The sequence below is a fragment of the Gorilla gorilla genome, chromosome 1, assembly GCF_029281585.2.
Source record: "Gorilla gorilla gorilla isolate KB3781 chromosome 1, NHGRI_mGorGor1-v2.1_pri, whole genome shotgun sequence".
Classification (NCBI taxonomy): domain Eukaryota; kingdom Metazoa; phylum Chordata; class Mammalia; order Primates; family Hominidae; genus Gorilla; species Gorilla gorilla.
In genome coordinates this window covers 204,845,359-205,133,716 of record NC_073224.2, presented here as the reverse complement: position 1 = coordinate 205,133,716, position 288,358 = coordinate 204,845,359, and the positions used below count along the sequence as shown (strand labels likewise).

Genomic DNA, 288,358 nt, shown 5'->3' with positions numbered 1-288,358 from the left:
TGGTGGAAAGGAGCCATGTGCCAAGGAATGTGTGTGGCCTCTAGAAGCTAGAATGGGTAAGAAAACAGTTTCTCCCCTAAAGCCTGAAGAAAGGATGCAGCCTGCTGACACCCGGATTTTAGCTCAGTAAAATCCACTTCAGACTTCTGGCCTCCAGAACTGTCAGATAATAAATTTGTGTTGCCTTAGGCCACCACATTTGTGGTAATTTGTTCAGCAACAATAGGAAACTAATACATCCTCCTTTTTGCCCTTGCCCCATACCATGCCCAGACTCTCCTGTCTCAGACAATTCAGTTCCGGCCCAAAACCTGCAGCACATCTCACTCAGTTAAACAAAAGCCCTGCAGTTGCCCAATCTATCCTCTTTTTTTTTTTTTTTTTTTTTTTTTTTGACACAGAGTCTCACTTTGTTGCCCAGGCTGCAGTGCAGTGGCACAATAATAGCTCACTGCAGCCTCAAACTCCTGGGCTCAAGGGATCCTCCCACCTCAGCCTCTCAAAGTGCTGAGATTATAGACATGTGACATGGCACCTGGCTTACCCTCTTTATTTATTTTATTTATTTATCTTTTCTTTTTTTTTTTGAGATGGAGTATCGCTCTGTTGCCCAGGCTAGAGTGCAGTGGTGCGATCTCGGCTCACTGCCACCTCTGCCTCCCAGGTTCAAGTGACTCCCCGCCTCAGCCTCCCGAATAGCTGGGATTACAGGCATGTGTCACCATGCTCGGCTAATTTTTGTATTTTTAGTGGAAGGAGGTTTCACCATGTTGGCCAGGCTGGTCTCAAACTCCTGACCTCAAGTGATCCACCCGCCTCGGCCTCCCAAAGTGCTGGGATTACAGGAGTGAACCACCGCACCCAGCCTACCCTCTTTAAATAAAGAGTTCAGCAACCATTTGTTGTTACTCAAGGATATATCCCTCGACAAGAGGGCTTACCCCCTAGCAACTAGTCTAAGCATCCTTCCCAAGCAGATAGTGTGCTCCCTGAGGGAAGTACTGGTAAATGCAATTTCCTCCATCTTATCACTTGTGAAATAAGAACACAACTAATATGTGGGAGTACCTGCAGTGGGCCAGGAACTATTCTTAGTGCTTTACATGTATTAACTTGTTTCATCCTCCCAACAACTCAGTGCAGCAGGTACTGGTGTCATCCCCACTTTATAGTAGAGGAAACTGAGACACAAGGAGTTCAAACAACTTGCCCAAGGTCACACAGCTGAGATTATAATTCAGGCAGTCTGACTCCAGAGTCTGGGCTTCTAATCATCACAGTATAGTCTTCCAGTATACAAGTAAATGAATAAATGACATAAACATGGATGCAGGTGTGGACGTATACCTATGTGTGCAGATGCTGAGAAACAGTCATTAAGACAGGTCACCGGTGCTTATAATCCCAGCACTCTGGGAGACTGAGGCAGGAGGATGTGCTTAAGCTTAGGAGTTTTAGACCAGCCTGGGCAACATAGCAAGACCCCATCTCTAAAAAAATTTTAAAAATTAACTGGCCATGGTGGCATGTGCCTGTGGTCCCAGCTACTTGGGAAGCTGAAGTGGGAGAATGGCTTGAACCCAGAAGATCAAGAATGCAGTGAGCCATGATCACACGACTGCACTCCAGCATGGACAACAGAGCGAGTACCTGTCTCAAATAACAACAACAACAAAAAAAGACAGGGCACCTACCCTCAAGTTTCTCACAGTCCACCTGGGGAAGCAGGAGCGAACTGCATCCGCAACCACACAGAGCTCGGAGAGTTTTCCTGCACAGAGCTCCGGAAGCAAAGGGGAAGGGCATCTAAATTGGACTGAGTGATGGGTCAGAGGAAGCTTTCTGGAAGAGGTGTCACTGAGCTGAGTTTTATAGGGTACATAGGTGATCACTGAGTGAAATGCAGCAAAGGCATTGGGTCAAAAGACCCTGAGGCCTAAAGGAGAAATACAGGGACAGGACAGGGACACGGAGAGACAGAGAAACACTGACTACAAATGGTAGAGGCAGAGAAAAAGCTACAGAGAAAGAGGCAGAAAATAGCTGATTGTGTCGTGACTGGCTGCTCCCGGCCCAACCTCCCTCCAGTCCTGGGACAGAAAATAGCCTGGCTGACCCATAGTGTGCAAAGCATTTCCTGTGCAGCCCTGGGGACCCCTGAGCTGTACTTTCTCAGGGGTGGGGCTGGCTGGAGTCTGGGTGTGAGGGCAGAGGAGGAGGGGTCAAGCAGTTCTGGGCCTGGATGAATTCTCCAGAATGAGAGTGGCTGAAGATGGGAAGGCGCTGGTGTGCGTATGTCAGGGTCCGTGTCTGCATACGGGTGTGCATGTGCCCTTGTCCATGCCCATGTGGGCAACTACACCTCGACTCATCCATGTGGCTACTCCTGGGTTTCCATGTGTCTCTCCATGGGCATTGAAGGCTGGACAGGCACAGCAGGGCACAGTGGCCACCTCCCTATCTTGGGTACTCAGGCAAATGGCAGCTATGAGCCTTCTTGAGGTTACAAGCCACCTCCTCTGGGAAGCTGCCAGCTTCAGTGTTCCTGGATCTGCTTCCACTTCACTCCTTATAGCCTGCCTGGTCCCCAAAGACACCACCTCCATGTATCCCTTTATGGGTCAATGACCTGGTCCCAACTTTTACTGGGGACTGAATGATCCAGAAAGAACTTTCTCTGGGGGCCGTTCCTAGGGAACAGGGGGAGGGGTTGGGAGACAGTTAGGCCTGGCTCCCAGAACCCAGAACATCTCACTGGGGAGGACACCTCCTTTCAGGAAGCTCTCACACTTCCCAAGTGACTTCTCAATGACTTCAGCCTAGTCCTTTTCCCCTGCCCCCTTGTGGAGTCCCTGTCCCCACCCCCGAGCCTCCGCCAAGGTTGCTTTTTTTTTTTTTTGAGACAGAGTCTCCCTCTGTCACCCAGGCTGGAATCCAGTGGTGCAATCTCGGCTCACTGCAACCTCCACCTCCCGGGTTCAAGCATTTCTCCTGCCTCAGCCTCCTGAGTAGCTGGGATTACAGGCACGCACCACCATCCCCAACTAATTTTTGTACTTTTAGTAGAAATGGGGGTTTCACCCTGTTGGCCAGGCTGGTCTTGAACTCCTGACCTCAAGTGATCCACCCACCTCGGCCTCCCAAAGTGCTGGGATTACAGGGCTCACAAAGTGCCGGCCCCCAAGGTTGCTTTTTAGATTAACTATCTTTAAACCAGCTCTCCCCATCCTGTCTTTATGCAGTTTGTTATTTTACCCTCTACTCCTGTTAGATTTTTCTCATTCCAACATACTGAGGTGGCTTTGAATCTAGAGCACAGGTCGTTCCTACTCAATGGACCTGCTTTCAGAAGCATCCTAGCAGCAGCTGAGTGACCACCAACAGGGCTGCTGCAGGACTCCTGCCCAGGAGGGAAGCTGGGCTTTCATCTGCAGCAGGGTAAACACACCTGCTGCAGGCGTAGTCCAGGTGAAACACAGGTTTTCGGGATGCCCAAAATGTACATTCTTGGGCTGGGCACGGTGGCTCACGCCTGTAATCCCAGCACTTTGGGAGGCCAAGGTGGGTGGATCGCTTGAAGTCAGGAGTTCGAGACCGGCCTGGCCAACATGGTGAAACCCCATCTCTTCTAAAAATACAAAAATTAGCCGGGCATGGTGGCAGGCACTGTAATCCCAGCTACTTGGGAGGCTGAGGAAGGAGAATCGCTTGAACCCAGGAGGTGGAGGTTGCAGTGAGCTGAGATCACACCACTGCACTACAGCCTGGGCGACACAGCAAGACTTCACCTCAAAAAAAAAAAAAAGTACATTCTCTTGCTCCCCTCCTATGTTGGAGGTCCCCTGCCCACATCTCAGCCAGGATTACCTCTCCATGACCTTTAGTCTCATACCCTGGCCCAACTAACCATCAGTTAGGATCTTTGATTCTACCACATTTGGACCCATGGAGCTCCCCTGAAAAGCCCATAGAAGCTGGATGAATGCCAGCTTCATTGGCCAAGCCATGCCAGGCCTTCCTGGCCTTCAGGCCCTGCTCCCCTGCTCAGGCCCTGAAGCAGGCCCTGCTCCCCTGCTCCCCTGGTTTCCCAGCAGCTGCACAAATAAGGGGTGCTAGCATCCCAGCCTTCCCAATAAGAGAGCAATGAGTTTGTGAACCGACGAAATGGAACTAACATTTGTTGAGCACATATCCTGTATCTCCCTTAATCCACACAACAATCCTTCTAAAAGGACACTGTAATTCTAGTGAAGAAGGGCTTTCTAGATATGGCAAGTCAGGATTCAAAGCCAGGTATATCTGATATGTGGAAAGGCCAGCGTCCACTCCTCCCAGCATATATTTATAAGGGGAAGGTCTGATATGGAAGGAGTGTGCAGGGGGCAGGCCTCTGGATGAGGCCAGGGCAAGATGACCCTTCCCTGGCCCAGCTCCTAGGACCAGGGCAGAACCTCAGGAAGAGAGAGGGGATCTTCTGGCAGAGGCCAAAGAACTTTCTTTCCTGGAGGATTTTGTGAGAGAAGCCTCACAAGCTGCACTGCTTTGGGGGCCAGTGACAAGGTATGATCTGGATGTGGTGAAAGGAACCTTCTCCCACCTTCTTCATGGAGCTTCAAATGGCTCCAGTTGAATAAGGACCAGTGGAAATACGGTGCCACCTGGAACCCGGGCTGTCTGCAAGTTTGAGGGGACCAGGACAGCACTGGACACAGATGGAGTAAGGACTCCTCCAGGGGCCCTGCAGCCCTTCTGTGGCTTGCAAGCCAGGGCCAGTCATGAACCAGCAGGCTGTGAGCACATGAGAGATAGCCTGGGGTCTCTCTGAGTAGGTAGAAGTCTGGGGTCCTAGAAATGGCGGGGAATATGAGGCAGAAAAAGTGGAACATTAAAGCCAGTGTGATTTCATTTGAATCCACAGATTGATGAGGTCAGGGAAACACATCTCGTGCACTTTTAGAGATGGGATCAGAAAGGCCAAGTCACTTGTGGGGGTGGAGCTAATGCCAAGCCTTGGTCTCCCTGGCTCTACAGCCACGTACTTTCCAATACACCAGGCTAGCTGGGCCACTCTTAACACCCATTTCCAGACCACAATCCTAGGAATCCTCTTAGCTACCCTCACCTCAGTTCCATTTTTAAGGCTAGCGCACTTCTAAGAAATCACTGGCAGGCGCAGTGGCTCACGCCTGTAATCCCAGCACTTTGGGAGGCCAAGGTGGGTGGATCACAAGGCCAGGAGTTTGAGACCAGCCTGACCAACATGGTGAAACCCCATCTCTACTAAAAATACAAAAATTAGCCGCATGGTGGCAGGTGCCTGTAATCTCAGCTACTGAGGAGGCTAAGGCAGGAGAATCGCTTGAACCCAGGAGGCAGAGATTGCAGTAAGCCAAGATCGCACCACTTGCACTCCAGCCTGGGCAACAGAGGGAGATTCCGAAAGAAAGAAAAGAAAGGAGAGAGAGAGAGAGAAAGAAAGGAGGGAGGGAGGGAGGGAGGAAGAAAGAAAAGAGAAGAGGAGAGAAGATTAGAGAAGAGAAAAGAGAAGAGAAGAGAAATGAAAAGAAGAAAAGAAAAGAGAAGAAAAGAAAAGAAAAGAAAAGAAATCACCAAAGCAGAGAAGGCCGGGACCATCCCTGCAAACCCCTGCTCTGCTCAAGAGGAATTGTCACACCTGTTCCTTCTTGAAACGTCATCTGAGGAACCATGTGCCTTCTCTGGGAACTGTGACCCCATCCACAGGCCATTGCAGAAGTTGCCTCATCTTACCTAACACGTCTTCTTCCCAGAAACTATTTAGTAGTCAAGGGACACAAGTACCTGTGTGTCCCTTCTTTAGGATTTTTGGATTTAGAAACCAAATTTGATAGTCAGCCCTCTCCTGTGACTGACAGAACCTGGAACACAGAAGACCTGAGGGCTATCAGTGGCCCTGTTTTCCTCCACATGGAAGAAATAGGTCTGCCATGAGAGGCTGGGGCCACCCCAGAGAGAGATGCGGAGGTGAGGGGCAGGGAGATAGTACTGGGGAATCTCGTGTCTGTCGCTGAAGCTGCCCTGGGAACTAGTAAGGTCTTTTTGCCTGAACAAGTTGGATTTTGGTCACTCGCCTAAAGCCCTGTCCAGCCCCCACATGCCCTTTCCCATCCTTCCCAAGATAGGAAGGACAAAGGGCAGCAGCGCCAGGGAAAAGAAAAGCCCTGGAGGGCAGGGAGGTAGAGGGAGGCACCCGTTAGACTGTCCCTTGGGTTTCCTCCAACAATGGCATCGGCAGTGACATTGTTTGTTTCTGGGATTGAGATCCCTCCCCGGATACCACCACCCCTTGGCTGGCAGTCGGGTGAGGCGGAGGTAAGAATTGGTGGTGGGGCAGTTGCCAGTGTCTTTGGAAACCTGGTGCCTGTGGACCACCATTCTCACACAACTTCACATGGGCAGGGAGGGAAAGAGGAAGAGATCAGATAGGGGACAAGAGAACAGCTTATTCTGTGCTAGAGAACAAGAGAGTGACCCCAGGCTTGAATGAAAAGGGCTAGGAGACTTCAGAAGCAACCTGGATGCTTGATCACTACTCAGACACCCCAGTGTGGCCTTGTGTGGCCATTTCTCTTTTCTTGGCCTCAAGATCTACAACTCTGAAACGAGCAATGGGAGCAGAACATACTCTGGGCTACAGACCCTGATCCCTCCCAAGTTTGGGGAAAACTTGGCCTCACACGTGATCCCAGATAGGCTCCTAACCTTGGCACCTGCCAAGCTCCTATGAACTCTAATTGCTGTGACGTCTGGGAACCGCCCCCATGGTAGGCCAGCCCACAGGGCCTTCCTAGACCTGTCCAACAGCCATGGCCTCAGGTGCCAGGCTTGCTGAGCCTCCACTGTTGGTACAGCTAATGGGAAAGGACAGGAAGCTGGGACGTGGGCAGGGAGGGTGAGTTACTCGAAATACAAGATCCAGCCCAATGCTGGTATCTTGAGGCCAGTTTGATGTGCAGAGCAGACAGATTTCAGAATTGGGGTTTCAGGAAACAGACGTGTTCAGAGCAGGAGCCCAGTCCAGAGCTTAGGAGTACAGACACCCAGCCCCATTCCTCCAAGGGGAGCAGAGGGGGATGCTGACAAGGCTAGCCAGAGTGTCAGGAAGCAAAGCAGGGCTGATAAACTGTATAAACTGGGAATGTGCAGCTGAGGTTGGATGGCTTTTGTCCAGGGGTGCCCAGGACTCATGCACACCAGGCTGTTGGCAACAAAGCTAATAATTCCAGAGACCAGCAGCCCACGAAGGCTCAGGGAGCAGCCTGGTTAAGAGTGGTAGGATCGGTGCCTACAGCAGAGGAGGGAGAGACTACGAGCCACATGCCACAACTACAATCTATGCTTGGGGGATGAGTCTGTCATTGACATCAGGGCAGGGCCATATGATTGTCTATGGTTTCTGTGCCAAGGATGGGAGACAAAGGGAAGAGTCTAGAGCGGCAGGTATTGGTATAAAGAGTCCTAGGGCAGTTGTGGCTTCCCTGGGCCTAAGCCGTCACAATTCACACCTGTATAGGGGCCATAGAACACAAGGCAAACTCTGTTAGTCAGTAAGGCCTGGCCATGACCCATCCGTGGAGCACAGGGCCTGCTTGGGCAGCTTTCTCAGTCCAGCCCCAGAGGTTCCTGGCATTTGAGTGTTAGACCAAGTGTGCACTGGATTAACTCCACCAATGGAAGAAGAGAACCAACATCAAGAGTCCAAACTCCACAGACGCTTCAAATAGTAGAGGGATACTATTTCACTGAGTTCTCAGCCACCCAAATCCTTTTTCCTCATTAATTTATTTCCTTCCGCTTATCAGGTTCCATGGTTATATCACACCCTCTCACTCAGCACTATCCAACAGGACATTCTGCAATGATAGAAATGTCTGTCCCCACTGTCTAATACAATAGCCACTAGCCACGTGTGGCTAGTGAGGAGCTAATTTTTCATTTTTGTTCATTTTACTTTAAATAGTCAAATGTGGCTAATGGCTACCACAATGAACAGAGGCCTGGTTCTCCTATGCTGTAGGGCAGTAGGATCCTCAAGTCCAAACACTTAACTATATCTGTACACCAGCAATTATTAGAAAGGGATCTCTGCTCAGGGTAGGGCTGAGTGACAGAGAAAAGAGGAGAAGGGAAAGAAATGGAAGGAAAACATGACTAGGTGAGGAGCATGTGCATTACCTTATTTTATCTTCACAGAGACCTGCAAAGTAAATATGATTAAGCTCAGATTATAAGCAAAGAGACAGAGACTCAAAGAAGTCAAATAACTTTCCTTGTCACACCATTAGTTAGGGCCAGAGTCAAGATCTGAACCCAAGTGTCTGCCTCCAAAGTCCATGGTTTTCCACCTATCAGACAGCTGAGAAAGAGAGTGGCCTCTTCCTGGCACTGGTGGGTCTCAGAGTTGAGCAGGTCAAATTCATGGGCTGCTAGACAGTTCTCTAACTCATCTCCTCCAGAGCAGGTCTGCCCTGTTACAACTGCATTGATGTGAACTTCCAGAAATCAGACACACCCAGATTCACACATAAGGCCAAAGGCACATGGCCAGAAAAAATGATCTGTGACTGTGCCATCCATTAGTGCAGATAATTAACGGTCTATTTGATATTCTTGGCATTAAAAAAAAGGCAGAAGTAATGCTTTGTTTGGGCTGATATTAAAATATCTCTTCATACCCCTGCACTCACTAATTCACTTGCTCACTGGCAGACCAGGCAGTAGGGTCAGAAGTGAACTAGAAGGGAAGGAGATGAGGATGGAGAAGGAACTCATATTTCTTAGACATCTAATAAGTGCCAGGTACCAAGCTAAAGACTTCAACAGATTATTTCAAGCAATGATCATCCCTATGAGTCAGCTCTTACTATCCTCATTTTACAGGAGCAGGACCAAAGCTCAGAGGGGTAGGGTGGTATATGCACAAAGTTGCACCATTGATAGCAGTGAGGTATGACTTCGAAATCTAGGTCTGCCTGACTCCAAGCCCATGCTATGTCACACTGGCCAATGGCAGAGATCTAGAAAGCCCATCACTGCTAATAAAGTGATGGACCTCCTTTCCAGCTCACTCTGGTATCATGCCTAAAGCCAGGCTTCTGTGTAGCCATCTCATCTCCCAGAAGTTCAGGCTCCCATGAGCAGGAGAGGGCCCAACCCCCAACCCCATTGTGCAACCAATGACAATGAGAGCCAGGCGTCCCCTTTCTTACCCACCACTTTCCTCCCCACACCATGGGGTGCTGCCAGTTCAGCACAATAGTGTATTCTGTGTCCAAAAGCCTCTGCTGGCAGCCCCTAGCCTTTTGCAGCCCCTCCAGACAATGGCAGAGCCCAAAAGGCCTGATAGCCGGTGACAAACGTATGTGAATGACCAGCTCACAGGAAGTGGCCTTCAATAGTCCGATAGCTTCCTGTATCCTGACATTGTGAAGGCCCACTTCCTGTGCTGTCTCTGAAAATACAGCAAGTCAAAGCTGGGGGTGGGTCCAGAGGCAGGGTTTCCCTGTCTACCCCCTAGCCCAGGCTCCCCTATAAAACGCAACTCTGTTTGCCTAAGGATGCCACCAGCCAGTCTCACCTGACTTCTGATTCAAGGGTGAATTCCTGGCTGGTCTCTGACCTGTCCCTTCACCTCTTAACCAAACCCCACCCAAGCCCAGTCAGAACAAAATGACCTATTTTTAAAGATTTTACAGGCTTCCTCAGTCTCACCCCTGACCCCCCCTTTCAAGTTCCCAGGCCTTCTCCTGCTGGGAAAGGCTTTCTCATGTCTACTCACATACCTTTGCTGCATACTAAACCCATTTCCGCGTGTCCGCTGGTCACTCTGCCCTGAATGATAACCTTCGATAGGTTTACAAATGCTCATTAAGTCACCCTTCAAGTTTATCTTCCCGGAGCCAATAATCACAATGCCTTCAGCTTCCTCCGTGTTACAAAAAGCAAAGCGAAGCAAGAGAGCTGGGGAAGCAGGGAGGCCTCCTTTATCTATGGCTCCAGCTGGACTCAGGAAAGGCTCTCCCAGGTTGTGCCTCCCCACAGCACCTTGCCTCCCAGCACAAGCTGGCCCAAAAGATCAAGCGCACCTGCCAATTACCAGGAAAGCAGGGACAAGAGGGAGAACTGATGTCTTCTATGGAATGAGGCACTATGCTAAGAGCTTTCCCCTCAATTACTTGTTGAAGGAGGTAGTAAATCCCTATATTAAAGACTAGGACACAGAGAAGCTAAGTGACTTTGCCCACGGTCTCACAGCTAGTGAGAGGGGGAGCCATGTGACCCACAGCCTAGTAAGAGGAAGCCCATAGTACCCACAGCCTTGCTTGGCACTGGGAAATGGTTTGGATATGGGGGAATGGGGAGATTACCGTTTGCTCCCTCCTCTCACACCTCCTCTCAGGACCCTCATATCTCACACATGGAACGTCATCTCCCAACTTCCTAGCATGGGAGAAACAGTGCTGGAGAGGAGCAGGTGGCTGCACCCAGTCCCGCCAGCAGCCTGTCTCTGAGCATTGTTCTCCACGGTCAACAATGACGGCACTGAATTAGCCTCAGGCCATTGTGGTTGCTGGGGTAGGAGACGTAGTGGGGGTGGGGGATACAGGTCAAGAGGTGACAACCCATTCATTCCCTCCTAGTCATTGGAGATCTGAGAGCTGCAGCCCAGTCAGTCAGGAGCCCTGAGCCCAGTGCGTCCAGGAATCAGGGAAAACAAAGAGGTCTCTGGAGATGAAAGGAAAGAGGAGGGGAGGAAGCCCCCACTGACTTTCCCACCCTCCACCCTCCACTGTCCAAGGGGAAGAAAGGCCAAGGGCACAGTGAAGCTGGGAGGAACAGCCAGCTTCACTGGGGGTAGACCAGAGCTCCAAAGCCTGCAGACCTAGGCTTCGCTCCCTGCACAACCACTCGCTCAACGTGCGATTCAGTTACTTAGCTCCTGAGTCTCAGTTTCCCCATCTATAAAATGGAGAAAACAACCCCTGCTTTGCAGGGCTCTTGAGAGGATTAAATGAGATATCAGAAGCATCCGGCCCAACACTTAGCCTAAAGGAGCTCAGTGGCACAGTTTTCCTTCTCTTCTTTTCTGGGATTTGTCTGCCTTGGGTTCCCAAGACTAATGAAGTCCACAGGAAAAGCAGGGTGGCTGCCTTCTAGCCCTTTTCCAAGAAGCCAGGGAACCTCTGCAATCCTAGGACTCTGTGGACCTGGCTGGGCAGAAGGCAGCGGGCAGCTGGACCTAAAGCATCCATCCTTCCTGCCCCTCCAATGCTGGCTTCTGGGCCTGGGGGGACAAGAGGCCGTGAGAGACCCAGAACTACTAACCCCAGAGGGAGATGTAGGATGCTGGGGGAGGGCAGTGCACCATCAGAGGACCCTGAGATGATCTCTAGCCCACCTAATGGGGCTGCGTGAAAGACTGATGGGGAGGTGGGCTCCAGGGCCAGGCAAAGCACTTACTTGTCATCTGTGGCCAATTCTGACTTCCAGAAAGTTTCTGAGCCACTTCCCCACCCGCCCTCAGCTTTTATCAGAAAACACATGCACTCAGAGAGGAAAGTCTTTACTAGAATATCAGCCTAAACCAACTCAGTCAGACAAGTAAATCTCCTGGAAAAAATAATAGAAGTGATGCTTGAACTCTCAGTGCTATTTCTAAACCACTCCCTGCCAGGTGGGGTACGTGGAGAGCTGCAGAGCTCAGCTAAAACAAAGGTGGCAATGTTACCCCCTTCAAAGTCACTGCTCATGGGGAGAGCCTGGGTCACAGCCTAGAGGCGGAAGGGAGTCGAGGTTCTGATAAGGCAGGGGAAGGATGGGACAGTGCCTGGGGCCTGCTGACTGTTCCTTCACCCCAGAGACCACAGGGATAATCAGCTCACAGAGCCTTCCGGCCTCAGGCGTTTAGTTCTCACTCTAAGGCCTCTTGTGGGAGAGAGGGAGGAGGACCCAACACCAGCCTCTCCCCAGGGTAGGCTGAGCGCCTCCCCATTAAAGGCTCTGGCTACAGCTGCTCTCCCGTGCAGAGGTTTCCCCGGCGGCAGCAGCCCGCTTCATGCTGCTGCCGTCTGTCTTTCTGTTACTGCTGAAATGTGTCCCCACAAGATTCATATGTTGAAGTGCTAAACTTCATATTTCTTCATAATATGACTGTATTTGGAGACAGGCTTTTAAAGATAAGATTAAGTTAAAATGTGGCCATTAGGGTGGGCCCTAATCTAACCTGACGGTGTCTTTTTAAGAGGAAATTTGGATACACCAGGAGTGCACAGGCACAGAGATACCCATGTAAACAGGCAGCAAAAGGGTGCCCACCTGCAAGCCAGAGAGAGAGGCCTCAGGAAAACCCAATCAAGTTGGCACCTTGATCTTGGACTTCCAGCCTCCAGAACTGTGAGAAAATAAGTCTCTGAGGTCGGTGAGCCACTCTGTGGTGTTTCATTACGGCAGCCCTGACAAACTAAGGCACTTCCCCTGTCTGGGGGTCATGAGCAAGAGTCTGGGGGACCCCCTCCAACACACTCCCAAGAGCCCCAGGAGCCCGGGCAGGGTCCCCTCAGCTCAGCGCCACCCTCAGTCAACCCTCAGCTTCTCCAGCCTCCTCCAGAAATCTCTAACTGCCTGAAGGCCAATCAGTGAGCCAACCAAGGCTGTGTGCAGGTTGGGATTGCTACAAGACACCAAGGCATTCCAGGAAAGGCCTGGGGACTCAGAGCGGGGACAGTGAGACAGGGGCAGAGAAGCAACAAACAGCACAGCCAACAGGCCTCAGGGCTGAGGATCAGGGTACCCTCATGGTTCCCCAGCTGTCGGCCACAGGGCTACTGTAGGCCTCAGTTTCCCCACTACACTCAGGCACCCCCTCTTAGAGCCCAGAGAGAAATCAGGGTCCTAAAGTGTGGCTAAATGCACAGAATGGAAAAAATACTTCTAATCACAACAACGAACTTTTCCTAGTGCTAACTATATGTGAGCCACTATTCCAGATGCTTTGGTGTGTTTTCCTTGAATCCTCGCAATAACCCCATAAGTCATACATTTGCCCCATTTGACACAGAAGACACTGAGAAGAAGCTTGCCAAAGGACTGCAGCTGTAAGAGGCAGTGCTGGGCTTCGAATGGGAGCAGTCTAGCTCCAGAGCTGAGCTTCTTGAGGAGAGCAGATTGCAGGGTGGGAGGTGGGGTGGGGTGGGGTCTGAGCCCATCAAGGCCCCAGCATATATCAGTGAGGTGAGAGCCAGCCAAGGACAGGGCTTTAGGGACAATAGCAGCTGAACAATCCACCTTGTCATCAATCAACCAAATTATAAACACACAGGACTTGCATCTGTGGGAAAGACTGTGACCTCCTACCCTCCCGCACGTGGGGAAAACAGCTTGGAGAGGATCAAAGGGGCAGAGGTACCCCAGGAGTTATTCTTTGGTCTGTGTGCTGGGCAAACAAAACTGGGAGGGGGCAGGAAAAGCAGGCTGCAACCTTCATCAGAGGTAAGTCACATAAGCCACCAGCCAGACGGGCTGTGGCTATGCCCTACGGCCGGCAGGCACCCAAGAGGGTTTCCCCTCATCGTCAACTCAAGCAAACTGCAGGCCAGAAGCTGACCTTGGTTTGGCATGATGACAAGGTGCAAGCTGGGAAAGGGAGGGGACATGGGGCGGCCACAGGGCCAGCTCTGCTAAGAATCCCATTATCTTGGGGGAGCCATTTCCCACTCGAGGGGCAGAAGAAGAATTAGTGATTTTCTCTCTTTTATTTGAACTCCTTGGGAATGACAGACAAGTGGAAAAAGGGTTTCATGTAAATACAAGAAGGTTTATAGTCTGCTTCTTGAGGAGGTGGGGAAACCAGAGCCTTCCCCATCTCTATTTTCAATGCTTACAGGCTTCACCTACCAGCCCACCCCACCCTCTCAGGCACGTGGCTAGAGGGAAGGCATGAAGGGGAAAATGGAGATAAAACAGAGACACTCCAGAAGCAGTGGCTCCCACAGGATCTCCAGGAAGCCATTCTCACCCCTTCCCAGGATTCCTCAAACCAAAGGGTTGGTCCAAGGGTCTGCCGAGAGGCTGCTGGAGAGCTCCACCTGGTAAGTGCATTAAGAGGATCCCTGGGCTCAGACCCAGGGCCTTGCTGGATTCCTTGGAGTTTTCCCATCCATCCTGCTGAGCTGCTCCAGAGCTTTGATCACTACTACACGAAGGGTTTCCTGAATGCTTTCCTGAGGACATTGTTCCCCACTATAGAGTCATCAGGGTCAAATTCATCATGGGCTATCCTGATCCAGGTCCTACCCAGGAGGAAAATGCAGCCTTCTGCCCAAGCCCCAGTCCCCTAGAAAAATAAGTCAGTAGTTTCTTTTGGTTCATCCCATTACCAGCCTTGGGGAAGGTAACGCTGTAGCAAAACACAGCTGCCATTAGCTCTAAGCTGCCAGGCACCTCAAAGCACACACCTGGCGGCCCTGCTCCCTATCCTTCTAAGAGACCTGTCCCCACACCCAGCCCCAGTACCTGCTCCATCCCAGAATCACACTCCAGGACCTCTTAATTCATTCAACATTTATTGACAATGATCATTTGTGAGGTACTCTGCAAGGGGCAGAGGAGTAAGAATTGGTCCCTGCCCTCAAGGAACTCACAGTCTAGGGGGGATACAGACACACCAATCCCAGTGCCTTGTTTAACAACATTCTTGCAGTGGAAGAATGAACACAGGGCTAGAGAAGCAGAGCAGGAAAGACAATCTCTGCTTAGGAAAACTGCAGGTGGCCCCGCATGCTAAATCCTATAGTGTAACTAGGAGTTTACTAGTTACCAGGCAGCCAGTGAGGGAAGTACCAAGGAGGCACGATGTGTAGGGCACATGGAGGTCTCAAAGTTTAAATGGGCATAACATATTCAAGATGTGGCAAAAACTAGGTTCTATCATGGGGAACAATGGGAGATGAAGCTAAGGAGGTGGGCAGGGGCACAATGGTGAAAGAGCTTGCATGACATGCAAGGGCCTTTCATTTGTTTCCTGTAGGCGAGGAGCCAGGAAGGTCTTCAGAAAGAAAATGCTGGCAGAAATGGGGAGAATTTTCAGGAAGAGACCAAAAGCTTAGGCAAGGAATGAAGAGGACCAAAAGCAGCGGAATAAGGTGGAAAACAAAGGATGGATTTCAGATGTAGAAGTGGCCACCATGGGTGGGTGATGGAATCCATGGGAGGGAGGAGGGGCAAGATCAAAAACAACCTGAACAACAGGACAGAGGGCAGAGACTCTGCCAGACACTGCACTAGGTGTCTTATAAACATAAACATTATGTCAATGTCATCACTCTGCGAAGTAGGCAGAATTAGCCCCATTTTACAGATGATGTTCAGAAAATTTAAATAACTTCTCTAGTCACACAGCTAGATTACAGAGTTAGGCTTCAAACCCAGGTCAACATTTCAACCATTATATTATATGGTAAATCTAGACAGAGATGGGTGGTATGCTGTTTTGGATAATGATCTAGAATTTAGGGGGAAATTCAGAACTAGAGATATACATTTGAGAGTCATCGCCACTGGGGTGGGTGAAGCCACAGATGAGGCTAAGACTGTCCAGCAAGAAAACAGGCAAGAATGAAGCTGGAAAAGCACTCACATTAGAACAGGAGGGAGCAGGGGCAGGAGAGCTGGAAAAGGAAACTGAGATGTGGTGATGTCAAGGGAGAATCCCATGAAGAGAATGTTGTGTACTGCAAAAAGCGAGAATATGACCAGTATATAAGATCTGTAATTACAAAGACTTTGAACCAAAATGCCTTGACCACTGTATTGGTGGAGGCAGAGAGCAAGCAGTAAAGAGCAACAAAGGGCACAGGGATGGGGTTGGGAGCCTCGAGGAGTTTGGATTAAAAAAAGATTACCTTGGCCGGGCACGGTGGCTCACACCTGTAATCCCAGCACTTTGGGAGGCCGAGGCGGGCAGATCACGAGGTCAGGAGATCGAGACCATCCTGGCTAACATGGTGAAACCCCGTCTCTACTAAAAAAGTACAAAAAATTAGCCAGGCATGGTGGCGGACGCCTGTAGTCCCAGCTACTCGGGAGGCTGAGGCAGGAGAATGGCGTGAACCCAGGAGGCGGAGCTTACAGTGAGCTGAGATCCTGTCACTGCACTCCAGCCTGGGTGACAAAGCGAGACTCCGTCTCAAAAAAAAAAACAAAAAAAAAAACGAATTACCTTGAAGTGTTGCAGACTCTGTTGCATCCACAAGCCATGAAGGAAGAGGGCCGGGCGAGATGGTTATGCAAATTACTCCAGCTGCACTTAGCAGCTTAGGCTCAGAGAAGGAGAAATGGAATTGCAGCAGGGGTTGGAAGTGAAGAAACTGGGCAGTGAGAGAGGGAATAAGGGCCCTAAGGACTTTGGATTCTTCTAGATGGAAAAGCTGCCCTTGCTGGGGTGCTAGTAAAGATTTTTTTAAATCTGAATAATTAGAAGGGCCCATTAGGCATTTTTTAACAAAAAACAAAGCCAGGGTTTACTTTTGTATTATGTAAAAAGGATCTGATTAACAGATAATTGATGTTAACAAGTTTAATTCAAAAAGAATAAACTGTTTTTTAAGTACCAGAGGCACTGCTGGAACAGGATGAAAACTGATACACCAGTTACTAATTACTCTTCACTCTTCAAACTGATTCCCCTAAAGACTTCTACTTAGCAAATACTATAAAATACGCTCTGTACAGGAAAGAAATAATAGCACATGTATTTGTATTTTATTATTCAGACTGGCTGCCATCCCAACTAGATAAAGGAGGTTTTACTGTGCTGTAATATCTAGCACTTGCATGTTTTCAGAGCACTCTAAACTGGTTGTCTCACTCTTTTCACACGATCAGCAGGGAACACGTTCCCCATTTTGCAGGGAAACCAAGGCCAGTAGAGGTGAAGCGGCATACCCCAGGTCACCACTCAGATCGCTTGCCTCCAAGTCCAAGGCTCTTTCCCCTCCCAATTCTCCTGATCTGTGACCTCCTGGGCATTCTGGCCAATCTGCTTCCCTCTGACTTTGCAGACTGCACTGATGGAACTACCACTAAGGCAGGTGTGAAGCCTGCAATCTCCTGACCAGCTTGTGCTTCTTGGTTCTTATGCAAGCCAGTTCTCTCTGTGAAATATTTCTAAGCAGCTCTCAACCACCAGGTCTACGACGGTCCCTGTTGTCCCTCAGCCAAGGCTGCTCTCTCCCCTAAATCCCCACCTCACCAGGGTCACAAGGATACACACAACTATTGCAGGAAACGTAGGTTCTTCCTGCAATACAATTAAAGCTGCTAACATTTACTGAGTACCTACTGGTTGTTGTGAGGGTGAGGTAATGTATGTAAAGTTTTAGCACAGTCTGTGACAATGTATGTAAAGTTCTTAGCGTAGTCACTATGCTAAGAACCTTACATAATTACCTCATCCTCACAACAACCCAACAAAAATTCTTACCCCTATTTTACAGGTGAGGATATTGAGGTTCAGAAGGGCCAAGTGACTTGCCCAAGGTCATCCAGTTAATTGTTGAGGCAGTATTCATAACTCGAGCCTGTCAGACTCTAGAATCCACTTTATTTTTCCTCTGCTACACTGCCCTGGCTCCCTACCCTACAAGTACTTAGAGATCTAAAGCAAAGTAGAAAAGGAAAAGTGAGCAAGACGGAGGGGCTTTTACATTTTCACTGCCTGGCTCCCAACCCAGACTCTGGTAAGGCTAATTCCATGATGTTTCACTCAGCGGCAGTCCCACCAGCCTGGAGCCCTGGGGAGCTGACCAGAGTCAAAAGGCTCCCTGGCAGGCTTGTTCTGGCAGCTGCCCAGCCGACTTGTGCTAACACAGCAACAGGCACAGGAAAGAGTCTAGAAAGAGTGGAAAAGCACCAGACACTGAACCACTGCAGGGAGAGAAGTGATTCCTGCCACGCTCGGAGAGGACCCTATACTAAAGCCACCACCATCATTGGGCTGGGAAGAGACGGGGGTAAGGGGGGAGCAAAAAGCCCCAAGCACATCCACTCACTCATGTGTTTCAGTGAACTGTGACTGGAAGGCCAGTCAAAAAGAGGGTCACATACCTCCAAGGTGAATCAGCAAGCATGGAAGAAAACCAGTCTGCACCTTGGTTCATCCCAGCAACCCTGACCTGTCTATACCCACATCCACATAAACCTTGCTATCTAATGTCACCCAAGCAGAGGCAAGAGCACATATACTATCTTACAGCCACCGCAATGGCTGATTTCAGCCAGCCTGTGGGAAAGAAAGATCTAGCTGAGAACACTAATAGACTTGCTAGAGGAAGAAATTCAGTGACGAAGTGCCCTTGGAAAGGAAAGAATTTAAAAGGGGGCACAATCAAAGTGAGACTGGAAGAAGGGAGCCACCTGGATTCCCAAAGATAGGGCTCTCTCGACCAGACACCAAGTGGAGGCCAACGGGTGGTGACAGGGATATTTTAAAAGATCTGAAAATCCAAAAATGTCCATGGGAAATGTGTTTGCTATTATTTCTGTAGGCTTTCCATCCTCACATTTTTCTTAGGTTATTAAGCTGCCTTTGTACAGGATGCCCAAAAGTGTTTTGAGGGAAACCATTTCTGGGATCTAATAATATTTGTAACAAGTTGTTAGATCGCCAAAAAAAAAAAAAAAAAAAAACATAATTATAGGTGTCATCAGAAGGAGGAGGCAGTTTGAGAGGTCACAAATTGGCAGCCACCGGGTCAAATTAACCCCACGGGTATGATAGCATGCTTAGAATTTTGTATAATGAATTATCAACACTTAAAAATCAGAAGGTTACACACACCAAAAAACCCTGAATTTCTAGCATCTCTTCATTTTTTTTTTACCCCCTCTGGAGCTCTTAGAACATCTTTTAGAAAAATTCAAAAATCTGGTACCACTGGATGAGCAGCAGATTGGAAGGTGAGTCGCCACTGCCTCCTTTCGGCAGGTCTGTACTTTCTGCCAGCGTGGTGGCTCATTTGTCACCTGACCTCTGTCGGCACCAGTGTTTGGTTTAGCCCAGGGAAGTGACTGCAGGCTTGGTAATGCCCAGGACTGCCATAGGGTGGCAGCACTGGTGTGCCGATAAGGCCTGCTCATCAGCCAGAACCTGCAACCAGAACCAGAAATCTCCTTACTTGGTAGCTGACAGTCTCTCTCCAAGTTCCATCCGATTTGTTCCCTGGGAAGCAACAGCAGCTCATTTCCGCATTCTCACTAGGCCTCAGGGACCCTTAGAAGAAGCCAACGACTCAACCTGCTCCCTCCTCTTAGGCCACCACCAGATCCTGGAAGGCACCTCCAGCTGGCACCTCTTCACAGCTGGCCCCTCTAACTGTTCAGGAACTCCACCCTCACCCACCTGTGGACACCATCAGGCCTCAGGAGAGAGAACCTAAGAAGCAGGGCCAATACCCACTCCCTTTTAGAGGCAGATCAATTCATCAAATGCTCACTACTGCCCTTTGCTGACTTTAGTTAAACATCAGTCGGCTTCAAGAGGCAACAGCTTCTTATGCTTCTTCCTGCTCTCTGCTTTTACTCCCCTCACAGCCTTACCAGCAACGTCTTAAGTGGTAACATTTAGTAGAAACTCCTAGAGCCCTTTTGGAAAGACATTTGGTGTTATGCATGAGATCCTCAAAACTGCTCATTTATCCCATTTCATCCAAAATGACATTTACTATTTTTACTGTTTATTCCAAAACGCAGGAAAAGCTTCATATAAGATATTCGTTGCAGTATCTAAATGAGTGACCAACCAGAAACAATTCAAATGTCCAGCAATATGGAAATTGTCCAGGATAAACTTATGTCATACTCCCACTTGATAGACAATTATGTTGCTATTATAAACAACTACAGCCAGGCACGGTGGCTCATGCCTGTAATCCCAGCACTTTAGGAGGCCAACGCAGGCAGATCACAAGGTCAGAAGTTTGAGACCAGCCTGACCAACATGGTGAAACCCTGTCTCTACCAAAAATACAAAAATTAGCCGGGCGTAGTGGCGCACACCTGTAATCCCAGCTACTCAGGAGGCTGAGCAGGAGAATCGCTTGAACCCAAGAGGTGGAGGTTGCAGTGAACCAAGATCGCGCCACTGCACTCCAGCCTGGGCAATACAGCGAGACTCCATATTTAAAACAACAACAACAACAACAAAAAACTACAGACTGCCAGGGACGGTGCCTCACACCTGTAATCCCAGCACTTTGGGAGGCCGAGGCAGACGGGATCGCCTGAGGTCAGGAGTTCGAGACCAGCCTGGCCAAGATGGTGAAACCCGTCTTTACTAAAAACACAAAAACTAGCCAGGCACGATGGCGCACGCCTGTAATCCCAGCTACTTAGGAAGCTGAGGTAGGAGAATCGCTTGAACCCAGGAGGCAGAAGTTGCAGTCAGCCAAGATCACGCCAGTGCACTCCAGCCCGGGTGACAGAATGAGAGTCCATCTCCAAAAAAAAAGAAAAAAGAAACTACAGGCCAAGGCCGGAGGATCACTTGAGCCCAGGAGTTTGAGACCAGCCTGGGCAACATAGTGAGACCTGGTTCTACAAAAAAATTAAAAAATTAGCTGGGCATGGTGGCATACTCCTGTAGTCCCATCTACTTGAGGAGCTGAAGTGAGAGGATCACTTGAGCCCAGGAGGTCAAGGCTGCACTGAGCCGTGATTGTACTGCACTCCAGCCTGTGTGACAGAGTGAGACCCTGTCTCCAAAAAACCAATTATGATGACCATGTAAAATGGAAAAATGATAATAGTGAGAAAAGTATATAAAATTAAATGTACAGTAATGATAACTATCTCTAAAACCTATGCAGAGAATTAGTAAAAGACAACAAAATGTTAACGGTTGTTAATTAACGAGCTGGGAACATGGGTGACCTTTTTAAAATCCCTACCAAATTTTCTTGAATGTGCGTATATACTTTTACAGGGAAAGGCGTCTATGTGTGTGTAAGTGAGGTCTACCTCCATTTAGACTTGAAGGTGCTGCAGCCAATTGTAATAATGGTAAAAAGGTTCCTGGGAATCTGTGCCTCCAGGGTTCAGTGCAACCGCACTAGTAAAGCAGTTTCCAGGGCTCCTTGGCACCCTTTAATACCAATGTTATCCTGCTCTAAAATGCCTGTACTTGCCTAACTCCTAAGAAGACCCCCAAATACCATCTGGATGATAAGATTCGATCATTATGGTTCTCAGATACCACTTTAATCAGGTTTTTCACTATACAGTGATGGGGGTAGAAGATGGTGACTGTTTTCAAGCAAATTCACGAGGCACATGTTCGTCCCTGCCCCAAAGTGAACAGTCTGGGCTTCCCAGAACAGAAAAATGCTTTCCTTCCTGGGGGAATCCCATTCCTGAGCTGACAAGACAGATTTCAGTAAGAATGAGCACAAAGGATAGGGCAAAATAGTGAAGGGAGCCAGGTGCATATTTGAATTCTTTCCAGTGCAGACTGGAACTAGACATGCAGGTATCCCTCCTAAAGGCAACGCCCAAATCCCAGCCATTCCCACTAGAGGCCAAACCGCCTGCCCACAGAGATCGACAGCCAATGTTCATCTCATAACTCTCCTCCCAGCAGTGCACCAGTAAACTCAGATGCCTGAGTGCTTGTGGCCACCACACAACAGATGCAGCCTTCCTCTTCACTGGCCCCTCGGCTGCTGCTGGGTCTGCCTGGCCATCAAGGAGCAGCCAGTATTTGTGTGGCTGTGTGGTGTGGGAGGGGCCAGAATAAGCAACAAAGCCAATTAGATGTGGGTTCTGGGGCTCTGTCAACATGGTAGCAGGACAAGTCACCACCCACAGTAGGACCATAGGGCCCTGTGTCCTCCATTAATTCTTCTCTGGGCGGTTTCTGTTCAGCACAGCTTTCGGGGCAAATTCTAGCTTGTCCTTAAGGCTCACCACCTGCGTGTGGTCCTTGCCTAGAAGCTCATCCAGCTTGCGATCCTCCCGGCGCTCTGAGATGCTCTTTTCCTCCTCCATGGGCTGGGGGTCCTTTCCCCTGATGAACCATTCCAGGTGGTAACCCACAGCCCCGACCACGAAGGCAACAGGGAATGTGACATAAGGAGCATAGGTACGAACCACGGTCCAAAACACAGGCCACATGACATCTGTGGAAAAGCACAAGGCAGCATTAGAGAACCCAGCATCATCTCCCACCAAATAAGAGCAACCCACTAGGGCTCTCCACTTACCAGGCAGCCTGGTACAACTTTTTTTTTTTTTTTTTTGAGACGGAGTCTTGCTCTGTCGCCCAGGCTGGAGTGCAGTGGCGCGATCTCAGCTCACCGCACCCTCCACCTCCCAGGTTCAAGCAATTATCTGCCTCAGCCTCCCAAGTAGCTGGGATTACAGCTAATTTTTGTACTTTTTTAGTAGAGACAGGGTTTCACCATGTTGGTCAGGCTGGTCTTGAACTCCTGACCTCGTGACTCACCCACCTCGGCCTCCCAAAGTGCTGGAATTACAGGCATGAGCCACCACACCTGGCCAGCCTGGCACAATTTACTGAGCACCCACCCCCGTGCAGAGCAATGCGAGAGGTGGATCCCTGAAATAATCTAGGAAATTTCAAAAGATTCCATTGTTAGGGAAGAAGGAAGGATCTCCATTTTACGGACTGTACTCTTTGACAAGTGTGCACCAATATATGACAGTGTTCCCCACAAGGGGATCTCTGAGCCTTACCTAATAGAGCTTCAAGCCTATTGTTGACCCCAGGACCTAGTCTGCCAACATTTCAAGAAGGGAAAAAGATGCCTTTTTCTGCTCTATGAAATTTCTCCATGAGCACAGCCGGCCACCTTTTCCCCATGAAACACAATCTACGATGAATCTCCTGGTTTCACAATATGAAAAGTCGTTCCTTTTCCTCATGTAAAGCATAAGGAGCATATTTAAACAGTCAAATACATAATGCATTACCTAATTATTCTGGATTTTAGGTAAATAGATAATGGTTTTATCCTGTTCTGAACCTGGCTTTTCTAACAATGGAACAAACCTATACTTTACAAATCTGCTGACTAAACCACTTTCAAAATATCCTATCTTGGCTAAAGACGGTGGCTCACACCTGTAATTCCAGAACTTTGGGAGGCTTGTAATCCCCATTACTCAGGAGGCTGAGGCAGGAGAATCACTTGAACCTGGGAGGCGGAGGTTGCAGTGAGCTAAGATCAAGCCACTGCACTCCAGCCTGGGCGGCAGAACGAAACTCCGTCTCAAGAAAAAAAAAAAAATCCTATCTTCAACCAAACCCATACCTTCATATTTACATAAAAAGCTCCTGAAAATATCACAAATCATTATACATACTCTGGATACCGCAGAACTTGAAGATTTTCTGTAAAAAACCACTGTACAAGCCCGGGGGGTGGGGTGGGGCGGGGAGCGGAGTGGAATGGCCTCAAGGCCTCCTGAAATGAAGTAGGGCAATACCAAAGTAATGTAAAAACACACAAATTGGATCACTCTAATGGCCAATTCCGTCTCAAATGATTATTACCATTATCAATTATCAAAGATCATTCACAGTTATAATAACACAGCTACCATTTATTGAGCACTTACATGCCAGGCCTTGGACTAGGTGCTTCATATACACTCACTCTCTTAATCCTCATGTCCACCACGTGAGGTAGATACATAACCCACTATCAGAGGGTTAAGAGACTTGCCCAAAAGTATCCACTAAAAGATCTTTCTGTTTATGCCCCTGTAGGTATTTCTCCAACACTACTATCTCTGATCTAAAGTGAACAATCGAAACCTCACCAAGGATAAGATGATTCTCCCCCTCTCTTTGGTTCCAATTCTCTTTGAAGGAATCCCAATGTTCTCTGGACGTAACACTATAAGGCAGCGGTCCCCAATCTATATTTGGCACCAGGGACCAGTTTCGTGGAAGACAATTTTTCCACAGATGGGGGTTGGAGAGGGATGGTTTCGGGATGAAACTGTTCCAGCTCAGATCATCAGGCATTAGATTCTCATAAGGGGCACACAACGTAGATCCCTCGCATGCGCAGTTCACAATAGGGTTTGCACTCCTGTGAGAATCTAATGCCGCTGCTGATCTATCAGAAGGTGGAGCTCAGGCGGTAATGCTTGCCAGCTCACCCACCGCTCACCTCCTGCCGTGCAGCCCAGTTTCTAATGGGCTGAAGACCACCACTGGTCTGTGGCCCAGGGGGTTAAGGACCCCTGCAATAAGGCAGCATCATGAAATTAAAAAAAAAAAAAAAATTGCAGCATCTCCAAGACTCCCCCGCTTATTGTCTTAGCACCAGGCACTATGATGACAATTTACACACTAATCATCATTTGATCCTCATAACACCTCTATGATGTAGGAATTATTAGCCCAGACTCGTGAAGGCCACAAAGGCTCACAGACATTACGTTAACTTATCCAAGATCACTAGAAGTGATAGAGCCACTGATTTTGAACCCAGGCCTCTCCAATTTCAAAGCCTACACTCTCTCTAGTGGGAAGAACACACTGCAGAGGTATACGGTTTCTGTCCAAACCCTGGACTTAGGGAGAGCTTCCTACAGTTTTTTCCCATCAGCCTGGCATTTCATTACCTAGAAGAGCTTTCCTTTTCCCAAACTCTGAGATTGTACTCAGGGATTTGTGAAATTCAGAGACATAGTAATAGTTAAAAGAGGCACCTCTGAAGAATCCCAAACCTAATACTTCTCCATTTTACTTCCACCTTTAAAGCAAGTCCTCTGTATAAGTAAATGCTTCCCTAAATAGCAACTGTCCGTTCAGATTTCCAAACCTGTCTTAAAACATATCGCGCATGAGTTCACAACTCTCTCTCACATGCAGCATAAAGTCTCTCGCTACCGTCCTGCTCACATTCTAATCATTCCCAAATAAGTCAATTCATTCCTTTATTCGACTTATAACCACTTACTCTGTGTCAGGCACGATGCTGGCTTACCCTGTCTGCGTTTCTCAAGACACTTTAAGCTCCAAAAGGCTAAGAACCGTGTCTGTCTGGCCCAATTATGCCCTATCCATCCAGGCACCTCTCCTACCCTGCCTGGCAGAGTGCCGAAAAAAGGTCTCCTGAACGAATGTATGACAGCCCAAACTCCCTAGTGTAAAATCACAACATCCTCCACCCACTCTCCCCCAAAAGGTGGCAGGAGCATAACAGATGCCTTTGCTGATTACAAAAACCTAAAGACTCCATCATAGTCGTCCCCAGGCAGGGTATCACAATGAAAGAGGCAAAAGTGTCTGAAAAACACTGTGACGCATATTTCCAGCCCGGCATGGAGGACGTCTGCCAAAAGCATCCGGTAAAGGTCACTGGGCTGCTGGGAAACCTGCCCCAGTGCGGGGGCCCGGAGGCCCAACGAGGCCAGAAGCCGTAGTCCCAAATTCAAGAACTGCTAACAAGGACACAGGAGGCCTGAGAAGGCGGAAGAATTAGCCCTGACAGTCACTCGAGCGCAGTCCAGGAATGGGAGCGCAAGTGAGGTGAGGGTCCATCCAAATGGCTACCCTTCTCCCTTCTGTGAGGCTCCCGGTCCCCTGTCCCTAGCCCACCTCATTCATGGCCTCATCAACTTCCGTCCTCATTGAGGTGCCGAGAAGCCCTGTCTGCGGAGGGCTACCTGGGCTCCCAGACTTGGCACCAGAACACCCGCCAGAGAGGGGGGCTGGCAGATCTGGCCGGGACCGGGGTGGACCCTAGCGATCACTCCTCCCGTAACTCAGAGGTTACTGGCCTGGGCTGACCCGACCTGCTCGCCGGGACCGCGCGCTCACCTGCGGCCCAGCCCACACTCCCCAGTGCGGCCCCCGCTCTCCGCCCGCTCGCCGGGAGCACGGAAGTCGCCGCACCCAGCGGCCCGCGGGACCTTGCCCTGTGACCCTGCCCACTGGCCGCCGGCTCTCTCGGAGCGCAGGGATTGGCTGAACTTTAGCCAAAGGACGGAAGGAAGCTAGGCGTCCGCAACTGGGCCCCACTGCGCTGAAATGGACGTCACGCCCTCTGTTGGCCGGGAGGTTTCTCAGTGATGTCGCCACGTGTTTTCTGCGTGGAAAAAGTGAAAGATCATCCAGTCATTTTTTTCAACTGATGTTTATTAGGCGTCTTCTAAGACCTAGGTCTGGGCACGCAAAAACAAAAGACATGATCCCTGACCTCAAGAAGCTCTTCTTAGAAGAGTATATTTTAGTGCTTTAAGACCTCTTGGGATCCGGGCTAGCTTTCTAGTGACCTTGGGAACATTATTAACCTGTCTGAGCCTCCCTTCCCCTTCTGTGTAGAGGTAACAACACCCATTTCGCAAGGATGGTGTGAGGGTTGGAAGAGACAATATTTGTAAAGTACTGTGGCAGGCACACAGCCAGCAGGGAAATAAATGTGGCTATTGTTAGTGTAAAAATAATTCAAATATAGTAAAACCTAAGTCTTACATGACCTCTTGGGTACAAGTATTCACTTCCTCCTCTGTGTCCCCACTGTACCCTATACAGATATCAATTTTATCATATACAGAAAAGTCCCAAAGCTCAAGCTTGTTAATGCTCCCACAAGGCCCTTCCCACCCTCATCCCACTAATCTCAGCCTGCATATTTATTTTGCTCGCACATACTAAACCCGGCAGACCACACTGTTTCACACCTCAGTGCCTTATTGATGCTTTTTCATCTACCTTCCCACCTTTTTTTTTTTTTTCAATTTCACTCTTGTTGCCTGGGCTGGAGTGCAATGGCATGATCTCGGCTCGCCGCAACCTCCGCCTCCCAGGTTCAAGCAATTCCCCTGCCTCAGCCTCCTGAGTAGCTGGGATCACAGGCATGCGCCACCACGCCCGGCTAATTTTGTATTTTTAATAGAGAAGGGGTTTCTCCATGTTGGTGAAGCTGGTCTCGAACTCCCGACCTCAGGTGATCTGCCCGCATCGGCCTCCCAAAGTGCTGGGATTACAGGCGTGAGCCACTGCGCCTGGCCTTTTTTTTTTTTTTTTTTTTTTTTTTTTTAACAAGATCTCGCTCTGTTGCCCAGGCTAGAGTGCAGTGGCACAATCATAGCTCACTGCAGCCTCAACCTCCTGGGCTCAAGTGATCCTCCCACTTCAGCCTTCCGAGTAGCTGGGACCACAGATGCACACCACCAGGCCTGGCTAATTTTTGTACTTTTTGTAGAGACTGGGTTTCACCATGTTGCTCGGGCTGGTCTCGAACTCCTGAGCTCAAGCAATCTGCCCGCCTCAGCCTCCCAAAGTGCTGGGATTACAGGCATGAGCCACCGTGCCTGGCCATGTAGTGCCCTTCCCACCTTTCTTTACTATGCCAGATTGTGCTCTGGCACAATTTTCAAGCTTAAGGGTCACCTCCAGAGGAAGCCTCATACATAGACTGCTTATCACATTAGACACCCTTCCTCTATTATCTCAAACAGCTCAAAGCTAAGCTCTGGCAGTGAAGATGGAGAAAAGGGAACAGTATTGTAGGGGCCAAGGTTCACTGAAAATCAACTGACAAAAGGCAGATTAATAGGAGAAAAGACATACAAAATTTTATTTTAACGTGCATAGCACGGGGCGGGGGGGCGAGGGGGTGGGAAGGGAAGGGTCACAGGAGAATGATTACCCAATAACCCAATGGGGTACAGAAGCGTATACACTCTTTTTCATAGGGGAAGGGGAGAGATGGAGAATATAGACAATTCTTCTGAGGGCAGCAAGTGATTCTTAGGGCGAAAAAATGGACAGAAATTAACTTGTAAATGATTCTCTTTAGAATTTGAATGAGCCCGAGAAACAGGCATCATCTTGTGAAAAATCCATCCAGGCGTAGTTGCCTTCCTCAGTCTTCTTTTCTGAGCTAGATGAGATTTCGGAGAGGGGAGGAAGGCAATTTTGTTTCTTTTGGAAAGACGTTTTCTCGATCAGATTAGGAAATTCTAGAGAGAGTGCCTCCCTATACTTGGGAGAGAAGGTTAGAGGGACCTTGATTCTGAGGCAGCTTCGAAGGCCTCTCAGCATGTCAAAGCGCCAGTCTTTGGGGTATCGCTTTCTGAGCCCCAACAGTACAAATAAATATTTAGGAGACCGTTGTTAGCAGAACCTGTTCACTAACTGAATATGTGGAGAGGAGAAGGGAACAGAACTGCCCAGAGTAACTGGCATTTGGTCAGCCAATCACGTGCTAGGCATTGGGGATGCAAAAATGACTGGGACCAACCTGCCTCCAGAGTTCTCTGACTAAAGAAACAGATGGGTCTACAAAATGTCAATAGAATGTAAGAAATGTGATGACAGAAGTATACACACGCAGCACAGAGGAGGATCTTCAGCCCAGCCAGGAAGATTCAGGGAAGGCTCCCTAGAGGAACCAAGCCTTGAGCTGAGTCTTGAGTCATGGCTAGCAGTTCCCTCAAGCAGAATTGCTGAGGGGCTCAGGAGCATAGACTTAGAAATCAGATAGCCATGGGTTCAAATCCTGACTCTTGTCTGCTTATCTCAGAAAAGCTATTTACACTCTTTGTTCTTAAAAAAAGACAATAGTACCCACTCCTAGGGTTGCTGTATTAAATCACCTAAATGTGTATAAAGTGCTTGGCATAGTAGTTTGCACCTTCTCAGTGCTCAGTAAATGGTTATTGACATGTTAAGTATTTCCCAACTGTATTGCTCCTTCTGTAATGTCCTATGTCCATTCGTGGCATTACTCATTCATTAGGCCAGAAATCTGAGTGACACCTTCAAGGCGTCCCATCTTTGCATTATTCTCCAGATCCAGCTTACTGCACGTATGCCTCCTAAATGTCTCTCAAAGTCAACATCATTATCTCTTACCTGGACCACTTTAGCAGCTCCCTGAATGGTCTCCCTACTGTCTTGTTGCCCCCTCCAGTCCATTTCCTTTCTTTTGGCCATAGTTTTATCTTTCAGATAAAACTATGAGGTTTCCATCTTAGCCTCCCACCCCCAACTCTATGGGTCCCTTCTGGCCATATCTCCTCCACGCCCTCCACAGCCACCATAACCTGTCACCCTCTCCAGCCTATGCTTTCATTCCCAACACACATTTGCTTCCATGGCTTTGCCCAGGTTGGTCCCTTGGCCAGAAATGAATTTCTCCCTTCTCTTCCTTGACTACAAAATGCTAATTCATCCTGCAAGATCCAACTCACAAGGCAGAAGGCTTTCCCAGACTGCCTGTGCTATGGTTGTACCCTCCAAAACTTACACTGAAATTTGTCATTGTGAGTATTAAGAGGTGGGACCTTTAAGAGGTTATTAGGCCATGAGGGCTGCACTCTCATGGGTGGATTGACACCCTTATAAAAGGGCAAGTTCAACTCCCTCTTGCCCTCTCTTGCCCTCTCACCTGCCATGGGATGACACAGCAAGAAGGCCCTCACAAGTTGCCAGCACCTTGACACTGAATTCCCCAGCACCCAGAACTGTGAGCCAATAAATACCTGTTCATTATAAGTTATCCAGCCTGTGGTATTGTTATAGCAGCACAAAATGGACTAAAACACCCTGGTTGCTAGAGGCTCTCTCCTCTCAATCCCTTGGCCCCTCTGGGAGAACAGGTCTCCCTTTGCACCATAACTTTCTGTTTATATGCTGGCCATGGCCAGACTGTAAGCAACTCAAGCAAAAGGACCGGACCTAATCTTTCACTATCTATGGGGCTCAGCATAACTACCTAGGCCACAAGAACCAAAGGAGACTCATCCACATCAGACATAGAAAACTCTATGAATAAAGTCATAGACCCATAAAATGCTGTGTAAATGTAAAGGTTAAACTCAGACTCAGCCACTTCCTGGCTTCATGGTTTGAGGTAAGCTGTTTAAACCTCTCCAAGCCCATTTCCTCACCTGTAAATGGGGGTGAAAACAATATCTGTTTTACAGCATTGCTCTGAGTTCAAACCTCACCCATGCCCCCAATTTTAGAGATGATAAAACAATCTCAGAGAGGTAAACTGACCCAGCCCTTCTACTGGAGACCTTTAGACAGTCATCCAATTTAAGTCTTCCCAAAGCTGGCTGCTCAGAATCTTGTGAAGCACTTGTTAAAACCTTATTCGAGGGCAGAGTCTATTCACTAAGTCTTGGACCAGGCCCAGGAGTCTGTATGGGATCACCTCCAAACTGACTGCTTTTGGGAATTCAGATCACATTAGAGTCCTCCTCACCTTCCAGGCTCATGTGTGTACGTGGACCATCTCTTGCTTTTCCAAAGTTGTCTACCAAACCAGTCTATAAAACGTTCATGCCACTCCTCTGTTCAAAACCCTTCTATGGCTCCCTACAGCCCACAAGACCCAGGCCACCTGCCTCAATGAGACCCAAACACTGATATAATCAAGTCTCTGTGCTCCCAATGTCTCTTCCTCTTCCAAGCCTTTGCACAGCTGTTCCCTGATCTTGGAACATTCTTCCCAGCCCTGGCCCTCCTTCAGCAGCTAATCTCTAATCATCTTTCTGGCACTTACTCCTGTATTTTAACTGCTTGCTTATTTGTCTGTTTTTCCCATATGACCATAAGCTCCATTAGGGGTAGAAACTACATCTTGTTCAGGGCTATTCCTGTGGCGCCCAAAGTGATAAATGTCTGCTGGATAAATGAATGAGAAGAATTAGCTGACCCAGTGTGGCCCAGAAAAGCAGCCAATCCTGAAGGCTTTTCCTCCTGCCTGGAGGTGACACACCAACCCAAAGGACTGCTCAAGGAGTGGAAAGGGGCTTTCTGGGTGGAGACTGCCATCAGCCCTCTCTGGTCTAAGAAGCCTGCAAAGCTAAAAGCTCATGATTTGGCATTAGACCTGGGTCCACCACATTTAGTCCTGTGACCTCAGAAAGGTCTTGTAACCTGCCCTGAGCTTTGGCTTTCTCTTCTATTGTAAGGATCAGCCACATTCATGTAAAGCACTCACCCCTTGCCTGACCCACACTGACCACTCAATAAAGCCATCGATACTAGGTTCTGGTTTTCATTTAGCTTCCCAGGAGAGCTCTGTTCTTTGTACTTCCTCTTCCCCCACCCCAGCCTCCACCAAGGTGGCCACCCATAGGAGGCATCAGAAAATGCGGCAGGACTGAAGTTTTTCTGCTGCTGATCAGGAATGACTGGAGCAGAAGGAACATTGTGCCCCTAGGGGAAGGGAAACCAATTATTTGTCAATACCTAACAATAACCACACTCCCGGTTTATTGAGCACATGCTGCGTGCCCGGCGAGCTCCTGACTTCCCTCTCTGGGGGAACCCTGCGGACTGGGAGGCAGAACGGGATACACCGAAATAGGAAGAACGGAGAGCTTGACACCCTCCCCCTCTTCACCCCACCTGGGCCCCTCCAGGAGGGTCCAGGCCCTTACTGTGGGCATCAGGGGGCCGAATCTCCTTTCCACCAGCTGGCCCATCCCTGGAAGGAGCTCAGGCAACCCCTGCTGTCTCCAAACCAAGAGAGTGGGCTCCCGATCCCTTCTCCCTTCACCCCCGTCCTCCCACACACGGGACGGAGGTGGCCTCTTCTGGAGAGAGCAGCTGGCTCGAGTGCGTTCTGCCGTTTTATTTTTCCTGGGATATTCAAGGGGATGTGGGAACAGCCACAGGTGTGGTGAGGGGAAGCCCCCATCTCCCCTCCCCAGCCGCTGGGAAAGGGGAGAGGCCCAGGCGCCCTGGTCCTGGGTTGGTCCAGCCACTGTGGTCCCTGGGCCCAGTGGGCAGAGGGCTGAGGATGGAGCCCCTGGGAGGGTGGGGCGGGCTCCTAGGCAGGGTTCGGGATTCTTCATAAAAAGCCACGAAGCTTGATCCCCACGAAGCCCAGCCCCGCGGGGTGGGGAGGGGGGGAACGCAGAGCCCAGATGAGGGACCCGGCCCGGCCTGGCCCGTGGGGGAAAGAATGGCAGAGATGGTGCCCATGGGGAGGAGGTGGGGACAAAGCGTCGGACCAGGTGGGCAAGGGATCCAGGTGAGGGGCGCAGGGCGGAGAGGCACGGCCCCCTGCCCAGCCCGGGCGCCTTCGCGTGGGATCAGGAAGGTAAAAAACCCACGAGAGTGTGACGGGCCCGGGGGCCGGGGCGTGCGGTGCCGGTGGGGCGGGCGCACGGGGCGGCCCGCGTTCACAGTGACCTCGACGCTGGGTGTACAGTACGGGTGGAGAACCGCGGGCCCGGGCCGGGCTGGGCGGGCCGGACCGGTCACAGCCTGGTCTGGGCCTCGGGGATGTAGATCTCGATGCTGTCGGCGCTCTCGGTGGCCGAGCTGTGGCGGAAGGAAGCGGCGCGCTTGGCCGCCAGGAGCCGCTTGCGCGCTTCCTGCCGCTGCCGGTCCACGGAGTCCAGGGAGCGCTCCTTCACCGGCACGCCCCGGCCCCGCAGGGGCTTCTTTGGTATCGGCGGAGGGACCTTCTTCTCCTCCTGCGGGGCAGAGGGCGTCGCTGAGCTGGGGCGCCGAACCATCCCAACACCCAGGTGTCCGCCCCCGCACCCCCGCGCCCAGAGTGCTGACGACCGCGTGTCTCCGAACGCGATGGCGCTCAGAATCCGCCACCGATCCCGTGACCTGAAGCCCCAGGTGCTCCTGTTCCGACAAAGTCAAATTCCCACATTTTCCACCAAAGCGCGGCGCGTTCGAGCGCCCCCTGGTGGCGCCGTTCTCAACAGCTCGCATCAGAGCCGGTTTTTCACTCCGGGTCCCGACCCGGAGGAGGGAGTTCCCGACCCAGGCTCCGCAACGAGGGTGCACATACCAGGCCTCTGGCCCTCATCGCAGACAAGGTCCAGCGACCTGGCGGCTGAGGGGACCCTCAAGGCTCTGCCCTCGATGCCTAGGCCCGAACTGAGGACAGTCTGTCCTTCCGTAAGGTCTACTTTTGCTCTCTCCAGCTGCAGCCGCCACCACCCCCCCAACCCCGCTCCCCCGCGCTGAGGAAGCCTTGGGGTTCTGGCAGCTCAAGCAGTGATGAGCACTGGGGCCAAGCAGACGGCAGTGGCCACGAGCGTGGTCACTCTGGAAGGAGATGGTCACCTATCACCTGTCCAAGGCTGCCCTTGCTGCCCATGGATCCCTTCCCCTGCCCCCTTGTTCGTCCCACCCTCCACCTCTCTGGGGAGGGGAATTTCCCAGAGTCTGGCCTCTTTGCCTGAAGGGACCCCAGCCCCACCTTAGGCTCCAGGAGTTTCCAGCTGTTGGCCTTGAGTTGCTGTAGCTCCAGGAACTTGAGGGTCACATCCTCGATGGAGAGCTGTAGGAGGTCCCAGAAACCCGCCAGGTCCTGGAAGGTGGGCACAGGGAACGCAGTGGGATCCTGCAACAGAGGAAGATGGAGAGAAAGTGATTGGTCAAGGAGGTCTGAGCCCCAGCCAGGACAAGAGAAAGTCCTATCCACCCTTACTGCCAGGAAGCTCAGCCTGGGAGAGTGGGTGGGGGCTGGGAGACAGGGGGACAAGAGCGAGCCCAGGCCTCCCCTTCTTGTGCACAAACACCTAGTCCTACCTCCAGGCACAAGACTCACAGCTACCCCAGCAGGCATGCAGGCCTGGTCTCACCTCTGGTACACACTCACTCTGGGTCACCTGCCTGTCTCACCTCCAGCACACACACACTCTGGGTCACCTGCCTGTCTCACCTCCAGCACACACACACTCTGGGTCACATGTATCTGGTAGGATCTACTACTACGGGCACTCACCATGCTTTGCTGACACAGCCGGAAGAACTGCTGAACCTTCTGGGACAGGAGAAGTTGTGTGCTGCCCACAGCACTGCGGATCTTCTCCAGGACTAGAAAGCAGAAGGAAATTCAGGGAGGGAAATGATGCATCTCCTTCCCCAGCCTCCACGAAGTCTGCCCTGAATGACGGTGACCCCTCGGTTGCTTGTCACTGTGTATCCATCAGTCTCCTCCAGCCCCAGCCCCATCCCACCCTCAAGTTCCTAACAAGTTCTCGCTCCACTACACCAAGACTGTATCCTCAGACACTGATGTTTCCTGCTTCATACAGCCTACATTTCTTGAGTGTTCATCCTCCTTTATCCTTTCTCCCTCCCGTATCAGAGAACAGACGGAAACCAGCCCCAGCCTAGCCCTATAGCCTTGGCCAGGGCATTAGCTCAATGACCACCCACTGGCTAAGCTTTGTTCATCACTCCCCAGTGCATGCAAGACTCCTTGGCTCTTTAAGAATGACCAAGTAATTTCATGTACATAACACATCTTCATAGTCACTGTCCCCTCAACTCAGAGATTCTGGGGTAAGACTGTGTCTCTCAGTGGATCTGACTTACAGGAAGGGCCATGCTCTCCCTCGGGCCAGGGCCACATCTCCCTAGCTGAATCTCCCTCTTCTGTGCCTCAGACAGGATCTGACATTGTGAACTGCCTCCCTCTCTGTAATCTTGGTCGCACCACCTGGATCCCCACACCAGTCCAGATCTGAACGGAGTTCCCTTAGTCCCCATAAACTTGGTGATTTGGACTAGCAGCCATCCATAGAAGGCCCAGCCCTTTGGCCTGCAGTGTCTGCAGTCCCAGCCCTGGCCTCTAAAGCTGCACCATGTGCACCCTGCTCCCTTTCAAGAGCTCCCAGCATGTCTTGCTGCCGATGTTGACCCGCCATGCTCCAGTGCAGAAGACCAGTGAGGCACCAACCGAAGGGGCCTCCTGTTACACTGCAGCCCCAGCCACCCCCATCAGGGTCTCCTGAGCACACACGAGGCCATGGTCCCCAGAGTCCCCTTGTTCCGATGCCGTGACTCACTCTCCTCGGGTAGCTCATAGTCCTCCGCCTCACGCTCCATCTGCTGGCACCAGTGCTCCAGCTTCTCCACCTCTGCCCGCAGCATCTTGATGAACCACTCGCCGTCGCGTGGGCAGGGGGATGCGCGGCCTGAGTCGGGGAGGCTACGTGAACCGCGCTCTATCCAGGAGTCACGGCGGCCGGCCCCAGGGCCGGGGGTGGGGGCGGGGGCAGGGCCGGGCGACCCATCGGTGGCCGGCGGCTCGTACGGCAGTGGGTAGCCCTCGCGGTAGGCCCACTGGCCCTGCGTGTGGACCGTGCGGAAGACTGAGTAGGTGGGGGCCCGGGGCCCAGGCTGGGGCTCAGAGGCGTGCCTCTGGAAGGAGCGTCCAAACTGCAGGGCCTTGTCTTCTGTGGCCACCGTGGCCAGGCCTGCCAGGCCCTCCAGCTCCAGGTCTGCCTGCACGCCAGCCGTCACACTATTGGAGCGCTTGAACCTTGCTCGCCTGGGGAGAGGGGTGGCTGTCATCCCCCATTGCCCAGGCTCATGCCAGCTCTCACCCCCACCCCAAGCAAAAAAAAGGAAGGGAATGAGAAAGGGAACCTACAAAGTGATGGACATTAACCTATGCCCTTTAAATATATTGGTCCTTGCAACAGCTACATACATAATATACCTACCTACTGCACTGCCTCTAGATAGGGGTGATATCCAAGCTATTTAGCAACCAGTTCAGTCCATGGACAGAGCAGATGCTGGCATACACCAGGCAGAGCAGGCACAGACCAAAATGCTGCAGCAGTGCCCTGGAGAGGCTAGATTGTGGGGTGGGCTAGAGGGGTCAGGGAGGAGCCAGGGTGGTGGCTCTTTACCAGTGAAGGCAGAAGGTATTTCAATTTTTTTTTTTTTTTTTTTTTTTTTTTGGAGATGGAGTTTCGCTCTTGTTGCCCAGGCTGGAGTGCAATGGCGCGATCTCGGCTCACCGCAACCTCCGCCTCCCGGGTTCAAGCGATTCTCCTGCTTCAGCCTCCCGAGTAACTGGGATTGCAGGCATGCGCCTTTTGTCTCTTTTTGGAAGAGACAAGGTTTCTCCATGTTGGGCAGGCTGGTCTCGAACTCCTGACCTCAGGTTATCCACCCGCCTTGGCCTCCCAACGTGCTGGGATTACAGGTGTGAGCCACCGCGCCTGGCCGAAGTATTTCAATATTTTAACAAATTCTGTGTCTATGCTAGTTTACACCAGCTGCACTAGAGTGTCCTCAGCTCTACCTAGAGATGAGTAAACTAAGTAAACCCAGCTTCAAAGTAGCAGAGCCAGGATTTGGACTCAGCGCTGCCGGGCTCCACAGTCCAAGCACTTCCCACTGCACCAGCTGCTAGAACATCACAGGAAGAAATGCCTTGGAGCAGCTGGAGGTGGAGTGGGCCTGCAGCTGGGAGGACTTCTCTAGGGACCCCGATGGCTCAGCCCAGAGCCTGGCCAGACACAGTAAGTCAGTGCCAGTGGAGCTGAATTAAGTTGTCTGCAGGAATGACATAGGGCCTGGAAATTTCTTGTCTTTGAGTTAATAATATGCAAATCTTATGCAAACCAAAAAGTCAACTGGCCGTGTTCATTTTTTCCCTGAATTCAGAGCCCTTTTCTATAAAGAAGTCAGTGGCCGCTTAAGATGCATGAGGTTGGGACCAGGCAATACTTTAAGAAGTGGGAGTCAGGAGATGTGGGAGGTGGGAGATAAACAGAAGATCAAGGTTTGGAAATTCAAGGACCACAAAAGAAAAGCCTGTGTGTCCTGAGCTACCTCCACCCCTACATGGTCAGAAGGGATTGTGGGCCCAGCTCTAGGGTCCCTCCACCTCCCCAAGAGACTCTCCCAACCCCCGCAACTTCAGCCTTTCTCTTGCTGCCCAGGCCTTCTCTCCCTGCCTGCCTGCCTACTTCTCTCCAGCTGGCAGGCTGCCTGCTGGGAGCCTGTTGCCATAGAAACCAGGCCCAGAAGGATGCTGCAGGACCCAGGAAGGAGAGATGCACTCATGTGCAGTCTCCAACGAGCCCTATGTCCCAACCCCCACCCAGAGAGGGAGAAGGAGAGAGAACATATCCTCATTGCCTCCCACACAGTCTTCCCCTCAGTGTCTGCCCTGTCCTGCCCTGGTCAAGGTTTGCATCACCATCTGCCCTGATGATTAGACTGGCCTCCTTTCAGATACCTCTGCCTCCATCAGTACCCTGCAGAGGAAGAGCACGGGGCCAGGAGTTAGCTCTGAGTTCTAATGCTGGCTTTCTCACTGTGTGCCTTTGTCACTCACCCTCCATCTAGGTCATCCAATGTGTATGTGTGTATGTATTTAAAATATATGTATTAGATATAAATATACACACATATACATCTAAAAATACACACATATATACAATTATAGAAATAGATAAGCAATTGCCAAGGTAGTTCCTCTCTCTAAAATTATATTTTGCATATTTTAAGATCTGGGGCCCTCCCCAGTCCACCCAAGACTGGAATAGTCTTCCTAAAGCTGAGCTCTGCCAAGTCATTCCCCTGCTCAAAACCCTTCCACAGCCCCCTACTACCGACAAGACAAAGTTCAGACTTCCTGTACCAGCATTATCTGAGGCCCTGATGTCCTGGACACAGTCCTCCTCTTCAACCTCATCTCCCCCACATTCTCCTTGTTCCTTGAATCGACTATAAGCGATCCTGACTCCAAGCCTTTGCACACGCTACTCCTCTGCCTGAAATGGCCTTCCTCCTCCTGGCTCCTTGTCCATTCCCTGCTTAAGTCCTGTTTCACCTGTTTCACCCTCCACTGCCCACAAGACCACTCCTGAGTACCACACCTCCCTCAGCAGCCCTCCTGGCTTCAGAGGCAGCCCTGCCGTTCAGGCAGATTGTTCTCTTTCTGGTGAGAGTCTTGAGTGTCTAGCTGCACTGTTAGGATGCACTTTGACTTGCTTTGAATGTTTTTGTGCCTTTGTGCTCTAGTTAGCTTGTGGCTCCTTCAGAGCTACAGCTGTTGCAAACCACAAAGGTAAAGGAGGGGGTTGCTCCAATAAATACGTGCCTGATGATCTGCCACACCTGCGTGCTTTCCTGTCATCCCTGCTAAACACAGCTCTGTCCTTCGGCACTGCCATGTTCGCTGCCTTCTGCCTGTCCTCTGAGATGTCTTGAGAGGATCCCATTCCATCGCGATGGAAACAGCCATACTGCCGGGAACAGAAGGACCAAGTGCCCCAGGCTGCATGCTTCTCAAGCCACTGCCTCAGTGAGCTCTCTCACATGTCTGCCTCAAAGGAGACCAAGGAAGTCGAGGAGCTGATGGGATGACCAGAAGCACAGTCCTCACCAACGCTCCTGGCCAGCAGCCAGAGATGTGTACAGCACAAGCAGGAGGCGCTTATCCCTGTGCAAGTGGCATTTAAAACCAGCAGTGTGGGACAAGCTCACCCAAGAAAAGAACAACGGATCCAAGATCCAAACCCCGGGGGAACACGGACATTTCAGGGGTGGGTGGAGACGGTGCAGCTCATAGAGGAGTCTAAGCCAGAAAGGAAGGGGGAGAAAACCACCAGAAAGTGACATAAAATCAGAGAGGGGACAGCAAGGTCTCATGAAGGAATGGGTAGCATGGAAAACGCAGCCGGTTAAGAATGAAAGGTGCCCACGGATTTTGCAATCTGGAAGCCACGGGTGATCCAAGCAAGAGTGGGTTTGGTGGAATGTGGGGGCAGATGCAGACTGCAGCAGGTTGTCAGGAGGTGGAGAAAACTAGTCAAGTCAACCCTCAAAAAGCCTGGCTAAGAAGGGAGGAAGACAGAAGAGAATGTACTGTTAAAGAGGGATATTTTGTTTTGGGTGCTTCTTGCTTGCTGTATCCCAAGAGGAAAGAACCTGTGGTGTAGGCAGAATAATAGCCACCAAAGGAATCCACATCCTAATCCCCAGAACCCAGGAATATGTTACCTTCCACGGCAAAAAGGAATTTGCAGATGCGATTAAGTTAAGGATACTAAGAAGAGGAGACTCTCCTGGATTATCCTGGTGTAATCATATTTTATAAATTAGGGAGGAAGAAGAGTCAGAGAAGAAAATGGAATGACAGAATCAAGGTTGGAATAATGCAACCTAGGGACTCAACCCACCACTGCTGGCTCTGAAGATAGAAGCAAGCTGCTCAAGTGAAAGAATGCAGATAGCCTCTATAAACTGGGAAAAGGTGACAAATGGATTCTTCCCAGAGCCTCCCAGAGCCCAGTTTGAAACCCCATTGAGACTCTGACCCCAGATAATAAATATGTATTGTTTTCCATCACTGAATTTGTGATAATTTGTTTCAGCAGGAATACAACATTAACACAACCTGTAAAGAGAAATGAAATGAAGAGAGAGAAGAGAGAAAGAACCAGATATAAGGAGGATAAAAAAGAATAACATCTTCTAAGCACTTAGTATGTGCCAGGAGAAGCACTTTCCATGAATAAACATGCTCAATCCTCACAAACAGTCCCACTCTATGGATGTTAGTGTCAGCCCTACTTGTAGATCAGAAAACCGAGGCTTAGAGGGGTTGACTCCTAAGATGAAGTCAGGGCTGGTGGAAGAGGCAAGGGAAGATATCTAAGTAAGCTGGGGTTAGGCTTGGAAGTGGACAGAAGTCCCACCAGTTGACCCCAATCATCACAATGAAGTGGCCGATGGGGGGTGGTTATCTGCTGGAGATGTCTGGGGAGTAGGGGAAGGAATGAAAATGAGCAGCTTTGGGTGGAGGCAGCAGAACAGAGCGGTTAGGCCCGTGTGCTCTGGAGCCTTGCCCGGGTCCAAAACCCAGCTCGGTGGCTTGTGCCTCATTTTCCCATCTGTAAATGAGAATGATAATAGTAGCAGTTCATAAGATTGTTGTGAGATAATATCCATAAAGAACTCAGAACAGCACCCTGCCTGCCCATTGTGTTAGCTATTCTAGAGAAGTAGAATGGTTTGCAGCTCTCACTGAAAAGAAAGGGAGCTGGACAAACACAATCATCGGAATGTAGCACTGAGAACCCGGCTAGGGCATTGTAGTTATTAATTATTATGATTGCTGTTGATCATTTCCATCTGTTCTCCCACAGCGCTTTGAACAAAACTCTTTTATACTCCATATCACATTGTATCATGGCTGGTTATTTGCATAAGTGTCTCCTCACTAAATAGGGCAGTTCATCACACTGATTGGTTGGTTGGTTGGTTGGTTGGTTGGTTGGTTGGTTGGTTGGTTGTTTGGTTGGAAGGAAGGATGGTAGAGACCACTAACTGTCTTCCAAGATCCACTCTCCATTTCCCCCTTAGTAACAGAACCCCACCATTTTATGCTGGACACATGGCTACTTTGAATAAAGATTCTTTCCCAATCTCCCTACCAACTAAATGTAGCCATGTGCCTAAGTTCTAGCCCATGAGATAAAAGTAGAAGTGGCATGTGCAACTTCCAGAAAGTGTCCTTAAAAGGAGGGGGTATGCCCTTCCTTGTCTCTTCCTTCTTCCCGATCACCAGAATGCAGACATGATGGCTGGACCTCAAGCAGCCATTCTGGAACATGAGACCAAAGGGAAGTGCTAAGTGGGGTGGGGGATGAGGAAAAGATAGAAGGCTCCAGGTCCTGACACTGTGGGGCATCTACCAGACCTCAACTAACTCTCCCTGGATTTCCTCTAAGTAAGAGAGAAATAAACTTCTATCATATTTAAATCACTGTTGTTTGGGGGGTTTTCTATAACTCACAGTCAAACCCACTCCTAACTATATAACAGATGAATTTTTAGAATAGTGAAGTTAAGGGCTTATGTCGCTATTTAGTTTTGGATTTGGCAGTATTTGCTGTGGTCTCCACCAACAGCTGTCAGCACAGGATAAAAACTGGCTTCAGCTGTGAATTGTCATTAATGCGTAACAATGCGTTCACAATATTTTCTCCCAAGCCTTTAAATGCAGCTGCAGAAGCCTCCTCCCTTTGAGTGCTCCAAGGTGACAATGATTACATTCCTGATGATTCTGCAAGTTGTTATCATGGTTACTTCAGGGAGAGTTTCCACCGCGATTCTACTTCAGGGAGAGTTTCTACTGTGATTCTCTGGGGGATAACATAAAAGCCTCCGGGTAGAAGCTGGATTATCCCAAGAGACACAGTATCCAAGGAAAGCTCTATATCCAGAAGTTGTCAAGAGGTTTTGCCAGGAGTATTTGGCAGCAGGCAGGAAGGGTGGGAGGGGGAGTGGGCAGGGAGGGGGAAGGACGGTGTCATTTCAACTAGGCATAGCCTTCAAACTAGCTTCTATAGAAGCTCCTGTGTGAAGGCATCTAAGAGCCTAAACATATAATCAAGCAGGGGTCACTGAACCCACCACTCCAGCCTGGGGGCTGTGACAGGGATGCCAAGGTGGGGCTAGGGTGGAAGATTCAGGAGCAGTCATGAGGGTCAGTCAGGAACCGTCCTAAAGTTGCAGGCTCAGGAATGGAGGTAGCATCTGTGCCCAGGGCTTTGGGCAGTCAGCTTCTTATTGCTTTTGCAGGACTGCTCTTGGAATATAACTTAATGGGTATGGAAGCTTCTTTCCCAGGCCTCAAGGGGCCATTCTTTCAGCACATACCCTTCCCAAGCTCCCAAAGCTAGAAATGACCATAATGTTAAGGAAAGGGTAGGCAGGTCTTCCTCCACAGAGTTCTCCAGGTGGCCCTTCGTGGGCACAAGCAGGTATGAGTAGGGTTGTCAGATAAAATATAGGACTCCCAGTTGAATTTGAATTTCAGATAAATAACAGATTTTTTTACTATGAGTATGTCCCAAATATTGCATGTGACATACTAAAATGCATTCATTGTTTATCTGATCATCAAATTTAACTGGGCATCCTGGTGGTTTTTGTTTCTTTATTTTGGTGGGTTTTGCTGTTGATGTTGTTGGTTTTGTTTTTGCTAAATTTACAATTTAAGATAAGGTCTGTCTGGGAGGAATTAGAGGTGGAAGATACAGGCAGATCCCTATGGTTAGAAAGAGTTGGAGGCAAAAATCCCATTTTCTATGACTTCAGAGGGCCCCTTGCTAATATTCAGCAAGACATCTGATGCATCCTTTTATCATGGCCCAGAGTGTGCTGGGTCTAGGGAAACAGGTGCCATAAGGACGTGTTGAGACACGGCTGGTAACTGATTAAGTATGTTCTCTCTCACCACAAGGCCTTAGCATATGCTATTCCTTCTGCCTGGAACCTTATCTCCCATTTTTCACTCAGTTAATTTTTGTTCATCCTTCAGATCTCCACCCAAATGTCACTTCCCAGGGAAGCCATGCCTGACCCCTCTGGCAGACTCAAAGCCCCATAGTCTACACTGTCATGGCTCACATGCCGCTCCTTTGTGGCAGCCGGCACAGCAGCTACATCATTAATGAGATTCTTAGATTAACTTCGTGGTAAGCTTTGCATGGGCAGGAGCTGTCTCTGGTTCTGCTCACCTTTGCATCCTCAGTGTCCAGCACAGTGTTTGGCAAATAATACAGATCCAATAAATATATGTGGACAGATGAATCTTGGCGGGGGGGGGGGGTGGGGGGGTGCAGTGGAGATAGAACTGAAGGGGTGCCAGCCCCCTCCCCTTATATTCTAAGCCAAGTCATCACTGACACTGGGCAACTGGAAGGACTCACAGACAATTCCCAGACAGAAGGGACAATAAGTCCAAAATCCTCACCCAAGAGGTAAGCAGGGAACACCCTGAAAGGCAGAAGAGAAGAGACCTTTCCTGCTCAGCAATTTTTAAAACCAAAGTACAGAGAGAGAAACAGATACTGGGATGAGTGAGACAGCAGTAAGGACAAGAGAGTCAAAGAAAATGGGGCTGGGCTGTGTGTGGCGGGCCAGGCCTGAATGCTGGCCAGGCGAGGCTGCTGGAATTCATGGCTCATTTTTATGCACCAGTTGGGGCATGGTGTGTGAGGAGTCAGACTTAAAGTGCCAGGGACATAAGGGACAGAAAGGACTGTGCAGGTGTATGACTGAGGACGCCTGCAGCAGACAGGCCAGGGAGCCTGGCCAAAGAGATGGGCCAGATTTCCCCTCTCCCCACCTGTCACTCCCTCTGAATTCCCAGTGTGATCACCTGTCCCAGGCAATTTGGTTCTTTCGATGCTTATTCAACACCATGTCCTCTCCTCAGCCCGCCACATCAAGACCTCACCAAGCACTTACACAAGAGCAAGGAAGGCCACGTTCTCTGCCTGTCCCTGCCCTTCCCTGACTTTCACTCCAAAATGCTGCTCAAATTGGCCCACTTCTCTCTGTAGCCACTGCTATCAGCCTTACCCAGACCACTGATCAATAGAGTAGACTGAATTAACTTAGGAAGCTCCCACTCACACCCTAAACGCATAGAAATGCTGGGTTTTTAAAAATCAAAAAGGTGTTTTTGCTACAATGCTGGGTTTGAAAATAGGAATGAGAAATTTCCAGGTATCAGAAACAGGAAGGAAATTCAAAGCACATATAGTGAGAGGGGGTCTAAGCCAAGTGAACCACAGGGAGATCAGACCAGACATATGCTAGAGGCTGGATGAAAACGCTGAGGGAGGATGAGAGGAGAGACCCCAAACCTGTGCAGCAAGGGGAGCTGGAAAGAGACCCTGTGCGCAAAGTCGGCAGCCAAGAAGGTCTGTTTCATTTGCAAACTTGGACTCAAAACGCTCATGCCAGGGATGCAGGAATGTGGCCTGGAAGGAGGATGCTGGGAAATCAGAACATGAAGGCTTCCTTGTGTGGAGGTGTGGGGTTCAAATGAGTATTACCTGTGAAGCACAAGAAACCTCAAGCCTCAAAGGGAGATATTAACTTTAAAACTTCAAGCAGTGCTTCAGCATGAAGGAAACTGAACCAGGAGGAAGAAGAGGGCAGTAAAAAACAATAGTGAACACACAAATTACGGAAACACGTTTGTAAATCTAAACTGTTAAAGCATAAAAGATACAACAGCAGCTGATTTCACAGAGACTTTTAAAGAGGTATAATCAAACTACTAGATAAACATAACATGGAAGATGGGAGGAGAAAATTAAGAAGGAAATTAAAGTGTTCCAAGATTCTTGTTTTGTGCCTAAGAAGGACAGAAGTACTGACTAATGTTAGACGTTATTAGGAAAATATGAAATTAAGTATATCTGTCAAATTTTTAAGGGAAATCACTACTAAAATGTAAACTTCCAAACCAGTGGAGTGAAGAAGAGAAAGTAAACTCTATTTACTATTGATCAGTTCAATGTAAGATTAAAAAGAAAGGGAGAAAGCAAAGAAAAAGCATGTCAACTAGAAAATTTTTAAACAGATGATAGAAATAAACTCAAGTCAGTAGTGAAAAATATATACATGGATTAAATATGTCTAAACTCTAGCTATACATCGCTTATAAGCAACACATATAGGCCAGGCACCATGGCTCACTCCTGTAATCCCAACACTTTGGGAGGCTGAGCCAGGTGGATCACCTAAGGTCAGGAGTTCGCGACCAGCCTGGCCAACATGGCGAAACCCTGTCTCTCCTAAAAATACAAAAAAATTAGCCAGGTGTGGTGGCACATGCCTGTAAACCCAGCTACCCAGGTGGCTGAGGCAGAAGAATTGCTAGAACCCAGGAAGCGAGGTTGCAGTGAGCTGAGATCACGCCAATGCACTCCAGCCTGGGTGACAGAGCAAGACTCATCTCAAAAAAATAAAAATAAAAATAAAAAAATAAGCAACACATGTAAAACATAAGGTTATAGGAAGGTTGAAAATAAAAGGATGGAAAAAGATGTATTGGAAAATTAACCAAAAGCAAGCAGCCATAGCAATAAAAATCAGGTAAAAAAGACTTCAAGGCAAAAGCCATTAGTAAGGATGAAAAGCAGCCTATTTAATGATAAAAGAGCCAAGCCACCAAGAAGATACAATCATAAGCTTGAATGCTTATAAACAGCACACTCTCAAACTGAAGTAAAAATCAACAAAGTTACCAGGGAAAATGACATATCCACAATCATGGTGAGACATTTTTAACACACCTCTCAGAACTGATAGATCAAATGTACAAAAAAAAGATAAACATTTGAAAAATATAATTTATAAATTTCACCATATATGACAGCGGTCCCCAACCTTTTTGGCACCAGGGACTAGTTTTGTGGAAGACAATTTTTCCAGAAGCTGGGTGGGCGCGGTGGCTCACGCCTGTAATCCCAGCACTTTGGGAGGCCGAGGCGGGCGGATCACGAGGTCAGAAGATGGAGACCATCCTGGCTAACATGGTGAAATCCCGTCTCCACAAAAAATACAAAAAAAATTAGTCGGGCATGGTAGCAGGCGCCTGTAGTCCCAGCTACTTGGGAGGCTGAGGCAGGAGAATGGCGTGAACCCGGGAGGCGGAGCTTGCAGTGAACCGAGATCGCGCCACTGCACTCCACCCTGGGCGAGAGCGAGACTCCGCCTCAAAAAAAAAAAGAAAAAAAAAAAATTTCCAGAAGCTGCGCGGGGGCGTAGTAGGGAATGGTTTTGGGATGATTCAAGCACATTACATTTATTGGGCATTTTATTTCTACTATTATTATTACATTGTAATATATAATAAAATAATTATTCAACTCATCATAATGTAGAATCAGTGGGAGCCCTGAGCTTGTTTTCCTGCAACTAGACGGTCCCATCTGAGGGTAACGGGAGACAGATTATCAAACATTAGATTCTCATAAGGAGCACACAACCTAGATCCCTTACATATGCACGCAGTTCACAATAGGGTTCAGGCTCCAATGAGAATCGAATGCTACCGCAGATCTGACAGCAGGCGGAGCTCAGGCAGTAATGCTCACTCACCTGCTGCGCACCTCCTGCTGTGCCGCCTGGTTCCCAACAGGCCGTGGACAAATACCAGTCCCCGGCCTGGGGTTTGGGGACCCCTGATACATGATATATATACATATAATGAAGGAGGTCTCAACAAATTCTAAGCAATAAATATAATAGATATATAATATGACCACAATGTAGCAAATTTAGAAATCAATAATGAAAAGGCTGTCCCTTGTCAAAAAAATTCATTTGAAAACTAAAAAAAAAAAAATTATTCTAAAAATTCATAGGTTAAAAAGGAAATTATGACAAAAGTGATGAAAGATGAAAGTTACATATTCAATATGTACAATAAAAATACCGCTTCTCAAAACTTACGAGATATAGCCATAAAAGGATATAGTTATAAGGGAAATTATAGCCCTAACAGCACATGTTAAAAAATAAAAAATATTGAAAGTTAGGGATGAATTCAAGAGGCATAAAGAAAGACAAACACAGCAGACAAAAGAAAATAACCAAAAGTAGAAGGAAGGAAATATTAAAGATTGCTCACCAAAACAAAAAACTAGTTTTTTTCAAAGACGAATAAAATGTAAGTTTCAACATACGTATTTTTTTCTTTCCCCCCCTTTTCTTTCTTTGACACAAGGTCTCAGAGTCTCAGAGACAGGCTGAAGTACAGTGGTGTGTGATCAGAGATCACTGCACCCTCAAACCCATGGGTTCAAGTTATCCACCTGCCTCAGCTTCCCCAGGAGCTGGAACTACAGATGCATGCCACCATGCCCAGCTAATTTTTGCATTTTTTGTAGAGATCAGGTCTCACTACGTTGCCCAGGCTCATCTTGAACTCCTGATCTCAAGCAATCCCACCTCAGCCTCCCAAAGTACTGGGATTATAGGTATGAGTTACTAGGTCTAGCCTAAAAATATGTTTAATTATAAAATATACAAACCTCAGGCAAGGCTGACTCAAGAAAGAGGTAAGACATAAATACATGGTATTAGAAATAAAAAAGGGAGCGAAGCACAGTGGCTCACGCCTGTAATCCCAGGACTTTGGGAGGCTGAGGCAGATGGATCACCTGAGGTCAGAAGTTCGAGACCAGCCTAGTCATCATGGTGAAAACCCGTCTCTACTAAAAATACAAAAATTAGCCAGGCATGGTGGCAGATGCCTGTAATCCCAGCTACTCGGGAGGTGGAAGTTGCAGTGAGCCAGGATCACACCACTGCATTCCAGAGTGAGACTCTGTCTCAAAAAAAAAAAAGAAGAAGAAATGCAAAGGGAGATATCAATATAGAGATGCAATAAATATTGATAACATTTTAATACTATGAGAAAGAATATTTGTGCCAAGAACTTTGAAAACTGTTAATTCTTATAAAATGTTTCTTTTTTAAATAAAATATAAATCACCAAAATGATTCAAGAAAAAAAATAAAACCAGAATAGGTCAATAATCACTAAAGAAACTGAAGCTGTAGTTTTAAAAGTCTCTCCTATCCCCAAAAGGCATCAGGCATAGATAATTTTATAGGCAACCTTTACCAAACCTAAAGAATAGATAAGTCTTGTCTTACACAAATTGTTCCAAAGAACAAAAACACAGAGAAACCTACCAAATTCATTTTAGGAGCCTATCTTAGCTCTAATACCTGAATTGAAAAGCAGTAAAAAATTGTAGGCTTACAATTATTATGATATATCACTTATGATATATTCATAAATCTAAATGATTTAAAATTTTAAAGTAGCAACTGTTCAAAAATCTAATAATGTATATAAAAATAATATAGCAAAACTGTAACAAAAACCCCTAGAGCTCCACATAGCTATTCTTTGTCTTTAGTCATGAGAACCCTGATTCTTAGCTATGTAGTTTACACCCTCCACATTGCTTCCCAGCTAAAAGACTATACCCCACAGCCTCCCTTGCAGCTAGGTGCCACCATGTGATGAGATTTTAGCCAATGTGATGAAACTGGTTGTGTGTAACTTTCAGGAAGTCTTTTTAAAAAGGATGGACTGCATCCCTCTTCCTCTTTCCTCCTTCTCACTGCTCAGAATGCAGACATGACTGGGGGAGCTTGAACTTGAGGTCCCTAGACATGAAGTGATGTACAAAATAGAAGGAGCCTGAGTTCTGACACTGCACTCCCTACATCTAAGCTGGCTTTTTTTTTTTTTAAGTGAGAGAAAAATACACTTGTTTAAGACACTACTGAGGCCCTGTGACTCACAGCCAAATTTAATCCAAACTGACAATGGGATCAAGCAGGGTTTATCCCAGGAATGAAAGAATGGAAAATCCATTCATTCATACAATTCACCATGTTACACATGGAAAGAGAAAAATCTATGATCATCTAAATAGATTCTGAGAAAACATTCAATAAAATTTCACTCATATTTTCTATTTTAAAAAATAAAAATAAGATGCTTATCCAACTAGGAATAGAAAGGAATTTCCTTAATCTGACAGATGGTATCCATCAAAATTTGTAGCAAACATCATCTTGAAAAACATAGCCACTAAAGTCAATACTACTGAACAGTGAACAGAAGTCCTATTCAATGCAATATTACAAGAAAAATAAATGAAAATACAGATTTAAAAGAAATATCTTCATTCACAGAAAAATAACTGACTATACAGGAAGCCCATCATGATTTTCAGATAACCTATGAGACTAATAAGAGACCTAATTCAGCAGCAACGTTACTGAATACAAAATCAACATACAAAACATACAAAACCTAACAGTAGAGGCCGGGTGTGGTAGCTCATGCCTGTAATCCCAGCACTTTGGGAGGCCAAGGCGGGCTGATCACCTGAGGTCAGGAGCTTGAGACCAGCCTGGCTAACATGGCAACACCCCGTCTCTACTGAAAACACAAAAAATTAGCCAGGCATGGTGGCGGGTGCCTGTAATCCCAGGTACTTGAGAGGCTGAAGCAGGAGAATGGCGTGAACCCGGGAGGCAGAGGTTGCAGTGAGCTGAGATCATGCCACTGCACTCCAGCCTGGATGACAAGAGCAAAATGCCATCTCAAAAAAAATAAAATAAAAATAAAAATAAATAAACCTAACAGTGCTACCACACACTAGCAGTGCCTAGTTGTAAAATGCAATAGAAGAAAAACATCCCAATCACAATAGCCACCACATTGCAAAACACAATCACCTTTCTTCTGGATCATGAAAAATCCTCCTAACTAGCCTTCTCGTTTCCACTATTGCTTTCTTCGAATTCATTCTCCACTCAGCAGCTTGTGATCTTTCATGAACATAAGTTAGATCATGTTGCACTCCTTCTTTAACCTTTACATGGCTACTCATTACTCATAATTAGATTCCAATTCCTTATCATGTCCATGCTCTGCATAACCTGCCCCTGCCTGTTCTCCAATTAACTCCCTTCCCACTCCCCTGCCCCACTCCACACCAGCCACATGGACCTTCTTTCAGTTCCCGATGCATGCCAAACTCTTTCCTGCCCCAACACCTCCACATATGCTATTCCCTCTCCCCTGAATGCTTTTCCTCCAATCATCACCTGAGAGTTCTTAGTCAATCCTCAAGTCTCAGCTTAAATGTCACCTGCTTTATCTAAATAAGGTCCCTTCTTCTCTCTTATCTCCTCCTTTTTCTTTCATATTCTTACATAATATGCAATAAAATCCCACTACCTATTATATCATAATGTGTTGTCATATTTTTATTCAAGGATTATTTATTCATTGCCTTGATTTCCCTCTAGACCATAGCTTCTGTGAGGGCAGAAGTCATATCTTTGATGTTTCCTGAAGCATTTAACACAGTGCATAGGAGCTGTCATACAACACGTGCTTAGTAAGTATCTGATGAATGAATGAATCAATCAATCAATCAATGACAAGAGTTTGCTGATTTAGCAAGAGTCTCAGCTAGAAGGCCTGCAGCACTCTTTCCAGGATTCAAGGGTTATAAGGAGGAATGTGGGGAACCCCAACCCCCCTGGACCTATCTAGACAAGGAACCAAAAAGCCTCTAAAGGGAGTGAGTGGGCTTGGTGGTCCATGGGATAGCACTAGAATTGGGGGTGGGTAGGATTCAGAACATAGAGTTGCATCCATCCATGACTCCTACCCCATCTCTCAATAATTCAAGTCACACATTTGCAAATTGGGTTTGCCATAAAATGCCATTTTTCTGAAATCTTTGTGGCACAGTAAAAGTTTAGTGGACAGCAGGTTTAGAAGTCATGCAGGCAACCAGGACAGCATTATGCCACCCTCGATGAAGGCATTTACAGCCCCAGGAGCATACAGAACTTCAGGGAGCCAAATCAGAAGTTGAGAAAAATGGTGAATCCCATAGGAACACCAAAAAAACTTCATCAGGCACAAACACAAGACATCCCAAGGACATCCCAGAAATAGCTGGGGAAATCTGGGCGAAGGACGGCAACTGGGAACAGAGCTGCGAGGAACCACTGCTAGTGGGACACTGGTTTTTTGTGTTTTGGGTTTTTTTTTGAGATAGTCTCACTCAGTCACCCAGGCTGGAGTGCAGTGGTGCAATCTCAGCTCGCTGCAACCTCAGGCTCCTGGGTTCAACCAATTCTCATGCCTCAGCCTCTCGAGCAGCTGAGACTACAGGAGTGTGCCACCATGCTCAGCTAATTTTTGTATTTTTAGTAGAGATGGGGTTTTGCCATGTTGGCCAGGCTGGTCTCAAGCTCCTGGCCTCAAGTGATCCGCCCACCCTGGCCTCCCAAAGTGCTGGGATTACAGGCGTGAGCCACCGCACCTGGCCTGGGACACTAGTTTTATTCCTCCAGTCGTATGGCCTGGGAAGCTCAGATACCATGAAACCGTTATGGCCAGCCCCTGGCAAGCTCCCAGACACCCTTTCTCCCCATAGGCACCCAACAACAGAGAGGCCTCTTTCTGGTATCCCCTCCAGAGCTGGCAATGCTAATTCTTCAGTGAAAATTAAGGAGTCAATGTTTCTGAGGCCACCTAATGCCAGAATAGTGGCTGCTGCTAATTGTACTATCTCAGGTACACCACAGACTCAGGCATGTAATAGGTACCCCCAACTGGTTAAATGCTTGTGTGAGCCAAGTGAGGAGGAGTGTTATATCTGCCAGGGGCTCCTGAGAGGCAATCTTCCTGTTTGTTTCTTTTTGAGCTCACATACTTGTACACCACAGGATGTAATGAGGGATTGGCAGATCCTATCATCCCCTGGAAAGGACAATTGCTGGAGGCCTGCTCGGCACCTACATGTAACCTTTCCCATCCTCTCCTTCCCTGCAACTGCTGTGTATCTCCCGTCTGCCTCTGAGCACCTGGGGTGGGCATGGGCACAAGAACTCTAGGTTTGATGACTCCTCTGGTGACATCTCTATGGAACAGCCCCTGTGGCTGCTCTGACCACCCTCTATAAAAAGGCTTAGTCTCACTTCCAGGAAAAGAGGATGTGCAGGGAGACTGGGCTAGTGGGGACACTATGCAGCCCTCTCTCCTCCTGTCTCCCAACGAAGCCTGGGCACTCCCACCTTGACTTACCTCTTGTCCTCTTCCACCTGCACGCCAATGGAGTGGAACTCCCTCCGGCTCCTGTTCTCGGTGTCCGAATCTGAGATCGTCTCCACCTGGTGGCAGGGTGGAGGAGTCAGTGGCTGTGGCGAGCCAAGGTGAAAGCCCTTCCCGGGGAGAACGGCTAGCAATGGCTGCGCCCCAAGCCAGCTGGCAGGTCCTGCAAAGACCATCTGCCTGAACAAGATGAGAGACCCAGGCGGTCGGTCACAGGCCTCAAAGTGGCAACCACTGGACACGGCCCTCCAGCCCTCCATTAGTCAGGAGGGGCGATGGTGCCAGGACGAGGGACGAGGGAGTGGGCGGGGGCTGGCTGGAGCAGCCCCGTCGATGTCCAGGCACGGGGTTCACTAGCAGCTCAGGGCAAGCCAGAAAGAATGTCGATATATCCAGAAGGCCGCTTCCAGCCCCTCACCCCAGCCCCGACCGACCAGGGTCAGAGCCCTCGTGGGCGCCTCCCCGTTCCATACCTGCACCCCAATGGACGGCCGCCACTTCCGCTGCCGCGCCAGGCTCCGCAGCTCCTCCCTGCCAGGGATGGTCTTGATGATGAGTGTGGGGGGCTTGGGGCTGGCCCGGGGCGGCACCGGCGCCAACTCCAGTGTGCGCGCACCCATGGCGGGGCCGTCCAGCCCGTCGGCGGAGCTGCAGCGCCGGGCGGGGCCCTCGGCCGCCGTGAAGCTCTCGTGCGCTGAGTCGGTGCTGCTCTGGGCGGTGATGGAGATGCGGGGCGGGGCCTGGCTTCCCGGCGGGATGGGGGGCGGGGCCTTTCTGAAGTTGAAGGCTGTGGCCGGCGAGCGCAGAGACGCAGTGGGTGAGGCTCGCGGCCCTGCCTGGGTCCTGGGCCCGTGCCCGACTCCCACCCTCAAGAGGCCCTACGGGACCCTGCAGCGGCGCGCACTCCACATGCTGCTGCACACACGCCAACGGACGCTCTCCCCGTCATCCGACCCCGGGAGCCAGCTATCTGCGCGGGTCACAGCACAGTCGAGGGGGAGGCCAGAACCCGGACCCAGGGCGCTCTCCTGCCTAGGGCCGGGCCAGGGGCAGGAAGGTGTACTCACAGGAGCCGGGCCTCCCTGAGACAGCGGCAGGGGTAGCGAGGAGGGGCAGGCAGTCGTCGTCTTGAGAGCAGCCGGCCTGGATGGCCCGGAGGTAGCTGTGGCTCCGCATGCGGAAACAGCCGGGCAGGTCCAGGGCGTCCACGGCCTGGGACTCCAGCTCCCCAAACACCGACCCGCACACGGCCTCCAGCTGCTGGTTCAACTCATCGCTGAGCTGGGGGGCAGGGGGTCGGGAGGACAGTTATAAGGTGCCGGGAGGGGGTGGAAGTCCCTGGGGTGCTCTGCCTTAGGGGAAGACCTCTCTATATCTGCAGAGGCTGTAGGCGACTCTTCCGCATTTGAACTAAAAGAAACCCTAACTCTTTGCAAAGAAAGATGGGGGCATCTCTGCCCCACTCTGCTCCCAAGGCTTGTCTTGGGGCCCAGTCTTTCCTCTAAATGTCCCACCCCCACCCCCACCTCCACCCCACCTATGCCTCTTCCAGGTGTCTGGCTGGCTGCCCTCCAGACTGCAGACCACCATGTTTTCCTCTCCACCTAGTCCCATCCCCTGACGTTTCTCTCACCTGACCCCAACAGAGAGGACCAGGGACCTGGCATGCACCCTCCTGCCCAGTATGGGGGTGGGGACTTCATGGAGGACATCTTTTATTATTTATAATCCATTACATTACAAAATTGATTGAAAGCTCTCTATATATATACATTATATATATACACTATATATATACACTACATATATGTACTATATATATACTACATATATATACTATATATATACACTACATGTATATATGCTATATATATATATAATACCAACTGGCAGGATGGAAACTAATGCATAAGTGATGGAGCAAAGTTATTAACCTACCAGTGTCCCAAGCCTTCCCCCATCTTCTTTTTTTTTTTTTTTTTTTGAGACAGAGTCTTGCTCAGTTGCCCAGGCTGGAGTGCAGTGGCGCGATCTCGGCTCACTGCAAGCTCTGCCTCCCGGGTTCACCCCACTTTCCTGCCTCAGCCTCCCAAGTAGCTGGGACTACAGGCGCCTGCCACCACGCCCGGCTAATTTTTTTGTATTTCTAGTAGAGACGGGATTTCACCGTGTTAGCCAGGATGGTCTCGATCTCCTGACCTCATAATCTGCCCGTCTCGGCCTCCCAAAGTGCTGGGATTATAGGCGTGAGCCACCGCACCCGGCCCTTGCCTTCCCCAACCTTCTATCCACTCACTCGGGTTCTGGCTTAACCTGTGGGTTCCTTCTCTACCCTCCCCCACTGAGGGAAGCTTAGCCATTGCTGGATGAGGTTCTGGTTTTGTTTTTCGTATTTTGGTGGTGCAGAATCCATGGTGTTAAAAAAAAAAAAAAAGTTAAAGTATGAAAAAAAGCAAAACAAAAATTTTGTTCGTGGAACTGTGCCGCACACCACCACACGAAGACTAAATATACCACAGAGGTTGCAGCTTCGTTCACATTACAAGAGAGAACTGGTGCAAAGAAAAAGTAAAGGCAGGAAAAGGTGCTACCAGAGGTAAGTGCTACACCCAGAACACAGGTGACAAAGTCCTGAACATTGCTCAAGATGGGCACATATTTAACCCTGAGCTTCCAAGCAGGTAAAGCATCAGGGAGTATAGCCTCAGAGTTGCCTGCATGGGCTATGCGTGAGACTTCTCCTAGATTCAAGTGCTGGCTGTACCACTTCCTAGCAGAATGGCCTGGGAAAGTTAAAGTTTGGGGGCCTCAGTTTGCTCACCTGTCAAATGGGAGTGATAATGGTACCATCTTCATAGGGCTATTGAGGGGACTCAAAGAAAAACATGTGAGCCTTTTGGTACAGGTACTGGCACATAGTAAGCCCTCGGCTAGCGGCATGCGAAGGTCTCAGGGCCTCCCTGGTAAACACAGGCCAGATGCCCATGAGAACCACAACAATTCCTGTCCCTGAGACTAAGAGACAATCATCCCCTGTGGATGATTATGTAGAGTCCATTGGATGAAGTCATGGACAAGGTCCTCGACAGCATCCCATGGCAAACATAACAGCAAGTATCACATGGCTGCATCTTGTGACATCTCCCAGGAAAGATTCACGGCATTATATTTACGTGCAGTCCACAGAGGCTCAAAGGAGTGGCCTGATCCATGTGTAAACTGCAGCTCAATGTTTCCATAATTCAGCCTCCAAAGCATAACATGATTTCACTGGATTCTACTTCAAATAGAGCCATTTCTATTCCAATCTATTAATGGGCAAACAAGACCCAGAGAGGGCAGGTGAATTGTCTAAGGATGCCCAGCTGGTAGGTGATAAAACTGAAATTAAATGTCATGCTTCCTGGCTCCCACGTAAGGCTGATTGAGCAACAGATTCTCTTGGGGAGCTTGTTAAACCTACATTAACTCAGGCCCCACCCCAAGGATCTGAACCCAGGGTTAACAAAACACCTCTCTTGCTTTGGCTGCTTAGAAGCTCAGAGCCAAATTTGCTGGAGATTTAGATTCGTTGGTTCCAATGTGGGCCTACTAATTGAAAAGAAGGATTGTCTGAACTTTTTGAAGCTTTTTCTAAAGGAGCTTCATTACAAGTGTATGGAAATCCCAGGCCATGGAAAATCAATCCGAGATCCCGTAGAAGTTAAGTTCTCTCATATTTGACTGACACAAGCCACACTTGTGTGACAGTTGTGGCTTTCACCATGATGCTCTGTCATCTACCTCTCAGTCTTTCTGTCTCTGTATTTCTGGGGCACCAAAGACAACAGTTGCCAGTGTAGTTCCTAAAACACAGGAACTGAACTAACTCCTGCTATTTCTGGGCTAGGCTCAAGACACTCCCCAATTAGAACAAATGCAGCCCAGAGCGTCCCTCTTGGAGCACAGGGGAGCTAATCTAACCCTAGCAGAAAGCACGCTGGTCTCGAGTCCAGACACCAGGGATGAAAGGAATCTCACTCTGTAGTATATTTCTGTATCTCTAGCCCTCTTCTGTGTATAAAGCACTAGGCATAATATCTGGCACACAGTAGATGCTCAATAAACTATAGCTACTATTATTAGCAACAAGAGGCTCTAAAATCGCAGTGACAATACCACTCAGAATGAGAAGTGCCTCTTTCCCTAGGGTTCTGCAGCTCTTGAAATCCCACCCACAGGCAATACTCACAACCAATTCTATCCAAGGCAGACAAAAGAAGGTGAACAACTCCCTGGGGTCATACACCCGCCAGCTCAGCTGGCCAAGAGGAGCTTCTGGGGTCCAACAGGAGACCAGGACACAAGGGAAACACGGACTCAGAGACTCTCAGAGAAATATTACACCCAAGTTGATCTTTACTATCCTACAATTATAAAACTGTAACACTGTACTGTGAATGCTCCTATTATCCCTGCACTGACTTCCACCCTGCTTCCCCCAACATCCACTTACAGGAGACTCAAAGTCAAAGAATCCTCTTGGGATGAGATCCTTAGCCTTTCTCCAAACCAGACTGGAATCAGTAGCCATTTCCAAGCTCATGAAATATTTAAAGTAAAAATGCTTTGTGTCTAATTGGAAATTGTCCAGACTAGAGTTGGTGGGTCCAACAGGGGGCCAGGCAACATCGTGTATACTTTACTTGTGTTATTTAGTTTAGATAACCTTTAGAAAACTCTCCCATTTCAAAACATTGGATAAAATATAACAAATGTTGCTTTATATGCATAGCTGAGCTCACAAGAAAGCGAGATAAGTCCCCAGGGGACAAAAGCAAAGAGGAGACTGGAAAATCAGAACATTAACTGTGTGAGCCAATGCTGCAAACAGCCCAGTGGAGGCGGGAGGTGGGGGCAGGGGCTGTTGGTCTCAGCGTTTTGGTAAAGGCTTAGGTTTTAACACCCACTTGGGCATAGGAGGAAGGCTTTGGGCCCACATGAAGCGTGGAATTGGAAAGGAGAACCTGCATAAAGTTAGGAAAAGTGAAACCTTTGATGAAAATGTAGACTAGAATAAAAAAATTAGTCATCACCACAGGCTGATGACAAGGAAGCTGGTCTGAAGTACAGGGATGGCGGGAAGGGAAAAGAGGCAAATCCCCTAAGAATCTGTACCTACAAGCTGGTCCTCACACAGCCACGGTACTGTGTATCTGCATGAACCTTCATGGGCCACACCCCTAAAATTAAAAATTAGCATAAAATAATTCCAAACCAGGGATATTCCAACAGAAGCAACTGCAAAATATTTCCTGGGGAACTCACTCCTAACCCAAGCTGCTCATGCTTCTCACAGATAAATTTCCATTGAAGGTGAGTGTACTATGTGGGAGACAGCCTCTGAAATAGCTCCTAATGATCTCCATCTCCTGGAACTCACACCCTTGTGTAATCCCTTTCTCATGAGTATGGACCAGACTTATTGGCCCACTTCTAATGAATAGAATATGGCAGATACAATGGGATATCACTTCTGAGATTAGGTTACAAACAGACCGTGGCTTCCATCTTAGACACCTTTTCTTATTCTCTTTCTCTCAAAGCCTTTGCTCTGGGGGAGGCAAGCTGCTATGCTGTGAGTAGCCCTGTAGTGAGTCTCACATAGAAGAAATTGATGTCCCTGGTTAGTAGCCAGCAAGGATCTGTAGCCTGCCAACAGCCATGTGAGTGAGCATGGAAGCAGATCTTCACCCAGTGAAGCCTTGAGATGCTGCAGCCTTGGCCAACACCTTGATTGCAACTTTGTGAGACACTTGACCCAGTCGCACCCAGCCAGGCTGCACTCAGATTCCTGATCCACAGAAACTGTGAGATAATAAATATTTGTTGTTTAAAGATACTACATTTGGGGATAACTTGCATAGCAACAGAAAATACAAATTGTGACATAAACAAAAACTAACTCTTATTGAGTTAAGCCATTGAGAATTCAAGATTTCTCTGTTATAGCAGCTAGTGCTACCTTAGCTAAAACAAAATAACTTTTAAATGATGTTTAAAAGTTCCAAGCTTAAAAGATAAAACTGAGAAAAGAAGAAAATACGACTCTAAAACAGGATAAAACTGTCAAAACCCACCATTTTATCACTCTGCAAATCAATCAAAGACATACAACAAAGAAACATGTATTCATAAAAATTACTGGACTTTGGGTAAGAATAGCACGACTCTATAGTATTCTTGCCTGAGGCTGCTCTCGTTCACCAGGCTCCCAATGCTATCAGTTGCAATACTTCAACAAACGTGGTGCTGCCTGTGAAAAATCAGCTGCTTCACTGCCTCTGCCAGAGGGCTCCACTTAATTTGGGGCATTGTCAGTTATAATATCAAGAACAGGAAAGGCCAGAAGCACTGTTAGGCTGGGTTTCAGCAATGTTTGGGCCAAACAATGGACTGGCAAACTAACCAGGAATTTATCAGAAAATTCCAGGGAGTGAGACAGACCAAGGGAGTTTGATAAGCTCTCCACATATCTTGGGTTAACTCGAAGCTGGGTGAATGCACAGCAGAGACCAGAGAAGCCTGAGCCACCCACACATCCCTAGCCAATGGAGCTTATATATGTATGCAGGGGAAATAAAAGAGTCTGGTGAAGAGTAAAAGACAGGGTAGGTTTGAAAACAACCTGAACTTTGCCCTCCCCAGCTCACACATAGAACTATAGGCAGACAGAAAGTCTAACTAGCTTGAGGTTCTTGAGCACAACCTCCGAAAAATCTCTGGTTGAACACTAAGCTATGCAGATATGGGGGAAACCCCTAAGAAACAAGGCTTAAAATAAAAATAAGAAGGAAATAAAACTGAATGGAAACATTAGAGGCCACATGTTGTAGGGAAGACAGATTTCACAGATTTCATTCAGGGATTAACAAACAAAGCAATAACAATCTTCAAGAGGAAAACATAATCTAGAATTACTACAATATATTATCTAAAATGTTCAGTATTTAACAAAAAATTATGAAACATGCAAATAAACAAGAAGGTATGCATATCCCCAAATGTTGCTTTTATCAGACAAAGACTACAAGGCAGCTATTATAAATATATCAAAGAATTAAAGGAAACCATGCTTAAAGATTTAAAGGAAAGCATGACAACAATGACTTCATGAATACAAATCACAACAGAGAGAGAGAGATTAAAAAAAGGAACAAATGGAAATTCTGGAGCTGAAGAGTATGGTAACTGAAATTAAAAATTCAGTAGAGGGGCTCAACATAATAAATGATCAGTAAACATGAAGATGGATCTGTGTAAATTATCCAATATGAATAATGAAGAGAAAAAATATTAAACAGAAATGAACACAGCCTCAGAGGCCTATGGGACAACATCAAGCATAGCACCATACATGTGATGGGAGTTCCAGAAGGAGGAGGAAAAAAAAGAGGAAAAGGAAGAGATAGGGCAGAAAAAAATATTTGGAGAGACAATAGCCAAAAACTTTCCTTTTGTTTTTGTTCTCATTTTTTGTTTTTGTCTTTTTTTAGAGATGAGGTCTCACTATGTTTCCCAGGCTTCAGTGCAGTGGCTATTCACAGGCACAGTCATAACATAGTGCACTACAGGTCAAACTCTTGGGCTAAAGCAATCCTACTGCCTCCACTTCCCAAGTGGCTAGGGCTACAGGTGCCCACTACTGTGCCTACCTACCAAATTTAATTAAAAAACAAAAAACATTAGAGATCAAAGAAGCTCAAGGAACCTAAAGTAGGTTAAACACTAAGAGATCTATATTCACACAAATTACAGTCAAAATGTTGAAAGCTGAAAACAGAAAATCTTAATAGCAGCACAAGAAAAACAATTCATCACATAGAGGGAAACAACTCACTTTTCATCAAAAACAATGAACACCAGAAGGCAGTGGAATGGTATATTCTAAGTGCTGAAAGAAAAATAAATGTCAGCCAGGAATTTTATATCCAGCAAAACTATTCTTCCAAGATGAAGTAAAAATAAAAACATTTCCAGATAAATGTAGACTGAATAATTTATTGCCAGGAGACTTATATTATGAGAAGCACTAATGGAAGTCCTTCAGGCTAAAGGGAAAATAAAGTAATACCCAATGGTAACTCAAATACAGAAGAAGAAATGAAGAGCACCAGAAATGGTAAATATGTGAGTAAATACAAGAGCCTCTATAAATATATTTTCCTCGCTTCCTCTCTTAACTTCTTTAAAAAATGTAAGATTACACAAAGCACTTATTATAATACCAATGTTGGTTTATAACAAGTGTTAGGTTTAAAACATATATAGGTAATATAAGACAGTAATAGCACAAAGGGGGAAAATGAGTTATATTAGAGCAACGCTCCTATATTTTACCATAATTATATTTTGATAAGCTAAAATATACATTGTAATTCCTAGTGCAATCACTAAGAAAGTAACTCAAATTGTATAGTAAAAAATTAACAAATAAATGTAAACGGTACACTAAAATATTTATTGATTTAATACAAAAGAAGACAGTAAAGAAGGAACAGAGGATCAAAAAATAATATGACAGTCCAACCACATCAATAACCACATTAAGATGTGAAAGTCTGGCATGGTGGCTCATGCCTGTAATCCCAGAACTTTGGGAGGCCAAGGTGGGTGGATCACTTGAGCTCAGAAGTTTTGAGACCAGCCTGGGCAACATGGTGAAGCCCCATCTCTACAAGAAATACAAAAATTAGCCAGGCATGGTGGTGTGTGTCTCTAGTTCCAGCTACTTGGGGAACTGAGGTGGGAGGATTGATTGAGCCTGGGAGGTCAAGGCTGCAGTGAGCCATGTTCACACCACTACATTGTAGCTTAATGACAGAGCAAGACCCTTCCTCAAAAACAAATTAAATAAATAAAATAAAACATGAATGGACAAAACACTCATTCAAAAGGCATAGTGATAAGATAAAGCAAAAAAAAAAACCATTAGATGCTGTCTACAAGAGACATACCTTAAATCTGAAACACAAACAGTTGAAAGTAAAAGAATGGGGAAAAGATATACTATGCAAACTATACCATGAGAGAATTTTCCAGAATTGATGAAAAACATGAATCCACAGATCTATGGAGCACACACATGAACATATCATAGCAAAACTGCAGAATAATAAAATCAAAGCAAGATCTCAACAGCAACCTGAGAGAAATTAAAACTACCTACAAAGACAATCAGGATGATAGCAGACTCCTTAACGGCAACAACAGACAGATGACAAAAGAATATCTTCAAAACACTGAGAGAAAATAAATGTTAAGCTAGAATTCCCACAATAAGCTAAACTGTATCAAACAGTATGGGTAAAATATATTTTTTGTTAAAGTCCAAGTTTGCTACTAACAGATATTCACTGAAAAAATTACTAAAGAATATACTTTAGGAGGAAACAATGAGATGTAAGGAGGTAAAGTGAGGAGTGAAAAAGGTAGAGATGTGAGTACATACAATCAAGAGCTAATAATATAAAAAGTAACAATAATAATAGAGACTAATTTGACAGGTTAAAAGGTAGAACTAAAATACTGGGCAATAAGTCCACATAAGAAGGGAAGAAGTCAAGGAAATTAAAGTGTCCTAAGATCACTTAAGTATTTGAGGTGATGAGTATGTCAATTCACTTGATTTCATTATTCCATATTGTATTCATAAGTCATAACATTACTTTATACCCCATAAATATATACACCCACAATTTGTCAATTTATAATAAAAATTAAAAGTAAAATAGGCCAGGAGCGTTGGCTCATGCCTGTAATCCCAGAACTTTGGGAGGCCAAGGCAGGCGGATGACGAGGTCAGGAGATCGAGACAATCCTGGCTAACACAGTGAAACCCCGTCTGTACTAAAAATACAAAAAAATTAGCCAGGCGTGGTGGCGGGCGCCTGTAGTCCCAGCTACTCCGGAGACTGAGGCAGAAGAATGGCGTGAACCCAGGAAGCGGAGCTTGCAGTGAACCGAGATCATGTCACTGCACTCCTACCTGGGCGACAGAGCGAGACTGTCTCAAAAAAAAAAAAAGAAATTAAAATAATAATAATAATAAGTAAAATAAATGCTGAAAGAAATCAAAGAAGAACTGAATAAATGGAAACACATCCAATATTCAAGGATAATAATACTTAATATTGTTAAGAATACAATACTCCATAAATTAATCTACACATTCAGAGCAATCCCTTCAAATTCCCAACTATATTTTTTATAGAAATCAACAAGCCTACCCAAAATCCATGTGTATATGCAAAGGAAACACAAAACACAAAGCAGTCTTTAAAAGGAGTAACAAAATTGTATAATTTCAGCTTACCAAAATCAATCCTTACCACACAGTTACAGCAATCAAAGCATGTGGTAATAGCATAAAGATAGGTTCAAGCAGACCAATGGAATAAATTTTAAGGTTCATTAATAAACACATGCATTTATGGTAAATTGGTTTTGAAAAAGGGGCCAAGAAATTTCAATGAGGACAGAAAAGCCTTTTCAACAAATGATGCTGGGAAAATTGGATATCCGCATTCAAAAACATAAAGCTGGACCCCTAACTTGTATCACACATACACACACACACACACACACACACACACTACTCAAAGTGGGTCATACACCTAAATATAAATGTTAAACTACAAAATTCTTAGGAGAAATATTAGAGTAAATTTTTGTGATCTTGCATTAGACAAAGATTTCTTAAATTTTACACCAAAGCACAATCAAGAAGAGAAAAATTGATGAATTATGCATCATCAAGTCTAAAATGTTTTGTTCTCCAAACAACAACACAAAAAATATAAAAATACAAATTACTGAATAGTGGAAACCACTCCTGCTGACACCTTGGTCAGATTTCTAGCCTCCAGAATTGTGAGAAAATAAATTTTTGTTGCCAAAAAAAAGAAGAACAAGAAGGGAAGAGGTCATCAAAATCAGAATGTCGGCCAGGTGTGGTGGCTCATGTCTGTAAACCCAGCACTTTGAGAGGCCAAGGTGAGTGGATCACCTGAGATCAGGAGTTGGGAACCAGCCTGGCCAACATAGTGAAACCCCGTCTCTACTACAAATACAAAACAGTTAGCCAGGTGTGGTGGTGCACACGTGTAATCCCAGTTATTCGGGAGGCTGAGGCAGGAGAATCGCTTGAACCCGGGAGATGGAGGTTGCAGTGAGCAGAGATCTAGCCACTGCACTCTGGCCTGGGCAACAGAGCCAGACTCCGTCACACACGCACACACACACACACACACACACACACACACACACACACACACACAAAATCAAACTGTCCTATGGTCTCTGTATTGTTTAGGAGGAGCACAGAAAAAACTGTCAGCTTCAGACGTTAAGTCAAATATGCATATGAAAATTATAAGGGTAACCACAAAGAATAAAATAGAATATATAACAACTAAACCAGTGTGGGATTTGGTGGGGAGAAGAATAAAGAAAACTCAAACCAAAAGGAGGCAGCAAAGGAGCAGGAAAGCATCAGTCCAAAGGCAAGATAAATAGAAGGCACAAAATAAGATGACAGAAATAAACCCAAGGGTTAGGGCTAGGGTCATCACACTACCCTAGGTTTAGGCCAAGGGGTAATCACAGATAATTTGTAATCACAATAAATATAAATGTACTAAACTCTCAAGCAATTATCAGAATGGATACAGGTAAAATGTAGCTATAACTATTTTCAAAAAATATACCTGAGACATAGACAAAAAGCTTTAAAGTAAAAGATGGAAAAAGGTGTTTTAGGCAAATACTAAACAAAAAAAAATAGACTGAAGAGGAAAAAAGTATTATGAGACATAATAGGGTGACATCTCTAGTGCTTTAAACTTATTTCATCTTCTATAAAGCAAGAATAAGAAGTCATACCTCCAGGCTAAATATGTCAAGTATATGTGATGTTAGATAATGCAAAGTGCTAAGAAGAAGGAGAAACAGCAGGAGGAAGAAGACGGAGAAGACCTCAACAATGACAGTACAGGGAAGGGGAATAGGAAATGTTGGAAAGGGAGCATTAAATTAAAATTTTAGGGCATTTGGGAAAAGACCTGAAAGAAGTTAGGAAGTGATCCATGGGAGTGGCTGGGAAGGGGACATCCAGGCAAAGGTAGTGGCAAATGCAAGGGCCCTAGGGAGTCTAGTGTGGCTGGAGTGGGAGGGAGGGGAACAGCCTTAGGAGAGGAACTCAGAGGCAGCTCCACTCCAGCGAGGTCACCAGGTCATGAAGGCCTTGAAAGCCATGGTTAGATTCTTGATGTTTACTCTGAGCAACGTGAGGGTTTTGAACAGAAGAGCGAGTGTGATTGTAGTTTTTAAAGATCATGTGGGCTGTAATGAGAGAGGATGAAGTGGAGCAAGAGCAAATACAGGAGACCAACTACAAGGCAGTGCCATCGTCCAGACAAAAGGACATGGTGCCTGGAAGAACCGGTGGCAGTGGAGATGGTGAGGAGTGGTTGGATCCTGGATATATTTTAAAGGTGGGACCAGCAGGATCAGCTGAAGGATTGGAGGTGAGTTGTGAGAGAGAGAAAGTGGTCAAGACTGACTTCAGGCTTTTAAACCAGAGCCTCTAGAAGGACAAAGTTGCCATTATCTGAAATGGAGAATTCAGAGGATAGAGAAGCAACTGCGGCAGCCAGGGGCGGGAGGGGATTGTGGAGGGTGTGTGTATCAGCAGTTTAGTTTTGGACATCTTAAGTTTGAGATGTCTACTAAACATCCAAATGAGATTTCAATACACAGTTAGACATATATGCCTGGCATTTACAGGAGAGTTTGGGCTGGAGATATACATTTGGTAGTCATCAGGCTCTCAGCCATGAGCCCAGACAAGATCACCTAAGGAGTAGGTATAGAGAGAAGTCCAGGGACTGAGCCCTAGAAAACTCCAGTGTTTAGATCCTGGGGAGTTATAGAGGCACCCAAGACGCAGACTGAGGATAAGCAGCCAGGGAGGGAATCTAGGAGAATGTAGAGGGTGTGGTGTCCTCCAAGCCAACCAAGTAAAGTCTTTCAGGAAGGAAGGAGTCTTCAACTGTGTTACATGTGGCTGATGGGTGAGGTAAAATGAGGGCTAAGCATTAACTCGTGGGTTTAACAACATAGGCTGGTCTGATGTAAAAAGAGAGCTGTGCCAATCAGATTTCCTGGTTCAGGCAATGGAACAAAGGAATACTGAGAGACTGCAGCAGTGAACAATGAGAGCCAATGTGGACAGTCTTTTGCATTGCATTTTTTCCCCAGCATACAGTAAAAATAGCTAACCTTTATTGAGTGCTGGCTATGTGCCAAGAACACTATTATGATGCCTATTTTTAAAAAGGGAAAGTGGGGCTCAAAAAAAGTCAAGTAACTTGCCCCAGGTCACTCAGCTGGTAAGTAGCCAAGCTGGAATTCAACCCCATCTCACGTGTTTAATCACTAAACGCTGCTGCTTCCGTCTAATTAAGGGGAAAGTCTACACTTAGATATGGAACTCACATTTATAAAATGCCATTTTCGGGCCAAGTACCTTGTGTTTGCATACATTTTCTCACTGAACTCTCAAAAACCCCTGCAAAATAACTGTCTCTACCATTGCCATTTTAAAGATGAGAAACGGAGGTGTTGAAAAGTAAGGTCTCTTGCTGGTGGTTCCTCAGGACAGAGGGGTAAGGTGGCAGAATTCAGGCCCAGATCATGTCTGAGACTGCAGCTTGGCCTGCGCCCTGTCTGTACAAATCAATTCTACCTTTTTTTTTTTTTTTTTAAGACAGAGTCTCACTGTGTCGCCCAGGCTGGAATGCAGTGGCACCATCTCGGCTCACTGCAAGCTCCGCCTCCTGGGTTCACGCCATTCTCCTTTCTCAGCCTCCCGAGTAGCTGGGACTACAGGCACCCGCCACCACGCCCGGCTAATTTTTTATATTTTTAGTAGAGACGGGGTTTCACCGTGTTAGCCAGGCTGGTCTTGATCTCCTGACCTCGTGATCCGCCCACCTCGGCCTCCCAAAGTGCTGGGATCACAGGCGAGAGCCACTGCACCCGGCCAATCCTACCTTTTACATGGGGGCAAGGAGGGAGCAATCAGGCCTGTGAAGAGCCCCAGGGCACTGGCATTGCCCTTACAAGCTCATCACTTTGAGGACACTTGGTGGGTTTTAAGGCTGTGATTCTCTGAGACTCCCAGCCTGAGTCAGCTCCAGGAGTCCTAAGGCAGGTTTCCCAGTTTCCCCAGAGCCAGGCCTGAGCTCTCTCCACAGGCAGACCCTCTGATTTTAAGTCCTAAGCTGAGCATGGGACTGAATCCCTTTTTCACTCTTTCCTCCAGGCATACTGGGCCTCTCCCTACCTGGCCAGTGGTGAGGGAACGGCTGTAGCCAGGGATGGAGCTCCGGGGGTGGATCCGGGGTGGGACACAGCAGCTGGAAAAGGGCAAAATGCCGGAGTCAGAACAGTGGACTGCTAGGAGGTGGGGGAGGGGAGATAATAGCGCTGGGGCCCCTGAGTAAGTCCTATTCCTCAGAACCCCCAAAGAGAGATCCCTTAGGAGACCCTGGGTAAAGAGACTCCCAAAGAGGCACCAGAGAAGGACTCCCACCAAGACCCTCCCTTTACATGGAGTGGAGTGAGACACCCCAGTTGAAACCTAAGCAGGACTACCTGACTGGCACCCACTCTACACACATCTCCCACAGGAGTCCAGCATCAGCCTCCTGACCCCGCACCCCCCGGCCCTCCCTGTCCTTACTTGATCCTGGCCTGGTCCACGCTGGAGGAGCGACGGGTGGTGAAGCGTCGGGCGACTGCTTTGGGAGATGTCTTGGGGCTGCCGTCTGAGTCTCCGCTCTCCTCATCCCCCATGGCTTTGATGTAGCTGCCGCTCCGCATCCTGCGGCAGGGGATCTCCCCATCCTTGCCACCAGTGGGGTAACCCCCCCAGTCATCTTGCGGCACCTGCAGGAACAGGGGTCTCTGTCTCTCAGACATGACCCTAGTAAATCTAGAGGCCAGGACTCTTTCCCCACTGCCAGTGGGAGATGCCCTGCCCTGGCTTGAACAGGCACACTCAGGTACATGCAGAGGCAGAAGGGGAGGTAGGGTCTCAGGCTGTCCCCCTCCCTTACAAGAGACACCTCGTCATCCTCCACAGGCCTTCTGCACTTAATTAAGGGCCACCTAGAGAGTCTGAGGGAGTGACATGGCAGGCGTCAAGCGGTTGATGATCAGAGGCCAAAGTGACCTGTGTCAATCCCATGCCCGGCAGTCAGGCATCACCTGACCTCAGTCAACCTTCTACCCCTCCTTCTCCTTCATCCTTTTAACCTGCTTACATTCCAAATCCTCTCTCCTTCCCCGCTGTGGGGAGCCACAGAGGGCTTCATGCAGGGGAGTGACATCAGATTTGTGTTGCAGAAAGAGCTCTCCCACAGTCCAAACAGAGGCTGGATTGTGGAGGGCCAGGAGCAGGGCAGAGGCTCAAGTGGCGAGAGGACGACCAATTAGGAGGCTGATGCTGTTATCCAGGCAAGAGATGATGAGGCCTAAATTAAGACAATGACAATGAGGGGGAAGAGGAGGAGATGGAAATGAGAGGTGTTAAGGAGCATCAGTGAGCCTGATTAGACGTGGGGGATGAGGGGGCGGGAGGAGTCGAGGATGACTGCCAGGCTGCTGGCTGAGGACCTGGGGGAGGGTGCTGCCGCTCACTGAGCCATAGAACCCCAGAGAAACAAGTCTGGGGAAAGGTGGTAGGGTCGGGGTTGAGCACCTTGAGCTTGGCATAGAACTGTTGAGCAGGTGGTTGGATGTTTGGTTCTGGGATTCAGTGGGGAGATCGGGGCTGGAGGCGGACATGTGGGAGTCATGGGCGGCAGCTGAATCCATAGCAGTGAATGAGACAGCCCAGGGGAGAGAAGAAGAGAGATGAGCAGAGATCCACTGACATTTAAAAAGGGACTGTGAAGAAAGGAAGAGGAGCCTGTGAAGTCACCTGAGAAGGAGTGGGCAGAGGGGTAGGAGGGAAGTCAGGAAAATGCCATGTCATAGAAACAGGAGACATTTCAAGAATAAAAGGAGTCGATTATGTCAAATGCCACAGTGCGTTCAGAGGTTAGTAACTCAGGCTCGGGAGTTAGAAGATCCATGTGCAATTCTGGCCCCATCACTTGCTGGATAGGTGAACTTAAGCAAAACGGATTAACCTCTAAGTGTCAGTTTCCTTGTCTGCGAGTTGGTCATGATACTTATGCCTACATCAGAGGGTTGGTGGCAAAGATAAATGAGCCAATAGAGAGTTTCCAGGACATAGAAAGTGCTCAATAAACGGTAACAATTATTATAGGCACTGAAAAGTAGCTTTTGAAGATAGCTCTCAAGAGATCATCTGTGGCCACTGCCAGGGCATGTCAATGACAGGGAGTTTGGAAATCAGACCACAGTGAGGGGAGAATTGAAGGGAAGTGAAGAGTAGGTGTCTATGCTCTAAGAACTTGATTATGAAGGACATGGAAGGTGGGATGGGGCTGCAGAAATATTTTTTAGGATGCAAGCGACTTTGGACACGTTTTCAGAATGATGGAAAGAGCCAGTAAAAATAGTCTTTAAACCTCAGAAGGGAGAACAGTTCAGGGGTGGAGGGGGTCATGATGAGATGGGATCAAGCCCTGGAGGAAGGATCAGCCTGGGATGGGTGGTCCCAGCTTTTCCTGTGAGCCAAGGAAGGGGACGAGGGTGGCTGGGAATTTGGATGCGTCTAGAGAGATGCTGTCAGGAAGCTGAGGGAGTCCGTGATGTCAGCCTACACTTCGGAAAATGAGGTGTAAGTGAAGACGTGGGGGAGAGGACTGGGGGAGGTAGGGAGGATTTAAAACACTTGTGTAAAGAACAGGTTAAATGGGGTAGGGATGGGAGCTCCAAAAGGGGTACCGCCTCAGGGAGAGCATAGGGTTCAGGGGAAATGTGGAGACTCTGGGGATGAGATGGGGTCCCTTGAAGGAACCCACAGGCAGGAGCAGGGCTCTTCAAGGGGCTGGGGCTCATTTGGATGATGGGAAACAAAGAGATGAGGCTCCATAAAGAAACAGGGGCTCAGAGTGGACAGAGGGATTCTGGAAAAGGCTTAAGAGAAAGCTGGTACCCAGTGGGAGAAACAGGGCTTCGACAATCAGATCGGGAGGCCAACAAAGACACCTGGCCTTATGGGGCCAGCCTCCCCTGCTTTTGTACCAGGGGAGTGCGAGGCTGTCTGGAGGGTCCCTATAGCCCTTTGGTTCTTCCCCACATGGACTCAGACTTCCCAGTCCTCAGATGCCCTGGAACTCCAGACCGGAGGGATCATTCCCCTTCCCCATTCTCTACAGAGAGCAGCAGGCAGGTGGAGAGAGGCAGGCCAGCAGATGGGAAGGCCATACTGCAGGGTTCCCATTCTAGCCACTGCAGAGCTCCTCTGCAGGACACTGTGAGGTGCATGTTAAAAAGGAAGCCCCCAGGGAGGTCAGGGCAGCCCAAGAAGCAGCAGGGAGCAGCGAAATGGCAACAAGTCTTCAGGGATGGCAAGGAATCAGCTATGGGGGAGAAAGGATGGGTGCTACCTCCCTGCACCCTTCAGTTCCCAGCTTAGAGCACCTCCCTACCCAGGGAAGGGGCAAACCAGGCCAATCCAGAAGTCCCTTCTTGCTTGCACTGTGGCCCTATGTGCTCCCTTGGGCCTTCATGAGTTCTCCAGGAGAGCCCTAACTTGTGCGCAACTTACCCAGCAACGCCAATGTCCCACAAAGACACACACGGCCTCTATTCTCCATACCTTTGAACATGCTGTATAGTCTCTTCCCAATACACATTTAGCCAGCACTCAACAACTGCAACTCCTCCACTGAGATTCAGCTCAGGGGACATTCCTCACCCAGGTCAGTGAGGTGTCTCCTCTGTGTTCCCAAGATGCCCAGGGCTCTCCCCTATCACAGCCTCATCACACTGTATTCTATCTGCTTCCTTGTCTATTCCCACTCTACACTGTGAGCTCCTCACAAGCAGCATCTGTATCTTCATCTTTGTATCCACAGCACCCAGAAAACGCTCATTGAATAAATAGATCTGTATCAACTATGTGGAATGCGGAAATACACTGGACCTCCAGAACTTGTATCGACTTTTTCTCCTAAAATTATGGCAGGACTTAAGAAAACGATGTGGGCTGGATGAGGCTGGGGTGAAGGCTCCATAAAAAGTAGGAATCAGAGCTCCTGGCCTCACCTGCAGAGACCACAAAGGTGGTGAGACAAGATGAGAACAGCATGCCAGCTATCACCTGCACCATCCACTCCCAGGAGGCCCTGCTTGAATTGTATCAGGGCTGAAACCCAGTTTGTCCCCCAGCCTAGGAAAACACATGAGACACATGAAACTCCCAGGACCCCTCCACAGCTTCGGCTGTCCCACCACCGGTACCCCGGAATGACAAACCTCAGCAGAGGCACATTCTAGAAATAACTGATCTTCATATTCAAACATGTGGGCCATCTGGATTATAGCAGAAAAGAGGGCTGGAGAAGGCTTTGGGGCAGGAGAACTGCTTTCCAACTGCCGACCTTCAATCTTGAGAGCAGCTACAACTAAGGTGCACCTCTCTACCCTGTCTACTGCCTGCCCTCAACTTCATTATGCCTCCAACCTCCAAAGACAGAGATCAGCACAGCCTGTCCAAAACAGTAGGTCAAGGGAAAGTCTCTAGGGACAGACACATCATTAGAACAGAAGGGCCCCTTCATTGCACAAATGGGGAAAGTGAAGCCCCAAAGGAGTTCAGAGTGACCCAATGGGGCAGGGCAGAGCCTCCCTACACCCAGGCCCTCCATCACAGGGACAGCTGGCTCCCACCCAACCCTTTCCACTGCTCCCTAGTTGACAAGACTGGTGAAGGCTAAGGACTCTGTTCCCCAACCCCAAAAAAGCCTCACCTGCAGATAGTGATAAGTCCTGGCTTTGGCCTTGGTCTCCGGACCCAGGAGCCCCTTGCCTGGCCCGGCCCCCGGGTATCCATCCCGGCCCTGGCTGACCATCATGGTATGCCAGGCACTTCGCTTGACCGACTGTCCATCCAGTGACATGGACATGCCAGTGCAGGCAAGGCAGCGGCCTTCCGACCCGCCCGAGCGCCCCTTGAAGCTTAAGTCCCGGTAGGACCCATCTGGACCCTCCAGGCAGAAGGGACCACCAGGCTCCCCAGGGGGCCTCCCACCCGCCAGGAAGCCGCTATCACTGTCCAAGTTGTCATCGGAACTCCACCAGCCTGTGGACTTGGCCTGGTGCCGCCCATCCCCCTTGCGGTCCTTGCTCTTGCTCCTCTTGCCGTGCCGGGACTGGTGGTGGTGGTGATGGTGGTGGTGATGGTGGTGATGGGAGGTGTGGGGGCCTCCGGAGCCCGGGCCAGGGTAGCTGTCTCCTCCAGAGCCACCTCTTCCCTCAGCCTTGGGCCCATTATAGTCCCGCTTCCCCGGCGCCTCCAGAGAGTGGGACTTGGCAAAGAGCTTCTGCACAGAATGAACCAGGTGCCGGATGCGGCTAGGGCTCTCACTGCGGGGCTCTGGGGCAGTGCCAGTCCCTGGCGCTGGCCCGGGCCCTGCCCCTGCTGGCCCTCGCTGGTATGGTAGTGTGTGGAAGCCATCTTGTTGAACTGGCAACTGCTTTTCAAACTGATCCAGGAGTGTAGGAGGCAGGCGGGGGGCACCCTTGCCCTGTGGGTGGCCCACACAGTCTTCACAGGTGTCGAAGGGGCCCTGGCCAGGGTACATCCTGGGGAAGGTGCTGCTACCCCCCCCAACCCCGGCCCCCACTGGACCTCCCTCAGGGCCTACCGACGGCCCCTCACTCAGGCTCAGGGGCCCTTCAGGAGAAATGTGTCCCAGGCCAGCTCTCGGGGCACAGAAGCGGGGCTCGGTGGAGAAGGCCTCCCCGGAGCCCAGCAGGTATGGGGCCCTGGCAGCAGGGCCCACGTCCATATGCTGTTGGTCAGCAAAGCGGGCTGGGCGGGGATGGCTGCCTCGGTCGCCATGGTAACCCCTCATGGCCTCAGCAAAGGCTCTTCATAGTCTTGGGGGCCAGGCCCCAGGAACCTCCTAGAAAAATAGGGAGAAAAGGTATTTGAATTGAACAGGCCTCTTCACCTAAAACCATCTTTTATTAGGCATCCTTGTATCCCTTTAGGTAATACATATCAATTTATTATGATTAATCACACTATCCTCCAACAAATGGACTAAAAAGTCCTTTAAATGGTCATAATAGACATAGACACTCAAGGGCACAAAATAATCGCATCATTCAATGAATGCTGCAAATCTGATAAATACTTATTCACAAGAGGATATTCCCTCAGTCAAATGGGTTTTTAAATGTCCTTAGAGACTGGGCACAGTGGTTCACACCTGTACTTCTAGCACTTTGGGAGGCCAAGACAGGAGGATCACTTGAGCCCAGCAGTTCGAGATCAACCTGGGCAACCAAGAAAGACCCTGTCTCTACAAAACAATTTTTTAAATTAGCCAGGTGTGGTGGCATATGCCTGTAGTCCCAGCTACTTGGGAAGCTGAGAAGGGAGGATCACTTGAGCACAAGAGCTCAAAGCTGCAGTGAACTATGATTGTATTATACCAATGCACTCCAGCCCAGGCAACAGAGCGAGACCTGGCCTCTAAATTTATATATATATATATTTGTTTGTTTTTATATTTGTAAATGTATATTAATAAATATTTACAAATGCATATATATTTTTATATATACATAGAAATATTTTTATATATACATATATATACACATTTATGTGTAAATATATAGATATACTTTGGGATGTGTGTGTGTGTGTGAATATATCCTTAGATTACCAAAAACAAAAGCATACCCAGGGAGACATAAACTATTCAAAGAAACCAGTCTTTAGGTGAACTAGCTTTTAACAAGCTGGCATTAGGCAAATAGATCCACAGCCACATCTCTACTCCAACCCTGCCCTACACCCCACTGTTGCAAGAGCCAGGCCTCAGGGTCACAGCTCCCAGCTGCTGTGAACAAAGAGAACACTGGACCCAAATCTACATATCCAGCACCATCCCACAGAAAAATTCCTCCCCTTCCTTCCACACCCTGTGCATTCCATCTGGCTGCAGGCTCATTCTCCCTCCCCTGCGGACTGAAATAAGGAGAATCTGAGATGACTCTTCCTCCTTCCTCTTCTGGGTTCCAAATATTTTCCCTATGAAATTACCCTTTTTGCCTTTTACCCCCACCCTCCATTCCCATTCCACTGGAGGGGAAACATGAAGGAGGAAAATCCATAAAGAAGAAGAACAGCGGCTACACACAGTAGCATCTGAATCCTAAACTGGGATTGGAACCCAGGAGTTCCTCCTCCCAGGAACAGAGGGAAGGCAAGGCAGGAAAGCGATGGAGAAAAAACTCTGGAACCGGTGCTCCTGGCCCCCATCCCAGGCTTGCCAAGGCTACAGGACAGAGAGGTCAGCTCTCAGCAAGAGCTGCCTCCAATCAGGACTCCAGGAGCTGCCAGGATAGGAGCTACGGCAGGAGGGAGTGACAGCAGGAGGGACAGGGACAGAGGAGCCGGCAGACGGTGCCCTCCCTCATCCTCGACCAGGCTCCTGGGCCATCTGCTGACTAGGAGGGATGACAGCCTCAAAGGCTCCAGACAGCAACACCTCCAAGACTCATTCTCTTTCTCCCTACCACCACCTCCCCACACCCACCTTTCTTCCAGATCCTGCTCACCCTTCATCTCCTACTATTTCCCAAGTACTCGCTATATACCAGGTATTGTGCATACCTGATATTCTCTAATCTTACTGAAATCTTGTAATGCAGATATTATCCACACTTACCCATGAGAAAATTGAGCTCAAAACGTTGAGGTCACAAAGCCAGTAAGTGGATGAGTCACTTTGAATCAAGATTCAAACCCATTATTCTGGTATGAGAACCTGAGTCTAATCCCCATCTCCCAGACTCTTCTATCACTCACCATCCAGGGTGTCCCATCCTTGATGTCAGGATCCCCACCACCAGGCAGAAGCCTAACTTCAGAAGGCTCAGGACCACTGAATCCTGATGGAAAAGAAAAGGATGGTAAGCAAAAGGGGAGAGACGTTTTCCCACAGTCCTCAGAGGACCGGTCTCTGGCCCTGACAGCTTCCCTTCCCAACTCCCCCAAACCAGGACTGATTGGATCCCCCATGATGCAGAGCCTTTAAACCCCCAGGGAAATGAGGTTGGCTTCATTATGCAAATACATTCAAATGAGCTTACAGGTTGGACTACCTCCAACTGCAGGTGTCTGTGGGATCTGTCCATGGTGCTGAGCCACTGCGTTGTTGTTTTTTTTTTCCATTGCCCTCAAATATTATTCCATTCCACAAACATTTATTGAACAGTTACCATAAGCAAGAGAGTGAGAAGTGTATAGAGGTGATTTAAGAGTGGTCCCTGGCCTCGAGGGGTTTGTAGTCTAACAGGGGAACAACCTCTCACGTGACAGAGTTATTTCAGGCCACTTTATTTTTGCACTAACTCTTCCCTCCTCCTAGAATTTCCTTTCATCCACCTCAAAGCCCTCCCCCTGGCTAAAACTTACTCATATTAAGCCCCACCTTCCCTTAAAGACTTTCTGTGCTCTTATTCTAGGTTATGCTCTTTATCGGGCTTTTATAACACCCTGGGTGTCCCCATGAAAGCAGCTATCACACTGCATTGAAAATGTTTCGGTTTCTATCTCCTCACCTAGAATGTGGTCTTCTTCAGAATATGAACCAAGTCCTATTCATCTCTGGATCTCCAGCACCTAACTCAGGGCTTTGCCCAGGGCCAGTCCTTAATAAACACTCACTAAGTAGATGAATAAATGACTGTGCTGGAAAGAGGTACCAAAATGTTAGGCTACTTCAGATGAGGATGGGACAAGATTCAATAGAGGACAATCAAGGAAGACTTCTCAGAGGAGAGGATGTTTGTGATGGAGTACAAGATGTCTGTGTGTCCCATACACATAGGTGATGGGGAAAAGAACCTACCCAGTAGAGGAAACAACAAGCACAGGGAGAAGAGATGTGCAAATAGGCAATTCTAAGGGGTAGGCTCGGAGAGTTCTGGCAGACAGGAAATGGCAAATAGTGGGAATAGGAGAGAGAAAATCAGAAAGGAAGACGACTCTGAAGTTTGCAGCAGCCGTGACTGGAAGACGAATGATGTCATTATTAGACACAGGGATGTCAGGAAGAAGAGCTAGCTTTGCAAACGTGATTAATAGTAGTGGAAGAGGCACAGTCAGACATCAGGAAGAACTTCCTGACCCTGAAGGATGTGAGACAATGAAGAAGATTGTGGTTTCCTAGGAATCTTCCATAGAGGACAAGGTGAGACATACCCAGCCCCTGGCCCACCCTGGAGCCTGGACTGTAGAAGCTGTTGGTTACCCTGCCCAAAGAGAGACTAGGGTGACCTCACAGATACCAACTGCCTGGCTCTAGATGACAATTATCTTCCATTGCCCTTCTTTGGGGAAACAGAGAGAATATCAGATCAAGATAGCCTCTCAAATAGTTGTTGAAAAAGCACCTGGAAGCATCTCTCTGCCTTGGAAAGAAGACAGAAAGACAGCCTGGTCCTTCATCCATGTCATTCTCTTCCCTCTTCCTGCCCCAGGCAGGACCCATATCTGAGACTCACGGCACAAAAGGCCACTTTGGCAGAAGCCCAGACTATCCCATTTGCTCTGTGCATGGTGACATCAAGCTAGAGCCTCACAGAACTTCCCAGGGGTGGACATTCCCAGGTGCCCCTCTGTCTCCTGCTTCACACAGGTGCTGCTGGCAAGCTGCTCAGCTTTCATCAAGATCCTATGAAACTTCAGCCTCTCTGGCATCAACCCATGTTCTCCTTGCTCTTGTCTTGGAGAAGATGGGCCCTATAATTGCTGCTCTCCAGACAGATCACCCCTCAACTCCTTTACCCAGATCATACAGGGCAGCCCTGTATAGTGGAAAAGCACAAGTCCTGAGACCAGAACGTATGTGACACCTGACGTAGCAGAGGCGGCCTACCCTCTCTAAGCCTCAGGATACCTGCTCACCTATCTCCCAGGATTTCAATGGGTATCAAATAATAAAATCACTCTTACAAACTCTAAAACATTAATACGTGTAATCCCTCATGAGAAACCTTTCTTTTGGATTTACAAAATCCCCAGTGTCCAAACAGTAAACAATATAATCAAATCCAAATTATTGGGAGCAGGAGATATCCAATTTATGGATTTTCTAAAGAAAATATTTAATTAACAACTGGCTTCCTCCTATATATTATGCTTTATGATCACATTCCTCCCCCCACATCACCCGCCTTCACTCCATTACTAAACAAAATCAATGGGAGCGAAAAACAAGTGAGGAAGGGACTAATAATTCAATCCACCACCATGCCCTATGGAGTTTGCTTCCTAAAAAAAAACCAGATGTGCCATTTATTCCATATCCACCAAAAATCACTGTTGGCTGACTCGCTAAAACTCATTCCCAGCCTCCTTGTCCTTATCTTGGCCTCCTTTGTAACTAGAGGCCACATGATTCCATTTTGGCTAATGTTATATACATGGAAGCATGGTGAGGGTTTCTGGGAAAGATTTTGCCTTTGTGACCAAAGGGGTAGGAATTGCTAGTGCCATCTTTCCTCCCCTTATTCTTGGCTTGACTACAACCAGAGCTAGGGCCGCTATCTTGCCACCACAAAAGGCCTAGAGAACTGCAGAGATGTCAGTTCTGGCATCATCGGGCCATGGAACCAACATTAACAGTTGCTTTACTCCAGGTCTACATGTGATAAGGAATGCGCTCTTTATTTAAACCACTGTTGGCCAGATTTCCTGTAGTATTTGCAGCAGAAAGCACTGCTAACGAATCCAACTGTTCCTGAGAACACCATCTCCTGCCTGCATGTCTGCATGTCTTCTCCTAACTGGTCTCCCTGCTTCCGTTCTTACCCCGCTCCAATCCAAATGGTCATTTGAAAATGCAAATCTCATCATGTCACTTCTCTGCTTAAAACTCTTCATTGGTTTATTGATGTTCTTAGGATAAAATGCCTTCACTTGTCCAACAAGGCCTGCAGGGTCTGGCCCTTCCTACTTTTCCAACATCCTCTCACAACATGCTCCCCTTGCTTTCTCTGTGGCAGCCAGGACACTCTTTTGTCAGTCCCATGATCCCTCACATCACGGGGCCTATTCCCCCTGTTGGGAAAGCTTTTCCTACCCACCTCTGCCTTGTTAACTCCTACACACCCTTCAGATCTCAGCCCAGTTGTTGCTTCCTCGGGGAAGCTTTCTCTGGCCTCCCTGACTAGGTCAGATCCCCCTGCTGTTTGCTCTCAAGGCACCATGTACCTGTCTCTTATATTGTTACCATTTTAAATTTGTGTGACTCCTAGATTGTCCGTCTCTCCCACTAGAATGTAAGCTCCACATAAGTGCAGGAATTTTATCCATCTTATCCACTGAATTCTCCCCAGTCCCTAGAACAATGCTTAGCATATGGCAGGCATTTGTTGAGTGAATGTGAGTCTACAAAGAACAAGATCCTTTCATTTATGATATTTTATGTGATTCCCACAACTATTCCAAAGGATAGATATTATCCACCCCCCCCCCCCACCACCTTCCAGTGTACAGAAGAAGAAACTGAGGTTTGGAGAGGCTAACTGAGCTCCCCAAGGTCACACCGAGAGCTGTTGTCAAAGCCAGAAGTCAAATCCAGTGTTGGCCAATTCCAAAGCCTTAGCTTTTCCCCTGTCTGTGTTGCCAGCCCAGAGAAGTCAAACTTATTCAATGCCATTCTGAAGTGGGCACAGTAATGGAAGTGAATATGTTTTTTTAAAGCAAACAAACAAATAAAAAGACCTCATCCATACATATCTCCGAGAGCTAACCAGAGTGTGATTTAGCCTTTTCCCATGTGTGGTGAGCACTGAGTTTATACCAAGCCCAAGGTCAGATTAGTATAGAATAAAGGACGCTCCCTGAAGTCCTATGACAATTCTGGGTGCTGGTGTTATTTTCCCATTTTTATTGCACCAAATCATCCATCCACTATCCCAGGACACAGAGAGCTGCCCGAATGGTGAAGCTGGGGGCCGAGGGAAGCAGCCACTTTTGCAGTAGCCTATGGCTGGCTGGAAAATGGTGAGTGAAGGAGTCTGGGAGGGTGCCGTGTGTGACAAATTCTTCTCTGATGCAGCTCGAATCTATCTGGGAATGGAAGAAGTGGCACAGATGCCGTCACCAAGAAATTACCCAATTTAGCACCAACTACACAATCCAGCAATTAGTTTCTTAAACCGGAACTTGCTGGGGGCTGCCAGGCTGGCGGGGTTGTTGTTACAAATCTCACTGGGAAACCAGCTGTGTAATTCGCCAGGAGGTTGTCACTGCCCCAAGCAATTACCTTCCAGAAAAAGAAGGAAAATGGGAGAAGGAGTCAGAGTGTTTTCTCTCCCTCTCCACCAGGGCCCTGCCCAGCCAAATCAGTTGGTTTTCCTTTCTTGAGACCTAGGCAACTCACAAACTCTCTTGATTAAAGCAGTTGTTGGTGTGGACTCTGTCATCAGACTCTGTGGGCTCAAATCCCTTTCCACTCACTTACTGGCTGTGTGTACTTGGGTAGGTGATTCACCTCTCTTAACCTGTCTCCTCATCTGTAAAATGGGGATAATATTAGGGCCATAATAAAGGTATGAATGATGTAAGGTTTAACAAGGTAAAGCATATAAATCCCTTAGAACTGTCCCTGGCACATGATAAAGACTCACTAACGGTAGCTATCTTTATCATTGTTTCCTCCATTGGTTTACAGTGTGACATTGGGTAGGTCACTTAATTTCTCTGGATGACCATCTAAGACCAAAGATACTCACCTGGGGAAAAGATAAGGTGTTCTTACTCTAGATTGTCCACATCTGGGTACCCAGAGATCCAGGTGTGTTTGACAAAGACCAGTATCTCAGCGTTTGGCACAAAGTGATGCCTTGGGCCAAGATGAAGACTTCAAAAGTCAAATTTTAGCCAATTCACTCCTTCCCCAGGAAGCTGTCTGGGAGAGCTACAAGCTAGACATGACGATCCAAACAGCAGCAAAATGTTAGAGTTGTTCCCTTGTGAAGGTCAGCCCTATCCAATCCCCTCACCTGGAGCCTATGAGATCATCCCCACACCAGTTCCAACACAGCAGAACTTCCAGCAAGTGAGGCCTAGAATTCATTTTGCTGCTGTTGGCCTGGCTCCTCCATGCCTGTGATAAGCCATGTGTGTCCCTGGGATCCCAAAGTTTTAGGCTTTGTCTACCCACTCCCTCTCCCTGTGTTAACCAACCAGTATAGACAGGATTGTGCCTCGGTTTCTCTGTCCAGCCCTTCACACTGGGAGCCCTAACACAGAGCCTCTGACCTGCAGCTCATACCCCTGATTATTCAGCTGTGCCCATGGATAGGCATCCCTCTGCCCCCTCCGGCCCAGCCCCTTGTCTCTTCCTGCATCCATTTCTGCCTGAGCCCCCCTGACTGATTTGACACTGGCTTTGCCCAGATGCCTGTGGCAGGATCTCTGTAGTTGGGCTGGTGTCCTAGTCCCTGGCCTCCCTCAACCCCACTAGCCAGCCCTGTTGCTGAAGACTCGGCATGCCTTGTATCCAACCCCACTCCTTAGGACCCCAAGGGAAATCACCTCCTTTTCCCCTCACTGCCCCAGAAAATGGAGAAGGAAGAAGGGGGAACAGAAAGGAAGGAGGAAGGCTTGCCGTTTTATTCATTCATCTTTATTACTTTATTTAATCAACTCTTCCTAGGGGCTTAGGGCAGAAATTTTACAGAAAATGGGTTTACAGCTCCAAAACACTCGAGCCATTTAGGCAGATACAAGTCTAAATCCATCTCCTGACCCACTGGACAGTGCTCGGCCTGTGAATAACCCACACTACCTATAATCTCTTTGAAAATCCCACCTCAGGGGGCTTTGCACTTGATGTTCTCTCTGCTGGAACACTCTGCCCCAGATATTCCCATGGCTTCCTCTGCCTCGGAAGAGACAGAGAGGCCTACCTGATCACTCGCTCCAACTAAAGTTGAGCTGCAACCCTGGGTATGCTCTATATCACCTGCTTCATTGCCCTCAGAGCACTGATTGCCCTTTGAAATTATTTTCTTTGTCTATTGCGTGTTTATTGTATGTCTCCCCATAGTAGAATATAAGCTCCAGAAGGGTAGGGACTGTGTCTGTTTGTGTGCTGCAGCATTTTGAGTGTCTAGAACAATGCCTGCCACTAAATGGTGTTCAAAAAATACCTATTCTGTGAATGAATGTTTTCCCTTGCTGCCCTCACCCACTCTGCTCCTATGTACAACGGCCCACAGAAAGGACCTCCACTCCTTTCTCTTCAAAGGCTTTGGAGAGTCCTGGAGAATGTGGTATTAGAAACCCAGCCTCTATACCCAGCCTTGTTCATGATGTTTGTCTAGCCGCTCTGCTTAGCAGGTAAAGATGGTTCTTTTCCAGTTGCATCTAGGTCTCCCCCAGATATGTCCCTCTGCATAGCTCAGGGAAGGTAGTGGAGGGAGAAGGGAGAATAAGAAGGAAAAAGGTGGCCCTCCCCATGCTGCAGAGAGAAAGAATGAGGCACAACTTTCAGGGATGGGCTGCAGGAGCAGGGTTCGGGGTCTACCACCCAGCCCCACATAGGTCTCTTCACTCAGACTTGCTGGGCCCCAGCTCCCTTCCCAGCTAGGGCCATGTACCAAACAGGCATTGGAGGAGGTTCCTCCTCCTTCTCCAGGGCTGCCATAGGCCCTTTGAGACACAATTCAGCCTGATCAGCCTCACTCCTTCATGCCCCCTAATTGCAGGCATGGCCAACTGCTTCCAGCCTTTTCTCAGCTATCTCTTCCTTTTCTGTCAACTGAACCAATTCTTAGGCTGTGCTGCCTTATCATTTCCACTTTTCCCCTCTCCTGAAAGTCTCCAGGGGCCTTCTTCGGGGAAGACTGCACATTGCTGAGAGAGAGGACTTCTAGGACCAGAACTCCTCTAGGACCTGAACTCCTCTAGGACCCTCGTTAGGGGCAGCTGGTGAGCAACTGTGGCTTCTGGGTCTTAAGCTAAACTGTTTTGAGTCCATATCCCAGGTCCACCACTTACTAGACGTGTGGCCTCAAGGAAGCCTGTTTGCCTCTCTCAAGTTCAGTTTCCCCATTTTCAAATGGGAGCAAGAGTAGTCCCTTTCTCATTGTGATGTTACAAGGACTAAGATAATGCAGGTAAAGTATCTAGCATGGTGCTAAGGGTTAGCTATTGCTAACTAGGGAGAAACTACTTAAATGCATGAGACTTGGAGACAGGGAGAGGATCTCTAGACAGCTTTGGGCAAAGGCTGTAACTATCCATACATGACTTGGTTTGGATCGGAAATGGGTAGTCTGAAAACTCATCTGTTTCACGCATGCAGGAATTTCTGTTTGCCTGGGCTTCTTCTGAAGACCTCCCACACCCTAAGTGTACCAAAGACAGCAGAGCAAAGACCTGGTAGCCAAAGATGGTGGCACCTGAGAGGACTAGAGGACCTTGATTTGCAGACTCCCACAAACCCCTGTAGCCAGGGTTAGTGGTCTCTCTTGCAACTCCAGGGATCTGGAAGGGAAAGCCCAGCAACCTCATAGCTGGGTATTGGAAAGCCAATCATCCACCTCCATCCATTATGTCACAACCTACCTTTATGCCCATGAGCAATTTGTGTTATCTGCCTGAGCCTCAGTTTTCTCATCTGTAAAATGGGATCACAATACCTACCTCCTTAGCTTGTGGCAATGAGTAACTAAGCTGACCTATCCAAAGAAACTGCACATATGTCTCTATATGTTGGCTTCTTTTGACTTTAGCACCAAAGCACCTTCTTTCATTTGTATGTGATTTGGACTGGTGCTGCCCTAGCTTCCAGGATGCTCTACACCTGAGCCTGCCAGGGCCATCAAAGAATAGCAGGTAGGAGCCCAAGCCCATGGCAGGGGTCCACTGGGCAGGAGTTACTCAGCCTGGCCATACCAATGACCTTTCTTACTCTCTGGCCCAGGCATCTGGTCCCCTCTTGGTGTCCAGAGCTTGGGACAGCCTCCTGGATTAGCACACTGTCCCATAAGCTCTCTGTGTGAGCTGAGACAGGGGCTTCTAGCAACAAGGCCTGAGCCCTCCTTCTGAGCCTTTCCCACAGGAGAGTCCAGCACAGGAAGCCAACCACGAAGGCTGGCTGGTTGGCTGACTGCCAGGTTCACGTCGTGGCACCTCCCACCCCTCAGCTCTGCCTGAAACCCTGCCTGACCTTCAAGCACGTCTATACCTCTGCTCTCTCTGGGTTTCAGAGAAGACAGCCAGGAGCTAAGGGACACAGCATGAGAGCACATAGAAAAGGCAGCTCAGACTGCAAAACCCCTGTCCTCCCAACCTTAAACCCTCTGCTGCTGCACGGGTGTACTCTCTTCCAAGAGGCCTCCCCTAAAATTGCCCTCCCATCAATCCCAGGACACCACAATTGCCAGCTCCTCTTGGGTCTCATACCTCTATTCCCCACAGTAGGGTAAAGAGTTGTTTGTAAGCTGTGAGTTCCTTGAAGGCCAGGATTCAGGGGATCTATCTCTGTATGAACAGACATGGCATACAGTAGGCGCTCAGTGAGTTCAGGGTCAGCAACTGAGCCATCAAGGAGTGCCCCACAGCTGAGGCATTGCGAAACAGGGAGAAACAGGGGGAAAAAGGAAGGCAATGACTCCCTGCAGCTGGACCAGAACTCCCCAGCAGATAGAACAGCTCCAGCGTGATGTGGCTTTCCTAAAGAGGTGGGAGTGTCCCGTCCGGGGAGGCATGCAAGCAGAGGTTGAGGACTGCTTTGCAGGATGGTACAGAGTGCATTCAAGCACTCAATACACTGAATACATTTCAGACCAGACAACCTCTGGTGCCTTTCAACTCTGAAGTCTAAGGTTAGGCTCCTGAATACCTACAACTGTCCAGACCCAGTGTTAAGTGCTTTAGATGTTTTTCTTCGTATAATCCTCACAACTATCCTTTGCAGTAGGCACTATTATTACTCCCATTTTACAGGTGAGGAAACTGAAGCTTAGAAACGTAAAGAAAATTTCCCAAGGTCACACAGATGGTGGAAGAAGGATTTGAATCTGAGTCTGGGTCCAGGCCTGACCAAGGCCTAGGCTGAACAGAATACTTTGATTTTTTATTTTATTTTATTTTATTTATTTATTTAGAGACAGAGACTCGCTCAGTCGCCAGGCTGGAGTGCAGTGGCACGATCTCAGCTCACTGCAACCTCTGCCTCCCAGGTTCAAGCAATTCCCCTGCCTCAGCTTCCCGAGTAGCTGAGACTACAGGCCCGTGCCACCACGTCTGGCTAATTCTTTTTGGCATGTTAGAAGAAACAGGGTTTCATCATGTTGGCCTGGATGGTCTCGGTCTCCCTGACCTCGTGATCTGCCCGCCTCAGCTTCCCAAAGTGTTGGACTAACAGGCGTGAGCCACCGCGCCCGGCCTCAGAGCACCTTTAAAGTAGCATGTCTCCCTGACCAAACTGGTCTGAGGAGGCCAATAGGTGGACCCCAGTGTGCCCTTTCTCATCACTCAGCCTCAGGAAACCTTCCATCTCTGTCATCTCTTCCTCATACACAGCTATACACTGCCCCAAGACTGCTCATTCACAAATTAACAGGTGTTCAGCCAGAGGCAAATTACACAGCCACACAGTCATCCATACACAACTTACGCAGCACCTGACCTCATCTATATAGTCACTGTCACGCTGTATACACAGACCCACACAAACTTGTTCCTATGAGGGTTCATACACCTCATGTGCATTTCCATCCGATAGATCCTTTTTCCTTTTTTTTTTTTTTTTTTTTCGAGATAGGGTTTTGCTCTGTCACCCAGGCCGGAGTGCAGTGGCACTGTCATGGCTCACTGCAGCCTTGACCTCCCAGGCTCAAGCAATCCTCCTGCCTCAGCCTCCCAAGTAGCTGGGACTACAGGGATGTACCACCGTGCCTGGCTAATTTTTTATTTTTTTGTAGAGACAGTGTCACTATGTTGCCCCAGCTGGTCTTGAACTCCTGGGCTCAAGTGATCCTCCCGCCTCGGCCTCCCAAGTGCTGGGATTATAGGCTTGAGCCACCGTGCCTATCCATCCAATAGACTTTGATGCTTGTGTGCATAGAAGCTGCACAGATACAAAACCTTAAATATATGTCCACATGTTTATCCCCATATGACAGAAATACATGTTCATTTCACAACATTTAGGCACCCACATCTGCTCAAGGTCATTCATTAAATCCTCCCCAAACAAGAACTTTATCCATTGTTCCCAGATCCAGTACTAGGCCCAGGTAAGCCATGATGCTCCTTCTCTCTGGGGTTGGCCAGGCAGTCCAGAGAGGGGAAGAAGGCTCAGCCTGCCTGTGATGGATGGAATTAATCTACTGAGCTGGAGAAACTAAATAATTAAATCCCTAATCACCCCCCAAGTCAGCCCAGGCCAATATAGCTGAGGGAGGGAGGGGGCTCGGAGGCCCAGACCAATATCCTAGAGAAAAGGAGGGGCTTGGGAAATGAGGCACAGGCAGAACCCTCGGGGGGGGTCTCTGAGAGGAACTCTGCCAGCCAGGCATACAGACAGACAGACAGACAGGCATGGTTCTCTAGTGCCACAGGCTCCCTTTCCATGTGGAAATGAAGCAGCTTGGGAAGACAGCCTGCCACCATCCACTGACACAGGGAGAGAGGAGAGGCAGAATCCTCCTTCCACCCTTCCGAAGTCCTTCCTGCCTCACCTCGAGGTGTGCCCTGGGGGTCTATGGGGATGGCAAGCAGGACCCTTAGAGTGCCCAGGGTGGAGGCAGACAAGGGGTCTGCTCAATGCGGAGCTGATGTGGTCTCAGCCAGGCCTTGGCCCACCCCTGCCTCACTGAGAACAGACTCAGCCTGGTGCAGATGGCAGGGGAGGACCCCTCCACACAGGTTCACCTGCTACCCTTAGGAAGTGGGTCCAGCACGTGGTTAATAGGCTGAGGATGGGGCAGAGGCCCGGGCAGGGGGGCTCAGGAAATCAGCCGGGGAACAGGCCCCAGTCCGATTGGCTGAAAAGTGGGTCATTTTCCTTTTGAAAAATAGTGAGAAAATGGAGAAGTAGGTCGGGCTCTTATCCCCTCAGCCCCAGGCACCATCCCCGACTTGCGGGGTAAGGAGAGAGGGAGACGCCTGAACATGCCAAAGCCCCATATACCCTAGGACCCTGGCCAGGGCCCCACAGTGCAGGAAGCCAAGGTCATCATTACTCAGGACATCCAAGGACATGCACACTCCGAGGCCAGAGCTGGAACACCAGCCCCACCCTGCCCCAGGGTATCTGGGGTGAAAGGAGCTAGGGCCGGGGCCAAGCTAGAGGGGTGGGGGCTTCCGCCCGCAGGACCCTGAAGAGCCCCTCCCATCCTCGTGTCTGCTGTGATGCCTCCTCTCCTCTCTTCTCCTCCCTTTCCTCATCGTCCACGTGGGCAGAGTCGTTGCCATGACACCGCGGGCAGGTGGGCGGCTCTGGCGGCTGTTTCGGCCCAACCCCCATGCTCACAGCCCAGGTGGGAGGGGAGCGGCTGCAGCACCCTGGCCCCTAGCCCAGATGAGAGAGGAGAGAGGCAAGAGGCCCCCCTTCACCCCTAGAGCCTGGAAGGGGCTCTATCACTGGCCTCTCGGTCATGAAGCAACCCAGCCCCATGCTTGCAGGTCCGGGGGAGGAAGTGTCAAAGAGGATCTTAGGCCTTGACCACTCCCCTCCACCAGAGGTCCCTGGAGTGGCATGGGGTGGGGCAGACCCCCAACTCCTACTTCCTCCTTTTCTTAGCAGCTGTCCTCCCAGCTTTCCCCACATACTATGCCTTAGTCTCTTAATGCTAGCAGCTGATTGGTCCTGCCTGAGGTTTAACCTCAGTTGCTCATTTTGCAACACAAGCTCAATTCTCCATGCTCTCTTGGGAGAAAGGAAAACAACCAGGCCGGGTGCAGTGACTCATACCTGTAATCCCAGCACTTTGGGAGGCCGAGGTGGGCGGATCACTTGAGGTCAGGAGTTCGAGACCAGCCTGGCCAACATGGTGAAATCCCCATCTCTACTAAAAATACAAAAATTAGTCGGGCGTGGTGGCAAGTGCCTGTAATCCCAGCTACTCAGGAGGCTGAGACAGGGGAATCGCTTGAAAGCAGGAGGCAGAGGTTGCAGTAAGCTGAGATCATGCCACTGCACTCCAACCTGGGTGACAGAGTGAGACTCCATCTCAAAAGAAAAGAAAAGAAAAGAACAAAAGTTGAGACACTCAGAGAAATTACTCCCCTACTGCCAGACCACAAAATATGTTATAGAAATGGGGACCCCTTCCTCCAGGTCTCCCCATATACCTGAATTCACATCACAACCCTGGGGACAAATCATTCCTAAGTCCATACTTGGCTAAGGCATCCACACCACCAGGGCAGAGGACCAGAAGTGGAGCAGGAGAAGAAGGGAAGAGTTTGGGGCCAGGCATTAGAAGCTGCCTAAGGATGCTGTCCCACCCCCACCACATCTGGCTTCAGGAAGTCTGGGCCATGCCTGAGCTCTCCATCTCTGAGCTCTCCGCAGCCATTCCCCTTCTCTCTACTCGTCTCACAGTCCACGTGCCTCTCTCCAAGTATCTCTAAGTCTCTGTCTGTGGCTCTGACCTCCTAAGACCATTCCCTTTGTTCAAGACCTGGCTCCCAACTCCTGTTCCCTATGGCAGGAGCCCTGCATCACTGACAGGGTGGAACCACAGAGACCCCGCATGGCAGCCCTCTGCAGCCTGGCTGGCAGGAATGAACATACATGGGATATTGGTGACAAGATCCAAAAGGAAGGGAGAACTGCAGCTGGCATTAGCTGGAGGGTGTCCAGCCTGTCATGAGGTGTTCATGACATACATACCACACATACACATAAAGACACTTTTACTTTCCTCCTTAGCCTTCCCCTACTAAAACAGCAGATGTGATTAAAGTACAAGCACATGCATGTACATTTGTGCATGCATGTGTTTGTACATTGTGTCTCTTTTTCTCCACTCCCACTGCTGGTGTTCTACATCAGGACACTCTTATCCTAATTGCTCACCAAAGCTATGACAACAGGTTCCTAACTGGTCTCCCTGCCTTGCATCTTGTTCACCTTGATCCTTTCTCCTCACTGGCTGCCGGCTAGCTAAAATTTCTTTATTCAACAAATATGTATCGACTGCCTACTCCAAGCTGAATACTCTTCTGGACACTGTAGATACAGCCATGAACAAAACAGATGAAGCTCCCATGCTCATGAAGTTTATATTCTAGTGGAAAAAGAGGGATGATAACCAAATATATAAAATAATGGTGGTGGCAAGTACTGAGATAAATAATAATAGTAATAATAATGGAGTGAGGAGATAGAATGACAATGGGCTATTTAAGATAGACTGTTGGGGAGGTCTTTCCAAAAACGTGACTTGAGCAAAGACTCAGTCAACTCAGTGAGGAAGTGAGTTGCCTAGAGAGCATTTCAGGCTGAGGGGAAAAGCATGCGCAATTGCCTCCACATGGAACTGTGCTTTTTATGAAACAGAAAAGAAACCCACGTAGGAGTGGCCCCTGAGATCCAGGAGGTAATAGGGGGCTTTGCACACGTAGCACTCACGTTGCTCAGGACGCACTACACTTTGGATTTCACTCTGAGTGAGATGGAAAGCCACTGGAAAGGCAAGACCTCATTTTCCTCTGGCTGCTTTTTGGGAAAGAGTCTACGGAGGTGGGGCTGGCAAGGGTGGAAGTGGGAAGACCATCTGGAACATTTCCTGTCACTGAAATACCTGTTCCCACAGTTGCTCACCTGGTAAGCACCTGTTCAACTTTTAAACCTCAACTCAAAAGCCTCCCCTTCTATGGATCCTTTACCAAACCTTTCCCTTTCTCACTCCAGAGCCAACCTACCTCTCTTTAGGTCCCCACTCCCTCCAATGAACACTTACGTGTGTCTACCCTCCTTAACACTCTCCTTATTTGGTTCCAGGTCCTTTGCTCTCCCAAGATTGCAAGTTATCTGAGGTCAAGGACCATCCCTAATGCCCAGCACAGCATGTGGCAGATTAGAGGCATAAAATACATGCTGGTTGAATGAATGGATGCATTGGGTGAGGCACGTGCGATGGGGAAGGGTATGTTTGCAGGCTATTGTTAACCCAGATGAGTGAGATGCACATATATATGGCCATAGGTTGTAATCAGACAAGTGTTAGCATATGCCCACATATTTCTGTAAATTCTGTTCACAAGTATACGTGTTAGCATGTATGTGCATGCTGATAAATCCCCGTGTTGGTATAGACACTCCTGTAGATTTGTTAATGGATGTACATGTTAGAAAGTGCACCTATGTTGATATATGCCTATTATGGCACAGACAAGTAATATGCACATGTACTTGTACAAGTGTATTGTCACATCTCGTATGTATGAGGCTTATGCACGCACTTGGGCCCCCCTCTTACTCACTACCCCTTTCATCCACTAGGACCAACTTGTTGAATTTTGAAACTTCTGTAGCAATGTCAATGTTTAAGCCCTGATCCTCTTTCCCCACATACAGCCCTGAGCACCATAGCATCTAAACAGCCTGGAGCCTGGATTTCTTACTTGGCTATCCCCAAGGCCTTATAGGTTTTCCCTCCACAAATTTCTTTCATATGATGGAGAACAGTTGGCTCCCAAGGACATGAGAATTTGAGAGACCTCAGGGAGCCTACTTTCTGGAGAAGAGCTACAAGTAGCAGGGTGATCAAGCTCAAGCTGATGGGAAGACACTTTTGGGTAGGCCAGTGTTCAGTCAGAATCGGTCTCTCTCTTTCTTACATTTATTCACAGGTTTGCCTCAACTTGTGTACATATATTCATACGTGGTTGATATGGTACGTATATGCATGCCCCATATACATGCTCACATGCATGCTTACACTCACAAAAAGGCATTACTGGATAAGCACACCACACACACACACACACACAGACATGCACACATTGGTTTAATTCAGTAATTTCCTTCACATTCACATATATACATGAATGCATACATAGAGTCATATATATATACACACATCCACACTTATACAAATAGATGTGCTTATACACATATACACAGCATACTCACATATACTTATGTACATATACACAGTCATATACTCACTCACAGGCAGAAATACGCATGCATGTGTACTGGAGTCCCAGATCTTGCAGAGATATCCAGCCCCTCCCCTGGCTTCTATCCTTCATATTCTCTCCAAGTACATCACAAGTTTGCATTTGCTCTCTCCTCTTGCTAGTCTCCCACTTCTCTATTTGGAAAGTTGTTCCTGTTATCAATGAGATATACCCACTCCTGGACACATCCCATTCCCACCCACTCTCAGTGGGAAAAAATCGTCATTTTTTTTTTAAAAGGGCCCTGTCATGCCCTCATCCCATGCCTAGAGAAACGAGTATTTCCTCAGACAACCTAGGTAGGAGTAACAATAAAGTAGGTGTACCTCTTCAAACCCAGGAGACAATCCCCCCGTATATGCAACCCCTTAACTCTAAAAAAGAAAGAACGAAAGAAAAGAAAGAAAATATCAAGGCCAAAATCCTTCCTCCCAGCACCTCTGGGTAAAGGTCTAACACTCTCAAACTCCAAAAGTTACTGGGGCAGAGGAAGAAATAGTAAGGAAATTAACTGTGGGTGCTAAAATCTCCTAGAAAACACCCCTTTTCTTCCCTAGAGGGGAACTTCATGATCAGTGAATCCCTCCCTTCCCAGCCTGTGGGCCCTACAAGGGAGAGGGTAGACCAGGAGGCTTAAAAATGTAAAGGCGGTGACCTGGGCTCAAATAATAAAAGAAGCAAGTATTTTAAAAGCAGAAGCTGGGAAGGGAGCAGGGAGGCAAGCTGCAGACACCTCCTGGCAGGGAAGCAGCTGCTGGAACAGTGGATCAGGAAGAGCAGGACTCTCTAAGGGGCCAGGGAAAAGGGGGTGGACATCTAGCATTTCATGTGGGGGTGGAGGGGTGACTGCTTCAGGCAGTAGCAGCAGCTCCAAAGTAAAGTCTTATCAAAGCTGTTATGTAACCAAGGGAGCTGAGTGGAGCACAAACACCTCCCCTCCCCAAACAGGCACCCACACCCACACCCACCACCTCCCAGCACCCACAGCAGAGGAAAACTCAGCTCCTCCCAAGCAGCTAAAGAAGGCAGGAATCATCTTGATGAGTTACATCAAAAACATGATGGGTGAGGGGCTCCTTATGAACTACAAGTCACATGTGGGAAGGGATCAACTGGTTCAGTTTGAGATCCCTAGATACCTCTCCCTTTTCTTGAACTCCCTGCCACACCCAATTTTTGCCCAGTATTATCTGGAAACTGTCTCCTTCCTCCCCTCACAGGGAGGATCCCATTTGAATATTTGATTGTGCTCTTGGGGATGGGAAGTGAAGCCACCATCATCCCTTCCTGCCTGTTGTTCCCCTACAGACTCATCTGCATGTCCTGACATTTGGCTCTCATCCCCCTGGGATGACAAAGGAAGGGACCTTAAGAAACTCCTTGCTCTATTCCCTTCATGGTTACAAAGACAGTGCATAAGAATACAGATACTTGAAATGACCCTGACTCTAAGCCATAAGGAGAAAGATATCCAAGAGAACGAAAGACTGAAACCCAGACCTCATCCCTCCATTTGAATATTTTTTACTCCCCCAGATCTTCCTCTTTTCCCACTGCCCTGTCTCCAGTAGCCTCCCCCTTCTCTTCTCCATGGCACTGAACAACCCCACCCACTCCTTGAATCCTTTGCTTAAAAATCTTCCTCCCCAACAAAAGTCTCTCCCAAATGCTGCTCTGAGCTAGGTTTGGAAGTGGGCAGAACACAGGACAGGCTTGCAGAATATTTCAGTGTCCCTGTCCCAAATCCCAAAGTATGATGGGCAAGGGAATATCAAGTGGTCAGTCAAGTTATCCTGAACTCCTGAGCTGTAACCACCCCACACCTAACCAGAAAGACCCACGTTCTCTTAATCCAGAACCACCTTGAGCCTGAAATTCTGGGACCCAGTAGGTGAAAGGCTGGTATCAATATCTCTGAGCTTGTTGCGCTAAAAAAACGTTCCCAGGAGATGAGATCTCACAGGCACAATATCATTCTCCAACTCTACCCCGATAATAACAGTACAATGGTTTTGGAAGGGAGAGAGGGAACTGAAACAGCAAAAGGGGAGAGGGGCCCCTTGGGGGAAGGGTTCCTAAATACCACTAACAACTGTGAAACCTAAACCATAGGGAGAACTCCAAATCCATATTTCCATCCAGGGACTCTGCCCTTGGAAAGTGGGTCATCTGGGAGAATTTTTCTAGTGAGCCCTCCCCACTGCCCACCGCCTTTCCACCACCGGGACCGAACGAAGCCTCATTCAGCACTCGGGACAGCTCCGAAGGAGCAAATCCCCGCCGAGTCCCACTCAGCACCCGGGACAGTTCCCAGCGACATTGCCGGCCCCGGCAGCCAGAAACCCAGGATGCCAGGAAGGAACAGGTTTACCCCACCACACACCCCCTTTAGAACAGAAGCCCCTCTCCCCTGCCCCTCCCACTGTCGCTCCCATCCACCGGGGGCACCTGACAACCCCCCCCCCCCCACCTTCCCTCTATGTCCCAAGAGAGAAAAGAAACCCAGACATGGGGCTTCCCTGAGGGAACCTTGAGAGAGGACCCCACCCACCTTCCTTCAGCCCAGAGCCTCTCAATGCCACTCACAGCTGGTTCTAAAAACCACTTTCCTTCTTAACCACCACCCCAAAAATAAAAGAAATACTCACGTGGGGGCTCCCAGCCCTGCAGACAGATGTGGTGGGGGGAGGCAGAGAGAGGTAGCTCCCCACACCCTGTTCTGAGCCCCCTTTCTGAAGGAGCCAGCTCCCATCTGGACTGGGGGGAGGAGAGACATGTGGAAGCACTGAGTGAGGGGAGGGGAGAGGGGAGAGGGGAAGAAGCAGGAGCGAGGGACTGCGGGGCGGGGGTGTCGAGATGGGGGCGAGGGAATCCTTTTTAATTTCATTCTCTCCCCATGTCTACATCAGCCCTGCAGGCTCAGCTCTTTAATATTTACACACAGGAAGAGGAGAGGATGAGAAAGAACAGACAGTGAGGGGGGCAGGGGCTACCTGAGCTCAAAGGGCATAGAAGCAGGGGCTTTTGGGAGCTGGGAGCTTGGGCCCCCGACACCATCCCCAGCCCACTTCCACTCTGAGCTCTTAACTGGAAGGAAGAAGAAGGAACCCTGGGACCATTCTGTCCCTTTGTTAACAAGACACTTTGAAGCTGCATCAGAAAAAGATCAGATCCCCACCCACATACCTGGACACCCCCACAAACCCAGATTTCTTGGGTGCCTTATGTGCAGATGGTAGAGACAGTATTCAGGCACAAGCATGTTCTGATGCTTGGAAGCATGTTTGCCTGTGGGCTGCTGTGTAAAAACACATGAACATGTCAGCTAGCCTGTATAAGTTTATACAAGCATGTTCTGAGTGTTTTCACATGTTAGCCCACGCAATCATATGCAAGCCTATGTAACCACATGTGTAAACCAGCTTCCAAGCAGCCTCCCCACAGCTCTCCAGCTACAGCCCCAGGGACAAGGCCACCCACTTCTCCAGACTCCCTTATTCCCAGACCCCTCCATCAAAGCCTTACTTTTTCTGTCTGTGACATGGGAAGAAGGGCTGGTAGGAAGAGACGCTGCATGGAGCCCAGGGGCCTGACAAGTTATTAGCAATGATGAGCTGGCAGCTCGTTACCATAACGATGGTGCCACCGCCTCACCCCAGCTCAAACCCAGACTCCCCAGACGGCAGGAGGCCCGCTGAGCCAGCAGCCTTCAGACTGGGGAGGGGCAGGGTGGATAAAGAGGAAATCAAGACATAATGCTTGCATAGTGGAGGGTACGCAGCTGTTCTTCCAACCCCCACTGAGTGACAAAGCTTTGACTCTACCAAGTGGGAATGAAATCAGAATCTGGGAAGGTTTCCTGACCGTGGGGATGGTAAGACCAGAAGGGGTCTTTGGAAGCTCCTCTAGGCAAAAGTTTTTATCATCATTTGCTCCCTTCATCACCTCACCCCCAAAAAACTAAAAAACCACCAAATACGGGGCCCCTTGCTGAATTTCAGTCTCCCCACCTGTAAAATGGGGGTAATCCCTTTATCATTTGTCCTAGACTCCTGGAAGATTTCATTAGAAAGGGTTTGGGGGTAACTACAGACCCTTCCTAAATCAGACAAGCCCCAGAAGTTTCTCTATTCATTAGGAACCCAATAAGGTAAGGAATGGTCCATCCAGCTAGAGGCAAAATGCACTGGAAACTGGGGAGGATGAAGGAAAACAAGCTTAGCCAGCTCGAGCCCCAACATCAGCTGGAAGAGATGATGTTAGGTGTCAGGCAGCCGCTGAAAGCTGGTACTAACATGAGAAAGTCTGGGAGTCTGGCCTGTAGCAGCTCCAGGCCCTCACCAGCAGGAATCAAGACAAGACAAGCCCATGGCCTACCTCGGTGGTGGGTGTGGCTAGGAATCCCTATCCCCAGCGACGTCTGTAGCGCCCTCTCTTTGGCAAGGAGTCCCAAGTTGAAAGATGTACAGCCTTAGGCTTTTTGAGTCTTCATTTCTTTTCCAAAAATCCCCTGTACTCAGCTCTGATGGGGGTGGGGAGAGTTCAGGAATAGAAGGCAACATGGAGGATTGCAAAGTTCCTCGTCTAAGATTAGCCTAGGAACTCACAAATTTGTTGTGTGACCTTGGGCAAGGCCCCTCCCTTCTTGGGGCTTCAGAGTCCCCGGTTTGTAATGAAGAGGTTGGACCAAGTCAACACTAAGGTTCCTCTCCTGGCCATCATTCTACAGCTACATACAAGCTCACTCGTTGGATGTGAGCCCCCTGGCACAAAATTCAGCGGGCCCTGCCTGCCAGATCAGTGGGGCAGTGGCGGGTGGGAGATGCGGGGGCTGTATGTGAGGCCGTTCATCCTATGTTCATGTTCCTTTTAGAAACACCTGCCACCCTAGCCCTCCCAGCTCCCTTTTTAGACCCTGATTCACTGCCAACTCACGAAGCCTCTCCCTCCCCTCCCTCCTCTCTTCCCCGCCCCCCCCCCCCACTCTTTTAGGCATTGGCAGCTGGGTGCAGAAGTAGCCCCAGCATTCAGGGAATGCTGCGCAGTGGTAGAGGGCAGTGCCCCCAGGGTCAGAGAGAGCACACCAGGAAGTACCACTCTCTAACCTTGGCCCAGCCCAGTTCTTTGGGTCACTGAAAGACCTGGGCTGAAGTCTTTCTGTACCACTAACTAGCAGTGTGTGGTTGTGGAAAATGCAATTCATTTCTCAAGCCTCAACATCTTCATCTGTAAATCGGCATTATATTTGGTTGAACCATATGAAATTGCTGTTTTTGTAGGTTAAATAAAAACAGTTGAATATTGCAGTTGCATATGGCTTAACGTGATACCTGTCCTGCCTGCTTCCCAAGGCTGTTGGGGAAATAAGAAGAGTTCAGAGGGCAGCATTTTCAAAAGCCCTGAACTAATATGAGGGCATTATTTTATTATTATTACTTCAAAGAGCTTAGTACAGACCCACCCGGAGCCAGTGGACTGAACCAATGACCCAGAACTTGAAGGTTTGGGACTTGGAAGTCTGGGAGAGCGCCACCTGCTCTGATGACTAACAGGGCAGACGCTTCCACCTGGCCTCCTCATCTCCTAGCTCTAAAAGGCCCTTGGTGAAGCATTATTGAGATGACACAAGTTCCCAGGCCCCCAAAAGGAGAAGCAGCACACGCAGGCACATACTCCAGCTCGCCCCAGATCCCCCCTCCCACCCACCAGGGGCCTTAGCGTGCAGGAAGGACACGACCAGCAACATCCCAGAGGGCACCCCCTGAGGTAGGTGAAGGTAGAGACCAAGCTGGGGAGTGCCACAAAGCTCTTGCCTGAATCAAGGGTCAGGGGTCCCCAGAGAAGGGGGGAATGATCTGACCTCGGAAAAGTCTCATCTCCCTGTCCCATATTCCACCAGGAATGGGGGGACAGTGGGGGGGACAGAGCACAGGTGTGGGTGATTCAGAGTGAACCGCGCTCAGATACACTCTCACACAGCCAACGCACGCGCGCGCACACGCGCGCACACACACACACACACAGTCACACAGGGCAGATACCGGGACCCACTCACAGAGACAGTCACGCCGGCACACACATCCATTCACACACTCACAGACACACACAGGCACACATGGGGACAACACACACTCATTCACTCACATGTCCACAGATGCATACACAGTACCACCCTCCACACTCACGCTGCATACACCCACTAACATGCACACACACTCTCGCCCACAGTGACACACGCACACACTCACGGCATACACTCACCGGCACACACAATCGCCCACAGACCCACACAGTGACACACTCGGCACAGACACACAGCGACACGCACTCACATTCACACACCTGCACAGGAAACTTCTCTCCGGATCTCCCCAGCACCACGACTTCCCCCCACAACCAGCTGGCTACTCCCTCCCAGACCCGAGCCTCCAGCCGGGCGAGGGCTGGGCCGGGGCTGGCCTGCCCCCGCGGCCCTGACCGGGAGAGTGGGTCCGCGGTCCGCGTGGTCCCCTGCCCGCCCCTCGGGTCGGGCCCGCGGGCAGCCAGGCCGGGGCAGGAGCGGGGGCAGCTGCGGAGGCCCAGCCCCTCCCCCCTCCCGGGGCCGGGAGCCGAGCGCCGGAGCCCGGGGCGTGGGCGGCGCCGGGGCCGCAGCCGGGCCGTGCCTGGGGGGCGCTGCAGAGGGCGCCGCGAGCGCGGCCCCGTCCCCACTCCTCCCCGCGGCTTACCTGGCCCGGCTCGGGCTCCGGCCGGGTTACATGGTGCCGGCGGCCCGGGCCGGGGGCGCTGCGGCGTTGGGCAGGCGGGCAGGGACCGGGGCCCGGCACTGCGGAGCCCCCAGCTGAGGGGCCGCGCCGGCTGCGGAGCCCCAAGCGAGCGCCGAGCGGCAGCGGGCGCGGGAGCGGGAGGCGGCCAAGCCACGGAGGCTGGATTTCCCGGGGACCGGGAAGGGGAGGCGGGGGGATCCCGCCCGCGCGCTCCGCCCCCGCCCCCGCCCCCGCCCCCGCGCAGGGCAGCAGAGCAGGGAGAGGGAGAGGGAGAGGGAGGGGGACCGAGCTCCCCGCCCCCGCGCGGACCCAGGAGGGCCGAGGTCGCCGCCCGCGGGCGGCCGCCGGGGTCCCGGCGGAGCGCCCACCTCGCTGAGCGACGGTGCTGGGGGCGCCCAGCGTAGGGGCAGGAATGAGATCCCCCTCCCCGGGGACCCAGGAACAGGCACCCGAAGTGTCACGGCCACGCACAGCCGACCTGGGCACAGGGACCCAAGCCCGGCGGCGGGCGGGCGGTCGGGGACCAGCTCAGCCTCACGGACCGGGTCTCGCCCCCCGCCGAGGGGCAGTCACGCCCCGAATGTCACACACAGCCCCCAGGCCCGTCCGCTTAGGAGACTCTCCTTCGGGCTTTCCCGGTCGGCCGCCTGACCTCAGCTCCTGGCCTGGGGTCAGGGAGCCCCCCTATTCGGCCCCAGCCCCTGCCAGGATGGGGCGCTGTGCCCGGCCTCGGAGCCGCTGGCAGGCGTCCCCCACCCACAGTCCGCACAGCCGAGGCATCCCCAGTGTGGAGGGAGAGCCCCGCTGTACCTGCCGCCTGTGCTGGGCCCCCGCCCGTGCCCACTGTGCCCGCCCGCCTCTGGGCCCTGAGCCTGGGATTGTGCCATGGCGGGGTCGGGGTGGGGGTAAGGGACTGTCCGAAGCACAGCTGGAGGCTGCGGAGCCCGGACACAGGCTGCGGGAGCCGAGAGGCGGAGAGCTGATTGCAGCAGTCCCCTGGCTTGAATCCGTCTTGGCGCCCAGAGCGATGCTGTAATGGGGGGGAGGGGGCCACGGTGGGGAAGCCGCAGGGGGAGGGGCTGAAGACGTGGGGGAAGGGGTGGCTCCGGATTCCGGCTTTCCAGGGTGGGTGTGAGGGAACACTGCCTCCGGCGCTGAAAGTTGGGGGTGGAGGTTCAGTGGGCATCCTTAAAGCCCTCTTCCCTTCTCTACCTTTTCCGGTCTTGAAAGCTTGGGATGGTGAGGTGTGGGCTTGGGAGGCTTGAGAGACTGTCCACCTCTCTAGGAACATACCTTGGAGTTGTTCTGATTCAACGGCCCCCACCCCGCACCCCAACAACTCCCTGCTCTCTGTTTCCTTGTGGGGCCACCGGCTCTCCTCCCTGTATAAAGGGGGAAAGTGAGGCACGGAAAGGAGAAGCCAAAGGCCCAGAAGAGCTAGAACTGGGAGCCAAGACCTCTTTTCCCCAGGGAGATGATGTTTTAAGATGCCACATTACATTAAATAACATAAGGGGCTTGGAGAGCCCTCTTCCCAAGGGATACCTAGAAGTCTGGTAAGAGACTAGTAGATTGGTCACCTACCCTGCTGCTCACAAGAACAGTTCATTGTCTCTTCAATCATGAAGTGAGGTTGCAGACCATTTCCAGCCCAGGGTTCAGTCAAGAGCAGATGTCATGAAAATAAGAAAGTTGTTCCCAGGAACCCACTTTAGAACTGAAGGAAACATCTCACTTTCCGTGGAGCATAAGAACAGCCTTTGGGCCGAGCGCAGTGGCTCATGCTTATAATCCTAGCACTTTGGGAGGCCAAGGCGGGTGGATTACCTGAGGTCAGGAGTTCAAGACCAGCCTGGCCAACATGGTAAAATCCTGTCTCTACTAAAAATACAAAAAATTAGCCGAGTGCAGTGGCACGTGCCTGTAATCCCAGCTACTCAGGAGGCCGAGGCAGGAGAATTGCTTGAACCCGGGAGGTACAGGTTGCAGTGAGCTGAAATTGTGCCACACTGCAGCCTGGGCAACAGAGCCAGATTCAGTCTTAAAGAAAAAAAAAAGGATGAGCTGACGGCCGGGCACAGTGGCTCACGCCTGTAATCCCAGCACTTTGGGAGACTAAGGCAGACGGATCACCTGAGGTCGGGAGTTCGAGATCAGCCTGGCCAACATGGTGAAACCCTGTCTCTACCCGAAATACAAAAATTAGCCCGGTGTGGTGTTGGGCGCCTGTAATCCCAGCTACTCAGAGGCTGAGGCAGGCGAATCGCTTGAATCCAGGAGGCAGAGGTTGCAGTTAGCAGAGCAACCTCTTGCACTCCTGCCTGGAACCATTGCACTCCTACCTGGAACTCCGTCTCAAAAAAAAAGAAAAAAAAAAAAGAACAGCTGTGATAGGGGATTTTAAAAAGCACCACGGTGTTTTCGCAGTTCTAAGACCTATATTTTGTAAACTATTCTGAAACTGGAAAGCATCTTACAATAAACAGGGACATTTAATATGGCTCTTCTACCTTTCTGTTAAAGCTATTAGAGTTGGTGCATTTTAGAATTGAGAACATAATGTTATTTTCATTTGTTCATTCAACAACCCTTTACTGATTATACCTGGCACCTTGCTAGCTTCTTGGGGGCATACAGATTAATCAGACAGGCTTACCTTAGACAGTGTTCTCCCATAGCCATCCAGTGATTAATAAGTGATTAATAAGGGAGATGGAGATGTAAACCAATAATTACTATCAGGGCCAGCTTCATGGGAGTGTGACCTGTGCAGTCGTACAGAGCCCCACATGTAGAAGGGCATCACTCTTGGTAGAATATTCTGCTGTCACTGTCTTAAAATTGTTAATAATTTTTGGACAAGGGGCTCACCCTGGGCCTAGCTCTGCCTAGGTGAAGAGGACAGTCAAAGAAGCACAAAAAGCTGGGCGCGGTGGCTCACGCCTGTAATCCCAGCACTTTGGGAGGCCAAGGCAGGCAGATCATGAGGTCAGGAGATCGAGACCATCCTGGCTAACACAGTGAAACCTCGTCTCTACTAAAAATACAAAAACAAAATTAGCTGGGCATGGTGGCGGGCATCTGTAGTCCCAGCTACTAGGGAGGCTGAGGCAGGAGAATGGCATGAACCCAGGAGGTGGAGCTTGCAGTGAGCAGAGATCACGCCACTGCACTCCAGCCTGGACGACAGAGCGAGACTCCATCTCAAAAAAAAAAAAAAAAAAAAGAAGCACAAAAGAAGCATTTGAATGGAGTCTCAAAGATTGGGAGAGAGACTTTCAGGTAGAGAGTCACATGTGCAAAGACAGAGACTCACTCAGTGTCAATCAGTATGACAGTTGCCTTAGTTGATCTTCCCACTGAAAGCATGATAAATAGCAAAAAAAAAAAAAAAAGGTAAAATATTTTTATTAAAACACAATAAAGACGAGAATATATATGTATAACTATGTACCTTTATAATATTCTTAAATGTATCAATGTGCTGGCAAGAAAATAAGAATCACTCCAGCCAAAATCTAGGTAAAGGCAGAACCAGAGAAGTAAGCAGAGCACTGAAGCCAACTTTAGCCTTGGGGGCTGTGAAAGATGTGTTGCAAAAAGGACACCAATTCTCTACCTCCACCTGAATCCATCTCCTTTGCCCTGTGACTTTGCAACTCCCTGCATCAACAGGTGGACTCTTTGGAACAAGGATCTCTGAGGAGAAAAAAAAAAAATTGGCAGACCCTACTTTCCCACCCCTTAAATCTGAGTGGACTTGTAACTTGCTTTCACCAGTGGAATCTGGAAGAAGTCATGGTGTGCCAGTTCTGAGCTTAGGCCTTCAGAGACATGAATACTTCTACTATTTCTCTTGGTCTTCTGCCTTCACTATAAGAACAAGCCTCAAGCCTGAGACAGCTGGAGGATGAGTGACAAGGTGGAAGAGAGCTATACCATCCCAACCGTCCCAGCCAAGATCATCATGGACCAGCCTACAGCCAGCAGATCTCCAAACATGTGAGAGAGCCCAGGCAAGAGCAGCAGAGATATCTACCTGTCCACAGCTGACTGCAGACACATTAGTGAGACCAGCTGAATGAGAAGAACTGTCGAGCCAATTTGAAGACTCTTGAGCAATAATGAATGCTTATTAATTTAAGCTACTGAGCTTTGGTATAGTATGGTATTATGCCGCAATATTATGGCATTTAATAACTAATACAGGGTCATTTGCTGACAGATGAAATTTAACTTCAGTCTTCATGATCTCTCAGGGCACCAGAGATAAAAGATAAAACCCGAGTCTGCCCAAGATGGTCACATACTCCCCTGCATAAGCTTAGAACCCCAAAGGGCTGTACTCTCAATGTACAGGAGAGCTAGAAAAAACCTCATCCCCAAACCTAGGAAATTGTAAGAAAATTGCAAGCTTTAAACCTTGGCAATAGTAATGAGTGTAGGAAGGAAGAATCACCTCCTGAGTATCCATTACTACAAGTTAAATTTCACATCACATGCAGTCAGATCCACTCTACCTAAAGGATCTGGAAAAACTCAAGCCAAGAATTTGGTATAAAATGTACCAGATTGGTAGTGCCTCAGGTGCCCAGCAGAAGCAAATGTAAATTTTTTTCTCAGGCCTCAAATAATTTCCACAGATAAAATTCCAAAGAAAATGAATAACTCACAGTTAAACGTCTGTCACTGAACACACAAGGAAACATGGCACTGTAAATAAGAAACAATGTGATTGTTCATTTTTATGTGTCAACTTGACTGGGTTAAGGGATACTCAGATAGCTGGTAAAACATTATTTCTCGATATGTCTGTGAGGGTGTTACCAGAAGATATCAGCATTTGAATCAGTAAACTGAGTACAGATCTGACCTCATCAGTGTAAGCAGGCATCATCCAATCCACTGAGGTCCCAAATAGAGCAAAAAAGGCAGAGCAAGGCAAAGTTGCTTTCTTCTTGAGCTGGGACATCCGTCTTCTCCAGCCCTCAGACGTTGGAGCTCCTGGTTCTCAAGCCTTCAGCCTCAAACTGAGAGTTATACCATTGTCTGCCTCAATTCTCAGGCCTTTGGGCTCAGGCTGAATTACACCACTGGCTTTCCTGGTTTTCCAGCTTTCAGACAGTGTATCGTGGGACTTCTTGGCCTTCATAATTGTGTGAGCCAATTCCCCTGATAAATCCCCTTCCATATGTCTACATATAGACCACTGGCTCTATTTCCCTGGAGAACCCTAACTGATACAACCAGCAAAAACAACACATAGTAGAAAAATACCTGCAAATAACAACTAATAGTATCATGAGACACAGAATATAAAATAACTATGTTGAGTATATTTAGAGAAATAAAATAATCTTGCTCCTTTGGCTTATTTTTCTTGTCTTATTGTGCTGGCTGGGTCCTAGAGTACAATGTTGGATAGAAGTGGTGATGGTGGGTGTATTTGTCATGTTCATAACTTTAATGTTTCTGACAGTTCTTCTTTAGGATGACATTTATTATAGGGTTTTTGGAGACCCATCTTGATCAGGTGAATGAAGTTCCACTTTATTTCTAATTTACTGAGAGTTTTTGTCAAATGTATGTTGAAATTAATCAAAGGCTGGATCTTTTCACTTGATCATATAATGTGTTCAATTATATTTAGAGATTTTCCTAATATTAAATTTTACTTTCCTGGGATAAACCCAACTCATTCATAGAGTGTTATGATTTATTTTACATAGATAATATCATCAGATTCAATCAGCAAATATTTTGTTTTGGATTTTTGCATCTATATTAATAAACAAAAATAAGCCTGAATTTTCCTCTTTGTTTTCTGTGATTTGGCATCTAGGTTAGTCTAGCCTTGTAGAATGAGTTAGGGGAGTATTACCTCTTTTCTTTTCCTTTTTATCTTTTTTTGAGACAGAGTTTCAAAGTTGCTCAGGTTGGAGGGCAATGGTGCAATCTCGGCTGACCACAACCTCCGCCTCCAGGGTTCAAGGGATTCTCCTGTCTCAGCCTCCCAAGTAGCTGGGATTACAGGCGCATCACCACGCCCAGCTAATCTGTAGCCGCACCCAACCACCTCTTTTCTTTTTCTCTGAAAAAGTTTGTATAAGACTGGAATTATCTGATATTTGTAAGTTTTTGTGAGATTTGTGTAAGACATGTGTTTCATCTGTAGAACTGGTGTTTATAATTTTTTTTCCTATTGCTTCTATTTCCTTAACAGGATGTATTAGTCCATTCTCACACTGCTGTAAATTACCCAGTTCTCACCCAAGACTGGGTAATTTATGAAGAAAAAAGGCTTAATTGACTCACAGTTCTGAAGGCTGTAAGAAAGCATGACTGGAAGCCCGCAGGAAACTTCCAATCACAGTAGAAGGCAAAGGGGACTTGAGCACGTCTTCACATGTAGGAGCAGGAGAGAGAGAGCAAAGGGGGAAGTGCTATACACTTTTAAACAACCAGATCTTGTGAGAACTCACTGTCATGAGAATAGCAAGGGGGAAATCCACTCCCATCTTCCAATCACCTCCCATCAGGCCCCTCCCCCAACACTGCGGATTATAATTTAACATGAGATTTGGGTGGGGACACAGATTCAAACCATATCACAGGACTATCTAAAGTACTAGTTCAGGCTTTCTATTTTTTAACCACTTCTAATAGGTTATATTTTTAAAGGATATGTCTATTTTGTCTAAGTTTTCAAATGCATTGCCATAAAGTTATTATAAAATTATTTTATCATTTAAATCTCTGCTTTACCTATAATTATGTCCTCCTTTATAATATGTATTTGTACCTGCTTTCTTTTTCTTGATTCACATTGCCAGAGATCCATATTTTAATCATTTTAAAGAATTAGGCCAGGTGTGGTAGCTCACGCCTGTAATCTTAGCACTTTGGGAGGCCAAGGTGGGTGGATCATTTGAGGTCAGGAGTTCGAGACCAGCCTGGAGAACATGGTGAAACCCCTGCCTCTACTAAAAACACAAAAATTAGCAGAGTGTGGTGACAGGCGCCTGTAGTCCCAGCTACTCGGGAGGCTGAGGCAGGAGAATCGCTTGAACCCAGGGGACAGAGGTTGCAGTGAGCTGAGGTCACACCACGGCACTCCAGCCTGGGTGACAGAGCGAGACTCCTTCTCAAGAAAAAAAGAATAGAAGAATTAGGTCAAGTGTGGTGGCTCACGCCTGTAATCCTCGCACTTTGGGAGGCTAAGGTGTGAGGATTGATCGAGCTCAGGAGTTCAAGACCAGCATGGGCAACATAGTGAGACCCAGTCTCTATTCAAAAAGAAAAAGAAAAAGAATCAAATGCTTAGCTTCTTAACTTTGTTGATCTTCTCTGTTGTATCTTTCCTAATTTGTTGATTCTGCTCCCATTTTTATTATCTACTTCCTTCTACGTTCTTTGGGTTTACTCATTCTTTAAGTAACTGCTTAAGTTGAAAATATAATTCCTTAATTTTCAGCTTTTCTTCTTTTTTAATATAAATATGTAAGGCTATAAACTATCTTTAAAGAACAGTTTTAATTCCTTAATTTTCAGCTTTTCTTCTTTTTTGGTATAAATATGTAAGACTATAAACTATCTTTAAAGAATTGTTTTAATTCCTTAATTTTCAGCTTTTCTTCTTTTTTAATATAAATATGTAAGGCTATAAACTATCTTTAAAGAACTGTTTTCACTGCATCTCACATGTTTTCATTATCATTTAGTTCTAAGTATTTTTAAATTCATATTATGATTTTTTTTGACCTGTGAGTTATTTGGAAGTGTATTTTTCATTTCTAGATAGTAATATTTAGTTTATATTTTTGTTATTAACTTCTAACTTAATTGAATTGTGATCAAAGAATCTTGCCTGTATGGTACTTATTCTTTGAAGTTTGTTGAAACTTGCTCTGTGAATAGTATATGATCAAAGTTTATAAATGTTCTGTGTGTGTGCGCAGCTGTCAGTCTCCAAGGTGGCTTCATTTATTCTCATCTCGTTGTATGTCTGACCTTGGGTAGCCTCCTCCCACATTGGATAATAGGGATAACATGTACAAGCAATAGAATTTGCAGAAATGACAGTGTATGACTCCTTAGGCTAGATCATAAAATACATTGCAGCTTTCACCTTGCTGTCTGAGGTAGCTCAATAGCTAACTCTGGGAAGCCAGCTGCCATGTCATGAAGACATTCAAGCAGACCTACATGGGGAGGAACTGAGCCCTCCTTCTGAGGTAGGAGGTGGGACTCAACTCCAGAGGTGGAGACACGGGACCAAATAGACAACTAGCTAAAACAGGGCTGCGGCAGAAGCAGCTTTCTATAAGACATGCCCCCCGCAGTGTGCCATGTCAGTTTACCATTGCCATGGCAATATCCAGATGTTACTGCCCCTTTCCATGGCAATGACCTGACCTGGCAATGAATCCAGAAGTTAACACCCTTTTCCTAGAAATTTCTGCATAAACTGCCCCCTAATTTGCATATAATTAAAAGTAGGTATAAATATGAGTGCAGAACTGCCTCTGAGCTGCTACTCTGGGCACACTGCCGGTAGGGTAGCCCTGCTCTGCAAGGAGCAGCAGCTCTGCTGCTACTGCGCACGGCCACTTCAATAGAAGTTACAAGTTGCTGTCTAACCACCACCGCTAGCCCTTGAATTCCTTCCTGGGTGAAGCCAAGGACCCTCCTGGGCTAAGCCCCAGTTTGGGGGCTCATCGGTCCTGCATCACCTCCAGCCATTAGCACCAACCTGGTGATTAGGTGAGTGAGTCAGTTTGACAGCAGATCCTTCAGCTCCAGTCAAGCCATCAGATGACTGCAGCTCCTGACAACATCTCTCCAAATTTCATGAGAAATCTTAAGCCAAAATCACCCAACCAAGCCACTCCTAAATTCTGACCCACAGAATCTGATAAATAATAAATACTTGTAGTTGTTTTACACTACCAAGTTTCTGCAGCAATTGGACAACCAAGACAATTCTGAAGATTTTGTAGTCTCCGACCGTTAGAAGCAGAATTATGTATATGTTAAGTCTCTGTTTTTCAATTTCATTGTTCATATCTTCAACATATTTACTAAATTTCTATCTGTTTGACCTATCAACAACTTTTAAAATGTGTTGAAATCTCCCACCATGGTGGAGGATTGTCTACCTCTTGTCTTTTGTAGCCCTATCAAATTTTCTTTATATATTTTAATTCTACTTTATTAGGTGCACGCATATTGGGATTAAAAAGGCAAAAATAAAACTATCATTATTTTCAGATGACATAACAATTAACTAGAAAATAAAAAAGAATCTAAACAAATTGTTAGAGTACTTGTATTTAGCAAGGAGTCTGGATAAAATATCAATATACAAAAGTCATTTGCATGTTTATATTTGCACAATAATAAAACATAATTTTAAAAGTATACCATTTACAATCATTACAAAAAGTTACATATTAATAATAAATATAATAAAAGATTAATAAAATTATGAATATTTACTGATAGTCGTTTTAAAAGACTTAATAAATGGAGAAATATTTCACATTCATGGATTAAAAAATTATAATTTGCAATGATGTCAGTTCTTCCAATATTAATCCCTAGATTCAATGCAATTTCAATCAAAATACATGCAATTTGATAACCTGATTCTGAAATTAGTATGAAAAAGTTAAGAATCAAGAACTAAGTTACAATTTTTTAACTTTTTATCATGACAAGTTTCAAACATATTTTTTAAATAAAATAGAAAAATATCTCCCCATGTATTTGTTACCCAGATTCAATTATTATAAACTCTTAGCCAATGTTGTCTAATCCATATATATATATATAGTTTTTGAGATGGAGTCTTGCTCTGTTGCCCAGGCTGGAGTGCAGTGGTGCTATCTCGGCTCACTGCAACCTCTGCCTCCCGGGTTCAAGCGATTCACCTGTCTCAGCCTCCTGAGTAGCTAGGACCACAGGTGGGCACCACCATGCCCAGCTAATTTTTGTATTTTTAGTAGAGACGGGGTTTCACCATGTTGGCCAGGCTGGTCTCAAACTCCTGACCTCAGGTGATCCACCTGCCTTGGCCTCCTAAAGTGCTGGGATTACAGATGTGAGCTACCATGCCCAGCCATAATCTATACTTTCTACTCTTCCTCTCTTTGTACTATTTTGAAGCAATTGCTAAACATTGTACTTTATCAATAAATATTTTAGTAGCTATCTCTATAATAAAAAAATTTTTGTTAAACATAATCACAATACCATTACATCTAAAAATTTTAATAATTTCTTAATATCATAATAATCATTACATATCTAGTTAAATATCCAATCAAATTTCTCTGATTCTTCTTATACATTATAATCAATTGATGTAATCTAAGCTTTTTTTTCTGAAATGGAGTCTTACTCTGTTGCCCAGGCTGAAGTGCAGTGGTATGATCTTGGCTCACTGAAACCTCCGCCTCCTGGGTTCAAGCAATTCTCCCACCCCAGCCTCCAGTGTAACTGGGATTACAGGCACGCGTCACCACACTCTGCTAATTTTTGTATTTTTAGTAGAGATGGATTTCACCATGTTGGCCAGGCTGGTATCGAACTCCTGACCTCGAATGATCCACCCACCTCGGCCTCCCAAACTGTTGGGATTACAGGCGTGAGCCATGGCTCCCGGCCCACTTAAGTCTTTTTTAATCTGTAGATTCCCTCCTTCTTTTTTATTCCAGCAATTGTATTTGTTGAAGAAACCAAATCATTTATCCTGAGAATTTCCCAGTTTGGATTTTGCCTCTGAAGTTTTATCATATTTCTCTATCCCCTATATTTCCTGTAAACTTGTAATTAGTTTTAGTGGTTTGATCAGATACAGGTTCAATTTTTGGGCAAGATTTCATTAGTAGTGTTGTATATTTCCATTAGTAGATATATATATCTTTTGAGTAATGGTTACATAGATATACATACAGGTAAATTTTCATCAATCAATACATTTAAGATTGTACATTAGATTGTATATCTTAAGATCTGTACTTTTAAGATGCACTTTAGTATGTGTCTTTTTTAACTCAATAAAAATGAAATAAAAGTAATAATTTGGTTCCCTTGCATATTACAAAGGTGACTAATAAGGATTTTGTGGGGTTTTCTTTGGTAAAGTTATAACTTTTTTTTTTTGAAACAGGGTCTTACTCTGTCACCCAGGCTGGAGTACAGTGGCACAATTATGACTCACTGAGGTCTCAACCTCCCAGGCTCAGATGCTCCTCCTGCCTTAGTCTCCAGAATAGCTAGGACCACAGGCACATACCAACACCTCCAGCTAATTTTTGTATTTTTTGTAGAGACAGGGTTTTGCCATGTAGCCCAGGCTGGTCTTGAACTCCTGGTCTCAAGTAATCCACCCACCTCAGCCTCCCAAAGTGCTGAGATTACAGGCATGAGCCACTGTGCCCGGCCTTTGGTAAGATAATGAACTCATGCATTTAAACATGTTTGATATATTTTAATCCATTGAAGGTATTCTTCTATTATGCTCTATTTTTCCCAAATTTGACCAAAGGTAGCTTCTTTAAGTTGGCTGCTGGGTCCTTCACAAGCCCATATTTGGTAGTTTCCTTGCTTTTTAATACAAGAAAGCATTTCAATTAATTTTGTGCATTTTCTGTACAAAATAGCCATTTTTTCCAAGGATTTAGAATGCTTTTAATTCAAAATGGTATTAAAAGTTCCAAACTGGGTACTAGGAGATCTCATTAATTAACCTAAACACTTCTGAAGAAGAAGAATAAAGAGGTGTTATTTGCCTTATCAGGATCAGGACTTATTAAAAAGATATAGCATCAAGACCATGTGATGCTGGCTCAGAGAGACAACATGATCAGTACAATAGACTAGAGAGCTCAAAAACATATTTATATGTGGAACTTAGATATGTAACAGAGGCAGCATGGCAGATAAGTGGAAAAAGGAGGGGAAAGGATTACCCGTTTGGAAAAGTAATTAATTGAATTCCTACTTCACACAATACACAATTCATCTCCAGTTGGATTGGGTTAATGATTTAAATGTCAAATGCAAAACTCTTAACAGAAGTTGCGGGCAGGCACAGTGGCTCACGCCTGTAATCTCACCACTTTGGGAGACCAAGGTGGGTGGATTACTTGAGGCCAGGAGTTTGAGACCAGCCTGGCCAACATAGCGAAACCCTGTCTCTACTAAAAATACAAAAATTACCTGGGTGTGGTGGCGCGCACTTATAGTCCCAGCTACTCGGCAGGCTGAGGCACGAGAATCACTTGAAGCCAGGAGGTGGATGTTGCAGTGAGCCAAGATTGTGCCACTGCACTCCAGCCTGGGTGACAGAGGGAGACTCTGTCTCAAAAAAAATTAATAAATAAAAAGAAGTTGCATTTGTCTGGGTTCTTTTGACAAAGAGAACCAACAAAGGTGTGTGTGTGCATGTGTGTGTGTGTGTGTGTGTGTGTGTGTGTATGGATGGATGGATGGATAGATATAGATAGATAGATAGATAGATAGATAGATAGATAGATAGATGCATAGATGCGTAGACAGACAGGTAGATAGATAAGTATAGTGAATTGGCTCACACAATTATGGAAGCTAAGTCTCAAGATCTGCAGTAAGGCAAGCTGGAGACCCAGGAAAGCTAATAGTAGAGTTCCAGTTCAAGTCCAAAGATGGAAGAAGAACTGATGTCCCAGCTTGAAGACAGTCAAGCAGAGAAAAAGAATTCTTTCTTACTCAGCTTTTTTATTCTACTCAGGGCTTCAATGAACTGGATGAGGCCCATCCACATTGGGGAGGGTGATCTGCTTTCTCAGTCTGCAATTTAAATGTTAATCTCATTCAGAAACACTCTCACAAACACACACAGAAATAATGTTTAACCAAGTATCTGGGCACTCCATGACCCACTCAAGTTAACACATAAAATTAACCATCACAGAAGTATAGGTAAATGTCTTTCTGACCTTGAATTAAGAAGATTTTCTTAAACAAGTTGAAAAAAAGAAAAGCACTATCTAGGAATGAAAAGCTGGATACCTTTGACTATATTAAAGTTAAGAACTTCTATTCATAAATCATCTTAAAGAAAGTGAAAAGACAAACTATAAATGGGGAGGAGATATTTGTAACATACGTAACTGACCAAGAATCAGGATCTAGGATATTTTTTTAATATGAACTCCTTCAAATCAATAAGAAAAAGGCAATCAAATAGAAAAATGCATGATACATAAGATACATAAGCAAGATACATAAGCAGGCACTTCTCAGAGAAAACACATATAGCAGATACATGCTTGAGGACATGCTCAAATTTATTAGTAACAAGGGAAATGCAAATGAAGACCAGAATGAGAAACCAATGTGCTCTCATCAGATTGGCAAAAATTAAGAAATCTGACAATCTCAACTGTTGGACAGAATGTGAATCGACAGGATTTCTTACACATTTTTTGGTGGTGTATAGATTAGAATAAGCATTTTAAAATAATTTGGCTTGCAAAGTTTGCCATTCATAGTGCCTCAAGGATAACATACAAAGTTTTAACAACCAGTACCACACGGGACTGACCGAGCAGAACAGATCCAGCCAAACCAGATGCTAGCCAATAGTTCTGCTGATGTGTACCGGCCGACTACTAATCTTTCATACACTTAAAACTTAGCATTTCACCCCTAATTATTAATATGTACCCAATGGAACTTCTGCTCATAGTTAATCAAGAGACAGATACAAGAATACTCATAGCAAGATTGTTCATGGTAGGGGAAAGAAAACTAGAAACAACCAAATGCCCACTAACAAAAGAATGGATAAAATAATCACAGAATAGTCACACAATGAAATATTATATACAGCATGCAAAAATATGAATAAATCTAAGTGAATATAACATTGAGGTTTTTTCTGAAAAGTCCTAGAAGATTATATATACCATAAAGTGACTAAAACTGAATAATATTTAGGCCACATATACATTTGATAAAACTATAAAAACAAAGGGAATGTAAATCACAAATTTGGCAAAAGGCGAAAGATTTATACAATTTGAAGAGAAACCAGAGTATAAATCACAAATTTGGAAAGGAGGAGGCAGAGTCGTAGGATAGGGGAGAGTTGGGGAGAGTACTCTTGTAGCTCTTGGGTTGAGTGGTGGGAATCTAGGCATTTATTACATTCTTTTACAAATATCTGCAGATATATACTCATACACAAATAAGAGGTCCATGTGCACTGATGACAGTGAACCATAAATCAAGAATTATGATTTATCCAATTCTATGAATCTTAAGTCCATTAAAAAATAAAAGACAAAATAGGAGCAGAAAACAGAAAATTTTAAAGAATGACCAAGCAAATAAGGAAAGGACCTAAATGGAACATCTATCTAGAAGTGAAAAATATAACTGAAACATAAAACTCAATAAATTGGTTTTACAGCCAACTGGAAGCAGGTGCTAATAGAATCAAAGAGCAAGAAGAGAGAGCTGAAAAATACACACAAAAAGCATCCTAGAGAGAGACTGTGAGAGACAAGTTAGGAAGGGAACATGAAACAGTCCAAGGTATGTCTAATCGGAAGCCCAAAAAAGAGGGAGAGAATGGAGCAGGAGCAATACGTGGAGAGACAAGGGCTGATGATTTTCCAGAACTGATGAAGATATCAAGCTACGGACGCCCAACAAATTTCAAGTAGAATAATTAAAAGGAAATCCAGATCAGGCACAGTGGCTCATGCCTGTCATCCCAGCACTCTGGGAGGCCAAGCTGGGCAGATCACTTGAGCCCAGGAGTTTGAGACCAGCCCAGGCAAGAAAGCAAGACCTCATCTTCACATAAATACAAAAAAAAATTAGCCGGAGTGGTGGCATGCACCCGTAGTCCCAGCTACATGGAGGCTGAAGTGGGAGGATTGGTTGAGCCTGGGAGGTTAAGGTCGAGGCTGCAATGAGCCATGATTGCACCACTGTACTCCAGCCTGGGTGACAGAGTGAGATCATGTCTGGAAAACACACACACACACACACACACACACACACACAAATAAGTTCTGGTGGATTTCATAAACACACACACACACACACATACATAAAGCTTAGATTATATATATATTATATATTTTATACATCACAACCTATGAGGTCGATTCCTATATCATTAACCTCATCTTTTACCACTATCCCCACACAGTTTAATCATTCTGAAATGGTACTTGGATTTCCACTTCTCTTGAATGTCTCTTATTTCAAATTTCCTACAACTATTTTGGAATTTATACATTCTTTCTATTCTTTTAATGATTGCTCTAGAAATTTTAGCATATATACTTAACTTATCAAAGTCTGAAGTTAATCAGACTCCAAAATACAAGAAACTTAGACACACTGTAACTCCATTCTTTCCTCTCTCTATATATATATGTATACCTACACACACACACACACAATTGTCTTATGTTTTAATTCTACCTTTGAAAAACCCACTAGACCTTATTCTTACAATTTTATACACTCAAGATCTACTTATATTTATCTTTTTTTTTTTTTTTTTGAGACAGAGTGTCTTGCTCTGTTACCCAGGCTGGAGTGCAGTGACACAATCTAAGCTCATTGCAGCCTCTTCCACCCAGGCTAAAGAGATCCCCACCTCAACCTCCCAGGTGGCTGGGACTACAGGCACACACCACCATGCCCAGCTAATTTTTGTTTAGTTTTTGTAGAGATGAGGTCTCACTATGCTGCCCAGGTTGGTGTCAAACTCCTGGACTCAAGCAATCCTCCTGCCTTGGCCTCCTAAAATGCTGGGATTATAGGTGTGACCCACCATACCTGGCCCTATTAATCCACATATTTACCATTTGCTTTTTTATTATTTCTTGCATCCTAGACTTTCATTCTGAGGTATTATAAAATCTCACAAAGGTTTGGGTGCAGGGGCTACTTCTGAGTAGTCCCAGCTACTTGGAAGGTTGAAGCAGGAGGACAGCTTGAGCCCAGGAGTTTGAGGCTTCAGTGTGATATGATCATGCCTGTCAATAGCCACTGAACTCCAGACTGGACAACATAGTCAGACTCCATCTAAAAATATAAAAAATAAAAATTTCATAAAGGTAAGCAGAAATCTCAAACTTTCTGAGATTTTTCTTTTCTTCTTCTTCTTTTTTTTTTTTTTTTTTTTGATACAAGGTCTTGCTCTGTCACCCAGGCTGAAGTGCAATGGTACAATCTTGGCTTACTGCAACCTCCTCCTCCCAGGCTCAAGCAATTCTGCCTCAACTTCCCAAGTAGCTGAGACAACAGGCACACACCACCACGGCCAGCTAATTTTTGTATTTTTTGTAGAGACATGGTTTCACCATGTTGCCCAGGCTGGTCTCAAACTCCTGAGCTCAAGTGATCCCCCTGCCTCAGTCTCCCAAAGTGCTGGGATTACAGGCATGAGCCACCATGCCTGGCTAACCTAGAATTTTTGCAAGCAAGCAAAATGTGGAGGCTTTAGGCCATGGCTAGCCAAGCCATAAATCTGCATACTCAGAACCCAACCATTCAGGGAAGGGCCTCTCCATAGTGGCAGTTGACTCCAATCATTGCCATGCGCCATTGTTAGTGGAATTGAAATGCTTCTGCTTTGGCTTGATGCCTGAGATTAAAGTTATCTCTTGTGAAATGGAGAGAATGATTTTTCTGTGTTATGCTTGGAGAAGTCCTGCAGTGAAATTGCCTGAGCTGTTAGTTATATGGCTCTTTTTCTCATTGCCATGGACATCCAGGCAGGGACTCCATAACCTCAGGCCCTAATAATTTCACAAGAGTCAAACTCCTGCTGTAACTCTATCCCTACTGATGTTATCACCACCACCACCACTACGAACCAATGAAGCAGGAACGCAGCCATGCCACATGCAGGTGGAGTGGGAATTCGGCCGTAGCCTGAAGGCCATGGAACTTGTGAGGCTGCATTGCATTCAAGGGAGAAGGTTTGTGTTTTTGCTCCTTGGAAGTAAGAAAGAGATGCTCCCTTTGAGGAGTACTCAGTGGAAGAGAGGAGGGGATCGTAGTAAGGTTGACTGAACCTCATTACGTTTTAGAGATCAGTGGTTTCATTCTTTCAACTCAAACTCATAACCCATGTCTCCCAGGGTGCACATCTACCACTGGAGTGACCAAATTTAAATTATCTCCAGTATCAGCCTCTGTCTTGTACCTGGAACCAGCACTCCGTTCCATTACTTACGATCTATTGCTAGAGTTGGTTCATGTGCCAACTCCTTCTATTTATAGTGAGTCTCCCTCACTGACTTCTGATCTCCTTCCCTGCCCTCCGGCTTCTGTTGGGGTCACCTGCAGTCCATAGTCATATTTGTATATGTCTGAAATAGGTCAGGACTTCTCTTCAGAGATTACTCAGGCCTTATGTAAATCGTAAATACAAATGGATACAAAGGGAAGAGATTTGCCTAACTTTTCTCCGAAAGACCTGAGCCCTAATTCATACCTAATCATGGCATTCTGTTACATTTATATAATTTAAAGCAGTTTTAGAGGTACATTTTTAAAGTACATTTTTCATTTTTAATGAATTAAATTTTTAAAATTTAAATAGCTTTATTAAATTGTAATTGCATTGTATATGTATATAGATGTATATATATCTGCATACAGTGCATAAATTAGAAGTGTACAATTTGATAACTATGTCACAAAGTAAACATATGCCTGTCACCAACCCTGATCAAGAAACAGAACATTATCAGTATGCATGTATATGTTCAAATAAGAAGGACTCGGTGGTAGGAGAAAGAAGAGCCCAAGATCATCCCAGAGTTTGGCTTGGATGACTGAGCAGATTGTAGTGCCATTCACTAAAATAAGAAACACAGGAGGGAAAGGAGGTATGGAGGAGAAAATTATAAGCTTGATTTTGAACATGAGTTGAAGATGCCTATGGAACACATAAAATAATATTTCCAGTACTCGGTTGGAATTATGGGATTAGAACTCCAGGGGAATGTTGGGGCTGGATAGGTAGATTTGATGACAAACACGTTTTTGTGCTTCTCCCAGACTTAAGAGAGAAGCTTTTAATACCAAAGTGTTGACATTCTTGGGATGTTTCAATGCTTTAGGAAATTTGCTTAACCTCTCTATCCAGTCTCCTCATCTGTAAAATTGGGATAATCATGGTACCTACCTACTTTATAGAATTCTTTTTTTTTTTTTTTTTTTCTGAGACAGGGTTTCGCTCTTGTCACCCAGGCTGGAGTGCAATGGCACGATCTCAGCTCACTGCAACCTCCGCCTCCTCAGTTCAATCAATTCTCCTGCCTCAGCCTCCCAAGTAGCTGGGATTACAGGCATGCACCATCACACCCAGCTAATTTTTGTATTTTTAGTAGAGACGGGTTTTACCATGTTGGCCAGGCTGGTCTCAAACTCCAAGTGATCCACCTCAAGTGATCCACCCGCCTCAGCCTCCTAAAGTGCTAGGGTAACAGGTGTGAACCTCCACGTCTGGCTAATTTTTGTATCTTTATTAGTGATGGGGTTTTGCCATGTTGATCAGGCTGGTCCCGAACTTCTGACCTCAGGTGATCCACCCACCTCGGCCTCCCAAAGTGCTGAGATTACAGGCATGAGTCACTGCGTCCGGACTTACAGAATTCTTATGAGTAAATGCTGAGTATTTAATGAGTAAATAAATGTAAAATGCTTAGAACAATGTCTGGCACATAGGAAACACTCAGTAAATGTTAGCCACTCTTTCCTATGGGGACTACAGAACTAAATATTTGAAATGAGAAGTGCTCTCAATATCGGGATATTTACAACTGCTTACTACAAACAGGTGTTAGGGGAAAAAAACAGATGAACCCCTCTCCCTCTCCCCCTCCCCCTCCCCCTCCCCGGTCTCCCTCTCCCCCTCCCCCTCCCCGGTCTCCCTCTCCCTCTCTCTCTCTCTCCATGGTCTCCCTCTGATGCCCAGCCGAGGCTGGACTGTGCTGCCGCCATCTCGGCTCACTGCAACCTCCCTGCCTGATTCTCCTGCCTCAGCCTGCCAAGTGCCTGGGATTGCAGGCACGCGCCGCCATGCCTGACTGGTTTTTGTATCTTTTGGTGGAGACGGTGTTTGGTCGTGTTGGCTGGACTGGTCTCCAGCTCCTGACAGCGAGTGATCTGCCCGCCTCGGCCTCCCGAGGTGCGGGGATTGCAGATGGAGTCTCGCTCACTCAGTGCTCAATGTTGCTCAGGCTGGAGTGCAGTAGCGTGATCTGGGCTCGCTGCGGCCTCCACCTCCCAGCCGCCTGCCTTGGCCTCCCAAGGTGCCAAGATTGCGGCCTCTGCCCGGCAGCCACCACGTCTGGGAAGTGAGGAGCGTCTCTGCCTGGCCGCCCATCATCTGGGATGTGAGGAGGCCCTCTGCCCGGCCGCCCAGTCTGGGAAGTGAGGAGCGCCTCTTCCTGGCCGCCATCCCGTCTGGGAAGTGAGGAGCGTCTCTGCCCGGCCGCCCGTCGTCTGAGATGTGGGGAGCGCCTCTGCCCCGCCGCCCCGTCTGGGATGTGAGGAGTGCCTCTGCCCGGCCGCCCCATCTGAGAAGTGAGGAGCCCCCTCCACCCGGCAGCCGCCCCATCTGGGAAGTGAGGAGACCCTCAGCCCAGCAGCCGCCCCATCCGGGAAGTGAGGAGCATCTCCACCCTGCAGCCGCCCCGTCCAGGAGATGGGGGGCAGCCCCCTCCCGGCCAGCCGCCCCGCCAGGGAGGGAGGTGGGGGGCAGCCCCTGCCCGGCCAGCTGCCCAGTCTGGGAGGGAGGTGGGGGGCAGCCCCCACCCGGCCGCCGCCCCATCTGGGAGGTGGGGGGTGCCTCTGCCTGGCCGCCCTGTCTGGGAAGTGAGGAGCCCCTCTGCCCGGCCGCCACCCCGTCTGGGAGGTGTACCCAACAGCTGAGAACAGGCCATGATGACAATGGCAGTTTTGTCGAATAGAAAAAGGGGGAAATGTGGGGAAAAGAAAGAGAAATCAGATTGTTACGGTGTCTGTGTAGACAGAAGTAGACATAGGAGACTCCATTTTGTTCTGTACTAAGAAAAATTCTTCTGCCTTGGGATGCTGTTAATCTATAACCTTACCCCCAACCCTGTGCTCTCTGAAACATGTGCTGTGTCCACTCAGGGTTGAATGGATTAAGGGCGGTGCAAGATGTGCTTTGTTAAACAGATGCTTGAAGGCAGCATGCTCGTTAAGAGTCATCACCACTCCCTAATCTCAAGTACCCAGGGACACAAACACTGCGGAAGGCCGCAGGGTCCTCTGCCTAGGAAAACCAGAGACCCTTGTTCACATGTTTATCTGCTGACCTTCCCTCCACTAATGTCCTATGACCCTGCCAAATCCCCCTCTCCGAGAAACACCCAAGAATGATCAATAAATACTAAAAAAAAAAAAAAAAAAAAGTATTCTGGACAATTCGCCAGTCAGTTGTTAGACTGTTGGTAGCTTGGCCCAGCCACGGTGCAATATTTACACCATGAGCATTGGCAATGGCTACGGCTCAGAGCTCTGCATTTTTCCGGAGAGCTGGTTTGTCAGCTCACCAGGCGCTCACCAGCCATGCTATTCTGTAGCCACTCACTCATCTGGACGTCCCAATGAGGACAAGGTCCAGTGCGTATGTGAGGTGGACACAGCAGGCTGCATGCTGCGGATTGTGGGGAAAATGGAGCGAGTGTTAGAGTGTGTGTGCTTAGATGTGTGTGGAAAGCCTCTTAGAGGAGACACAGTGCCCAGGACCGGATGCTGCCTTGGGACGCGAAGGCAGTGGGAATGAGCAAGAGAAACTCACTTTTTGTATATATCCTTTTGTAGTCTTTGAATTGTTTCCACATTCCAATTTTTTTTAATGTAAAAGACAATAAAAAAGAAAAATCTTTTTTCAGAAAAAAAACAAAAACAAAAACAAACAAACAAAAAAAAAAACAGATGAACCCAGCCAGTAGCCTCTTTGAATTGAGGCAAAAGGAGTCTATCTCTGGTCCCTGTGCTTTAGAGGGCCTTACATCACACACACGTACACACACACCACAATTTATTAAAGAACACAACGATATCTGTCTCTCTGAATCCAGAGCTGTTGAAATTGTATCTAATAATTATATCTAAAAAAAGGCTTAAAAATAGCAACAATTGAGAGTATTAAATGAATATGAACTTTGATATAAAACGTTGGCATGATATTCTTAAAAGAATAATGTTATGTTTTGATATTTAGCCAACAAAAGCACATTATTTCCAGGAAAGAAAAATATCTATTTTCTAGGTTTAGTAGAAAAGATTTTGAAATTTGATGATAGAATGGACAAACATGTAAAATGGATAAAAAAAGTAATGATAAACAATCACTGTCTGAGATGGCGAGTTCAAAATGAAATTAATAGTTTAACGGGCAACATAGTGAGAGAAGAAATAAGAGTCGGCCCTCTGTATCCACAGTTCTGCATCCGAGGATTGAACCAACCAGGGATCGAAAATATTCAGGAAAAAAATGAATGGTTGTGTCTGCACTGAACATACACAGACTTTTTTCCTTGCCATTATTACCTAAACAATACAATATAACAATTATTTATATAACATTTACCTCGCATTAGATATTATAAGTAATCTGGAGATGATTTAAAGTACACAGGAGGATGTGCATAGGTTACATGCAAATACTATGCCATTTAATATCAGGGACTTCCGCATTTGCAGATTTTGGTATCCAAGAGGGTTCTGGAACCAGCCTCCCATGGATACCAAGGAACCACTGCATACATAAAATTTCAAAATGTAACTATTACTCCATTCAACTAGATTGTGCAGGAACCAGAGTCATGTTGAACAACTAACTTTAATATATATAATGTGAACTACCAGAAGAAAATATGGAAGTCAAAAATAATTAGCACATCATTAGTTTTATGCTTGCTGTAAGAAATACAAGATTTTTTAAAACTGGGATGTAATTTATAGGCAACAAAGTGCACAAATCTTGAGTGTACAGATCCACTGTTACATATGTAATTTCCATCAGATAAAGATATAGGAATTTTCAGAACCCCATAATGTCTCCTCATGCACTATATCAGCTAATACCCCTCAAGAAATATTATCACTATTCTGAACTCTATCATCATACGATATTTTACCTGAACTTTATATAAAAAGAGAACCCAAAGAGGGTGATTTTTCATGTCTTCTTTTGCTCAACTTTATGTCTGTGAGGTTCACCCATGTTATTGCATCCAGTTAATCATTTGTCATTGCTGTGTAGTATTCCAGATACAACTATACCACAATGTATTCATTCTACTGTTGACTAACATTTGGTTCACTTCAAATTCGGGGCTATTACTATTAATGCTGCTATGAGTATGCTATATACATGTCTTTTAGTGGATATATGCATTCATTTCTCTTGGGTATATACTCAGCCCAGGAGCTGAGTTGCCCAGTCATGCATTATATGTTTGCTTAGCTTTAGTAGATGCTGCCTAGTAGTTTTCTAAAATGTTTATGGAAATTTATACTCACATAAGCAATATATGAGACTCCTAGTTTCTCTATATCTTCACCAACTCTTAGATTTCTCAGCCTGTTCACTTTAGTCATTCTAAAATTAGATGGATATGAGGTGCTACCTTATGGTAGTTTTAATTTGCCTGTACTTGATAGATAATGACGTTGAACACTTTTAGAAATGTTTATTAGCCATTTGGATATCTTCTTTTGCGAAATGCCTATCCAAGTCTTTTGATCTTTTTGAAACTTGTGTTGTCAGTCTTTTTAAAAAATTGCTCTGAAAAGGTTCATGATATAGTCCAGTTATGAGTTCTTTTTCCAAAATATGTATTGCAAACATTCTCTCCCCAGTTGCGGTTTGCCTTTATACTGTCTTAAGTTTGTGATTTGTTGAGGGGAAGTTTTTTATTTTAATGAAGTCAATTACTAGTCTTTCTTTCAATTATTCTTATGTCCTGTTTAAAAAATCTTTGCCTCACCGGGCGCGGTGGCTCACGCCTGTAATCCCAGCACTTTTGGAGGCCGAGGTAGGCAGATCACCTGAGGTCAGGAGTTTGAGACCAGCCTGACCAACATGGAGAAACCCCGTCTCTACTAAAAAATACAAAACTAGCCGGGCATGGTGGCCCGGAGAGCAAAACTCCGTCTCAAAAAAAAAAAAAGAAAAAGAAATCTTTGCCTACCTGAAGGTTATGAAGATATTCTCCCATGGTTTGTTTTGAAAGCTTTATCCTTTTACACATATGTCTATGCTCCATCCCCAATTAATTTATATGGATGATGTAAGGTAGGGATACAGTTCATTTTTTTCTCTATCATTTATTTAAAAGATCTTCCTCCTCCCACTAAATTGCAGTAGGACTTTAGTAATAAATCAGAGGACAGTATATGTGGGGGCCTGTCTCTTCCTCTCTATTCTGTTCCATGGGCTATCTTGTTTTTGGGTTTTTTTCTTTTTTTTTTTTGAGATGAAGTCTTGCTCTTGTCAACCAGGCTGGAGTGCAATGGCACAATCTCGGTTCACTGCAACCTCTGCCTCCCGGGTTCAAGCCATTCTCCTGCCTCAGCCTTCTGAGTAGCTGGGATTACAGGCCCATGCCACCATGCCTGGCTAAGTTTTGGATTTTTTTAGTAAAGACGGGGTTTCAGCATGTTTGCGTGGCTGGTCTCGAACTCATGACCTTGTGATCCACCTGCCTCGGCCTCCCAAAGTGTTGGGATTACAGGCGTGAGCCACCGCGCCCAGCCTAATTACACACTCTTAAAGCAATACACGTCTTGACTTTCGCTTTGAGCAATGATGGAGTAATAGGGCCCATGCTTATGCTTCTACCAAAATAACTAGGAAACATGACAAACTATAAGAAACGATTTTTTTCATACATCAGACAAATGGTACAGAACTGTGAACTTGAGAAAACGAAAATAAGCATAGTAAGCCCTATGAATCCTAAACTTTCTCCTTGAGGATACATTCTAGACCATGGTGCAGGATAACAGATCCCAGGAGAGTATGGAAGTCTTGCTTAGTTGAGGTGAACAGAAACTGGCACTCATGGAGCCTACAGTAGTTGCAAGTAGCAGGGCAAAGTTATACATAAGAAGAACTCTATAGAAAAGGAGCTTCAGAAATCTGTTTAGGGGTCCCCTTGAGTTTATGCCAAAGTCTAAGCCGTGCACAAAAGGGTGAACACCACAAAGCTAGATAAAGAACATGTAGAGAGTTGTAAAGTGGAAATTTATCAGAGCTCACACAAGGTTAGGACACATTCAAGCTCTGACCAGCCAGAGTGAAGAGTCTTCATTAAACACCCTTGGCATTTAGTAAAGAACAGAAGGGTCATGTATTAGTAGTAGAGCAAAATTATCTGTAGATCTGGCTGAGCACAGTGGCTCAAGCCTGTAATCACAGCATTTTGGGAGGCCAAGATGGGTGGATCACTTGAGGCCAGGAGTTTGAGACCAACCTGGCCAATACAACAAAACCCCATCTCTACTAAAAATACAAAGCTTAGCTGGGTGTGCTGGCGCATGCCTGTAGTTCCAGCTACTCAGAAGGCTGAGGCATGAGAATCACTTGAACCCGGGAGTTGGAGGTTGCAGTGAGCCAAGATGGCGCCACTGTGCTCCAGCCTCTCTGGGCAACCGAGATTCTGTCTCAAAACAAACGAACAAACAAAAATTTGTAGAATAGAGACTATTCCAGACCAGCTCTCATAAAACTTAAAAACAAGACTCAATCCTCAATATCAAGAGGATCAATACGATCTTAAAGTAACTTAGCTGCCTCACGGGACAAAGGCCAAATTTCTTTAGAGAAAGACACTAAAATTCTGTAACATACATTTCACAATGCCTAACATCCAATCCAAAAATAACAGATACACCAAGAAACAGCAAAATGTGATCCATAAACAAAAGAAAAAATAGTCAATAAAAACAACATCAGAAATGAGAAAGATTATGGAATTAGAAAACAAAATAGCTATCATAGATATGTTTAATATATTCAGGAATGTGAAGAAAAATATGAATATAATGAAAAGAGAAATGGAAGATTTAAAAATAACTAAGCCAGGCATGGTGGCTCACACCTGTAATCCCAGCACTTTGGGAGGCCAAAGCAGGTGGATCACCTGAGGTCAGGAGTTCAAGACCAGGCTGGCCAACATGTTGAAACCCCGTCTCTACTAAAAATACAAAAATTAGCCAGGTGTGGTGGTGAGTGCCTGTAATCCCAGCTACTTGGGAGGCTGAGACAGGAGAATCACTTGAACTTGGGACGTGGAGGTTGCAGTGAGCTAGGATGACACCACTGTACTCCAGCCTGGGCAACAGAATGAGACTCATTTCAAAATAAATAAATAAATAAATAAATAAATAAATAAATGGAACTTCTAGGTATGAAAAATACAACATGAAAAAAATCACTGGATGGAATTATTAGCAAATTAGAAACTGGAGAAAAAATATCAGTGACACAATAAAAACTACTCAAAAGGAAGAATAGAGAGAGGAAGAAAGGGTGGGAAAAATAAACAGAGACTCAATGGAACAATTTCAAGTGGTTGAATATATTTGTAATTGGAGTCACAGAAAAACAGGAGGAGGAGGACAAAATACTATTTTAAGAAACAATCCAAAACTTGTCCAAATATGGTAAAACCTCTAAAGTTGTTGATCCACAAAGCCCAAAGAACCCAGAGCAGCATAAACACCAAAAAAAGCACATAAAGGCACATCATACTTAAATTCCTAAAAAGTGGCGATAAAAGGAAAATATTAACAGCAATCAGGACAAAACACAAAATACGAATAAGAGAAACACAAATAAGGATGGAAGCAAATTTCTTATCAGAAACACATCAAGTTCCAGAAGACAAGGAATAACATCTTGAAAGTACTGAACAGAAAACAAAAGCAAAAAAACTCCATCAACCTAGAACTCTATATGCAGAGAAGATATTCTTCTAAAATGAAGAAAATGAGTGAATTGATGGTATGTAAATTACACTTCAATAATGCTGTTTTGAAAATCAAGAGAAGCTGAAGTTTGTTTCAGACCAAAATAAACTGAGATAATTCATAGTCACCAGGCCTGCACTTGCAGCGATATTAAAGGAAATTCTTAAGGTAGAAGAAAAATTATCCTAGATGAAAACATGGATCTACACAAAGGAATAAAAAGTGCTGGAAACAGTGCCTATGAAAACATTTTTATTATTTTTTAAAGTCTGTAAACCATAATTAACGGAGGGGACATGGGGAGTTATTCAGCGGATGTAGAGTTTCAGTCACGTAGAATAGGGAGGTTCTGGGGATTTGTCACACAACAAAGGGTATGTAGTTGATAATATTATAGTTTATACTTGGAAATTGTTGGGAGGGTGAATTGTATGCTATGTGGTTTTTTTCTGCCACGATAAAAAAAAACATAACTGATGTTTAAAGAAAAAATAGTAATAATTTGTTATTGGAGTTTATAACATATGTAGAAATAAAACGCATGGCAACACTAGTACAAAGGATGGGAGGGAGGGCACAGAAGTATACTCTTGTGAAGTTCTCATATAATAGGTGAAATGTGAAGTAGAATAATATTAGTTGGAAGTTAATAGAAATAAGTTTATATATATATATATATATATATAGTAAATCCTAGAACCACCACTAAACAAACAAAACAAACAATGTAGCTAATAAGCCAGTAGTGTGTGGAGATTAACTAAGAATTTTAAAATACTAACTCCAAAAGAAAATGGGAGAAGAGGATAAAGGAAACAAAGAAGAGATGGGAGAAATAGAAAAAAAAAAAGCAATATGGTAAATTTAAAATCAACCATGTCAAGAATTACATTAATTGTAAACAGTCAAAACACTCCAATAAAGTGCCAGAGATTGCCCACTTTATTTTTATTTTATTTATTCTTTATTTATTTATTTTTGGAGAGAGAGTCTTGCTCTGTCACCCAGGCTGGAGTGCAGTGGTGTGATCTCGGTTCACTGCAACCTCCATCTCCTGGGTTCATGTGATTCTTGTGTCTTGGCCTCTTGAGTAGCTGGGACTACAGGCAGGCACCACCACTCCCTGCTATTTATTTTTATTTATTTATTTATTGTATTTTTAGTAGAAATGGGGTTTTGCCACGTTGCCCAGGGTGGTCTTGAACTCCTGAACTCAGGCAATCTGCCCACCTTGGCCTCCCAAAGTGCTAGAATTACAGGCGTGAGCCATATTTATTTATTTATTGGAGCTTTGTCATCCAAGCTGGAGTGCAGTGGCACAATCATGGCTCACTGCAGCCTCAACTTCCCGAGGCTCAAGTGATCCTCCCACCTCAGCCTCCTGAGTAGCTGGGACTACAGGCACACGCCACCACACCTAGCTAGTTTTTGTATTTTTTGTAGAGATGAGTTTTGCCATGTTGCGGAGCCTGGTCTTGAACCCCTGGCCTCAAGTGATCCTCCCACCTCGGCCTCCCAAAGTGTGGGGATTACAGATGTGAGCCACTGAGCCCAGCCAATTGTCCATGCCTGGCGCAGTGGCTCATGCCTGTTAATTCCAACACTTTGGGAGGCCCAGGTGGGCAGATCACTTAAGGCTAGAAGTTTGGGACCAGCCTGGCTAACATGGCAAAACCCCATCTCTACTAAAAATACAAAAATTAGCCAGACATGGTGGTGGCACCTGTAGTCTCAGCTACTTGGGAGGCTGAGGCACAAGAATCGCTTGAACGTGGGAGGTGGAAGCTGCAGTGAGCCGAGATCATACCACTATACTCCAGAAAGCGAGATCCTGTCTCAAAAAAAAAAAAAAAAAAGACAGGCTAAAAGTAAAAGGATTGAAAAGATACAGCATGCAACAAAATAAAGTGAAGTGACTATATTAGTATCTAACAAAGTAGACTTCAAAACAAGGACTATTACCAGCGATAAAGAGCTACATTTCATAATAGTAAGGAGTTGATTAAACAAGAGGGCATAATAACTCTAAATTTACATTCATCTAATAAAAGAGCTTTAAGCAGCATAAAGCAAAAACTGAGAGAAGAGAAAAACAATAGACATATCTGCAATTATAGTTAGAAATTTCAATACTCCTCTCTCAGTAATTGATAGAACAAGGAGACAAAAATTAGTAAATACGTAGAAGACTTGAAAATTATCAACCAAACTGACCTAATTGGCATTAATAGAAGACTCTACCAACACAGAAGAATAAATATTTTTCTCAAGTGCATAGGGAACGTACACCAAAATAAGACCATACACTGAGCCACAAAATAAATCTCAATAAATTCAAAAGGATTTCAATCATATGGGATGTGTTCTCTGGCCATAACAAAATTACATTGAAAGTAAAAAACAGCCATATATGAAAAAAACTTGTGTCTAGGAATTAACATAGTTTTAAATAATTCATGGTCAAAGAAAATATCACAAGAGAAATTAGAAAAGACTTAAAACTGAATAAAAATGAAAGCACAACATATCAAAATGTGTAAGGGTATGGCTAAAGTAGTGCTTAGCAAAGAATGTGTACTTTTTTTTTTTTTTTTTTTGAGACAGAGTCTTGCTCTGCTGCCCAGGCTGGAGTGCAATGGCGTGATCTCAGCTCACTGCAACTTCCACCTCCTGGGTTCAAGCAATTCTCCTGCTTCAGTGCCTGGGATTACAGGCACCTGCCACCATGCCTGGCTAATTTTTGTATTTTTAGTACAGACAGGGTTTCACCATGCTGGCCAGGGTGCTATCGAACTCCCGACCTCAGGCGATCTGCCCGCCTCGGCCTCCCAAAGTGCTGGGATTACAGGCATGAGCCACCGAGCCCGGCCAAGGTATACTTCTAAACGCTTATATTAGAAAAGAATACAGGTCAAAAATCAATAACCTAAGACTCCACCTTCAGAAAAAAAAGAAGCATATATTAAACTCAAAGAGAGTTTCCTTCTACTTATTAGTAGAAAGAAAGAAATAATGAAGATAAGAGCAAAATAAAAAAAGTAGAAAACAAATAATAGAAAAAATCGCTGGCCACAGTGGCATGTGCCTGTAATCCCAGCTACTCGGGAGGCTGAGGCAGGAGAATTACTTGAACTCGGGAGGCAGAGGTTGCAGTGAGCCGAGGCCAGCCACTCCAGCCTGGGTGACAGAGCAAGACTCTGTCTCAAAAAAAGGAAAAAGAAAAAAATCAATGAAATTTAAAGCTGTTCTTTAAAAGGTCAATAAAATTTATAAACCTTTAATTACAAAAAGAAGACACGATTTATTGATGTCAAATATGAAAGGGGAAACATCATGATCCTACAGGGATTAAAATAACAAGATAATCTTATGGCGATTTTATCTAATAAATTCAACAATTTGGACGTAATTGACAAATTCCATGGAAGAAACAAATAGCTAATACTGACTGGAGAAAAAACGGAAAACTTCAATAGCTCTATATTCTCGAAGACATTGGGCCAGGCACGGTGGCTCACACCTGTAATCCCAGCACTTTGGGAGGCTGAGGTGGGAGAATCACTTGAGTTTGAGACCAGCCTGGGCAACACAGGGAGACCTCATCGCTACAAAAAATAAAAATAAAAATAAAAAAACTAGCCAGGTGTGGTGACACATGCCTGTGGTCCCAGCTACTCAGGAGGCTGAGGTGGGAGCATCGCTTGAGCCTGGAGGGGTCGAGGCTGCAGTGAGCCATGATCGCAACACTGCACTCCAGCCTGGGCAACAAAATGAGATCCCATTTAAAAAAAAAATTGATTTTCTAATTAAAAACCTTCCCACAAAGAAACCTCTCAACGCAGATGAATTCTGGTGAATTCTATCATTGTTCCATCCAGCTGAACCCATAGCTAGAGTTTCCCCAAAAGCAATGGCAGGGGAATTCCTTCAAGGGTCTACTCCAGACATTCTGGATATGGGGCTGGTTCGAATTCCAAAGAAAGAGGCACTAAACACCAGGGTGATCAGTCCAAAACATGTATTAGGGCAATTTATAGCCTGATGCAGTGATCATTGCATTGAACAGTGAGAGAAAGAGAGGTTCTGCCTAAGTATGTCTGCAAGGAAGGGGATCAGGTTATGGAGTTGATATGAGGGTTTAAGGAATTTGGCTCAAAGAGCTAGTTTTTTCTACATGTTTAGCAATGTGTATTTCAGGCAACAACCTAAACAAGTTTATCAGTGTCTGGGAATATTCAAGGCCCAGGTTTGGGTTCAAGCCTGCATATGATAAAACATGCAGCTGGCCAGGGCACAGAGCAGTCAAGGCACTCTGTGTTTCTCTGTCCGAACAAGAGGAAAAATGGGAAGAACTGAGGGACCCTAGAAACATCAAATAAGAAATAATACCTTCTACACAAAACGTTTTCAGAAAATAGATAAAAACCCTTCCCAACTTGTTTATAAGATCAGCATTACTGTATTACCAAGGTCATACCAAAACCTCTCAAGAACAGAAAGCTATTGGTCAATATACCTCATGAATATAAATACAAAAAGTCTACAACAAATATTAGCAAACTGAATCAAGCATGAAATTTAAAAATATGTCTTGATACCTGGAGTGTAAGTATTCCAAATTAGTTATTCTGTCAAGACTGCCTTGGCTATTCTAGGTCTTTCATATTTCTAATATGAATTTTTGAATCGGCTTGTCAATTTCCACAAAAATAACCCTGTTTGGATTGTTACTGGATTGTATTAAATCTATGGATCAATTTGAGGGGCACTGGCATTTTAAAAACATTGAGACTTCCAATTCATGAGCATGGTATATCCCTTCATTTATATAAATCTTCTTTAAGAATATCTTAAACATTTTGTAGTTTGCAGTTTATAAGTCAAGAACATCTTTCATTGGCTTTGTTCATAGGATTTGTGTGTGTGTGTGTGTTTGTGCATATGAGTGCATACACTATAGTGACTGATACTATTTTATTTTATTTCCTAATTATATGCTTCAATACCATTGTTTTTGCACATTGATCTTCTATCCAGTGGCCTTGGTAAATTCATTTTTAAATTCTAATAGTCAATTCTTTGGATTTGTACACAATTATCTACAAGTATTGATAGTTTTATTTCTTCCTTTCCCATCTTTTTAATATTTATTTCTTTTTCTTTCTTTATTGCACCAAGCAACGAAACTAAACCTCATAGGCACATAATAGTCAAACAGCCGAAATCCAAAGACAGTAGGAAGTCTTAAAATCATACAGAAGAAAAGACACATTTCAGTCAAAGGAGTAATAAGACTGATAAATATTTTTCCAAAGGAAATGTGCAAGCTAGAAGACAATATAATGACATCTTTAAAGTGTTGAGGGGGGAAAAAGCTGGAAACCTAGAAAAAATTCTTCAAAAATAAAGGTAAAAAGGTCAGGTGAGATGGTTGATGCTTGTAATCCCAACACTCTGGGAGGCTGAGGCAGGAGGACTGCTTGAGGCCAGGAGTTCAAGATCAATCTGGGAAACATAACGAGACCTCATCTCTATAGAAAATTTAAAAATTAGCCAGGGGGATAACACATACCTGTAGTCCCAGCTGCTCAGGAGGCTGAGGCAGAAGGATTGCTCCTGCCCAGGAGTTTGGGTGGGATTGGGCAATGATCACACCACTGCACTCCAGCCTGGGTAACACAGTAAGTGAGACTCTGTCTCTAAATAAATAAATAATTAAGGTGAAATAAGAAATTTTTCAGAGCTAGGCTGGGTGCTGTGGCTCACGCCTGTAATCCCAGCACTTTGGGAGGCTAAGGCAGGCGGATCACAAGGTCAGGAATTCGAGACCAGCCTGGCCAATATGGTGAAACCCTGTCTCTACTAAAAATACAAAAATTAGCTGGGCGTGGTGGCGCACACCTGTAGTCCCAGCTACTTGGGAGGTTGAGGCAGAAGAATTGCTTGAACCTGGGAGGCGGAGGTTGTAGTGAGCTGAGATCGTGGCACTGCACTCCAGCCTCGGTGACAGAGCAAGACTCTATCTCAAAAAAAAAAAAATTTCAGAGCTAAGAATAGTCTTCATTAATAGATCTGTAACACAATAAAAACTAAGGTAGGCCATAATAAGTCAATATTGTAATCTCTAGGGTAAACATTAAAGGAATTATAAAAGAATATATAACAAAAGAATTAATAGAAGTGAAAAAAATTAAGAATATCTGATTAATTCAAAAGAAGGCAAGAAAAATACATAAAACAACAACAAAAAGGTGAGACGAAGAGAAAACAAATAGCAAGATGGTAGATTTAAACCAAAGCATATTAGTAATTACACTAAGTGTAAATGAACTGAACAATCAAATTAAGAGATAATGTTGATCTAATTAGATAAAAAACAAAAACCAACTATTTGGTTTTTATGAGATTCACTTTACGTAAAATGAGGCAGAAAGATTGAAAATAAACCATGGAAAGGATCTACATTATAAAGTATATTGCTTCCAGCAAGGGCTTTCATACTGCTTTTTCATAACATGGCAGAAAATCAGAATGGGAAGCGAACACATGCACAGTAGACCAAACATGAGGGGCAGCCTCACTCTGTAACCAGCCACTCTCGGCCAGGCGTGGTGGCTCACATCTGTAATCCCAGCATTTTGGGAGGCTGAGGCAGGTGGATCACTTGAGGTCAGGGGTTCGAGACCAGCCTGGCCAACATGGTGAAACCCGCCTCTACTGAAAATACAAAAATTAGTCGGGCGTGGTGGCTCACACATAATCTCCACAACTCGGGAGGCGGAGGCAGGAGAATTGCTTGAACCAGGGAGGCAGAGGTTGCAGTGAGCTGAGATCGCACCACTGCAGTCCAGCCTGGGCAACAGACTCCGTCTCAAAACAAAAACAACAAACAAGCCACTCTCATGGTAATGGATCCAGTCCTGAGAGAGCTGCAGAGTCCCCAGGACCAAAACACCTCTTAAAGGTCCCACCACTTCTCAACACTGTTACACTGGGAACTAGGTCTTCAATACATACATTTTGGGAGACAAATCATATTAAACCATAGCAATGCCTTTTATCAGTTTTGAAAAGTTCTTGGCTTTCATTTCTTTAAATATGCCGTCTGCCCCATCTCTCTTCTCTTCTGGCACTACATTTACAAGCATAATGGCATTTTGATTGATCCCACATGTCTTTTATGACCTATTCTTTTAAAAATAATAATAATAATAATGCTTGGCTTGGCATGGTGGCTTACGCCTGTAATCCCAGCACTTTGGGAGGCCACAGCAGGCAGATCACTTGAGGCCAGGAGTTGGAGACCAGCCTGAACAACATGGCCAAACTCATCTATACAAACAATTAGCCAGTATTGGGTACTAGGCTTAATACCTGAATGATGAAATAATCTGTACAACAAACTCCCGTGACATGAGTTTACCTATATAACAAACCTTCACATGTACCCCCAAACCTAAAATAAAAGTTAAAAAAAGAAATTAGCTGGGCATGGTAGCTCACACCTGTAGTCCCAGCTGCACAGGAGGCTGAAGTGGGAGGATCGCCTGAGCCAGGAGGTCAAAGCTGCAGTGAGCTGTGATCGCACCACTGCACTCCATCTAGGGGACCAGAGTGAGACCCTGTCTCAATAAATTAAATCAATAAATATAAAATAAACAAACAAATAAATTTATTCTTAATTCTCTTTACATTCTGTTTGGATATTTTCTAATGACCCGTCTTCAAGTTGGCTAATTTTATTATTATCTACATTGAGTCATCTCTTAAGTCCATTCAAGGAATTCCTAATTTCAGATATTGTACTTTTTAGTTCGAAATGTCCATTTGGTCCTTTTTTTTTTTTTTTTTTTGGAAAAAGGAGAAACTCAGTCTTATTTTTTGTTTTCTTGGCAAATGGTGATACCTGGGGAGTTTAATCAGAGTTGGGCTGTAGGCTCAGTTTGGAAGCCCAACTCTGACCAGTCATTGCCAATCACAGTCTTTGCTAAGAAGTAGTGTTAGAAGGGGACCCTTCTGGCAAACACCATTCTCTGTTCCATTTGCAGTGGAAATCTGTAAGCATTTCTTTTAGCAGGGGGTATAAGCTGCTGTTCCCATTTGCTCAAGTTTGTCCCACCTTGTGATAACAGCAGGCTTTTCAGAATGGTCATTCCTCTGAATTAGCCAGAGGAATCTATTTTTTCAGCACAGCCTCTTGTTTTAGTTAAAATTCACAATGCAGAAGATAAATTATAGCACAGAATTTCAAACGTCTCCACTTCTGACATTTGTGCTGCTAATTAGTTTCTGCTCATTGTTACATTCCATCTTCTCTGTTTTACTTTGGAAAAAAATGCATAAATGTAAATACATTTTCACATATTAAAATTTCCATTTCAATATTCAGAAGTAGATGTACAGTTTCAGAGTCTGTTCAGAGCACGTGACAAGTGTTTAGATGCCACATTTCATATTCAATTATATTGTATTTTATTTATACAGCACCATAGAAGCAAATCTGCTCAAACAAAGCCCAATTAAAAACAAAATCTTACTTGGGAGGCTGAGGTGGGAGGATTGCTTGAGCCCAGGAGGTCAAGGCTGCAGTGAGCCATGATCACACACACCACTGCGCTCTGGCCTGGGCAACAGAGCGAGACAAAAAAAAAAAAAAAAAAAAAAAATTCCAGCATTCCATAACCTCCATTTTTTAACTGGAGGTTAAAAAAAAAACTCAAAATAATGAGTATTTTATCTCCAAATATCAGTTGCATCCCATTTGTAAGAATTATCACCACTACCAATTGACCCCTGATATATCCAAGCACTATATGAAATGTCTTATGGACGCTGCCTCCTCCTTTACACCTGGGAAAAACTGGGCATGTGGAAGGGCAACATTTTGCTAAGAGTCTATAGTTGGAGCATGATGGAGCTGAGATTTTATCCTAGGTCTCTCTAACTCCAGATCCCATGCTTTTTCCCATCTGTATTCCAGGCTTTCATCATGCCTTAATTTCCAAGCAGAATTTGACAATCCAAGCAAAATGATTTTAATTAATTGGAATATTAGACTTTCCATTTTCTTTCAAACCAAAATGATATCTAATTTTTTCTCAGCTGACATTTTTACAAAGACAGTTTTCTCCTGTGATTCCCCCTTGCCTCCGAAAACTGCTGCTGTACTTAGAGTGTTCAAGGGTAACCTACCCCACCTCTAACTTCCTCTAATGCCCCAGGATAAAAGCCCTGGCAGCTTACAGGATGTCAGGAGGACCTGGAACACTCATCCTCCTGAATGGCTGAAGCCAGTAAAATACTTGATAGCAGACTTTTCTTACTTTGTTTCCATCAGTGTTGAAATGCTAAGTGATTCCTTCTTCCCAGATATCTCTGGTGAAATTTTACCATGTAACATAAATTACTAATGTTTATTGATAGATTTGCTTCTGGCAAGAGGTCAATTAATTTGTTGTACTTTATAGGGTTTGGACTGAGAGAAATTATACAATATCGAATTCTGTTTATTAGCTGTTATTCTACTGTAAAAGAATCCCACATCCTGCTAATGTTATCTATAGTTGTCAAATCAATAATTTTATTCCTTTTTATGAATTCCAATTGTTAAAAAATATCCATTTTTCACTCATTTGTTAATATTTTCCTCTATTTTAAAATCACTTTAATTATCATTATATCATTACATTATTATAATTATTTAATTATAGTTTGGGTTTTTTTTTAAATAGTTTGGGTTTTTTTTTTTTTTTTTTTTTTTTGGAGACTGTCTCTCTCTGTTGCCCAGGCTGGAGTGCCGTGGTGCAACCACAGCTCAAGTGATCCTCCCACCTCAGCTTCCTGAGTGGCTGGGACCACAGGCATGCACCACCACCACACCCAGCTAATTTTTAGATGTTTTTCATAGAGACAGGGATCTCACCATATCGCCCAGGCTGGTCTCAAACTCCTGGGTTCAAGTGATCCTCCCACCTTGGCCTCCTAAAGTGCTGGGATTATAGGTGTGAGCCACCACGCCCAGCCTATAATTATTTAATTACAGTTACTTAAAGTCCTTGTCTTATTACTTCAACATCTGGATCATTTATGGGTCTGTTTCTATTGTCTCTCTATTCTCTTGATTATCAGCCACATTTTCCTGCTTCTTTGGATATCTAGTGGCTTTTTATTTAAAAAGAGCTGCAGAGACCCGTATATGAAAGACCTGTAGAGGTTCTGCATGGTATCTCCCACCAAGTTCCACCTTTCCTCTGTTAGGCAGATAGGATGAGGGACTGATCACCTCAATCCAATCAGGAGTTAACTGAGGCAGAGCTGGGCTGCAGTTTTAATATGATGCAGTCCATAGCTAGGCGTGGTGGCTCACGCCTGTAATCCCAGCACTTTGGGAGGCCGAGGTGGGAGGATATCTTGAAGTCAGGAGTTCGAGACCAGCCTGGCCAACATGGTGAAGCACTGTCTCTACAAAAAATACAAAAATTAGCCAGGCATGGTGGCGCACGCCTGCAGTCCCAACTCGAGAGGCTGAGGCAGGAGAACTGCTTGAATTGCTTAAACCCGGGAGACAGAGGTTGCAGAGTCAAGATCACACCACTGCATTCCATTCCAACCTGGGCAACAGAATGAGACTCTGTCTCAAAAAAAGATAGATAGATAGATAGATAGATAGATAGATAGATAGATAGATAGATAGATAGATGCAGTCCACCTGCAATGCATTCCTGTTTTCATGTGAGGGCTTCCTAGGCTTTTGATTAAAAGTCTTGTGGCTCTCTGTCTCCTCAGCCCTGTTAGACACAGGAGATTCCCTTGGAAGGTTCTGAGCTTAGCACTTTAGCCTTTTTCCCAAACTCCTCTTCACCCTCGGAGCTATAAACTGGCTAATTTTTTGAAGGGGATACCATCATGTTTTTGTATCAGGCCTCATTCCTCTAGTGGGACTTTGTGTTCTAAGCATTTCAAGATTAGTGGGGATATCACCCCGGCTTTTAGAAGCCCTCAACCTAGCTTCCCAGCCTTCCACATTCAATCTCAGGACCTGGAAAATGTCATACGGCTACAACCAGCTGTGTTGTTGTTGTCGTTGTTGTTGTTGTTGTTTGAGATGGAGTTTCGCTCTCGTCTCCCAGGCTGGAGTATAATGGTGCGATCTCGGCTCACTGCAACCTCCGCCTCCCAGGTTCAAGCAGTTCTCCTGCCTCAGCATCCCAAGTAGCTGGGATTACAGGCATGTGCCACCATGTCTGGCTAATTTTTGTATTTTTAGTAGAGATGGGGTTTCGCCATGTTGCCCAGGCTGGTCTTGAACTCTTGACATCAATTGATCTGCCTGCCTCGGCCTCTCAAAGTGCTGGAATTACAGGCATGAACCACCATGCCCAGCAAGTTGTGTTTTTTGAGACCCCAACTTTTCGCAACAGCCCCACTTAACTACCAAAAGTATTGCAATTGTAGAAGCCCTCTGTACGAATTAAGCCCAATACTCAGTTCATACACAGAACAAGCAAATGTTCCCAGGAAGAAAACATCCCACGACCATCAGCTCAACTCAGAAGGGATACTCCCTGTCTGAATTCCAATTCTAGTCATTGTTGCTTCCACAGCTCTCCAGCATCTTAAACATAGGATTTTTGTCATTTATTTGGCTTTTTCTCATTATTGCAAACAAGAGTGCAGTGTTAGGGTGCTACCTCCTATACAAATCAGAATCTCAAAGTACAAGTATGATTTGAATGAGGAACTGAAAAAAAAACCCCAGCTTTCAATTGTCAGCAATGATTTAAAGGATTGCCAATGACAAGCCTACAGTCATGATGCTAATGTGACGAACAAAGAAAGGTATGCCGGGCAAAATTCCGGCCAAAATTCTAGAAGTATTCTTTGGCCATGAAGACATAGTTTCAACTGTGCTAATATCAATGACATTTTGGGGTGTAATCCAGATTATACACAATATTTTCTGGATATACCCAAAGATGGAACATATTGATGAAACACATCAAATCTGACCTCGGAACTACTCTCAGACACATTATGGCAATCCCAACTAAATGCTGCTAAATAAATTAAATTGAATGTATTTAAGATATGAGATGTACTGAAAAAGTTAAATGAGACAACCGACATTCTCAAATAACAAATTATGGTCTTTGATGGAAAAACATATTAATTTTAGAGATGTATTATTGTTAGTTGATTTGCACTATTGTTTGCTATTTAAAATGTTAGTAAAAGCTTATGTAAACAATTGACTAATGCTGTCATTTGGATGTTTGTCCCCTAAGCCTCCTGTTGTAATTTGATCCCCAGTGTTGGAGGTGGGGCCTAATGGAAGGTATCTGGATCACGGGGGCAAATCCTTCATGAAAGGCTTGGTGCTGACCTTGCAATTACGAGTGAGTTCTCACTCTGTTAGCTCCTGCAACTGCTCGTTACAATGAGCCTGGCACCTCCCTGCTTCTCTCTCTTGCTTCTCCTCTCACCATGGGATATCTGCACAGCCAGCTCCCCTTCACCTGCCGCCATAAGTGGAAGCAGCCTGAGGCTTTCACCAGATGCCCTATCTTGAACCTTGTAGGCAGCAGAATCATAACCCAAATAAGCCTTTTTTCTTTATAAATCACTCAGTCTCAGATATTCCTTTATAGCAACACAAACAGACTTAGACAACTAAGTTTAACTACTTTACTTTTAAAATTAAAAAATATTTCTGTAGGTATCAGAACATGGTTTTTCTAGTTTGGAAGAAAACTGCATATGAAATATACAACCAAAGTGAAATTTCAATGAAATATAAGGCAATTAGGACAATGAAAGGAAAATGTTTGCAAGACAGTGACTGAGTTCACAGTCAAATAGTCTCAAAACTAATTTCTACAGAGACTATTTTTTGACTGTTACAGATTAAGGTATTAATTGATTGAAGAGAAATTTGAACAAGTTTAACAACAAACTGTCATTATACAACAGTGAATTTCTGTTTTTTAAATTAATAGACCATCATTGAAGATTTTGAAAAAATAAGAAATACTGCATGAATATAAATATGGCTTGAAGAAATAGTAAAAAAAATCACATTATGGATGATAGTAATTTATATGATGAAATTCAAATATTTTATATTTTTTGTGATAATCATGTATCATACATGACCCAAACACAAAGTTTAAACACAATATGTAAAATTGAAGGCAGTCGTCTTTGATAATTTGCTTACTTTCAGTCCTGAAAACCACAGCTTCCCACATATTTTTCTATTTTGTCATCACAAAGGTAGATTTGTCAATGCAGAAGGATGAAATGCATTTTATTCAGCAATGTGTTAGCTTGACTTATAATTTTTAAATATATAGACATAGAGTATGTAGGCCACCATTCATACTCTTGCCACAGATGCTACGGGTCAACATGAGTCCAGCATCCCAACCACAAATACATTTCAGAACTAGGCTGGTGAGCACTGAGAATAAGGGGTGAGGAAGCCTGATTTAATGACAATAGTTCCCTGTCAGGGCTAGGTGATTGGCATGTGCCATACCAAAGGCAAGAAAGGGCAGGCCTAAGAGAGGCCTAGGAACGGTTGATCAAGAAAGGAGGCTGCCGTCCCTGAAGCTGGAATATAGTTCAAGGAGGTGGTTTCAAGGTCAACAAAGGACAGCTGCAGCCCAAGGGAGATCTGCAGGACCCAGAGGGGCAAACACTATCCTCCTCCTACGGCCAGAGGAGAGGGAGACAGATGTCAAGGCAAAGAATCAGCTGCAGAGAATGCCTTGAGGCCCCAAGACAGAGATCAAGCTTGACTCTGGCAGGCTTCCCTACAGAGGCCTGGGGAGCAGGTGGCACGGGGGCTGGAAGTGAAGGTCCCAGCAGGAGCAGGCAGGGTCACAGAGGATGCACGGCTGGTGGAAGGGCCCAGGTGGGTGTGTGCACAGCCAAGGACCTGGGCCAGTCCTGGCCAACGTCAAGAACTGGGTTGGGCTGGGTTCAGAGACCTGGACTGTGACTGAGCTGAGGGAAAGAGTAGAGTCCAGTAGAGAAAGGGAATTTTGTTCTTTGTGTGCCAGGAGCAGCTTCCCTGGACCATGTCTGCACTTCACAGCCACAAGGTGTGGCCTGGGTGGGTAGGAGCATGGATAGGGTATTTCTGGCCCTGCAAGACTGTGGGGGAGTCTGGGGCAGACTAATTGGTAGCTACTGAGAAAAGCTGCAGATGAGTTTTCCCTGAATCCTTGGAGAAAGTGGGTGTCCAGCATCTATCTAGTCAAGCTCCTTTCTTTTCTTTCCTAGAGGAAGGGAGCTCCCTTCTCCAACCAACCTGAACAACCTGGACTCCATTCTCTTCCTTTCTAGATTGAGGAAGGATCTTAGGTCAAATTCGTGATGGTTTGAAATAAGTATAAAGACTGGGAGTCCAAAAGGACTGCCAGCGCAAGGCAGTCTGTTCTCTCTCATTCCTCGGGTTCTTCACCTTTAGGTCCTCACCCAAGGTTCCTCCTTCCCTGAGTCAACGCAGAGGGAGGAGGGGACCCCCACACACTGTCACTCTAGACAGAGGCTTCTTTCCATCATGTCTGACCTGCCAGAAGCAATCGACTCTCAGGCTCTTTTTCCCCAGGTCAGACACAAAAGACTAAGTCAGACATTTCCCAAAGGAAACTGACTACTAGGGGAAAAGTCACATCAAAAGCATGATAGTACAAGACTGCAGGGACGGGATGCAGCCATAAGGAATTATTTTTTATTTGGGTAGAACTAAATTCCGCCTCAGGAGATTCAGCTGGCTCTAGTGTGGATGCCAGGTTATTTCTCAAAGACCCAACCTTGCATGGCCCCTGGGGCTGAGCGACTCATTCCACCACAGCAAATGAATTCATGATGTGGGCCCAGGCTGCCTCCTGGCCTTGGGCTGAGATGCTGGTCAGTGCTGCATGGCATGAGCCAGCCTAATTCCCAATGAAGGGGAGGGAATTAATTATTAAGGACCTACCAGTTTGCATTTGGGTTTTCATTTAATCCCTTCAACAAGCAAGACAGCCAAGATTTGGCTGGTATGATATCTTAGTTTGACCCAGTCAGGTTTCAAATAGCTATGGAGGAAACTGAGAAGTCTTCTAGGAAAAAGAAACAAATTGACCATGCTCACAATTAGAATGCAGATATATTCAGATATATCTAGAGGAACTAGGGCACCAACAGAAGTCCAGACTCAAGAAGGGGCAGGTGATAATGCCCAGTGCTCGTGAGGGACCATTACATGCTTTTGATGTGTATAATTTGGTGCAGTGTTTTTTTTGCTATTGTTGTTGTTTGTTTGTTTGTTTTGAGACGGAGTCTTGCTCTGTCGCCCGGGTTAGAGTGCAGTGACACGATCTTGGCTCACTGCAACCTCTGCCTCCTGGGTTCAAGCAGCCCCAGCCTCCCGAGTAGCTGGGATTACAGGTGCCTGCCACCGTGCCCGGGTAATTTTTTTGTACTTTTAGTAGAGATGAGATTTCACCATCTTGGCCAGGCTGGTCTTGAACTCCTGACCTCGTAATCTAGCCACCTCGGCCTCCCAAAGTGCTGGGATTACAGGCATGAGCCACCGCGTCTGGCCTGGTGCAGCGTTCTTGAAGGCAATTTGCTGTCATTAACATTTGCACACAGATACTCTTTGACAGCAGTTTCGTTGCCAGTAATTTATTCTACAGATTTACAAGTATGCAAACATTTGTGAACAAGAGCATTCACTGAAGCATTGTTTATAACAGTAAAATAATGGCAACAAATGCCCATCAGTAGGGGACCAATTGAGTAAAATGAATACTCTGCATCTATTGAAAAAACGAGATGGATCTATATGTGCTAATATGGAACAAGATATAAGAAACAATGAGAAAAGTAAATTGCAGAAGAACCTTGCAATACTATCCCATTTGTAGGTTTTTAAAGAAAACTGATGACATGTGGACTTACAGTGGAATCGAAAATATCTGGAAAGATACACAAATGAGAAGCTGTGAATAGTGGCTATCACTAGGGGACTTTTACTTTCTTTTTATTTCTTTTTTGACATAGGGTCTCCCCTGTCTCCAAGGCTGAAGTGCAGTGGCGCCATCACAGCTCACTGCAGCCTTGACCTCCTGGGCTCAAGCAAGCCTTCCACTTCAGTCTCCCGAGTAGCTAGGACCACGCCCAGCTAATTTTTGTATTTTTTGTAGAGACAGGGTTTCGCCACGTTGCCCAGGCTAGTACTTCCTATCTTACATTTTTCTCTACTGCTTTGAATTTACTTTTATGAACCTATATTGCTTTTAAAATGGAAAAGAAAAAAGTTAAAGAAGGAATTAGGGACCAATAAGAGGTAATTCATCAAAAAAAAAGGAATTTACCAAATGTATCCTTAGAAGTCAAACGCAGCAATAGGACCTAAAGGCAGGTAAGACATGGTGGCTGATTGATGGACCCTTCCTGACAGGCTGACATGGCCAAATGAAGAGGGTTTGCTCTCATTCATTAAGCTCGATTTCCTTGAGACCCAAGCAGTCTTGCTGTGGGGCCCCAATAATGTGGCTGAGGAGAGTGGTGCCCTTTCCCATTAGAAGCAGACTGCAGAGTTGTCAAAGCACAGACGGGGAAGCACTGGTAGCCGGAGCCCCTGGCAGAGATTGGCGCTCATGAAAGAGTCTGGAGGCAGCAGACACTGGATCTCCAGCAGCCTGGATCTCCAGCTTACTTCCCACCAAGTCTTGGTACAGTGGAGGTGATGGCAGAACTGCAAGTATCCAGCAACAGCAGAAGGAGACAGTCATCAGGACTGGGCTAGGAATGCATGGCCGGGGGCGGGTAAGACAAGCTTGGAGAATCTCAGAAACACTTGAGGAAAAGCTATCAGAGACTGGAATGTCTGAGTGAGTACTTAAGCAATTTAAATTAATGATATTCAGTTTTCACTCACGCATCTGATACACTGAGCTCTTATTATATGCAAGGCACAGTACCAACCACAGGAGATAAAGCAGCGAGCAAGGTAAACGCAGAATTTATTAAGTTGAATTGGGTGGAAATAAAATTTCCAACATTCAACTTTTGGGGACTTATAAAAATGATAATGTCTTATGGGTCAACATGAATACATTCTGGCAAGAGAGAAAGAAAACAACAACAACGCATTACCCAATTAATTGCTTGATTACAATTATGAAAAGAGCTATCAAAGAGCAATCCGATCTGATTCAGTCGTGTGTGTGTGTGTGTGTGTGTGTGTGTGTGTGTGTGTGTGTGTGTGTTGCCAGCCAAGAAAGGCTTCCCTATAAGGAGTTACTTTAGAGGAAGTGAGGGTGAAGAAGAACTAACTTAGTGAAAGAGAGGAACAGAGATCATTCCTGGCCAAGTCAGGTACAAAGGCCGGGAAGAGTAGGAGACCGGCATTTTCCCGGGCCTAAGAAGGTGACTGCCTGCAGGGAGACGCAGGGGTGGTGGGATAAGGTCTGGAGAGAAAGGGGAGCCAAATCAGACAGGGCCTTGTAGGCCATGATAAGGACTTTGGGTTTTATCCCAAGATGTTTAAAAAAACACAGTGGTATATTATTTGTATCCAAAAGTTGGCAACATCCAGAAAACATTCGGGTTACAAAGAATGTTCTACGTCTTTGGTACAGGTGAGCCCGGAGGTTCACAGCTACAGGGGTAGTATGTGGTTGCGTCAGGATTAGAATCTAGGTCTTTCCAAAGAGTTTTCTCCACTCTGGATGCCACTGGGAGGGTGACAGGGGGGTGAGACAGGAGGGGAGGCCAGGAGACTCTCCAAGAGGAGGCCAAGGAGGCCCCATGCGCCCTGGGCGCCCCCTTCACCAGGCGGCAGCTCAGTGCCCAGCAGCAGTCCTGGTGGAAGCGGCGCACGAAGAAGCAGCAGATGAGTGGGTCCAGGCAGCTGTTGAGGCTCAGCAGCGCCAGGCTGAGGGTGTGCAGGATGTCGAGCGTGGAGGCGGCGCGACACCGGTCTCCGTTGTCTTCCCCCCCAGCCACCTAGGGCGCCAGCAGCAAGTGGTAGGGCGCCAGACTGAGGGCGAAGACCAGCAGGAACCCCAGGACCGTGGTCTTGGCCGCGCGCCGGCGCGCGCCGGCGGTTGCAGGGCCCGGGCCCGGGCCAGAGGGCGCCTTGAGCGCCCGCGCCAGGCTCACGTTGGCCGCGAGCACCAGCAGGAAGGCGGCCGCGAAGGCCACCGTGGAGGAGGCCAGCCCCGAGCTTGCCCAGCGGTACTCCAGGCAGGGAGGGGCCAGGCCGGCCAGCCAAGCGAAGGCGCAGGCAGCGCGCGCGGGGCGCCGTAGGCACAGGGCCAGGCGGGCAGCCGCCCTGGGCCCGGGGCCGCGTACGAAGCCGCAGCGGCACACGCTGATGAGCCCGGCGAAGACCACCGCCGCATAAGTGGACACGTAGTAGGTAGCCCCGGCCGCGTGGCAGGCGGCCTCCGGGCCAGGCCCAGGTGGTAGGTGAGCCACAGCTGCAGCGTGAGCGTGAAGAACTCATCAACCAGAGCCAGGTTGAACAGGTAGAGAAGCAGGGCCTGGCCCAGGCGCCCGCCGCTGCGGATGAACATTGCCAGGGCCGCCACGTTGGCTGGCAGCCCCAAGCCCAGTGCCAAGGCATAGGCCGCGGGCACCACGATGAAGCGAGCAGGGTCATCCCAGAGGCTGCAGCCGCCAACACCCAGGTCCCCAACACTGCTGTTCATCTCTGACCTTGAAGTGGCAGAAGAAAGGTTACTGCGGAGGCTAGCGACAAAGGCAGCCCCCATTCCACCTTCTCCCACCCCAGTCTCCTCTTCTTCAGCCCTTGCTGGGAGGGGACACTAGAGGCAGAGTCCATGTGAGAGGGAATGAAGACCGAACCTGGCCAGCAGCTGCTGAGAGGAGGGTATGGACTCCAGAGTTTTTGGTGACAAGCTGTGGGAAGCGAGGAAGAGGCAGGAGTCCTAGATAACTTGGAAATTTCCAACCTTAGTGACTGAGAGGGTAGAGACGCCCCTCACAGATGGAGTATGGTTCATACATGTTGGGGCACAGACCTGTGCAGTAAACCCACATAGGAATGAGCCAACAGGGAGTTCTGGAGAAACAGGCTGAAATATAAAGAAGAGGCCTTTCCAGAAAAAGCCCCAACACCCGCACCCCCCCCCGCCCCCATCCCTGTGCCACCCAGATGAGAAGCATGGATGGAGGAATGGGCTTGCGGTGCAGTGCCTATGCACACTGACCTCGGACTTGCCTTGGTGAAGGTCCTCTCCCAGAGAGGTGCCCCAGCGCTTGCCTGGAGCACCCTTGGCTGGGCTGAAAAGCTTTTGCCACTCTCAAGCCTTTCATCCTGTTTCCTCCCCCTCACTTTTTGACCACAAAGAGGTCCTGGGTCAGACTCAAACCTCTGGACAGAAAAGCAAAAAGTGCACAGACCCAGCAATCAGGCAGATTCTAGATAACACACATCTATTTGCCATGTGACCCTGGGCAAATTACTCAGCTTCACTGAGCCTGTCTTTGCTGCAGTAAAATGGAGATGAAAATACCTACCTCACAGGGTTGTTGGGAGGATTATGAGAAAACATAAGTAAAACTGAGCCCTGTGGCTGACACTGGGGAGATACTTCATTACTGTTAGTTCCCTTCCCTTCTAGGCAGCACATAGATAAATGTGTACACTCACACAGGCACACACAGTGTGTCAGAGACACAGACACCCCAGGCACACGAAACAACACAAAAACATCTGGGCATATTCCTACCCTCTTCCCAAGGGAGTAAGTGCACAAACCAATGTCCTGTTACTATTTGTGACACACTTACACACTCCTAGGATGTCCTAAAACTCAGTTCTTCCAAAATCTGCATTTTTGCCTTTGAGCATCTCAGGCTCCAATCCTTTCTGAGACCCTGGGTAACTGTATTTCCTTTCCCACCTTCCTCTATTCTGTTCTCCATGCCTGTAGCCCCACCCCGACCCATCCCCTGCCATCCTACCATACTGTTCCTTTCTTACCTCTTGCTATAATGGCTGCTGGAGTTCTCTCTGGGGTCCTGACTTCAAGGATCTGAGACAGGGGAGACTCCCCTCCCACCCACACATCCCAGACCCTCCTATCGCCAGCTAATCCCAAGAAACGACATGAAGAATGGGTCCGACAGCTGGAAGAGCTGGAGCCCACCTGTGGCAGCTATGAGCTGGGTTTTTGGGGCTGCAGTAGGGCCCCAAGGGAAGGGAGTGTCATCGGAGAACAAGAAAGCCTTCAGCACAGGGAGGGAGATAAAAATGTATTAGGAAGGGCAGGCAGCTGAACGTCATCGTGCTGAGCTGACCTAGATTTAGGCTGTAGTTTGGGGGGCACATTTCCTGAGGCCTGGCTTCTCCTTGGGCTGCTAAGGAGGCACTGCTTGGGCTCAAGATCCTCCTGCTGCTGTCAATCCCAACTGCTTGTACACACCAGCTGCCCAGCCTACTCCTCTAGCACCCTGACTTTCCTGCAGCTGCTGGGCAGTCCTACAGCCAAGCTTGGGGGGGCCCAGTAGCTGCTTATCAGCCTACAGACCCAGACTTGGTAAACAGGAGCCCTCAATCTAATGCTAGCTGCGAGAGGTTTTACTCAAAGTCCATCCTGGCAGGAGACGGGCTGGCGGTGGAATCCTGGAAGGGGTGGAGAAAGAATAAGACCAGGATCCTCGGGGCTCCAGGCTCTACTTTCATGGGCTTCAAAATTTCCAAGCAAGATGGGCACAGTGGCTAATGCCTGTAACCCCAGCACTTTGGGAGGCCGAGGCAGGCGGATCACCTGAGGTCAGGAGTTCGAGACCAGCCTGGCCAACATGGTGAAACCCCATCTCAAAAAAAAAAAAAAAAAAATTCCAATCAGAGGGGAAATGCTGGGAAAGCAGGGCAGATTTCATCACCCCAGACAGGTCATCCCATCTACCCTCAGATTGAAGACAGCAGGGGTGCCATGCCTGTCCATTTTCAGCTTTGGCAGCTGGTGCAGTGAAAAGTTTGAGTTCTGGAATCAATTAGGACTTAGTTCTAGTTCCAGGTCTGATATATAGGCACTCAAGCTTTCCAAATGCATTTTCTCATCTGTAAAACAAATCAATATTTAATAATGACTAGCATTTACTTAACATTTACTATGTGCCAGGCTATGAAATAGTTACTATCATTATCCATAGTTTTCAAATAAGCTAGTAAGTGACAGAAACCATTGTCTATCCCCTCTTCTTCCTTGCTGACCAGTGTGGGTAAATCTTAGTCTAAGTCCATCATGGGAATTCCATTCTCCTGCCAGTCATTAGTCTAGGAATGGAAATGGGACATAGCTCTGCCCAGTGAGATCTATGCGAAAATCTAGGGTCTTCTAAGGCACCCTTCCTCTCTTTTCACCTTTCAATATTATAGCAAATGCGCTGTCTGGAGCTGCTGCAGCTATTTCGCAACTCTGAGGGCAACAGCCAATACACTGAAAGCAGCAGAGCAGAAAGTCTAAAGAATGTTGATTCTTGATGCCATCATTAGGCAAACTGACCAACATTGAAACTGAAGTGGTTATCTCTGGACCTCTTACATGAGAGAAAAGGTTTCCTTATTGTTTTGACACTACCATTTATTTAGTGTAATCTATCTATCCTTACTATAGGCAGACTACATCACTATGCTTTCAGACTCAGAAGAAAAAATCCAACTGAGAGTGTCACCTTGCCTGAGGTTCACACTAGTCAGAATGGGAATTAGCATTTTGTAGTGAGCATGAAATGGAGTAATAGAGACTTCTTTTCCACCCTCAAAGCAATCTGTAGGCTGATAGCTAGAATATTTGCATAAATAAGTGAACTGTTTCTCACTACAGTCCCTCATGGGAGGTACATCACTTCCCAAAAGCCCACAGCCCTGCCAACCTAAGATAAAGATGGTGGTGACATAATAGCAGGTGCCCTAACGTGTTGTCCACTTTTCCCCCGAGAACTGTCACACATATGCACCCTTCCTACCCCCAAGGACCTCTGGGATTCCTCCCAGGCTTTGGGCCCTGCTGTACCATTCAGCATTTCATGGAGTTGGCTGTCCCTCACCTCCACGTAGGTGTCAAGGAGCACTGGACTGGGTGCCACAGATCACCACCAGAGCTTGATTTCAGGTCCTGTCAAATGACTTAATGCCTACCTGTTAGCTCTGCACATCTAATATGTCAGAGAAAAAAAGGAGTGGGAGGGAATCTCTAATGTGTCTCAAAGGGCATAGGCAGAAGCAAGTACCTAAGCTCTGCATACAGAACCTGTTCATTTTAAATATGTATTAAAAACCTTAAAAACATGCATGTGTTTTGAACCAGCACCCTCACTTCTAGGGGAAGAAAATAAGTATGCAAAAGTGATTTACTGTGAGGCTTACGAGAGCAAAAAATTGAGAATAACCCAAATGTTCCTCATGGGGGGTTAAATACATTATAGTACATCCTTGCAATGGAATACTATGCAGCCATTAACAGCAACGAGGCAAAAGAGACATGAAACAGTGTTATAGTTTATAAGGTTTTAAAAGGAGGAAATAAAATAGGATATATGGTTTTATTTTCATTTAAAAAAATATGTATCTGTTTAAAGGCACAGAAAAAAGTTCAGAGGTATACTTACACCAAGGCATTAAAAGTGGTTATTTGGGGCATCAGAATTTTGGTTGATTTAAATTTCTTTTCTGCTTATTTTGTATTTTCATATGACATGAGGAATGTTAATATGCATAACATGTACTCCTCACAAAAGAGTAGTAAAGCTAAAAAGAGAAAGCAGTGCCAGGTAGACAAAATGTCTCTTTCAACACTGGCTGACCCTGGATATTATACTGGTAACAAGATGATAGACTCTGTGTTCTACCATGTTCCTGCTGTGACAGCTGCATGGCATGAAGAGACAGAGATGCTCTACTTCCAGGATTCCTTGAATGTACTTAGAGTCTTCTTCCTAGTGGGTCTGACCACCTTCTTAGTCTGGGCTAAGAGCTGGCCGACATTCAGCAGCAGCAGGAACCCCAGGCAGACAATGGCCGGGATACAGGTGCTTAGTGATTCTTTCAGAGCTGCCAAGGTGAAGATAGCCCCTGGAATGGAAAGTGAGGTCCCTGAGGCTCCTTGGAAGAACCCAGGAGATCCAGGAGCTCAGGGCTCTCTAGTTTAGGCTGACCCACTCCAGCCCAAGCCCTCCCATTAAACACCCCCACCACTCCCAACGCACATTCCCAAAACTAGCCGCATTCATCTCTAGCCTCCTGGAGAAAGCAGGACCAGGAAATTAGAAGCCTCTTGAACAACAGCAGCAGTGGCAACAGTTGCCCCTCTCAGAGGACAAGAAAGAAACGGGAATGACCCAGCCAAATAGGGCAGTGGCTAGAGTGGATAGATTTTAGAAAAAAAAATCTCCCTGATCCTTCTCCTTTCCTTTTTTTTTTTTTTTTTTTTTTTTTTTGAGGCAGAGGCTTGCTCTGTCACCCAGGCTGGAGTGCAATGACGTGATCTCCTGCCAGCCTTCTGAGTAGCTGGGCTACTGGGTTCTGGGTACTGGCTTCAAGCGATTCTCCTGCCTCAGCCTCCTGAGTAGCTGGGATTACAGGCGCGCACAACCACACCCAGCTAATGTTTGTATTTTTAGTAGAGACGGGGTTTCATCATGTTGGTCAGGCTGGTCTTGAACTCCTGACCTTGTGATCTGCCCGCCTCGGCCTCCCAAAGTGCTGGGATTACAGGCATGAGCCACCGTGTCTGGCCCCTTCTCCTTTCTTAATCCTACATCTACTAAGATTAAGATGGAGGGAAGGACTAGCCCAGGGGCTGTTGGTTGGAGGTATGGGAAAGATCTGAAAATGGGAGAAGCTCCAGAGATGGAAGCAAGCCTGGTAGCGGTGGCAGCAATGGTAACAGATGCCAGGGCATATAGAAGAGCCTGAAGATATCTGGCCTTTGAAGCAACAGCTGTCTTTGCACATCAGCAGTTCCTGTGGGCAGAGCTACTTGAGGGGGACTCCCTAGGGAAATTCTCTGCCTTCCTGTTCAAGGTTCTCCAGCTTCCCTGCTCTCTACACCAATCTGCCAGACACATGCATCAAATGGCAGCTGCTCCTCCATCCCCTCATCCCAGGAGTGGATGTGTGGAGGAAGGAGCAGAGACACTGAGCTTGCAATATATCTTCACAAGGGAATACTATGCAGCCATTAGAATTGAGGAGGTAGAAGGTACACTTAACATGTGATAATGTTCTAGCATATTAAGTTTAAAAAGTACCTGTGCTAGGCCGGGCACAGTGGCTCACGCCTGTAATCCTAGCACTTTGGGAGGCCAAGGCGGGCAGATCACGAGTTCAGGAGATCGAGACCATCCTGGCTAACACGGTGAAACTCTGTCTCTACTAAAAATACAAAAAAATCAGTCGGGCGCTGTGGCAGGCGCCTGTAGTCCCAGCTACTCGGGAGGCTGAGGCAGGAGAATGGTGTGAACCCAGGAGGCGGAGGTTGCAGTGAGCAGAGAGAGCGCCACTGCAGTTCAGCCTGGGCGAAAGAGCGAGACTCCATCTCAAAAAAAAAAAAAAAAAAAAAAATACCTGTGCTAGTTTGAAGACCATGGAAACTGTGGTAGAGCAGGAAGTGCTCTTGATCCCAGAGAAAAAAGAAGGGTGGCAACAGTAAGGGGGAACAGCCAGGTCTTTCCTTAATCCTCCCCCAGAAGACCCCATTTTCTCAGGCCAGTTGGCCCCCTTACCCATCATGAGCAGAATCAAGAACAAGTTACTGATCTCTTGCAGCATCGGTGGGCCCATGACCAGCAGCAACCCAGCCAGCAGTTCCAGAAAGCCCACAGCTATTTGGTAGTTCAGGGGATCTGGCTGGTAGCCAAATACCTTCAGCGGGAACACCTCAGCAAACTGCACGAACAGGGCGTTCTAGGGGTGGCAAGGAATGCCTGTTAGCCTCATGTTCAACAAGGATGAGCTCCCCAGATGCTCCATGGCATATCTATGCCTGTGCCCTCAACTTCCCAGAGAAAAGAACTACTACTCTAGGTCAGGTCCAGGGCTGAGGTCAGCCTGAAGAGGAGAGGGCTGCCCTGTGGCGCTGAGCTTTGTAATCAGGAAACAGGCTCCATGCTCCAAGTGGTACAGAGATTGATTTTCTCACTAGACCTCTCAAGAGATTACAACCCAGCCCCAAATCCCAGGAGGAGGGGGCTGGGCTTGGCTCCCTAGTGCCAAGGCCTGGGGAATTCCACAGTTTCCTTCTTTGTGCCTGGCCTGGTTTCTCTTAAGGCTGCTGTACAGGGAATATTTGGAGGTGAGGCAGAGTTAGGTGGGCTCAAAGTGACTCTTCTTGTCAAGGCAGGCCCTCCCCTGAGCCAAATGACAACTTCATCCTTACTTTCGGGGTTGCTTTTTCCTGTTCCCACTCCTCAGCTCTACCTCCCCTCCTCAGCTCTGCTGGGAAGCAGCTCTAAGCTGTCTGTCTCTGAGGATTTATCCAGGCCTTGGAGAGAGATGCCAGCAGGGGTCTACAAGTCTGGCTCTTTTGAGGGACTGGGGAGATTGGTGAACAGGATATGAAAGCTTTCCCATGAGTCTGGAACTAGACAGAAGGCTGAAAGACGACTTCAGGGCATCCCTCTCAGGCTTCCGAGAGGCTTCCCTCTCTGGGTTCCGAGTTAGGAGTGTCTAGCTTGTGTCCTGCTTCCTGACTAGATGTGCAACCTTTAGCAGATATACTTGCCCTTCAGGGTGGGCTTCCTTCCCTGCAAAGCCAGGATTACTACACCCCAACCCCACGAACCTCCCAAAAACTGAAGCAAACGGCGAAAAGAGGGAAGAGAGCGGGGAGTGAGCTCATTTTCCCACCGCATCATCCTCCCCCAGGGTCCGGGGGAGTGGGAGGGACCTCCTAAGGCTCTAGATTTGCCTGGGGCCACCAATGTTCTGCAGGAAGGGGAGGTTCTGTCCCCTTCCGTCTAGGGAAGATCCAGAGAACTCGAGGAACTCCCCAGGCAGGACCTGCGCCTCAGTCGAAAACCAGGCGCTTTCCCCCAGCTCCAGCTGAGCCTCGGAAGCCCGAAGGCGGCCTGCCGGGCCGGGGGCGAGGAGCGGCAGGGCGGAGCACACGCCGCCGCGGGCCCGATCCCCGGCCGCCCGCCCGCGCCGCTCACCATCCGCTCCGAAACTGGAGCCGAGATCTCCTCTGAGAGCTTGGCCAACCCCACGAGCGCGAAGAAGCCGCCCAGCAGTACACGCAGCACCGAGAGCAGGAGCGCCATGGCCGCGCTCCCCGCACCGTGGGTTGGCCCCGCCGAAAACCCGCCCCTGCCGCCGGCTCATTTCCTCCCTCCCCGGGGCAGCCGGAAGACTCGCCTGAGCTACCGTCTCCCACCCTCCAGGGGGTCGCGAGGCTGCAGTACTGGGGCAGGGCGCCCCCATCTTACAGGTGGGGACACTTGAGGACCACTGGCTGGTAACTGACTAAACCGGCACCTTTGGATTCAGGGAGTGTTTCCCAGCCAATACGGAGTGCTGGCAGACACGGGTGGGTGTCTGGGTGCGGTTCAGCTACCATCAAAAGACCCCGGGCTTCGTTCCTGCCTGTGCCACACTAGCTGTGGGATCTCAGCTGTCACCCAACCCCAAAGGGCCTCAGTATCTGCATCTGTATATGGGGATAACTCAGTTCCCCAGAGTTTGTAACAGGCCTAGCGCAGTGCCTGCACATGTAAGAGCTCAGAAAGTTATTTGTAAATTAGTAAATTAATTTATAAAATTGTAATAAATCAATAACCATTAATTATTAAATAAGTCTCTTTGCCTGAGATATCTTTTCCCTCTAATTTATCTCGGCTGACAATGAAATGTGAAAGGTGTTTGAAAATTCAGATACTTGCATGGATAGAGAGGCTTTCACTGAACCAAGCCCTACAGTCCACTCCTGGCCCATTTGCTCTTACCTGGAAATCTGTCTAAAGCTGGGATGGGCAAACCATGGGCCAAATTTGGCCAGATGTCTGATTTTTTTCCATGCTTCTCCCCTTCCCCCAAGCTAATAATGTTTGTTTACATTTTTTATGATAAAAACATTTTTTAAAGAAGCTTGTGTGACATAGGAAAATTATATGAAATTCATATTTCAGTGTTCACGAATAAGTTTTATTTAAAAACAGCCACACTCATCTGCATATTGTCTATGGCTGCTTTTGCACTGCAACTGCAGAATTAAGTAGTTGTGACAGTATGGCCTGCAAAGCTGAAAATATTTACTATCTGGCTCTTTATTTAAAAAGTTTCCTAAGCCCTGGTATATTGGGCCAGAAAGGCCCCAAGCAGGGGTCTCAAATCCCCCTGCTGCTTCCATTTATAGTTACCCAAGCTGCTTAGATCTATCTTTTTCCAGCTGGGCATGGTGGCTCACACTTGTAATCCCAGCACTTCGGGAGGCCGAGGCAGGTGGATCACTTGAGGTCAGGAGATAGAGACCAGCCTGACCAATATGGTGAAACCCCGTCTCTACTAAAAAAAATACAATAGACGGGCATGGTGGCACATGCCTGTAACCCCAGCTACTTGGAAGGCTGAGACAGGAGAATTGTTTGAACCTAGGAGGCAGAGGTTCCAGTGAGCCGAGATCACGCCATTGCACTCCAGCCTGGGCAACAAGAGCAAAACTCCATCTCAAAAAAAAGATCTATCTTTTCCACCTACTCACAACTTTGCAGGGGTAAGTAGCTGGCTGGCTAGAAGACTGAAATATTCCACTTGCTTCTAAAGGCCAAGCTGTTTCAACATCCAGGTTGTGCTGTTACATTATAAACTGGGCTTCTCATTACCTGCAGTCTTTGTCACTAATCCAAATTTAATGAAATAACTAAATTTTCTACCCTAGATTATAATTATACATAATTATTTATAACAATCATAATTATTAAATTCCTCAACAAAAAGGGAAAAATTATTAAAACATTTAATCACTGAAAACACAAATCCACATTAGGAAATTATCTTTTAGGATACTTATACAAAACTTAACACAAGATTATTGACTTCACTGTTAAGCAATGTGCATATTGCTACTCTTTCTCCTTCACTAATTTTTCTATCCTTGGAATTAAAGATGTGACTGCAAGTCTTAGGGCAGGGCCAGAACCCAACAGATTTTTTTGTTTTGACTCAGTCAAAGCTGAAAAGGCAGCATCACATAAATAAACAGTTGAAAAGGGTAATAAAAATTTCATTGCCCTTTCATGGAGTTCTGGGTAACTTGTCTTTGCATTTATCCAAAACTGAGTTACAGACACTGATTTAAATAGTGATTGTAATCCTAAATCTGAAGATAGCTGTGTTAGCTTTTCTTCTTCGAAGTCGGTGAGATTATTATTTTGGTGATTCATAAAAGGGTGAATTATCCACAAATTTCCTGAACGCAAGTCTTGTTCTGGTGGAAAACAGTCACTGAACACTTGAGAAAGTCCTTCCAGGTGCTCAAAAATAATCCTTGTGATCTCTGTCATATTTAAGCCTGATGAATTTGAGAATTCAGAAAATGAAGGGAACATGTCATAATCATTCTCTTGTGTGCGCTTCAACCACATTTTTAACTTTCTCTTAAATACATCAATTTTATTACACAAATTGAAGAAAGTAGTCAAAGTTCCTTGGAGACTTAAATTTAATTCATTTATAAGTGAAAATATATCTGATAAGTAGGCCAGCTTTGCAACCCATTCCTCATCATGAAAATACTTGGCCAAATCTGAATGCTTTTGACTTAAAAATATTTCAATCTCATGTCGTAATTCAAATAATCTTTTTAACATTCTCCCTCTTGATATCCAACGTACTTCAGCATGAAGCGGTAAACTCACATGCTCAGATCCCATCTCTTCACACAAAATTGTTAACATACGTGAATTTAATGCATTGCTCTTTATAAAACTTAAAATTTGTGCTGACTGCAAAAGAATTTTATGTAAACATGGAGACAACTTTTCTGCCACTAAACGTTCACGGTGAATAAAACAATGTGTAAATGCCGCTGTATTCATGGCAACTTCTTGAATTTTTGCTTTTAAACCAGAATACCTGCCAGTCATGCTTGCAGCCCCATCGGTACAGAGACCAACACAATGTTTCCAATTCAAAAATTTACTATCAATATATTTATTTATTAGTTCAAATATTTCAAAACCAGTTATTTGAGTAGGCATTTCAATGCAAAATAATAATTCTTCTTTTACATCACGACAATCATAATCAATGAAACGAATATAGCACAAAAGAAGTGTGATATTTGAGATTTCTGATGACTCATCTATCTGAAGGGCAAACCACTTTGACTCTCTGACCTTTTGAATCAGCTGGTCTTCAATGTCTGCAGATAGTTCATCAATCCTGTGTTGAATTGTAACATTAGAAAGTGGAATAGTTTTCATTTTGTCTCCAGCACTTGAACCCAAAACTTCTGAACACATTTCTACTAAATATGGTTTAATTAATTCTTCAGCAATGGAGAATGGCTTCTTGCTTGCAGCAGTTTGGAAAGCAATTAAATAAGAAGCTTTCACAAGTGACTTTTCAACTAGTAAACACTTTTTTAAAGAACTATTTTGACATTCCATTTCTAAAGATTTTTGTTCAAAAAAATCTACTGGTTTGTTTTCTAATTCTGAATGTTTTGTCTTCAAATGATGAGAAAGATTTGCTGGCTTCATGTTTTCACTGGATAAGATCTCTCCACAAATGACACACTGTGGCCTTGGTGAACTTTCTTTTGATCCAGGACAGATAATAAAACCAACTTTTAAATATTCTGTATCATAAGTCTGGAAAAAAACTAATCTCTTTTTCTTTGAAGGTGGAGAATCAAGTTCTGCATCATTTTTTTCATTAGGCATAGGTAAATCTGAATGAAATATTTGAATCACTGTTATTTTCAAGAACAAATAAGCAATGTTCTTTATGTATCTCCCCACATATTTAGAATTCATATTTTGTTACTATTTCTATTTATCAAAAGAATGCACTGGTAAAAATTTAAGCACAAATCATAATACTTCCAATGATGCTACTGAAAACTGATTTTCTCCTTTGCCCAAAGCTTGATCACTAGGTATAATAAAACTGTAGGATGTGGTACATGTACAAGTAATCCCAAGCACCCAATAGGTTATTGAAATTAGGGCTGAAGACCATGATACACATCAAATTAACAATAAACTTTTTGGCTGAGCAGGGTGGCTCACACCTATAATCCCAGCGCTTTGGGACGCCAAGGTGGGTGGGTCACTTGAGCCCTGGAGTTAGAGACCAGCCTGGGCAACATGGCGAAACTCCATCTCTACATTTAAAAAAAAAAAAAAAAGAAGAAGAAAAATTGGCTGGATGCAATGGCACACACCTATAGTCCCAGCTACTTGGGTAGCTAAAGCAAGAGGATTGCCTGAGCCCAGGAGGTTGAGGCTGCAGAGAGCCATGATCACACCACTGCACTCTTGAGACTATGTCTCAAAAAAAAACAAAAAGAATAAATTTTTTATTGGTGAGTGACACTGGTGTCAAAAAATTTTTTTAAAGAAAGAGAAAAAAAAGGCCAGGCATGGGGCTCACACCTGTAATCCCAGCACTTTGGGAGGCCAAGGCGGGCAGATCACCTGAGGTTAGGAGTTCGAGACCAGCCAGGCCAACGTGGTGAAACCCCGTCTCTACTAAAAACACAAAATTAGCCAGGCATGGTGGTACATGCCTATAATCTCAGCTACTTGAGAGGCTGAGGCAGGAGAATCGCTTGAACCCGGGAGGCGGAGGTTGCAATGTGCCGAGATCATGTCATTGCACTCCGGCCTGGGAGACAAGAGTGAAACTCCATCTCAAAAAAAAAGAAAGAAAAGGAAGAAAAAGAGACAGAAAAATAATGTTTTACTTTCAAACAATCCAGAAAAAAAAAGAAAATAAATATTGCAAAAAGTTAACATTTCATTAATCTGGATGAAGAGTATACTAGTGTTCACTGTACTGTATATTCAACCTTTCTGAATTTTGATACTCAGTGTCAGTGAGGTTGTAGAGAAATGGATCCTCCTGAACACTGCTGGTTGGAGCATACATTGATGTAACTTTTCAGGAGGGCAATTTAGGCAACAGGTATCAAAAGACTTAAGAATAGATGATAGGCCAGGCGCGGTGGCTCACGCTTGTAATCCCAGCACTTTGGGAGGCTGAGGCAGGCGGATCATGAGGTCACGAGTTCGAGACCAGCGTTGCCAACACTGTGAAATCCCATCTCTACTAAAAATACAAAAGAAAATTAGCTGGGCATGGTGGCGGGTGCCTGTAATCCCAGCTACTCAGGGGGCTGAGGCAGGAGAATCGCTTGAACCTGGCAGGTGGAGGTTGCAGTGAGCCGAGATCGCGCCCCTACACTCTAGCCTGGGTGACAGAGATAGACTCTGTCTCAAAAAAAAAAAAAAAAAAAAAAACGATGATAGTCTTTGAATCAATAATTCCACTGATTAGGATTTATCCTAAGGACATAATTAGGCAAGTGGACAAAGACCCATTAACATAGCTTAACCCAACATTGCTTATAATACAAATATCTAAATTTCCAATCTTACGGAGTTGGTTATATTATATACACTGAAATCTATGTTAAGAATCTCATACCCAGGTAACAAATCTGCACATGTACCCCCTGAATAAAATAAAATAAGATAAAATAAAATAAAATAAACATAATAAAATAAAAATTGGAAAAAATAATCTCAATGTATATTTAAATTTATATTGTTGTGGAATAATGTTTCCAATGCAATGTCAAATGAAAAAGTAATTTCGATTGTTAGAAAACAATTCGAGATTTATTCTTTTAAAAGAGACGGAGTTTCACTCTTGTTGCCCAGGTTGGAGCACAATGGCGTGATCTCAGCTCACCGCAACCTCTACCTCCCAGGTTCAAGAGATTCTCCTTCCTCAGCCTCCTGAGTAGCTGGGATTACAGTCATGTGCCACCATGCCCAGCTAATTTTGTATTTTTAGTAGAGATGGGGTTTCACCATGTTGGTCAGGCTGGTCTCAAACTCCTGATCTCAGGTGATCCGCCCATGTTGGCTTGCCAAAGTGCTGGGATTATAGGCATAAACCACCACGTCTGACCAACAATTCAATATTTAATCTAGAACTCAAAACATAAGCACACACACACACACAAACATACACACACATACACACATATAGATGCCCACAGATCCTTTAGTACTCTCCATGTGTGAATGTGTATACAATATAAATTCAGGTACAAAGAATATATTGTTTTAATAGGAACATAAAATAAATTTCCTGAGGAAGGAAAACAGGATTCTGCTTGACTTCTACCAAAATAAAGGTACCCTACATAAAAACTTACTACTTGTTGACAGACTAAGCTTTTAAATATAGTGTATTCTATGAAGTAAAATTATTATTAAAAACAAAAATCAGGCCAGGGGCGGTGGCTCATGCCTGTAATCCCAGCACTTTGGGAGGCCGAGGCAGGCAGATCACCTGAGGTCAGGAGCTCAAAACCAGCCTGGTCAAAGTGATGAAACCCCGTCTCTACTAAAAATACAAAAATTAGCCGGGCACGGTGGCAGGCACCTGTAATCCCAGCTGCTCAGGAGGCTGAGACAGGAGAATCGCTTGAACCCAGGAGGCAGAGGTTATATGGAGCCAAGATCACGCTATTGCACTCCAGCCTGGGCAACAAGAGTGAAACTCCATCTCAAAACAAACAAACAAACAAACAAAAAAAACAATGCTTTAGGCACAGTAGACTATTAAAGCAATTGAAAATCTAAGGGCAGTGGGATTAAAAGTAATACTTTACAACTTTTTCAAGTAAAGCTCAAACAATTTTCATCGTCACCAATACCTCAGATAAATTAATTGTACTGTTAGCAACTGACAACTGAATTCGCAGTATTTAAAAAAAAAAACAGGTTAAATCATTAATGCTTTTAACTAAAACTGTATGTTAGTAATTATAATAGCTTGTTATGATAGCTGGTTATTAGTGTTAATAATTATGAAAGCAATAAATTAAGTATTCAAAGTATGTGATCCAAGAAAAGGAATGTTTTCACATTTAAGAATGTCAATTATTTTCTTTTCCTTTCTTAAAAAACAAAAACAAACAAGCCAGAAAACAAGCTTTGTACATGGGAATGCACAAGGATACATACCTGTCTGACATTCTTTGTGCTGTGTATGTGGTTTGCAAGAAGTGGCCTTGGTCTGTGTGACGGGTTTGCATGATATGCCTTTGTTCTTTAAAAGCCTGGAAGGCTGGGAAGATTGGGAAGATGGAAATTTCATAGCATCTGCCTGTGTACTTTCCTAGTTAAAAGCAAATTCAGAAACGAAAGAAAGATTTTTTTTAGTACCTTATCACTGACTATAATTGCTATCAATTGAAAGTTCATATACATCAAGAGAAATATAATTCCTCTGAAAGAGTGGTTGCAATAAAAAAGTCACCTTGGAAAATACACACAGATTCCTACTTCTCCCAATCAGTATTAGTTTAATTTACTGATTTTAAAAAACATTTATAAATATAAATATATATTTATAAACTACAAATATAAAAATATATTTATAAACTACAAATATAAAAATATATTTATAAACTACAAATATAAAAATATATTTATAAACTATAAATATAAAAATTATAACTATAATATATATTTTTAAAATAAGTATGACCAAAACAATGAAAACAATTGTTAATCTTGCTGATTAGGACAACTGGCTACTCAGAAAAATTAGATTCAACCTCAGACCATACACAAAAATATATTCCACATCAATTAAAGATCTCAGAAAAAAAAAAGAACTAAAGTCACTAGAGAACTTTCAAATAAACAGATCACAAAGTATTCTTTTCGTTTTTTGTTTTGTTTTGTTTTGTTTTGTTTTTGAGACGGAGTCTCACTCTATCACCCAGGCTGGAGTACAGTGACACAATCTCAGCTCACTGCAACCTTCGCCTCCCAGGTTCAAGCAATTCTTGTGCCTCAGCCTCCTGAGTAGCTGGGACCACAGGCATGCGCCACCACGCCTGGCTAATTTTTTATATTTTTAGTAGAGATGGTGTTTCACCATGTTGGCCAGGCTGGTCTCAAACTCCTGACCTCGTGATCCGCCCACCTAGGCCTCCCAAAGTGCTGGGATTACAGGCGTGAGCCACCACTCCCGGCTGGGATCACAAAGTATTCTTTAAAACACAAAAGAGTAAATCAAAGTAGAAAAGACTGATACATTTGACTACCTCAAAATTTAAAACTGCTCAGATGATCCAGGATAATCTCCCTATTTTAAGGTTAGCTGATTAGGAACCCTAATGCCACTTGCTACCTTAATTCACCTTTGCCATGTAATGTAACATATTCACAGATTCTGTGGACAAGGACATGGACATCTTTGGGGGGCTACTATTCTGCCTATCATAATAAAGCTCTTAAAAAGTAAATTAATTTTTTTTTTTTTTTTGAGACGGAGTCTCGCTCTGTCACCCAGGCTGGAATGCAGTGGCGTGATCTCAGCTCACTGCAACCTCTGCCTCCCGGGTTCATGCCATTCTCCTGCCTCAGCCTCCCGAGTAGCTGGGACTACAAGCACCCGCCACCATGCCCGGCTAATTTTTTTTGCATTTTTAGTAGAGATGGGATTTCACCGTGTTAGCCAGGATGGTCTCAATCTCCTGACCTCGTGATCCGCCCACCTTGGCCTCCCAAAGTGCTGGGACTACAGGCGTAAGCCACCGCGCCCGGCCAAAAAGTAAAGTTTTTTAATCCAAAAAAAAAAACTTCTGTAAACAAAGGTCTTTATAAAACAAAGTTATAGGGCAAACAACAGAGTGGAGGAATGTACTTAAAACATGTGTATTCACTCAATATTTATTTCCTGAATGTTTACTACAAGCCAGGCACTGTTCTAAGCCCTGGAGATACCGCAGAAAACAAGACAAAGTTCTGCTCGTATGAGCCTTACATTCTAGAGGAAGACACAAAAAATAAACAAGTAAAACAAATAATATATAATTCTAGGTAGTGATAAGTGCGATGAAGAAAATAAAGCAGCGTACAGGAATGGAGAGTGATGGCATGGAGGAGGGGCAATTCTGAAGTAAACATCTGAGCAGAGACCTTTTGAATTATTCAAGAGTAAGCCATGCAAAGGTCTAAGGTCTGAAGAGTCCAAGCAGGCAGACTATAGGTGCAAAAACCCTGAAGTGGGAGAAAGCTTGGCATGCTTTAGGAACATCAACAAGAACAAGGCTGAAAGACAGTGAACAAGGTTGAAAGACAGTGAACAAGGCTGAAAGACAGTAAGCAAGGGGAGAATGATACATTTGGAGAGGTAGGCAGAAACTAAATTGTATAGGATCTGGCAGGTCTCAGTCAAAAACAAAATTAGGATTGTATTTTAAATGTGATGGGAAGCCATTGGAGGTTATATTTAAATTTAATTTAAACAAAAGTAATACATGAACTCAGTGCAAAATTCAAAATGTATAGAAGTATTGCGTTGGTACAAAAATAACTGTGGTTTTTGCAATTAAAGTTATACATGAATGACTGCCGTCCACCCAGACTCAACCTTGAACACAACCACTGTTCCCAGTTTCTTATACAGTTGTTCCCCCTTATCTGCTGGGAATATGTTCCAAGACCCCCAGTGGTTGCCTGAAACCATGGATCATACCGAACCCTATATACACATGTATATATGTGTGTATATATAGACATATATATGTATACATATATCCATAATATATCATAATATGGATATATACATATCTATATGTATGTATGTATACATATATACTTACATACACATATATAATATATAATATATACTTACATACGTATATATGTATATACGTATGTAAGTATATATGTATACATATACATATATATATATAATTCCAGGTAGTGGTAAGTGCTAAGTGCTCTCTCTCTATATATATACATATGTATATATGTATATAGGGTTTGGTATGATTCATGGTTTCAGGCAACCACTATGTTGCCTGAAATATGTCTACAGGATTATATACACATATACAATATATGTATATATGTTGTATATGTATATACATATATGTATATATGTTGCCTATATGTATATAGGGTTCTATATACATATACACACACACTATGTTTTTTCTATACATATATACCTATGATAAAGTTTTATTTATAAATTAGGCATAAGAGGTTAACAGTAACTACTAAATAGAACAATTATAACAATATACTGTAATAAAAGTTATGTGAAGGTACTCTCTCTCAAAATATCTTAATGTGCTGTACTCATCCTTCTTCTTGTGACCTGATAACTGAGATGGCTACTGACTAGTGATGGGTAGTATACACAGTGTCATATGCTAGACAGAGATGATTTACATCCCAGGCAGAATGGCATGAGATTTCATCGTGCTACTCAGAATGGCACACAATTTAAAACTTATGAATTGTTTATTTCCGGAATTTTCCATTTAATATTTTCAAGCCACAGATAAGTGGCACTACTATATATCCTTCTAGAGATGGTGTATGTAATTAAACAAAGTTGCTTCTGACTACAAAGTGTAGCCTATTATTACCAAGACTCAGAACCTTGTTCTTGTCACTTAGCAAACTATCTTGGAGGTCCATTGACATAACATTGTATAAAGCTGCCTAATAACAGCTTGTATAGTATTCCATTATTAAATGTACCATAAGTAATCTGAAGAATCCCTGATGAACATATCTAGGATGTTATAAATATTTTACTATTATAAACAATGCTACAATGAGTATATTTAGACATAAATTAATTCTACATGTGCTAGTTTATCTACAGAATAAAGTCTTAGAAGTGTTGTTGGTGGGTCCCAAATATATAATTTTAATTCTGATGGTACTGATAGACATTATATCAAATTATGTGACCATTATCAATAGATGTGGGCCTTTCCCAGTATCCTAGTCAATAGAGTATTACCATTTTGTTATTTCTCAATGAGTGAAAAATTATTTTACTTTAGTGTAGTTAGATATTTTTCACATGTAAGCATTATTTGTAGTTCCTCTTCTGTGAACTCTCTATTCATATTCATTACCACTTTCCTTTATCTTTTGAAAAAAAAATTCTATGAATGTTTCTTTAACAGATGTGCCAAAAAATTCAAAGATTCACATAATACACAATGAAAAAATAATTTTCCCTTTTAAAATTCTCCCCTAGTCATTCAATTATCCTTAGAGGCAACCACTATTACCCATTTATTAGTTGTCTTCCAGGGATAGTCTATACATATATACAAGAGTGTGTGTGTGTGTGTGTGTGTAGCACAAATGGCACCATGTTACACAATTTTGTGTCTTTTTTCACTTATGATATTTGAGACTGCTCTATGTCTGTATATACTGAGCTGCCACATTCTTTTTTAACAACTGCGTAATATTCCATTGTTATGGATATATACCTTGTTCAGTTTTAACTACAGCCTGAACAAGGCCACTGTGTATGCCTGCACAGCAACTCTACTTGCCAGGCCATATAAATAGGTGTGAAATTCAAAAAGGGTGCATTTCAGACCCTGCCCATGTAGAGCTATTTTTTTCTAATTCACACAATAACTCAGAGTGAATGCACCATGGCCCTGACCACTGGTGAAATTTAAATTAGGTTGTTTTCAAGCTTCTGCTACTATAAACAATGCTATGATTAAAATCCTTGTACATGCTTCATTTCATAAATGTACAAAATGTATCTGGAAGATAAATTCCTAAAAATGGAGTTCCTGGGTAAATGGAAGTTAAAATTTTAACAGGTTCTACTAAATTGCCCTCTGCAGCACTTTTATGAATTTACACTCCTATTGGCAATAAGAATACCTTAGCAGTGTTATCCATCGTTTTTCTTTGCCAATCTGATTAAGCCATAGTTCTAACTAGCATTTCTCTCATTTTGAAGTTAAATATCTTTGCATATGTTACTTTTGCCCATTTTCCTACTGGCATTTAAAATGATTCATAGAAGCTCCTTGGGGATTTTTTGTTTTTGTTTTGTTTTTTGAGACAGTCTCACTCTGTCACCCAGACTGGAGTGCAGTGGCGTGATCTCGGCTCATTGCAACCTCCGCCTCCCGGGATCAAGCAATTCCTCGTGCCTTAGCCACCTGAGTAGCTGGGATTACAGGCATGTGCCAACACATTCGGCTAATTTTTGTATTTTTAGTAGAGAGAGGGTTTCACCATGTTGGCCAGGCTGGTCTTGAACTCCTGCCCTTAAGAGATTTGCCCACCTCGGCCTCCCAAAGTGTTGGGATTACAGGCATGAGCCACCGCACCTGGCCCATAGAAGCTCTTTACATATTAAAAAACACTAGATTTTTGTAACATGAGTTGTATGTAACCTTTTCATTTTGTCATTTGTCTTTTGATTTTGAAATATGGTTGAATTTCCCCATTGATTCTTTTATGGCTTCCGGGTTTTGTGACATATTTAGAAAGACCTCTACACTGTTAAAATTTTTTCCTATATTTTTCTGAGTACATACTTACAATTTCTTAAGTCTTTCTCCATCTGAACTTTATTTTGGTCTAAATTGTGAGGTGCAAATCTATATTTTCTTCCATATGTCTACTCAGTTGTCACAGCATTATTTATTAAATAATCCATATTTTTCCTACTGATCTGAAATGCCACCTCTATCATTACTAAATTCCCATATATTAAATATATGTTTGGGCCAGGTGCTGTGGCTCATGCCTGTAATCCCAGCACTTTGGGACACCGAGGCAGGCGGATCACAAGGTCAGGAGTTCAAGACCAACCTGACCAAGATGGTGAAACCCTGTCTCTACTAAAAATACAAAAATTAGCCAGGCATGGTGGCACGCGCCTGTAATCCCAGCTACTCAGGAGGCTGAGGCAGAGAACTGCTTGAACCCAGGAGGCGGAGGTTGAAATGAGCTGAGATTGTACTACTGCACTCCAGTCTGGACGAGACTCCGTCTCAAAAATATATATATATGTTTGGACCTATTTCTGGATTTCTTTTCTACTGGGTTGTCTGTCTATTCGTGCACCAGTACCAATTGTTTTAACTACGTAGCTTTATATCTGTAGTTTTCCTATAATTTCAATATGTGGAAATTTGCTCTTTGCCTCCTTTATTCTTTTCAGAATGTCATTGAAGGTTTTTGAGCAGAGGAATGACATGATCTGATTTGGGTTTTTAAAAGATCATTCTGGTAACAGTGTAGAGAAAAAACTGCAAAGGACAAAAATGGAAGCAGGAAGACAGATAGGTCACTGCAATAATCCAAAAGAATGATGATGCTCAGACTAAGGAGGTGGTAATGGAGGTGGTAAGAAGTAGGGATCACTGAAGAGAAGTCTGGAGGGATAAAAGGGTTCTGTTTTAGATATATTATTTGAGATGGCTGTTAATCATCTAAGTGTAAATGTCAAGTCGGCAGCTGGATACAGGAATCTGGAGCTCAAAGGTCAGGGTAAGAGAAATAAATCTAAATAAGTCTAGAAGGAATCAATCACCATCTAGGTGGTATTTAAAACCACAGGACTGGGCCAAGAGAAATGGCTCACACCTGTATCCTAGCATTTTGGGAGGCTGAGGCGGGAGGATGGCTTGAGTCCAGAAGTTTGAGACCAGCCTGGGTAACATAGCGAGACCTCATCTCTACTAAAAATGTACAAAGTTAGCCAGACATAGTGGCATGCCGCTGTGGTCCCAACTACCAGAAGGCTGAGGTGGGAGGGTCTCTCAATCCCAGAAGGTGGAGGTTGCAGTGAGCTGAGATCATGCCACTGCACTCAAGACCCTGTCTCAATCAGTAAATAAATAAAACCACAGGACTGCATGAATTCACTAAAAGTAATGTAGACTGAGAAAAGGGCCAAGTATGATGTCCTGGAAGTTGAATGAAGAAAGTATTTCAAGAAAGGAGGAAAGAGTGACTGTGTTAAATACAGTAAATTGACTACCAGATTTGGCAATATAAAGACTGATAGCAATATTGACAAGAACAGTTTCAATGCAGTGGTGCAGACAAAAGCCTGACTGGAATGACCTAAGGAGAGATTACAGATAAGGAGGCAGAGGTGGCAAGAACAGGCTACCTTTAGAGGAGTTTTTCCATAAAGAGAGCAGAGAAAAGGGATAGTTGCTGGAGGGCCATGGTGTTAAAAAAGGATTATTCTCAGATAAGATATAGGACTGCATATTTTTGTGTTGATGAAAATAATGAGTTGAAAAGGGGGGAAATCCAGATTATAGAGAGACCACCTAAAAATCATTAAGAAAAAGATAATTCAACACAAAAATAGGGAAAAATTAAAAACAGGAAATTCAAAGAAAATTCAAATGACCAAAAAACAGAAATATAAGCAAACCTACTGGTAATCAGTGACACATAAAATAAGATAACAATAAGATACCACCAAACAGATTGGCAAAAAAAGTTTAAATTTGACAACATTAAATGATGGTGAGGCTGTAATATATGGGTACAGTCATAACTGTTGGTAGGGATAAAAGTTGGAACAGCCCTAAAAATGAAAATGCTCTTTGACCTAACAATTCTACTCTTCCATTTCTACACATCTACACACACAGGAGACATATACAAGGATATTCACTGTAGCGGATATTTTTATTTATTTATTTATTTAGAGACAAGGTCTCACTCTGTCACCCAGGTTGGAGTGCAATGGTGTGATCTCAGCTCACTGCAGCCTTGACCTACCTTCTAGGCTCAAGCAACCCTCCCACCTCAGCCTCCCAAGTAGCTGAGACTATAGGCGTGCACCACCATACCCAGCTAATTTTTTGGTATTTTTTATAGAGATGAGGTTTCATCATGTTGCCCAGGCTGGTCTCAAACTCCTGGACTCAAGTGATCCTTGGCGTCCCAAAGTGCTGGGATTACAGGCGTGAGCCACCACACTTCGCCCCAGAGATTTTTTTTTTTCTTTTTTTTGTTTTTGAGACAGGGTCTCTGTCACCCAAGCTGGAGTGCAGTGGTGCAATCAAGGCTCACTACAGCCTTGAACTCCTGGATTCAGGTGATTCTCCCATCTCAGCCTCCCAAGTAGCTGGGACTAGAGGCACTTGCCACCACCTAGCTAATTTTTTGTATTTTCAGTAGAGATGGGTTTTTGCCATGTTGTCTAGGCTGGTCTCAAATCCCTGAGCTCAAGAGATCTACCTACCTTGGCCTCCCAAAGTGCTGGGATTACAGACGTGAGCCACCGCGCCTAGCTGCAAAGATTTTTAATAGCAAAAACCTGGAAACGATCTAATGTTCATCAATAGGACAATGGATAAATAAAATGTGGTACCTACAGGCAAAACATTACTATAATCAACAGGAAACAGGAATGTACCAAACCTACTCAGTATCAACATGGATTGATATTTTTTGAAACAATATTAAATATTTTCCATTTAATATTAAATATTAAAGATTGTCTAAAAGAACACATGCTAAACTCATAATAGCAGTTGCTTCCAGGGATGTAAAAGGGAGACTAACTGGTAGTAATGGTTAATTTTTTAAAAAAGAAGAAAAAGGTAGGGGAAAGAAACTGAGCAAATAAACCAAATCTAACAATGGTTAATTCTGGATAGTGAGAATATCATAGAGCAGGGGTTGCCAAACTATGGCCTGTGCACCACGTCCAGCCCACCATCTGTTTTTGTAAATAAAATTTTACTGGAACACAGCCACACTCACTCTTTCATGTATTATTTATGGCAGCTTTTCACTACAATGGCAGAGGTGACAGAGTCTACAATTGCAACCACAGAGCCTGCAAAGTTTAAAATATTTACTATCTAGACTTTTATAGAAAAAGTTTGCTGAGTTTTACAGATTTTCCTCTTTGTAATTTTCTGTATTTTTCACCTTTCCCAAAAATTTAAAATCATTTAAGTAACTTGAGGGAGATTCACAACAAAGTTCTCAGAGAAACCAAGAAAAGATTCTAAAACTGTCAGGTGTTTTTTTTTTTTTTCACATTGTAAGAGCACTACATTATTTATTATTATACTTTTTACAGACTAAAGTAAAAATATTAATCAAAACTATTCTGTAACATAGTTTAAATGACTGGTGAATTATAGAAATACTCCACATAGGGAAAACATATATAGGGCAGCTACATGAAATATGAGGTATATGTTCCTAAAAAACTAAATAATTCAAAACTAACATAATTCAAGACTAATTATCTCATATATACAGAGGAAAGAAGCATTCTCAGAGTACATAAATCTACAACTAATATAGAATGTTTTTATGAATACATGTTAATACTTACTAATATATAATAATACATTAATACCTTGATTATACAATTGTGTGGTTAATAATGTACAACACAGTGATTTATTATGTAATTTTAAAATATAATTTAATGCACAATACATAATATTCAAATAAACAGCAAGTTAACTTAATGACAGTTAATTATCTAATGTGGTATACTGCTTGAAAATAATTAAGGAGAAATTACTATCATCTTCCAATAACACAAATAATGAGAGAGTTACGAGACACTAAATTAGGACAAGCTACTTCTCCACATTACAGTGAAGGCTGGTCTGATTCCTTGGAAGACTTTTGCTAAAGAATGACTCTAATGTGGTTTGAGAGTTTTTTCTTTCTTTTTTTTATCACTGAGGATTTCTTGGTATGCAGACACATTTTTCATCTTTAGACTTGCCACCACGAACAGCAATCCACATTTAGATCACCTTCAAAAATAGTAATTGCTGCTAAAATATGGTCAAAAGCCTATGGCAGTCACTTTACTGTTAGTTGTGCCCAAGGCCCGGATTGACTGCTAGGACCCTCTTCCAGTTGCTTTTGTTTTTCTAATTCTAGCAAGACTTCCTTTATTAATCCATGGGGGACAACCCAAGCAAATATTCAATATCCTCTTCAGGAACTCTGTGCAAATCTACCTTCTGTTCTACTTACACAGATTCCTTATTAGCAGGTGTTACGTTGTCTTCCAAGTTAAAGCCTCTTTAAATTATGGTAAAGCTGAAATGTTTTCATAGCTTTGGAGTTAGCAGATACAGCTTTCCAGCACATTTTTATATTCCTAAAACCTTGGTGGGCTTTAAAATTGGAGAACCAGCCATAACTTGTAGTAAACCTTTTGTCTCACTGTCACCTCTTTTCAAATCAAAATCAAAATACTGATGCCTTAGCATAGATGACAGATTGCCCTCAGGGGTGCATTATGGCAGCATTGATCTTGCAACTTGTGTTACCAGAATTTTTTTCCATTTATTCCATTATCATTGCCTGGTTATAATTTTTGTGAACTAAGAGGCATACCTGCTTTAATACTGCTTTCAGTTTTTTGAGCACTACTGCTAATATTCTGCTGGGTACACTCTCCTAAATTAATAGCACGAGATATCACAGCAGTGGTTTGGTCATCTTCATAGATTTTTTATCACATCTAACTTTTGTTCTAAAGTTATTAAATTTGGGGCACATTTTTTAGCACTAGCACCACCACTTAATATAACACTTAAATGGCATTGTTCTACGATATGAAAAAGAGTTTTAATTATATCAAGAGCAAATGTTAGGACAGCAGCACAAGCTGGGCGCCATCGGCTCATGCCTGTAATCACAACAGCTTGGGAGGTTGAGATGGGAGGATCACTTGAGGCTAGGAGTTTGAGACTAGCCTGGGCAACATAGCAAGACTGAGACCCTATCTCAACAAAAGAAAAAAAACAAAATAAGCTGTGTGTGGTGGCAGACACCTGTGGTCCTAGCTCCTCAGGAGGCTGAGGTAGGGGATTGCTTGAGCCCAGGATTTCGAGGTTGCAGTGAGCTATGAATGATCATGCCACCGCACTCCAGCCTGGGCAACAGAGCAAGACCCTGTCTCAAAAAAAAAGCATAACAGTCATCAAAAACATTAACCCAAGACCTGATACAGTATCATGTGATACTAATAAAGGATGACGGGAATTTTGTTTTCCTGCTAAAGTGATGCTGATACAGGGCAACAATGCCATAATTTGCAATCAGCCGGCCAGACTTGAAAGTATGCATTTCTTGAACATTTCTTTTAATTTTGAGAAGTCTCACAATATTTCAAATTTGAGACATAAAGTGAAAGTCTAAATATATTTTTACTTTGCACTATTTTCAGTCTCACATAATTCAAAGTTGCATAAAACAGGACTACACTGAACTTTCAAAACTTAAAGGAAAATACTTGAATATAGTAAAAGAGAAAAATAATGTAGTTTTGTTATTTCCAACCAGGTGGAATTAACAAGAATTTAAATAAATTAAAGAACCTGAATACAAATAATAAAATAAATCAAGAATGCATTCTTACTAATGATCTAAGATTAAACTGTAAGATTCAAAACAAAAGCGCACCATCTATTACTCCACTTTTTTAAAGACTAAGCTTGCCACTATGAACAGCAATCCACATTTACGTCATCTTCAAAAACAGTAATTGCTGCTGAAATATGGTCAAAAGCCTATGCCAGTCACTTTACTGTTAGTTGTGCCCAAGACCTAGATTAATGACTAGGACCCTCTTCCAGCAAAAAGAAAAGTATTCAGATATATTAGAATGCCATATCCAAAGTGAAAATAAGCCCAAGTGGCATTATCAAGAAAAGTATTAACAATTAAACTCACATCTTGAATGATCTTTGCTGCCTCTTTAGTAACTGCACCTGTTGTAAATTAAAACAAACATTATTATCCTTAGAATATACAGAAGTAAACACTGAAATCAAGAAGTTACTTTCCTTCCATTAAGCTGGGCTAGAGTCTAAACCAGAGTTTCTCAGAAAAATGGTTCAAGGAAACTGCATCAGTATCACCCAGGGTGCTTAATAACGGTAAGGATTCCTGGGCCCCAATCCCATCCAACTGTATTAGAATCTCTGGCAGTAAAGGAGTAGGTATATTAAAATCATTTGGGCTCCTAAAAAAATATCACTTCCCAGGGAGTATCTCTGAGCCTTCTATGGCTCAAGAGCCTGCCTGATTAAAAAGAAAACAAACAAATTAGCTCAGTGTGGTGGCCTGTAATCCCAGCACTTTGGGAGGCCAAGGCAGGAGGCCAGGAGCTCTAGACCAGCCTGGCCAACATGGTGAAACCCCATCTCTACCAAAAATATAAAATTAGCTGGGTGTGGTGGCAGGCACTTGTAAACCCAACTATTCAAGAGGCTGAGACAGAAGAATCGCTTGAACTCGGGAGGCGAAGGTTGCAGTGAGCCCAGATTGCGCCACTGCACTCCAGCCTGGGTGACACAGTGAGACTCCGTCTCAAAAAAAAAAAAAAATTAAAAATTGAAAAAACAAAAATAAAAACACTTCCTTTCCCATCCACACCACCTTGCTTGCTACCCACTCCCCTGAGGCGGTGGTGGGGAGGTGGTGGGAGGGGGTGCATGTTCCCCTACATCACGTAAAGAAAGATATTACCAGTAAGAACTACTGGCCAGGCACGGTGGCTCACACCTGTAATCCCAGCACTTTGGGAGGCCGAGGCAGGTGGATCACCTGAGGTCAGGAGTTTGAGATCACCCTAGCCAACACGGTGAAATCCCGTCTCTACTAAAAATACCAAAATTAGCCGGGCGTGGTGGCAGGCACCTGTAATCCCAGCTACTCGGGAGGCTGAGGCAGGAGAACTGCTTGAACCCAGGAGGCAGTGGTTGCAGTGAGTTGAGATCACGCCATTGCACTCCAGCCTGGGCAACAAGAGTGAAACTCTGTCTCAAAAAGAGAGAACTACTTAGGCCAGACAACACTCACTTCTATGGCTTAGCCAAATGCCATTATATCAAGTCATACCTTTTAAAACACTGTTAGTGTTCCCTGTAGATAAGGTAGCAGGTATTTTTGCCAATGACACCACACTGGTTATAACTGGTGTTGTATCTGTCCTTGCAGAAGGGAGCTCCATCACAGCAGTTTTTGCTTTAGAAATATTTACTGATTAAAATAAAAAGTTAAGATCTGGAATAAGCAAAAGGGTCTCTCTCTCATACACACTCACACTCACACACAAAACCCTGTTTAGTAACTAGGTTTCCAAGAAGCAATATAAATATCTGATTCTGTATCATGTTAGGTTGGGTGACTCTGGTCAGATTAGTGTTCATTAGGACTTAAAGAGAGTCCAATTCTATAAAGTTATAAACCTCAAATGACATTTAACAGGTAAAAATACAGGTGTTGGATACAGTGGCACCAGCCTGTAATCCCAGCTACTTGGGAGGCTGAAACAGGGGGATCACTTAAGCCCAGGAGTTCAAGACCAACCTGGGCAACATAGCAAAACCTAGTCTCAAAAAAAAAAAAAAAAAAAAAAAAAAGACAGGTATTAGCTTCAGGATTCACTGGACTGTTCTATTAGTGACTATTAAAACTCCTAGACCTAAGCATGCATCAAATAAAAACTTAACATGACAATTTTTATAAATAAGTTAATGAGGGAGCTGTCCAACCCCATAACACTAGTTTTCTTAACCCATATTATAAAATGAATATTCTACTACCAGCCTGACTGGTTCTGGGGAATGGAGGGCTAACACGAAAGATTAGCACAAGGCATTTATAATTAAGGTAATCATTAATAAGACTGCAGAGGTAGGCAATGGCCAGACTGCAAAGAGCCAAAGCTCTGTCAATCAGGCAGCACTCCAGGCTTTGATCAGAGAACACAATAGCAAGTGGCTTTTTTTTCTGAGAGAGAGAATATCGTTCTGTTGCCCAGGCTGGAGTGCCATGGCACGATCTCAGCTCACTGTAACCTCCATCTCTTGGGTTCCAGTAATTCTCGTGCCTCAGCCTCCTGAGCAGCTGAGCTTACAGGCACACACCACCACACCTGGCTAATTTTTGTATTTTTAGTAGAGACGGGGTTTCACCATGTTTACCAGTCTGGTCTCGAACTCCTGGCCTCAAGTAATTTGCCCATCTCAGCCTTCCAAAGTGCTGGGATTACAGGTGCGAGCTACTGCACCCGGCTACCAAATGTTTTTAATCTAATACTTAGAAAGAAATACTTAGGAGAGCTACTTTATGAATATATCATGGATCTATCTACTCACCTGGATATTCTGACCACATTAGCTGTCCTACTTGCAAAATTATTTTATTCTTAGCTAGGATAAACTTTGCTACCCATGAAGAACTGTTCCATTTTATATTTTCTGAGATAATTAATGTGTTGTTCTTTTCTCTTTGCCTATAAGCAAGCTCTGAAACAAATTTTACACTAGTCACAGCAACTATATTAACTATACTCTCCCTTTGTTTGCCCTGATTTTCTGTTTTTATTTCTGGTTTATTAACTAAATAGTATATATCCCTAGTTTAAGTTATTTATGTACAGATACATTCAATCAAAAGCAATCAAATCTAAGTTTCCTATAAAAATTAGTGCATATACATTATTGGCCTTTTGGTGTGCTTGACTATCAGAGCAAAAAGTATTAGAATTACTTTTCCCTCAAGGGGAAATCTTAAAGACTTCTTAAAGAAAAATTTAAGGAAATTCAGGCTATTTGAATCCAGTGAAATTTTGTTTTTATTGTATTATTTATAACTGTATGTGCTGATAGTGTCCTAGCACTGACATAAAAATCCCATTAGCTAAGTTTAATTTTACCTTTATTTTGTGAAAGACAGTCATTCATAATTTGCTGATGACAAAACTCCAAGACACAAAATAGGTTACAGAAATGTTTAATGTTGCCTCGCCACTTTATGGACTCGCTTAGTTTACCCTGTCGTTTACAACCATCACACTTGGCCATCTGAGAAAGAAATGTTAGACAAGATAGGCTTAAAACTATAAAATAATGAAAAGATAACATTAATCATAAAAAGAGGCACTACGAAAACAGGATATATGAGTCAGTTGAGACTACAAAATATAAGGTTCTTACCTTAAAATACTGATTTTATTTAATTATTTGTTTTATATAGATGCCCTAAATCAAGATAATATAAAAATTGTGGCCGGACATGGTAATTGTGGGATCACGCCTGTAATCCCAGCATTTTAGGAGGCCGAGGTGGGCGGATCATGAGGTCAGGAGTTCAAGACCAGCCTGACCAATATGGTGAAACCCCGTATCTACTAAAGTACAAAAATTAGTCAGGTGTGGTGGCGCACGCCTGTAATCCCAGCTACTTAGAAGGCTGAGGTAAGAGAATTGCTTGAATCCAGGAGGCAGAGGTTGCAGTGAGCCGAGATCGTGTCACTGCACTCCAGCCTGGGCGACAGAGTAAGACTCTGTCTCAATAAAAAAAAAAAAAAAAAAAATGCTCTTCTGTTTTCAAAATTACCAATAAGGGAATCTATCTTAAGATAGGTTCATAACTGGGCATGGTGGTGCCCACCTCTCCTGGTTACTCGGGAGGCTGAGGCAGGAGAATCACTTGAACCCAGGAGGCAGAGGCTACAGGGAGCCAACATCGCCCACTGATCACGCCACTGCACACCAGCCTGAGCAACAGAACAAGATTCTGTCTGGCTGGGGGATGTGGGGTGGGCAGGTGGGATGGGGGAAGAAAAGATACACAATGAAAAAAATAAGTAAAAAAAAAATAAAGATAGGTTCAACTTTTAAAAAATTAAGAAGCAGCTTACAGTAGTTGATATAATATGGGCTTTGGAGTCATAAAGATTTTGATTCATTCAGCAAATATTTAATTAGACATTCTTTGTCTTAAGCACTGTGATTGGCCCTAATTATATAATCATGAAAAATATATTACCCTCCCCCAACAATAAAATTCTATTTTTTTAGAGGTAGAAAAACAAACAGTGATTTATCAGAGTGTTATAGATGCTGCCTTGCTGTCACCTACCAGCTTCCTCAAGAGCATATTACTTAACTTCCCTGGACCTCTGTCCTTTTCCTTATTTATAAAATGGCAGTAATATACTTACCTCTTGGGACTATGGTAAGGATTAAATGAAATGACACTTACAGAGCACCAGACATGTATTAGTGGTTCAATTAACTGTAGCTACCATTGTTAGCCTTTCAAAAAGTTAATCTTTTTAAAAATGAGGTAGGAATGGTTGCCAGCTATTGTCCTTTGACCTATGAAGTGAGACAAGGTCTAACTTCAAATTCCTCAGAGTAACCTGAATGAGAGAGCCACTTCAGGCAACACTATGTGAAGTTCTAACCTGAAAGAAGTCAAGTAAGGGCAAAGTGCCTCATAAGAAGGCAAAAATAAAAGGAACATATCCAACCAACAACAAAGTCTGCAGAAATCCTATACTTTTTATCCCGAAGATTTCATGTTTATATTCAATTGAATTTTTCTATTATAGCCCATAACTTATTTTATCCAGTGCTAAACACCAAATTTTTCTTCACATAATTTGAATACATTTTAAATAAAAACAATTTGCACTGATTTCAGAAAGCCAAAAAAAGTATATTATCACATTTACCTGATAAAACAGAACTGTAAATTTGGACATACAATCTTCACAACAAAACTCTTCTAACTTGCCCTCCAATCGATTTTCTACCAAATTTGGGGATGTCTGTGAACAGTAGCTGCACATCTTACAGTAGTTTCCCCATCGTTCTCCAAAGTCACGGGCAGAGAGGAATTTGCAAACTGAGGATCAGAAGGATGAAAGGAAGAAAAATCAAATTTACATTAACTGAGGACGTATAATAAGTTTCTGTGGTCTTAGATATAAAACTTTAGGCTAATTTCTAATACACAATTATTTGCCTCTAGATTACAGGACAGTCTCTATATTCACAAACGAAAACTTATACCACCTTTTATTTTATTTTATTTTTTGAGACAGAGTCTCACTCATTTTGCCCAGGCTGGAGTGCAGTGGCACGATCTCAGCTCACTGCAACCTCTGACTCCCAGGTTCAAACGATTCTCCTGCCTCAGCCTCCCGAGTAGAGTAGCTGGGATTACAGGCACCTGCCACCACACCCAGCTAATTTTTGTATTTTTAGTAGAGACGGCATTTCGCCATGTTGGCCAGGCTGGTCTCAAACTCCTGACCTCAGGTGATCTGGCTCACCTTGGCCTCCCAAAGTGCTGGGAATACAGGCGTGAGCCACTGCGCCCTGCCACCACCTTTTAAATATACTCTAAATATTAGGCCATTTATATTCAGAAACATTAGAGGTATAAAAGTTTTTTAAGCCAAAAAGCAGCAACTGTTTTAAGTTCCTCTTCACAAATGAGTGCAAGAACAAAAAGATCTCTGATGTCATAGCTAAACTTATGAAGAGATTTTCTTTATTAATACCACTGATGTAATCATTTTTACAGTTTTTTATTGCAATTACTGCAACATTTAAAAAGACTGACTTTCAGCCAGGCACAGTCGCTCACGCCTATAATCCCAGCACTTTGGGAGGCCGAGGCAGGAGTATCACCTGAGCTCAGGAGTTCAAGACCAGCCTGGGAAACATGGTGAAAGCCCCAGTCTCTACAAAAAATTTAAAAAAATTAGCCAGGCATGGTGGCACACTCCTGTAGCTTCAACTACTTGGGAGGCTGAAGTGGGAGGATCCCTTAAACCGGGGAGGCAGAGACTGCAATAAGCCAAGATCATGCCACCACACTCCAGCCTGAGTGACAGGGCAAGACCTTGTCTCAAAAAAATAAACAAACAAAAATAATAAATAAAAAGATTGACTTTAAAGTGAATTAACTATAAACACAATTCAAAAAAACTTTTTTTTTTTTTTTGGAGACAGAGTTTCACTCGTCGCCCAGGCTGGAGTGCAATGGCATGATCTCAGCTCACTGCAACCTCTGCCTCTGAGGTTCATGCAATTCTCCTGCCTCAGGCTCCCAAGTAGCTGGGATTACAGGCATGCGGCACCATGCCCGGCTAATTTTGTATAGAGATGGTGTTTTTTAACAGAGATGGGGTTTCACCATGTTGGTCAGGCTGGTCTTGAACTCCCAACCTCAAGTGATCCACCCACCTCAGCCTCCCAAAATGCTGGGATTACAGGCATGAGCCTCCATGCCCGGCCTCCAAAATACTTCTAATTACACCTTGTAAGACAAAAAGAATGTGAAAACTAATCATGGCTTAATTGCCCAAGTCGTCATGAATTATAACAACCCATGCTCTGTGAATAAAACAGCTTTGTCTTTACCTTCACTACAGAATGGCTTATCAACCCCTGAGAATCGCACAGTCTCCTTTATAATTTTCTGCAGTTTACAGTAGTCACACATTGCCACAACTTTATTTTTCTTCTTGTATTCATCAGAGCAATTCTTGCCACAAAACAGAAACATTTTACCCTGCAGAGAAACAACAGTCATTAAGAGCCAACTAAACACTTGCTTTATCTTTAAGAACTCCTTTTCATGTCAAAGCAAATTGAGTGATCAAAATTGAAAACACAAAAGTGTTTCTACTGGATGAGTTTATATACAATCCCTTTCATGATCTCTCTTTACCTTGTAAAAAAGAAGTTCTGGTTTTGTGGCAAACAGATGGTTACAGTGCTGACACTTGAGTTTAACAACTGTATGGGTTAAAGCAACTTGCTGGGATTGTTCAGCAAGAGGTTGGAGGCTGGCTGCAGCAGAGCCACGGATGGAGCTGGGGGAAACGGCAGAGGTGTTACCTCCTCCTATTGACACTGCTGACCTGGAGGAGGGCGGGCTTACAACCACTTGGCCCTGAGACAGGGGCACCGCCGAAGAGTTTGTTCCTTTTGGCTTGCTAAATACATTCTGAATGAAAACAAATAAGGTAAAGATTTTATCAACTGAGAAATAAGATAACTTGGTACTTTTCATTTCCTCATTTTAATAAATCAAGTCCCCCACAAACATTTTTTAAAATTTTCTATCTCAGAGAAAGAGTTTAAATGGTATACTTCCAGAATAAAAGGACTGAGAAATACAACATTAAAAGGTCAAGGACTGGAATTCAGGCTTTCCTGACAAAGACCTCCAGTATATGCCTCTAATAAATTAGAGCAGGCCTCTCCTTCCCCCTAAAACTTCCCCCTACCTGCACTCCCATCATCAACCAGCTTCTGATGGCTATTAAGACACAATAGCCACCAGCAGTCTCTTTCTCCCTAATGTCAGGGATACTGCATCAGGCATGTTCCTACCCCGGAGATTACTAAACTCTACTCTTTGTGTGTGTACTGCAGAGAGGGAGGAGAAAATGGGACAAGTGGATGCTTACAATTCCATGCCAGGAGTCACTATGTTTCTGACACAGGATGAGACGAAGGGGTATGTGAATCCCATCAGGCTACTGTTCTTCACCATACCACCTACCCAAACCACAATCCTAGCTTCCATCTTCTTGAAGGGGAGAGACCCAAGGGAGAAAGTGGGAGGGAATGACAGTTTAGGCTAGGATCCTAAATAAAGAAGAAACTGCTGAGACCCAATATCTGGGTTCAGATATTTTGTAGAAATGACCTGGTTGGGCCCCTGGATGAAACAAATTTTTTTCTTTTTAATTCAAATTTAAACTTTCATAAGAACAGGCCTTCAGCAGTTAACACTGTGCCACAGATCGATGCCTAACAGAACCACATGCATGATGTGCTACCTTAGATCATACCTGGAAAGCGACCACACAACTGGAGCTGCAGAAGCTGTATATAGTTCCATTTGACATGGCTAGGTGATACTGAGGGATTGCTGAGGTTTTACAACTAAGACATGAAACCTGGACACCTTGGTGACAAAAAATTAAAAACAATGATTAAGTTATACCAATGAACAAACAATACAAAAATGTATTGGGAGAATGAAAAAATTAAATAATAATATACCAAAAAAATCAAGGAACTTTATAAAAATCTGAAATCTAACCACAACTAACCTCTATTAAGTCCCACTTACATAAAAACTAACTTGGAAATTTTAAGTGTTTTTTCTTTCCTCTCACATATGAAATTATAAAATACTGTATATATTGCAACCAAGAAAATCGGGGAAAAACTATTTTCACATAAAAGTCAGTTATTTAAAAGTCAATCTTGGGTTTTTATTTAACTAAATAGATAAATTTAGCTTGTAACAAAATCAGAGAAAAGCAGTTACGTTTTTCTTCAATAGTTATTAAATCTATAAATTTCTCAAATTTAAACATTACCTGAAGAAGTAACAGTCTTAACTCTGTAAGCAGATAAGCAATTAATAGAGCAGAAAAGCTCTGTTTTTCCTGAATCATTTGTAGTCTCAATCATTTCAGCTGAGGGCCTCAATGACTTCCCCAGGGCATATGGAGGAATTTGGGCAGAATTCTATTAAAATAAAATAACATTAGATACCTAGTACAAGCATACATATTTACATATTGTTCAAAAAAGTAAAAAGAAAAGCTACCTACAACCACGGCCCTTGGTTGAAATATTTGAGCATGATGATGAAACCACACTATTGGGAGGTGGGAAAATAAGTTCTTCCAGACAATAATAAAATAGAAACTGAAGAAAATTAGTAACTATTCAGATAGAGATCTTAGCAAACAAAACACATGAATTCAAACACAAGTAATGAACTAAATAGTCATTACATACTTTTTAATCACCAATAACCAGAGAAGACCAGCTAACCCATGAACCAAAGGGCCATTCTTGGTATAGTCTTGTACATCAATCTAGAAGAGTCTACCACCTTTAAGGTTACTTAATTTGTGAGATTCTTTAGCAGGAGATAGAAATGATACTTAATGTACATTAATAGAGATCCTACACAACTACCTATTTTTCAAGCTGAGTATCATAATAAAATCTGCTTATAAGTTTATTCATGTTTTAAGAAATAATAAAAATAGCTACCATTTACATAACCAATATTATAACTTACTGAATGCTTACCATGAGCCAGGCCCCAGGCTGAGCAATTTATATATAGTGTATCACAGAATCCTTTCAACGACAGAGTGAGGCGCTCTCAAAAATTACATTAACAAAAAGTTTAAATTAACAGATGAGCAGAAGAAGTAGGAAATTAAACTCATTTCATCAGGCTCCAAAGTTCAGGCTCCTAACCACTACACTATGCTGTCAGTGATACATTATAAGGTCTCTCAATATGAAAAGAAATTGTAGGAAAATATAAATTGTGAGGTTTCACTACATAATCTTCCTAGTAAAAAGACAGAGTACAATACTAGTAACAAAATTAGAAACGGCACTGATTTTGGGATCATATATAAAATAACATGGATTCTTTTCCTGTGAAAGTAGAACCAGACTGCCAAAAATGGCAATTCTTAAAAAAAGAGATTCTTTTCAGTGATGAATGTCCATATGTCCATTACCAACTGCTCAAAGGAAGCAACAAATCAAACTTGCTAACTGAAAAAAAGTTTAATTATCATTTACAAGATACATCTTTGTTTTTTTTGTTTGTTTGTTTTTGAGACAGAGTCTTGCTCTGTCACCCAGGCTGGAGTGCAGTGGCACAATCTCAGCTCACTGCAACCTCCGCCTCCCGGGTTCAAGCAATTCTCCTGCCTCAGCCTCCTGAGTAGCTGGGATTACAGGCGCCCGCCACCACGCCCAGCTGATTTTTGTATTTTCAGTACAGACAGGGTTTCACCATGTTGGTCAGGCTGGTCTCAAACCCCTGACCTCGTGATCCACCCACCTTGGCCTCCCAAAGTGCTGGGATTACAGGCGTGAGCCACCACGCCGGCCTTACAAGATACTTCTTTAAGAAAAACTTTTTAAAACCACAAATTAGTAATAATTAAATTGACACAAGGTGATATATTTAGTAACCAGCTTAATCCATTATTCATTACAATAAATAAAATTACTTGAAGTATTCTCATGAGACAGTGTTGACCAAATAATTACAATTCATTCCCAAACACATTTTGAAATGAAAAAGACAAGCTTTGTTTAGATTCACTGATTTTATCATCTTAACTCTTGCTTATGGTTTATTTATAATATGGTTTTCTTGCTATCAATACATCACAAAATATTTCATGCTCACAGAAAATCATGAAATTACATTTATGAGGCCGAGGTGTGGTTGCTCACGCCTGTAATCCCGGCACTTTGGGAGGCTGAGGCGAGTGGATGGCTTGAGCTCAGGAGTTCAAGACCGGCCTGAGCAACATGGCAAAACCCTATCTCGATTTCAAAAAAAGAAAAGAAATCATATTTGTAAATTCTTAGCTATGAAGGGAGCCTTAAAAAAGGGACCTATTTTACCTATATCAACTTACCACCACAATCATCCCTCACACCATCAGAATCTATCCTTTTCTGGAAGGGAAATCACATATCAGGATGGACTAATGGGAGGAGCTCACTCTTATTTTGTAGTTCATCCCTGTGCAGCCAAATCAGAAGGAGTGGGCCTAAGTACATGCAACAAATAGATATTCATACCTGCTTGTATGCCGTGACACTTGTTGAACTAAAAACCTTCTGGGATTGGCAAGGACCACAGCTACTATAGCAATAGCTCCCACAGTTCTCACAACAGTTCATGGTGAGGTTGTTTGTAGAGTGAAATTTTGAAAAACAGGCATCACTACAAAGACCATGTACCACATTTTGATATTTAACTTCAAATCGAGTCTAGGAAATAAACACACACATACACACACAAAATAAGCAGAGCCAGTTAAAAAAAAATCTCTTTCAGCAGAATCCCAATAAAAGTAAAATGTAACTTACATCAGCATTCTTCTGACACATACTGCACTTAGTTGAAATGCTTTTGGTATATATGGTAACAACAGGTTTTTTCTTTAGCTCATAAGATGACAAGCATGATTGGCTGCAGAAATCTTTGCTAGGATAGGAATTCTCAAAGCGAGTTGTGATCACATCCTTAGGATTTAAAATGTCTCTAAAAATAAATAACAAAGGTAAAAATGAAATGTATTCTTCACAACTGTAACTTCCTCCTCTTTGTGAGCTGAAATAACACTTACTAAGGGCAGGTATTGTATGGTAGAAAAAGGATAAGGCATCTGCAAACCCGGGTTTGATGAGTTCTGCTATTTATCAGGTGAGTGACAATGAATGATGCAATTACTATCTCAATTTCTTCATGTATAAAATGGGGCTTATAATATCTAATTCATAAATTTGTCAAGAGTGAATTATATTTAAAATATAGCCAGCCAGGGCCAGGTGCGGTGGCTCATGCATGTAATCCCATCACTTTGGGAGGCCGAGGTGGGCGGATCAGGAGGTCAGGAGTTCGAGACCAGCCTGGCCAACATGGTGAAACCTCGTCTCTACTAAAAATACAAAAACCAGATGGGCGTGGTGGTGGGCGCCTGTAATCCCAGCTACTCGGGAGGCTGAGGCAGGAGAATCGCTTGAACCCGGGAGATGGAGGTTGCAGTGAGCCAAGATTGTGCCACTGCACCCCAGCCTTGGCAACAGAGCTAGACTCCGTCTCAAAAAAAAAAAAAAAAATATATATATATATATATATATAGCCAGCCAGATGCTGAAGACAAAAATAGGAAGGCTTCCAGCCCCAACCAAGTTTCATCTGCTATAGCCAATGGGACCAGTCAGTGTCCATCCCACAACTCCAGACCACAAGACACTGGTTCTCTCATTAGCCAGAGGCTGCCCAAAGTAGAACTGAAATGAGACAATAAATGAATTTTTTCTTTTTTTTTTTCTTTTTTTTTTCTTTTTGTGAAATGGAGTCTCGCTCTGCTGCCCAGGCTGGAGTGCAGTGTCACGATCTCGGCTCACTGCAACCTCCACCTCCTGGGTTCAAGTGATCCTCCTGTCTCAGCCTCCCGCTCGAGTAGCTGGGACACCAGCACGTGCCACCATGCCAGGCTAATTTTTGTATTTTTAGTACAGACGGGGTTTCGCCATATTGGCCAGGCTGGTCTCAAACTCCTGACCTCATGATCCGCCTGGGTCAGCCTCCCAAAGTGTTGGGATTACAGGCATAAGCCACCGTGTCCAGCCAAGACAATAAATGAATGTTTAAGAATTAAAAGTGCAAGATTTTGAGAAACAAATGAGCTAACAGAAGACAAAAAATAAGCATGATATACGACAAAAGGGCTGTTAAGGCTTTGTATCAGAGGACAGATGGAAACAAGAACGAGACAGGAAGAACAAAAATAATTGGGTGGTTCTATGAGATTCCTAGAGCCAATTTGTAAGAGCTAATTATCGCAATAAGCACAAATAGCAATACCCTGGTAAAACAGAGGTTAAGTATTGCCATTCTTCTGACAAGTATAAAAACTAAAGGAAATAGTCACTAATTATGAACACTAGCGCAGGCCACAAAGTAAATAATAATGGCAATAATATATACTACAATAAGTGTGTTGAGTAATTACTATGTGCCAATCATTATTATCTTTACTCAAATTACCCAATTTAAATACCACAAAAATGATGGAGTGCAGTGGCTCACCCCCATAATCCTAGCACTTTGGAAGGCCAAGGCAGAAGGACTGCTTGAGCCCAGGGAGTTCAAGACTCCAATGAGCCATGATCATGCCACTGCACTCCAGCCTGGGCAACAGAGCAAGACCCGATCTCTACAAAAAAAAATTTTTAATTAGCAGGGCATGCTGGCTCATGCCCATGGTCTCAGTTACTCAGGATGCTGAGGTGGGAGGATTGCTTGAGCCCGGGAGGTAGAGGCTGCAGTGAGCTGGGATCACGCCACTGCACTCCAGCCTGGGTGACAGAGTGAGACCCTGTCTCAAAAAAAAAAAAAAAAATCCCTAAACCACTATGAGGTTAAGTATTACTGTAACTGCCACTTTACAGATGAGGAAACTAAATGAGAGGTTAAATAGCTTGTCAAAGTCATATTGCTAGTAGGCAATAAAGCTGAAATACTAATCCAGGCAATCTGATTCTAGTCTACGGAATTAATTATTCCACTATCCTGCCTCCCATCCTGCACCTTTATTATACAGGTGTATTCAATGGTAAACCATGAGAAAATAACAACAACAAAAATTATTTTAATTCTTTAAAACTCAATTGTAAAAATATGACAGCAAATCTTAGAAACCAAAAGAATATGCTTATACACAGATGAAGAATTAATTTTGAAAAGTGATTTTTCTACTGAAAACAGAGCAATAAAGAGTTTCACTTAATAAGGTGAATCTGCCAGTGGCATAATAAGTACAAAAATAGCAAGTAAAAATATGTAAATCAAAGAGAATGACTTTATAATGAAAATCTGTGCACATAAATTATAAATGTACTCTGAATCTTACACACGCAAATGAGTGTTATATCGTAACATTTACCGTAGAAAAACCACACCTTCCAACAATAACATAGCTCAAAACATTTTTCTAATTTTTTTAAGATAAAACTTAAGATAAACCCTTAGACTATTTTTTAACTTTTAATTTTATAAATATCACGTTTTAACAGTATAACTTAATTTAATTAGCTAATATATTAGCCTGATTAAGGTATCAAGCAGCCTTTGAAAATTTGTAAAAATCAAATGCATGCTGAAAAGATAAGAATCTGTCTCCTAACCTTATGCTAAAAAGTCACTGACGGGGGTGACTACTTTTAAGAAAACAATAGGCATTTGGATGTATCAGTTGTGTTATGTTCTTTAAAATTATTTAATTTTATTTTGGTATTTGGTATGTTGAAACAATATCTAAAAATAGAAAACTAAGTTTACTCTTTCAGATTAGTTTCATGAGAATGACATAAAAGCGTTAATTAGAAGGGTACTTTGCAACAAACTAATTTAGAGTATATAAATATTTTAAAATTCCTCTCTCCTGGCCACATGTGATGGCTCACACCAACAGTCCCAGCACTTTGGGAGGCTGAGGCAGGCTAATTGCTTGAGCCCAGGAGTTTGAGACCAGCCTGGACAACATAGCAAAACCATCTCTACAAAAAATACAAAAATTAGTCGGGCATGGTGGTGTGCGCCTGTGGCCCCAGCTATTTGAAAGGCTGAGGTGGGAGGATCATCTGAGCCCGGGGAGTTCAAGGCTGCAGTGAGCTGTGATCACGCCACCGCACTCCACCACGGGCAACAAAGAAAAAAAAAAATCCTCTCTCCTCTTTACTTGGAAATTTCCATATAGCAGGATCTACTTTTAGATAGTTTAACTCAAGACACAAAGCAGATAAACACGGCCAAAGACAAAATAGGGGCCTACAAGTGATATGTTAAGTATACATAGTAATATGTATTATATACACACATATTTATTATATTTATTTATGTTAATTATAAATAGTAACACACGTTATAATTTTTATTATTAATAATAACAGGATTCCATTTTTTAAGTACTTGCTATGTGCTAGGCCATTTGCTAACACTGTCTCATTAAAGTCCTAGGAAGCAACTATTATTTACTGATGAGAAATGGAGGCTTAGAAAGTTAAATATCTAGCCCGAAGTCACAGAGATAAATGACAGAGCCACAATTTAAAAGCAAGCTCTTACTGTTTTTTGCCTGTAGTGACTATTAACAACACACTGTATTCCTCAAATTACACTACCACAGAAATAGGCAAAATATGCCAAATCCTTCAAATGTACTAAGGCAGGGAAAGACTTATGTGACTTTGTTGCTGTTTTTTCCTCTCTCTGCATCTAAGCATTATTGTAAAGCAACAATGACCCCACAAGGACATTAGAAATAAACACATTTTTGTGACCATGTAGAGTTTTTACTTTTTAAAGAATTAAATAGCTTTTGTATACTATTAAAAGAGTGATATTATTTTATGCTATACCAAATAGCTTTCAAGATAACTGTTAAGTAAACTTAAATGGTGGGTGTCTACAATTACAGGATAGTCCTGCAATTCCCACATGTCATTTGTTATTTCTTTCCACAGTAAAATTTAAAGTGATAGAAAACTGGTTTAGGCAATATTCTAACACCAAGTCACTTATTTAATGTTGCAAAATTTAAAATTGGTGAATTCTTCCATTAACTAAAAAGTTATTTCTACAGATACATGCTAAAGAGATTTAAAGTATCAACAGTATGTTTGAACTAAACAATATACACACTAAAAAAAAAGGTAAAGTAAAAAGGGATGTTAAGAATTTTATACTTCGAGCAGTTTGTGCAGGTTTTCTTGGGAGGAGGTGGCAGGCAGGCAGGTGAAGAATGTCTGGTGATGCATCGTGTGGAGCAGAAGAGCTGAGTAGATCCTGTCTTATGATATGCAGTTTGGCCCTTATAAAGCATTTTTTTACAACCAGAACAAAAAACCTTAATAGCAACAGCTGGAACTGAAGGAAGCAACACACTTGGGCCAGATGATGCAAAAGAAAGCTGAAAGCCTGGGTTCAACTGCTGGGCTATCAAAACAAAATAAAAAAAGTTTTAGTATCAATACTAATGCATATACAGTCTCAGTCTCTCTCTCTCTCTCTCTCTTTTTTCTTTTTCTGAGACAGGGTCTCACTGTCACCCAGGCTGGAGTGCAGTGGTGCAATCAAGGCTCACTGAAGCCTCAAACTCCCAGGATTAACCAATCCTCCCGCCTCAGCCTCTTGAGTAGCTAGGACTACAGGCACATGCCACCACACCCAGCTAATTTTTTTTTAATTTTTAGCAAAGATAAGGTATGTTGCCCAGACTGGTCTCAAACACCTGAGCTCAAGCGATCCTCCTGCCTCAGCCTCCCAAGTTGCTGAGATTACAGGTGTTAGCCACTAAACCCAGCCCAGTCTCTCTTTTTTAGGACAAATTCCCAATCTTGAAATCCAGTTAATGAGGCAATAAGAGCTCCAAAACAGAGGTTTCAATTTTTTTTTTAACCATTACTCAACGCAAGAAATACATTTAATATTATAACCCAGTTCTCACATACATATGTTTGTAAATGTGGGGATGTTATGTACAATTTAATCACTGAAACAGAAGTTTTATGAAACAATATGTTTCCTTACTACACATATCATATTCTGATATAATCTTATTCTATTTTTTAAAACGCTGCTGAAAACCAGCTACTCACAGTTTGAAAAAACACAGCTCTAAAGAAAGAGAAAGACATACATGAAAAGTTGCTTTCCCTGAATTTTAAAAGTCAGAATAAGCAAATACTAATTGTAATTAATTTATACAGTTCCATTTCTTACCAATAGGTCTCTCATTAACTGAGGACACACCACCAATTTTCAATTTACTTTCTTGAGTTTTTGGCTGTTGGACACATCCATACTCCTTTAAAAAAAAAAAAGAAAAGAAAAAAGAGCAATGAATACAATGTATGTAAGTAAACTAGAAATTCAAGCAAAAAAAAAAATTATTCTATCCTATTCATCTCTTTTTTTTTTTTTTTTTTTTGAGATGGAGTCTCATTTGGGCACCCAGGCTGAAGTGCAGTGGCGTGATCTCAGCTCGTTGCAACCTCTGCCTCCCGGGTTCAAGTGATTCTTCTGCCTCAGCCACCCGAGTAGCTGGGACTACAGGTATGTGCTACCACACCCAACTATTTTTTGTATTTTTAGTAGAGACAGGGTTTCACCATATTGGCCAGGCTGGTCTCGAACTCCTGACCTTGTGATCTACCCACCTCAGCCTCCCAAAGTGCTGGGATTACAGGCGTCAGCCACCATACCCGGCCCTATTCATCTCTTAAACAGTCTAATCATAAATACCTTCACAAACACCTCAAAAGTCAAAATTTACAAGTTATTACACTAATCTTTACAAAGACAATCTTTCAGAATTAGAGAATCTTTTAAAATATTTTAATCTACTTTTCAAATGGAATTTTGATATATGGGAGTAATACAAAGCTATTCCAAATGCTGAGCACTACCTATTTTTTAGGTAGTGCGTTTAAAAGGGGGTAATAAATGAAAAAAAAAAAATTTTTTTTTTTTTTTTGACATGGAGTCTCATTCTGTCACCCAGGCTGGAGTGCAATGGCGTGATCTTGGCTTACTGCAACCTCCAACACCCAGGTTCAAGCGATTCTCCTGCCTCAGCCTCCCAAGTAGCTGGGAATACAGGCTTGCGCTACCACACCCGGCGAATTTTTGTGTTTTTTTCCAGTAGAGAAGGGGTTTTGCTATGTTAGCCAGGCTGGTCTGGAACTCCTGACCTCAGGTGATCAGCCCACTTTGGCCTCCCAAAGTGCTGGGATTACAGGTGTGAGCCACTGCACCCCGCAAAAAGGGGCAATAAATGAAATTAAATCTGGCTGGGAGTGGCAGCTCACACCTACAGTCCCAGCTACCCAGGGGGCTGAGGCAGGAGAATCACTTGAACCTGGCAGGAGAAGGCTGCAGTAAGCCAAGATTGTGCCACTACACTTCAGCCTGGGCAACAGAGCGAGCCTCTGTCTCAAAAAAAAAAGAAAAAGAAAAAAAGAAAAGTTAAATCTGAATGATTTAGAGTTTGGATTTCAATCATTTTAGACTTACAAGCTGCCTTTTCTGTTAATGGCAGAAAAGATACAAGAGTGTCAATGCAATCTGCTCATTATACATAAAATCATAACAGACAAAATTCTATTTATTCTTACCACATTCTTTAAAACGTTTTAAAACAAAATGTAATCATGAAACATTTTTAAAATGTAAATGCCTATCTTTATTCTGAAATTGCAACCATCCTTTTTTTAATGTTAAAATACCCTTACATATTTCAAAACAGGAAGTTTTTAAAAAAGTCTTACTTTTCTGAATCAATGATGGTAATAAATGGCAGTTGTATTTTTAATCTCTCCACACATAGCAAAATAAATGAGTAGCTATGTTAGTTCCAAAGTTACTTTAGAAATTTCTTTAGACTATTAAATGCCAAAAACTAGGAACCATTGCATTAATTCACCACTTCCCATGATATGTATTATGAGCACCCAAAGAGGTGCTCTCTATAAGATATACCTTCTTTACAGATGAGGAAAGTGAAGCTAAGAGATGTTCAGCAACTTGCTCAAGGTCACAAAGAGACTACGTGCACAGATGGGAATCAAACCCAGTCTGTTTTTTTTTTTTTTTCTTTTTGAGACGGAGTCTCGCTCTGTTGCCCAGGCTGGAGTGCAATGGTGCCATCTCGGCTCACTGCAACCTCTGCCTCCCAGGTTCAAGTGATCCTCAGCCTCCTGAGTAGCTGGGATTACAGGCACTCACCACCATGCCCAGCTAATTTTTGTATTTTTAGTAGAGACAGAGTTTCACCATGTTGGTCAGGCTGGTCTTGAACTCCTGACCTCAGGTGACCCACCCACCTCCACCTCCCAAAGTGCTGGGATTACAGGCATAAGCCACCGCACCCAGCCAGTCTCTCTGTTCTAAAACCCAAGATAGCACTGTCATAGATGTGAAAATATAAAGTAATTACTACAATGAATTCAAACTCTGGTGCAATTGAAATTAAGTTCCCCTGTTGTAGTAGTCTCTCCCATCTCCTTTCTCTCACAGCAGTTACCATAGTAAATCATTTCATTGCTTATTTGGATAATTTGATTAATGCTTAACATTCATCCTTCCCCCTACACACACATTAGACTAAAAAGATCACATCCATTATGGACAATATCTGTTTTTTTCACCCCTGTATACCCAATCGCCCAACACAGTCAACATAACAGTAATGACGATAGGTTCTAACAGCAGACAGAAACAGATATGATCTTGACTCCTAAACAAGCTATTTAATCTTTCTTAGTTTCAATTTCTTTATCTGTAAAATAAAGATAATATTACCTAACCCATAGGGCCAACGGGGAGGGAGGGGGCAAATGACTTAATATAAATAAGGTATACAGAATGACATCTTACAGTTAGTCAAAAGCAAGCACGATATGTACACAAAATGCTAGTTCTTTTTTTTTTTCTTTTGAGATGGAGTTTCGCTCTTGTTGCCCAGGCTGGAGTGCAATGGCGGATCTCAGCTCACCACAACCTCTGCCTCCAGGGTTCAATCAATTCTCCTCCCTCGGCCTCCCGAGTAGCTGGGATTACAGGCATGTGCCACCACGCCTGGCTAATTTTGTATTTTTAGTAGAGACGGGGTTTCTCCATGTTGGTCAGGCTGGTCTCGAACTCCTGACCTCAGGTGATCCGCCCGCCTTAGCCTCCCAGAGTGCTGGGAATACAGGCGTGAGCCACTGCACCTGGCCAAAATGCTAGTTCTCATACTTATTTATTAGTTTCATAACTGGCATTTAATAAATACTTGCTAAATGAAGGAATCTAAGTCTATTCAATCCAAAGTGCATGTTCTTAAACATTATACTTAAATAACAATATTTATTGACACTTGCAAAATGAAGAGGACATTAAAAATATTATATACATCTTCAAATTACCAAAATGAGTGTTTAAGATTTGATAAAATTTTTTTTTTTTTTTGGAGACGGAATCTCGCTCTGTCACCCATGCTGGAATGCAGTGGACGATCTCGGCTCACTACAAGCTCCGCCTCCCAGGTTCACGAAATTCTCCTGCCTCAGCCTCCGGAGTAGCTGGGACTACAGGCGCCCACCACCACGCCTGGCTAATTTTTTTGTATTTTTAGTAGAGACCGGGTTTCACCGTGTTAGCCAGGATGGTCTCGATCTCCTGACCTCGTGATCTGCCCGTCTCGGCCTCCCAAAGTGCTGGGATTACAGGCATGAGCCACCGCGCCCGGCCAGATTCAATAAAAATTTCTTTGCCCTATCAACTCAATTTCTAAAATTTTTCTAGTATTTCTGTTATATTTCCCTGACCCGTTTCTTTTACCTCACAAAGTAATTTTTCTAAACCTTCATAGCTCACGAGTCCCAACTCCACATCTTTCCCGCTCATTGACGTTTCAATTTCACCAGGTAAAAACAAGTAACTAAGAACTCCCTCAACATCCCTCAACCCCCTCCACCTTACCTACAAATTGCTCAGCAAACTGTCCTGCTATCTTACAGGAAAAGGAAACCTTCTTTTTAGCTATAGCTGAAATAATGCTATTTTAGAATAATTATGTTCCAAGTATTGCAAGCAATACACTTATAGTAAAAATCACCATTGTTTATTTGATAGTCAAATTTAACCTGGCATCCTGTCTTTTATCTGGAAGCCCTACATCTCCAAGTAGATAATTTTCCAATCTCAAATCCCAGATTTTTAAGTGCAAATGCCTCCTTGTGCAGTTTACCACTTGAATGTCCCACAAGCCCTTTAAACACAACAGACCTCAAACTGCACTTAGTACTTCCTCCAAAATCCTGTTCTAACCCCTCAGTAAATGGTATCACCATAAACCCCAAAACCTGTAAGTATCCTTGGACTCCTCTTTGACCTTCACACCTCATAAACAATCTCTAAATTTGATCAATCCTACCTAACCATTTTTAAATCTATTATCTTTTCCCACTTTATTATTGATATTCAATTATTAAACACACCACATTCTCTCACCCCTCCATGACGTGGCTATTTTCTCTGCTATATTTTCTCTGTCTGAAACTCTTAGTCAATTTTTATAATTCAATTGCTACCTGCTATGTGAAACCTTCCTCTCCTTCCCATATAGATTTAGGGCTCCTTCCCCTATGCTCTCAATGCACCTCACACAATTTTAAAGCACTTACATAAGACTGTGATTTTGTATTTTTTTTTTCAGATGGAATATTGCTCTGTTGCCCAGGCTGGAGTGCACTGGAGCAATCTCTGTTCACTGCAGCCTCCGCCTCCTGGGTTCAAGTGATTCTCCTGCCTCAGCCTCCCCAGTAGCTGAGATCACAGGCATGTGCCACGAAGCCTGGCTAATTTTTTTGTATTTTTAGTAGAGATGTGGTTTCACCATGTTGGCCAGGCTGGTCTTGAACTCCTGACCTCAAGTGAGCCACCTACCTCGGCCTCCCAAAGTGCTGGGATTACAGGTATGAGCCACCACTCATGGCCTTGATTTTGTATTTGCACAAAAGGTGGCACAGGCCAGGCGCGGTGGCTCACGCCTGTAACCCCAGCACTTTGGGAGGCCAAGGCAGGTAGAGTTCGAGACCAGCCGGCCAACATGGTGAAACCCCGTCTCTATTAAAAATACAAAAATTAGCCAGGTGTGGTGGTGGGCGCCTGTAATCCCAGCTACTCGGCAGGCTGAGGCAGGAGAACTGCGTGAACCCAGGAGGTGGAGGTTGCAGTGAGCCGAGATGGCGTCACTGCACTTCAGCCTGGGCTACAAAGCAAGACTCCATCCCAAAAAAAAAAAAAGAAAGAAAAAAAAAAGGTGGCACAAAGCAGCAGAAAGCATACAAGTTTGAAGACAATTAGGTTTAAATGAGAATGCATAAGATATGCTTAGCATAGCTTCTCACAAGGCACAGTCACTCAACAAATATTACTTCTCTCATTCTCATAACTTTTCTCTCCATTACACTATCAATTACCTTGAGAGCAGAAGTCCTATCTTTTCATCTCTGTAGCCTTTCTGAAAACAAAGTAACTAATACAGTTTACCATCCTGGTTAAGGGTTTGGGCTCTTGAATCAGACTGCTGGAGTCCAAATCCTGACTCAACCATTTATTAATTATGTGACTTTTAACGGGTTACTATCTAGGACTCAGCTTCCTCATGGGTAAAGTGGGAAGAGAAACAGTACCTAACTCAGGGTTGTGAGCATCGAATGGATTAAGGTATGTAAACTGCTCACAACAATGTTCAAGTATTATGGATTACAGTAGGCAGGAATAAAAACTCACTGAATGAATATGAATACTCAACATATATGAATATAAGGACTAAACTGCAACTTTTTTTTTAAGATGGAGTCTCCCTTTGTCGTCCAGATTGGAGTGCAGTGGCGCAATCTCAGTTCACTGCAACCTCCGCCTCCCAGGTTCAAGTGATTCTCATGCCTCAGCCTCCTGAGTAGCTGGGATGACAGGCGCCCACCACCACGCCTGGCTAATTGTTGTATTTTTAGTAGAGACAGGGTTTCACCAGGTTGGCCAGGCTGGTCTTGAACTCCTGACCTCAAGGGATCCGCCCACCTCAGCCTCCCAAACTGCTGGGGTTACAGGCACAAGCCACCGCGCCTGGCCTTCAACTATAATTTTAATATCCAGAACAAACTCTCAGAAAATCAGAAAATAAAAAACATTTTTATTTATCTCTTATTTTCCAATATTCAAAGGAGATTCATCAATGCAACATAGAAAATAATACACAATTTGTTCAATTGGCTTTTCAATCATAGTCTATACCCTCAATCATGAAAAAATATAGCCTATTCACCTGAAAACATTAATATAAACCAAAGACAACTGAGCAGTTCCTACCCTCTTAAATATACAATCTAAGCTGCTAGGGAGACTTCCATTATCACAATTTTTATATTCAGAAAGAACATTTAATTAACTTAAAGCACATTATTTGTTAAGTGTATAGGCAAGGTATAATGAAAGAAATATTGCATCTGGAGTAACAACAAACTAGTTTGTATCCCAGTTTTACCATGAGACATTGGTGAAGTCACTTATTCCTTCAGGTTCAGCTTCCTTATATGTGAAAGAGGCTCTTTTATTCCAATTATTGAACATGTACTTTGTGCCAAATCCTGTGCTAGGAATTGGAGATTCAGGTCAATAAGACCAATTTCTGACTTCAGAGAGACTGCAGTCTAGTGTGTCAATGAAAGATGAGGAGGAGATGGCCAGATTAGTATAATCAGTATGAAGACAAAATTCATTGACCTGTAGATACCATAATAAAAGTGATTGCACTATACAATTAAAAAAAAGAGAGAGAACAGCTCATTCTACTTGTGAGTGAGAAACTTCATCTTAAAAGAGGACAAAATTTTGCCAGCCTACCTAGCTTATTTCTTCTTCCACCGGCACAAGAAATGGCAGGTGCAAAGGCAGGGAAATAAAATGCAACAGAGTTTTAGAAGATAGTTTTGAGTGAACTGCAAACAGTTGGCAGCAGCATAGATTAGAAAAGGTGGAAACAATGAATGATGACACTGGAGAGGGAAACAAAGGCCTAAACATGGATGGTTTGGATGTCACATTGAAAGATCTTTGCTTCATCACACTGGAGGAAACGGGGTCTTTAAAGGGAGAAATATCACTCGATCTATACGGTACAATGGCATCACTGTAGAGTGTTTTGATGGGATATGTGACTGAAGGAAGGAGAATAGGTAGGAAACTATTATAAAAGTCCAAATGAAAAATAATGAAATAGTTCAGGCATGATGGCTCATGCCTGTAATCTCAGCACTTTGGGAGGCCAAGGCAGGAGGATTGCTTGAGGTCAGGAGTTCAGGACCAGCCTGGGCAACATAAGGAGACCCCATCTCTACAAAAACTAGCTGGGTGTGGTGGAGCATGTTTGTGGTCAGCTACCTGGGAGGCTGAGATGGGAGGATTGTTTAGAGTGCAGTGGCCATACTCACACCACTGCACTCCAGTATGGGCAACAAAGTGAGACCCTGTCTCAAAAAAAAGAAACAAAAAAAAGAGAGAGAGAAATAATGAAATATAGAAGATCATCATGGGTCAGATACAAAAAACATTTAAAAACTAAAATCCACAAAACCTGGCAAAGAAATGGTTACTTTAGGCAGAGAAAGAGTAAGAATTTACCATCTGGAGGGAAAACAAGTAGCATGGATGCCACCATCCCCCACTCCACATCTTACAGACACTACCTCAGAACTCTTCTTAGCCCAGCACTCTAGCAAGGCATAGAGTTCATGAGTGAAACAAAACCTACCTGACATCCCTGTCTTCTTATGATACTGCCTGTGGCTGGGCATGGTGGCTCACAACTATAATCCCAGCACTTTGAGAAGCCGAGGTGGGCAGAGCACTTGAGGTCAGGAGTTTTGAGACCAATCTGGCCAACATGGCGAAACCCAGTCTCTAACAAAAATATAAAAAGTTAGCCAGGCGTGGTGGCGCACACCTGTAATCCCAGCTACTCAGGAGGCTGAGGTAGGAGAATCGCTTGAACCTGGGAGGCAGATGTTGCAGTGAGCCAAGATTACGCCACTGCACTCCAGCCTGGGAGTGACAGAGCAAGACTCCATCTCAAAAAAAAAAAAAGAAATGATACTGCCTGTGAGATGGTGTGAAAAATAAAATTGTTTTTTATTATTTTAAAATATAATTGCTTTGCTTATACAATAAAGTCAATAACTATGAGTGTAAAGCAAAAGAACTGTCCCAGAAGAAAAATTCCTTGCCAAAACAACTAACTCATCTCTCCCATTGATTTGATTTTATTTTTTTTTGAGACGGAGTCTCACTCTGTCGCCCAGGCTAGAGTGCAGTGGCGCAATCTTGGCTCACTGCAAGCTCCGCCTCCTGGGTTCACGCCATTCTCCTGCCTCAGCCTCCCAAGTAGCTGGGACTACAGGCGCCCGCCACCACGCCCAGCTAATTTTTTGTATTTTTTGTAGAGACGGGGTTTCACCGTGTTAGCCAGGATGGTCTCGATCTCCTGACCTCGTGATCTGCCTGCCTTGGCCTCCCAAAGTGCTAGGATTACAGACGTGAGCCACTGTGCCCAGCCTCCACGTTGATTTCTATGTTCTCCATTCTGGGTCCCTATGGGGTAGCCAGAATGATCTTTCCAAACACAAATCTGTTTCATCTTACTTTCTCTACTAAAAATACAAAAAATTAGCCAGGCGTGGTGGCAGGCGCCTGTAATCCCAGCTACTGGGGAGGCTGAGGCAGGAGAATCACTTGAACCCGGGATGTGGAAGTTGCAGTGAGCCACCAAGATTACAACATTGCAGCAAAACTCCATCTCAAAAAAAAAACAAAAACAAAAACAAAAAACCCTATAATGGCTATCGACTGCTCTTAGGATAAAAACCAAAATTTATAACAAGGTCCACTACGTCCTACATAATTCAGCCTTAAACTATATATACAGCCTTATCATAGAGAAGCAGAATAGCACAGGTTCTGGAGTCTGACCACCTGGATTTGAATCCAGTCTTTGTCATTTACTACTAACTGTGATCTGTGGTAAACTATTTGGCTTTTTTGAGCTTTGGTCTCCTAATCTGTAAAATGGGGATAATAATATGGTGGTAAGAATGGTGCCTGACACACTCTTAAGCATATATAAGTATTAAGTTAATAATGTCACATATGATTATGACATAATATATACTACATACTGATATACTAATGCCAACTATTTTTATTGTTGTTGCTTTAATCATTATCATCATCACCATTTTCATACCTTTTCTGTTCCAGGCTCACTGTTCCTGCAGGTCTTAAAAAGAACCATGCATCTTTCCAACTCAGGGCTTTCCTATTCACAGTTCCCTCTGTCTGTAATACTCTTCTCCATACCCTTTGCCTAATCAATTCATTCTTCATAATTCAGCTTACACATCCTCCCCTTAGAGAGGCCTTCCCTAGCCATCCCCAGGCCTCAGACCACAACCAAAACTAGGTCAGATTCCCCATTTTAGGCTTTTCTTCCAGAGTACTTGTCATAGTTTGTAATTATATATATTACTTGACCAATACTTTTGTAATCTCTGCCTCCTCTACTAACATATAAGCTCTACAAGGGAAGGGACTAAGCTGACTTTGCTCAATCCTGGATCCCCAGAGACTAGCACAGACCACAAATTCTTAACAGAATAAAGGAAAGTACTACCAGATACAAGAGAATTTTTTTTAAGTGACAAGTATGGAAAAATGGTAAATATATTACTTTCCTTCCACACACAAAAAAATCAAGTAGTTATAGCTTTCATTCAAAGAGCAAAAAACCAGCCAGGAATGGTGGCTCATGCCTGTAATCCCAGAACTTTGGGAGGCCAAGGTGGGTGGATTGCTTGAGCTCAGGAGTTTGAGACCAGCCTGGGAAACGTGGCCAAACCCCGTCTCTACCAAAAATACAAAAAAATAGTTGAGCATGTTGGTGTGTGCCCTGTGGTCCCAGCTACACAGGAGGCTGAGGTGGGAAGATCACTTAAGCCTGGGAGGTGGAGGCTGCAGTGAGCTAAGGAGAGCGCACCACTGCACTACACCCTCAGCGACAGCGAGAGCCTGTTTCAGTTTCGGTTATTTTAAACTTACAAACCAGAAACCGTTTAACTAAAATTTTTCAGTTGACCAGATGGAAAAGAAGGAATTTTTTTAAATTTTTAAATCAAGATGAAATGCTTACTTGAGCATTGTCTGGTTCTTCTTTAATTTTGTCCAGAAGCTCCTGCTGTGGTACCACTGCTTTGCCACATTCACCATCCAAAGGTTCTTTCATTCTAACGTTTTACCTCAAAGAGTTCCTCAGGCTCAAACGAATAGATTTCTTCTTGGTAATGGATAGCTGGACACCTAAAATACATACTCAGGCTTATTCTTTTTTCTTCAGGCTTATCTATATGAAAGAAAAACTTTGTGTTGAGTGCATGAGGCTTCACGGCTCGGCATTTGAAAAACAACTCTTCTGGGGCCACAACTAACTTTTTTCTTTCTTCCTGCTTTCTGTTCCTTCAGTAGCTACATAAGAAAACAGTTTTGGGGCAACAGCTCCCACTTCTCTAATATCTTTAAAGACACACAACACACTCTGGTTTTTTCCTATGTTGAAGGTTATTGAAAGGAATTAGACCAGCAGACCAAGACGTGGGAGGAAGTAACAAACTCTGAGAAGAATGGACTCAAGAAATAGTTTCTGACCCCATAAGAATCAGTACTTAGAGGCCCACGTCGGCTTTTATTTCTCAAAGAGGGGCACAACAACCTCCTAGCCCTGACCTGTAACTCAACCTTCACTGGAAGCCTCCCTAAGGGCCCCATTTCTCGGCCTAACGCTAGATGTGAGCTCAAGATGCCATCCATCGCAGGCGAACAACAGGAACGCCCTTACTGAAAGTGAGTCACCTGCCTCTTTCAAGGTCTCCGTGTGAGGGGTGGGGGGCATCAAGCCCCTCCGAGCCCCGCTTCACAATCGCCTTCCTGTAGAAAAGAAACTCAATTGGCCATTCAGTAAATTCCCTTCCCCTAAAAGTCAAAGAACTAAACGGGACGAATTAAACCTAAAACAAAAAGCTCTTCAAAGTTGTCTTTATCCGAATAATCAGGGATGGAAACGGACAACTGGTTGAAAAGCCTGTTCCAAAGAAGAGATGAGAACTTTTGCGCACTCGCCACAAAACATCTACGGGCGCTCATCCCTCCTCTGAGAACCGCACGCGTTCCGAAATTCTCCTTCCCACCAAGAATTCCCACTCCCATCATTGAGGACTAACGAGGCAATGTGGTCTCCGACTGAGAGCGGTGGACTAGCCAGTGAGTGTCAACGCGTCCCTAAGGCGATATCCGCAGCCGCCCCAGCCGCGTAGCCCACATGGCACCGCCCCCGCCGCAACGCCTCGTCACGTGGCGTGGCCTCCGCCCCGCCGCCCCGCCCACTACCACTGCAGCCGCACCCACCTTCTGTCGCCTCCCTGCTACCGGAGGAGCACTGGACGGGGAATTTGCGAATAGGAACCAAGTCCTCTGCGTCTAGACAGGGATTATTTTCTCTTCTGGAATTCCGCCTGATCCATCCCAACGCAACAGCCGGCCAACCACGCGTGCGCAGCCTTGGTCTCCGCCCTCTTTTCCCGTCAGGCTCCGGACCTGAGCCGAGTAGAACTTCCCAGCATTCCTCTTTCCTCAGTTATGGTTCACTTCTTAAAGAGACCGAGGCTCAATAGTGAAGAGGTGGAGATGGCGTTAGAAGGCGCTGTAAGTGCTCTATAGCATTCTTTTTTTTGTTTTTTTTTTTTTTGGAGACAGAGTATCACTGTGTTGCCCAGGCTGGGGTGCAGTGGCGCAATCTCGGCTAACTGCAACCTCCGCCTCCTGGGTTGAAGCGATTCTCCTGCCTCAGCCTCCCGAGTAGCTGGGCTTACAGGCACGTGCCACCACACTTAGCTAATCTGTAGCATCCTTTAATGCCCATTTCCTGAAAGGTGGCCTACTGAGAGAGCATGATGTTAAATAATACTTGGCTTGCTGAGCACTTCACATGCACCATCCCACTTAATCCTCACCATTTAACCCTAAGAGGTATAATTTTTTAATCTCTTGAGATATAAATGAAAAAACTTGCTCAAAATTGAGATTTGGTTTTTTTAATTCAACGTTGTTTCACAGATACATGTATGATTTGTGACTATTCATTCATTTTGACTGCTGTATAGTATTCTATTTTATGAATATGATACAATTTTAATCATCTACTGTTGATGGACATTTGAGTTGTTTCCAATTTGTGGCTATTAGGAATAATGCTTCTGTGAACATTCTTGTCATGGGTGATGTTAAAAGACAAAATTACAACAAATTTAATTTAAATATCTCAATTAGCTTTATTTGTGATTCTAGAATCTGACAACACTTCATTCCATAAAATAGAACAAGTGTTCCAATGAGCTGAGCAGAAGAGGTAGGTTTTATAGACAGAGAAGGGCTGGAGAAAGCAGAAATAAAGAACAAAAAACAGATTGGTCCATTTCAAAGTAACTTTCCAAAAAATAAATAAATAAGTTAATTTCCTTGTAAAGCAGAACCAAGAAACAAAACAATAGAGAAATAACTGATTGGTTAACATCAGGTAACTTCAGTTTATCTTTTTTTGGTAACGATTAAAGCAGAAGAAATTTCATTATTATGCTAATTGAAACTGGCACTCAGGGGAAATTAGACTCTTATTATCTCTTTTTCCTGACTTTTCAGAACTTCAAATAACAACGTAGTTTCCATTTGATGACATGGAACCTCAGTGTGAGTGACTCCATTTTGATTTTTAGTCTGGTTCATTGAGACCTACTGCAGGAGCTTAGCCCGAAACAATGGCCTACAATTTTTATTTAACAGTGATACATACGCACACATTTCTGTTGGGTTCATACCTAAAAGTGAAATTGCTTGTTATGTATATGTAAAATTTAGGTAGATAATCTCAGGCAATTTTAGAAAATGGTGGTTTCAGTTTATACTCCCTTCAGCCATGTATGAGAGTTTCAGTTTCCCAACATCCTTGCCAATAATTACTACTGCATATCTTTTTAATTATAACCATTCTGATGGGGGTATAGTGGTATCTCACTGTGGTTTTAATTTGCATTTCCCAGATTATTAATGAGGCTGAGCCCATTTTCTTGTTTCTTGGGTATCTGGATATCCCCCATAAGTGCCTGCTCAAGTCTCTTGCTCATTTTTGTATTGGATTGACAGTTTCTTATGGGCATATATTTTAGATACGAATCCTGCTATGGTTTGAATGTATGTGTCCCTTCAAAATTCATATATTGGAACTTAAACATTAAGGTGATGGTATAAGAAGAGCCTTTGGGAGGGGTTAGGCTATGAGGACTCCATCCTCATGAATGGGATTCATGCCCTTACAAAAGAGGGCATTCATGCCCTTCACAAAGATTCATTCCTTTTGCCCTTTTAACCCCTCACTGTATGATAACAATGTTCCTCCCAGGAAGAGGACAACAACAAAGTTTCATCTTGGAATTAGAGAGTAATTCCAAGACAACAAATCTGCCAGTGCCTCAATCTTGGACTTGCCAACCTCCAGAACTGTGAGAAATAAATTTCTACTATTTATAAATTACACAGTCTGTGGCATTTTCTTTTGGCAATCAGGAATACACTAAGATAAGTCTTTTTTGAATATACACTAGCCCCCCTCATCCACAGTTTTGCTTTCTGAAGTTGTAGTTACCCACACTCAACCACAGTCTGAAAATATTAAATGGAAAATTCCAGTAACAAATAATTCATAAGTTTTAAACAACTTTTATTAAAGTCTATTGTTATAATTGTTGTATTGTTAGTTGTTAGTCTCTTTCTGTGCCTGATTTATAAATTAAACTTTATCATAGGTATGTATGTATAGGAAAAAACATAGCATATATAGGGTTTGATACTACTGGAGGTTTCAGGCATCTGTGGAACATCTTTGAACATATCCCCATGGATAAGGGAGGACTACTGTATATATTGCAAATATCTTCTCCCACTCAGTAGCTTGCCTTTTCACTCTGTTATTGGTGTCTTTTGATGAACTTAAAAGACCTTTGTGGCCTGGTACGGTGGCTCATGCCTATAATAGCAGCACTTTGGGAGGCTGAGGCAGGCGGAACTCTTGAGGCCAGGGGTTTGACACCAGCCTGGCCAACATGAGGAAACCCTGTCTCTTAAAAATACAAAAATTAGCTGGGCATGGTGGGCACCTGTAATCCTAGCTACTAGGGAGGCTGAGGCAGGGGAATCACTTGAACCCCAGAGGCAGGGGTTGCAGTGAGCCAAGATCGCACCACTGCACTGCAGCCTGGGTGGCAGAGCAAGACTCTGCCTCAGGAAAAAAAAAAAAATTAGCCGGGTATGGTGGTGTGCACTTATAGTCCCAGCTCCTCGGGAGGCTGAAGCAGGAGAATCACGTGAACCAGGAAGCGAAGGTTGCAATGAGCCGAGTTCATGCCACTGCACTCCAGCCTGGGTGACAGAGCAAGATTCCATCCAACAAACAAACAAACAACAACAAAAAAAAAACCCTTTGTGCTTAGTGCTTATTGTATTCTCTTAAGACATATTTTCCTACCAAATGAAGAAAATTTCTAGAAGTGTTATTAGTCTTTCACATTTAGTTTTATAATCCATCTGAGGTTGGGTTATGTGTATAGTGTAAGGTAAGTCAGATTTCAGCCTTTCCATGTGAATTTGCATGGATTAAGCACTATTTTTTAAAAAGACTGTCCTTTTCCCCACTGTTCTGCATTGACACCTTTGTCATGTATCAGTTGTCTATATATATGTGGGTTTGTTTCAGGACTATGAAGGCTGTTCCTTTTGTTTCTCCTTGTGGAAATACCATACTGTCTTAATTTCTGTAATAGCTTTATAATAAATCTTAGTATATGATAAAAAAAGTCCTCCCTCCTATTATGTCCTTCAAGATTATCTTGGCTTTCCTTGGTCCTTTGCATCTTCATGTAAATTTTTGAATCAGCTTGTCAGTTGTGACAAAACTTTCCTTACAAATTTTAGAATCCGTTGGGATTTTGTTTAGTATTGTACTGAAGTGGTATGCCTGTTTTGGAGAATTGGTATTTGTTATTCATTATGTTGAATTGTGTCACCTAAAAAGATATATTGAAGTCCTAACCCTTAGAATGGAACCTTATTTAGTCATATAGGATTGTTGCAGATGTAATTAGTTAAGATGAGGCCATACTGAAGGAAGGTGGGTGCTTCATCCATTATGACTGGTGTCCCTAAGAGAGGAGAAGATATGAAGACATACACATTGGAGGAGAACCCCATGCAATGATGGAAACAGAGATTGAAGTACTGCAGTTGCAAGCCAAGGAATGCTAAGGATTGTTGATACCACCAAAAGCTAAGAGAGGCAAGGAAAGATTCTCCCATATAGGTTTCAGAGAAAGCATGACCCTACCGATCTTTAATTTTAGACTTCTAGCCCCAAGAATGGTGATATAAATTCTGTTTGTTTTTTTTAAACCTAGTTTGTGGTACTTTATTAAAGCAGCCTTAGGAAACTAATAACAGCATTCTGTGGGGTTGAATCTTTCAATCCATAAAAATGATATATTCCTCCATTTATTTTGGTGTCTGTAATTTATCTTGATGCTTTATAGTTTTTAAGCGTAGATATTGCACACCTCTTTGTTAGATTTATTCTAGGCATTTTATATTTCATGTCATTTTAAATGTAAATTTTTATTTTCTAATTGTTTTCAGTGTAAATATAGAAATACAATTATTTTTGTATGTTGGTCTTGAAGCTAGCACCCTTGCTGAATTATTAATTAAACTAATTAATTCTAATAGTCTAGCCATTTTTCTTACTTTCTGTTTCCAGCTATGTAGAGAATAATGACCATTTTATTTCTTTCCAATTATATAACATTTCTTTTTCTTGCCTATTGCAGTGGCTAAAACCTGTAGTAATGTGTTGAATGGAAATGGTGATATTGGGCATCTATATCTTGTTCCTGTTATGTTGCTTTCAACATAAAATTATTGAATATTATATTTACTTTAAGATGTTTGTAGTTACCTATGGAAGGTTAAATATGGCCATAAAGTTGTTACAACTTTTCCCATCAAGAGGAGTCTTTACTGTGCAGATGGCAGATTTAAAAACAGAGAGAGAGAGAGAGGGAGTCTGTGATAGTTAATTTCATGTGTCAACTTGAATCTGTAGGCTCAGTAAAATAGAATGACCTCCCAATATAGAAAAGCATTATCCAATCCACTGAAGGCCAGGCTAGAATAGAACAAAAGGTGGAGGAAGGAGGAATTTGCCCTCTCTCTCGCTCTTTTTTTTTTTTTTCCTGCCTCACTGTCTGAGCTGAAACATCCCCTCTTATCTTCTCCTGCCCTCATACTAGGATTTATACCATCAGCTCCCCTGCTTCTCAGACCTTTAGACTCAAATTGAATTACACCACTGGTTTCCCTGGGTCTCCAGCTTGCAGACAGCAGATTGTGGGACTTCTTCGCCTCCATATCATGTGAGCCAATTCTTCATAATAATAAATCTTCGTATCCTATTAGTTCTGTTTCTCTGGAAAACCCTGACTAATACATAGTCTTTTTTCCTACCTGTTGTTTCTTGACTGGGCTTGTGAATTATTTTGACTGACAAAATGTTATAGAAGTGATACCATATGAGTTCCTAAGCATAGACCTCTATTGTCCTTGGGGCTTCTGCTTACGCTCTCATAGAACACTCCTACCACCATGTCAAAGTTAAATGGGATAACTGCTGACTGATGAGAAATCACATATGGAGAGTGACCCCATGGCCAGCACCAAGGCCCCATACATATGAGTGAAGCCATCTTATATCCTCCAGATTACTAGATGGTTACAGCATCTGTTGTTACATAACAAAACACCCCTTTGTAGATAACTGTTAGAGAACTGATATCTAGAAATGGGATACTACCGTAACTAAAATATAAAACATGTGGCATTGATGTTGGGACGAGGCAGCAGGCAGAGCCTGGAAAGACAGCAAGGAGGCTTTGAATGGAGGTTAGAAGAGCAGTGAGGAAACTTATTAAAGCCTGGAGAGAGAACAACCAGTGTGATGCGTTGGCAGAATGTTTGGCAGCACTGTCATCTGTGATAACTTAGAAGCTAGGAGACATACTTAATGACCTTCTGGATCTGCCTTAGGAGATTCCCATGCAGAATGTTAAAAGCATTTGCTGATTTCTTTTAACCACATAGGATGTTGTATTGCAAAAGAGAAATAAGCCAAAGAAGAAATTATTCAATTTTCAAGCAGAAATGAGACAAAATGTAAAGGACTTAGTGAGTAAAGGACTAAGGACTTAGCAAAAGATCACCAAAATAAGAAATGGCTTCAGAGCAAAGGTCAAATTTAGGAAATTGCAAGTTAAATGAGGCCTCAGATCAAATCAAGAGTGCAGCTGTAAGACTTCGTAAGGAATTAGGCAGTGCCTTGTAGACCATCTCACCTAGACAGAAGGACTTCGGAGAAACATAAGGGCATTGCACTACAGCAATCAGACACATCCAAAGTAGAGAGACTTCTGTCTCAGAAAGAAGTATGGATGTGGTTTGGGGGGTATGGTGTGAATCCAAGTAATATTCATAAAATACCCACAAAGTTTTAAAGAGAAGTATATTGGCAAAAGTGAAACTATAGATTATAAGGGGCAAAGACAGTTTGAAACGAAAAGGATCCCTGGGCCCTCAACTTTCTGTGGGTGGAAAGAAACTGAAAAAGCTACTCAACTACAAATATGGACCGTTTCTTATGGAAAATGCTTTCTCAGGGTGTGAAGCCAAGATCTCAGAGGGCAAAAGGCAGAATTAAAAGCTTCTGAAAATAAAATGGATCATGAAACCATTCCTGCCAGGGGCAGTGGCTCACATCAGTAATCCTAGCAGTTTGGGAGGCCAAGGTGGGCAGATCACATGAGTCCAGGAGTTCGAGACCAGCCTGGGAAACATGGTGAGACCCTGTCTCTACAAAAAAAAATACAAAAATTAGCTGGGCATGGTGGCACGTGCCTACAGTCCCAGCTGCTCAGGAGACTGAGGTGGGAGGATCACCTGAGCCCAGTGGCCAAGATCATGCCACTGCACTCCAGCCTGGGCAACAAAGTGAGACTCAGTCTCAAAAAAAAAAAAAAAAAGCCATTCAATAAAACAAATCAAAGAACAATTCCTATCCTCAGAGTAGGAGAACAGGTGCCCAGGTAAATTTCAGAATTATTATGAATCAATAACTATTAATGTGCCTTCTATTCTTCCCCTTTTTGAATAGGAGTATTCAGTGGAGTCATTATGTCTCTATATTATCAAGTGTGTTGGTGTGTGGGTGTGGGGAGTGAGGAATAAGGGGAGCAGGTAAGTCATCTATTTAGTTCACAGGTCTCTGGGTTGAAGAAGTTGTACCTGTACACCCAATAAACTATACCACAGGAACTTCTTCTTCATGGGCCTTATTTAGACAGTGAAATGCTGGACTTTGATCCAAGGCCATAATGGTTTGAGACTTTTGGTGGAGTGGATGAGTGTGTTTTGATTGGGAAAGGATGTGGATTGCTATGGCCAGAAGGTGAACTATGAAAGATTGTTTCTGGGCTGGGTGTGGTGGCTTAACACCTGTAATCCCAGCAATTTGGAAGGCCGAGGCAGGAGGATCACTTGAGCTCAGGAGTTTCAGACCAGCTTGGGCAACATAGTAAGATCCCCATCTCTACAAAAAATACAAAATTTAACCGGGCATGGTGGCATGTGCCCGTGGTCCCAGCTACTCAGCAAATGGAGGCAGGAGGATCCTTTGAGCCCAGGAGGTTGAGGCTGCAGTGAGTCAAGGCTACAGTGAGCTATGATTGTGCCATTGCACTCCAGCCTGGGTGACAGAGTGAGACACTGAAAGAGAGAAGAAAGAAAAGAAGGAAAGAGACAGAAAAAAAGAAAGAAAGAAAAGATTATTTGATTATTTCCAAAGATGCTGTCAATAATCCCATCTTTGATGTGCATGATGCTTCTCCCATCAAGAGGTGGAATTAACTACAGGCCAATATCTCTGATGAATATTGTTGCAAAAGTCCTCAATAAAATACTTGCAAAAAGAATTCAATAATACATTAAAAAGAACATTTACTATGACCAAGTGGGATTTATCTCTGGGATCCAAGGATGGTTCAACATGTGCAAATCAATCATTGTGATATATCAACAGAATGAAGGACAAAAACCATATAATCATTTCAGTTGATGCTGAAAAAGCATTTGATAAAATTCAACATCCTTCAAGATGAAAACCCTTAAAAAACAGTATAGAAGGAACATACCTGAGCATAATGAAAGCTGTATCCAACAGACCCACAGCTAGTATCATATTGAATGAGGAAAAACTGAAAGACTTTCCTCTAAGATCTGGAACATGACAAGGATGCCCATTTTCACCACTGTTATTCACCATAGTAATGAAGTCCTAGCTAGAGCAGTCAGACAAGAGAAAAAAATAAAGGGTATCACTGGGCACAGTGGCTCATGCCTGTAATCCCAGCACTTTGGGAGGCCGAGGTGGGTGGATCACCTGCAGTCAGGAGTTCAAGGCCAGCCTGGCCAACATGGTGAAACCCCGTCTCTACTAAACATACAAAAATTAGCTGGTCATGGTGGCACACACCTGTAGTCCCAGCTATTCCGGAGGCTGAGGCAGGAGAATTGCTTGAACCCAGGAGGTGGAGGTTGCAGTGAACCAAGATCATGCCACTGCACTCCAGCCTGGGTGACACAGTGAGACTCCATCTCAAAAAAATAAAAATAAAAAGGGTATCCAAATTGGAAAGGAAGAAGTCCAATTATCTTTGCTTGCAGATGATAGGACCTTATATTTGAAAAAACCTGAAGAGTCCACCAAAAAATTATTGGAAATGATAAATTCCTCTGGGCATGGTGGCTCACACCTGTAATCCCAGCACTTTGGGAGGCCAAGGCGGATGGATCACCTGAGATCAGGAGTTCAACACCAGCCTGGCCAACATGGCAAAACTCCATCTCTACTAAAAATACAAAAATTAGCTAGGCATTGTGGTGCGCACCTGTAATCCCAGCTACTCGGGAAGCTGAGGCAGGAGAATCACTTGAACACAGGAAGCAGAGGTTGCAGTAAGCCGAGATCGCACCACTCTGCACTCTAGCCTGGGCAACAAAGCAAGACTGTCTCAAAAAAAAAAAAAAAAGTGATAAATTGCTAGCTACGGTGACTCACCTGTAGTCCCAGCACTTTGGGAAGCCAAGGTGGGCAGATTGCTTGAGCTCAGGAGTTCAAGACCAGCCTGGGCAATAGGGTGAAACCCCATCTCTACCAAAAAGACAAAAAATTAGCCAGGTGTGGTGGTGTGCACCTGTGGTCCCAGCTACTTGGGAGGCTGCAGTAGGAGGATTGCTTGGGCCTGGGAGGTGGAGCTTGCAGTGAGCCAAGATCATGCCACTGCACTCCACCCTGGGTGACAGAGTGAGCCCCCATCTCAAAAAAAAAAAAAATTGATAAATTCAGTAAAGTTGTAGAATACAAAATCAATATACAAAAATCAGCAGGATTTCTATATGCCAGCAGTGAATAATCTGAAAAAGAAATTTAAAAAAGTAATCCCACTTACAGTAACAACAAATAAAATTAAATACCTAGGAATTAATCAAAGAAGTGAAAGATCTCTGTAATGAAAACTATAAAATACAGATGAAAGAAATTGAAGAGGACATCAAAAAATGGTAAGCTATTCCACGTTCATGAATTGGAAAACTCAATATTGTTAAAATGTTCATACTACCCAAGGCAAGCTACAGATTCAATGCAATTTCTATCAAAATGCCAATGATATTCTTCATAGAAATAGAAAAAACAATCCTAAAATATATATAGAACTGGCCAGGCACAATGGCTCACACCTGTAATCCCAGCACTTTGGGAGGCAAAGATGGGAGGATTGCTTGAGGTCAGGAATTCGAGACCAGCCTGGCCAACATGGTGAAACCTCGTCTCTACTAAAAACACACAAAAAATTAGCTGGGTGTAGTGGTACCTGCCTGTAGTCCCAGCTACTTGGAGGCTGAGGCACAAGAACCACTTGAACCCAGGAGGCAGAGGTTGCAGTAAGACGATGCACTCCAAACCTCAAAAAAAAAAATTTTTTTTTTACGTAGAACTACAAAAGACCCAGAATAGCCAAAGCTATCTTAAGCAAAAAGAACAAAACTGGAGGAATCACATTACCTGACTTCAAATTATACTACAGAGCTATAGTAACCAAAACAGCATGATATTGGCATAAAAACAAACACACAAATCAATACAACAGAATAGAGCAACCAGAAACAAATCCACACACCTACAGTGATCTCATTTTCCACAAAGGGGCCGATAACATACACTAGGGAAAAGACAGTCACTTCAATAAATGGTTCAGGGAAAACTGGACATCCAAACCCTGAAGAATGAAACTTGAAACTTGACCCCCTTCTCTCGCCATATACAGAAATCAAATCATAATCCCAGCACTTTAAGAGGCCAGGGCAGGAAGATCACTTGAGCCCAGGAGTTCAAGACCAGCACGGGCAACATGGCAAAACCTCGTCTCTACAAAAAATACAAAAATTAGCCAGGTGTGGTGGTGCTTACCTGTGGTCCCAGCTACTTGGGAGGCTGAGGTGAGAGGATGGCTTCAGCCCAGGAGTCAGAGGTTGCAGTGAGCTAAGGTCGTGCCACTGCCCTCCAGCTTGGGCAACGGAACCATACTTTATCTCAAAAACAACAAAAAAGAAGTCAAAAGATTTGAATAGACATTTCTCAAAAGAAGGCATACAAATGGCAGTCACATGAAAAGGTGGACATGAAAAGGCGAAAAGATTAACATCATTGATCATCAGAGAAATGCAAATAAAAACTACAATGAGATATCATCTCACCCCAGTTAAAATGGCTTTTATCCAAAAGACAGGCAATAACAAATGCTGGCGAAAATGTGGAGAAAAGGGATCCCTCATACACTATTGGTGGGAATGTAAATTAGTACAACCATGGTGGAGAACAGTTTGGAGGTCCATCAAAAAACTGCAACTAGAGCCACCATGTGATCTAGCAATCCCACTGCTGGGTTTATACCCAAAAGAAAGGAAATCAGTTTATCGAAGAGATATCTGCACTCCCATGTTTGTTGCAGCACTGTTTACAACAGCCGAGATTTGGAAGCAACCTAAGCACCCATCAACAGATGAATGGGTAAAGAAAATGTGATATTTATACACGATGGAGTACTATTCAGTCATAAAAAAAGAACGAGATCCTGTCATTTGCAACAACATGGATGGAATGGAGGTTATTACGTTAAATGAAACAAGCCAGGCACTGAAAGACAAACATAAGATGTTCTCACTTATTTGTGAGATCTAAAAATCAAAACAATTGAATTCTTGGAGATAGAGAGTAATGGTTACCAGAGGATGGGAAGGATAGTTGGGTGGTGGGAAAGTAGGGATTATTAATGGGTACCAAAAAAATAATTAGAAAGAATGAATAAGACCTAACATTGGTAACACAACAGGGTGACTATAGTCAATAATAATTGTACATTTTACAATAACTAAAAGTATAATTGGATTGTTTGTAACGCAAAGGATAAATGCTTGAGGCAATAGATACTCCATTTTCCATGATATGATTACTACACATTGCATGCCTGTCTCAAAACATCTCATGTATCTCATAAGTATATATACTTGCTATGTACCCACAAAAATTAAAAATAAAAATAATTTTTAAAAAAGGTGGGAAGGCCAGGCCTGGCGGCTCACACCTGTAATCCTAGCACTTTGGGAGGCCAAGGCAGGTGGATTGCCTGAGCCCAGGAGTTCAAGACCAGCCTGGGCAAGATACCTCAAAAATTAGCCGGGCCTGGTAGTACATGCCTGTGGTCCCAGCTACTCAGGAGGCTGGGAGGCTGAGGTGGGAGGATTGCTTGAGCCCCAGGAGGTGGAGGTTGCAGTGAACCGAGATCACACTGCTACACTCCATCCTGGGCAACAGAGTGAGACCCTGTCTCAAAAAAAAAAAAAAAAAAGAGAAAAGAAAGTGGAGTTAGTTTCCCACCACTTGAATCTGGGCTGGACTGTGACTTACCTTGACCAATCAATTGCAAGGGAAGTGACCCTGTGACAGTTACAAGTGTAGGTTTTAAGAGGATTGGCAACTTCTGCCACCACATAAATAGGTCTGGCCAACCTGCTGGAGAGACCGCATGGAGAGAGAGGGAAAAAAAAGTCCCAGAACCTCCCTGCCAATGTCCCAGGCTCATGAGTGAAGCCATTCTGGGTGTTCCAACCAAGCTCCTAGAAGAATGTAGCCACAGAAATAACCCCAGTCAACATGAAGTGGAACAGAACTCCCACGTTGAGCCCAGCCAATCACAGAATCGTGAGAAATAACAAATTATCATCTTAAGTCACAAAGTTTTGGGGTACTTTGCTGTATAACAATAGATAACTGACACACTAAAATAGTTTGCAGCTTTTAGTCTGATGTTATTAACAATTTCCTCTCAGTATGTGTGTTCAGTTTCAAGAATGTTTTCTTTGTCCTTCTATGGAAAATTCCCAGTTGCAATGTTATGTTCTATTTAGATTTCACTGTATAGATTACAGATTTATTATTACTCTTTCTTTTTATTTTCTCCTACCTTGAAAACTAGTTAGAGTACTCTTTCAATTACTTTTCTCAGATAAAGTTATGGATGATATACTGCCTGAATCCCTGATTATTAGTTAATGACTAAATTTCTGTAACAAAGAAACCCCAAAATGCAATAGCTCAAGCAAAATTGAAGTTTATTTTTCTCTCATGTTGCATTTCAGAGCATTGTTTTAGGACATTCGCAGTTATGCTGCTACACAATCATTTATGGACATAGTATTCCCCCATCTTGTTTCTTTATCATTGAAACTGAGTCACAGGCACATCTTCCTGAGAGTGTGAAGAGGGCACACACTGGTCTTAAGTCACTGGGCTCAGAAATGGCACATAACACTTCTGATCACATTCTATTAGAGACAGCTTAGTCCACGTAGCCACGTCTAACTACAATGGGGGCTGGGAAATAGAATGTCATGTTTGAGGCTACAATTATAATCCCACAGGAAAGGAGAAGATTGAATTTTACTGGAAGACTAGCAATCTCCCTAACATCTTGTACAGTATTTCCAAAACTGTCATCAATTTGCCCAAGAGTGATAGCTATGCATAAGATTCTTGGATTTTAGTTTCTATCACAGTACTGTAGAAGAGAAATGCAAAGCTAGTCTAATTCTCTTTCCTTTATAAGTAAAATGTTCTTTTTAATGCCTGGAATCATATAAGCCTTTTTTCTTTATCCTTGTTTCAGTTAGGATTTTCCCCAGTTACTACTCACCCACCCTGCACTATGCTCAGTAACTGGAGAGCTGCCTGTCACTTTCCAGCAACTCTTTTTTTTTTTTTTTTTTTTTTGAGACGGAGTCTCGCTCTGTGGCCCAGGCTGAAGTGCAGCGGCACGATCTTGGCTCACTGCAACCTCCACCTCCCGGGTTGAAACGATTCTCCTCCCTCGGCCTCCCAAGTAGCTGGGACTACAGGCACATGCCACCACGCTCAGCTAAGTTTTGTATTTTTAGCAGAGACGGGGTTTCACCATATTGGTCAGGCTGGTCTTGAACTCCTGACCTCAAATGATCCGCCTGCCTTGGCTTCCCAAGGTGTTGGGATTACAGACGTGAGCCATGGCACTTGGCCTCCAGCAACATTTTAAAAACATTTCATAACCCAATATATTATTTTTTCAGCAAAACTTAGTGATTATTTCTCCTAAGTAGAGTAAATAAAACTAAACATAGCTTCACATCAGTTCTGGTCAGGCTTTGCTGCTAAAAGAGTTCAGGTCTAGTCATATTATGCCACCAACTGAATTATGAAAAACTTTCATTTTTAGAGCCTTTCAAATTTCAAGATTGTTAAGTAAGAGACTGTGGACCCGTAAATTTAAGTTTAAACTTTTCCTACTTTCTCATGAAGTTTCTGTTTATGATGGTAAGAATCAAGGAAAAGGTTTTGTTTTGTTTTTGTTTTTGTTTTTTGAGACGGAATTTCACTCTTGTTGCTCAGGCTGGAGTGCAATGGTGTGATCTCAGCTCACTGCAACCTCCGCTTCCCAGGTTCAAGTGATTATCCTGCCTCAACCTCCCAAGTAGCTGGGATTACAGGCATGCGCTACCATGCCCGGTTAATTTTGTATTTTTAGTAGAGACAGGGTTTCTCCATGTTGGTCAGGCTGGTCTTGAACTCCCGACCTCAGGTGATCCACCTGCCTTGGCCTCCCAAAGCGCTGGCATTACAGGCGTGAGGTTTTTGTTAATATGCACTTTACATCACCCCTTTTCTGGCGATTTGGGAGCACTACCTTGGTCTGCATATGTGGCTTAAACAAGATGGAAATTTATTTCTCTTTTACATACATAGAAGTTCACAGGTTGTTGGTATGGCAGATCCATAAACATAAAAAAGTACAAATTATAAGTGTAAAACTCCATGAATTTTTAAATTATTATTATTATTACTGTTATTATTGAGACAAGGTCTGACTCTGTCACCCAGGCTGGAATGCAGTGGCACCATCTCAGCTCACTGCAACCTCTGCCTCCTGGGCTCAAGTGATCCTCCTGCCTCCGCCTCCTGAGTAGCTGGGACTACAAGCATGCACTACCATGCCTAGCTAATTTTTGTATTTTTATAGAGACAGGGTCTCACTATGTTGCTCAGGCTGGTCTTGAACTCCTGAGCTCAAGCGATCCATCTGCCTCAGTCTCCCAAAGTGCTGGGATTACAGGTGTGAGCCACCATACCTGACCAGCTCCATGAATTATTACAAAGCAAATACAGTATTTTAACCATTAACCAGACCAAGATATAGGACATTACTAGCCCTCCAGAAGGCCTACTTCTGAGAAAATGAACTTTGGAATCCTTCTGTGAGTGCCTTATTATATTTTATTTTATTTTATTTATTTGAGACAGGGTCTTGCTCTGTCACCCAGGCTGGAGTGCAGTGGTGCAGTCATAGCTCACTGAAGCCTTGAGCTCCTGGGCTCAAGCAATCCTCCCATCCCAGCCTCCTGAGCAGCTGGAACTATAGGGACACCCTACCATGACCAGCTAATTTTTTTAAAAAATTTTGTAGCGATAAGGACTCACAATCTTTTCCAGGCTGGTAATGATAAATGTTAAATTGGGAGGATAAATAGTCTTCTGGCAACCAGATGAGGGGGTGGACTTAGGGGAAAATTGGGGGAACAATGGTGCCAACACGAAGTCACATGACCCATAGCAAGACCAAACAAGAATCTGCAAATAGAGGTAAAAGGGCCCAGCTTTGCATCGTGCCAAAACCAACTCCAACACCAAGCTTCTGGGTTCAGGGCAGAAAAACAAGTCAATGCAAGGGCTGTACCCAGAGGCATCTGGAGAAGAGTCAGACGGTGAATATGAACTATCCCAGGAACGTGAGCCCACACAGGATAGTGTTCAGCCAATATTCTCAGCATGCCTCTGCTGTAGGTTTATTTCAGCCTTCAGAGATTTGATGCAAAGTCCCTTCCTTAACCCAGAATGAGGACAAATGCATCCATGGAATTACGTGGACTGAAGCCCTGATTTGGCCTTGACCACATGCTGGTCCCAGACCTGAGAAAAACTCTCTTGCTACACCTCAGTAGCTACCATCTGACTGCCTTGGGCTCCCCCTCTCTCCAGCAGAGAGAACAATACTCAATCACTGCGCCCACCCACAAACACTCTGGTTATGCTCTAATTCTGTGGGGCCAGAACTGGTTCAGGCTCTAATCCAGAAACTGCTGCTTCCCAGAGACCATAGAAATATTCTCACTCTCTCACTCTCCCTCAGCCTTGATCATAGGTCTCCCACCCATGGCCAGAGCTGACCCAGCTCCTCAACTCTACACACACCTGCACACACTGGCCCTGCATCCTCTGACTGGACCCACTCTGGCCTCGATTCTCACCCTCACCTCCAGCTGTTGCTCCACAGGCCTCAGAAGTGAGGTCTCTTTCATTTTTCTTCCTTCACGTCAAGGCTTGACGCACTCTGTCTGCTGGGCTTCTCTGCACTTGGCATTTGCTTTTTCTCTGGTTATAGGAGGAGGAAGACGATTTCTCCCATGGGTCCCAGAATTCCTTTGTGGGATTAAATTGTCCTTATGTGACTCAGAAACCACCAGCTTGCCTCTGTTATCTGACCTCTAGGAATGGAACTTCTTTTTTGTAACTCTGCTGGCCAGAAAGGGTCTCAGGAGGCTCTCTCTGGGACTTCCCCTTCTGGTACTCTGGTGCTTTACCTGCCTCTAAATTGAGCATGTCCTGTAAATGGCTCTCATGGAATGGTTTTCTTCTTGAAAAATAAGTTTATAACAGTTTTTTTGAGACACATTTCACATACAATAAAATTCACCCATTTAAAGGATACAATTCAATGGATTTTTGTTTATTCACAGAATTGTGCAACCATTACCACAATTGATATTACAACATTTTCATTGCTTAAAAAAAAAAAAAAAGGCCAGGCACGGTGGCTCATGCCTGTAATCCCAGCACTTTGGGAGGCCGAGGCGGGCGGATCACGAGGTCAAGAGATCGAGACCATCCTGGCCAACATGGTGAAACCCTGTCTCTACTAAAAATACAAAAATTAGCTGGGCATGGTGGCGTGTGCCTGTAGTCCCAGCTACTTGGGAGGCTGAGGCAGGAGAATCACTTGAACCCAGGAGGTGGAGGTTGCAGTGAGCCGAGATCGCGCCACTGCACTCTAGCCTGGCAACAGAGCAAGACTCCATCTCAAAAAACAAAAAAACAAAAAAACCCTGCCCATTAGCAGTCACTCCCCATTTCCCACTGACCCCTAGGCAACTATCAATCCACTTTCTGTCTCAATGGAATTGTTTGTTCTGAACATTTTGTATGAGTAGATTCATACAATATGTGGTTCTTTGCAACTAGCTGTTTTCACTTAGTATAATGCTTTCAAGGTTCATCCATGTTGTAGCAAATATTACTATTCCTTTTTTTTCCTTTTTTTTTTTTTTTTCAGATGGAGTCTCGCTCTGTCACCCAGGCTGGAGTGCAGTGGTGCAATCTTGGCTCACTGCAACCTCTGCCTCCCAGGTTCAAGCAATTCTCCTGCCTCAGCCTCCAGAGTTGCTGAGATTACAGGAGCATGCCACCATGCCCGACTAATTTTTGTATTTTTAGTAGAGATGCAGTTTCGCCATGGTGGCCAGGCTGGTCCAGAACTCCTGACCTCCAGTGATCCACCCACCTCAGCCTCCCAAAGTGCTGGGATTACAGGCATGAGCCACCATGCCAAGCCTCTTTTTATTGCCAAATAATATGGATGGATTGCCATATTTTATTTATCCCTTGTATGCATATTCCACATTTTATTTATCCATTCACCAATTGATGGACATTTGGGTTGTGTCTACCTTCTGGCTATTATGAAAAATACTGCTATGAACAGTCATGTACAAGCTTTTGTGTGGACATGTTTTCATTTCTCTTAGCTGTATACCCACGAGTGGCATTGCTGGGTTATATGGTAACTCTATGTTTAACCATTTGAGAAACTGCCATACTGTTTTCGAAAGTGGATGCACCCATTTGACATTCCCTCTAGCAGTGTATGAGAGTTCCATTTTCTCCTTGCCCTCAAAAACATTTGTTATCTCTGTTTTTTATTATCGCTATCTTGGCACAAAGAGGTATCTCTCTCTCTTTGTGGTTTTGATTTGCATTTCTTTGTGACTAATGACGTTGAGCATCTTTTCTTTTCTTTTCTTTTTTTTTTTTTTTTGAGGCGGAGTCTTGCTCTGTCACCCAGGCTGGAGTGCAGTGGCGCGACCTCGGCTCACTGCAAGCTCCGCCTCCCGGGTTTCACGCCATTCTCCTGCCTCAGCCTTCCGAGTAGCTGGGACTACAGGCGCCCACGACCACGCCCAGCTATTTTTTTGTGTTTTTAGTAGAGACGGGGTTTCACCATGTTACCCAGGATGGTCTCGATCTCCTGACCTCTTGATCCGCCCGCCTCGGCCTCCCAAAGTGCTGGGATTACAGGCGTGAGCCACCGCGCCGGGCCGATGTTGAGCATCTTTTCATATGCTCATTGGCCAACTGTGTATGTTCTTTGAGGGAATGTCTATTTAGATTCTTTGTCCATTTTTATTGGTTTATTTGTCCTTTTATTATTGAGATGTAAGACTTCTTCTTTTTTTTTTTTTTTTTTTTTGAGATGAAGTCTCACTCTGTCACCCAGGCTGGAGTGCAATAATGCCATCTCGGCTCACTGCAACCTCCGCCTCCTGGGTTCAAGCCATTCTCTTGCCTCAGCCTCCCAAGTAGCTGGGATTACAGGGACATGCCACCATGCCTGGCTAATTTTTGTATATTTCGTGGAGACGGGTTTCATCATGTTGACCAGGCTGGTCACAAACTCATGACCTCAAGTGATCCTCCCACCTTGGCCTCCCAAAGCGCTGAGATTACAGGCGTGAGCCACCGCGCCCAGCGGAGATGTAAGAGTTCTTTGTATATTCTGTATACAAGTCCCGTATCAGATATAGAATTTGCAAAACTTTTATCCCATTCTTTGGATTGTCTTTTCGCTTTCTTAATGGTGTCCTTTATTAAAGCACAAAAGTTGGCTGGGCAATCCCCTGACCTCCGCTTCCCAAAGTGCTAGGATTACAAGTGTGAGCCACTGCAACCAGCCTATTCTATTAAATTTCTAATATTAACTACTGTATTTTTAATTTCCAAGAGCTCTTTCTTACTCCCTTATTCTGTTTTTTTTTTTTCATAGCACTGCTTCTTGTTTTATCCATATGAAAAGTATAGTAACTCTTCAGGTATATTAACTAATGTTGGTGAGCTTTTTAAGTAATTTTCTTTTTTTTTTTTTTTTTGAGACGGAGTCTCACTCTGTCCTCTGTCTCCCAGGCCGGAGTGCAGTGGCACGATCTTGGCTCACTGCAACCTCCGCTCCTGGATTCACACCATTCTCCTGTCTCAGCCTCCTGAGTAGCTGGGACTACAGGCGCCTGCCACCACGCCCGGCTGATTTTTTTTTGTATTTTTAGTAGAGACGGGGTTTCACTGTGTTAGCCAGGATGGTCTCGATCTCCTGACCTTGTGATCCACCTGCCTCAGCCTCCCAAAGTGCTAGGATTACAGGCGTGAGCCACTGCGCCTGGCTTAAGTAATTTTCTTAAATAATTTTCTGTTTCTTGTATTGTCCTTACTTACTCCAGGTTTCTTTTTCCTGCTTCTTATTAATAATTGTAGTCTCTCTTTCACCTTTAAAGTTTCCTCAAATGTCTATGATCCCTGCTGCTTTACTCATTTCTTAGTAAAGCACATGGAGAAGTGGGCTCCACTGGCTTTTTCATTGAGGGATCACCAAATGGCCCATCTAAAGATCTTTACTCTAGAGTCATTCGGTTTCTCCAAAGAAAAATCCTTCAAGTTCTTGCCTTGTGACCACGGATCTGAGAACAACATGGAGGAAGAGGGCTGCAAGCCCTATCGCTCTGTAGACTTCCACTCTTTTCATTCCCTATTCCCCCCATTTTCATCGTCTCTACTCTCCATCGTGCCAGATATCCCCAAACATGAAGTCTCTCTGGTTGTTTCTCCAAAATGAATCTGGTCTGGGTTGTTGTCTGGCTTTAATGGATGCTGGAGAGATTACTAGGGGATCTAGCTGATCCACATTTAGAGTTTCTACCAATTCCTATGTTTTCATCCCGATGTCACCACTCACCCTCTGAGACGCCAAATGCCTCTGCACCTTGAGCCTTTCTGGAGTTCTGTGGAATGGATTGACTTCCTTCTAAGGTACCTACCTCTGCAGGTACATAGTAGTTTTCACCTTCTGTAAGTTTTCGGTCTTCAAAAATGTGTTGAACTCTTTCATTCTTTGGTATCTCCTTTCCCATTCTTCTTGCCCTTCTGTATCTTTAAAAAAAAAATTCCTTTAATGTCATTTTACTCAGGTTTCAGGAGGAAGACATTTTGTTTTTGTTTTGTTTTTTTCTTAGATGGAGTCTCGCTCTGTCGTCCAGGCTGGAGTGGCATAATCTCAGTTCACTGCAGCCTCCATTTCCTGAGTTCAAGTGATTCTTTTGCCTCAGCCTCCCTAGTAGCTGGGACTACAGGCACATGCCACCACGCCTGGCTACTTTTTGTATTTTTAGTAGAGACGGGGTTTCATCATGTTGGCCAGGCTGGTCTGGAACTCGGGACCTCAGGTGATCCACTCTCCCTTGGCCTCCCAAAGTGCTGGGATTACAGGCGTGAGCCACCTCACCCAGCCAGAAAGACATTTTAAATCAGAATTTAGTTCTTGTCAATTCTACTATCAAATACTTATCGCTATTTTTATTTTACTTTTTGTTTTTCTTTTGCTTTTTTGTTTGTTTGTTTGTTTGTTTGTTTGTTTTGAGACAAAGTCCCACTCTGTCACTCAAGCTGGAGTGCAGTGGTGCTATCACAGCTCACTGCATCCTCAACATTCCTGGCTCAAATGATCCTCCCACCTTAGCCTCCCAAATATCTGGGACCACAGGCGTGTGCCACCATATCCAGCTAATTTTTATTTTTTGTAGGGTCTCACTGTGCTACCTAGGCTGGTCTTGAACTCCTGGGCTCAAACAGTCCTCCTGCTTCAGTCACCTAAAGTGCTGGGATTACAGATGTGAACCATCACACCCGGCCTATTTTACTTTCTGAAGGGAGCCAAAGAATCTGTGTAGAAAACATCATCTCCTGCCATTCTGCCAAACCAGAAAATAGGCCTGTCACTACTGAGAGCTGGGGATCCCAGGAGGAATGTTGACCCTATGCCTGATGAAACTCAAGGTTCCAGGCAATTTGTGAGTCCTGTATACTATTTCTACTATTCCTACACATTCCCAGGATGCTTCCCATGGAGGGGCAGGAAGGGTTCTGGGGAGGGCTGAAGAGGGCCCAGACCCTCCTAACACCCTGTTTTAGTGGATGATGGGAGGCTTTCTTTCCAAGGCTTCTCCATTTCCTCTTGGAAAGAAAGATTCTGTGGCACTAGCGAGGTGTATCTGCCTTCCTGCCTACCTGCCTACTGGTTTTCCTTCTGGCCTAAAAGGTTCTGTCTGTGCCACTCTTCCTAAGTCCCTCTCCATTTCTAGGATATTGGTCTGGGCCTCAGAGCCCCCTCCCTCCCTCAGCTATATCAGCCGTGCTGGCTTAGGGGTGATTAAGAATTTAATTATTTTGTTTCTTCATCTTAGAAGATTAATCCTATCCATCACAGGCAGGCCATGCCTTCTCCTCTTGTTCCTCTCTCAGGGCTACCTAGCCAATTCCAAGAGGAAGAAACTCCATGGCTCTCTAGGTCTAGAAACAATGGATGAAGTTTTAGTTAGGGTGAGGGGATGTGTATCAATGTAGACAAGTGAGTGTTTGTTTAGTGTTGAGTATAGGTTTTAACATGTTTGCCTGTGAAGACATTCAAGCCTTTTGGTTTTCTGCTCAGAGGAGGCCAAGGTGCAACTTGCTTTTTTTTTTTTTTTTTTTTTGAGATGGAGTCTCACTCTATTGCCCAGGCTGGAGTGCAGTGGCACAATCTTGGCTCACTGCAACCTCCACTTCCTGAGTTCAAGCGATTCTCCTCCCTCTACCTCCTGAGTAGCTGGGCTTACAGGTGTGTGCCACCACGCCTGGCTAATTTTTTGTATTTTTAGTAGAGATAGGGTTTCACCATGTTAGTCAGGCTGGTCTTGAACTCCTGACCTTCTGATCCACCCACCTCAGCCTCCTAAAGTGATGAGATTACAGGCATGAGCCACCATGCCCGGCCTAAGGTGCAACTTTCTTCCGTCATCTCACATCTGGGTACATCTGACACCAGCCACCTCCACCGTACTGCATAAGTTCAACCCCAACAAGATTAATGTCGCAAACCTGAGGTGTACCGATGGGGAAGTCAGTGCCATTTCTGCCCCGGCCCCTAAGATCAAGCCCCTGGGTCCATCTCCAAAAGTGGTTGGCAATGACATCACCAAGTTAATGGGTGACTAGAAGGGTTTCAGGATTACAGTGACATTGACCCTTCAGAATAGACAGACTCAGGTTGAACTGGGACCTTTTGCCTCTGTCCTGATGTTACAGTAGGTAGCTAGCCTGGTATGAGCAGAGCAAGAAAGGGCTCACACACACACCAGGAGTGCCGGGCAACCATCAGGTGATGGTCAGGCAGCTGTTAACTGTTTCTCTAAATAATTGGTCACAGCCAGCGCCAGGGAAAGGCAGTCTCCTAATAGATAGAAAACGCCTGAAAATTGATCATCAGCTTCCCAATAAGATCTCAGGGGTGGGGAGAAGTAAGGCACGATCCCAGAAGTATGCCAATGTATAAAACCCCAAGTCAAGAAGTCAAGCTGCACACTTGATTTCTCAAGTCGCCCGTTTGCCCTATTCCAAGTTGTACGTTCCTTCTTTTCTTTCCTTTTGTTAGATATGAGTTCTAAATTTCTTTTCAAAGAATTAATAAGTCAGTATGTTCAATTCTTTGCCTTCTACTTTTTTTTTCTTTTTATTTATTTATTTTACTTTAAGTTCTAGGGTAGACGTGCACAACGTGCAGGTTTGTTACATATGTATACATGTGCCATGTTGATGTGCTGCACCCGTTAACTCGTCATTTACATTAGGTATATCTCCTAATGCTATCCCTCTCCCCTCCCCCCACCCCCCAGCAGGCCCCAGTGTGTGATGTTCCCCACCCTGTGTCCATGTGTTCTTATTGTTCAATTCCCACCTATGAGTGAAAACATGCAGTGTTTGGTTTTCTGTCCTTGAGATAGTTTGCTCAGAATGATGGTTTCCAGCTTCATCCATGTCCCTATAAATGACATGAACTCATCCTTTTTTATGGCTGCGTAGTATTCCATTGTGTATATGTGACACGTTTTCTTAATCCAGTCTATTATTGATGGACATTTGGGTTGGTTCCAAGTCTGCTATTGTGAATAGTGCCACAATAAACATACGTGTGCAGGTGTCTTTATAGCAGCATGATTTATAATCCTTTGGGTATATGCCCAGTAATGGGATGGCTGGGTCAAATGGTATTTCTAGTTCTAGATCCTTGAGGAATCGCCACACTGTCTTCCACAATGGTTGAACTAGTTTACAGTCCCACCAACAGTGTAAAAGCATTCCTATTTCTCCACATCCTCTCCAGCACCTGTTGTTTCCTGACTTTTTAATGATCGCCATTCTAACTGGTGTGAGATGGTATCTCGTTGTGGTTTTGATTTGCATTTCTCTGATGCCCAGTGATGATGAGCATTTTTTCATGTGTCTGTTGGCTGCATAAATGTCTTCTTTTGAGAAGTGTCTGTTCATATCCTTCCCCCACTTTTTGATGGGATTGATTTTTTCTTGTAAATTTGTTTAAGTTCTTTGTAGATTCTGGAGATTAGCCCTTTGTCAGATGGGTAGATTGTAAAAATTTTCTCCCATTCTGTAGGTTGCCTGTTCACTCTGATGGTAGTTTCTTTTGCTGTGCAGAAGCTCTTTAGTTTAATTAGATCCCATTTGTCAATTTTGGCTTTTGTTGCCATTGCTTTTGGTGGTTTAGTCATGAAGTCCTTGCCCATGCCTATGGCCTGAGTGATATTGCCTAGGTTTTCTTCTAGGGTTTTTATGGCTTTAGTCTAACATTTAAGTCTTTAATCCATCTTGAATTGATTTTTGTATAAGGTGTAAGGAAGGGATCCAGTTTCAGCTTTCTACATATGGCTAGCCAGTTTTCCCAGCACCATTTATTAAATAGGGAATCCTTTCCCCATTGCTTGTTTTTCTCAGGTTTGTCAAAGATCAGGTGGTTGTAGATGTGTGGTATTATTTCCGAGGGCTCTGTTCTGTTCCATTGGTCTATATCTCTGTTTTGGTACCAGTACCATGCTGTTTTGGTTACTGTAGCCTTGTAGTTTATTTTGAAGTCAGGTAGCGTGATGCCTCCAGCTTTGTTCTTTTGGCTTAGGATTGACTTGGCCATGTGGGCTCTTTTTTGGTTCCATATGAACTTTAAAGTAGTTTTTTCCAATTCTGTGAAGAAAGTCATTGGTAGCTTGATGGGGACGGCATTGAATCTATAAATTACCTTGAGCAGTATGGCCATTTTCATGATATTGATTCTTCCTATCCATGAGCATGGAATGTTCTTCCATTTGTTTGTGTCCTCTTTTATTTCGCTGAGCAGTGGTTTGTAGTTCTCCTTAAAGAGGTCCTTCACATCTGTTGTAAGTTGGATTCCTAGGTATTTTATTCTCTTTGAAGCAATTGTGAATGGGAGTTCATTCATGATTTGGCTCTCTGTTTGTCTGTTATTGGTGTATAGGAATGCTTGTGATTTTTGCACATTGATTTTGTATCCTGAGACTGCTGAAGTTGCTTATCAGCTTAAGGAGATTTTGGGCTGAGACGATGGGGTTTTCTAAATATACAATCATGTCATCTGCAAACAGGGACAATTTGACTTCCTCTTTTCCTAATTGAATACCCTTTATTTCTTTCTCCTGCCTGATTGCCCTGGCCAGAACTTCCAACACTATGTTGAATAGGAGTGGTGAGAGAGGGCATCCCTGTCTTGTGCCAGTTTGCAAAGGGAATGCTTCCAATTTTTGCCCATTCAGTATGATATTGGCTGTGGGTTTGTCATAAATAGCTCTTATTATTTTGAGATACATCCCATCGACACCTAGTTTATTGAGAGTTTTTAACATGAAGGGCTGTTGAATTTTGTCAAAGGCCTTTTCTGCACCTATTGAGATAATCATGCAGTTTTTGTCTTTGGTTCTGTTTGTATGATGGATTACGTTTATTGATTTGTGTATGTTGAACCAGCCTTGCATCCCAGGGATGAAGCCAACTTGATTGTGGTGGATTAGCTTTTTGATGTGCTGCTGGATACAGTTTGCCAGTATATTATTGAGGATTTTTGCATCAATGTTCATCAGGGATATTGGTCTAAAATTATCTTTTTTGTTGTGTCTCTGCCAGGCTTTGGTATCAGGATGATGTTGGCCTCATAAAATGAATTAGGGAGGATTGCCTCTTTTTCTATTGATTGGAGTAGTTTCAGAAGGAATGGAACCAGCTCCTCTTTGTACCTCTGGTAGAATTCAGCTGTGAATCCATCTGGTCCTAGACTTTTTTTGGTTGGTAGGCTATTAATTATTGCCTCAATTTCAGAACCTGTTATTGGTCTATTCAGGGATTCAACTTCTTCCTGGTTTAGTCTTGGGAGGGTGTATGTGTCCAGGAATTTATCCATTTCTTCTAGATTTTCTAGTTTATTTGCATAGAGGTGTTTATAGTATTCTCTGATGGTAGTTTGTATTTCTGTGGGATTGGTGGTGATATCCCCTTTATCATTTTTTATTGTATCTATTTGATTCTTCTCTCTTTTCTTCTTTATTAGTCTTGCTAGTGGTCTATCAATTTGTTGATCTTTTCAAAAAACTAGCTCCTGGATTCATTGATTTTTTGAAGGGTTTTTTGTGTCTCTATCACCTTAATTTCTGCTCTGATCTTTGTTATTTCTTGCCTTCTGCTAGCTTTTGAATGTGTTTGCTCTTGCTTCTCTAGTTCTTTTAATTGTGATGTTAGGGTGTCAATTTTAGATCTTTCCTGCTTTCTCTTGTGGGCATTTAGTGCTATAAATTTCCCTCTACACACTGCTTTGAATGTGTCCCGGAGATTCTGGTATGTTGTGTCTTTGTTCTCGTTGGTTTCAAAGAACATCTTTATTTCTGCCTTCATTTCGTTATGTACCCAGTAGTCATTCAGGAGCAGGTTGTTCAGTTTCCATGTAGTTGAGCGGTTTTGAGTGAGTTTCTTAATCCTGTGTTCTAGTTTGATTGCCCCGTGGTCTGAGAGAGTTTGTTATAATTTCTGTTCTTTTACATTTGCTGAGGAGTGCTTTACTTCCAACTTTGTGGTCAATTTTGGAATAAGTGCAATGTGGTGCTGAGAAGAATGTATATTCTGTTGATTTGGGGTGGAGAGTTCTGTAGATGCCTATTAGGTCCGCTTGGTGCAGAGCTGAGTTCAATTCCTGGATATCCTTCTTAACTTTCTGTCTCGTTGATCTGTCTAATGTTGACAGTGGGGTGTTAAAGTCTCCCATTATTATTGTGTGGGAGTCTAAGTCTCTTTGTAAGGACTTGCTTTATGAATCTGGGTGCTCCTGTATTGGGTGCATATATATTTAGGATAGTTGATCTTTTCAAAAAACCAGCTCCTGGATTCATTGATTTTTTGAAGGGTTTTTGTGTCTCTATCTCCTTCATTTCTGCTCTGATCTTAGTTATTTCTTGCCTTCTGCTAGCTTTTGAATGTGTTTACTCTTGTGTCTCTAGTTCTTTTAATTGTGATGTTAGGGTGTCAATTTTAGATCTCTCCTGCTTTCTCTTGTGGGCATTTAGTGCTATAAATTTCCCTCTACACACTGCTTTAAATGTGACCCTCCAAGCCAGGTGCAGGATATAATCTGCTGGTGTGCCGTTTGCTAAGGCCATTGGAAAAGTGCAGTATTAGGGTGGGAGTGTCCCGATTTTCCAGGTGACGTCTGTCACGGCTTCCCTTTACTAGGAAAGGGAATTCCCCGACCCCTTGCGCTTCCTGGGTGAGTCAATGCCCTGCCCTGCTCCATGGGCTGCACCCACTTGTCTGGCAAGCCCCACTGAGATGAACCCAGCACCTCAGTTAGAAATGCAGAAATCACCCATCTTCTGCGTCGTTCACGCTGGGAGCCACAGACTGGAGCTGTTCCTATTCAGCCATCTTGGTGCCACCCCCCTGCCTTCTACTTTTAAACTTAACTTCCTTGTAAAGCAACCTTTTCCGATTACCTGCTCCACCCTGACTCATTCTGATCACCTGCTCCACCGTGCATTCCAATCACCTGCTCCACCCACACTCATTACCTGCTACCTGCTCTGCCCTGACTCCTACCAAAGCACTCACCCTGTCATTCTCTTTAAATTAGCCTGTGCAGTCTAACCCTAGCCAATAGGGGAACAACACAGCAGCAGGGGCCACGTGTGTCAGGGATAAGAACCCCTTCCGCTCCCTTGTCCAGGTGTGCGCTCACCATTGTTCCATCTGTAAGGGCACACCCTTCTATGTAGAAGTAACTTGACTTGCTGAGAATTAAAAAGAAATTTTTATATTCAAGTGCTATTTCTTTTGCGGCACCAAAACTTTATAACACTTTTCTTCCTTTCCTTGCTGTTCCAAAGCTTTTTAAGAAAGTTTCACTCCTGCTCTGAAACCTTGTCTCGGTCTCTCCTTCTGCCTTATGCCCCTCAGTTGAATTCTTTCTTCTGAGGAGGCAAGGACTGAAGTGGCTGCAGACCTGTACGGATTTGCTGCCGGCATAACTCGGATACCTGCCACCAGTAACACTGATCCTCTAAGCCCTCAAGGAACCTTCAAGAGATAGAAACAAAAATATTAAACACAGTGGAAATGTCACTTTTGATGAGATAATCAACATTGCCCAACAGGTGTGGCACCAGTCTTTGGCCAGAACCATTAAAGAGATCTTGGGGATTGCCCAGTCTGTGGGCTGCAATGTTGATTGTCACCCGCCCTCATGACATCATAGATGACATCAACAATGGTGCAGCAGAATGTTCCACTAGTTAAAATGTACAAAAAAGATGTTCAATAAAAGATAATTTGACAGCCCAAAAAAATTTATTGCAACATGTATATACAGGCAGGTGATTATGTAAGTTTTACGTGACTTTTTTTTTTTTTTTTTAAGAGACTTAAAGACTTTAGAGACTTTAGAGTCCTACTGTGTTGCCCAGGCTGGTCTTGAACTCCTGGCCTCAAGCAATCCTCACACCTTGGCCTCCCAAAGTACCGGAATTACAAGCGTGAGCCACTATACCCAGCCAGTTTTTTTGTTATTTAAATTGTTGTGAATATGTATTTGCATGCAAGGGATAGAAGGAGTAGAGGCTGATTAGCCTGTGACATTATCCTGAGTGTCCTCCCAGCAACCTTAACCTTGACAAAACAGATATGTAATCTTCTGAGTCTTTGCATCTCTGGGACTAGTCTTGTATTCAGACTAGTGTATTCAGAGTTGCAATGCACCTTGGTGGTTACATGATCTCAGGTTTGTTACTTGAATCCCCACGGCAGCATTCTTATAGGAGTCTCCAGCCTCTCTTTGCAGTTTTCAAGACAGGAAGTTGACTTCTTCCTTGCAGCTCCTTCCACAGTGAACAACTTGGCTGTCAGAGAGGTTCTGATTACAAAACCTAGTCCAGCCACAAAAAGGTATTTCCTTTCTCTCTCTTGCCCTCACCCTTACTTATATAATTCATCTCTAGGGTGCCACCTTTCCTTTTCTAGATCACTGAGTCTCAAGTCATTGAGTATCATTGAGCCAGAGCCAGTGCTGAGCACTAGATACATATAGATGGATGAAATAAATGTTGGCCTTTAAAGTTTACACCCTAGTAGAGAGACAAACATGGGGGAAATACTATTTGTTGTTATTATTATTATTATTATTATTATTATTATTATTACTATTTTGAGACAGAGTTTCGCTCTTGTTGCCCAGGCTAGAATGCAATAGCGCGATCTCGGCTCACTGCAACCTCTGTCTCCCCAGTTCTCCTGCCTCAGCCTCCCGAGTAGCTGGGATTACAGGCGTGCACCACCATGCCCGGCTAATTTTCTATTTTTAGTAGAGACGGGGTTTCTCCATGTTGGTCAGGCTGGTCTGGAACTCCCGACCTCTGGTGATCGACCCCCTCCTCGGCCTCCCAAAGTGCTGGGATTACAGGCATGAGCCACCGCGCCCGGCTGGAAAAAATCTATTAACAAGAATAGAGGAGGGATTGATTAACTTGGCCTAGGGGAAAGAGAGGTGGCTTCCAGGAGGAATTCCTGGAGGAAGGAAGACCTCTGAACTAAGTCAGAGGGCAAAGGCAGGCAGAGGTAGCTCTCAGTCTGTGCTGCCTCCTTCGCCCCTCCTCTCCTGCTGTGTCCTCAGCTCCCACATTTCTTTTCTCCTGCTAAGTCCAGAAATCTACAAAGGAGGGCAGGGGCTTGGACATCCCTGAGGCTGGAGCAAGATCAGGCAGAGTTTCAGGCAGAGCTGAGGTGGCACCACATTAACCCAGCAGTCAGCCAACCAGCCAGCCTTTGTGGGACCTCATAGGGCCCAGCCCTATGCCTGACTGTCCTATGAGAGAAGCCCAGAAGGAGACTGGCCCTGGTGCTTGAAACTCCTGTCCTAGCTCACACAGAGAGCTCACAGGACAGTGTGCTAACCCAGGAGGCAGTCCCAAGCTCTGGGCCCACCTGGAACAGGGTAGGAAAGGCCATGAGCCTGAACAGCTCCTCCCCAATGGACACCTGCCATGGCCTTGAGCCCCTAACTACTGTTCTCTGGCAGTCCTGCCAGGCCTAAGTCTGTCAGCACCCCCAAAAGCCAGGACACACCTTGGATTCTGTGGTCATATCAGCCTAGTCTAACACTAGTCATGGATTCTTAGACTACAGAAGGCTCTGGGACACTAGAAAGGAAGAAAGGAAGCAAGTGAGTTCCTCCTGTACCAGGCACCACGCTGGGTGCTTCACACAGATTAATCTTTTAATCCTCACCATAACTCAACTTCAGCATGTTCATAAAGAAGGACACATACTACTAAACTGTTAATAGCATTTAAATGTGATGGGGAGAATATTAGGGGATTTTGTTTCAATGTTGAACCCAATCATGTATCATCAGAAATAAAGTATTTCTAGCAGCCAAAACATTATCTGTCAATCAAGATAGACAGATATAGATAGATAGATACATAGATAGATAGAAATATAGACATCTCAGCTCACTGCAACCTCCACCTCCCAGGTTCAAGTGATCCTCCTGCCTTAGCCTCGCAAGTAGCTGGGACTACAAGCACGCGTCACCATGCCTGGCTAATTTTTTTGTATTTTTAATAGAGATGGGGTTTCACCATGTTGGCCAAGCTGGCCTCGAACTCTTGACCTCGTGATCTGCCCATCTCGGCCTCCCAAAGTGCTGGGATTACAGGCGTGAGCCACTGCGCCCAGCCTTATTTCGCATTTTTTTTATGTAAAGCATCAATTATTCGCATTCTAGTCCTGACTCCTGTCCACCCTCTCATTCTTACCCAGTTGAGGTAGTGACTTCTCTAAATGGAAACTTTGGAAGGAGAAACTCATTGTGTGCAGTCCAGCCTCTTCCTCTTTTCTTTCTACTTAGAAGCAAGTTGACAACAGAGAACACTAGTTATTCTTTGCTCTTTTCTGCCTTAAATCTCACAGGAGCAGACCTGTCATGTAAGGAGGTTCTACCCTCCAACCTAGCTTTTTCCAGTAATGAAGGTGATACTATCTTTTATTTGCCATTTCTATTGACTCTTATTTCTCAATTGGTTTAGAAGTGAGTGGGGAAGAGCAGTGTTAATTATTGGGCTCCCTTTGAATTCCCAGTAGTACAGTAGAAAGTACACTGAAGCAGGAGATACCAAGCACAGGTTTGTAATCCTAAATCTGCCACTTAACCAGTTGTGCCCTTGGGCAAATCACTTGCCATTTAAGGCCTTAAATTCTTATCTAATAAATACATCTAAATTATTGGTTATAGCAACAGAAACCGGGTCTGGTTACTTTAAGCCAAAAAGGGGAAATGTGTAATAAGGATACTGATGGCTTACAAAACGATGAGAAGCTAAGATAAAAGGTTTAGACAATAGGCAGAACCAGGGACCTCCCAAGATCTGTCAGTAAGAACAGCTTGATCCACATCACTGCTAACGCTAAAATAAACCTTATGCCAAACATTCTGTCTTTTAATCTGGGTAAGAACAAATGCTAAAATAACCTTCCAAATCGCAGAGGTTTTACACAACGGAAGTTTATTTCTGTCTCACACAATAGTCCAGCATGGGTGCTTCTGGTCTAGTGGCTTTCTTGGCAGCTCTCCTCCAGGCAGTGACTCAGGGACCCAGACTCCTTCCGTCTTCTCTTGGAGAGGAAAAGAGAGGGCAAAGATCAAATGTGGGAGGTTTTAATAGGTCAGGCCTTTTTTTTTTTTTTTTTTTTTTTAAGAGACAGGGCCTCACTTCATCACCCAGGTTGGAGTGCAGTGGTGCCATCATAACTCACTGCAGCCTCAGATTCCTGGGCTCCAGTGGTTCTTCAGCCTCAGCCTCTAGAGTAGCTGGGACTACAGGAACGTGCCACCACATTCAGCTAAGTTTTGTTGTGTTTCCTTTTGTTTTGTTTTAAGAGACAGGGTCTTGCTCTGTCACCCAGGCTAGAGTGCAGTGGCATGATCCTGGCTCACCACAGCCTCAGACTCCTGGGTTCAAGCAATCCTCCCACTTTAGCCTCCCAAGTATCTGGGACCACAAGCACAAACCAAGGGCTAATTTTTAAATTTTTTTTAGAGATGGGGTCTCACCATGTTGCCCAGGCTGGTTCTAGAACTCCTGGCCTCAAGCAGTCCTTCCACCACAGCCTCCTAAGTAACTGGGATTACGGTCACAAGCCACTGAACCTAGCTTCTATCTAAATTCTATCATCCGGAACCCAAGACATAAGGCCGCAGCTAACAAAAAAAAAAAAAAAAAAAAATGTAGTCCATCTGTATGCCCAAGAAGATAAGGAAATAGGGTTTGCTGAACATTTGACGATCTCTATCACAATATTACGTGAACAAGATTCAAAGTTCTGAGAAGGAACACCTGATTGGACAAGTTTAGGTCACATGCTAACCTACTAGTTCTATCAGGAAAGAAATATAGGAAGGATCTGTCCCTCTTTACTTCCACTGTGAGAGGTGGCACTAAAAGAGAAGGCAGAAGAATTGCCCTCACTCATAATGGAGAATTTCCCTAAAAGGTAGATCAAGGTGTTTACAGATAGGTGGAGAGATAGATGCTAGGTAGCCCGAAGTGACAGATATCCAGTACATCTGTAATCTGCATGGATTTAAAAAAAGAAAGTTTCAGCCGGGCGCAGTGGCTCACGCCTGTAATCCCAGCACTTTGGGAGGCCGAGGCTGGTGGATCACGAGGTCAGGAGTTCAAGACCAGCCTGACCAACATGGTGAAACCCCGTCTCTACTAAAAATATAAAAATCAGCCGGGCGTGGTTGTGCACATCTGTAATCCCAGCTACTCAGGAGGCTGAGGCGGGAGAATTGCTTGACCCCAGGAGTTCAAGGCCAGCCTGGGAAACACGGTGAGATCCTGTCTCAAAAAAAAAAAAAAAAAAAAAACACTGAAAGGAGAAATAGACAAATCCACAATTATAGTTGGAAACTTCAACACTCCTCTCAAAGTAGTTGATAGAAACAGTAGACAGAAAATGAGCAAGGAAATAGAAAAATTGAATAACATCAAACAATTGGATCTAATTTACATTTATAGGACACTCCACCCAACAACAGTAGAACATACATTCTTTCAAGTACATGAGGAACATTTACCGAAATAGACAATATCCTGGGTTATAAAACAAACCATAACAAATTTAAAATAATTAAAATAATAAACATTTTCCCTGGTCATAAAGAAATTAAATTATAAATCAATAACAGAAAGATAACAGGAAATCTCCAAACACATGGAAATTAAACAATATATATATATATATATATATATATTTTTTTTTTTTTTTTTTTGAGACAGAGTCTCTGTCACCCAGGCTGGAGTGCAGTGGCGTGATCTCGGCTCACTGCAAGCTCCACCTCCCGGGTTCACGCCATTCTCCTGCCTCAGCCTCTCCGAGTAGCTGGGACTATAGGCGCCCGCCACCACACCCGGCTAATTTTTTGTGTTTTTAGTAGAGACGGGGTTTCACCGTGGTCTCTATCTCCTGACCTCGTGATCCGCCTGCCTCGGCCTCCCAAAGTGCTGGGATTACAAGCGTGAGCCACTGCGCCCGGCCTAAACAACATATTTCTAAAACTTCTAAACACACTGACCATGGATTACAGAAGACTAAAATAAAATTAGAATATTTTAATTGAACAAAAAAATACAGTTTATCGAAATTTGTGGGATACAACTAAAGCAGTACAATTGACCCTTCAACAATATGAGTTTGAACTGCATGGGTCCACTTTTATATGTAGGTTTTCTCCCCGCTGCCACCCCTGAGATAGCTAGACCATTGTCTTCCCTTCCTCCTCCTCCACAACCTACTTTGCCTGAAGATGAGGAGGATGAAGACATTTATGACTGGTTCATTCCTGGCTTTCGGCACCAAAAAAAAAAAAAATGACTTTTATGACCCATTTACACATAATGAATAATAAATATATATTCCCTTCCTTTTGATTTTTTAATACCATCTTCTTTTCTCTAGCTTACTTTATTGTAAGAATATAGTATACAATACATATAGAAAATATAGTTAATTGACGTTTATGTTATTGGTAAGGCTTCTGGTCAACAGTAGGCTGTTAGTAATTAGGTTTTGGGAGATTCAAAAGTTACACATGAATTTTCGACTGTGCAGGGTGGTTGGCCAAGAGTCAACTGTATTTAAAGGGAAATTTATGGCATTAATTCGTTAGAAAAGAAGAATGATCTCAAATAAATAATCTAAGCTTCCATCTTAAGAAGTTAGAAAAAGAAAAGGAAAATAATTCCAAAGCAAGCAGAAGGAAGGAAATAAAGAGCAGAAATCAATGAAATTAAAATAGGGAAAACTGATAAAACCAAAACTTGGCTCTTTGGAAAGATCAGTAAGATGGATAAACCTCCAGCAAGACTGATAAAGAAAAATTAGAGTAACCACAACTTATTAATATCAGGAATGAAAGAGGGGATATTGCTACAGGGCACACAAACATTAAAAGGACAAAAATACCACAAACAACCCTACCCATAAAAATTCAACAATTTAGGTGAAATGGACCAAGAGTTCAGAAAACAAAAACTAGCAAAACCCATCCAAGATAAACCAGATAAGCTGTTCTATACAAATTAAATAAATTGAATTCGTAGTTTAACATTTTCTAAAATAGAAATTTCCAGGCCCAGATGATTTCACTGGTAAATCTTACCAAATATTTTATGAGAAAAATGGCATTAAATCTTCAGAGTAGCCTCCAGAAGACAGAAGAAAAGGAAACAGTTCTCATCTCATTTTATATAGCAGAATTATCCTGATTCTGAAGCAAGACAAAGACAGATAAGAAACTACAAGCCAGCCAGGCGCAGTAGCTCACACCTGTAATCCCAGCACTTTGAGAGGCCAAGGCGGTCGGATTGCCTGAGCTCAGGAGTTCGAGACCAGCCTGGGCAACATAATGAAAACCCGTCTCTACTAAAAATACAAAAAAAAATTAGCCTGGCATGGTGAAGGGCGCTTGTAATCCCAGCTACTCGGGAGGCTGAGGCAGAGAATTGCTTGAACCCGGGAGGCGGAGGTTGCAGTGAGCCGAGATCGCGCCACTGCACTCCAGCCTGAGCAACAGAACGAGCTCCATCTCAAAGAAAAAAAAAAAAAAGAAACTACAAGCCAATATCTGTCATCAAAATAGACAGAAAAATCCTCAACAAAAATATGAGATTTACCAATAATCTAATATTAGTAAGTCTTCAAAATATTATTAAATATAATATATAAAAAGAATAACACACCATGACTAAGTCACCATGACTAAGTGGGGTTTACTCCAGGAAGTCTGGTTTTATATAATTTTATGTAATGTATATAATTATATATTATATATATTTATATATAAATGTATGTGTGTGTGTATTTTTTTTTATTTTATTTTTTAAAGAGAGAGGATCTTAGGCCGGGCGTGGTGGCTCACGCCTGTAATCCCAGCACTTTGAGAGGCTGAGGCGGGCGGATCACAAGGTCAGGAGATCGAGACCATCCTGGCTAACACGGTGAAACCCCGTCTCTACTAAAAATAAAAAAAAAAATTAGCCAGGCGTGGTGGTGGGCGCCTGTGGTCCCAGCTACTAGGGAGGCTGAGGCAGGAGAATGGCGTGAACCCGGGAGGCGGAGCTTGCGGTGAGTCGAGATCGCGCCACTGCACTCCAGCCTGGGCGACCGACCGAGACTCCGTCTCAAAAAAAAAAAAAAAGAGAGGATCTCACTCTGTCACCTGGACTGGAGTAAAGTGGTGCAACCATAGCTAGCTCACTGCAGCTTTGAACTCCTGTGCTCAAGCCATCCTCCATGTCAGCCTCGGGATTATAGGTGTGAGCCATCGCACCTAATGTGGTTCAATATTTGAAAATCAATCAGCATAATCACATATTAATAATTTAAAGACAAACCACATGATCATATCCATTTCCACAGTTGATATTCTGCATCAGTTACCTTTCTAGGTATCTGACAAAACTCAGCATCAATAATTTTAAAAAAGAAAAATAACTCTCAGAATAGCAGGATAAAGAGGTACTTCCTCAGCCTGATAATAGAGATCTGCAACAACCTGTAGCTAACATGATGCCTAGTGGCAAAAGGCTGAATGCTTTTCCCCCTAACGTCAATAAGCCAAGATTGTCTACTCTCACCACTCCAATTCAACATTGTACTGCAAGTCCTAGCCAATATAAAAGGCATACAGATTGGAAAGAAATAAATACAACTTTTCTTTCCTTTTTTTTTTTTTTTTTTGAGATGGAGTCTTGCTGTTGCCCAGGCTGGAGTGCAGTGGCGCAATCTTGGCTAACTGCAACCTCTGCCTCCCGGGTTCAAGCAATTCTCCTGCCTCAGCCTCCCGAGTAGCTGGGATTACAGGTGCCTGCCACCGCACCCAGCTAATTTTTGTATTTTTAGTAGAGACGGGGTTTCACCATATTGGCCAGATTGGTCTCGAACTCCTGACCTTGTGATCTGCCTGCCTCAGCCTCCCAAAGCACTGAGATTACAGGTGTGAGCCACTGCGCCCCACCACTTTTCTTTTTTTCAAATCAAGCAGCCTCCTGAGCCATAACAGGCACAGAGAGACTCGCACGTGACATGATTTTATATGCACATAATCCCAAGGAATCTATAAAAAAAACCTCCTACAACTAATAAATATGTTTAGTAAGGTTGCAAGGTTAACACACAAAAACCAATTGTATTTTTATATACTGGCAATGAACAATTAGAAAATACTTTTTTGGTTTTTTGAGACAGAGTCTCTCTCTTGTTGCCCAGGCTGGAGTGCAGTGGCCTGATCTCGGCTCACTGCAACCTCCAACTCCTGGGTTCAAGCAATTCTCCTGCTTCAGCCTCCCAAGTAGCTGGGATTACAGGCACACGCCACCACGCCCAGCTAATTTTTGCATTTTTAGTAGAGATGGGGTTTCACCATGTTGGCCAGGCTGGTCCTGAACTCCTGATCTCAGGTGATCCACCTGCTTGGGCGTCACAAAGTGCTGGGATTACAGGCATGAGCTACTGCGCCTGGCCAAAAATAAAAAATTTTAAATGGCATTTACAATAGCTCAAAATATGAAATAATTAGATATAAATCTAATAAAACGTTCTGTGTTGTATGCTGAAAAGAATAATGAAAGAAATTAAAAGAAGATTTAAATAAATGGTGAGCTATAGGTGTTTGTGATTGAAAGACTTAATGTAGTAAAGACACTGATTCTTCCCAAATTGATCCATAAATTTCACACAATCAAAATCTCAGCAAAGGTGGTAATTGCACCTGTTGCACCTGTAGTTCCAACTACTGAGGAAGCTAAGGTAGGAGGATCACTGGAGCCCAGGAGTTCAAGGCCAGCTTGGGCAACATAGCAAGACCCTATCTCAAAAAAAAAATCTCAGCAGAATTTTTTTGTAAATATAGACAAGCTGATTCTAAAATGTTATGTAAAATCAAGGGAACTAAAATAGTCAAAACAATTTTGAAAAAGATCAAAGTATTTAAATATTTTTATTTACTTATTTAATTATTTTGAGACAGGGGCTCACTCTGTCACCCATGCTGGAGTGCAGTGGTGCAATCTCGGCTCACTGCAACCTCTGCCTCCCGGGTTCAGGTGATTCTCTTGCCTCAGCCTCCTGAGTAGCTGGGATTACAGGCACACGCCACCACGCCTGGCTAATTTTTGTATTTTTAGTAGAGATGGGATTTCACCATGTTGACCAGGTTGGTCTTGAACTCCTGACCACAAGTGATCTGTCCACCTTGGCCTCTCAAAGTGCTGGGATTACAGGCATGAGCCACCGTGCTCAGCCTAAATATTTTTATTTAAATAAAAATAAAACTCAAGGTCTCCTTCTGTTGCCCAGGCTGGAATGCAGTGGTGTGATCACAGCTCACTGCAACCTCTAACTCCTGTGCTCAAGCAATCCTTCCACTGCACCCTCCCAAGTAGCTGGGACTACAGGCATGCACCACCATGCCTGGCTAATTTTTTTTTTAATTTTGTAGAGGGGAAGGTTGGCAGTGGGGGTGAGGGATAAAAGACTACAAATAGGGTTGCAGTGTATACTGCTCAGGTGATGGGTTCACCAAAATCTCACAAATCACCACTAAAGAACTTACTCATGGCCGGGTGCAGTGGCTCACTCGTGTGGTCCTGGCACTTTGGGAGGCTGAGGTGGGTGGATCACCTGAAGTCGGGAATTCAAGAGCAGCCTGGCCAATATGGTGAAACCCCATTTCTGCTAGGGATGCAGAAATTAGCCAGGCATGGTGGTGCGCGCCTGTGGTCCCGGCTGCTTGGGAGGCTAGGGAGGGAGAGTAACTTGGATCCGGAAGGCAGAGGTTGCGGTGAGCTGAGGTTGCACCATTGCACTCCAGCCTAGGCGACAAGAGCAAAGTTCTGTCCAAAAAAAACAAAAAAACAAAAAACCTTATTCATGTAACCAAACACCACCTGTACCCCCGATAACCTATGGAAAAATGAAAAAAATTTTTAAATTGTAGAGACAGAGTCTCGCTATTTTGCTAGGCTGGTCTTGGACTCATGGTCTCAAGTGATCCTCCCTGCTTGGCCTCCCAAAGTGCTGGGATTACAGGCGTGAGCCACAGCACTCAGCCTAAAATTTTTAAGACTTACTGTATAACTACTGTAATCAAGAAATTGTGTTGGCCAGGTGCAGTGGTTCATGCCTGTAATCCAAGCACTTTGAGAGACCAAGATGGGAGGATTATTTGAGGCCAGGAGTTCAAGAGCAGCCTGGCAAACATGGCAAAACTCTGTCTCTACTAAAAATACAAAAATTATCCAGGTGTGGTGTCAGGCGCCTGTAGTCCCAGCTACTCAGGAGGCTGAGACGCAAGAATTGCTTGAACCCGGGAGGCAGAGGTTGCAGTGAGCCGAGATCACACCGTTGCACTCCAGCCTGGGCAACAGAGTGAAACTCTGCCTCAAAAAAAAAAAAAAAAAAAAGAAAAGAAAAAAGAAGAAGATAAGAAACTGTGGTATTTGCAAAGGGATAGACACACAGATTCATGTAACAGAGGGTAGATAGTCAAGGAGAAATGCCGACGAATATGGCCAATTGATTTTTGACAAAGGTAAAAGGGAAATTCCATGAAGAGACAGCAGACTTTTCAACATATGGTGTTGGAACAACTGGAAATCCATATGCAAAAAAAAATATATATATATATATATAAAACTACACCTCTCATCTCACACAAAAATTAGCTCAAAATGGATCCTAGATCTAAATGTAAAATATAAAACTATAAAATTTTTGGAATAAAGAGTATGAGAAAAATCTTCATAACATGGGATTAAGCAAAGAATTCTTAGACATGACATCAAATGGAAGTCCTTTTTTTCTTTTCTTTTCTTTTTTGAGATGGAGTCTTGCTCTGTCTCCCATGCTGGAGGGCAATGGCGTGATCTTGGCTCACTGCAATCTCCGCCTCCTAGGTTCCAGCGATTCTCCTGCCTCAGCCTCCCAAGTAGCTGGGACTACAGGTGCACCTGGCTAATTTTAGAGATGGGGTTTTTTAGTAGAGATGGGATTTCACCACGTAGGCCAGGCTGATCTCAAACTCCTGACCTCAGGTGATCTGCCTGCCTCAGCTTCCCAAAGTGCTGGGATTACAGGCATGAGCCACTGCACCTGGCCTGGAAGTTCTATTTTTAATATTTTGAGGAAATTCTATCCATTTTTCTATAGTGGCTGTACTAGTTTATAATTTCACCACAGTGTGTAAGTGTTCCCTTTTCTCCATATCCTCATTGACACTTGTCTTTTTGTCTTTTTGATTATAGTCATTCTAACTGAAGTGAGGTGTTATCTCATTGTGATTTTGATTTGCATTTCCCTGATATGTGATGTTGAGTATTTTTTCATGTACCTGTTGGCCATTTGAATTAATTCTTTTGAGAAATGTCTCTTAAGTTATCTTGTCCATTTTAAAATCAGATTATCTGTTTTTTTGTTGTTGAGTTAACTTCCTTACATATTCTGGATATTAACCTTTTGTCAGATGTATAGTTTGCAAATATTTTCTCCCATTCTATAGATTGTCTTTCTTCACTCTATTGTTTCTTGCTGCACAAAAACTTTTTAGTTTGATGTAGTTCCATTTGTCTATTTTTGTTTTTGTTGCCTGTGCTTTTGAGGACTTATTTTTTTAAAAAAATTGCCCAGTCCAATGTTATTAAGCATTTTCCCTATGTTTTCTTCTAGTAATTTAATGGTTTCAGGTTTTACATTTAAGTCTTTAATTCATTTTGAATTGAATTTTGTATATGGTGAGAGGTAGGAGTCTAGCTTCATTCTTGTGCATATGCATATCCAATTTTCCCAGCATTGTTTATTGAAGAAACTGTCTTTTACCCAATGTGTGCTCTTGGCACCTTTGTTGAAAATCAGTTAGTTGTAGGTGCATGACTTTATTTCTGGGCTTTCTATTCTGTTCTATTGGTCTATGTGTGTGTGTTTGTGCCAGTACCATGCTGTTTTGGTTACTATAGCTTGATAGTATATTTTGAAGTCTGATAGAATAATGCTTCCAGCTTTGTTCTTTTTGCTCAGGATTGCTTTGGCAATTTGGAGTTGTTTGTGGTTCCATTTAAATTTTTACATTGTTTTTTATATTTCTGTGAATAATGTCATTGGTATTTTTGTAGAGATTGCATTAAATCTATAGATTGCTTTGGGTAGTATGGGGATTTCAACAATATCAATTCTTCCAATTTGTGAATATGGGATATCTTTCCATTTATTTGGGTATTTTTCAATTTCTTTCACTGATGTTTTATGGTTTTCCATGTAGAGATCTTTCACCACCTTAATTAAGTTGGTTCCTAGGTATCTTTTTTGTAGCGATTATAAATAGAATTGTTTTCTTGATTTACTTTTCTAATAGTTCACTATTAATATATAGAAACACTACTGATTTTTCTATGTTGATTTTGTATCCTGCAACTTTACTGAATTTGTTTATTGGTTCTAACAGATTTTTGGTGGAGTCTTTAGATTTTCTATATATAAGATTATGTTGTTTAAAATAAAAACATAATGCTGTCTTCAAACAGAGACAATTTGACTTCCTCCTTTCCAATTTAAATGTTTCTTATTCCTTTCATTTGCTTAATTCTTCTGGCTAGGACTTCCAGTACTATGATGAATAGGAGTGGTGAAAGTGGGCATCCTTGTCTTCTTCCTGTTCTTACAAGAAAAGCTAATATTAGCTGTGGGTTTGTGATATATGATAATGTTAGCGATAGGTTTGTCATACATGGCCTTTATTGTGTTGAGTTACATACCTTCTATGCCTAACTTCTTGAGGGTTTTTTTTTTTTTAATCATGAAGCGATGTTGAATTTTGTCAAATCCTTTTTCTGCATATATTGAAATAATGGGTTTTTGTTTTTTGGGTTTTTTTGAGATGGAGTCTCACTCTGTTGCCCAGGTTGGAGTGCAGTGGCATGATCTTGGCTCACTGCAACCTCCACCTCTCAGGTTGAAGCGATTCTCATGCTTCAGCCTCCCAAGTAGCTGAGATTACAGGTGTGCGCCACCACACCCAGCAATTTTTTTTATGTTTTTAGTAGAGATGGGGTTTCGCCATGTTGGCCAGGCTGGTCTCAAACTCCTGACCTCAGATGATCTGCCTACCTCAGCCTCCCAAAGTGCTGGGAATACAGGCATGAGCCATTGTGCCCAGCCTTCTATTTGTTAATGTGATATATCATATTGATGTGAATATGTTGAACCATACTTGCATCCCTAGGATGAATCCCACTTGTTCGTGGTGAATGATATTTTTGATGTGCTTTTGAATTTAGTTTGCTGCTATTTATTTATTTATTTATTTTGGAGTCAGGGTCGGGTCTCACTCTATCACCAAGGCTGGAATGGAATGGCGCAATCATGGCTCACTACAGCTTTGACTTCCCAGGCTCAAGTGATCCTTCCACCTCAGCCTCCTGAGTTGTTGGGACTGCAGGTGCATGCCATCATGCCTGGCTAACTTTTCTAATTTTTTGTAGAGACAAAGTCTCAGTATGTTGCCCAGGCTGATCTCTAACTCCTGGCCCCCAGCAATCCTCCCACCTCAGCCTCCCAAAGTGCTGGAATTATAGTCATGAGCCACTGCACACAGCCTTCCAGTTTGCTAGTATCTTCTTGAGAATTTTGCATTTATGTTCATCAGGGATATTGAACTATAGTTTTGTTGTTGTTTTGTCTTTGTATGGTTTGGAATCAAGGTAATGCTGGCATCTTAAAATGAGTTTGGAAGTATTCCTTTCTTTTCAATTTTCAGGAATGGTTTGAGAATAATTGACATTAGTTCTTCTTTAAATGTTTGGTAGAATTCAGCAGTGAAAACTGGGCGCAGTGGCTCATGCCAGTAATCCCAGCACTTTGAGAGGCTAAGGCAGGCAGATCATCTGAGGTCAGGAGTTCGAACCAGCCTGACCAACATGGTGAAACCCTGTCTCTACTAAAACTATCAAATAAGCCAGTGGTGGTGCATGCCTGTAATCCCAGCTACTTGGGAGGCTGAGGCAGGAGAATTCCTTGAACCCAGGAGGTGGAGGTTGCAGTGAGCTGAGATCACGCCATTGCATTCCAGCCTGGGCAATAAGAGAGAAACTCCATCTCAAAAGATAAAATAAAATAAAATAAAATAAAATTCAGCAGTGAAGCCATTGGGTCCTGGATGTGTTTATGTTTTGGAGTTTTTTTGATGGCAGACTTTTTATTACAGTTTCAATTTCCTCACTCATTTTTGCTCTGTTCAGATTTTCTATTTCTTCATCATATAATCTTGGCAGGTTGTATTTGTCCAGGAATTTAATCTTCTAAAGTTTATTGGCATATAGTTGTTCATGATAGTCTCTTATGGTCCTTTGAATTCCTGTGATATCAGTTGCAGTGTCTTCTTTTTCATCTGTCATTTTATTTATTTGGGTCTTTTCTCTTTTTTGCTTGGTTAATCTAGCTAAAAGTTTGTTAATTTTTTTTTCAGAAAACCAACTCTTCATTTTATTGATCTTTTGAATTTTTTTTTAGCCTCTATGTTTTTATTTCTGCTCTGAGCTTTATTATTTCCTCCCTTCTATCAATTTCAGGTTTAGTTTTTTCTTGTTTTTCTAGTTTCTTGAGGTGCATGGTTAGGTAGTTAATTAGAAATATTTCTTCTTGGCCAGGCGTGGTGGCACACACCTGTAATCCCAGCTCATTGGGAGGCCACGGAGGGTAGATCTCTTGAGGCCAGGAGTTCAAGACCAGCCTGGTCAACATAGTGAAACCCCATCTCTACTAAAAATACAAAAAAGGCTGGGAGCAGTGGCTCATGCCTGTAATCCCAGCACTTTGGGAGGCCAAGGCGGGTGGATCCCCTGAGGTCAGGATTTCCAGACCAGCCTGGCCAATGTGGTGAAACCCTGTCTGTACTAAAAATACAAAAATTAGCCGGGCATTGTGGTGGGAGCCTATAGTCCCAGCTACTTGGGAGGCTGAGGCAGGAGAATCACTTGAACCTGGGAGGCAGAGGTTGCAATGAGCTGAGATTGCACCACTGTACTCCAGCCTGGGTGACAGAGTGAGATTCAATCTCAAAAAAAAAAAAAAATACAAAAAATACGAAAAATTAGCCAGGCATGGTGGCACATGCCTGTAGTCCCAGCTACTCAGGGAGCTAAGGCATGAGAATTGCTGGAGCCTAGGTGGTGAAGGTTGCTGAGATCACGTCACTGCACTCCAGCCTGGGTAACAGAGCAACACTCTGTCAAAAAAAAAAAAAAAAAAAGGAAAGAAAGAAAGAAGGAAGGAAAGGAAAGGAAGAAGGAAGGAAGGAAGAAAAAAAGAAAGGAAGAAAGGAAGGAAGGAAGGAAGGAAAGAAAGGAAAGAAAGGAAGAGAAATATTTCTTCTTTTTTAGCCAGGTATGTTGACACATGCCTGTAGTCCCAGCTACTCAGGAGGCTGAGGCAAGCAGATTGCTCGAGTGAAGGAGTTCCAGGCTGCAGTGAGCTATGATCACACCACTTCACTCCAGCCTAGGTGATAGAGTGAAACAAGAAAGAAAGGAAAGAAAAAAAGAAAAGGAGAAAAGAAAAGAAGGAAAGGAAAGGAAACAACAAAGAAAGGAAATAAAAAAAGAAAAGAAAAGAAAAAAAGGAAAGGAAAGGAGGAAGGAAGAAAGGAAGGAAGGAAAGGAGGGAGGAAGGAAGGAAGGAAAATCATTCTTCTTTTTTGATCCATTTTTTGGTAGGAACTTCCCTCTTAAAACTGCTTTTCCTGTGTCCCTATGATTTTGTGATGATGTGTTTCCATGTTGTTTGTCGCTCTGTCCCCCAGCCTGGAGTGCAGTGGTGAAATCTTGGCTCACTGCAACTTCCGCCTCCCAGGTTCAAGCGATTCTTCGGCCTCAGCTGGGATTACAAGTGTGCGCTATCATGCCCAGCTAATCTTTTTCTGTATTTTTAGTAGAGATGAGCTTTCACCATATTGGCCAGCCTGGTCTCAAACTCCTGATCTCAAGTGATCCACCCACCTTAGCCTCTCAAAGTGCTGGAATTACAGGTATGAACCACCATGGCTGCCCTCAAGGAATTTTTTAATTTCCACTTTAATTTCTTCATTGACCAATTGGTCATTCAGGATCATCTTGTTTACTTTCCATACATGTGTAAGATTTCTGAAGTTTTTCTTATTGTTGATTTTATACCATGTGGTCCAAAAAGATACTTGCTATGATCTCTATCTTCTTAAATTTGCTGAGATTTGTTTTGTGGTCTAATATATGGTCTATCCTGGATAATGCTCAGTTGAGAATGTGTATTCTGCAGCTGTTGGATGGAATGTTCTGTAAATGTCTGTTAAGTCATTTGGTCCATGGTGTAGCTAAAGTCTGATGTTTCTTTGTTGATTTTCTTTTTTTTTTTGAGACTGTGTCACCAGGCTGGAGTGCAGTGGCGCCATCTTGGCTCACTGCAACCTCCATCTCCTGGGTTCAAGCGATTCTCCTGCCTCAGCCTCCCAAGTAGCTGGGATTACAGGCACGCGCCACCATGTCCAGCTAATTTTTGTATTTTTAGTAGACATGGGGTTTCACTATATTGGCCAGGCTGGTCTTGAACTCCTGACCTCGTGATCCACGATCCACCCGCTTCAGCCTCCCAAAGTGCTGGGATTACAGGCATGAGCCACCGCGCCCGGCCCTCTTTGTTGATTTTCTAGCTAAATGATCTATCCATTTTTGAGGGTGGGGTGTTGAAGTCCCGTACTGTTATTGTATGCAGTCTATCTCTTTAGCTCTAGTAATATTTGTTTTATATATTGGGGTGCTCTGGTGTTGGGCACATATATATATATATATATTTTTTTTTTTTTAATTTTTTTGAGACAGTGTCTCCCTCCATCGCCCAGGCTGGAGTGCAGTGGCGCGATCTCGGCTCACTGCAAGCTCCGCCTCCTGGGTTCGCGCCATTCTCCTGCCTCAGCCTCCTGAGTAGCTGGGACTACAGGCACCCATCACTGCACACAGCTAATTTTTTGTATTTTTAGTAGAGATGGGGTTTCACTGTGTTAGCCAGGATGGTAGCACATATATATTTATAATTGTTATATCCTCTTGTTAAATTGACCCCCTTGTCATACATAATGACCTTGTCTCTTTTTACAGTTTTTGACTTAAGTTCTATTTTATCTGATATAAGTGTGGCTACTCCTGCTTACTTTTGGTTTCTGTTTGCATAGAAAATCTTTTTCCATCCTTTCACTTTGCTTGTGTTTGTCTTTAATGGTGAGGTGAGTCTCTTGTAGGCAGCAATATGTTGGGTCTTGCTTTTTTGTTGTTTCTTGTTTTTTTTGAGTCAGAGTTTCACTCTTATTGCCCAGGATGGAGTGCAATGGCACAATCTCAGCTCATTGCAACCTCTGCCTCCTGGGTTCAAGTGATTCTCCTGCCTTACTTCCACTCACATAAAGGAAGCCCCGGATTGGTTTATAGATGGCAGCCATCAAAAAACCCTCCCCTCCAAGAGGATATGCCATTACTGAGGGATATCATGATGATACCCACTCTCTCCCACCTAGAAGAGTTGTAGAGGCTGCCCCCTTGCCTTTGGGCACATCCTACCAAAAAGCAGAAATTAGTTGCCCTAATAAGAGCATTAACCCTAGCAAAAACCACACAAGTTAATATATACACCAATTCCAAATATGCCTATAACATCAACCATTCCAATGCCCAAATGTGGAGCAAGTGGGGCTATCTCACGGTTAAGGGAACAACTATCATCAAAGGAAAACCAATCCATCATCTACTAAAGGCAGCTTTACTTCCAGGAAAGGTTGCAGTTATTCATTGCAAAGACATCAATCAGATAAAAGCTACATTTCTTTAGGGAACTGTGAGGCTGACTATTGTGCTCAACCAATCACCCAATTCCCCAATACCTATTTCCCCTCATACAACATATCCCCTCCTTTTATCCAGAACACCAAATACAACAACTAATCATGGCAAGGGCACAATTCAAACCCCCATACTGGTTCATACAAAACAAATTAGTCCTACCTGACCCTGAAAAAGCAACTCTTTCACGGGACATTCACAACTTCTTCCACACTAGCCATTGCCCTCTACATTTCTTAAGTTCCCATATACACATAACCCCAGATATAAAGGAACAGTTAAAAGCCATTCCCCATCAACGCTCTATTTGCCAGAAAACTTCACCCCACTGCAACACTAGACCCCCTTCTTTCCCAACCCGTCAAGCCAGGGGACACCTTCCAGGACAGGACTGGCAAATTGATTTTACCCATATGCCCCCAGTAAAAAAAGGTTCAATTTCTGGCCAGATGTGGTGGCTCACACCTGTAATCCCAGCACTTTGGGAGGCTGAGGTGAGCAGATCACCTGAGGTCAGGAGTTCAAGGCCAGCCTGACCAACATGGAGAAACCCCATCTCTACTAAAAATACAAAATTAGCCGGGCATGGTGGCGCATGCCTGTAATCCCAACTACTCAGGAGGCTGAGGCAGGATAATCACTTGAACCAAGGAGGTGAAGGTTGCGGTGAGCCAAGATTGCGCCATTGCACTCCAGCCTGGCAACAAGAGTGAAGCTCCATCTCAAAAAAAAAGAAAGGAAAACAAATGAATCAGCCAGGTACGTTGACTCACGCCTGTAATCACAGCACCCAGGGAGGCTGAGGTGGGTAGATCACTTGAGGTCAGGAGTTCAAGACTGGACTGGCCAACATGGCAAAACCCCATCTCTACTAAAAATACAAAATTAGCTGGGCATGATGGGGCACTCCAGTAGTCCCAGCTACTTGAGAGGCTGCAGCAGTAGAATCGCTTGAACCCAGGAGGCAGAGGTTGCAGTGAGCCACCAAGATCACGCCATTGCACTCCAGCCAGGGTGACAAGAGCAAAACTCTGTCTCAAAAAAAAAAAAAAAAGAAAAGAAAAAGAATAAATCAAGCTTCCTATCTCCCAGAGCTCTCCTCCTATTCCTTAGGACTTAATCTTTCAGCCAGTATAAACTATTGAGACTTCAGGGCAAGAAAGACACATGCAACTTGTGACCTACATCTACTGCTTGAAATATTGGGCCAAATTTTCAGATCTATCACTGGGGGTGGTTGGAATATCACATCTCAAAATTATCACACATCCTTACAATTTTTTATGATATCATGAATCCTACCATTTTTTCAACTCAACTCCCAAGGAAGTTAGTAATGACGATGAAACCACCATTGCAAGATTATGACTGAGACCATGAAGGAGATCTAACCTAATGGACTCCATCTTGGTTCTAACTTTAAGCTGTCCTTGTTCCTTCCTGGGCATAGGCTGAACTAACTTTGGGAGGAATTTAGTTTATAGTTTAAAACAAAGACAATAACAGCCCTTTCCCAAAACAAACCTCCTCCTTGCCTGGGGACTAGACTGCCTTTATAAGATTAACAAATTAGCCACAAGATTAGAAATTATGGTTTAGGAGTCATGCAGCTGGAGGCCAAGATGCTGACCCTCCCTAAACTGCTCCTGAGATCAGTGCTTGAGATATTTTGCAGACCCTGCACTTGATGGATCAGCTGGTACTACCCAGATCGATAAACAGGCTCATCTGATCTTGTGGCCCCCACCAGGGAACTAACTCAGCGCAAGAGGACAGACAGCTTCAACTTCCCATTATTTCATCTCCTACCTAACCAATCAGCGCTTCTGGCTCACTGGCTTCCCCCTACCCACCCGTTGTCCTTAAAAACTCTGATTCCCAAATGCTCGAGGAGACTGATTTAAATAATAATAAAATTTCAGTCTCCCGCACAGCTGGCTCTGCGTGAATTACTTTCTCTATTGCAATTCCCCGTCTTGATAAATGGACCGTGTTTAGGTAGTGGGCAAGGTGAACCCACGGGGCATTTACAATGACATCACTTGCCTTCGGATGCCCACTGAACCAGGACTCATTTCTGGGTTCCAATCTAATCCCAGTCACTGAGTTGCTGTGTAACTTGGGGCAAATTACCTTTATCCTCTTGCCTTCAGCTTTTCCTTTGGTAGGAAGGGAGCATTAGAGGAGAGATCATTTCAGTAAGGTCCTTTCTAATCCTAACAGTCTAAATAGATTATTATGAATATTAGAAGGTAATAATAAATGTTGGAGAAATTAACTTCAGTTACTCGTATAATATTTCAAATTACCAGTGTTTATATTAGATTTGAGGCTAATTCCATAGGATATTTAAGGACCATAGCAGCAAGGATTAGGAGGCCCTTTTGGTCTGGACCTCACCTTCACAAGGGCCTCAAATTTAGATTTTTGAGAATATCTCCTTTAAAAGTAATTGTCAAATATGATTATAATAAGTTCATCATTCAACCTTATATATATATTTTAGAATCCTCTTATGCCTTTAGGAATAGCACAGTTAGTTCATCCTATACTTTTTTAGGTGTTGAAAGTATTGTCAAAAAACATTTAAAATATGCCATTATTTTTGACGTGCAGTTTGGGGTTATTTTAATTTTTTTTTTTTTTTTTTTTTTTTTTTGAGACGCAGTCTCTCTCTGTCGCTCAGGCTGAAGTGCAGTGGTACAATCTCAGCTCACTGCAACCTCTGCCTCCTGGCTTCAAGCGATTCTCCTGCCTCAGACTCCCAAGTAGCTGGGATTACAGGCGCCCGCCTCCATGCCCGGCTAATTTCTGTATTTTTAATAGAGACGGGGTTTCACCATGTTGGTCAGGATGGTCTTGAATTCCTGAACTCAAGCAGTCCACCCACCTCGGCCTCCCAAAGTGCTGGAATTATAGGTGTGACCCACCACACCCAGCCTGGGGTCATTTTAATTTTAACGTACTAATGAAAGAAGTCTGACCTCCCTCCCTACCTCTGAGGATAATTTCCTTTTACTAGGAATTTACTCTGCAACTGGCACTTTGCTAACATTGCCTGTCTTATCTTTTTTTTTTTTTGAGTCCAGCTTCTGCAGAAGCCTGCCTAATCTTTACAAACCTACGATGCAGCCACTACAGTTATCCCCATTTCAAGGTCGAAGAAATGGAGATTTATAGAAGTTGTCAAATCGCTTACTAGCACACAGCTAATAAGTAGTAAAGCCATCTCTCAAATCCAGGAAATCTAACTGCCCTGCCTGAGCTCTGAGTCAAGGGTCCTACTTTGGCTGCCAGCCAGCGACGACTTCAAGGGTAAGATCCTATGCGGGCCGTAAGGACTCTTCCCCTCCCCCTCTCCCACTTCTTCTATCCCAAAGTCGCTCTTCCCAATTCAGGGAGCTGGGACCACCCTGAGCCAGCGGCCCTGCGCATGCTCAACCGCAGAGCACGACGGGAGAGGGGCGGGGTCGGCGGGGCCGTTTCGCTTCGAAGATTGTTTCAGAAGCGTTGGGCGGCGGGCGTCCCTGAGAGAAATTAGTAAGCCTCCTCATGCGGCGCTGGTTTCGGTCTTTACTCCTGCGCCTTACTCGAAAGGGGCAGGGTTTCTGCTGTCGGTCGGAGGGAGGATGACGCGCCGGGTCGGGGTTTTAGAGACGGAGCTTTGAGTGCGGATTCCGCCAGATGGGGTTCGGGAACTCTGGGCCAGGCCCTGACCTGGATTGTGTTTGTCGCCTCCTTTAACCTTGCCCTCATAGACTGGGGGGGTTAGTGCTCCCCGCTTCCAGCGATTCTCGCCGCCTCCTGCTCCTGTGTAGTAACTGGGCCTTCAGACTTTAGTCTCGCTCCGCAGCCTCCGTTTCAGAAGCCCCATCACACCTGTAGCTCTCCTTCATTGAGCAGTGATTTTTCAAAAGTTTGACTCCTGGCCGGGCGTGGTGCCTCACGCCTGTAATCCCGACACTTTGGGAGGCCCAGGCGGGCGGATCACTTGAGGTCAGAAGTTCGAGACCAGCCTGGCCAACATGGCAAAACCCCGTCTCTACTAAAAGTACAAAAATTAGCTGGGCTTGGTGGCAGGCGCCTGTAATCTCAGCTACTTAGGAGGCTGAGGCAGGAGAATCGCTTGAACCGGGAGGCAGAGGTTGCATTTAGTCGAGATCGTGCCACTGCACTCCAGAGCGAGACCCCGTCTCAAAAAAAAAAAAAAATGAAATGTTTGCTGAACCCCAAAAGCACAGTTTGAACGCTGCTGATTTACAAGATTAATTTTAAGGTATTTGGTATCAGGGACCTTCCTGACATGACCCATGTCTACTTTTCAAACTTTCCAGTTCCTTCTACTAGCACTCTTGCACTTGTACTTTATCTGCAACAACAGTCCCACTCGTTCTAGTTCCCATATATTTGTGCTTCTTTTTTTTTTTTTTTTTTTTTTTGGAGACTAGGTCTCGCTCTTTGGCCCAGGCTGAGTGCAGTGACAGGATCACGGCTCACAAGCAGCCTCAGCCTTCCGAGCTTAAGCGATCCTCCCACCTCAGGCTCCAGAGTAGCTGGAACAACAGGTGCTCCCCACTACGCCCAGCTAATTTTTATATTTTTTGTAGAGACAGGTTATCTTCGTGTTGCCTAGGCTGGTCTCGAACTCCTGAATTGAAGCAATCCACCTGCTTGGGCCTCTCAAAGTGCTGGGATTACAGGCTTGAGTCACTGTGCCCGGCTATTTGTGGTTTTGTACATGCTGTCTCTATACCAGGAATATCCGCCATCATTGGTTGGTAGACACTTTAAAACCCAGCTCAAATTTCACCTCCCAGAAGACTGACCGTCTTCTTTTTTCATTTCTTCTCAGTACCTTGTATATACTTACTGGTTGGGACATCCTACTCATCAGTGTAACCCGGTACCAAGGCACTTCGGAAATGATGGCTCTTCATTGCCTGCAGAATTAACCATGGACATTTTAGTTTGGTTTGAAAAACATATAGCCTTCTGCCTCCAGCCTTCCCATCAGGCTAGTAAAAGACCTTGCAGAACTCAGTTGAATAAAATAATTTTTTTTTTTTTTTTTTTCTGAGACAGCATTTCACTCTTGTCTCCCAGACTGGAGTGCAGTAGCGCGATCTCAGCTCACTGCAACCTCCACCTCCAGTTCAAGTGATTCTCCTGCCTCAGCCTCCCAAGTAGCTGGGATTACACCACACCTGGCTAATTTTTGTTTAGTAGAGACAGGGTTTCACCATGTTGGCCAGGCTGGTCTAGAACTCTGACCTCAGCTGATCCACCCTCTCAAAGTGCTGGGATTGCAGACAGGAGCCACCGTGCCCGGCCGAATAAAATAAATCTTAGCAAAGTGTAATGTATAAAGAAGTGGTATAATGCGAAGAAATAAGGGATAGGAGTATATCTGCTTCCACACTCTGTTTTGTTTTTGCTTGTGTCCATACCACACTATCTTAATTTACTGTAGCTTTATAAGCCCTTCCAACTTTTTTTTTTTTTTGAGATTGTCTTGGTTATGCAAGGCTCTGTATGCACATTGTATATACATTAGAATTACCTTACAAATTCCACAAAAACCCCTGCTGGGATTTTCATCTACAGCTTAATTAGGAGAAAAATTAACTTAATATTGACTCTTTCCATCAATGAGCATTTATTTAGATCTTCCTTAATTTCTCTCAGCAATGTTTTGTTTTCACTGTAGAGTTCTTTAATAGCTTTCATTAGATTTATTCCTATATTTGATATTTATGATGCTGCAGAAAATTGTTATTTTTATATTTTTCTGTTCTAGTATAAAGAAATAAAATTGATTTTTTGTTTGTTTGTTTGAGACGGAGTCACGCTGTGTCACCCAGGCTGGAATGCAGTGGCACAATCTCGGCTCACTGCAGCCTCTGACACCCAGGTTCAAGTGATTCTCTTGTTGCAGCCTCCTGAGTAGCTGGGATTACAGGCGCCCACCACCATGCCCAGCTAATTCTTTTGTATTTTTAGTAGATACGGGTTTCACCATGTTAGGCTGGTCTTGAACTCCTGACCTCAGGTAATTCACCCGCCTCTGCCTTCCAAATTGCTAGGATGACAGGCGTGAGCCACTGCACCTGGCCAAAATTTATTTTCGAATGTCTTGCTAAGCTTAATAACTTGGAGATTCTTTTGAATTTTCTTTGTATAGAATCATGTCATCCATGAATAATAACAATTTTACTGCCTTTTCAAAGTTTGTCTTTTATTTTTTCTTGCTTTATTGATCTAACTAGAACTTCTACAATGTTGAAGATAAGCGATAAGAAAAATTCTAAAATGCAGATCTTGTATTATCCTATAATTCTGCTGAATTCACTTATTCTAATAGTTTCTTTTGTGGGGGGTGAGTTGGGGGAGGTTCCTTAGAGTTTTCTATATGCAGTCATGTCTACAAATAAAAAGTTTTCTTCCTTTCCAACTTTTTTTTTTTTTTTTTTTAAATGGAGTCATGCACTGTCACCCAGGCTGGAGTGCAGTGGCATGATCTGGGCTGACTGCAACCTCCACCTCCTGGGTTCATGCAGTTCTCCTGCCTCAGCTTCCCGAGTAGCTGGGATTACAGGCGTGCACCACCATACCCAGCTAATTTTTGTATTTTTGGTAGAGATGGGGTTTCACCATGTTGGCCAGGCTGGTCATGAACTCCTGACCTCAAGTGATCCGCCTGCCTCAGCCTCCCAAAGTGTTGGGATTACAGGCATGAGCCACCACGCCTGGCCTCCTTTCCAACTTTTATGCTAAATTCCCATCTACTATTTTACTTTAGCTTAAAGAATTTCCTTTAGTGGCCGGGCATGGTGGCTCGCCCCTGTAATCCCAGCACTTTGGAAGGCCGAGGCGGGTGGATCACCTGGGGTCAGGAGTTCCAGACCAGCCTGGCCAACATGGTGAAACCCCGTCTCTACTAATAATACAAAAAATTAGCCGGGAGTGGTAGCGCATGCCTGTAATCCTAGCTACTCAGGAGGCTGAGGCAGGAGAATCACTTGAACCTGGGAGGTGGAGGTTGCAGTGACCTGAGATTGTGCCATTGCACTCCAGCCTGGGCAACAAGAGTAAAACTCTGTCTCCAAAAATAAAAAAAGAATTTCCTGTAGCATTTCTACAGTGTTTTCATTTATCTGAAAATGTCTTTATTTTGCTCTTAATCTTGAAGGATATTTTTACTGAATATAGAATTTTAAGTAGATTTTTCCCCAGCACTTTAAAGATATTACATTGGCTTCTGGGGTTTCATTGTTTCCTTTTTTTTTTTTTTTAAGACAGGGTCTCACTCTGTCCCCCAGACTGGTGTGCAGTGGCTTGATCACAGCTCACTGTAGCCTCACCCTCCCGGCTTAAGCAGTCTTACCACCTCAGCCTCCCGAGTAGCTGGGACTCCAGATGCATACCATCATACCCAGCTAATCTTTTAATTGTTTTTAGAGATGGGGGTCTCACTATGCTGCCAGGGGGTGGCCTCGAACTCCTGGGCTAAGCAGTCCTCTGTCCTCTACCTCCCGACATGTTCAAATTGCAAGTGTGAATCACCACACCCAACCTTACTGCTTTTAAAATTTTCTTTTTGGTTTTCACCAGTGTAATTATGACATGCCTACTCGCGTTTTTCTTTATATCTTATTTGTGATTCACAGAGCTTGAATTCATGTGGTTTGATGTTTTTCTTCAGTTTTAGGAAATTGTCCTAAAAAATTGTAGGTTGTTTTTTTTTTTTTTTTTTTTTTTTTGAGACAGTGTCTCAGTCTGTCACCTAGGTTGGTGTGCAGTGGTGCAATCATAGCTCACTGTAACCTGGAACTCTTTCCTGGGCTCAGGTGATCCTCCAGCCTCAGCCTCCCACATAGCCTGTACTACAGGCATCCACCACCATGCCCAGCTAATTTTTCTAATTTCTTTGTAGAGATGAGGGTCTCACTATGTCACCCAAGCTGGTCTCGAACTCCTGGGCTCAAACTCCTGCCTTGGCTTCCCAGAGTTCTGGGATTATAGGCGTGAGCCACCTTGCCTGGTATTTTCTTTCAAATACTGCTTCTTTTGCATTGTCTATTTTCTGTTATCCTAGAACTGAATAAGAGATCCCACATGGCACATTATTCTAGATTCTTATTCTAGAACTGAATAGGAATCCCACATGGCACATTATTTCAATTTTCCATCCTTTTATCTCTGTGCATCAGTGTACCTTCTAGCTTGTCTTCTTCACTAATTTGATATTCATCGATTGAATTCTTAATTTCCTCACTGTGTTTTCCAATTCTAGATTTTCCATTTAACTTTTTTTTTTTTTTGATGGATTCCAGGTCACTACAGAACTTCTCCATCTTTCCTCTGTTTTCTCAAACATAACCAAGTCCTTGCCTGACAAGAACAATATCTGAGTCACCTGTGGGTTTGTTTCTATTGCCATTTTTTTCCAGTCAGTTTTGGGATTTTAAAAATTCCTCTTAGTCCATAAATTATTACTGGATTCTGGAAATTTTGGATGAACATTATTAGCATCCTGATGTACTTCCTTCAAAGCAGACTAAGGTTGCCATTAGGCACGTGGATGGTAGTAGCAGATGACATTGATCCTGTTGAGGGTTGATTATAGGTCTTGTTAAGACTGGTCTATTTCAGTTTGTCCTTTCTTCTTGGAAGTGGTCTCTTTTCCTCCTGGGGCATAGCCATTACTCCTAGGGCAAGGCCCTCCTTGAGTCTCAACCCGAAATCCAGGTCTTTACCAAAACCCCTCTATCTTGCTGGTCTTAAATTTCAACTCTCAACTCAGCATAGCTGCTATAATCTTATTTGCTGTTTGACGTTTAACTGCTGTGTTCTGTTACGTTTTTGAAGTCTCACTCTGTAAATGTGCAGTTTAGGAGTCCGCCAATGACTTGGAGGAGGGGAGATTTCTATGCATATTATTTTTCTGTAGTTCCCTCCTCTCCCAGATTGTGCCTTTTGAGTTCCAGCTACTTTAGAATCCAGTACTTCTAACTGCCTCCTGCTGTTTTCTGCTTGGGTTTCCACTATTTTGTCATGGAAAGTCCCCTTACCAGTAAAGTCTGTTAAATTTTGTAATTAATTCCAGTGAAAGGATTTAGTATGCTAAAGGCTACTCTGTTATGCCTGGATTTATCCGTTTTTTGTTTTGTTTTGGTTTGGTTTTTTTTGGAGACAGAGTCTCGCTCTGTCACCCAGGCTGGAGTGCAGTGACGTGATCTTGGCTCACTGCAACCTCCACCTCCTGGATTCAAGCAGTTCTCCTGCCTCAGCCTCCCTAGTAGCTGAGAAATACAGGCGCATGCTACCATGCCCTGCTAATTTTTGTATTTTTGGTAAATATGGGGTTTCACCATGTTGGACAGGCTGGTCTTGAACTCCTGACCTCAAGTGATCCTCCCACCTTGGCATCCCAAAGTGCTGGGATTACAGGTGTGAGCCACTGTGCCCAGCCCTGGCTAATTTTTTTTTGTATTTTTAGTAGAGACAGGGTTTCACCATATTGGCCAGGCTGGTCTCAAACTCCTGACCTCAGGTGATTTACCCACCTTGGCCTCCCAAAGTTCTGGGATTACATTACAGGTGTGAGCCACCATGCCCGGCCCCATTTTTTTTTTTTTTTTTTTTTTTTTCTGAGACAGAGTCTCGCTCTGTCTCCCAGGCTGGAGTGCAGTGGCACTGTCTCGGCTCACTGCAAGCTCCACCTCCTGGGTTCACGCCCTTCTCCTGCCTCAGCCTCCCAAGTAGCTGGGACTACAGGCGCCCACCACCACGCCTGGCTAATTTTTTGTATTTTTAGTAGAGACAGGGTTTCACCATGTTAGCCAGGATGGTCTCGATCTCCTGACCTTGTGATCCACCCGCCTCGGCCTCCTAAAGTGCTGGGATTACAGGCGTGAGCCACCATGCCCGGCCCCCATATTATTTTTACTTCATGCTAGTCTGTTAAAATCTGGAGCTCAGTTGGTTTCCAAACTGCATAGGATCTGATTAGGCAGAAATGACTTTTGCAGGAAGGAAAGCAGTATGAGGACAAGTAAAGTGAGGAGGTTAAGGTGCAGCTGCTTCTTTGCCTTGACATCTGTCTCCCTTTCCCTCTGGCCCAAAGAGGAGGATAGTGTTTTCTCCTGTGGTTGTTGTAGATCTCCCTTTGGCTGCACCTGTCCTTTGCTGACCCTGAAACCACCTCCTTGACACATTCCAGCTTCAGGGACAATAGCCTCCTTCCTTGAAGAGTCATTCCTAGAGCTCTCTTGGGCCTGCCCTTTCCTGCCTTTGGTGTGGCACATGCCAGCCACCTAGCTCTAATAGGGAATTATTGTTGTTAAATCAGTATTCTGTACCCCTCATTCCCAGCCTAGTTTTGAAATGTACTTGTGGTTGGAGTGCTAGGTTCACACTGGCCCCTAGCATTTGTGGAGCCCTTGCTAAGAGTATGAATGGAAGCCCACATACTCTGTGTCTAAATATTTAAAAGTTATAAATTAAGCTAACACATCGTGGAATAAAATGAGTTCCATCCTCCTGCCGTGACAAATACACCTTTGTAATGACCAAATAGAAAAACACGTGTAAAGCTGTGGTTTTCAGGACTGAAAGTAAGCAAATTATCAATGATGACAGAATTCAATTTTATGTATTACGTTTAAACATTATATTTGGGTTACTCATGGTAAATTGTTATCACAGAAAATATAGAAGATTTGAATTTTATTATATAAATCACTGTCATTCATAATGTGGCTTTTTAAAATCATTTCTTCAAGTCATATTCATACAGAATTTTAAGGTTTTTTCCCAAAATTTTCAATATATACAGAATTTTAAGGTTTTTTCCCAAAATTTTCAATATTGGGTTATTAGTTTATTTTATTTATTTATTCTGAGATGGAATCTTACTCTGTCACACAGGCTGGAGTGTGGTGGCACAATCATATCTCACTGCAACCTCTGCCTCCCAGGTTCAGGTGATCCTCCCGCCTCAGCCTCCTGAGTAGCTGGGACTACAGTCTGGGCTATTTATAAAAAGCAGAAAATGACTGTTTGTTGCTAAATTTGTTCAACTCTGTCTCCAATCAAGATTATAACTTAATCTGTAGCAGTAAAAAAATAGTCTCTATATAAATTAGTTTTGAGATTATATGTCTGTGAATCTTATTCATCGTCATGCAGTTTCCTTTCATTATTGTAACTGCCTTATATTTCATTGAAATCTCATGCAATTTTTTTTCAATTAAAAAATTCTTTTTTTTTCTTTTGAGATGCAGTTTCGCACTGTCGCCCAGGCTTGAGCGACAGTGAGCTTGATCTCAGCTCACTACATCCTCCGCCTCCTGGATTTAAGCAATTCTCTGCCTCAGCCTCCCGAGCAGCAGGGATTACAGGCGCCCACCACCACACTTGGCTAATTTTTTTTGTATTTTTAGTAGAAACGGGGTTTCACCATCTTGGCCAGGCTGATCTTGAACTCCTGACCCTGTGATCCACCCACCTCAGCCTCCCAAAGTGCTGGGATTACAGGCATGAGCCGCCGCACCCAGCCTTTTTTTTTTTTTTTTTGAGATGGAGTCTTGCTCTGTCGTACCCAGGCTGGAGTGCAGTGGCACGATCTCCACTCACAGCAGCCTCCACCTCCCAGGTCAAGAGATTCTCCTGTCTCAGCCTCCCAAGAGCTGGAACTACAGGTGTGTGCCACCACACCTGACTAATTTTTTGAATTTTGAGTAAAGATGGGGTTTTACCATGTTGGCCAGGCTAGTCTCGAACTCCTGACTTCAGGTAATCTGCCTGCCTCAGGCTCCCAAAGTGCTGGGATTACAGAGGTGAGCCACTGTGCCCGCCCAAAAATTCATTTTTTAACAGTAGTTTGAACCATCAGGGTTATATAAATACTATTGTACTAATTTTCCGGGAGGAATCTGGATGATATCCCCTGGAGGTCTATATGTGTATCTGGAAATAACTCTTGAAACTTGCATTTTCTTTTTTTTTTTTTGAAATGGAGTTTCGCTTTTCTTGCCCAGGCTGGAGTGCAATGGCACAATCTCAGTTCACTGCAACCTCTGCCTCCTGGGTGCAAGTGATTCTCTTGCCTCAGCCTCCCAAATAACTGGGATTACAGGCATGCACCACCACGCTCGGCTAATTTTTTGTATTTTTAGTAGAGACAGGGTTTCTCCATGTTGGTCAGGCTGGTCTCGAACTCCCGACCTCAGGTGATCAGCCCGCGTTGGCCTCCCGAAGTTCTGGGACTACAGGCGTGAGCCACCACGCCTGGCCTCGAAACTTGCAGTTTCTTTGTGATCTCGTGTTTTACTTTAAGAATGAATATGGGCCGAGTGCAGTGGCTCATGCCTGTAATCCCAGCACTTTGGGAGGCTGAGGCCGGTGGATCATGAGGTCAGTAGTTCAAGACCAGCCTGGCCAAGATGGTGAAACCCGGTCTCTACTAAAAATACAAAACTTAGCCAGGCATGCTGGCTGGTGCCTATAATCCCAGCTACTCAGGAGGCTGAGGCAGATAATTGGTTGAACCTGGGAGGCGGAGGTTGCAGTGAGCTGAGATTATGTCACTGCACTCCAGCCTGGGTGACAGAGAGAGATTCCATCTCAAGAAAAAAAAATGAATGTGAATTTTGTTGTCTGCTCTTATCATATTTCTCTCTTTGGTTTAAATTAAAATATTTAATGGCTGGGCGCAGTGGCTCACACCTGTAATCCCAACACTTTGGGTGGCCGAGGCAGGCGGATCACAAGGTCAGGTGATCGAGACCATCCTGGCCAACATGGTGAAAACCTGTCTCTACTAAAAATACAAAAATTAGCTGAGCTTGGTAGCACGTGCCTGTAATCCCAGCTACATAGGATGCTCAGGCAGGAGAATCGCTTGAACCTGGGAGGTGGAGGTTGCAGTGAGCCGTGATTGTACCGCTGCACTCCAGCATGGGCAACAGAGTGAGACTCCATCTCAAAAATGTGTTTATGTATATATATATTTTATATTACTATCAAGTAGTATTGCCCAGCAGGAAGATGTGCAACATTCATCCTTTGACTATTAATACCTGTACTCTTTCATACTATGATTTAGCCCTAGTTTGGAAAGATGAGTAGGGCTATATTAAAAGAAAGTCTATAGGACTTATTTTACTCTAATGTGCATCTTGTTGGAAAAGGAAGTAATGGATCTGTCACTAATACATGTTTTGCTCTTCTTATAGCCAAACAAATGTTGCATAGCATTTTCCCTTGCCTCAGAAATTTTCAGGATGCTTTCCTTTTTTTTTTTTTTTTGTTTTTGAGACAGAGTCTCACACTCTTGCCTGAGCTGGAGTGCAATGGCATGATCTCGGCTCACTGCAACCTCTGCCTCCCAGATTCAAGCAATTCTGCTGCCTCAGCCTTCCGAGTAGCTGGGATTACAGGCGCCCACCACCACGCCCGGCTAATTTTTTGTATTTTTTAGTGGAGATGGGGTTTCACTGTGTTGGCCAGGCTGGTCTTGAACTCCCGACCTCCTGATCCACCCACCTCAGCCTCCCAGAGTGCTGGGATTTCAGGCATGAGCCACTGCGCCCAGCCTCCACTATTTTTATGTTTGTATGGTGACACGTTTGAAGGAGTTGCAAGATGCCAAAGCTCATAGGTACTTTGTTTTGTTTTGTCTTACAAATAACAATAATTGTACCTCACGTAAACCTCGTTGGCTGTGATACCGCCGCTGCACAAAACTCGGTGCTTTGTTTTTAATTGATGTTTTGACTTGCATGGCATATGTACTTTCAGGTGAAGGGAATCTACCTAATGACAAATAGTTAATTTTTAGTGAGTTTTGCTTTATTGCTTGTGTATAATGCTCAAATGGGCTGGACAGAGGCTGTATGAGCTATTTATTGCACTTGACTCTCAGGCCTTATTTAACTTTCTGCATTGGGACAGGAACTTTCAACAAAAGCTGAGCTAAAGATGGAAATGAGGGAAGGTGGTTGAGCCCCAATCACAGAAATAAAAAATAATGGCAGAATTACTTGGGTCTTTCATGTACTAACCCAGAATAAAACCATAGTCCTGGAATTACTCCTGTAAGAGGTTTTTTGTTTTTTTTTCTTTTTTTGAGCCCATTATTCTAAGTGATCCTGTAACAACTTCAACTTCTCCACATTTGTGTTAGTTATCATCTGCCCTCCATAATGATTAGTTGTAAGGCTTTTTTTTTTTTTTTTTTTTTTTTTTGAGATGGAGTCTTGTTCTGTCACCCAGACTGGAGTGCAGTGGCATGATCTTGGTTCACTGCAAGGTCTGCCTCCCGGGTTCACGCCATTCTCCTGCCTCAGCCTCCCGAGTAGCTGGGACTACAGGTGCCCGATATAAGGCTCTTTTTTTTTTTTTTTGAGACAGAGTCTCGCTCTGTCGCCCAGGCTGGAGTGTAGTGGCACAATCTCGGCTCACTGCAAGCTCTGCCTCCCGGGCTCATGCCATTCTCCTGCCTCAGCCTCCCAGAGTAGCTGGGACTACAGACACCTGCCATCACGCCCGGCTAATTTTTTTGTATTTTTAGTAGAGATGGGGTTTCACCATGTTAGCCAGGATGGCCTCGATCTCCTGACCTCGTGATCCACCCGCCTCGGCCTCCCAAAGTGCTGGGATTACAGGCGTGAGCCACCGAGCCTGGCCTATAAGGCTCTTTTTTAAGGATCTAGGAGACAAGAAGACTTGCACTCTGAAGCCAAGCTAGGGTGGCAGGAAGGGAAAGAGTTCCAAAGGATTTAGAATCAGAGGTAACAGCTACCAGATAAGTGGAAAGTAGGCCTCAGTCAAGGAAAAAGGAGAAAACAAGGAACCAATCTGTCTTTGAAAAAGAGACCTTGCTGGGAGGGATAGCATTAGAAGCTATACCTAATATGGGTGACAGGTTGATGGGTACAGCAAACCACCATGGCATGTATATACCTATATAACAAAACTGCACGTTCTGCACATACACCCCAGAACTTTAATGAAAAAAGAAAAAGAGACCTTGCTTTTGTAGTTCCTCAAAAGTTGTAAGATTGACCAAAAAGGAATCTATTGATTTGGATAGTGAGGAGAAGCAGGCAGGCATGTGTGATGGGAAAATAGACTTAAGACTTATTTGACTGGGTGTGGTGGCTCACACCTGTAATCCCAGCACTTTGGGAGGCCGAGGCGGGCGGATCACCTGAGGTCGGGAGTTCGAGACCAGCCTGACCAACTTGGAGAAACCCCGTCTCTACTAAAAATACAAAATTAGCCAGGCGTGGTGGCACATGCCTGTAATCCCAGCTACTCGGGAGGCTGAGGCAGGAGAATCACTTGAACCTGGGAGGCTGTGGTTGCAGTGAGCTGAGATCGCGCCATTGCACTCCATCCTGGGCAACGAGAGCAAAACTCTTGTCTCAAAAAAAAAAAAAGACTTAATTAAAAGGTAGATTGATCTAATTTCATAATTAGATTTAGGGAGAAGAAGAATAATTCCAGGTTAATCCTAGATTTCTGGCATGGGAAATTAGGTATATGACACTGCTATTTACCAAAAAAAGGAATATCTGTAAAACAGGTTTGTGGGGGTAATAAAAGAATATAGTTTTACTGAGGCAAGAGGATTGCTTGAGACCAGAGTTCAAATCCCTTGAGTTTGAGGGACCTGTGGAACATTCAAGTGGAGATATTTATTTATTTATTTAGTTTGAGACGGAGTCTCCCAGGCTAGAGTGCAGTGGCGCGATCTCGGCTCACTGCAAGCTCCGTCTCCTGGGTTCACACATTCTCCTGCCTCAGCCTCCCAGTAGCTGGGTTTACAGGTGCCTGCCACCACGCCCGGCTAATTTTTTTTGTATTTTTAGTAGAGACGGGGTTTCACTGTGTTAGCCAGGATTATCTTGATCTCCTGACCTCCTAATCCACCCACCTCAGCCTCCCAAAGTTCTGGGATTACAGGCGTGAGCCACTGCCCCGGCCAAGTGGAGATATTTAATAGGCAATTAGGTATATAGGCCACAGCTCAGGAATGTTGGGGAAAAACAGCCCATAGGTGATAGTTGAATCTGAGGTTGTGATCATAGGCTGGGCGCAGATGGACACCTGTCATTCGAGCACTTTGGGAGGCTGAGGTGAGAGGATCACTTGAGCCCAGGAGTTCGAGATCAGTCTGGGCAACATAGGGAGACACCTTCTCTACAAAAAAAAAAAAAAAAAAATTAGCTGGGCACTGTGGCACATGCCTGTGGTTCCAGCTACGCGGGAGACTAAGGTGGGAGAATTGCTTGATCCCAGGAGGGTGAGGCTGCAGTGAACTGAGATAGTGCCACTGCCTGAGTGACAGAGCGAGACCTTGTCTCAAAAAAAAAAAAAAAAGAAAAAGACTTGGTTTTTGTTTGTTTTGTTTTGTTTTGTTTTGAGATGGAGTCTCGCTCTGTCTCCCAGGCTGGAGTGCAATGGCACCATCTTGGCTCACTGCAACCTCTGCCTCCCGTTTTCAAGTGATTCTCCTGCCTCAGCCTCCAGAGTAGCTGGGATTACAGGCGCCTGCCACCATGCCCAGCTAATTTTTGTATTTTTAGTAGAGACGTGGTTTTGCCATGTTGGCCAGGCTGGTCTCGAACTCCTCACCTCAGGTGATCCACCTGCCTCGGCCTCCCAAAGTGCTGGGATTACAGGCATGAGCCACTGCGCCCGGCCAAAGACTTGGTTTTTTTGTTTGTTTGAGACAGAATCTCCCTCTGTTGCCCAGGCTGGAGTGCAGTGGTGCGATCTCAGTTCACTGCAGCCTCCGCCTCCTGGGTTGAAGTGATTCTCCTGCCTTAGCCTCCTGAGTAGCTGAGATCACAGGCAGACACCACCACACTCGGTTGATTTTTTTTTTTGTATTTTTAGTAGAGATGGGGTTTCGCCTTGTTTGCCAGGCTAGTCTCAAACTCCTGACCTCAGGTGATCCACCCGTCTTGGCCTCCCAAAGTGCTGGGATTACAGGCGTGAACCACTGCGCCCGGCCAACGGGTCTTTTCTTTTTTCTTTTCTTTTCTTTTCTTTTCCTTTTCTTTCTTTCCTACCTTCCTTTCTTTCTTTCTTTCCTTTCTTTTCCTTTTCTTTTCTTTCTTGACAGAGTCTCGCTCTGTCACCCAGGCTGGAGTGCAATGACGCGATCTTGGCCCACTGCAACCTCTGCCTCCCAGGTTCAAGCTATTCTCCTGCCTCAGCCTACCGAGTAGCTGGGATTACCAGCACACGCCACCAAGCCTAATTTTTGGTATTTTTAGTAGAGATGGGATTTCAGCATGTTGACCAGACTGGTCTCAAACTCCTGATCTCACGTGCTCCACCCACCTCAGCCTCCCAGAGTGTTGGGATTACAGGCGTGAGCCACTGTGCCCAGCCAACTTCGTTATTTTTTTAAAGCCAGGAGTTCAAGATCATAGAGCAGGCAAGGAGAGTACTGGGGAATTGTGTTTTTGTGGAACACAAACATTTTAGAAGCAGGTAAAATAAGTATTTGTGAAAAATACTGGCAAAGAGGTAAAATGAGAAATAGGAGACCTCGGTGTGAGAAAAATGAAAGGAATTTCAAGAATGGGGAATGGGGTGGTCAGAGAGAGGGCAGATATAGCTTTAGATTCTAGAATGTATTTAAATGCTTATATCCTGGAATCAATAGGAGAGGAAGAGGAACTGAAGAAGCAAATAAGAAGGATAACTGGAGGGCAGAGAGGGGTAGTGAGTACAGATTGGGTTAACCTCAGATAGAAAGCTTTACATTTCTTTTTTGTTTGTTTGTTTGTTTGTTGAGACACAGTCTCACTCTGTCGCCCAGGCTGGAGTGCAGTGGCTCAATGTCCATTCACTGCGACCTCCACCTCCCAGGTTCAAGCGATTCTCGTGCCTCAGCCTCCCGAGTAGCTGGGATTACAGGTATGTGCCACCACAACCCGGCTAATTTTTGTATTTTTAGTAGAGATGGGGTTTCACCATATTGGCCAGGCTGGTCTCAAACTCCTGACCTCAAGTGATCCGCCTGCCTTGGCCTCCCAAAGTGCTGGGTTTACAGGCGTGAGCCACCGACCCTGGCCGAAAGCTTTACATTTTCTCCTATTGAAAAGTTAAAAATAAACTTGTAAGTTTTGGTGGTTTTATGCTGCATTCAGTCTTGGGGGAACAGAAACGGAGACTATTTCCAGAAGAAGGCACAGAGTTGGTAGTAGCTACCAGAGAAGTATAGAGCAAAACTATATTGAAGAATAATGGATGAAAGGAAAGAAGCCAGTGTTCTTTCAGTGAAGGAACCTTGATTCCAAGCTGTCTAAAGACCCTTTTGTGGTTCTAGAAAATTACCGTATTTAAAAGGACTAATTTTAAAATCAAACTCTTTATCAATATTTTATTTTAGGAATCTGGAAACTGTTCTTCAGGAAGAAACCCATTAGTTTGGAACTGGAGAATTCCTTTGCATCAGATACTAAAATGAAAGAACCACTGTTAGGTGGTGAGTGTGACAAGGCAGTGGCATCACAGCTGGGGCTGCTAGATGAAATTAAGACAGAACCCGACAATGCTCAAGTAAATATTTTCCCTTATTTCCATTATTTCTAGAGCAGCATTTAACTATAAATTTTAGTTATGAAGGTGCTGAAATGATTCATTGAAAAACTCAAATCCTTATCTCCTCCAAAGCAGTTAATTAAATAATACAAGGTATATGGTGTTAAGTGCCCCTACAAGTATATGTAAGAAAATGATTTGAGGAAAGATTATTTGGAATTGGGTTTTTGCATAGGTAAAAGGATTGTTTAGGGTGTTGTGGGCCTAGCTAAGGTTAACACTTTTTTTTTTTTTGCCAGATTCTACTTCCAGAGAAGGTTAACACATTTTGTTTTTGTTTTTCTTAACTTAATACAAATTACATTTTTTAATCTAAATTAATTTACGTAAATTTAAAAAAATTTTTTTAGACATATCACTAAAGAACCTACAAAGGATGAACTGACTTGAACTGTGAGTATTGTTTAAGTAGGGAAAACATTCCTTAGAATGTTTGTATATATGGCTAGGCACAGTGGCTCACACCTGTAATCCCAGAACTTTGGGAGGCCAAGGTGGGAGGATCACCTGAGCCCAAGAGTTTGAGACCAACCGGATGACAAGACCTTGTCTCTATAAAAAATACAAAAATTAGCCAGGCATAGTGGTGCACGCCTGTAGTCTCAGCTACTTGAGAGGCTACAGCAGGAGGATCGCTTGAGCCCAGGAATTCAAGGAAGCAGTGAGCTATGATTGTGCCATTGCACTCCAGCCTGGGTAACGAAGCGAGACCCTGTCTCTTAAAAAAAAAAAAAGGAATGTTTGTATATGAACTGTGAACCAGCTGAAAGTTCTAATGAAAGAAAAAAATCACTAAAAAGAGTAATTTATTTGTAGTATTCTATTTAGAAATAGCCTAAAGTAGATTAATATTAAATAAGGGTATGCTTACCATTGAGTTGTTAACACTGGGGAATGTTACTCACCTAGGAACTATCTATTGCTTCTTCATGCCATGGACATTCAGGCATAGATCAAGTTTAGATATGGTGGCTATGAAATTGCCTCCTGCTCTGAAAAAATTGTCCTTTGTAAGAATCATTCTGCCCAATTAACAATTTCTGGGGTTAAGGTCTTTATGAAGACAATTAGCTGTTAATGATTAGAGCAAGCAGGGAAGGCTGGGTGTGGTGGCTCATTCCTGTAATCCCAGCATTTTGGGAGGGTGAGACAGGCAGATCACTTGAGGCCAGGAGTTCAAGACCATGGGCAACATCTCCACTAAAAATTAAAAAATTAGCCGGGCATGGAGGCATGTGCCTGTAGTCTCAGCTACTTGGGAGGCTGAGGCAGAAGAATCCCTTGAACCCAGAAGTAGGTTATAGTGAGACGAGATTGCATCACTGTACTCCAGCCTGGGTGACAGAGTGAGATCTTGTCTCAAAGAAAAAAGAAAAAAAAAAAAAAACAAGTAGGGAAAATAGTTGTAATTCAATATGTCTGCTCCCTATTGATAGTGAATGGAGGGATTTTGTTGACAAAGATTTTGATGTCACACCTGGATACCATAGAAAATAATGTATTGGGTGATTAGTGTTGTCAGCCAAAGAGCACCAAAAGGGTAGTGCATACCTGTGTATTTTGGTTCAATTCAGTTATACAATTCATTGACCAGACTTGACCACAATTTATCATTTTCTGTTGAATGACTGGTTGTCTTAAATTCATTGTATTCACTATTTTTAATTTTTTTTTTTCTTTTTAGGAGTATTGTCATAGGCAACAGTCCAGAACTCAGGAGAATGAACTGAAAATAAATGCTGTGTTTTCAGAGAGTGGTAATAGAATTATTTAAGTTAATTATGTTTATTCAGACCAATACGACAGCTGATTCATTCTTTTTTAATGCCTTTGAATATTGCTTTGTTTGTGTTGGGTTTTAAGTCCAGGAGAAGTAACCTGTAAGAAAATGAAAGAGAGGCCATGCACAGTGGCTCACGCCTGTAATCCCAGCACTTTGGGAGGCCGAGGCAGGCGGATCATGAGGTCAGGAATTCGAGACCAGTTTGGCCAACATAGTGAAACCCCGTCTCTACTACAAATACAAAATTAGCCAGGCGTGGTGGCGCATGCCTGTAATCCCAGCTACTCAGGAGGCTGAGGCAGGAGATTTGCTTGAACCTGGGAGGCAGAGGTTTTGGTGAGCCAAGATTGCACCACTGCACTCCAGCCTGGGCAACAGAGCTAGACTCTGTCTAAAAAAAAGAGAGAGAGAAGAAAATCAAAGAGGCTGAGCATGGTGCCTCATGCCTGTAATCCCAACATTTTGGGAGGCCAAGGTGGAAGGATCAGCTTGAGGACAGGAGTTTGAGACCAGCCTGGGCAACATAGCGAGATCCTGTCTCTATAGAAAATTTAAAAACCAGGTGTGGTGGTGCATGCCTATAGTCCCAGCTACTTGGGAGGCTGAGGCGGGAGGTTTTTTTTTTTTTTTTTTTGAGATGGAGTTTCCGCTCTTGTTGCCCAGGCTGGAGTGCAATGGCACGATCTTGGCTCACTGCAACCTCTGCCACCCAGGTTCAAGCAGTGCTCCTGCCTCAGCCTCCCAAGTAACTAGGATCACAGGCCCGTGCCACCACACCCAGATAATTTTGTTTTGAGACAGAGTCTCGCTCTGTTGCCAGGCTGGAGGGCAGTGCATGATCTTGCCTCACTGCAGCCTCCACCTCTCAGGTTCAAGCGATTCTCCTGCCTCAGCCTCCTGAGTAGCTGGGACTACAGGCATGTGTCACCATGCCCAGCTAATTTTTATAGTAGAGACGGGGTTTCACCATGTTGCCCAGGATGGTCTCAATCTCTTAAACTCGTGATCCACCCACCTTGCCTCCCAAAATGCTGGGATTACAGGCGTTAGCCACCACACCTGGCTAATTTTGTATTTTTAATTGAGATGGGGTTTCACCATGTTGGCCAAGCTGGTCTTGAACCCTGACCTCAGGTGATCCACCTGCCTTGGCCTCCCAAAGTGCTGGGATTACAGGCGTGAGCCACCGCACCAGGTGGTGAGAGGGTCACTTGAGTACAGGGTGTCAAGGCTGCAGTGAGCCATGATTTTATCACTACACTGCCTAGAGTGCAAAAGAGGGCAACAGAGCAAGACCCTGTCTCTAAAAAAAGAAAGAAAGAAAAGAATGCCTACTTAATTTTGTGTAAATAACAATTTTTTTTTCTCCCTCTTGTGTTTTTATAGCTTCACAGTTGACTGCAGGCATTCAGCTTTCTCTGGCATCATCTGGCATGAATAAAATGCTTCCTTCAGTTTCAACCACAGCTATTCAGGTTTCCTGTGCTGGTTGTAAAAAAATTCTCCAGAAGGGGCAAACTGCTTATCAGAGGAAAGGATCTGCTCAACTTTTCTGCTCCATACCATGCATCACTGAATACATTTCATCTGCCAGTTCACCAGTTTCTTCTAAGAGAACTTGTTCAAACTGCTCAAAGTATATAATTCTAAATTATGCCCCCTTTTATTTCCCTACCTTGTTCTTGATCATAGTCTTAGTTGTAATTTCTGCATTTTCTTTTTTTATTTTTTGAGACTGAATTTGACTCTTGTTGCCCAGGCTGGAGTGCAGTGGCGCGATCTCGGCTCACTGCAACTTCCATCTCCTGGGTTCAACGAATTCTCCTGCCTCAGCCTCCCAAGTAGCTGGGATTACAGCCATGCACCACCAAGCCCGGCTAATTTTGTATTTTTTAGTAGATGGGGTTTCGTTCGCCATGTTGGCCACGCTGGTCTTGAACTCCTGACCTCAGGTGATCCGCTTGCCTTGGCCTCCCAAAGTGCTGGGATTACAGGTGTGAGTCACTGCGCCCGGCCATTTTCATTTCTTTTGAAGATGTGTCGTCTTGGTTTAGTAAAAAGAAGTTTTTTCTACTTTTAGTTCCTCTGATGGATTCTCTAGAAATATTTTTTTTTGCAGAAATTAACATGTGAAAAGTACTGTTTCTCTTCACCTTTACTCTTTTCATTTGAAATTCTCTGTAAATGGGATTATTGTTTATCCATTCTGTTCTATTTAACTGTATAGGGAGCAACCTACTAAAAAATTAATCCTAGGACAGTTAGTTTGGATTTTCCAAGATGTGGAATAATATTATATTTCTTTTATAATGATAAATGAAGTGATTCTTTTGAAAAATTGATGGCCATAGATAAACCTACATGTCTCTATGTAATCTTTTAAAAATTTATGTGAAAATGTGTGAAGAATCAGTGTCATTTTGGCTTTGAGAGTCCTAAGGCAGTATAATTATGGTTGTTAGCACTTAGGATATGCTAATTTTTAAATGTTCTTGTTCAGAATAAGAAAATCCATAGGCAACCACAGTGCTTCTAAATATAACAAATTTCTTTCAAATAATACTTCTTTTGGACTCAGGTTGCCATAATTTGGATTTTGCTTCTTCTGTTTAGTTATATTTTACTACTCAAAGTTTCATCCCTGAGTTGCTAGATCAGCATCACCCAAGAGTTTGTTAGAAATGCACTTTCTCAGGCTGGGAGCAGTGGCTCACGCCTGTTATCCTAGCACTTAGGGAGGACGAGGTGGGCAGAATGCCTGAGCTCAGGAGTTCGAGACCAGCCTGGGAAACACAGTGAAACCCTGTCTCTACTAAAATACAAAAAAATTAGCTGAGCACTGTGGCATGCACCTGTAATCCCAGCTACTTGGGAGGCTGAAGCAGGACAATTGCTTGAACCCGGGAGGCTAAAGTTGCAGTGAGCTGAGATCAGGCCACTGCACTCTAGTCCAGGCGACAGAGTGAGACTCTGTCTCAAAAAGAAAAAAAAAGAAATGCACTTTCTCAGGTCTTACCCAGACCTGCTGATTCAGAACTGCATTTATCCCCATGTGATTCCTATACATGCTAAAGTTGGAGCAGTATTGAGAACTTCTTTGTTATTTAGTATTCATATCTGTTTTTGATAAATGTACAAAAGAATTATGAGCATTGAATAGTATATTTAAGTGGTCAGAACAATACCAGCATGTAGTAAGAACTCAATAAATGTTAACTATTATTATTCTCTTAACAAACTCACAAACCCTTTTGATGGGTTTGCTTCAGCTCCTCTGGCTGCTGCTTCAGTTATAATCTGTTGCTTCAGGTCTTATTCCATGGAACGTTACTTACCATTCTCTTTTGCTTTTCAACCCTTCAATACTATACTAGTCTTTTGTCTTTTTACTTTTTTGCTATGGGCCATATAGTACTCTCTTCAGCCTGCTTTCTCTCCCTGCAGAATCATAAAACTGGAAGGGACCTTAGAGACTCACTACACATCTTCAGCAGATGTCCCAGACAGATTGAAAAAGGCTGAAGCAGGAAAGATTTAGTGTGTAAGTTCTCCTAGGCATGGAAATCCAATATGAGTAAAAATCTGAGATAAGTTTTACTTCCTCTAGAATAAAATTTTTTTATAAAAAATATTATATTGTAGTGGGTAGAAAGATGGTAGTAAATTTTAGGCTGGAAAAGGCCATCCATGATTCAGAGTAGACTGCTTTTTTCAAAACTTAAAAATTCCACATTAATTAGCCTTTTACATAAATTTTAGCTATTCTTCTGGGGTTTTTTTATCTCCCAGTGAAACTATCCTGAACTGAAAATAATTTTCAGTTACTTATTTATTTATTTTTGCAGAGACAGAGTCACTATGTTTCCCAGGCTGATCTTAAACTCCTGAGTTCAAGTGATCCTCCTGCCTTGGTCTCCCAAAGTGCCGGGATTACAGGTGTGAGCCACCGTGCTGATTTTCAGTTTTGTTTGTTTGTTTGTTTTGTTTTGTTTTGTCTGAGACGGAGTCTCGTCTCAATCTGTCACCCAGGCCAGAGTGCAATGGTGCAATCTCGGCTTACTGCAACCTCCACCTCCTGGGTTCAAGCAATTCTCCTGCCTCAGCCTCCCAAGTAGCTGGGATTATAGGTGTGTGCCACTGTGCCCAGCTAGTTTTTTTATTTTCAGTAGAGATGCAGTTTCGCCATGTTGGCCAGGCTGGTCTCGAACTCCGGACCTCAGGTGATCTGCTTTCCTCGGCCTCCCAAAGTGCTGGGATTATAGGTATGAGCCACCACGCCCTGCCTGATTTTTAGTTACTTTTTAAGATTTCTTTTATAGGAATGATTTAATATCTGTTTTGAGTCAATGCACTTTTTATTCTATTTCATGGACCAAATGGAAGATCACTTTGAAGATGACATTTTAAATCTTATTAGAAAGATGCGATTTGTGGGCCAAGCGAGGTGGTTCACACCTGTAATCCCAGCACTTTGAGAGGCCAAGGCAGGAGAATCACTGGAGGTCAGGAGTTCGAGACCAGTCTAGCCAACACCGCAAATCCCTGTCTCTACTAAAAATATAAAAATTAGCCAGGCATGGTGGTGTGTGCCTGTAAACCCAGCTACACCAGTGACTGAGGCAGGAGAATTGCTTGAACCCAGGAGACGGAGGTTGCAGTGAGCTGAGATTGTACGACTGCACTCCAGCCTGGGCAACGGAGTGAGACCCTGTCTCAAAAAAAAAAAAAAAGATGTGACTTGTTCTTGGGAACTTTGTATTTAAGAAGTGTCATTTCTTCACTTTAGTATCTCAGTTGGAACCAACTGCAAATCCTGAATGCAATCAATAAAGTCCAAAATAGGCCCCTGCACTAAGGTTTGATTTATTTATCGGAAAGTTGTTCCTAATTTGTTGGCATTTCTTTTTTTTTTTTTGAGACAAGGTCCCTGTCTGTCACCCAGGTTGAAGTGCAGTGGCACCATCTTGGCTCACTGCAGCCTCGACCACCTGGGCTTAAGCAATACTCCCACCTTTACCCTCCCGAGTAGCTGGGATTGCAGGCACATGCCACCCTGCCTGTCCAGTTTTTATATTTTTTTTGTAGAGATGATTTCACCATGTTGTCCAGGCTGGTCTTGAACTCCTGGGCTCAAGTGATCCTCCTGGCTTGCCCTCCCAAAGTGCTGGCATTATGGGCGTGAGCCACCGTACCCAGCCAACATTCTTTTTTTTTTTTTTTTTTTGAGGCGGAGTCTCACCGTTTTGCCCAGGCTGGAGTTCAATAGCAGGATCTCAGCTCACTGCAACCTCCGCCTCCCAGGTTCAAGCGATTCTTCTGCCTCAGCCTCCCTAGTAACTGGGATTACAGGTGCCTATCACCATGCCCGGTTAATTTTTGTATTTTTAGTAGAGATGGGGTTTCACCATGTTGGCCAGGCTGGTCTCCAACTCCTGACCTCAGGTATCTGCCTGCCCTAGCCTCCCAAAGTGCTAGGATTACACATGTGAGCCACCGTGCCCGGCCAACATTCATTTTTCAATTTTTTATAAAGCTTTAGTAGATTCTTAGAAGCCAGCAATCTAGTATGCTGATAGCAATAAAAACTAAGAAGCATTTTCAGACTTCCATGCGTCGCTGATGTAGTTTCTTCTTCCTCCCTTCCCATCTGGCTGGTGTCTTTATTCTGTCTGAAAGGTATGCCTCAAATATCTTTACCTTTTGTCTATTCCCACACCATTCCTCACTCTCCTCTTACAACCGCCCACCCTCCAAATTAATTCTTCTGTGGTCTATGATTTTACAGTGTTGTGTTCATAACTCCCAAAACGTTGATCACAAAATACTAATGTTTTTAAATATTTTTAGTAGAGACGGGGTTGGCCAGGCTGGTCTCGAACTCCTGACCTCAAGTGATCTGCCCACCTTGGCCTCCCAAGATTAAAGGTGTGAGCCACCGCGCCTGCTATTAGGTATATTGATATTTTCTATAGTGGCTGTTCTCAAACTTTCTGGTCTCAGGACTTCTTGTACCCTTAAAAATTATTGAACACCCAAAGAGCTTTAGTTATGTAGATTATGAATATTAACTGTATCAAAAATTAAATGACATTTTAAATGAAAAATACCCATATTTTTAAAAATTGATAAGTATCATTGTTTTATCAGTTTTGCAAATCACTTTACATCTAGCTGGATTTTTGTATCTGTTTCTGCCTTCACTTTATTGCAAAGTGTTGTTTTGGTTGAAGTCTGAAGAAAACCTCGCCTCATAAATAGGTGATTGGAAAAGGGGGGAGTGTTTTAGTAGCCTTTTAGATCGTTGTGGGTGTTCTTTGATACTACAACCAAAAATCAAGTGGTAGTTTCTTAAAGGCTAGTTGCAATGTGAGATCAAACTTTTTGTACCATGTGGATCAGTGAACTTTTTGCACTCTGTTATGTTAAAATTCATTAATCTATCTTGTACTTTGAATGGATCTTTTACCCGTGAATGATTTTTGTAATATGCTATTGTAATTTGGAAAATACTGGTTCACCGAGTTCTGCAGATCTTCTAGATGTTCTCATATTTTATTGTGCAGTATTTTAAAAATCACCACTAATCTCAGAAAAGTTTTTAAGTTTTGGGTATCGATCAAGTTGAAGTTGGAAGATACAAGTTTTCCAAAATTCTAATTATCACTTGAAAGCCAAAATTTTATTGTTGGCGATAAATACTGTCAGTCGTTTTACTTGAAGTGACAGTCTCATTTTTTTCATTTTCAAGAAAATATCTGCAGATACCCACTTCTGGATAATAGTTTGTCTTTATTTACAGTAAACTGTTTACAGTACTTTCAAGTAAAAATGTTTTCCATGAAAAAAGTGGCTAATTCATTTATAACTCAACATTTCCATATGGGCTTTTCCTTGAGACAACCATCATCCTTTGGTGTACAGAAGTACTTTATGCTTATGTCCTGTGTTGTCACACGGAATTTTTTTTTCTCCCCCGACTTGGCCAAGACAGAATATTTTTTAAATGTACTTAAGGATGAAGTTTAAATAATTTAAAATATTTTGCTGTTTCATTGAGTACTTCCTTAAGTGAAACTGATACTTTAAAAAGAATTTTTTTTGGCAGTGAATGTATAGCAGGGAATAACATGAATATTAGCACATTTTGGTGCCACTGCCTTGATTTCTTCTAAGGCTCTGACGGTTTTACCCACCATTGCCTTTTTTCTTTTCCAAATTCATTGAAGTGAAATTTGTATACCAAGAAATTAACCATTTCATTGGCATTTAGTATATTCATAATGTTGTGTGACCATCCCCTCTATCTTGTTCCAAAACATTTCCATCACTTCAAAGTAAAACACCTTAAACACTAAGCAGTTTCTCCCAATTTCCCTCTCCCCCCAGTGCCTGTCAACCACCAGTATGCATTATATCTATAGATTTTATCTATCCTGAATATCTCATGTAAATGGAATCATATATGACTTTTTTGTGACAGGGTATTACTACTCTGTTGCTCAGGCTAGAGTGCAGTGACTTTTTGTGTCTGGTTCTTTCCCTTAGCATAATATTTTCAAGGTTTGTCCATGTTGTAACATGTATCAGTACTTTATTCTTTTTGTTAATAGGCGAATAATATTCCACTGTATGTATGTAACACAATGTGCTTATTCATTCATTCACTTACTGATGAACATTTGGGCTGTTTTCATCTTTTGAGTGTATAGTGCTGGTATGAATATGCATGTACATGTGCTTGTTTGAGTACCTGTTTTCAGTTTTTTTGGGTGTTTACCAAGGAGTGGGATTGCAGGGTCCTACCATTAGCTTTGCAACATCAGTTGCAAAGTGATGTTGCAAACATCAACACGGTGAAAAAGCAAATAACATCTTACTATGAAAATAGTTTTGATCTTGGGGACTCCCCCAGGGATTTGAAGACCATATTTTAAGATTGTCTGTCCTATAGATTCTAGAGTTGCTCGTGTGAATATGTGATCTCTCATCATCCCTCGGTTTTCACTAGCACCACCTAATAATACAGGCTGGCTAGTCTCCAAAACTACATCTTCAAAGTCAGGCATGGTGGGATTATGTGCCTGTAATCCTAGCTATGTGGGAGATTGAGGTGGGAGAATCTCTTGAGCCCAGGAATTTGAGGGCAGCTTGGGCAACACAGCAAGACCCTATCTCTTAAAAAACAAAACTGCACTATTAGATGTGCTTTATAATCTGTAATGTATAGATGAGAAAATTAAAATTTAGGGAGTATAAATGTGACAGAACTGGGTACCAAATTCAGGTTTTCTTATTTCAAGGCTAATGTTCTTACTCTAATTTGAGAGGTCATTTCATTTATAAAGAGAAAGAAGTTATAATTGTGTTTAAACTGTTTAATGATGTCCTTGTTATTTGTTCTTAGAGACATTTTAAATCCAAAGGATGTGATCAGTGTCCAGCTGGAAGACACTACCACTACCTCTTGCAAAACTTTTTGCAGCCTATCTTGTCTTTCATCATATGAAGAAAAAAGAAAACCATTTGTTACCATATGTACTAATAGCATTTTGACCAAGTGCAGCATGTGCCAGAAGACTGCTATTGTAAGTTCCAATTATAACCTTTACAGGGATTCTGATGATTCTGCTTAAATATCAGAGTTTTTACTGAATCTTTTTATTAAATCCTAGATTCAGTATGAAGTAAAATACCAAAATGTGAAACATAATCTTTGCAGTAATGCCTGCCTTTCAAAGTTTCACTCTGCTAACAACTTCATCATGAACTGCTGTAAGAACTGTGGCACTTACTGTTACACCAGCTCTAGTCTGTCCCACATACTTCAGATGGAAGGACAGTCTCATTACTTTAATAGTTCAAAGAGTATTACAGCATATAAGCAGGTATGAATAAAGACCTATTGTTTCTTCTATTAACTGGCCTATGAATTGTTTCACTCTAGGAAAATGTGGGAAGTAGTTTTTGGTACCCTTTGGAATAATGTCGATAAGTTGATGAAGATGAAATAGAAGGCTTTTAACAGTTTCTTCTTGCATAAGAATTCATGATAAATGCTATATGGAGATTTTCCTAAATAATCTCAGATCGATTATCTCACCTTAAAGAAAAGGCAAGCAGGCTGGAGCCAGTTTATAAACTAGAAATAAGTATAGCAAAAATAACAATAGTCTGCTGGTCAATAAAACCCAAACACAAAAGTATTTTTGTTTTTATTTTTATGTATTTATTTTATTTTATTTCTTTTTTTTTTTTTTTTTTTTTTTGGTGAGATGGAGGCTTCCTCTGTCACCCAGGCTGGAGTGCAGTGGCGCGATTTTGGCTCACTGCAAGTTCTGCCTCGCGGGTTCATGCCATTCTCCTGCCTCGGCCTCCCACGTAGCTGGGACTAAAAGCACCCGCCACCACCACGCCTGGCTAATTTTTTGTATTTTAAGTAGAGATGGGGTTTCGTTGTGTTAGCCAGGATGGTCTCGATCTCCTGACCTCGTGATCTGCCTGCCTTGGCCTCCCAAAGTGCTGGGATTACAGGCATGAACCACCACACCCAGCCTTATTTATTTTTTTTGAGACGGAGTCTCGCTGTCTTGCCCAGGCTGGAGTGCAATGGCACAATCTTGGCTCACTGCAACCTCCGCCTCCCAGGTTCAAGCAATTCTCCTGCCTCAGCCTCCCAAGGAACTGGGATTACAGGCATAAGCCACTGTGCCCAGCTATTTATTTTTTTTATTTATTTTGATTTTTTTTGAGACGAGGTCTTTGTCAGCCAGCTTGGAGTGCAGTGGCAATCATGGCTCACTGTAGCCTTGACCCCCTTAGCTCAAGTGATCCTCCCACCTCAGCATCCCGAGTAGCTGGAACTACAGGCACACGCCACCACACCTGGCTAATTTTTAAGTTTTTTGTAGAGACAAGCTCTTACTATGTTGCCCAAGCTTGTCTTACAACTCCTGAACTCAGCTGATCCTCCTGCCTTGGTCTCCTAAGGTGCTGGGATTACAGATGTGAGCCTAGCCATGTTTTTGTTTTTAATTCCACGTGTTTAACTCTTACACCAAACAATGGAAAGATGAATCAAGAATGTCACATGTGGACAGGTATGGTGGCTTACACCTGTTATCTCAGCACTTTGGGAGACCAAGGCGGGAGGTTCAGTTGAGCCAGGAGTTCAGGACCAGCCTGAGCAACATAGCAAGAACCTGTCTTTAAAAAAACAAACAAAAAATATCACATGCTTTCTCTGAATCAGTCATAGGAGGAAATAATCCAGTGAGATTAGTATTATTTGTCCCTATTTCTGATAGACAAGCTCTGGGTGGGTGCTTCTGAGAGCAGAGAAAGAGCAAATGAGATGAGGTGGGACTTCTTAGATATGTTGCTTGTTCATATCATATTTTGAGACCCAACTCTATCCCTATACAGACTTCCTTAAAAACAAGCAGTTGGCCGGGTGCGGTGGCTGATGCCTATAATCCCAGCACTTTGGGAGGCCGAGGCTGGCCGATCACCTGAGGTCAGGAGTTGGAGACCAGCCTGGCCAACATGGTGAAAACCCGCCTCTACTAAGAATACCAAAATTAGCTGGGCATGGTGGCAGGCGCCTATAATCCCAACTACTTGGGAGGCTGAGGCAGGAAAATCTCTTGAACCCAGGAGGTGGAGGTTGCAGTGAGCCGAGATGGCACCATTGCACTCCAGCCTAGGCGACAGAGTGAGACTCCGTCTCAAAAAAAAAAAAAAAAAAAAAAAAGCAGTTGAAGATGGGAGTCAAAACAAGCCATAATTCAAATAGATCATTTGTGACTCACATCTTTTCTATGGCCCCCATCTTGAGAGTATCCTGCCTTGGGACCAGAACGGAAAGCACAGAAGACTTCTCCCAAAGGCAGGAAATAATATTCCTTTTTTTCTTTCTTTCTTTCTTTTTGACACTCAATAGGCCTTGTTCTGGGTTGTTTTTGTTGTTGTTGTTGTTGTTGTTTGTTTTTTGAGACGGAGTCTCGCTCTGTCGCCCAGGCTGGAGTGCAGTGGCGCAATCTCAGCTCACTGCAAGCTCCGCCTCGCGGGTTCACGCCATTCTCCTGTCTCAGCCTTGCGAGTAGCTGGGACTACAGGTGCCCACCACCACGTCTGGCTAATTTTTTGTATTTTTAGTAGAGACAGGGTTTCACCATGTTAGCCAGGATGGTCTCAATCTCCTGACCTCGTGATCCGCCCGCCTCGGCCTCCCAAAGTGCTGGGATTACAGGTGTGAGCCACCGCGCCCGGCCGGCCTTGTTCTGTTTTTAAAAGCCTATATGCCGGGCACGGTGGGTCACGCCTGTAATCCCAGCACTTTGGGAGGCTGAGGCGGGTGGATCACGAGGTCAGGAGATCGAGACCATCCTGGCTAACATGGTGAAACCCCATCTCTACTAAAAATACAAAAAAAAAAAAAAAAAATTAGCGGGGTGTGGTGGCGGGCACCTGTAGTCCCAGCTACTCGGGAGGCCGAGGCAGGAGAATGGCGTGAACCCGGGAGGCGGAGCTTGCAGTGAGCCGAGATCGTGCCACTGCACTCCAGCCTGGGCAACAGAGCGAGACTCCGTCTCAAAAAAAAAAAAAAAAAAAAAAAACCTGTATTGAGTACCCAGTTGTTCAGCTTATGTGATGGGGCAAGACTGATTTGGGTAAACGAGTTAGTTAACAAGCACAGCCTAACACTTTCCCCTTGCATCTGAATGTAAGACATCATGTGACAGTGATAATGGAGTAAATCTACAATGTTAGTGAACTATAATCCAGAATTAGAAAAATGTCCAAATATGTGAATCTAAAAATGGGGTAGCTTTTTATTTTTAAAAAGTGGATTATTAGATGTAATTGTAATTATTTTGGCCATATGTTAATAGAATATATTAAGTTAGCCTTCCCTTATGAATATTAAACTAACTTAATTATAAATGATACCACTATTGGGCCAGGTGCGGTGGCTCACGCCTGTAATCCCAGCACTTTGGGAGGCCGAACGGGAGGATCACTTGAGGTCAGGAGTTCAAGACCAGCCTGGCCAACATGGTGAAACTCTATCTCTACTAAAAATACAAAAATTAGCCGAGCATAGTGGTACACACCTATAATCCCAGCTACCCGGGAGGCTGAGGCAGGAGAATTGCTTGAACCTGGGGAAGGTAAAGGTTGTAGTGAGCCGAGATCATACCACTGCACTCCAGCCTGGACAACAGAGCAAGACTCTGTCTCAAAAATAAATAAAGAAATAAAAATAAATTATGCCACTATTGTTGCTTAACGTTAAAGATTAGTGAATTGTTAAGATTTCGCAAAATATAAAAGGTTTTCATACTAATAAAGGATAAAAATAGAAATTTTCAAAATTATCCTTTTTGTTTTGTTGTGCCTTTGCCAATATCCTGTTCTCTCACACAAAAATAAAACGTATATGTATTTTTTTGTCTTTGTACTTTGGTGGGTTTTGTTTTGTTTTGTTTTTGTTTTTTTGAGACACAGTCTTGCTCTGTTGCCCAGGCTGGCGTGCAATGGCACGATCTCAGCTCACTGCAACCTCCGCCTCCCAGGTTCAAGCAATTCTTCTATCTCAGCCTCCCAAGTAGCTGGGGTTACAGGCGCACACCACCACACCCAGCTAATTTTTGTATTTTTGTAGAGACGGGGTTCCACCATGTTGGCCAGGCTGGTCTTGAACTCCTGACCTCAGATGATCTGCCCGCCTCGGCCTGCCAAAGTGCTGGGATTACAGGTGTGAGCCACCGTGCCCAGCCTGTCTGTGTACTTGGCATCTCCAAAAGCAGTTTTGTTCCATCGGTGATTTTTTTTTTTTTTTTTTTTTAGACTGAGTCTTGCTTTTCCACCCAGGATGGAGGCTGGAGTGCAGTGGTGTGAGCAAAGCTCACTGGAGGCCCAACCTCAGGTGTTCAAGCAATCCTCCTGCCTCAGCCTCCCATGTAGCTGGGACCACAGGCATGCGCCACCACACCTGGTTAATGTTTGTGTTTTTTGTAGAGATGGGTCTCACTTTGCTGCCTAGGCTGGTCTCGAACTCCTGGGCTCAAGTGATCTTCCTGCCTTAGCCTCCCAAAGTGCTGGGATTACGGGCAAGAGCCACCACACTGAGCCTGATGTATTATTTTTTCTTTCTTTTTTTGAGACAGAGTCTTACTCTGTCACCCAGGCTGGAGTGCAATGGCATGATCTCGGCTCACTGCAACCTCTGTCTTCCTGGGCTCAAGTGATCCTTCCCACCTCAGCCTCACAAGTAATGGGACTACAGGCGCACGCCACCACACTAGGCTAATTTTTTATTTTTATTTATTTATTTATTAGAGATGAGGTATCACTATTTTACCAGTCTGGTCTCAAACTCCTGGGTTCAAGTGATCCCCCCGCCTCAACCTCTGAAAGTTGAGATTACAGGCGTGAGCCACTGTGCCTAGGCTCTGACATATTCTGAAATCCAGGAATATTGGTTCCTGTTTGACTAGAAAGAATAGGTGGTGAGCATAATCTTTACAGTAATGCCTGCCTTTCAAAGTTTATATCCTTTCTTTTGCACAGTTACTACTTACTGAACTCACAGTACTCTATACTTTCTATTGCTTGTATGCTGCTTTCTTACAATATGCTTGTAAGTTTTACCATGAAGTTAGCCTAGAAAAACAGTGATTCCCACAGTATCTTGTAAGGTATTTAAGTTAAGCACTCCTTCCTGGCTCCTCCTCAGCATCGGTAGACATCTTCCCAAGTTAATTCCCAAGCTACCATTGAGGACAGATCTATAACTATATAAGGCCTTTGTTTATCCAGTAGGCTTTGACTGCCTGAAATGAACTTCTGTGACCACTTTCTTCATTGCTTTTTTTTTTTTTCCCTTGAAAAGGAGTTTCACTCTTGTTGCCCAGGCTGGAGTGCAGTGGCACAATCTCAGCTCACTGCAACATCTGCCACCCAGGTTCAAGTGATTCTCCTGCCTCAGCCTCCTGAGTAACTGTGATTACAGGCGCTCGCCACTACACCTAGCTAATTTTTTGTATTTTTAGTAGAGATGGGATTTCACTATGTTTGCCAGGCTGGTCTCGAACTCCTGACCTCAGGTGATCTGCCTGTTTCGGCCTCCCAAAGTGCTGGGATTACATGCAGGAGCCACTGCACCTGGCCTTATTGCTTTCATAGGTATTATTATTATTGCTGTTAAATATATCTGATAAATAATAAAAATCATTTTCAAATTTGCCAATGTTCTTTTAGTTATTGCAATCTGTAGTGTCTTTTTAAGAAAATATAAAAACTGTCTTAATTGTTATTCTTTTTAATATTCCAACTAAAAGCAGTGGTAATAGATAGGTTCTTCATTAACAACATATCATATACCAGGAATATGAATATTATTTTAATCTCTAAACAGAAACCTGCCAAACCACTTATATCTGTTCCTTGCAAACCATTGAAGCCCTCAGATGAAATGATTGAGACTACGAGTGATTTGGGGAAGACAGAGCTTTTCTGCTCTATTAATTGTTTCTCTGCATACAGTAAAGCTAAGATGGAATCTTCTTCAGGTAATGTTTGTTTAGCAATTGTAGGGGTTTAGTAATTATTAATAAATAATATTATTTGACTTTAATTTATAACCTTGATTCATTTTCAAATTAAACTGACTTTTAAAAGTCAAAACAATCTAAACTTGTTGCAAAGAACTATTTTTCAGTATTTTTGTATAAAAGGAAGGCTACTTTACCACCAGAGATTTAATATTTGTAGGCCAAGCATGGTGGCTCATGCCTGTATTCCCAGCACTTTGGGAGGCCAAAGTGGGCAGATCGCCTGAGGTCAGGAGTTTGAGACCAGCCTGGCCAACATGGTGAAACCCTGTCTCTACTAAAAATACAAAAAAAATTAGATGGGCGTGTTGGTGGGTCCCTGTAGTCCCAGCTACTCAGGAGGCTGAGACAGGAGAATCATTTGAACCTGGGTGGTGGAGGTTGCAGTGAGCCAAGATCGCACCATTGCACTCCAGTCTGGGCGACAGAGTGAGACTCCATCTCAAAAATAATAATAATAAAAATTAAAAGATACATGTCTTTTTTTAGATTATTTAGTAAATGAATATATGTATGTTTACATCAATATATATTGAGCACCTACTGCAAAACATGGTACATAGGAGGCACTTGATCAATATAGAGTTTAATACATTTACAAGACTGCTTTTATTAGAATATAGAATGTTTTACTTAGCCCTGTTTTGTAAAAACAAGTTTTCATTACATTTTTCACATGAAATAGAGGTGATTTTAAATGCTTTAAGACTCAATAATAAAAAAGCACAAATAATCTGAGCCAACTAAGTATTCCATCAAAAAGCCTCATGTAGGACCAGTGGTGCTATTTACATAGACCATAGAGTGACTAATGCCTCTGGGATTTGTAAGTCATACAAACTGGCTTGTTACAGAAATTTCTGCAATAGTAGCTTGGGCACCAACCTAGCGCTCCATTGATGTTAAGGTTTATGAATCCTGGAAGAGTTTGAAATAGATGCCCATTAGGAGATTCGATCAGAATCTCTTTTCTTCATGAGTAATTTCACAGAAAAATTTGCTTATAATTTTAAACAAATTATTTAAAAGGACTGGGAAATTGTGTACAAAGGTAAAAGACATAAAATGTTGGAGAAGTGTAAATTTTCAGTGTAGTGTTGTAATTATAAATACGATACTAAAGAACCTGGCTATTCCTAAGCCCTAATAAAAATCACTTCAGTACCTACCAATTCCTTAAGCTATTAGATGCTTGCATTATTTCTTGAAACAGTATTACTAAACAGTACTTTCTGATGATTGATTTTGCCTTGTTTATAAGAAATCTTTTTGTTTTTGTCAGTAAGTGTTGTTTCTGTGGTGCATGATACTTCAACAGAGCTTCTTTCTCCAAAGAAAGATACGACTCCAGTTATAAGCAATATAGTGTCATTGGCAGACACCGATGTTGCCTTGCCCATCATGAACACTGATGTCTTACAAGGTAAAAGTTGATGTTAAGATATTTGACATAAATATTGTTTTGTCATACTTGATAAATCTGTCTATATGCTAAATTTTCTTTTTGTTTCTCATATGAAATAAGCAAATATAGTTTATGATGCTATTTTATAGGTTATAGTATATAAGATCTTGAATTTATGCTCTATTTTAACAGATACAGTTTCTTCAGTAACAGCAACAGCAGATGTCATTGTGGATGTAAGTTTTAACTTTTTTTACCACTGTCTTTTTTTAATAAGCAGATTTTTTTTGTTGTTGTTGTTGAGACAGTCTCGCTCTGCCACCCAAGCTGGAGTGCAGTGGCGTGATCTCAGCTCACTGCAACCTTTGCCTCCTGGGTTCAAGCGATTCTCCTGCCTCAGCCTCCTGAGTAGCTGGGATTACCAGCGCCTGCTACCATGCCCAGTTAATTTTTGTATTTTTAGTAGAGAAGGGGTTTCACCATGTTGGCCAGCCTGGTCTCAACTGCTGGCCTCAGGTGATCTGCCCACCTTGGCCTCCCAAAGTGCTGGGATTACAGGCATGAGCCACCGCACCTGGCCCAGATTTTTTATATATATGTATAATATATACTATAATATATAAAAATATAAATATATAATATATAATATAATATAAATATATTATAATATATTGTATATTATTTATTATATATATTATATTTATATATTTAATATATATTTTATGTATTATGTATTCATATATGGTGTGTGTGTGTGTTTGTAGATTGTTTAAACAGAAGTATTTTTTTCCTCTGGGTTCTTCTTTTAAAAAAATACTACACAATTTGAGTCATCTGAGCAATAAAAATTATTTTTATGACAATTACATACCAAAAGGTCCTTCAAACATTTAATGCTGAATCTAGATTGCAAATAAATAAGTTATATGTAATTGTTAATGTTTCCCCCTAGTGGAGCTCATACTGTAACTCAGCCATTTATTTTACTATGTTATTAGAGTAGATATATTTGATATTTTAATTAATTTTTGAAAACTGTTAAATGTTCTTTTCTCATTTTCTCCCAAAGCTTTCTAAGAGTTCACCTAGTGAACCCAGTAATGCTGTTGCTAGTAGTAGTACGGAACAGCCAAGCGTTTCACCATCTTCATCAGTATTCAGTCAGCATGCAATTGGTTCCAGTATAGAAGTACAAAAAGACAATATGAAATCTATGAAAATAAGTGATGAACTATGTCACCCAAAATGTACATCCAAAGTACAAAAAGTTAAAGGTAAATCACGAAGTATTAAAAAATCTTGTTGTGAAGATTTTGAGTGTTTGGAAAACAGTAAAAAAGATGTGGCATTCTGTTATTCATGCCAGTTGTTCTGCCAAAAATATTTTAGCTGTGGAAGAGAGTCATTTGCAACCCACGGAACTTCTAATTGGAAAAAAACCCTGGAAAAATTCAGAAAGCATGAAAAAAGTGAAATGCATTTGAAGTCATTGGAATTTTGGAGAGAATACCAATTTTGTGATGGAGCTGTCAGTGACGATTTATCTATTCATTCGAAACAGATTGAGGGAAATAAAAAGTACCTAAAGCTTATAATTGAAAATATTTTATTTCTTGGAAAGCAGTGTTTACCCTTAAGAGGAAACGACCAGTCAGTTTCATCTGTGAATAAAGGCAATTTTTTAGAATTGTTAGAAATGAGAGCAAAAGATAAAGGAGAAGAAACATTTCGACTTATGAATTCACAAGTTGACTTCTATAACAGTACACAAATTCAAAGTGATATTATCGAAATAATAAAGACTGAAATGTTGCAGGATATTGTGAATGAGATCAATGACTCCTCAGCATTTTCAATCATATGTGATGAGACAATCAATAGTGCCATGAAAGAACAGCTTTCAATTTGTGTAAGATACCCACAAAAATCATCAAAGGCTATCTTAATTAAGGAAAGATTCTTGGGTTTTGTTGATACTGAGGAGATGACTGGGACCCACTTACATAGGACTATCAAAACTTATCTGCAGCAAATTGGAGTTGATATGGATAAAATACATGGCCAGGCCTATGATAGCACCACTAATTTGAGGATAAAATTTAATAAAATAGCAGCAGAATTCAAGAAAGAAGAACCAAGAGCTTTATACATACATTGTTATGCACACTTTTTGGATTTATCAATAATTAGGTTTTGTAAAGAAGTAAAAGAACTCCGAAATGCTCTAAAAACTCTCAGTTCTTTGTTCAACACTATTTGTATGTCTGGGGAAATGTTGGCAGATTTTCGAAACATTTATAGGCTAAGTCAAAACAAAACATGCAAGAAACATATATCACAATCATGTTGGACAGTCCATGATCGTACATTACTATCTGTGATTGACAGTCTTCCAGAGATTATTGAAACATTGGAAGTTATAGCAAGCCATTCTTCAAATACAAGTTTCGCCGATGAATTGAGTCATTTGCTGACATTGGTTTCCAAATTTGAATTTGTCTTTTGTTTGAAATTCCTGTATCGAGTGCTGAGTGTTACAGGAATTCTTTCCAAAGAGCTTCAAAATAAAACCATAGACATTTTTTCTTTGTCTTCAAAAATAGAAGCAATTTTGGAATGTTTATCATCTGAAAGAAATGACGTATACTTTAAAACAATCTGGGATGGAACAGAGGAAATATGTCAAAAAATAACCTGTAAAGGTTTTAAAGTTGAAAAACCTTCTCTTCAGAAAAGAAGAAAAATTCAGAAATCAGTAGATCTTGGCAATTCAGATAATATGTTTTTTCCTACTTCAACAGAAGAACAATATAAAATTAATATCTATTACCAAGGATTAGATACTATATTACAAAATTTAAAGTTATGTTTTTCAGAGTTTGATTATTGCAAAATAAAGCAAATTTCAGAACTGTTATTTAAATGGAATGAACCATTAAATGAAACAACAGCAAAACATGTTCAGGAATTTTATAAACTTGATGAGGACATTATCCCAGAACTTAGATTTTATCGACATTATGCAAAGCTTAACTTTGTCATAGATGATAGTTGCATAAACTTCGTCAGTCTCGGCTGTTTGTTTATTCAGCATGGTCTTCACAGTAATATTCCTTGTCTCTCAAAGCTATTATATATTGCTTTGTCTTGGCCAATTACTTCAGCAAGTACTGAGAACTCATTTTCTACCCTGCCTCGTCTTAAGACATATTTATGTAATACCATGGGACAAGAGAAGCTTACTGGCCCAGCCCTAATGGCTGTTGAGCAGGAGTTGGTAAATAAACTAATGGAGCCTGAAAGACTCAATGAAATTGTGGAAAAGTTTATCAGTCAGATGAAAGAAATATAATACATGCTCATTTGAACTTACCTAAAAGACTTGTATTTCCATTGGGATGTTTTCATTTCAAAATTGTTCAAAATTCAAAAGACACAGAATGATAAACAGTGAAGTCTCCTTCCCTCCTTTAGAACTCATTTTCTCTTCCCAAAAAGTGTTATCTTTTCCTTAAATATCCCTCTAGAGATATTTTTCCTAAGTGGTATTGTACGGTATATACTGTTCTTCAGCTTGTCTTCTCTGTGTAACATATTTTTGAGATTGTCCCATGTCGTTACATGAAGAGTTTCTTGATTCTTGGTCTATAACTGCAGATGTTATTGTATGAATGTACCATAATATATTTGAGCAGTCCCTGCTGACATTTTTTCCTAACCTTTTGCTATTATAAATAATGATTCATTTTATAACCTTTTATATAGGTCACATTGCACATGAGTGAGTTACTGTAAGCTGGAAATCTAAAGTTAGAATTACTAGGTTAAGATATGTGCATTTTTACTTTTGATAGATATTGGCAAGTTGCCATCTATAAGGATTGTGCCAATTTACAGTCCCACCCACAATGCATGAGAGTGCCTATTAAATCTTTGTAAGTGTTATCAAATGTTTTGATCTTTCCTAATCTCTTTAAAAATGGCATTTTAATCTCAGTAGAATTTTGTATATTCACTTAAGAATAAGGTTGGGGACTGGGCGTGGTGGTTCACACCTATAATAATCTCAGCCCTTTGAGGGCCTACGCAGGAAGGAAGATCACTTGAGGCCATGAGTTCAAGATGAGGTTGGCAACATAGTAAGACCTCATCCCTACAATTTTTTTTTTTTTTTTTAATTAGCGAAGTGTGGTACTGCACACCCGAAGTCCCAGCTACTTGGGAGGCTGAGGCAGGAGGATTGCTTAAGCCCAGAAATTTGAGGCTGCAGTGAGCCATGATTGCACCACTGTGCTCCAGAGTCTAGGCAACAGAGTGAGACCTTATCTCTTTAAAACAAACAAGAATGAAGTTAGGTATCTGTTTATTTGTTTGAGCCATTTGTATTTCCTTTTTTGTAGACTGTCCTGTTTAAACGTTAAAATCACTGCTGTGTTTTTGATTTATACATCTCAGCTGGATGGCACAATAAATTATTAAGCCATGTTATGAAAATATAACTATACTTAAGTAACCTGCAAAGAAAAGACTATTTATTTATACTTCAAAAAAGTTTTGTTTTTGTTTTGAGATGGAGTTTTGCTCTTGTTGCCCAGGCTGGAGTGCAATGGTATGATCTCGGCTCACTGCAACCTCTGCCTCCCAGGTTCAAGTGATTGTCCTGCCTCAGCCTCCCAAGTAGCTGGGATGACAGGTGCACGCCACTGCGCCTGGCTAATTTTTGTATTTTTAGTAGAGATGGGGTTTCACCATGTTGGCCAGGCTGGTCTTGAACTCCTGACCTCAGGTAATACGCCCGCCTGGGCCTCCCAAAGTGCTGGGATTACGGCATAAGCCACCACGCCCAGCCAGAAAAGTTTAAATAACAAAGAAAATGTGATATTCAAAGATTTGAAAGAATTAAGTGGTATATATATCTAGGCCTGGAATTTTTTTTTTTTTAAGACTATTTCTCTGGCACTTTTCTCCAGCTGTTTCTCCCTTACCCTCTCATCAATTTTGATAACTTGTACTTTTTCTAGGAGAACATCCATTTCATTGAGGCTTTCTTTCAAATGCATTTGCCTACAGTTGTAGAAAATATTCTCAGTATCTTCTATATACCTGTTTTACTTTCTTTCTTTCTTTCATTTTTTAAGACGGAGTCTTGCTCTGTTGCCCAGGCTGGAGTGTACGGTGGCGTGATATCGGCTCACTGCAACCTCCACCTCCCGGGTTCAAGTGATTCTCCTGCCTCAGCTTCCCAAGTATATGGGATTACAGGTGCCCACCACCACGCCTGGCTCATTTTTTTGTATTTTTAGTAGAGATGGGGTGTCACCATGTTGGCCAGGCTGGTCTCGAACTCCTGACCTCAGGTGATCCACCCACCTTGGCCTCCCAAAGTGCTGGGATTACAGGCATAAGCCACCATGCCCGGCCCTAATTAATTGATTTCCACCTTAAAAAAGAGAAAACAGACCTGGCGCAATGGCTCACACTTGTAATCACAGTACTTTGGGAGGCCGAGGCGGGCAGATCACTTGAGGTCGGGAGTTCAAGACCAGCCTGACTAACATGGAGAAACCCCGTCTCTACTAAAAATATAAAATTAGCCGGGCGTGGTGGCACATGCCTGTAATACCAGCTACTCAGGAGGCTGAGACGGGAGAATAGCTTGAACCCCAAAGGCTGTGGTTGCGGTGAGCTGAGATCGTGCAATTGCACTCTAGTCTGGGCAACAAGAGAGAAACTCCGTTTCAAAAAAGAAAATAGGCTGGGGACAGTGGCTCACTCCTATAATCCCAACACTTTGGGAGGCTAAGGCAGGCGGATCACAAGGTCAAGAGTTCAAGACCAGCCTGGCCAACATGGTGAAACCCCATCTCTACTAAAAATACAAAAAAATGAGCCACGTGTGGTGGTGGGTGCCTGTAATTCCAGCTACTCAGGAGGCTAAGGCAGGAGAATCACTTGAACCCAGGAGGCAGAGGTTGCAGTGAGCCAAGATCGTGCCATTGCACTCCAGCCTGGGCAACAAGAGTGAAACTCCGTCTCAAAAAAAAAAAAAAGAAAACAGAAGACAGTTAACTCTAGTATTGAATGTGTGTTGCATATATTTTAATTCTTTTAATGGAAGTGCTTAAGGCTATGAACTTTCCTCTAAAGTCAGCTTGGTCAACCATGTGTTTTTTCATTTTCATCATTTTCTAGCTGTTTTTAGTTGTAGTTTCTATCTTGTCATAAAATCAAGAAGTTGGGCCAGGCGCGGTGGCTCACGCCTGTAATCCCAGCACTTTGGGAGGCTGAGGTGGGTGGATCACGAGGTCAGGAGATCGAGACCATGGTGAAACCCCGTCTCTACTAAAAAAATTAGCCGGACACAGTGGCGGGCGCCTGTAGTCCCAGCTACTTGGGAGGCTGAGGCAGGAGAATGGCGTGAACCCGGGAGGCGGAGCTTGCAGTGAGCCGAGATCGCACCACAGCACTCCAGCCTGGGCCACAGAGCAAGACTCCATCTCAAAAAAAAAAATCGAGGTTGGTGTTCTTGTTTTCATTTTCAAGTGTTTTCTATTCTTGTAGTCTATTATACAGCCAATAATGTAAAAAATAAATTTACATTAAGTATAACAGCTATCTTTGTTGAATGCCTATTAGCCTATTAAGTAACCTAGTACTTCCCTCAGTGTTTTACATATATTATTTCATTTAGTTCTCACAACAACCTATTATTTTACAGAAGAAACTTAAAAAACACATTATGGATTACACAACTAACGGGGTGAAACTGGATTTGTACCCAGGTAGTCTGACTCCAAAGCCCATGCTGTCAATCACCATGCTCTACTACCTCTTAGACAACCATTATCACTTATAAATATTCCTAAATAAAAGATTATCAGAAGTCCATTAAAAAATAGATGGCTGGGCATGGTGGCTCACACCTGTAATCCCAATACTTTGGGAGGCCGAGGCAGGTGGATCACCTGAGGCCACGAGTTCAAGACCAGTCTGACCAATATGGTGAGACCCCATCTCTACTAAAAATACAAAAAAATGAGCCAGGCATGGTGGTGCACACCTGTATTCCCAGCTACTTGGGAGGCTGAGACGGGAATCGCTTGAACGTGAGAGGCAGAGGTTGCAGTGAGCCAAGATTGTGCTACTGCACTCCAGCCTAGGCAACAGAGTGAGACTCTGTCACAGAAAAAAAAAAAAAGTCAGAAATAGTTGTGTCATTTTTGTTAATCTCCCCAAATCCCTTCATCAAAACAGCAACTAGGAGAGTTAAAGCAGAAATCCATGCACAGCATCTACTGCTAATCTTTGTGACAAGGTATCTCCACAATCCCAAAATATGATCAGATAGTGACAAACTCAAAAGCAGCTATAAGATCTGCTTGGGACATCTGTGTGGAAAGCCGTGGAGGAAAGGCAATGGGACATCTGATGGCATTAAGAATAGGAGAGCCCACAAGTCAACATGTTTTCACTGGAAAGCATGGTAGGCCAAAAATAAAATTTAAAAAATTGGAACCAGGTGTGGTAGCTCACGCCTGTAATCCCAGCTGTTTGGGAGGCAGAGACAGTGAATCACCTGAGGTCAGGAATTGAAACCAGCCAGGCCAACTGGTGAAACCCCATCTCTACTAATAATACAAAAATGAGCCAGGCGTGGTGGTGGCAGGCACCTGTAATCCAAGTTACTTGGGAGGCTGAGGCAGGAGAATCGCTTGAACCCAGGAGGTGAAGGTTGGAGTGAGCCGAGATCCTGCCACTGCACTCCACCCTGGGCAACAGAACCAATGAGACTCCCATCTCAAAAAAAAAAAAAAAAAAAAAAAAAATTCTAGCAACAGTCAAAACACAGAAGGTTTCTATAGACTCCAGTTTGCCCGTGAGTTTGTGGGGATGGTGCTAAGTTCTGAAGATGTAGTGGTCTAGGTTCTCATGAACTCTTGAAACTAACAAATTTGAGCTTCATTCCAAAACAAAACCCCTCTGAGGTTGTAGATTCCAAATTGAGCAGGACAGTGACAATAAGAGGTAAAAGAAAAGGTATAGACAGAAGTGAGAGAGAAGCAGAGGAAACATCTCAAAGTATTAGGCTATTTTAGTCACTTTCTGAAAATAATAGAACTTCATGAGCCTTGAGGCTAGAAAACTATTCTGTCCTGTCTCTCCCAATAAGTACAGGAAAATGCATTTCACATGAAAGTAAGCAACAGAAAAGGATTATGAAATATAATACAAAATTGCATAGAAAACAGCAAAGTAAATCCCTACCAAACAGGTGAAAATTAACGTGATGTTTCAAAACAAGCTAAAGGCGCCTGGGCAACATAGTGAGACCCCGTCTCTGCAAAAAATAAAAAAAGCTGGACGAGGTGGCTCGCACCTGTAGTCCCAGCTACTTAGAAGGCAAACATGGGAGGATTGCTTGAGCCCAGGAGATCGAGGCTGTAGTGAGCTGTGACTGTACCACTGCACTCCAGCCTGGATGATAGAGTAAGACACTGTCTCAATAAATAAATTTGTAAAAATATGGGGCCGGAGCGATGGCCTGGGTCTGGAGCCCGCGGCCTCCACCGCCCACAATAACAACAACGTGTAGGGAGCAGCCGCGGCCAGAGCCGGAGCAGGGGCCGGAGTTGCGGCTAGAGTAGGGCCTGCGCGTTTGAGTGGCCGAGAGTTGCCCCTGCCGGAGACCTCAAACTCCAGGCGGAAGCGCTATCGGTTGGCTGAGCAGCCGTCGCCCGCGGCACGGCGACCCCCAGGCCCAGACAGCGGGGCGGAGGTCTCGCAGGCGCGGGACTGGCTTCTCTAAGGATGAGCCATTAGAGCCGGGCTCCGGATCTTCCTCAGCCTCGGGCCCCTTTCGCTTTCAGGACAGAGGCCAGAGAACGGTGATCATCACACACCCCAGCCGGCTTCCTGGCCTGGGCATTTTCTCCGCGGCCAAGCAGTGTTGGGGTTGTAGCTGCTGGGAGCTCCCTCCTGCCGCCACCTCTTCTGCTAGGAAGGGACTGACGCTTTCCCACGTTCTTGCTCTGCACCTCCCCACTCTTCCCACTCAAGAATAAGTTTCTCGGCCGGGCGCGGTGGCTCACACCTGTAATCCCAGCACTTTGGGAGGCCGAGGCAGGCGAATCACGAGGTCAGGAGATCGAGACCATACTGGCCAACACAGTGAAACCCCGTCTCTACTAAAAATACAAAAACATTAGCCGGGCGTGGTGGCAGGCGCCTGTAGTCCCAGCTACTCAGGAGGCTGAGGCAGGAGAATGGTGTGAACCAGGGAGGCGGAGCTTGCAGTGAGTGGAGATCGTGCCACTGCACTCCAGCCTGGGCGACAGAGCGAGACTCCGTCTCAAAGAAAAAATAAATAAATAAATAAGTTTCTCTTCCCTCTCCGTTGAAAATTCTGCCCTGGAGGTCCAAAACATCTATCTTGTGTGCCCTTCCCCAGCTCCTGGAGCAGCACCCTCAGAAGTATTGCCTACTCATCAGGGCTGAGAATCCTTCATTTTTGACTTGGCTTTTTTCGCCCTTTGGGAGATAAAGGTCCCTTTCCACCCTCTTTACTAACGCTCTGCCCACAAGGCCTTATCCTTGGGGTCATCAGCTTCTTGGCCATTTCTATGTGACTTCCCCCACCCATTTGAGTTCCAGCTTCCTCTGGGCTCCAATCTCCAGTCCCTGGCGGAGTGACCAGGGGGCTCTGGCCCAGGATCCCCAACCCTGGAAGGCAGCTCCAACGCAGGAAGAGAATTGGGCGTCGGGTACGCACCTGGAAGCTCAGGAGTCGGGGCTCCACTCACCCCACACAAGAAGATGAAAATGCCCAAAGAGCTCAATGTATTGATTGGTTTGGCTGGGGACAGCCGGAGAAAGAAGCCCAAGCAGTCACCGCCTGCTTCGCCCTGAGCCTCCTGACTTAGACTCTGAGTCCAGCTCCAAGGAGGAAGAGGAATTCGGTGTGGTTGGAAATCGCTCTCGCTTTGCAAAGGGAGGCTATTGACGATGCTGCAAGATCTGCTATCCGCTCTATGGTTTTGTCACCCTCGCTGCCTGTGTTGTGGCCTGTGTTGGCTTGGTGTGGATGCAGGTTGCTCTCAAGGAGGATCTGGATGCCCTCAAGGAAAAATTTCGAACAATGGAATCTAATCAGAAAAGCTCATTCCAGGAAATCCCCAAACTTAATGAAGAACTATTCAGCAAGCAAAAAAAAACTTGAGAAGATTGAATCTGGAGAGATGAGTTTGAACAAAGTCTGGATAAACATCACGGAAATGAATAAGCAGTGCAGGGTCGGGTCATGAGTGGCCAGAGCCTATCCTGGCAGCGTAGAGTGCAAAGCGGGAACCAATCCTGGACAGGAAGCCATCCCATCACAGGGCTTACTCATACACAAGCTCACACTCAGACTGGGACCATTTACACATGCCAACTAACCAAACATGCACAGTTTTGTGATGTGGGAGTACCTGGAGAAAACCCACCCCAACATGGGGAGAACATGCAAACAGACAGTGGCCCGGCCAGGAGTCAGATTTTTTTCTCATCAATGTTATAACCAAATGACGTTGAACAAAACATTATTCAAGGACCTGCTGTAAATAGGAAAGATTACTTCTGTCCTAGGGCTTCATCTATGAAGCTGGAAGAGATTGCACTGAAACCCTTTCCATTTCAGCATCAACATGCCTTCAAAGATTCTGGGACTGACTTATGAAGCCAGCCTGATAACAGAGGACTTCTCTGCGAGCACAGGTCCAGAAGCATGGGTGGTGGGAAAGCAGAAACTTGTGTTGTTTCCTAAGGGAGCTCTCTGAGTGGTTTTCTAAAATTAATGTTACACATCTCTGATGGTCTGTTCAAGTCAGAGGCATCTGTCCTAAACCAAAATAGGTAGAAAAATAAAAGTATCTGGGCATGGTGGCTCAGGCCTGTAATCCCAGCACTTTGGCAGGCCAAGGTGGGCAGATCACCCAGGGTCAGGAGTTTGAGACCAGCCTGGCCAACAGGGCAAAACCCTCATCTACTAAAAATAAAAAAAATTAGCCAGGCCTGGTGGCATGTACCTGTAATCCCAGATACTCCAGAGGCTGAGGCACGAGAATTGCTTGAACCCAGCAGCAGAGTTTGGCAGTGAGCCGAGATCACGCCACTGCACTCCAGCCTGGGTGACAGAGCAAGACTCCATCTCAATTTAAAAAAATTAATTCATTAATTAAAACATAAAAGTAATATTTAACCATAAAAAATGATTTTTTTAAAATTGTCCATTTCTCCATCTCAAAAAAATAAAAAATTCTAATTTTCCTTTTGATTCCTCCTTTATGAGTTATTTAAATGTATATTGATTATGAAGGGATACTGAAATCTCCAACCTTAATTATGAACTTCTCTATTTTTCCTGCAGTTCTAGCAGTTTTGGCTTTGTGTATTTTGAATCTTTATTAAGTGTGCAGTGTTTAGAACAGGTATGTCTTTTTGTTTATTTGTTTTTTGAGACGGAGTCTCACTCTATCGCCCACGCTGGAGTGCAGTGGCATAATCTTGGCTCACTGCAACCTCCACCTCCTGGGTTCAAGCGATTCTCCTGCCTCAGCTTCCTGAGTAGCTGGGATTACAGGCATGCACCATCACGCCCAGCTAAATTTTGTATTTTTAGTAGAGATGGGGTTTCACCATGTTGGCTAGGTTGGTCTCAAACTCCTGACCTCAGGTGATCCACCCACCCACCTCAGCCTCCCAAATGCTGGGATAACAGGCGTGAGCCACTGCGCCCAGCCAACATTATTATTATTATTTGGAGACAGGGTCTTGCTCTGTCACCCAGTCTGGAGTACAGAGGCATGATCATGGCTCACTGCAGCCTCAACCTTCTGGACTCAAGTGATCCTCCCTTCTCAGCCTCCTATCTAGGTCTATAGGCATGTGCCACCATGCCTGGCTAATTTTTAAACTTTTGTAAAGACGGGGTCTCACTGGGTTGCGTCGGCTAGCCTCAAAATCCTGGCCTCACGTAATCCTCCCACCTTGGCATCCCAAAACACTGGGATTATAGGTATGAGCCACTGTACCCTATTATAAGGGTACACACCTAATTATTATATTATCAAAATATAAGCCTATTTTAATTTATGTCTATTTTTATATTTAAGGTGGCCTTTATGTAGGTGGCATATGATTGGGTCTTTTTTTATTCAGTATGATCTGACAATCTTTGGTTTTTCATTGGGGTATTTAGACCATTTATATCTAATGTGGCCAGGCGTGGTGGCTCATGCCTGTAATCCCAGGACTTCAGGAGGCCAAGGTGGGCAGA

General features: G+C 44.0%; 4 protein-coding genes and 1 pseudogene across 18 annotated transcripts; 2 read left to right on the top strand and 3 right to left on the bottom strand.

The window, feature by feature from the left end:
* Positions 1 to 19,752: 19,752 nt before the first annotated feature.
* DLGAP3 (DLG associated protein 3) lies at positions 19,753 to 96,234 on the bottom strand. Of its 4 annotated transcripts, XM_055391307.2 has the most exons (14): positions 91,710 to 92,914; positions 91,365 to 91,473; positions 73,360 to 73,442; positions 70,286 to 71,443; positions 66,079 to 66,284; positions 65,680 to 65,752; positions 52,361 to 52,574; positions 51,767 to 52,080; positions 51,267 to 51,352; positions 34,858 to 35,342; positions 33,789 to 33,880; positions 33,261 to 33,404; positions 25,889 to 32,514; positions 21,270 to 22,208 (listed from the first exon to the last, which is right to left on the bottom strand). In XM_055391307.2, the coding sequence occupies exons 4-13, from the start codon at positions 71,390 to 71,392 to the stop codon at positions 32,296 to 32,298; spliced, it is 2,940 nt and encodes a 979-aa protein (XP_055247282.2). In that variant the 5' UTR covers positions 71,393 to 71,443; positions 73,360 to 73,442; positions 91,365 to 91,473; positions 91,710 to 92,914; the 3' UTR covers positions 21,270 to 22,208; positions 25,889 to 32,295. The 4 variants fall into 4 exon arrangements, with proteins under 4 accessions (XP_063556565.1, XP_063556564.1, XP_055247282.2 ...); XM_063700495.1 differs by having other exon boundaries at positions 19,753 to 22,208; positions 25,026 to 32,514; positions 91,365 to 92,914; XM_063700494.1 differs by having other exon boundaries at positions 19,753 to 22,208; positions 25,667 to 32,514; positions 91,365 to 92,914.
* Positions 96,235 to 144,041: 47,807 nt separating this feature from the next.
* Positions 144,042 to 147,859, bottom strand: TMEM35B (transmembrane protein 35B). The gene is made up of 3 exons (XM_004025431.4): positions 147,708 to 147,859; positions 146,280 to 146,460; positions 144,042 to 144,627 (listed from the first exon to the last, which is right to left on the bottom strand). The coding sequence occupies exons 1-3, from the start codon at positions 147,813 to 147,815 to the stop codon at positions 144,452 to 144,454; spliced, it is 465 nt and encodes a 154-aa protein (XP_004025480.1). The 5' UTR covers positions 147,816 to 147,859; the 3' UTR covers positions 144,042 to 144,451.
* Positions 147,860 to 149,490: 1,631 nt separating this feature from the next.
* Positions 149,491 to 193,969, bottom strand: ZMYM6 (zinc finger MYM-type containing 6). 4 transcript variants are annotated; one of them, XM_055391423.2, is made up of 16 exons: positions 193,826 to 193,969; positions 192,742 to 192,908; positions 182,736 to 182,820; positions 181,700 to 181,949; positions 177,314 to 177,488; positions 177,023 to 177,214; positions 174,766 to 174,916; positions 174,229 to 174,344; positions 173,097 to 173,375; positions 172,787 to 172,937; positions 171,088 to 171,260; positions 169,282 to 169,429; positions 167,460 to 167,600; positions 166,290 to 166,327; positions 154,758 to 154,911; positions 149,491 to 151,444 (listed from the first exon to the last, which is right to left on the bottom strand). In XM_055391423.2, the coding sequence occupies exons 2-16, from the start codon at positions 192,832 to 192,834 to the stop codon at positions 149,613 to 149,615; spliced, it is 3,978 nt and encodes a 1,325-aa protein (XP_055247398.1). In that variant the 5' UTR covers positions 192,835 to 192,908; positions 193,826 to 193,969; the 3' UTR covers positions 149,491 to 149,612. The 4 variants fall into 4 exon arrangements, with proteins under 4 accessions (XP_055247398.1, XP_055247392.1, XP_063556522.1 ...); XM_055391417.2 differs by having other exon boundaries at positions 193,721 to 193,928; XM_063700452.1 differs by having other exon boundaries at positions 193,458 to 193,892.
* ZMYM1 (zinc finger MYM-type containing 1) lies at positions 193,915 to 280,571 on the top strand. Of its 9 annotated transcripts, XM_055391441.2 has the most exons (13): positions 193,915 to 194,306; positions 237,683 to 237,778; positions 242,705 to 242,930; positions 257,440 to 257,555; positions 258,031 to 258,200; positions 259,927 to 259,999; positions 261,412 to 261,661; positions 268,430 to 268,610; positions 268,698 to 268,910; positions 274,445 to 274,598; positions 275,923 to 276,063; positions 276,238 to 276,281; positions 277,115 to 280,571. In XM_055391441.2, the coding sequence occupies exons 4-13, from the start codon at positions 257,477 to 257,479 to the stop codon at positions 279,395 to 279,397; spliced, it is 3,588 nt and encodes a 1,195-aa protein (XP_055247416.1). In that variant the 5' UTR covers positions 193,915 to 194,306; positions 237,683 to 237,778; positions 242,705 to 242,930; positions 257,440 to 257,476; the 3' UTR covers positions 279,398 to 280,571. The 9 variants fall into 9 exon arrangements, with proteins under 9 accessions (XP_055247416.1, XP_018870621.2, XP_055247412.1 ...); XM_055391437.2 differs by lacking the exons at positions 193,915 to 194,306; positions 237,683 to 237,778; positions 242,705 to 242,930 and adding an exon at positions 243,079 to 243,155 and having other exon boundaries at positions 257,434 to 257,555; XM_019015076.4 differs by lacking the exons at positions 193,915 to 194,306; positions 237,683 to 237,778; positions 242,705 to 242,930; positions 257,440 to 257,555 and adding an exon at positions 243,025 to 243,155.
* On the top strand, positions 215,213 to 221,442 carry LOC134759108 (large ribosomal subunit protein uL11-like; annotated as a pseudogene).
* Positions 280,572 to 288,358: the final 7,787 nt, after the last annotated feature.

Bases quoted from the DNA above. Each gene is read 5' to 3' on its own strand.
- DLGAP3 (XM_004025429.5), bottom strand. From the start codon at position 71,392: ATGAGGGGTTACCATGGCGACCGAGGCAGCCATCCCCGCCCAGCCCGC. The intron at 65,753-66,078 runs GTAAGGACAGGG...GCCCTTTTCCAG, and splicing joins GTGGACCAGGCCAGGATCAA to CTGCTGTGTCCCACCCCGGA. The intron at 51,353-51,766 runs GTATGGAACGGG...CCCTGCCACCAG, and splicing joins GGCCGTCCATTGGGGTGCAG to GTGGAGACGATCTCAGATTC.
- ZMYM1 (XM_055391441.2), top strand. From the start codon at position 257,477: ATGTCCATTCACTGCGACCTCCACCTCCCAGGTTCAAGCGATTCTCGT. The intron at 258,201-259,926 runs GTAAATATTTTC...TTTTCTTTTTAG, and splicing joins CAGAACCCGACAATGCTCAA to GAGTATTGTCATAGGCAACA. The intron at 268,611-268,697 runs GTAAGTTCCAAT...ATTAAATCCTAG, and splicing joins TGTGCCAGAAGACTGCTATT to ATTCAGTATGAAGTAAAATA.
- TMEM35B (XM_004025431.4), bottom strand. From the start codon at position 147,815: ATGGCGCTCCTGCTCTCGGTGCTGCGTGTACTGCTGGGCGGCTTCTTC. The intron at 146,461-147,707 runs GTGAGCGGCGCG...TGCCACCCCTAG, and splicing joins CTCCAGTTTCGGAGCGGATG to AACGCCCTGTTCGTGCAGTT. The intron at 144,628-146,279 runs GTAAGGGGGCCA...TTTCCATTCCAG, and splicing joins CTTGATTCTGCTCATGATGG to GGGCTATCTTCACCTTGGCA.
- ZMYM6 (XM_055391423.2), bottom strand. From the start codon at position 192,834: ATGAAAGAACCTTTGGATGGTGAATGTGGCAAAGCAGTGGTACCACAG. The intron at 173,376-174,228 runs GTATGATCTAAG...GTTTTCATTCAG, and splicing joins GTTGTGTGGTCGCTTTCCAG to AATGTATTTAGCAAGCCAAA. The intron at 154,912-166,289 runs GTGAGTTTAATT...GCTTTTAACTAG, and splicing joins CAGCAAAGATCATTCAAGAT to GAAAGTACACAGGCAGATGC.